Source organism: Mobula birostris, chromosome 7, assembly GCF_030028105.1.
Source record: "Mobula birostris isolate sMobBir1 chromosome 7, sMobBir1.hap1, whole genome shotgun sequence".
In the NCBI taxonomy this organism is placed as follows: Eukaryota; Metazoa; Chordata; class Chondrichthyes; order Myliobatiformes; family Myliobatidae; genus Mobula; species Mobula birostris.
Genome location: NC_092376.1, coordinates 141,265,841 through 141,509,633, shown reverse-complemented (window position 1 = coordinate 141,509,633; position 243,793 = coordinate 141,265,841). Strand labels below are relative to the sequence as shown.

The 243,793-nt window shown below is 40.0% G+C and overlaps 4 protein-coding genes across 7 annotated transcripts; 1 reads left to right on the top strand and 3 right to left on the bottom strand.

The window, feature by feature from the left end:
* Positions 1–2,038: 2,038 nt before the first annotated feature.
* LOC140200969 (electrogenic sodium bicarbonate cotransporter 1-like) lies at positions 2,039–106,815 on the bottom strand. The gene is given in 22 exon segments (XM_072264609.1): positions 2,039–4,638; positions 9,875–9,939; positions 14,928–15,080; positions 18,236–18,409; positions 32,635–32,703; positions 32,809–32,881; positions 35,548–35,726; positions 52,219–52,380; positions 53,596–53,709; positions 55,849–56,105; positions 57,532–57,803; positions 61,870–62,003; positions 63,758–63,932; positions 64,630–64,743; positions 67,145–67,188; positions 67,888–68,043; positions 69,055–69,142; positions 70,533–70,690; positions 75,861–75,937; positions 79,068–79,220; positions 91,925–92,085; positions 106,541–106,815. Coding segments are annotated over 21 exon segments (3,042 nt in total). The 3' UTR covers positions 2,039–4,638; positions 9,875–9,885.
* Positions 106,816–117,692: 10,877 nt separating this feature from the next.
* LOC140200465 (deoxycytidine kinase 2) lies at positions 117,693–122,810 on the bottom strand. The gene is made up of 7 exons (XM_072263813.1): positions 122,606–122,810; positions 121,830–121,945; positions 121,229–121,422; positions 120,905–121,052; positions 120,705–120,820; positions 120,490–120,589; positions 117,693–118,651 (listed from the first exon to the last, which is right to left on the bottom strand). The coding sequence occupies exons 1-7, from the start codon at positions 122,697–122,699 to the stop codon at positions 118,625–118,627; spliced, it is 795 nt and encodes a 264-aa protein (XP_072119914.1). The 5' UTR covers positions 122,700–122,810; the 3' UTR covers positions 117,693–118,624.
* Positions 122,811–148,025: 25,215 nt separating this feature from the next.
* hnrnph1l (heterogeneous nuclear ribonucleoprotein H1, like) lies at positions 148,026–167,696 on the top strand. Its single transcript, XM_072263812.1, has 12 exons — positions 148,026–148,172; positions 154,584–154,710; positions 157,435–157,590; positions 158,686–158,829; positions 160,939–161,077; positions 164,221–164,399; positions 165,111–165,191; positions 165,270–165,382; positions 165,812–165,947; positions 166,032–166,112; positions 166,583–166,687; positions 166,790–167,696. Exons 2-12 carry the CDS (start codon positions 154,620–154,622, stop codon positions 166,909–166,911), a joined length of 1,347 nt encoding a protein of 448 aa, XP_072119913.1. The 5' UTR covers positions 148,026–148,172; positions 154,584–154,619; the 3' UTR covers positions 166,912–167,696.
* On the bottom strand, positions 167,520–207,315 carry rufy1 (RUN and FYVE domain containing 1). 4 transcript variants are annotated; one of them, XM_072263809.1, is made up of 18 exons: positions 207,027–207,314; positions 204,559–204,732; positions 204,339–204,456; positions 204,156–204,257; positions 202,301–202,424; positions 198,542–198,606; positions 192,638–192,703; positions 192,361–192,430; positions 192,163–192,264; positions 189,076–189,192; positions 188,607–188,774; positions 183,061–183,158; positions 181,257–181,376; positions 177,827–177,956; positions 175,184–175,278; positions 172,975–173,023; positions 172,627–172,704; positions 169,611–169,842 (listed from the first exon to the last, which is right to left on the bottom strand). In XM_072263809.1, the coding sequence occupies exons 1-18, from the start codon at positions 207,277–207,279 to the stop codon at positions 169,699–169,701; spliced, it is 2,073 nt and encodes a 690-aa protein (XP_072119910.1). In that variant the 5' UTR covers positions 207,280–207,314; the 3' UTR covers positions 169,611–169,698. The 4 variants fall into 4 exon arrangements, with proteins under 4 accessions (XP_072119909.1, XP_072119911.1, XP_072119912.1 ...); XM_072263808.1 differs by lacking the exon at positions 172,975–173,023 and having other exon boundaries at positions 167,520–169,842; positions 207,027–207,315; XM_072263810.1 differs by lacking the exon at positions 172,975–173,023 and having other exon boundaries at positions 167,520–169,842; positions 207,205–207,292.
* Positions 207,316–243,793: the final 36,478 nt, after the last annotated feature.

The following is a 243,793-nucleotide window of genomic DNA, read 5'->3' as shown; positions in this document are numbered from 1 at the left end:
TTTATTACCAATTTTATTTCCCGGCCATAATTACTCCCAGTTCCAAGTATTTTGAACTAAATTGTAGCATTTTCTGAAAATCCAAATACTGTACATCTACTCTAATACATGTTCTTGTTGTTCGTCCTTCATAGTCGAAGATGACCATGGCTTCAAAGTCAAATGGGAGATTGGTGGCTGTGGGTCCAGAGGTGACTGATGAGGCCAATCCGGGCCCTGAAGGCTCGCCCACATGTGGGACACAAGTGGGTGGGTGGGTGCTGTCGTGGCAGTGGATGCTGCTCGGGCCTTGCGCACAGCACGCTTTCATTGCGCCTCAATGATGCGCCTGTCTTCAGCTGCACGGGCTCCTGTGGTGAGCTTGCTGCGCCAAGCTGGACGGTCGAGGGCAAGCGTCTCCCACGTGTTGATGTCGACACCCAGGCCTTTGAGGGAGGCTTTGAGGCAGTCTTTGTAACGTTTCTTCTGCCCCCCGACTGAGCGCTTGCCCTGACACAGTTCTCCGTACAGCAGCTGCTTAGGCAATCAGCTGTCTGGCATTCTGACCACATGTCCAGCCCACCTGGCTTGGGCTTTCAGCAGGAGGGTGTAGACGCTGCAGAGCCCAGCTCGTTCCAGGATTTCCATGTCGGGGACTTTGTCCTGCCACCTGATGTGGAGGAGTCTGCGGAGACAGCTCAGGTGAAAGTGGTTGAGCTGTTTGGCGTGTCTGCTGTAGACAGTCCAGGTCTCGCTGGCGTAAAGGAGGGTGGTAAGGACCACTGCACAGTAGACCTTCAACCTGGTGGTAAGGCTGAGTCCTCTCCACTCCCAGACGTTCTCACGGAGTCTCCTAAAGGCGGCGCTGGCTTTGGCAATCCTGTTGTTGACCTCAGCGTCTATGTTCACTGCGCAAGAGAGTATGCTGCCCAGGTAGGTGAAGTTGTCGACTGCCTGGAGGTTCTGGCCCTTCACCGTGATGCGCGGCTCCTGGTATGGCTTTCCTGGGGCAGGCTGGTACATAACTTAGGTCTTTTTGGTGCTGATAGTGAGACCGAAGTTGTCGCAGGCTTGTGAGAAGCAGTCCATTTCACGCTGCACCTCCTGCTCTGTGCTGGCGTTGAGTGCATACTCTAATACATACATACTCAAGGAATACCAGTTGAGGTCTTAGAAATGATTTTCCTTTCATAAATCCATGTCACTTCTGCTCAGTTATAAATGTCTTGATAATATATCGTTATTTATAGAATCCAGTATTTTCCCTTAATACTGATGTCAGGCTAACTAGTCATTAATTGTTTTCTCTTTCTTAAAGAGCAGTGATTATTTTTGCAACCCTCCAGTCTACAGGAATATTCTAAAATCTGTGGAAATTTGAAACACCCAGAATATCTACTATCTGCAAATCTTTCAAAAATATTGGATGTAGATCACCGAGACCTTTGAATTTATATTTGAAATCAGCCTCTCTTGAAAAATTTTGGCATAAGTTGGTGATGGGGTCACAGTCTTCCAGATATGATATTGAACTCAACAATTTTGCCTTGTAGCCTTTCCTGTTTGTGCTCTATTCTGAACCAAGACCTGTAATTCAGCTTTTTTTTCCTCTCCATGAGTCAATGTGATTTACTGAGTATTTCCAGTGACTGCCTTACCCTGCATTTTACAGTTCCAGTTTTTCTCTGTTACCTTCCTCTGCTCCACAGCTCAGATAGGATTTGCCCTTTCCCCTGGCCACTAAAATATTGTGTTGTCTAGACAACTTTAATCTGAACCCTATCACAAACTTTCCCTTTGTCCTCGCCATCCTTTTCCCACTCTACAATTTAACACACTCACTTTCTCAATTCTCCAGTTCCGTGGATGTGTCAGTAATCTGAAACATCAGCTGTTACTCCTTTATAGGTCTGCCCGACTCGCTCAGCATTTTCTGTTATCTCTGCCTTAATATTGCAAACTCCAAAAAAATGAAGCAAGATAGAGGATCTTCAACATTTTTATTACATTATCTTAAATCAGGATGCAAATTAGAATGAAAAATTGGTATACCATATTCAGTAAACCTTTGCTAATCTGGTACTCTCAGACCTTGGTGATGCTGAAGTTGCAGAAATTGCTCCTATTAATGTCCAAATACACTTGTTTAACTCTTTTTACAGTTTCAAAGTAGCACAAGTTTTCCAGTGAACACAGTGAGTTTAAAAAGAGCAGAAAATATTAAAAATCTATTTGTAGCTGCAATGCTACCCATGTTCCTGATACTGCTGGAGGAACGCAGTAGTTGAGCATCATCTGTGTGAATGGAAATGTTGATATATCAGGTTGATACTTTGCATCAAAGCTGAGAGTGAAGAGGGAAGAAAGCCAGTAAAAGGAGAAACTGTTCCAGATCCGATTCTGGCTGCACACCCACTCTGCACGCTGGGCCTCTGACTCATACTCTGAACTACTATGCTGGTTCGATGTTAAACCGTAATAATTCCAGAACAACGGGATGCTGGATAATTGAAGTTTGACTGTACTTTACATGGTTATAAAAAAAACTACTGATCAAACTGCTTTTGCAATCAAAGGGCTAGGAATAACCAATGCAAGGAACAAACCATCATAAACTAGTTTTTGATACTGCTGATATATTGAACATGCAATCAAGCTATAAATCTATTCTCAGATATAGATGTAAACAGTTATTTGATACCTGGCAAAAAATTAAAAAGAATCTTTTTCAAAATACATATCAGTGATTTGGCTAAAACAAGACATTATGTAGAAATTTCTACACAGAGAATTATACTTTCTCCCAAGGGGTTATTCTGGTTCTTGAAGGTTCACTATCAAAGACAGCAGGTGAATTTCATATTTACACAAGAACACAGAAAGAAAGCTATAATTTAAGCAAATCTACATTGGGATTTTGCTCTTCATCCTATTTAGTTCATTTATCTTTATCCTTTCCATGCTTCCTTTGTATATTTTAATACAGTTTCAAAAAATGATTTAACTCCTTTTAAGATAATTATCCGTTGCAACAATCATATATGGCAAAGAATTCCTCATTCTACTGACCACTTACTACATATTTTTCCCTCAACTTCAATTGTTTTATGATTAATGTAGATTTGTGACCAGTCAATGCAACATTATTGGAGACCATTTGTTTTCTTATGGTCCTTAGTTACTTCTAAAACCTTTACAGGTAGAGGTTTTAAAAGTCTTAAGTCAAACTCTCTTTATATGCAAGTTCCTCTTCCTTTGTAACACCTTGGTAAATGTATGCCGTTTAGATGCCATTCTTAAAATGTCTGGATCTTGTTCAAATTGAATAACAGCTCCCTCCCTTGTTAGTATTTCAGTGTTCTACTGACCTCCATTATTGAGTATAATCTCATCAAATATGCCTTCAGGTGTCGATATGACTTCCCTACTGTATACCTTAGAGTCAGAGTTATAGCATACAAACAGGTATTTCAGCAAACTCCAAAAACTCCATATTGGTTCAGATTATGCATTTTTAAAAAAATCACAAAAATAATAACTTGCCATTCAGTTATCTCTTTTTTTCTAATTTTGAAACCATACATTTTGTTCATTGAAGAGCTACTGACTTGGAAGTGGATTCAGTGTTAATCTGTCTTAAATTGTCATAAACTTGCTCCTGCAGGAAATGTGGCAAGACAACGGTGACTCCTTCACTTTGGTTTCTAACTTAGGCCCAGAGCAAAAGAGCACTAAGTATACATTCCAATAAATTCTCCTTTCACCTTTTAAAATTAAAAATTTCCACACACAGCAACAAATTTAAATTATGTGAAACAAGTGCTTTTCATCTTCAGAACCCCCAATAGGATAACATTTAGAACTATTGACTAGATGTAGAACTATCTTTACCAGAAAGGATCACTACCACTAAGTAAAACTTGGAATAGGTAATAAACCAGTGACATTCAGATGCCAAGAAATGAATTAGTAAAAAATAATTAACATTTCTTGGAATGAGATGGGCACTGAGGCAGACTTGCCTCCAAAAATTCCAACTTTGTTGTGAATGAAATCATTGGAATGAAATTCAGTTTTAAAGAGCAACAGTATTGGCATCAGCAAAATTATGAGAGAGAAGGTCCTCCTGCTAGTGGCATCATTAAAATGTATTTTAATCTATTGTACTTGAAAGCTCCCAGCCACAATAAATTTATTATCAGAGATATGGCATGAGTGTTCTTTTAAATAAACATTTTCTTCCCAACTTTTTGACTGAAAGATGTGTAAACTTTTCACCTAATCCTAATGCAACTTCAAAGATTCCTTTATAACTGAAATGACTGTAAACAAGGATACAAATGAAACTGCTTCACTACTGTAACTTTCACTGACCAATGAAAACAAAAACTCAAATATTTGAACGCAAGGTTAGGTATCCTGGTTAAAGATACCTTGGTTTTAAAACAATGACCAAGTGGTTAATGATGTGGATGAACTTGTTCAAGGTTCCTTTTCAATTAAAACAATCAATGAGTAACTATTTTTCACAAATTAATAACTTTCCATTTTGTGATCAGAACAATTTCATTTTATTTCTTGCAGCAACTCCATCCAATGTTAGACATCGACATTCCAAGTCTCTTTCACTGGGAACATGACCACGAGTAGTGAATTATCCTGTCAAAATACAAATGAAGAATGGTGAAAGTCTGAAAAATTGCAACAAACCATTAGGTGCAGCTAATCCATTTAACAAGGTAATAATTGAAAATGCCAAAAATCCAAAATAAAAAGAGCAAACAAACATTGGCAATCCTTAGCAGGTCAGGCAACATCTGTGGAAAAAGGAACTGATTAGGTCAAAGACCCTCAGAACTGAAAAAGAACTAGAAAAATTCCTGATGAGGGCTTTTCAAACTGAAACATTAGCTCTGTTTTTTTAAAGAAAAAGTGACCTGCTGAATACTTACAACATTTTCTGTTTTCATTGAACTGTGTAACATTTTGTTAGCATTTTATCTTGATAATTTTCATAAGCATTGCATTTTAAAAAGGGAGGGAAAAAGTAGTATAGCACAAAGCAGAAATAATGGAATTCTACATCTTAGCCATGCTGCAGTATTAGAATTGTATATTTGCCATGGTACAATTTTAGAATTCCATAATACAAAGATGAAAATTGAGGTTTGCACATCCACAAAAATAAAGTTCATTCCAGAAAATGTCAATACTAAATGGCTGATCTCCAATTGCAATAATATAGTGTCCAGAACAATGTTTGATTGCTAAACTGAATCTTTCCTTTCAAGGCCACAGCTCACATATGTCCAATGTTTACATGGTATAATACATCCCTGTGTTGGCGCGTGGCCAAATGGTTAAGGCATCGGTCTAGTGATCTGAAGGTCGCTAGTTCGAGCCTCAGCTGAGGCAGCGTGTTGTGTCCTTGAGCAAAGCACTTAACCACACATAGCTCTGCGACGACACTGGTGCCAAGCTGTATCAGCCCTAGTGCCCTTCCCTTGGACAACATCAGTGGCGTGGAGAGGGGAGTCTTGTAGCATGGGCAACTGGCAGTCTTCATACAACCTTGCCTAGGCCTGCGCCCTGGAAACCTTCCAAGGCACTAATCCATGGTCTCACTAGACTAACGGATGCCTATATAATAATACATCCCACAATCTATTAGAGACCCATTAGGAATGAAAGCTCCTTAACATCACATATATTCAAAACATCAGCACTTGATAAAGAGGCAAAGTTACAATCAAATTAACCACATGAAGCAATGCCAGTTACCGGCACCTCAGCAAATTTTGCTACCACAGTTGAGGCCTAGCAGAAAATTCCATGACAGATCTCAACATAGCTGGGCCCTTGTTTTTACTGGCAATTTCTGGTATTCCCTTCCCCCCACCCTCTCCAAAAAGAGACTATTCAAAAGTTTGGTACAATGTATAAATACATTAAATTGCTGACTTCCAAATAGAACAGTGAGGCCTGGAGCCTGCTGTAGGAAAATCTGGACTATAGGAGAGGGGATCAGTAAACATTTAGTAGAAGATCTTCCAGTAGTATCTTTCTTGAAGTAATGAGTCCAAAACTGGACACTACTCCAGATGGGATCTGACCAAAGCCTCTGAGAGCAGATATATGTACTAAAGAGGGGACTAAAGCTGCACAAGGAAGGATCGATCATTATTTTTCAAGTCATAGGTACAACTGAATTTCTATGTTTGTTCCAAGAAAACTACAATGCAAAATTGGCCTGATCAGATCTTCATATAGACCAAGGAGGGTGTAAGTGGTGTAACCCTCACCAATCCTAGTAAGGTTTTCCAAAAGGTGAATCAGACAGCAGGCTCAGCCAGGGGATTAGAGTCCAGGAAAGCGGTAGAAGTGGCTTGGTAATCCTATATGTGATAGATGTCATTCCGAGATATCTTCTTTAACTCATATGTTTTGGTCATGTCCTCTTTTAAAAAAACACTGGAAGGATATCTTTGATATTATTTCAACTGTTTTGAGTATTGATTTACAACCCCACCCCATTACTGCAATTTTTGGTTTACCAATGATAGAACCAAATCTTTTAATATCTTCAGCTTGTCGGATGGTTGCATTTCTTACACTAATGGCCAGAAGACCCATTTTGCTGAATTGGAAAGAGATCAAACACCCCATCACATTTCATTGGTTCTCTCAAACTATGTTGTGTTTAAATTTAGAAAAAATTAGAAGTGTTATTTATGATCCCTCTATTAATTTTGAAAAGACCTGGAGGCCATTTATTCAATACTTTCATATGATGTAATTTGACCTTTTCCAAACCTACTCTATTTCTTTTTAGTATCTGTTGAGGGGAGCGGAGTCAACGACACTAATGGTTCTTTTTTTGATGTTTCACAGCAGCCCATGTCTTTTTTTTCTGTAGTTTAGTTAGTCTATTTTGTAGATTAGTTTTTTTTGTGGGGGGGTATATTTTTTTTCTTTTTCATGTTAATTTGTTTATATATAATATTTGTATCCTGTAAGATTGGGAGGTTTAATATCCATGTATTAACTGGCTTTATACTTATATATGATAATTACAACAATGTAATCCCAATAACTTTGTATGATTACTGTTATGTTAATCTTTATCACTACAATACTAATAAAAAGATTGAAAAAGAAAAGAAGTGGCTTGGCACAGGGTTGCCCAAATGGCAGCTATGAGTTTGGGGTGGTGATGGAAATTTGCTTTCACTGGGGCAATATGGCTGCAAGCACACACCCATTTGTAAATGGGTCCATCTTTAAAACTTAAGTGAAAACAAAAAGTTCCAACCCATGCCCTGTGTGATTCTGATGTCATTCCATCCTGATTCCACTGGAAAATGTATATACATTTTTAAATTGAACATTTGGATGCAGAAAAGTTTAGGGATTACAAAAATAGTTTTGTTCATAAAAAATATACTAGTTTAAAAAACTCGCTTCAGACCATAAAAGACCATAAGACAAAGGAGCAGAATTAGGCCATTTGGCCCATCGAGTCTGCTCTGCTACTCAATCATGGCTGATTTATTATCCCTCTCAACTCCATACTCCTGCCTTCTTCTCGTAGCCTTTTACACCCTTATTAATTAAGAAACTATTGTTATACTTATACTTCCCTAGACTATATTCCATCTGCCACTTCTTGCCTATTCTCCAAATCTGTCCTTTTGCAGACACCTTGCTTTCTCAACACTACCTGCCCCTCCACCCATCTTTGTATCATCCGCAAACTTCACCACAATGCCATCATTTCCATCATCCAAATCATTAACATACAACCTGAAAAGAACCTGCCCCAACACTGAACCCTGTGGAACACCAGGAGTCACTGGCAGCCCATGAGAAAAGGCCCCTTTGTTTCCACTCTGCCTCCTGCCAGTCAGACAATCTTCTAATCTTTCCCGTACCATGGGCCCTTAACTCACCTAGCAGCCTCATGAGTGGCACCTCATCAAAGCCCTTCTGAAAATCCACGTAAACAACATCCCCTGTCTATCCTTCCAGTTATTTCCTCAAAAAAAAATTCCAACAGATTAGACAGACAAGATTTCTCTTTAAGATTCAATGTGCATTTATTATCAAAAGAATGTATAAATCATGCATCCTTGAGATTTGTTTGCTTAACGGGCAGTCACAAAGTAAGGAATCCAAAAGAACCCAATTTAAAAAATTAAGACCAACCCCCAGAGCCACAAAGAAAGAGAAAAAAACAGATCATGCAGATAGTAGAAGTGAGCAACAACAGCAGCATTCAGAACCAAACTGAGTCCTTAGATCCAAATCCCTGGAGCAGCCCGGAGTGGGCCCAAGGCCTCGGAATTCAGTTCATCATATTAGCAGGGCAAATCACCGCAAAGCTCACAGACACAAAGCACAGCAGCCAAGGGCACACTCACAGCATTAGCATCGCAGGGAGAGGAGACCCCAGACTATCTGGGCTGTCATGGTTAAGGAAACCATGTTGACTTTGGCCTATTTTGTCATGTGCCTGCAAGTACTCTGAAACCTCATCCTTAATAAATGGACTCCAGCATCTTCCCAACCATTAAAGGCAAGTTAACTGACCCATGATTTTCTGTCTATTTCCTCCCTTCCTTCTTAAAGATGGAAGGGATGAGAGAAGATAGTCATGGAGGAATGTGCAAATAAGGATGCTAAAAAATTAGAAGCAATCAAATGGAATTTTTTGTGGAGTAAGTGCACAGACAACAGAAGCTGTTTATTTAAGTTTACAGCCTTTAAAAACCTATCATAAGAATACTTTTCAGCCCAATAACTTTGCTCATTAGGAACTCGTGATGTAAGTAATTTGAACCTTTAAACCTACTCCACAATTCAGTGAGATCACAAATGAACTGTGACCCAATTCCGCACATTAGCCTTTGTGCCACATCCCATAATACATTGATTAAACAAAATATCTATCCATCTTAGTTTTAAAATTAAGAATCTAGTAGTATCCTGCTGGTTTCAGATAATCTTTTACTCTATATTTAGAAGTATTTTCTAACTTCACCTCCAATAGGCTTGGCTCCAGTAATTTTTAGATGTGCCCCCCTTTTTCCAGATATTAAAGATAGGTAGAAAGTGACAAACAATCAACTTCCCCTGAAGTTTGCTATTTTGCAACTTTAATCATGTCACAAACTAAATTCCCAGGAATAGAATCCCAGTTGTATAATTTCTGATTGTAACTCAATACCTGTAAGTCTGAATATTTAGGGAGAAAGCTTTGTCATCTTTACACTATATAGTATTTTAAATACAGATAAATATTACAAGATGTTGCATGAAAACATGACCAACTAAAACTTTGTTTTTGAGCCACATTCACAAAGAGGCAAATGGCAGGGGTTTCAATATAGGAGAAAACAGTAAAGAGGGTTGAAGAAGACTTCCAATTACATTTTACTTGAGATACTTGTTTACTTCAAATAATGTTTCAATAGTTTATTTATAATCTTAGACATGGTTTCATAATCATAAATTAGAAGGTGGTACAGCAATTAATGCTGCTGAGTCACAGCTCCAGATACCTGGGTTCAGACCATTTCCAGTAATGCCTGAGAGCAAGTTTTAACTTGCCCCCACCACCCCCCATGACCACATGGGTTTCCCCTCTTTGCTTCTTCCCAAAGATATATTGGATATTGTGAAATTACTCTTGTGTGGGTGGATTGTCAGAGCGTTAGGGTGGAGACAATAGATCTGCGAAGGAGAATGGCTTACAGAGAGCCAAATGGAATTAACAGGACTGATCTGATAGCTAGTATCGACTCAAGTGTTCACTTTATGTGATGCAAGGAAAAAGAAAATCTGCATAAATCACATAACTGGTGATGAAGTCTGTGTGTGAACACTATTGACTTACCATTTATTCTTTCAATTCAAGGAGATATTTATGTCAGGTGCTTTTTGTAGATATCGGTATTCAGACTAGAGGGAGAAAATAAATCAAAATTCAATTTTTAACCACCATGTTAGCTGTTTAGACTGTTGATGTAATTCACAATGAAAATTAACTTGCTGTACTTGATTTGTTTATGCATTTATTTTGCTCCTTCTGAAGGTGATGATTTATATTGAGCATAGTTCCATTAGCATCAGGTATTCATTGGCATCTCTTCCAAGTAATCATCCTTAAAGTGAAAATTGCTGTTGACATCCTCATTAATTCCTCTGTTACCTCTAGAGCTGATTCTTCCAACTGACTCCTAGCAAGTCTCTCATATTCTGTTTTGAGGTCATCCGAATCTTTGCTATAAGTGTCCTAACCTGCACCGTATCTTGTTTACCCATCACTCATACTTAGAGTCATAGAAAAGTGCAGCACAGAAACAGGCCCTCAGCCCATCCAACCCATGCCAAATCCTTTAAACTCCCTACTCCCATTGACCAACATGTTCTTAAAATGTTGACATTGTGCTCTCACATGCACCACTTGTGCTGGCAACTCATTCCACACTCTCACAAGTGAAGTTTCCCCTCATGTTCCCCTTAAACTTTTCACTTTTGGTCAAGCAGCCAACTGAATCTTGAAGTTTCCATGCGCACATTGAGATACCTCTATGCCCTTGAGCTTTCCTATCTTCAAGGTGCGCAACCTTCCAGTCTTTTAATTCTATCCTGATACTGAGATAATTAGCAACAGAGAAGGAAAATTAGGAAAACCTTCCCCAGGCCATAGTTACATGTACCGCAAATGAGTTACAATGTAGTAGAATCAACCACTTTCCCTTATTGGAATATTTATAGACCTGGATGAAAAAGTGAGTCCAGAGGAGGTATCAGATACTGCATGCAATGAACTAAAGAATAACTTTAATCAGTAGATTTTTTAAGTTAGTCTGAGAAGATTAATATTGGTGAAGACAAGAATGATGAACATGTGGGTCTTTGTGGATAATAAGACTTGTCAGCTCCACTTTTGACAAAGGAGAGTTTGTGGAGCATGGGCTAAGTCAGTAAGACCATATTGAACACACAAGTCGAAAAAATAGCTGTCAAGGGCATGAAGCACAGGGTTTCAGCAAATTATGCTGCAAATTTGGAAATAAAAAGTCTTGATTACAAAGGGAAATCAGAAGTTTGAAGCACAGGTAGGGCCATAACAGGATCCTCACCCAAGAAACAAAATAGACTACTTTAAGTTTGTAAGTTGTAGGATGCTTACCACAACTGGACAGCTTTAAATGCTTTAACTTTTCCAAAGTTGACCTGAAGATGTTGACTAAACAAGACTTTATAACAGATACAAATCTGTAATGCAGTTAAGAATGATACCAAACATATTCTGTATCTTAATTGTTGTGTTATCATGTCTCCAGTAGCTGTTCTTTATTCATTTTAAACCCCCCCCCCCAAAACAATACTACTTACCACACTCTATAGGTTCCCGATGAGTCACATGTTAAGTTACTCACCAGCCTGCCAATATGATCAGCTTCCAAGTTCATCTGGGCTGGATATATTTGATGCTGCAGTTCTTTTAATGCCATGAGGTGGCACTACATTTATAAACTATTTTAGGACAACAGATCATTAAAGAAAAATATAGTTGAGTTGATAAGGGAGCTGTAATGGTGGCAATGAATACGAGGAAAATAGATGGCAAAATCAGAGATTCAGAGATTGTACATTAGTATGCATACATAACAATGAGAGATTGAATGTGTTAAATGCCAACAAAAACCGAAGACAGTAAGGGATAACTCAATGTGAATAATGCCAAAGAGTACGTTACTTATGATCTAAGAGAAAGCAATTTCAGTGGAGCAAGAAAAGCAGGACATTTCTGACAAGAACCTATGAAGTTGAGAGACCACAACACTCTGCACATAACATAAGAGAAATTAGAGACAGAACAGTGGAAAGCATGGATGAAACAAATTCAGCCAGGAATTAGATAGATAGATATACTTTATTAATCCCGAGGGAAATTTGGTTTCATTACAGCCACACCAACCAAAAATAGAGCGTAAGTATAGCAATGCAAAAACCACCAACAATCAAACAGCAAAATGCAAACTATGCCAGATGGAAAATAAGTCCAGGCTCAGGGTGTCTGACCCTCCACGGGAGGAGCTGCACGTTCGATGGCCACAGGCAGGAACGACCTCCCGTGCCGCCAAGTGTTGTATCACGGTGGAATCAGATGTAGACTGAGGTAGATATCAAACCAGCGAATACCGTAAAGAATGGGTGAAAACTGAAACTCAAATCTGAGGTTTCAGCTGCAATTATTGGAAGACTATAATGACCCCTGGGTAGCCAGAAAAGGGAGAGAGAAATAAAGCTAATAGTTGTGAACTTCTGAGTTGGGTTCTCTGAACTGAATAATGAAGTTGCACCAATTAAAACTACAATTATGTGTATCATATGCATAAGATGAATTAAATTTGTTCCTACATTTTTTAAGATCTCTTTGCAACTTCGTTCTTTACATATTGTTAAACACTTCTGTTGTGCTATAAAAGACTGTGTACAGATGACAGAAAAAGAATAATTTATGCTTAGGCTCTAAATTTATTTAATCCTAAATCACTCGGACATGAACACATCCACTTCCTGCGCTTGGCTACTGCCAGTTTTGGTGGTAATCTACATGAATTAAGCCAGTTTTGGCAGTAATCTACGTGAATTAAGCCATGCTAAGAACAGAATGGCTGCAAATTTGACTTGACTGAATTGATAATTTTTTACGTGTGAATAGACTGGCTGACAAATGTGCATATGACTGAACCTAATATGTGTGTGTGTTTGTGTAAGTGGGCTGGCTGCTGTCTAAATATGAGTGCGCGGCTAGACTAGCTGCTGTCTGCACTTTGATCGGCTGACTGGTGGCACAGTTGGGCCATCAGATGGATAAGTGTAACCCAGTCAAGTGTGATGGACTGCATTGGCCTCAAATACTAGAATAAGGATTTACAATTGGATTTCCTCTGTCTTTTGTAGAACTCTCTGCTTCTCTCAAACCAGGGAAGTGGCATGTGACTGTTGGTTGTACATGGCTGCACTGCTTATACAAGGGTAGGCTGGCTGATGCCTGCATGTGACTGAGTTAGTTATAAGCTAAATGCAGACAAATTGTGTACGTGAAACCAAGCTGTTCAACTGCTCTTTGTACTCATTCAGTGTAATAATACTCTTGGAAGGGCTAAGCTGTAAACCAAGAATGTGTTTAAGTTAGATTGATGATCAAACAGAGCAAGACAGATTGCAAATCTATTTGAACTCATGAAGCTGTATTTATTTGCTTTTCAGGAACAGATAGATTTCATTTCAAGCCAGATGAGATGCTTAACAAGAGTGAAAGTTTACTCTCAAATTCTAATAGATGGTTCCTTATCTCCCAGTAGCACGGTGTGAAATTAAAGCTGGCTTCCATGTATGGCAAGCATAAAGGAAAATAACACAAACTGAGGTCTGTTTAAAATGCATAGGAAGCAGGATTTAAAAGCTTATTTGTCTGAACTTAATTTTACTCACTTAAGTTGTTGAAAATATAAAGATCTATTGAGATAAAGTATTTCAGGCACTGTTCAAAGTTTAGTACGAAGAAATATTCTTGCTGAAGTGCAAGACATGCTTCAGTTTTAGACTGGATTTTAATCTTAATCTCTTGATGTATATGAACGGGCAAGTTATTAATATTAACTACAATGGGCGAGGGTGTTGTATTGTCCTCTTTCATTATTACGTCTGCCAGGTTTCCAGAATGACAGAAGCCATTATTCCAGCAATAAAAGATGTGAAATCCTGATCCCGATGACACTATCAGTAATATTAAGAGGCGATCCAACACAGCAGTGTGATAATGTTGGCAGAAATCAGCATCAGGATAGCAGAGGCCCAAGTAATTTTTCTTCTGGACCAGGAGGACCAAGAATGTCCTTTAATGTTGGATCTCTTCACTGGTGGGTATTTCCTGTCCTTTGCTGCCTCCGTCTACATCAATAAACCACCTCACACTGATCTCCCCTCAAACACATGACTTCCTGAGTACTGTTCCTTGCACTGTCAATCTCCTGCTTAATTTCTCATTCATGCCACAAACTTTTAAATAATTTCTGCTGAATTCAGACAGTATAGAGGGCCAGAAGTGCACGGGTTCTCACACTGAGATGTTTATAGGATGTAAATACCTAGCTTCAAATATATCCAGAGTGAAATTTAGGACTTATGCTGCAGCTGTCCATCAGGTAGCCCTACATTATATACAAGCACTATAACACTGGATTGTTGGACTGTAAAAATCATTCACATATTTCTCATCATAAAAAAAATTTCAACAATAGTCTTTTGCAAAGGTCAAGCCCCCCAATGTTTAACTAAACGGATAGTGATATCATCTTCACCGAATAACTTACCTGCAGAACAGCAGCACTGCCTCTTCATTACTCTTATTGCTATGTTAGAGCCTGAACCTCTTTTACACATCACATAAACATATTGTATAGAGCATTTAACAAAGTAATTTTACCTATGAACATACTTTACCATTTTCATTTAGAAAGTAAGCAGACTTTCTGCAGGAACTGAGGGATTTTCCAGCTGAATTTACTCCACACATGATTTAAGTGATCTTACATGCACTTAATCCATTTTTTGGGGGATGGAAGTGCCTGACGTTGCAGCACAAAATGCTATAAAATTTGCATACTTGTTCAAGTGTTGTGTGTTGCCAGTATGCAGGCTGGTGTTTAACTATACACATGCCATTAACTAATTGAAATGGTGTTCTAATCTCATGCTCAATCCTATTTAGAAGAAGGAAGTTATTTATTGAAAGGAATTCGTCACTGTTCAGTTTCCACCTGGTCACAGAATGAGGGGGATTATACAACCACTAGGTGGCTGCAAAGATCTCAAATTTCATATTCGATATATTTCTACATATATAAAAAAAGAGAAAAAGTACTCACATCTTCACTTTCAATACTCGAAATATCCTTCTCTGGTTTTTTTTCCTCCATTTCTTTTCTCTCTCTCTCTGGCATTACATCATCAAGCCAGCTTAGGTCATGTCTACTGAAGATGCATTCCATTGACTTTCGTATCCCCACCAAAGCCAGGAGCTGTCACCCATCCAATTTCAAACTTAGTCATTTAAGAAAACTTGATTCAAACCATCAAACATTTTAATGTGTTTTAGCAAATAGTAGAAAGCATTGAGATAGCTATTGTTATTAAAAGTAAATTCATGCTCATATATTGCTGGCACAGATAACACATTCTTCCTGAGAAATACCAGCAGTTGCATTTCATTTCACAAGTGTCAAAAGCGTGAGATTCCCACATGAATATGGAGGTCCCAACTTCATCACAGGCGATCACTGTGTACTGATAACTATACTGCGCCACTGGTCTCTACACCGATTACTTAGTGTCTTCTATAAAGGATATCTATTTTGTTGTCTGGTCTGATCTACATGTGACATTAGATTAAAGAACCTTGGCAACACCCCATATAGAATACAAAATAAAACTCAATGTATCATCACAGAACTACTCTCGGAATCAACCTAATGAATGTACACAAGGCGTCCAAAATAAGTATACTCTTCAGGGCCACAAACTGTGTAAAATTAATCTACAGTACTGTGCAAAAGTCTTTGGGTGCCTAAGACTTTTGCTCAGTACTGTATTTGTCAATGTGGAGCAGAGGGAGTTTGTAAATCTGGTGGGAGCAAAGGATGTTGGGAATGGAAAGAGTGGAGCGCCACAGGAGGGGTGTGGGACAGGTGGCAGAAAAGGAATGTCAAGGATAGGGGAGGGCGCGGGTGCGGACACACCCAGCCCTGAGTCACCAGGCAAGGTCATTTGATTCCAAGCAATTGGTTTACTGATCATTACAAAATGTCTCTCTGCTGCTTCCTGTTCCTTCTCCTCCTCTCCCTTCCCCTTTTCTCAACCATAATTCCCATCTCCCTGCCCCCTTCCCACCCGCAGTCACAATAGAGATCCATAATCAGAATTAGGTTTATCGTCAGTCACACACCAATGAAATTTGCAGCAGCACAGTGTAATATGTAAATTAAACAGTACTGAGCAAAGTCCTTAGGCACCCTAGCCAAGTACAGTATATGTGTATAGGAATTTTGCACAGTACTGTATTTGCCATATTAACCATTGTAATACGCAACCACAATATGTCACACAAAACTGTGAGTGTGATCAACAGCTAGTGTTCCCTGTGTGAACATTGTAACCAAGGTACTACCAATTATTTATGCCGATCCTGGCATAAACACCCAGGAAAGGCTCCAGGGATCTCTCTCCTCATGGCAACAGAATATAGGGCGGAGAAAAGGCAGAACAGCTAGTCATACTTGCAGGCAGTGCAGAGAAGGTGTCGATCTTTGCTATTGGGAATAACATGGAGAAATTCATGAAAGGTGATATTTAAAATAACTCTAGGGTATTTAAAAAATGGACAATGACTAAATAGTCTCGATTATCCAAAGTTATAGTGTTGTGATGAGAATAGCAGCAGACTTAGTTAAAAAAAGTTTGAATACATTTACAATAATGCCTACTTCAAGAGCTAGTTAAAATTAATTATGTTTCCTTTATTTAAAATATCATCATTGTTCTTTGTGTGGGTTTGAATTTCACTCTTGGGGGCCAATTATTGTTGGCAAGGGGCAATGCACAAGATAGAGTGGTGGGCAAATTCTTTAAGATTTAGTACAAAGGGTGTGTATTTCATAAATCTCAGCTGTTTGGGATAGTTATCCAAATCTGCAAATACCAACTCAAAGAAGTAATGAGTGTGATAGGAGAGAAATGCCATGCTTAAATTCAAACAAATGGATCCATTGGAAATCAAGAGCAAGAAATTCTTAGGTATTCATGGGATCAATAATTAAACGGAAGAAGAACACATCAGCCAAGTTACTGATGTTTAACAATATTACCCAAGAGCAGATAGTGAGGGATTTCTTCTGTACAATTTACGTAGCTAGTTGTGACAGTGTATGCATACACCAGCCCAATGCTGCAAGATTACTGCAGTTCTACACCTCCCTCTCTGTTGACCCAGAGCCTGAGATGATGTTTGCCAGCACCACAAGCAGTTAGCTGTATCAATAAACACATGTCCTGGTCGCTAGACAAAGAACCTTTGTCATACCAGGAAGACAGTTCCTCACATCTCACAGTAGTATCAACTGGCAATTATGCATCCTTCATTGGAAAGAACAGTACAGTATCTATCAAAACAAAATGTTTCTACAAGTGTGACTTCTAAGTTGCCTGAATTTGAAGTGGGTCTGATATTTGGTCTACTAATGCATGGCTTTAAAGTGAATTTTGAATACAATAAGATCTCTCAGAACCCCAAACTATATTTCCCTGTACAACTGAACTCCCCTTACACAAAAGAATGAAACACATCTTTGCAAAATTGCTCAAAAATGTCAAAAAACTTTTGAGAGTTGGAAAGTGGGATGAATCGTAGCTCTATTTTGACTTGGGCACAGAGACCAGACTTAAATTTTAATGATTCACAAACTCTTAAGTTATAAGACTGCAAGGGGTGAGAAACAGTGAGGTGCGAGACAATGGAAGACTTTGAAAACAAAACCAAGATTATAATTTAACAAATATCTATTATAATCATATGGTCAACCATTTAAGTAAGACTGAATGCCAAGATACTTGACTGATATTCACTTTGTGCCGTGGATTATCTGAATCTTCAGGAGCAGGAAGGGAATGTTATTCCCATAATGCCACATGATGAAAACCAATACCTATCTCAGCACCACTCAGAGAAAATAAAACAAACAGTACGTTTAGATGAAGAAACTTGAACAGTACCTTCAATAAGCAAGGAAAGGGGAATAAATTTGGAAATTTAAACAATATAAGGGCATCATTTGGGACTAGTCTAAACAGTGGTTGAGTGAACAATTGATTCTGTTATGTGTGGCGCAGGACACAAGCTTGCTGTTGCGATTCATTTCACCACACACCTACCCCCATAGAAAATTCACAAGGTTATCATCTGGAATTGGTTGTTGCCCTGGAAATTTACATCACAGCTCCAGACTGGAATGATTCCTCAACATTCATCGTGCTGGAACCACTCAGCAGGTCTTAACTGAAACGTGGACTCTTGTCTTTCCACAGACGGTGCCTGACGTGAGGTTTTTTTTTGTCAGCTCTTGGGATTTTAATTTTACATGTTTATGGTGAGTATGTTCATGATCCACACATTTCCACTTACCATAACTGGAAAGATTATTGCAGCATCCGTTGATTTCAGAACCCATAAGACAACCAAACACAAGAACTGGATTAATGTGAATAGATGAATGCGGCGCAGCGGGACGTGACGCAAGTATATTAAATCAGGCTGGTGATTGGGAGGTGTCAACAGCAGCTTCAGTCTATCCATGAACTATAAAAAAGACAAGTAGCAGGGAATTAATATTGCGCTTGTTTCCTCTGGACAATATCAATTAGTTTGTTTTTGCCTCTTGTCTTCCACCACTTTTTTCAAACCACCTTATTAGGCCCGATCGTCCGGTGCATGAGTACTTGAGTTTGTTTCCCCAAGGGAATGTTAATTTGTTAATCCCATGGATCAGGAGGTGTAGTTTTGGGCCTTTGTGTCAGCGAGCAGTCTCACTGTTCATGGTTTAAATGCTTTGTGGTTTTATTTACTCTGTAAACTATTTGAGTGAGATCAGGGCCATTCCCTGGCTTGGATCTGTCTGAAATTCGGGATTGGGAGAAGTGGGTGAACTATTGGGTCTATATAACTAGCTGAAATACGAGTTAACACACAGACAATGCAATCAAGATAAAACTTGAACCAGGTGATTTAAATAGTTTCAAAATCCTGTTTTCACATTTGAAATAGGAACGCCAGTGGAATTTTCCAGCTGAGAAGGCAAGGTTTGCAGTTTCGCCCCAACTCAGAACAAGGTAGGACCAAGCTACCCCTGAGGTTTCACTCAATCATCCGTGGTGGCAGAAATGATGAGTTTAAGGGCGGATCCTATGGCGTGAACTGCCCAGTGTAGTCAGAGGTTCGCCAACTTGTCTGCAACCAACGTTTGAGGTGCAGCTGTGGGCAGTGACAAGCGGACACGGACAATCTGGCCGCGTCTGGTTCTTTTATCGTATTTTCAGAATTTCATGAAATATCGTTTACTATGAATTGTGCTCCTTTTGTGAGGAACTTTGAACCCAATATCAAAATCCACGTACTTTTATCAAGTTTGACCTTTGGTAATATAGCTCAATTACGACTGAAGAGTTACCCAAATAAAAAAAGTTCTTTTCATCAAGGTAACAACATTTCTTTCCTCAATTATAATGCTGTTGAGAATTTCACCCATTAAATGAAATGTATCCAGAAATTCTTTGGACAATTATGGTGAAAGTTAACTTATTGTGACCTCCCCGACTCACACTTTAAGTCAGTTTAAGATAATGTAAATTAAATTCTGGTGACTAGTGCCACATCAGTACATTGTATCGAGGGATATTTTCAACCTCAAGGTTCCAGCTGGGAGAAAGGACATAATGTTTCCTTTCATATGTTCTTCCACCTCCTTCATATGCCACTCCACTGAAACAGATCATAGATCTACAAAGGTGCATGCCCTGCTGGGCCAAGGATTCCCCATATCATACTGAAGATACTATTAATGATTATTTATTCATTTAAACACTCAACCTTCTGGTGCTGAGAATTCTAACTTGCACGATTCCGCAGCTATTGTGTGTACCCGTCCCTCACCGACCTCATGAAGCCCAAAGTAAAGTACTCTGTAGCGCAGAAACAAAATGACTGCCGCTGCCTGCAACCCTAAGGATTTGTTACACTTGCATGATGCATCCCCAGCTCCAATGATTGCTCCAAAAGTCAAATCCTTTACTCGATCATTTATTAGCACTTGGAAAACGTAAAATCTTGAAGTGGTGAAACTTAAGTGTACCCAAGTATAAGCTAAACGTTATCGAGCGGTCAGCAAAAGATATGACATCTGCTGGTCCCAAGCTATAAACTGGGATGAGCAAAGCATGAATATGGGACTTATTCCCTTCACTTTTACCATGCCCTCACTCTTGTGACTAGTTACCACAATAATCACACAACACAGAATATAGTGCAGATAGAGAATAGATGTATGGCTCCTACATACTACTCAGACAGTGCTTCAGAATGTTAAGATCACCTGGCCTCAGGGTCACTAAAAGATTGCTATTAGGTCTTAATGCTGTATTAAATATTAAAAATAACAGGCTCAGAGGTTCCTGTTTGGTACACCCCTTTGGAGAAGGCACCTTTTCCCTAATAGTGATTAAACCTTAAGTAGTTTGAGTGAATATGAAGGAAATGTGTAAAGCAACCTATTACTGCTGGTGACCAAATCCTGGTGATTGGTGAATAAACTATTATTTGGTCTATGCAAGGCTACAAGGGAAGCATGCATCTAGTGTATAATGTGAGTTGTATTCTCAGTTTCTGTATTTTTGGTAACAGTTGCACATACATATACTGGTTGCAAGAAAAAGTTTGTGAACCTTTTGCAATTACCTGGTTGACTTATTTACTCAGAAAATCTAGCCAGATCTTCATCTACATCACAATAATACCCAAACACAATTTGCCTAAACTAATAACAAAAAAATCGTTCTTTTTCATGTTTTTATTGAACACATTGTTTAATCATTCACAGTCCAGGCTGGAAAAAGTATGTGAACCCTTGTATTTAATAACTGGTAAACCTCCTTTAGCAGCAATAACCTCCACCAAATATTCCCTATAGCTGCTGATCAGACTTACACAATGGCAAGGAGGAATTTTAGACCATTCCTCCATACAAAAATGTTTCAGTTCATCAATATTTCTGGGATACCTTGCATGAACAGCCCTTTTCAGGTCATGCCCCAACGTCTCAATTGGGTTAAGGTCTGGACTCTGACTTGGCCATTCCAAAACATGAATTTTCTTATTTTTAAACCATTATGTTGTTCATTCACTCTTGTGTTTTGGATCATTGTCTTGTTGCGTCATCCAACTTCTATCAAGCTTCAGGTGACGGACTGCTACCCTGACGTTCTCCTGTAAAATGTCTTGATACAATTTGAATTCATTGTTCCCTCAATGATTGCAAGCTGTCCACACCCTGAGGTAGCAAAGCAGCCCCAAACCAAGATGCTCCTTCCACCATGCTTCACAGTGGGATGAGGTTTTGATGTTGGTTTGCAGTGCCCTTTCTCCTCCAAACATAGCAGTGTGCATTTCTGCCAAGAAGTTCAACTTTTGTCTCATCTGTCCACAGAACATTGCCCCAAAAGCATTGTAGAACATCCAGGTGGTCTTTTGCATACTTGAGATGTGCAGCAATGTTATTTTTTGAGAACAGTGGTTTCCTCCTATGAACACCATTCTTGTTCAGTGGACACATGAACAGAGACTGCAACAAGTCTGAGAGATTTCTGCAGGTCTTTTGCTGTTACCCTTGGATTCTTTTTCATCTCCTTCAGCATTGCACGTTGTGCAGTTGGTGTGATCTTTACAGGACACCCACTTCTAGGGAAAGCAACAACAGTATTGAGTTTCCTCCATTGGTAGACAATTTTTCTTACTGTGGACTGAAGACCACTTAGGTCTTTAGAGATGTTTTTGTAGCGTTTCCAGCTTCATGCAGCTCTATAATTCTTCTAAAGTCCTCTGGAAGTTGTTTTGATCAAGGCATGGTGCACATAAACAGATCTTTCTTGAGAAGAGCAGGTTCTGTCAGTAACCTGACTTTGTGTCTTTTTTATAGGGCAGGGCACCTCTGCAACCCACACCTCCAATCTCATCTTATTGGTTGGAACACCTGACTCAAAATAGCTTTTGTAGAAGGCATTATCCCAGAGTTTCACATACTTTTTGAACCTAGAATGTGATTGTTTAAATGGTGTACTCTGTATTGATGAGAAGATGTACAATTGTCTGTGTTATTAGTTTAGACAGATTGTGTTTGTCTATTATTGTGACTTGGATGAAGATCAGACCAAGTTTTATGTGTAATTAATGCAGAAAACCAAAAAATTGCAAAGGGTTCACAAACTTTTTCTTGCAACTGTATATCCTTTGAAATATGTATACAGTATATAGTAATATATGGTATAGAAGTCTGCCAATTGCTGATCTTTCTAAATGTAAAGCATAGCATGCTATGTAGGCTAATTTTAAAGATCTTTTTGACGTAATGCATTGTAATGCTACTGGAAGTCTGCCTTACTATATATTTCTGGACTGAACAGATGTGGGAATAGCTAATGATTGACAAAGTACTATTAATTTGGAAATAAGATCTCACTTGCTGACTGTAACAGTTAGTACTTTAGCTACTTTAGCAGTGATTCCTCTCTGTCATTATTGTCTGATTCAACTTCTTGCTCTGGTCGTCACATCAATAGTCATTTTGGAGTCCTAGAATCATGCAACACAGAAATAGGCCCTTCAAAGCACCCTTCCATTCAGACGATCTATATTACTCCCATTTACCAGCACTTTGCAGAGATAAGTTTTGGAGAGATCAGCAGACATCATGAGATATTCCTTAGTTTTTTTGGCAGAAGTAACAAACTACCATTTCAGAATAGTGAACCCACACTTAGCTGAGGCCCATGTGAATCAAAACATTATCAAATCTCTCCTCTTTTGCTTCCACATGTTTACTTGAGAAAAAGTTCATGGGCATACGCTTGGTTCCTTAAAAATAACAGATGAAATTTTCTTGAAATTCCTGGTAACATTGCCTGCAACAGAATGACTAGATCAGGAAAGCTACAAGGGCAATGTGGACAATTCAGTTCCTGTCAGGTCTACATATGCAGGCTCCTCCCAGTCTCCATCCAGCTAATAGGAGTCACCTGCCACTAATTTCCAGTGCTTCACCTTCAACCTATATAAACCCTGCTCTCATCCACCTTCCTTGTTTGCTCATCAAACTATCCAGTCGCTCCTAGCCTTCAGGTACCCTGTTGAGTGAAATATCTGTTCTCTATTGTTTTGTGGCCCCTTGTGGCTTGTTATTTTACAGTTTATTATTTAAGTTATCATTCGCTGCTAGTTGTCTCTACTGCTCTGCATTTGGGTTAAACCTTTACATTCCATGCAGTAGATCATATGTATGTTTTTGGAATGATGGCTTTCTATATTCAAGAATACCAATGCATTTGTGATAGTGACAAATAATGTCAATAACATCTTGCATGCTTAGAAATATAACCAAATAACATAAGTTAAATAATTTCTTTAGTTGAATTTATTTTGGAAAACAGCAGCACAAGAATGATCTGCTTGATAAAAATCTTGATGCAATGGATATTTACTGGCAGTATAAAAGTTCAGAATAACAGTATCATTGATAGCCACTGATAGAGCTGTCCCTAAATGGAAAGAAATCTTACAGCCATGAATAAAAGTGGCTTAATAAGGTTGTATCTGTCCTGTAAGATGCTTTCCTTACTTATCAGACTTCAGAATCTGTAGTCTTATGTTGTCTCCACATATCACCTCCCAAATTAAGCTTTCCACCTGCCCATGACCCACTCCTTGTCAGCTCCTGCCTCCCTACCACCTTACCTCATTATACTGCCTATATCCCCTCTACACTCTCAGTGCTAGTGCTGGGTCTCAAGCTTAAATGTTGACTATCCTTCTAACTCCACAGTTGCTGCGTAACCATTGAGTTCCTCTAGTAGCTTGTATTTTGCACAATGGGAACAAATTACCAACTAAGCTTTATGGCCAGAGTAGGAATGAATAACACCAGAAAGCCTAATAACACACTAGAGGAAAACACATTTAAAATAGAGAGAAGCGAGGAAGTGTGGAGTGGGAAGGGAATATGAGAGGCGTTGCAGTGAGGAAATAGAGGAAAGAGGATTAAATAAACTATACAAGAAGCCTTGCTGTGAGATTGCATCACAGAAGTAATTTGTTTGAAAGAAACAGATGTACCCTTGTTTATTCAATGAGTCACAGTTGCTCACAAGTGTCCATTGCGAAAAAAGGGAAAAATGCGATCTGTGAACTTCTGAGTACTCATCTGACATTAATTTCTAAGAAGTTTGCTGTGCCCAAGGGAGAGTCAGTTGTCAATTGTTTAATGTACAAGTCTCTTCCACATATCCATTACATATAAATCCATAAAGTTAAAAGTAATAAACTAAGCTGAAACAAGAACATTAATGATGATGGTTGTGAAATGCATATACAAAAGAAATGTCCCACTTATTCCATCAATTGTTCTATAAAACACTAGCTTTAGGATTTTTGTTGCCTTTATTATTGTTTCCATAAATGTGAAGATCACCACTCATTATTGTCTAATCTGAATCTTAACTGTACTCATGACAATGAGACTTTAGATATTAAGAAATATATATTATATAGGACTATCATATTTGCTGTGGTTGATTTAAAAAATCTGAACCACAGTAACAGCAGAAATTTGCAAATATTAAAATCTGAATGGTTTTGATGGCCAGTTCTCCATAGCATACAGTTATACAACTCTTAACAAAAGCCCTTCAGTTCAACTTGTCCAATGCCAAACAAGGTGCCTACCCAAGCTAGTTCCATTTGCCTTCATTTGGCTCATATCCCTCTACATGTACCTGTCCAAATGCTTCCACCCTTTGCGTTTAAAAATTTTCCCCCCAAGATCCCCCTTAAATCCTTTCCCGCTCATCTTAAACCTATGCTCCCTAGTAACAGATCTCCCTGGTCTGGGAAAGTGACTGTGACCATTCATCTTCTCTAAGCTCCTCATCATTTTATAAACCTCTATAAGGTCACCCCCTAAATTGCTTCACTACAGGAAAAAATGTACCCTAACCAATTTTTCCTCATAATTCAAATCTTCCAATCCTGGCAACATCCTTATGAATGTTTTCTGCACCCTCTAGTTCAATAAAATTCTTCCTATAGCATAGTGACCAGAACTGCAAAAAATACTCCAAGTGCAGTTTCATCAATGTCTTGTATAGCTGTGAAGTGACACTCCAACTCGTACTCAGTGGGACAGATGATGAAGGCAAACATGCCTTATGCCTTTTTTCACCACCCTATCTACCTGTTCCTGATCATCACAACTCATTGCATTGAAACATTTTTCTTGATGTTACACTCAGTTCTTTTTTTATTGATCATCTTTAATCTGTTATCCCCCAACACTTTTGCCTGTGGCAACAATTTCTCTCGTTCTCATTTTGCCCACTTGTAATTTTCAAGAGTTCCATCAAATCTCTTCCCTGTGGAGAACAGCCCAACTTCTCTGAGCTAACCACAAAACTTAAGTCCCTCTTCCCCAACACAAATCTAGGCAATCCCTCCCACACCCTCTTCAGGGTCTTCACATATTAATGTGAAATAGACACAATCCTTCAATAAAGTAGATGCAATTCTTCAATTGCAGCCTGTCTTCTGTTAGGCCTATAAACTCAGCCTAGGGGACAAAAAATAATGAAGAGTGCGAATGGAAAACTTTTCTATGTTCGGAAGATCAGAAGTCTCAATGCATCTTCAGATAATGTGTTCTGACTGTTTATAGCAAGCTTATTGTCATCTAGGTAATTTAAATCATCAAAAGGAAACTTCAGCTTGTCTATAAACAAACACAGATGAGACAGACACTGCGGCCCAGCAATCCCGAACTTTGGACTTAGTAACTTGTCAATGTCTCCACTAGGAAATTTAAATACTTCCAGAATTATACAGCTAGTCTTGGTTATGGTGATATGCTCTTTCTCACTCTGGCCATATATATGTGACTGAATAAACATATCTAATAACTATCTTCTAGAACTCACTTCTTGGAAAAATTTAGATGCCCAGGATATAACTAGTTAATGTAGAGGGGAGTTGATCTGTATTACCCAAATAAGCATTAATTAATCATGATGCTTGTCATTCAACATAAAAAAAACATTATGTGACTGTAAGCAAGTAAAAGTACCCCCATAATTCCTTCCATTTGAGAAGCAAAAAGATGGATAACTTAGCATCAAACCAGGAATATCACCTCATGTGCATTGTCAGCCCATATAAATAAACATACTATTAACTATAAGTGTTTTTTCTTTGGCTTTAAGGTGGATTTGAAATAATAATACAGGTCATAATATTACAATCACTGGGGAAAAAATTCAGTGTTACCAGTTAAAATTCAATGCCTGTCAGCTGACACTGCTAAAATGTTTTAAGCAGTGATAGTTTTATAAGAATGAGAAGTTGAAGGATGAGGTGTTTGGAAAAAGCAAGGGCTTGCAGTTTTCTGTGAATATATTATTTACTAAATTCAGGTAGAAAGCACATAACAAGTTGGCTCAAGCATTATGGAAATAGATACCAGAAGCTGTCAGTACAGGCACGACACTGCAAGATCCACCACACCAGTCAAAAAGTCGCACAAATTTTCTTGAAAATCTAAAATGAGTTCCTGGAGTGATTTAAATTGCTCACTGGCTCAATTAAAATTGCTCCTTTTATTTTTGCAGTTCCATTAAGAAAGGAATGAATTACTCAACCTTCATGAATAGAATTATCAGCAAGCTTTCCGAATCAATTGAAAATCTGCAAATATAGCAGCAGTTACTTCGTGGTTTGAAGGATCAAGTCACAAAAACTTAAAACCTGATTAGAAGTAATTATTTTCTCTTTCAGAAAATTGATAATTGGCCTTCAGTCTCTTCACTGTTCCTGGGCTGAATTAAAACAGCAACCAGAGTCTAAAATAATATGCAGACAAAATAATAGTAATCATCATCTGGAGCAATGGGAGTAGCCTCTTGTTAGTAGTATTTCGTCCAGAAAAATCTTGCCAGTGTCATATTTATGCAATAACAGTAATAATTTGGAGTTCAAACTCGGGAAAATAAACTAGAGATAATAATCTCTCTCACAGACACACACACCAACCCCCACACAGACCCTGACCCTACTTAAACATAATGGAATGTTTTCTCAAATAGCTTTAAAGAAAATGTGTTTTTAAAAATCTCGTGTTTATGAATTGTTAAAGTTTTATTGTCTCTTCTCATAGCCAGAAATATAGTTAAGAGTAACAAAAAAAACCACCCCATTTATGAGCTAAGTTCCTGGTGGAAATAGTATGTTGTAAAATTAACCATGTGCTTGCCAATGTTTCTGACAGGAAAGGAGGGAATGGAGAATCGTTGACAGGGATTCTCCTGTTACGGGATGTCACCATTTGACTCCGCCCACACTATCTCTCATACATACAAGATTTGAAACTTAGAACACTGAATCTTATTTTATTATCCCGTTCTTCACCCTCTAACCATTCCTTAATTTAATAATGAATCACCTATTGAATGTTTTGTACTATTTTAAACAACCAACTCTTAGTAAAATTTGAAATTTTAATTTTGATTCTGTTTCCACACATTTTGCCTGACATTTTGGGTAATGATAGCACTTTTTGTTTTTATTAACCCTAGGGCCAAGAAAATGTGGCTGTTATGATATGATTAACATAAAAGTGCAACAGTCTGAGTCATGGAAATTGGAAATTTGTCCCATCAATCATTTACACTAATTTTACACATATCCCATTTTATTCTTCTAACAATTCCATCAATTTTCTGGAGAAGAAGAATATCAGAGTTGTGTTGTACATGCATACTTTGATGACAAAATGACCTTTGAACTTCCCCCAAATTCTACCACCCACCCAAACACAAGGGAATTTACCTGACCAGTTGACTATCAGCCCACGTGCCTTTGAAATACAAGAAGAAGCTGTAGCACCCAGAGGAAAGCCAGGTGGCATCAGAGAGAATGTGTAAACTCCAGACAGACAGCACCAGGAGTCAGGATTGATCCCAGGTCACTACAGCTGTCAGGCAGCTGCATCCCTGTGTCGCCCCACTTGACATCTATTTTGCAAAGTAGCAATGAATTATCAACAGCAAAAATATAAAATCTAGACAGAGGGACACAAGACACACAAAATAAATTGACCAAGGCAAAAATAAGGATAGAAGAGAGACGATAAACGTCATTTGTGCAACTGCTTCATCCACCTTTCTTGTAAAAATCCTGAAAGTTGAATTATTGTTTCCTTTCTTCTTAATAGTTGATTATGATTTGTTGAGGAAGAGCAATTCTTTGCAGCTTCCTCCACAACTGGGAAACAGTAGGCCTTCGTTTCATGACACTGTAGCCTGAAATACTGTCCGCTCTTGCTTCAGGCAACCTCCATAATGCAAAGTTAGATATCTCCAGGGTGCTGCATTTGAAATCCAATCTTTTTTAAATTGGAAGGATGATTTCTGAGGCTATTTGCAGACACAAAACCTTAATTTATTTTCTCTTATCTTTTATTTTGGCAAATGATTGGATGGAGTGATGGACCAAATATATAATTTGTACGTCAGTATTGTAATACAGCTTTGTATAAGGTGCCACATAAAAGATTTATCCATAGGGAGGCATTGAGTTGGAAGTAATATCGATAGAGGATTGGTTAACTAATAGAAGGCAGAGAGTTGGGATAAATGAGTGTTTTTCAGGTTAATGATAAGTGATGAACAGAGTGCCACAGGGGTCTGTGTTCGGCCAGCAACTGTTCATGATATACATGAATGTTTTGGAAGAGCGGACCAGGTGTAGCAGGTCTAAGTTTGCTAATAGAGTGGAAAAGCAAATTGCACAGAGGATGTGGAGAGGCTAAGTAAGTGGGCAAGGGTCTGGCAGATGACCTACCACACTGCTAAGTGCAAGGTCATCCACTTTGGAAGGAAAAATAAAAGATCGGATCATTATTTAAATGATGAAAGATTTCAGCATGCTGTTGTGCAGAGGGACTTTTGGAGAATGGGTGCATGAACCACAAAAAGTTGATATACAGGTGCAACAGATTATCAGGAAAGGAAAATGGAATGTTGGCCTCCATTGTAAAGGGATTGAATTTAAGAACAGGGAAGTTATGCTCCAACTGTACAGGATACTGGTGTGGCCACACCTGGAGTATTGCATTCAATTCTGGTCTCCTTACCTGAAGAAAGATATACTGGCTTTGGAGGTGGTGCAGAGGAGATTCACCAGTTTGATTCTGGAGATGATAGGATTAGCTTATGAGAAGAGATTGAGTTGCCTAGGACTATACTCGCTGGAATTCAGAAGAATGAGAGAGGATCTTATAGAAACATACTGACTTATCAATGGGATAGATAAGATAGAGACAGAAATGTTTTTTCCACAGTGAGACTAGAACTAGGGGATATAGTCTTTAGATTCAGGGAAATAGATTTAGGATGGAGATGAGGAGAGTGCCAAAGGGATCTTTTCCCAGAGAGTAGTGAAAATGGGGAATTCTCTGCCCATGGAAGCAGTAGAGGCTACCTCATCTAAGACACAGTTAGATATACTGCATTTTTACATAGCAGGGGGAAATGTAGATGGGTGGAGCTGTGTCCACAGCTAGATCAGGTAGAAGGCCTACTCCTTCTCCTGTTTCTTATGTTCTTATTGTATATTCATTAGTTTTAATCCACTCACATTATTGCATTACACATTTTTGTAAGAAGTGGGTGTACAATATAAGTGAAAGAAAGCATAATGCTATTAAAGATACAGTATTTTATTTAAATAGTAGAGAAAGTAATGTAAGTTGAAGCAATGAGACAACATTAAAGAGAATAGAAAGACAGGAGGGTGGTATAAAGACTGAATTAAAGACTAGTAGAATATCAGAAACAGCAAAAACATTGCTGAAATCAGAAATATTCTTTGGGGAAGGACAAGGGTCACTTAACAATTTCTCTTTTGGCCCCTCCCTTTTTCTCCAAAGTCAAGGTATAGCCATGGGCATCCAAAATGGCCCCAGCTATACCTGTCTTTTTGTTGGGCTATGTGGAACAGTCCATGTTCCACATCTTCCATGGTAATGCTCTTCATTGATGCATTCTGCACTTCATTGACAACAGCATTGGTGTTGCTTCATGCACCCATGCTGAGCTCGTCAATTTCCAACTTCCAATTTCCACCCCTTCCTTAAATTCACTTGATCCATTTCTGACACCTCCCTCCCCTTTCTTGATCTGTTTACAGATATCTTTCATAAACCTACCAACTCCCACAGCTATCTTGACTAAACCTCTTCCCAACCTGTCTCCTGTAAAAATCCTATTCCCTTATCTCCATTCCTCTATCTTCACCACATCTGTCCCCAGGATGAGGCTTTCCTTTCCAGGACATCAGAGATATCCTCCTCCTTCAAAGAGCAGGTTTTCCTTCATCCATCATTGATGCTCCCTTCATCTGCATCTCCCCCATTTCCCAGAAATCTGCCCTCACCCCATCTTCCCACCGCTTTGACAGGGTTAGAGTTTCTCTTGTCCTTACCTGCCACCCCTGGTGCCTTAAAATTTTACTGGCACCTTGAAACCAGTCACTTCAGGCAGATGGGCCTCATCAGCCATGATTGACAGCTCATCTAGGAGAAGGAAAACTCTGATCTCGAAACTCCACTACCTTGAGGCTACACCCAATGGGGAAGGCTTTGGGAGTAAACCCCGAGGGAAAAATCCAGAGCTGGAGTTCCTAATGCAGTCCTACATTGAGTTCAATGCTGATTGGCAAGTCCTGAGACACCACAGGTGCCACACTCTATCAGTTCCTGCCTTTCCTTTGGATTCATCAGATGCATGGAGAGGGGGAGTCTGCTGCATGGGTAGCAGCTTGTTCTTCATATTGTACCTCTCTGGCTTGTGTATCATGTAGACAGCTAGGATGCAATATCCACAATCAACCCCAGTCAACCGAGGGCCTCAGATGCTACCTGACTTACTGAGTTCCTTCAGCATTTTATGTGTGTTGCTCTGGATTTCTACCATTTGCAGAATCTTTTGCATCCATAAAATAATGTATGTTTCACTAAAATGTTACTTGTTTCTCCTGAAGTGAAACATTTGCAACTAGCTCAGACTCAAATGTTGCCACTCAGGAAATCTGGGAGGGTACTTATGGTCAGGAATCACCCTTCTGCATCATCAGATAATCATCAAATGAAATAATTCCCTTTGCATCCCAGAAAATTCAGTTTATTTTGTTCTGAGGAGTACCATCTTTGGTAAATTCTATTACACAACTCATTTTATTTGACATCCTCACCACCATGGTACAATCAGTCCCTCACCACCAATCTCAACCCCTGATTACACTGGATCTATGATCAAGTCCTATATCTCTGCAACTCCTCTTCCTCACTCATCAACTCTCCAGGACTCTGTGTGAAGACATTTCTTACTCCTATTTATTCCTGCTCTAATCTGGTCCCTGCACAAGGGGCCGTGAAAGGAGAACCAGTTGACATGGTGTCATTGGATTTCCAGAAGGCATGTGTAAATTAGCATGGCCCCCTGTCCATAAGTTATTTCCCCCAACCCTATGAAACACTATCTTATTTCAGAAGGCATTATCAAAATGATAATCTCATCAAATATCTAAATAAAAATGGTAGCTTATCAAATGCCTTTTGAAATAAGATAATGGTTCATAGGGTTGGGGGTAATAAGTTATAATGGATTGAGGCCTTGGTAATTTGCACCTGCTCTTCACCAATAAAACAGTGAACCGAACTTCCAGCATACCACATTAACAATGTCCAAAAAGGGTCGTACGATCACAAGAAAAGTGACCATGACAGTCACTTGCTATTAAACTGTATGCCTCCCTTGATGCAGGCAGCAGCGCGCTGCACTCCTCCTTCAATTTCTCCGCCAACGAGCAACTCGCTGACAGGGCAGACCTGCAGTACTTTAGTCATAGTCATACTTTATTGATCCCGGGGGAAATTGGTTTTCGTTACAGTTGCACCGTAAATAAATAGTAATAAAACCATAAATAGTTAAATAGTAATATGTAAATTATGCCAGGAAATAAGTCCAGGACCAGCCTATTGGCTCAGGGTGTCTGACCCTTCAAGGGAGGAGTTGTAAAGTTTGATGGCCACAGGCAGGAATGACTTCCTATGACACTCTGTGTTGCATCTCGGTGGAATGAGTCTCTGGCTGAATGTACTCCTGTGCCCACCCAGTACATTATGTAGCGGATGGGAGACATTGTCCAAGATGGCATGCAACTTGGACAGCATCCTCTTTTCAGACACCACCGTGAGAGAGTCCAGTTCCATACCCACAACATCACTGGCCTTACGAATGAGTTTGTTGATTCTGTTGGTGTCTGCTACCCTCAGCCTGCTGCCCCAGCACACAACAGCAAACGTGATCGCACTGGCCACCACAGACTCGTAGTTTAAGTTCTTAATGTATAGCAGGCTCATTGTGATGCTTAAAAATACATCTAAATTCAACAGGAGCATCTTTTGTTGACCCCGCAAAAGCTGCTGTGACTGATCGGGCCGCCATTTTACTGGAAGTAACAAAAGTGAAGTTGAATAGATGCCTCAGTTGTCATTTCAGAGTAGTGGTTACTAAATCCAAAAGAAGAGCACCATAAACACTGATCTTTGAAAGTTTTCAAGTTCATTGCAGTGGATCTTCATAATGGAAAGTTTAATTTCATAGCTCCTTTAAGTTAACAGCTAATAATGTTTAGGAACTAGAGGCAAATGACCTTACCTGAACGCTGCTGAGAGCAGATACACCCATATACATAAAGATTCCATACAGCACTGGCATGGGCACATACTGAGGAACAACACAAATTCAGTTATCAATTATTTTTCAGGCTCTAGCACCACTAATTAATTTAAATTTGCTGTTAAAGTATCAGTGCTTGTGTATTAATGCTACCTTAAGAATTGGAGCCAGGAAGAGCGATAAACCAATGAGAATAAAAATAACCAGCCCACTCACTCTCTGTTCCCTGAAAAACATATCAAGTAGCAAAGACTTAGAGAATAAGTTTAATTTTAACAACAAATAGGAACAATTATATTCTTACTCTTGGAATTTTTTTATTCAGTGCAATTGTGAACAATAGCCAGATCAGAAATGCTGATCAAGTCAGCTAGTTCCCAAAGAGAACTCTGACAGGCCAATCAGATTTTTCACTGCTGCTCAGTGATAGAGCACAAAAAAAATCATATGTACAATTAAGAAACATTAAAAAATAGTAGAAATACTGGAGTCATGATGATCCTGATGAAGTCTGCTGGAGAAAGACATTTATACACATTTATACTCCATAATTCAAAGAGATTGAAGGATAAGGTTGCAGGGTGACAAAACGTGGCAGGAGCACTTGGAACTAAAAACTAATCCCTACTGGGAATAGACTCATATGGATAAAAACTGCAGTGCAATTATAAAGCAAAAAGTTAATGATATTTAAAATACATTAGCCCTGAAAAACTGGATTATACAACACATGTTGTTGAGTGAAAAAAATGGCTGTCTACAATTCTCTTTGAACAATGGCATGTACTGCACACTGCGTTATTCAGAGTGCACTATAGAAGTTGAGGTTATCTGCTTAAAACTACCTTTGGATCATTACTTAAAAGATCCAGGGAAAGAACATCTTTTTCAGGCCCTGTGCTCAAGTACTTGCTGACTGATTACAGCATTCAGCATTCTCAAGCAAAAAGCAGAGAGTGCATTAGTTTTCAAGGGGATCGATTGAATTGCCAGCAACAATGAGGAAGAATGAGCAGAATATGGAAGCAGGAGAAATCTGGCTCTTCGTCCCTCGCCTCTCCTGATTACCACTTCCATGCCAAGGCCCTCAGCCAGCATAACCAATGTCGTGCTCTCTGTATGATTCCGGGCTATGCTGAAGACCATGACTGGTTCCAGAGCTCATGAAACCTTTTCAGAGAGGATAATAAGCCAATTTGATTAAATAACCTGCTGAAAAGAATACTTGACCTGCTTAAGCCACAAGATAATTGCCTAAGTCTCCATTCGTCGTGACCTTTCTGCAACTATTAACTTGCTCAATATGCTTTCCTCCACCTTTGATGCCCCCTTTCCATGAAAACAATTATTATTGCCCCCCCAGCATCTCCAGCTGATAAAAACTCTCGTCCCTGCTCTGTTAAATACAAGTTATGCATAAGTGAATGGATATGCACACAGCTGCTTTAGTTGTTCATCACCACACAGCATAAAATTGTGTTTCCTGCAGCTATCTTACAAAATGATCATCCAGGAATTCAAAGAAATCTTTTGTATATTTTGCTTATTGCAAAACATTCTTAATTCTTTATCCCTCCATCCTCATTTTTAACAAAGTACAAAGAGTGCACAGACTTTGCTACGAAGATTGAGACCATTTGGTAAGGTCCCTTGGCATTTGCCCAGCAGGTCAAGCACCTAAGGTTCCTGCCAGTTCAAGTTCTACACCTGCAAATTCTCTCCTACCTCCCTCCTCTTCAAGCCTAAGTATCTGCAATCTGGATCCTGCTTCCTTGACCCCATTCCCACTACAATTCTGATCACACAACTTCCTTTCCAGGCTCCATGACTGCCGATATTATTAATGTTTTTCTCACCAAGAAAACAATCCCCAGCACTTTCACATCTGTCGTCATTAGGCCATTACAAAAACGCTGCTGCCTATGTCCAAACTTGTATTGTGCCGTGTATTTTGATAGGCAGTGTTTTATACAATCAAATTTTCTTTAATAACAATCTTGGGAAATGTTTTGGAATATTTTGCCACATTGAAAGTGGTGTATAAATACAAATTATCAATGTTTTATGTTGTATCTATATTTTATCTTCCTTTGTTTTCTCATGTGTCGGCTGTGCTTTGTTACAATTCCGCAGAGAATAGAACTGCCCTCAGACCTTATCCAGTAGAGCATTCTTCACATGTGAGCTAATACAGTGAATATTATCAAATTATTTTAATTTGGAAAATCTCACAGCTATTACTAATCCTGCCTTCAGTTATGGAAAATCACTGAGAGAAACAAACCTGACTGTCAACCCGAAAATACTGTACATTATTTGTCAAATAATGCAAGAAAACACCTTTCTGAAAACTGATTATATCTCATGTCTTTCAGTATTGTGTGATTTTATTTGCCTTCATATGTTTTCTTGTTTCTGCAATTATTTATACAAATTATTTTAGTTTATAGATATTGAAATTTCTGTATAACTTATATACTAGTAAATTAATTTAACCTTTGTCTTAACCTTTACTTGTTTGTTCAAAGACAAAGTACTTCAGTCTTCAAAAGCCACTGGGAAACAGAATGCAGATTCTATATATTTATTAATGAACATTTTTGTTTTTTAAAAAAGGTATTCATCGTTGAATCTGCGGCACAAGCACATCTAAATCAGGACATCAACCAGCTGACAAAAAATGCTTAAGTGAAACAGTTCTAGCCAGTCCATCAATTCTAGATATAACTTACAGTTCAGAAATGTGCTGAACATGAATGTAATCAGTTCATAACACAAAAAGAAAACAATTCCTATCATACAAGTACATGCATTTATCTGAAGACAAGTGTAATTATCTATGTACTGTTTCCATAATTCTATATTAAATCCTCAGAATATTGCTCAACATACCTCACTCCCATAAATGTGGGTTCTATACCAGGGGCAGATTTTTCAGTCTCCATTTTCAAGCTGTCTATGTGCGCAAGGGATATTACAGTTGCAGACACGTACCAGGGCAGAGCCATGAATGAAGTAGGAATCAAAAGAAGAGCTATCCAGAACAGGTCTAGGTGAAAGCCAGCACCTTTCTGTGGGGTAATTGTCACAGTTTGAATTGGGGAAACAAAGAAATGCTATGAATTAAATCTGTCCAAATTATATTACCAGAGTGTTTATCTTCACTTCCATATTTTCAAAACATAAGGTAAAATCTTTTGCTGGAGTAGGACAGTGATTCTATTTGTAATAATATAAAATAAAATTGTTTCCCTCACAGCAATTCTTTTGGATTTTCAGTTAGCTTATCATGAGAGTAGCTCTATTCCTGTTCCATGATAAACAGCTTTGGTCAACCTTTATCCATTCAATAGAAATAAATATCAAATGATGTGAGTTTCATGGTATGAAATTCCTATCAGAAAGGTCTATTTGCTAACCTTATAAGGTACATCCATTAAGTTGTCTTTCTGTACTGAAACATACAGTTGCTTTGTTCTCTTACCAGTTTACCAAAGAATAATTAAAATGTGATCCATATTAATGTTAAATTAAATAGCGGACATATTGTAAATGCTAGCATAATAATTTTTACTGTAGATAGTGAAAGGAACACATAATGCAAAAAATATTTATTATTTATTTGATCCACCTTCCTTCTTTTTGCTGTGCTTGCCCTTGTTTTATAAAATGCTTTGCCACTATGCTATGGTAAAATATTGTATTTTTTTGCTTGTTCCTCTTCCAAGTGATATGTTTTCATATGCATACCCAGGCAGTTGACATTAGTAAGATGTTTAGTTACTTCTGATGTAATACCCAGCCTTGAAAACATTTTCATCAGATATTCACACTTTTGCAGTATCAGATACTGAAAACAAAACATCAAGCACAGTGACCTCCAGGTTTTTCCCAAATGGCAAGGAATGTTGATCAATAACATATTTAATATATTTAATTGGAGATAATCAGATGAAATGATGTCATGACAAAGAGAAATTCAAGGTGACAACCAAAACCTACTGAAATAGAAGGGATTTAAAAGAGGAGGGATAGGTGTGTATACACACCAAGGATATGGTGAAACTGAAGAATTTGAGGATTTTAAGGATCAATCATCAGGTGTAAGAAGAAAAAAGCATGAACATCAAAAGTGAGAAAAAGGATGCACAAACATCCAGGCTCACAATGAATATCTGTAATGCCTGTTCTTCTCTGTGCAATCAGTGCTGGTTTAGTTCCTCTTGAATCCAACATGCATTGGGACATTTGTTGCATCCCACTCCAGATATTATACTGAAGAGAGCCAACATGCATTGGTGGTGTGAAGGGTAACCACATCATGACTTCAATCAGTATGCAATACTGATTTGTTTCTAGTACTGCTGATTTGGAAAGTACTACTCTAACCAACAGCCTCTGAACAGCACGAAGCTTTCCTTTGAACCCCGCCAGCTGGGCAACTGAAGGGGTCAGCCATCACTGCTTAAAGAGATTATCAACTGCCACAGGTTAGGTAGCATTTGAAAATGTTATAATTATAAGAGTATTTATCAAAGAATCACAGAATTATGTGCATAGGATTTAATGCAAACTTTAAGTTCTTTTAAATTTGCACAGAAAATTATGAAACTTTACACTCATATATGCCGCCTGGCCCACTAAGTACTTCCAGTATTTTCTATTTTGGTTTGATAAAAGATTAGTCATGGTTTCAAAATGTATGAACTAATCAGTTCCTCCAAGACATGAATGTACCGTATTTGTAGTCATTCCCCTTTGACTACAGCATGGCTGGGAACAGGAGCAAAGGGTCACATTGCTGGAAGACTTGGAGGGTGGTCAAACTCATTCAGCTGGAGGCCATGTAAATCCAGGGTGTTCAGAAAGAGTCCTTTTACCTAGTCCTCAATGAGGAACTAAAACAACTTCACTAAGGACATTCTGAAGTACTGTCACAACCACGGACTCGGTCACGGGGTCTGGGTGCCGTCGCAGTTGGACAGCTGAGAGGGATTGAACATGCACGTTCCAATCAAGTAGGGTTTCTTTGTGATTGTGTTTAACCCCTATCCTTCATTTCAGTCTTGTGGGGGCATGACCCAAAACACAGTGACCACAATGTTCCCTGCTTACCCTAGTCCTCGTTCCAGGAAAGAAGACTACAGTTTAGATTGACAGGGAAAAGGAGTGCAATTAATTTATTATTAAGTTACCACTTCCAAGTCACAGTTTTGGCCTTAGCTTTTAGTTTGAGAGTTTAATTAATGGCCCTGTTGGCCAGCTTTATTATAAACTTTTTGTTCTGCACAATTCTTATTAAAGTTCAGTGAACTTTTTAACCCACTTTAGCATCTCCCTTTCTGCACTTGGGTTATCACCACATACCATGTCAAATATAATGCATCAATCTTACACAGAGAATAGAGGTAGATCATCATTATTCTGGCTGGAGGTCCAGGAGTAATGGTGTTCACAACAATTGGTGTTGGGATCTCTGTTGTTTGTGATATATATCAATGATTTGGATGAAAATATATCATTTATTTTGTATCATGGAATTAGCAAGTTTGCAAATAGCAACAAAAATGGAGGAATTTCAGACAGTGTAAAGGACTATTAGAGAATACAGCTGCATATAGATCGGTTACAGATATGGGCAGAGAAGTGGCAGATGAAGTTTAGCTCTTCCAAGTGTGAGCTATTGGTCTTTGGCAGATCAAAGGTGAGGAGAAAGAATGCAGTTGATGGTAGGCCCCTTAATAGCATTAAGGTTGAGAGGGATCTTGGGGTCCAGATCTGTAGTTCACTGAAAAAGGCTATGCAAGTGGATAAGATGGTAATGAGGGCATGTGCAATGTTTGCTTCATTGGTTAGGGTGTTGTGTTTAAGAGCAAAGAAATCATGCTGCAACTATATAAAACTTTTGTTAGAATGTATTTGGAGTAGTGTGTGCAGTTCTGGTCGCCTCAGTATAGGAAGGATGTTGAGATTGTGGTGCAGAAGAAGTTTATTGTGGAAGACTGAGAGGAGACCTGGTAAGAAGGTTTTTTTAAGTTCTGAGAAGGATAGATTGACTGGGCTGTATCCACTACTTTTTGAAGGCTTTTCCATTCGTACTTCCATACCAGGCCATGATGCAACCAGTCCATATATTGTGAAATATATGTGAAATGTGAAAAAGACTAAGGAGCTGGTGGTAGACCTGAGGAGAGCTAAGGTACCGGTGACCCCTGTTTCCATCCAGGGGGTCAGTGTGGACATGGTGGAGGATTACAAATACCTGGGGATACGAATTGACAATAAACTGGACTGGTCAAAGAACACTGAGGCTGTCTACAAGAAGGGTCAGAGCCGTCTCTATTTCCTGGGGAGACTGAGGTCCTTTAACATCTGCTGGACGATGCTGAGGATGTTCTACGAGTCTGTGGTGGCCAGTGCTATCACATTTGCTGTTGTGTGCTGAGGCAGCAGGCTGAGGATAGCAGACACCAACAGAATCGACAAACTCATTCATAAGGCCAGTGATGTTGTGGGGATGGAACTGGACTCTCTCACGGTGGTGTCTGAAAAGAGGATGCTGTGTAAGTTGCATGCCATCTTGGACAATGTCTCCCATCCACTACATAATGTACTGGGTAGCACAGGAGTACATTCAGCCAGAGACTCATTCCACCAAGATGCAACACAGAGCATCATAGGAAGTCATTCCTGCCGGTGGCCATCAAACTTTACAACTCCTCCCTTGGAGGGTCAGACACCCTGAGCCAATAGGCTGGTCCTGCACTTATTTCATAATTTACTGGCATAATTCACATAATACTATTTAACTATTTATGGTTTTATTACTATTTATTATTTATGGTACAACTGTAATGAAAACCAATTTCCCCTGGGATCAATAAAATATGACTATGACTATGACTATATTCTCCACTACACGTCTATAGAAGTTTGTAAGAGTTTTGGATGACATGACAAATCTTCACAAACCTCTAAGAAAGTAGTGACACTGCTGTGCTTTCTTAATAATGGCATTTGCATGAGGGACCCAGGACAGATCCTCTGAAATGATAACCCCGAAGAAATTAAAGTTGCTGACCCTCTCCACCTCATCCCTTGATGAGGACTGGCTCATGGACCTTTGGTTTCTTCATGCTGAAGTCAATAATTATCTCCTTGGTCTTGCTGACGTTAACTGAGAGGTTGTTGTTGTGGCACCACTCAGCCAGATTTTCAATCTCCCTCCTATATGCTGATTAATCACCACCTTTTCTCTTGGCCAATGACAGTGGTGACATCGGCAAACTTAAATATGGTATCGGAGCTGTGCTTAGCCTCACAGTCATAAGTAAAAAGTGAGTAGAGCAGGGGGCTAAGCACGGGGCCCTGTGGTGCACCTGTGCTGATGGAGATTGTGGAGAAGAATTGTTGCCAATCTGAACTGACTGTGTTCTGCAAGTGAGGAAATCAAGGATACAGTTGCTCTAAGAGGTATTGAGGCCCAGGACTTGAAGCTTATTGATTAGTTTTGAGGGAATGATGGTATTGTATGCTGAGCTGTAGTCATTGAAAAGCATCCTGATGCATGCATCTTTGCTATCAGATGTTCCATGTTTGAGTGAAGAACCATTGAAATGGCATCTGCTATTGACCTGTTGTGATGGTAGACTAATTGGAGTGGATCCTAGTCATTTCTCAGGCAGGAGTTGATGTTTCATCACCAATCTGTCATCATTGTGATATAAGCGCTACTGGATGATAGTCATTAAGGCAGGTTACCATGTTCATTTTGGGCACTGGTATAACTCTGACTGCCAAAGAGAGAGGTCAAAGGTATCAGTGAGCACTCCAGCCAGTTAAATTGAACAAGTCTTCAGTACTCAGCCAGTTATCCGACTGTGCTGGATGCTTTCCACGGGTTCACCCTCCTGAAGGATGCTCTCACGTCGGCCTCAGAGACAGAAACCACAGGGTCATCAGAGGCTGTGGTAATTTGTGAAGGTTCCTCCATATTTTGATGGACAAAGCGAGCATAAAATGCACTGAGTTCATCTGGACATGAAAACTCGTCACCAATGTCACTTGGTTTCACTTTGTAAGAGGTAATAGCATTCAGGTCTTGCCACAGCTGTCAAAATCCTTCAGTAATTCAAGTTTGGTCCAAAATTGCCACTTCACACGTGAGATGGCTTTCTGGAGATCTTGGTATTTAATTTGATCGCCAGACCTGAAGGCCCCTGATCTTGCCCTCAGCAGATTGCAGATCTCATGATTTATCTAGGGCTTCTGGTTAGGGAAGACACTGAATTAATTTGTGGGGACACATTCATGTACGACTGTTTTTATGAAGTCTATGACAACCCAGGTGTATTTGTTCAGTTCTCCTGAGTCCTTGAGCACACCCCAGTCTACAGAGGAACAGAATTTGTTCCCCAGGATAGAAATGCCAAGCACCTGAGGGTATATTAAGATTGGAGAGGAAATGCTTAAAGGCGATATTAGGGGCATGTTTTTTTTTGTGCAAGTGCCTGGAATGGTTACCAGGGGTAGTGGTGGCATCAGGCTATTTAGTGAAGCTTAAGAGGCTTTTAGATAGACGCATGAATATAAAGGCAATGGAAGGGTATGGATGATAAATAGGAGAGAATATCTAAAATAAATTGGCATGAAGATCAGCACAAGATTATGGGCCAAATTGTTGTACAGCAGGGCAAGGGCTGCACTTCGGTAGCTGTGAAAATGTCATGATAATTGACTTTTGAACTGTGGTTTACTTTCACATCAAAACAGGAAATATTTGAGACATCACCATCAAATACTGCAATAACTGCATTACTACATTGGATTCTCTGACATCGTCTGCTAAAAGAGAGCACTGGATACTTGTTCTTGCCAGGCAGAACAAACGTATGGCTTCCTACGGAATACAGACTTCCCATTGTGCAGATTGCTTTCATTTGCTTGCAAAGCTCTTTCTGTTTGTTACATGTCAAGCCTGAGATGTACTGCAATTGATATGATGCCACTCCTTCAATGTCCAACTGCTGTGCAGACATGCATCAAAGATCACGTGCCAATTTCCATATACTCAGAGGCATCTACACTTGACAGTTCATAGCTGCGTAACAATAAAACTACAGGTATATACTGACATGATTCCAACGCACAAGTCTAATAAACAGAAAAGGTCATGCTATCATATGAAATGTTGGAAAACTGATCATTAATATGTTGATGCAATTGTAAGGACTACTCTGGAGAAATTCCAAAATACTCAGCAGAACAGACTTAAAGATTTCTGGTAGTTGCTGTATGGTGTTCATCCTGACCTTCGTGGGAGCACTTCTCCTGACACTGGTTAGCTGGTAGGCAACCGATAAACAAAAGCATTGGGAAGAGTAGGTAAAAAGTCAGATCTTCCTGACTTTGTCAGAAGAGCAATTTGGGAACAAGCCATCCAAATGCAGAAGAGATACCCCAAATAGTTTCCTGGACTGGACAACTTTAGTTATGAAAGGAAGTTAGACAGGTTGGGCTTACTTTCTCTGGAGAAATGGAGGCTGAGGGATGATCTAAATATGCAAGAATATGAATGGCATAGCCAGGCAAAATCTTTTTCCATTGGTAAGGATATCAACAACATAAAGGCATAGGTTTAAAGTGTTAAATGTTCAAAGTTCATCTTTTTACAGTGTGGTTGACTGTCAGAAGAGTTAATGGAATGAGATAGAATTATTACATTTAAGAGGCATTTAGACAGACAATTAAATAGGCAAGGCATGGAAGGAAACAGTCCTCATGTAGATAAATGGGATTCGTGTAGATGGGCAAAAAGCTAGGTAGGGGCATGGTGGGTTGAAGGGCCCATTTTTGTGCTCTTTGGTTCTGTGACTCTGAATTAAGTTGACTATCATACCATATGTCAATGGCAATAAACTTGAACTTACACATATGAGATTACATGCGAGATCAGAGTACTCATCTTCAAATACCAACAGCACAACCCAGCTCAAGTACACTTCAATTCACAAAATTCCTCTTGTTAGATTCATAACATAAAACTATTCAGCTCATTTCTTCTGATGCAGAAAACACCAAAGTCGAAGTTTATTATCAAAGTGTCACCATATACAACACTGAGATTAATTTTCTTGCAGGCATTCACATTAAATACTAGAAACAAAATAGGACAGATAACAGCCAATCTGCAAAGACTGTGCAAACTGTACAAAACAAAAGAAAAATAGTAACAATAAATAAATAAGAAATAAATATCGAGAAAATGAGTTGGAGAGTCCTTGGAAGTGAATGTATGGATTGTGGGAACAGTTCATTGATGGATTGAGTGAAGTTATCCACTCTGGTTCAAAAGCCTGATGGCTGTGGGGTAATAACAGTTCTGAAACTGGTGATGTGGTCGAAAGGCTCCTATACCTTCTTCCTGATAGCAGCAGTGAAAAGAGAGCATGACCTGGATGGTGGGGAATCTTGATGATAGATGTTGTTTTCCTGTGATAGCATCCCATGTAGATGTGCTCAATGGTGGGGATGGCTTTACTCGTAATTATCTGGGCCGTATCCACTACTTTTAGCAGGCTTCTCCAGTTTTAGGGTATTGATGTTTCCATACCAGGTATACCTTCCACCACATATCTATAGAAGTTTGTCAAAGTTTACCAATTTTTTTGCAGACTTCTAAGAAAGTAAAGGTACTGTCGTGCTTTCTACTTCCTGGATCCACGTCAGATCCTCTGAAATGATAACACTGAGAAATCTAAAGTTCCTGGCCCTCTTCACCTCTGATTCTCTGATGAGCACTGGCTCGTGGACCTCTGGTTTCCTCCTCCTTAAGTCAACAATCAAATACCTGGTCTTGTCGACATTGAGTGAGAGGTTGTTGTTGCACTATTCAGCCAGATTTTCAATCTCCCTCCTATGAACTGATTTGTCAGCATCTTTGATTGAGCCAATGGCAGTAGTGTCATCAACGAACTTAATTTGGCATTGGGGCTGTGCTTAACCTCACAGTCAGAAGTATAAAGTGAGTAGAGCAGAGGTCTAAGCACACAGCCTTGTCATTTATGTCATTTACATATTAACGTTATTGCTGTCTTCAGACCAGTAGGGAGAGATTACCACCACTAATCAGTCCTAATATCCTTTATGATTGTAATTGTGATTGTTAGTGTAATTTAAAGGTTAGCCCTGAGGCATTCCAGAGGGAAAAGAGTATTGGGAGGTGTGATCGAAAATTCAGTCAATGAAATTAAATAAGTAAACACGATGAATTCTGCAGATGCTGAAAATTCAAGCAACACACATCAAAGTTGCTGGTGAACGCAGCAGGGTCCTGACGAAGGGTCTCGGCCCAAAACGTCGACTGTACCTCTTTCTAGAGATGCTGCCTGGCCTGCTGCGTTCACCAGCAACTTTGATGTGTGTTGCTGAAATTAAACAAGTCTCAGGATTATGAGCAAGCTTGGACTAACTGTACTAAAATTTATCACAAGGAATATTCAGTGCCTATAAAAAGTATTCACCCACCCTCCCCCGGAAGTTTTCATGTTTTATTGTTCTACAACATTGAATCACAGTGGATTTAATTTGGCTTTTTTGACTCTGATCAACAGAAAAAGCCTTTTTCATGTCAATCGAAAACAATTCTCTACAATGTGATCTAAGTTAATTGCAAAGATAAAACACAAAATAATTGATTGCGTAAGTATTCAAACCCCCCCCCCCAGTTGAATATGACACACTAAATCATCACTGGTGCAGCCAATTTGTTTTAGAAGTCGCATATTTAGTTAAATAGATATTTGTTTTCAGAGACCTGTGGTGTAGTCAAGGGTTTTCAATTGATTGTAGTAAAAATACACCTGTATCTGGAAGGTCCAACCGCTGATGAATCAGTATCCTGGCAAAAACTACATCATGAAGACAAAAGAACACTCCAAGCAACTCCGTGAAAAAGGTTATTGAAAAGCACAAGTCAGGAGACGGATACAAGAAAATTTCCAAATCATTTCCAAATCCCTTGGAGTACAGTTAAGTCAATCATCAATAAATGGAAAGTATATGAAATAACTGTAAATCTACCTAGAGCAAGCAGTCCTCAAAAATTGAGTGACTGTGCAAGAAGGGGACTAGTAAGGGACACCACCAGCAGACCTATGACAATTCTGGAGGAGTCACAAGCTTCAGAGGCTGAGATGGGAGAGACCATGCACAAAACAACTGTTGCCTGGGTGCTTCACCAGTTACAGCTTTATGGAACAGTGGCAAAGAGAATGCCACTGTTGAAAAAATCTCTCATGAAATCTTGGCTAGAATTTGCCAGAAGGCATGTGAGAGACTCTGAAGTCAGCTGGAAGAAGGCTCTATGGTCAGGTGAAACCAAAAATTGAGCTTTTTGGCCATCAGACTAAATAATACTTCTGGCGTTAGCCAAACACCGCACATCATCAAAAACACACCATCCCTACCGTGAAGTATGGTGGTTGCTACATTATGCTGTGGGAATACTTCACTGCACCAGGCCCTGGAAGGCTTGTGAAGGTAGAGGGTAAAATGAATGCAGCAAAATACAGGAAACTCCTGGAGGAAAACCTGTTGCAGTCTGAACGAGAACTGCAACTTGGGAGATTTGTTTTTTCAGCAATACAATGATCCCAAGCATAAAGCCAAGGCTACACAGGAATGGCTTACAAACAACAAAGTCAATGTCCTGCAGTGGCCAAGTCAGAGCTCAGACCTCAATCCAATTGAGAATTTGTGGCTGCACTTGAAAAGGGCAGTTCACTCACGATCCCCATGCAATCTGACAAAACTTGAACAGCTTTGTAAAGAAGAATGGGGAAAAATTGCAATATCCAGATGTGCAAAGCCAGTAGAGACCTATCCACACAGACTCATTGAAACTATTGAATGCTGAAAGGACTAGATAGGGTGAATGTGGAGAGGATGTTTCCAAAGGTGAGGGTATCTAGAACTAGAGGAGTTCTAGAATTGAGGAACGAACTTTTAGAATAGAGGTAAGGAGGAGTCTTTTTAGCCAGAGGTTGGAGAATCTGTGGAATGCTCGTCACAGACAGCAGTGGAGGCCAAGTCCATGGGTATATCTAAGGCGGAAGTTGATCGTTTCCTGATCGGTCAGGGCATCAAAGGATACGGTGAGTAGGCAGGTGCATGGGGTTGAGTGGGATCTGAGATCAGCCATGATGAAATGGCCTAATTTTGCTCCTATGTCTTATGGTCTTAGGGACTCAAAGCTGCAATTGCTGCTAAAGGTGTATCTACTAAATACTGACTTGAAGGGGGTGTACTTATGCAATCAATTATTTTGTGTTTTATATTTGTAGTTAATTTAGATCACTTTTTAGAGATGCGCATTCATTTTGACACAAAGGTATTTTTCTGTTGATCAGAGTCAAAAAAGCCAAATTAGATCCACTGTGATTCAATATTATAAAATAACGAAACATGAGAATGCCTTGGGGGGCGGGGTGAATACTTTTTATAGGCACTGTAGAGAGTATATTCAGCAACTAAAGGAGAAACTTGAACTGAATAAACAAGAAATGAAAAAATGGATGATATAAAATAGTAAATGAAGTAAATAAAACAATACAGAATTTCTAAAGAATTAAACACCATTTATAAATTTGCAGATGATGAGAGGGAGGCATACAGGAGTCAGATAGATTGGCTGGTTGAGTGGTGTTGTAACAACAACCTCAAACTCAGTGTCAGTAAGGCCAAGGAATCGATTGTGGACTTCTGGAAGGAGAAATGAGGAGAACATTTACCATTCCTTACTGAGGGACCAATGATGGAAAGGGTGGGCAGCCTCAAGTTTCTGGGTTTTAGTATTTCAGAGGATCTGTCTTGGGCCTAATGTATGGATGCAATCACAAAGAAGGCACTCTAGTGACTCTACTTCATTGGGAGTTTGAGGATATTTGGTAAGTAAGCAAAGACTCCTGTAAATTTCTGTAGATGTATGGGGAAGAGCATTCTGACTGTTTGTGTTACAGCCTGGTACGGAGACTACGGTGCAAAGGATCTCAAGAAGCTGCAGAGGTTGTAGACTTATCCGGTTCTATCCTACCATCAAGGACTTCTTTAAGAGGCAGTGCCTCAAGAAAATAGCATCCACTATCCTGGACATGCTCTCTCCTCATTGAGCAGGAGGTACAAGAGCCTAAAGACCACACTCCACTGTCAGACTTCTGAATGGTCCACGGACACTACTGTATTATTCCTTACTTGAACTATTTAATTATTTTGAAGTTCCTAGTAATTTAATGTCTTTGCCCTGTACTGCGGCTGCAAAACAACAAATTTCACGTTGTATAAGAAGGTGCTAAACAACCTAATTCTGACTCAGAAGTTTGATTGTGGAGAATGAAAATATCCTGCGTATTAGATAAGCAGCAAGGAATTTCTTTGCTTCTGCCCATGTTAAAACATCATAATATATGGTCAATGTTTTTCTAATTTTTTTGCAAATGAAGGTGGAAGTGATATTAATTTTTAAACAGAAGAGTTTATGGTAAAATCAACAAGGGTAGTTATGGAGCAACTAATAGGTTTGAGTAATGTTATTTTTTAATGAAACGATAGAATGGATAAATAGAATGCATTTTATGTTGAAAACCAAAATAAGTTCAATAGTATATCATACAAGAGGCTTTTTAGGTGTCCCATCTATTTAGCCTAAGGAACTAAATTAAAGAACTGTTTCCAGTGGCACCATTAAGATGATGACTCGTGCGACAGCTCCAAAGGAAATCTTCAAATATTCCTGTTTAAGACTAATACAGCCAAAATCCACAGCTACAGCCATGGACGATACAGTAAACAACATCGTTCTAAAATCTATCGCTACTCAAAGTCGATGAATCTTGGAGGGCAGACCCCAGACACAAGCATGGTTTTCCTTTAAGACAGTGGAAGAGAGGATGATGTGCTGGATTAAAAGTTTGTTTAAGGAGAAGAGGGCTCCAGCTTCCACTATCACCGATACAGCTGGTCGAAGACCTCTGAGCAAAACTGTTGTAACAAAGGGATATCAGAGTCTGTTCTGTTCTTTGTTTCACGGAGACTTAGCTACCCCCTGCAATTCTGGTCACAGCGATACAGCTCACTGGCTTCACGACTCATCACCAAGATAGGACTGTTGAGTCTTTCAAAGGCAGAGGGGGTGGAGTATTTTGTATGATCAACTCCTTGTGGTGCGCAAACATGGTGGTTCTGTCCCAGTCCTGCTCATCCAATCTGGAACATCTAGCGATCATCAATTTTATCTGCCACAGGAGTTTTCAGCCATCACCTTGGTAGATGTGTACATTCCACCTCAAGCCCACGTCAAAAAGGCTCTTGACGAAATGAGTGACATAATCAACAGGCATAAAACCGTGCACCCTGATACCTTTCCCATCATTTTGGGAGATTTTAACTAGGTCAGCTTGAAAAAGTTCCTAAATAATTATCACCAACGTATCACTAATGGAGCCAGAGAAGCCAACACACTGAACCACTGTTATACTATCATTAAAAATGCTTACCATGCTATCCTACACCTACACTTTGGAAAGTGTGATCATCTAGGCAGAGGCCGAAGCACCAACAGACAGGATCAAGAAAGTATGGACAAGGGAAGCGGAGGAGCACTTACAGGGCTTTTTGAGTCAGTGGACTGGACAGTATTCAGGGATTCATCTATTCATCTTTGAGTCTGAATAAATTCACCACAGTGGACACCAGCTTCATCAAAGCCGATGTGGACGAGCATCGGCCTACGAGAACATTCTGTAGATGTCTGAATCAAAACCCATGGATGAACCAAGAGATTCGTAGACTGCTGAGCGTTAGATTTGTGGCATTCAAGTCTGGTGATCTAGGACTATACAAGAAATTGAGGTATGCCTTACAGAGGGCTGTCTCAAGAGCAAAAGAACAATTCCAATTAAGGTCAGAGGTGGAATTGGATGCATGCCAACTCTAGCAAGATTTACAGGCCATTACCTCCTACAAAGCAAAGCTTAACCTTATGAATGGCAGAGATGCTTCACTCCCAGATGAGCTCAACACCTTTTATGTTCGCTTTGAAAGGGAGAATAAAACTACAGCTATGAAGATACCTACAGCATCCAATGACCCTTTGATCTCTGCCATGGAGGCCAACATCATAACATCTTTCATGAGGGTGAACCCTTGCAAGCAGACAGGCCCCGACAGTGTACTTGATAGGGGTCTGAATACCTGTGCCAACCAACTGGTGGGAGTTCAAAGACATTCTTAATCTCTCATTGCTACAGTTGGAAGTTCCAGGCTGCTTCTGAAGGGCAACATTCACACCATGCCTACGAAGAGCAGGGTGAGCTGCTTAATGACTATCGTTCAGCAGCACTCACTTCTACGGTGGTGAAGTGCACAGAGAAGTTGGTTATAGCTAGAATCAACCCCTGCCTAAGCAAGGACCTGGACCCAGTGCAATTTGCCTATCGCCACAGTAGGTCTACAGCAGACGTGATCTCATTGGATCTTCACACAGCCTTGGATCACCAAGACAACATTAATACTTAGGTCAGGTTTATTGACTACAGCTGAGCATTTAACACAATCATTCCTACAGCTCTGATCAAAAAGCTCCAAACCCTGGGCTCTGTGCCTCCCTCTGCAACTGGATCCTCGATTTCCTCACTGGAAGGCCACAGTCTGGGTGGATCAGAAATGAACTTCTCTGCCTCACTGATAATCATCACTGGTGCGCCTCAAGGATGAGTACTTAGCCCAATGCTCTACTCTCTCTACACCCACAACTGTGTGGCTAGGCACTGCTCAAATCCCATGTGGAAGTTTGCTGATGACACAACTGTTACTGGCAGAATCTCAGATGGTGACAAGCGGGTGTGCAGGAGTGTGAGATACCAGCAAGCTGAGTGATGCTGTAACAACAACCTTGCACTCAATGTCAGTAAGACCGGAGAATTGATTGCGGACCTCAGAAAGGGTAAGACGAGGGATAACACACCTGTCCTCATCGAGGGAGCAGAAGAGGAAAGGGGGAGCAATTTCAGGTTCCTAGGTATCAATATCACTGACAATCTATCCTGGGCCCAATCTATCGATGCAGTTACAAAGAAGGCTCGACAGTGGCTATATTTCATTAGGAGTTTGAGGAGATTTGGTATGTCACCAAAGACTCTCGCAAATTTCTACAGAGGTACCATGGAGAGCATTCTTACTGGCTGCGTCACCGTCTGGTATGAGGGGGCATGCCACAGGATTGAAATAAGCTGCAGAAAGTTGTGAAATTCGTCGCTCCATCATGGACACTAACCTCAGCAGCATCCAGGACATCTTTAAGGAACAATGCCCCAAAAAGGTGGTGTCCATCAATAAGGACCCCCATCACCCAGGACATGCCCTCTTCTCATTGCTGCCATCAGAATGCACACACTCAATGGTTCAGGAATAGCTTCCTCCCCTCTGCCATCCTATTTCTGAATGGACATGAACCCATGAACATGACTTTGCTACATTTTTTTCTGTTTTTGAACTACTTACTTAATTTAACTTTTTTTAAAAGGTACATATTTCTTACTGAAGTTTACAGTTTTTAGTATTATGCATTGCAATGTACTGCTGCCCTGTAACAACAATTTCATTCTGAGATGAAACCAAATGAGTGAAAATCTGGTTGAATATGAAACAAAGCACCAGGGTAAAAAATTGATTAGTCTTCAAGTGTACAGCTGATTAGAATGAATTTTGGGCAAAATGTAGTGAAATATCATTCAAAATACAGGAATAGGTTTAAAGAAGACTAGGAATTTAGCAGGGTAGTAATATTTGCAATTTAATATCATTCATTAAAATTAGAAAAAATATGCCAAGGAAAAAGACAAGGCATGGAAACATACATTTAAAAATAATGTTTCTGAAAGGACATGTTAATTGAATTTTAGATTTTAAAAGTAAAGGTGTGGAACATAGCAGTACACTAATGGCGATGAATTTTTCCAAGTCACTATTTCTGTTACAGTTAAAATACAACACAGTTTGGAGCTTCCTAATAAATAAATGCATTAAAATCAAAGAACTTTCAACATAGATTTGCAAAAACGCCATTAGGAGTTCAAACCTATAGTTATAATAAAAGAAAGAAAATACTGCATCTTTTCCTATTAAAGTGGAGGTGGATATTAAATTGAGATTTATAAATTGATGAGAATATTAATTAAATAAAATTACTTTCCAATGTTTGGTGAATCAATCACAAAGGGTCTTTAATACCATTAACAATGAAGATGGATGTTGAGAGAGAGAGAGAGTAATTAAAGCACAGACTATTGTTTTCTTTTGAGGAAACATTTGCTAAATATTTACAATGGCAAATAGTGTATGTCTAGCAAGAACTCAGAAACCTCTATGTGCAATTTACTCAATCTGTTCTAGCAGCCAATGAATATTTTGTAACTGTTGAGTGGTGTCACAGCAACAACTTTCTACTCAATGTCAGTAAGATGAAAGAGCTGATTGTGGACTTCAGGAGGGGTAAGACAGGGGGAACACAAACCAATTTTCACAGAGGGATCAGAAGTGGAGAGATCACGCAATTTAAGTTCCTGGGTGTCCAGATCTCTGAGGATCTAACCTGGTCCCAACATATCGATGCAGCTATAAAAAAGATGAGACAACAGCTATATTTCATTAGGAGTTTGACGAGATTTGGTTTGCCAATTAAAACACTTGAAAACCTCAAGTATGTACTGTGGAGAGTATTCTAACAAGCTGCATCACTGTCTGGTACAGGGGGGTGCAGGTGCTACTGCACAGGACCAAAAGAAGCTACAGAAAGTTGTAAAGTTAGTCAGCTCCATCTTGGGTACCAACATCTATAGTACCCAAGACATCTTCAAGGAGCGGTGCCTCAGAAAGGCGATGTCCATTATTAAGGACCCCCATCACCCAGGACATACCCTCTTCTCATTGTTACTGTCAGGAAGGAGGTACAGAAGCCTGAAGGCACACACTCAGCAATTCAAAAACAGCTTCTTCCCCTCTGCAATCCGATTCCTAAATGGACATTGAACCCATGAACACTACCTCACTTCTTTTAATATACATTATTTCTGTTTTTGCACTATTTTTAATAATTTCAATATACATATATATACATACTGTAATTGGTTTACTTATTTATTTATTAACTCTTTTTTTCTATATTATCATGAATTGTATTGAACTGCTGCTGCTAAGTTAACAAATTTCACAACACATGCCAGTGATAATAAACCTGACTTTGATTAGGTTTAGATTGATCATCTCCAAAAGAGCATGCATAAATGATTTGATTCAAATCATTGCTTCAAATGATTTTAATGCATTTCATTTACAGGACAACATAATTGCAGACATTTTAAGTCATTAACAAAAACAACAATTCTACCCAAATATTTTGAAATAATGTTGGAACTGTCTGGTGATAGTTGAGAGGAATCACCCTGCAAAGGTTTAATTGATGCAGTGGCTAAACAAACAATCAAAAACAGAGACAAATTGATGGCATACCTTGAGCTTATGTTCTTTACGGTTCAAGATGACTGCAGTAATCTGCTGATCCATAAACACAAGTATTGTGACGAGTAAAGCAGGCACAATCGCAACGAGGCATATCCACCATTCATTTGCTCCAAATGGATACACAAACCACCCTCTACTTGGATTTGTTGGCTTTAAAAAAAGGTCACTATTTATTGCACTGTAGTTCTAAAAATTAAGGCATTAAAATGTGCTAATCCCAAAAGTTAACTGAAACAAATAGAATTGTGTTTTTTTCTGTAACTCTAACGGTTCATTGGTTATTATAAGGCAATCAAAACTTGGCAATTTGAAGGATTTTGTGATGGCAGAATTTAATATTAGGTTATTACATTTTGAACAGTGTTAATATTAGAAGTTTTAGAATGCTGCATTGTATTTTGGAGATTGCACTATGTGAATCTATGTTATGCAAATGATGCTACCCTTTTACCTGAGGGTAAGCAAAGTATGAGAAAATAAGAATGTGCACTGTCAGTTGTATCGCTCTTAGATAATTGAGATAGATAAGAGTTTTCATCTGCCTGGAAATATCTGTGTTTTCAGAGCAACAAATATATTTTAATGTTCTAAATTTGGAAAAGGCTTTGTACAATAAAACTCCAATAATCCATTATCCTATGTCTGCACAGTGCCTTGTGCGATAAAGCAAATGACTAAAATGCAGATTGTGAACATTCATATTCTCCCAAAGTGCAATTTAAATGTTACATGCATTCAATTTTCAAAAATAAGCAGAAAATCACAAAATATTCAACTGAGCACAGAGAATGTTATTCCTTGGTTAAAGTAATGGATGGTGCCTGCACAATATGCTGTAGAAACAGAGTGAAATAAAACTCTGGTGTCTTGGACTTGTCACTTGTGTCTTTGTACATGCTTGTGACTTTCGTGTCACCAGAATGGTGGGTTTTTCAAACTATGGGGTAATGCTCCTATCAATATACCAACACACTTGGCATTCACATTTCTTTTACATTTGTAAATTAGTGTTTTCTGTGAAGCAGGCGAGCTTAAGGGACAGGGGGAACAGGGACCTTGTGAGTTTGAAACATATTTAGGACTGGGACCCCAGCGTGTTTGAAAGGAGCATTGTAACTGCTACCAGGCGAGCCTGATGCTGAACCATGAGTACTTTGAAGAACAAGATTGCAGATTATTGGAATTTTACTATAGCATATATGACAGACTTTAGAAACAATGAGTACACAGTACTGAATCAAATTTACAAAGCAAAAAATGTTTTATTCAATAGTAGAATTACTTTCCTATAAATAGTCAATTAAATAATCTAGTTGCAGACACAGACTGGGTAGCTAATTATTTCTGATGTTCAGTAACACAAACCTTGAGCTCACTTGGCACGATGAGTTTCGGGGTGTCCACGCCAACAAGGATATCAACTCCACAGAAGATCAGTATTGACAAAATTATGGAAAAGTCACTGATTAACTTCCTGACCTAAGGAAGAAATCAGTAAAACATATGCCAAAATTGACATTCCCCAAAACAATTTAAAATGATATAATTTGGTCTACCTGATTCATTATAAGGCAAGCAAAGCCTTCTAAACCAAATACTATAGTAATGGATTCAGTTTCTTTCATTGTAATATCTTCATGAATACATTGAGAAATAGCAAATGTATATAACTAATTAAGTATTTTCTGAAAGACTGAACCCGTAAACCATTTACCTGTTAAGACAAGCTAGCAGATTGAATGCTAGCAATGTCACATTGCTATAAATCATGCACATCACGTGAATCTCATACTGGTTTTCAGACTCTCTTTACCCTGAACCTTTGTTTATTAAAACACACAGAAAAAGTTCACCCCCAAAGAGCAGAGTTAATAACTATAGTGATAGTCAGGTTCAGATCATCCCTGATATTTATCTCAACAAAACATGCTTCAGTGAAACTCAGTGCAATCAGCCCATATCAATCCATTCCTCATCAATCAATTTGCATTGGTTTCCAGAAGGAATGTGTTCAGGGATGAGAAAGCTAGCTGACATCTTCTCTGAGTCATTAAATTTACATGGAACATTTGAGAAAGAGCATATCCATATTCTTACAATTTCCAGGTAACATATAATGTCAAATTGGATTCCAGGTTAATTGCAAACAACAGAAAACTTGAATTTCAGAAACTCAGATCTCAATAATATTCCCCTGATCTCCTGAAAGGGGGTTAGATAAAGATTCAGAGAAAAAGGAAGAGAAATGCCCAAATATCTCCAATGTGCACAGTGAGAGTCTTTGAAATAGTGTTGCAATGGGGCAGTTATCTGGGTTTTTATTATGTTCATCAGATCTATACATTTACGCTGTACAGTTATAGAACGTAGAAAATCTATAGCATATTACAGGCCCTTCAGCCCACAATGTTGTGCCGACCACGTAACCTACTCCAGAAGCTGCCTGGAATTTCCCTATTTTTCAAAGCTCCATGTACCTATCTAAGAGTCTGTTTAAAGACATCTGATAAGGCTGAATTTGCTTGGGCTTGGGAAACCCAATTAAGTAGCTGTCAGCTTCCAAATGTGAGAACGTGTTACAGTTCCTTTGTTAGAAGGAAAACTGCGGTCTTTCCAACCTCACAGAAAAGCATTCCAACATAGCTATTGCTGCTCTTGCAACCTCCTGCCACAATCACCAACTTCATACATCCTTAACCCAAATCCCAGAATGTAACTTGCCCCAATCTAGTAACCATGTCTGAATCAGGCTGTGGTTTCAAGTCCAAAGACTTAAGTACAAACATCTACTGTGAAATACAGAGGCTGCATTGCAGAGGTGATACCTTTTCGTGAGAATTTCAATCAGTTTTCCCAACAGATTCTACCAGATAAATTCTGTGCAAAAATGTTATTTTAGGTTTCTTTGTAAACCAGGAGGAGCAGGAGTACCTCCAGCCCACCTCCTCCCAATCATCTTCAGATCCTCTCATTCCGCTGACTGTAGCAAACTCCCTCTGCCAGTCCCTGACCATGGGTCGCAGCTTGAAAATTCCCCTCTTTCCCACAAGCTGCAGGGTGCAATGTGCTGGATCTGGGCAGGACTCCAGAAATATTTGTGTGCGTGAAGCACACAAGAAACCTACATGTTCATTTCCAGCCTGGTATACTGCCATCTTTGAGAAAGTTACACCCCATAAGCACCCCAACGTTCCATTAAAATCTACTCCAAAAGTTTTGTTTTTTTTTTTGGTCTGCTAACCAGTCCTAATTAAGTATGAACTCCCCTGTCCAGAATTACTGTGTTCATGTTGCTAAAATTAGTTGTGTGACAGTCACATGATTTAGTTATTTTTAGTTTCAGAACTGCCTGGAGGCAAATTTTCTAGCATACATATTCTTTCCTAGCTGAAGTTGCTTTTAAAGTGGCAGTCTTTCCCTGAGTAACCACTCCTATCAGATTCTATTTTATTTCAGCCTGATTGAAGTCAAACTGATGCCACAGAACATATGCCAATACTGTATTGTGCAACAGGTCAATAGATTAGCTAGTTATAAACTGGCAAACTGAGATGGAAATCACAGGTCTTTGAAATTATTCTTTCTTGTACAGGTAGAATTATTATATAAAATGCATACCGCAGTTGGAAAATATCGGCTTGTTTTAAAGTTCTTCAGTGACATGGAACAAACAAATGTTCCAAAGAATAAAATAAAAGAAATCAGTGCAATATCTGGAATATAATCACAGGTTTCACCAACTAGTTGTCCTCCAAACTTCAGACAATCCTTTTTTGTCAGTGAGGACCAGTTGCCAGATTCCAAGTGGAACTAAAGTGAAACAAAAATGAATAAATGGGCACGTGAAACATCTTGTGAGTATTAATTAAGCACATCTAGAAGTCACAAAAATGTTTCAAAACAAATTTATAATTTGAAAATCATCCTGTATTTTGTTACAAAAAATGTTATTTCCAAATCTAACTGTGTCACATGAAACTAGAAATATAATAACACTCCCAAAAAATATCACAATAAGAGTTCAATTGAGACTAAATGCAAAATCAGTACCAATTAATTATACAAGCTCCTGGTCTGGTACAGAAACTGATGAGTTCACCTCTCCCACATCCAGGTAAAAGTAGATTAACCACTTCAGATTATAGTAAAGAAAAATCATTTGAAATTCCCAGTTCTAGTTTCTCCTCCAGTGACATGCAATAGAATGGCAATTATGCACATGCACATCTGTACAATTACTGAGATGTAGCTGTTGCTTACTGGCGGTTGGGGGAGTGACGGTGACGTGGGAGTAAGTAATCAAAGTAAATCAACATTTGGGTGGTTATAGGAGGGATAACAAGAGGGAGAACTGGCAAAGTTTTTACACTGTTAGAGTGTGGCAACTTTGAATTTCCAACTTGGGGTGTTAGAGGTTGAAAATTAGGCAACAGCGGAATCAGGAAAAGGGCAAAGTGGAAATCTGGAATTTTGGAGGATATTGTGGGAAGGGCCATAAATGGGACAGTTTAGTATGATTTAAGAAAAGGGGCATAAACATGAAAATAAGTGATTAACCTGCTTAGCTGGCAAATCATTGACACAAAACGACATGGAAATATTCATTATATTGGGGGAAAAATACGATTTTGATAGTATCACACTGGGAGGAAAAAGCATTAGTCAATTGAAATACAAGGCAATAAAGCTCTGTTCATTCATTAGCACCCTGATGGCAATCTAATTATCAGTGAACTCAGGGACCTACTACAGTTGCCTTTTCTATTAAATCCTGTTGGACAAGAAGGTCGTAAAAGGTTCAGATTTATCTTTTATAGGGAAGCAGAGTGAGAATTAATCTCCAGGCTTCATCTATGCACTTCAAAAACATCAATTTACCATTCATGAGAACTACATCTGCCACACTGTGCAGTGACTTCAGGCTATGTGGCCACCTGTTGGCCAAAATTCTCTTTATGCTCAGACAGGCAACATGAGTTCCGATATATGTACACACCCTGACAACAATAATTTGTGAACAAAGATCTTGGAATGCATTATTGAAGGAACACTACATAATTGTAGTTCACTATTCGGCAACAACTTCTTGAAAGGGGAGAAAAGTGAAAAATGCTTATTTCTACTTGGAGAATAAACTTACAGTTATGTTGTAGGAGACGGGGCCAAGTTCAAAGTTTGCCTCGGTTGTTTCATTAAATAGACTTGAAACATTACCTGAAAGATTTCCACAAAATGAAATATAATAAACAAATTCTGGCTCCTTTCAATGCTTACTGACAATTTCTTTCTGTGTAATCTTACCTGTTTCAGACGGTAGACAAGAGCAGTGATATAGTGTAACATGGTCAACATTATAATCAGAATTGATTGGATAATTCTTGGCCAAAATAAACATTTTCTTAAAAGCATCGTGGATGAAAATGAAGCTGATTAACGTGCAGAAGCCTTCCTCAGTGAAACGCGTGAAGTATTGGATTAGGTAGCTGGCCTCGGTGGCAACCAGGAGGAGGCAAAAGAATGCTGTCCATAGTCCAATCCAAAGACGAAACTCCAAATAGTCAAGCTTATGATCACTGTGAATTCAGAATTTTAAAAATATATAAAAAGAACACCAATCAAGAGCATTTAAATGAACTGAAATTCCCTTTCCACCATGTGGTTTTAAACAGTTCCCCACAAGGTTTATTGAACTCACTAAACTGTAATACAACAAAAGAGCAGTAATGTTCAAATTATGTACCAGATTTGTACAGCTAATGCACTGAAGTAAGATCATTTTCAGCTATCTTTTTACCTAAACTATATCCTCCTTTTTAGTGAAGACTATATTCTGAGATTAAACCTGTTCCAAAAGTTCTCGAGAATTCAGAGATTCGGTTCCTGAAACAAAGATCGCCAGATCTAGTTTCAGTGATGTGTTAGCTCATGCCATCTGAGGACTGAAAATTTACAGCCTCTGCTCTAGCTGTGAAATTGTGAAAAAGATGCCCAATACTTAAGCCTCCTGAGATATACAGCTTAATGAGAGCACATACATTTATAAGGCATAATATATGGCAAAGTTTCCCAAAGGAAAACTCACTTTCAATTCTGTGTGCAAAATATTCATGCTTTTTTTTCCAAGAGTAAGTGTTCTTTTCCATTATGGAACTAGATAGGGGTGAAAAAGGACAGGGGCACAAATTTGTATCCATCAAATCACAAAATCCTTTCAGGTTTATAGATTTATTTTCTGTTGAAAATGCCATTCAAGTAGTGCAAATTGACAAAAAATTGTGTAATGCAAATTTTCTTTAATTTTTAAGAACCTCACATGTATCAACCAAAATGGCTCAAATTGTTAATTGGATAGGATAGGGATAGGGGGCATATAGGAAGACAGTTTCTGGAAAGGTGTAATAATAACAGGGTTGTCATGGTGGGAGATTTTAATTTCCCAAATATTGACTGGCACCTCCCTAGAGCAAGGGGCTTAGATGGGGTGGAATTTGTTAGGTGTGTTCAGGAGGTTTCCTGACCCTATATGTAGATAAGCCTACAAGAAGAGAGGCTGTACTTGATCTGGTATTGGGAAATGAACCTGGCCAGGTTTCAGGGCTCAGTGGGAGAGCATTTTGGAGATTGTGATCACAATTCTATCTCCTTTACCATAGCATTGGAGAGGGATAGGAACAGACAAGTTCAGAAAGCATTTAATTGGAGTAAGAGGAAATATGAAGCTATCAGGCAGGAACTTGGAAGCATAAATTGGAAACAGATGTTCTCAGGGAAATGTATGGCAGAAATGTGGCAAATGTGCAAGGGATATTTGTGTGGCGTTCTGCATAGTTACGTTCCAATGAGACAGGGAAAGGATGGTGGGGTACAGGAACCATGGTGTACAAAGGCTGTTGTAAATCTCATCAAGAAGAAAAGAAAAGCTTATGAGAGATTCAAAAAATTGGGTAATGATAGAGATCTAGAAGGTTATAAGGCTAGCAGGACGGAGCTTAAGAATGAAATTAGAAGAGACAGATGGGGCCATGAGAAGGCCTTGGCGAGCAGGATTAAAGAAAACCCAAAGGCATTCTGCAAGTGCTGTATACAAAGAGTAAGAGGATAAGACGTGAGAGAATAGGACCAATCAAGTGTGACAGTGGAAAACTGTGTATGGAACCGGAGGAGATGGCAGAAGTACTTAATGAGTACTTTGCTTCAGTATTCACTACGGAAAAGGATCTTGGCAATTGTAGGGATGACTTACTGCAGACTGAAATGCTTGAGCATACAGATTTAGATACTAAGAAAGAGGATGTACTGGAGCTTTTGGAAAGCATCAAGTTGGATAAGTCACCGGGACCTTTCGAGATGTACCCTAGGCTACTGTGAGAGGCGAGAGAGGAAATTGCTGAGCCTCTGGCGATGATCTTTGCATCATCAGTGGGGACTGGAGAGATTCTGGAGGATTGGAGTGTTGCGAATGTTGTTCCCTTATTCATGAAAGGGAGCAGAGATAGCCCAGGAAATTATAGACCAGTGAGTCTTACTTCAGTGGTTGGTAAGTTGATGGAAAGGATCCTGGGAGGCAGGATTCATGAACATTTGGAGAGGCATACTGTGATTAGGAATAGTCAGCATGGCTTTGTCAAAGGCAGGTCGTGCCTTACGAGCCTAAGTGAATTTTTTGAGGATGTGACTAAACACATTAATGGAAGTAGAGCATTAGATGTAGTATATATGGATTTCAGCAAGGCATTTGATAAGGTACACCATGCCAGGCTTATTGAGAAAATAAAGAGGCATGGGATACAAGAGGACATTGCTTTGTGGATCCAGAACTGGCTTACCCACAGAAGGCAAAGAGCGGTTGTAGACAGATCATATTCTGCATGGAGGTCAGTGACCAGTGGTGTGCCTCAGGGATCTGTTCTGGGACCCCTACTCTTTGTGATTCTTATAAATGACCTGGATGAGGAAGTGGATGGATGGGTTAGTAAATTTGCTGATGACACAAAGGTTGGGGGTGTTGTGGATAGTGTGGAGGGCTGTCAGAGGTTACAGTGGGACATTGATAGGATGCAAAACTGGGCTGAGAAGTGGCAGATGGAGTTCAACCCAGATAAGTGTGAAGTAGTTCATTTTGGTAGGTCAAATATGATGGCAGAATATAGTATTAATGGTAAGACTCTTGGCAGTGTGGAGGATCAGAGGAATCTTGGGGTCCATGTCCATAGAACACTCAAAGCTGCTGTGCAGGTTGACTGTGTGGTTAAGAAGGCATATGGTGCATTGGCCTTCATCAATCATGGGATTGAGTTTAGGAGCCAAGAGATAACGTTGCAGCTACATAGAAGACTGGTTAGACCCCACTTGGAGTACTGTGCTCAGTTCTGGTCACCTCACTACAGGAAGTATGTGGAAACCATAGAAAGGCTGCAGAGGGGATTTACAAGGATGTTGCCTGGATTGAGGAGCATGCCTTATGAGAATAGGTTGAGTGAATGCGGCCTTTTCTCCTTGGAGTGACGGAGGATGAGAGGTGACCTGATAGAGGTGTATAAGATGATGAGAGGCATTAATCGTGTGGGTAGTCAGAGGCTTCTTCCCAGGGCTGAAATGGCTAGCACAAGAGGGCACAGTTTTAAGGTGCTTGGAAGTAGGTACACAGGAGATGTCAGGGGTAAATTTTTACGCAGAGAGCGGTGAGTGCGTGGAATGCACTGCCGACGACGGTGGTGGAGGCAGGCATGATAGGGTCTTTTAAGAGACTCCTGCATTGGTGCATGGAGCTTAGAAAAATAGAGGGCTATGGGTAACCTCGGTAATTTCTAAGGTAAGGACATGTTTGGCACAGCTTTGCGGGTTTTCTATGTTTCTATGTTAAGAAGTAAATGACTTTTATCCTAGCTTTAAAATCCAAGATCATTGGCATGATTCCCAAGCTTTCATATTCTTCCATGCAAACAAAAAGTGAGTTGAATAAGCATTGCTTGGTAGGCCAGTGATATTACAGACTAAGCGAAGGAACTTGTGTGTAAATTAATTATCCGCAGTGGCATCCAAACGTGAACTGTGTCAACAAATGCTTCAAGTACTAATGTATCATAAATTCAGAGAACATGCAAGCTACTTTGTAAACTTTACTAACAATTTAGGATTTTCAATCTCTCTCAGCACTCAGATTTCTAATAAAATTCTATCATGTAACACAAATAAACATCAGATTCCAAAATAGTGGATACTGCCAAAGGGAATAATTTCAATTAAGTCTCAATTCTCTTATATAGAGAGAGACAGTAAAAAATGTCAAATAGTGATGTTGAGTGGATGACATCAATTTCAGCTCTCATATTCTCTACAATTAAGCAGTTTGCTGATTGTCCAAAATAAATATGAACGACATTATTGAAGTAGTGAAGAATAAATATGGAGAAAAAGAACAGGCCCCAAAATAGTTTCAGAAATTAACAATAAAGATTCTGCCTTTTGTTTCACTTTGGTATCGTTGTAACTCATCTGCTACATCTGTTTCCATTCCAAATGCATTCCCTTACACAGTACGCCCAACAAAAAACTGACACATTTTAAATTAATTATTGTACAATTTTTATGGCATATTCACAGCAGAAAAGAACAGAGATCAAAACATAACAACTGTACCTGCTAAAGTTGAATAAAAGGCGCTCAAAGACTAACACAGGGCCAGTGCTGCCCAGAATTGTTAATGGTTGACCAGCAAAGAGACAAAATACTGCTCCAGCTATTGCAGTTCCGAGAAAGCTCTCCACTACTCCCTAAAATAAGATATAATTATTATCATTTTTAAAATAAAAGCAAAATAATTCAGAAGCTGGAAATGCAAAACAAACACATAAAATGCTAAGAAAGTCCAAAAGGTCAGGCATTATTTCTGGAGAAACAGGCAAAGTTAATACTTCAGGTCTATGACCTGTCGTCATAAACTTGTTTTGTTTTCTGTACTTACTATCAGCAGAGGAAGAAAACAAAGCAGGAAGAAATAATCAGAGAACGATCAGTCAAACGTATTAGGAAGGAATAAACAAAGAGAAAAACTGTAAGGGAAAAGCTCAGAAAGGATGGAGGAATTGCTGCAATTTCAACTTGCCTACCTACTTGGGCCCTTTGCTCCCTGCAATTTAAACCCACATTTTAAAATATTGTCATATGTACAGAAACCAGAATTCAAAGCAAACACCAGATTTTTCTTTCTTTTGGCAAGTTAACGTATCACATTATTAACCATCGATTAGAACTGCAAAGACTGATACAATCCAGTAAAACTGGTAATCACAAATTGTGCAATTCAGAATTGGATCATGGGGACTCCGATGTGCCTCATCAGAAGATCAGGCGCCAGTTCTTGGGATTACAGTTGTCTTTTCTTCAACAGTATAAGAACCCAAAAGCCCAGAATGGGAGCAGGTTGAAGAATTAAAGTGACACAGGACTAAATGGAATTGTCCTGAAACATGGTCATCCAATCTGTATTTGCTTTCTTCAGCTTAAAAGGTAACTCTATAGGAACACTAAATGACATACACTAAATTGGAAGAGGCTGGAAATTTAACATAAAATAGATAGTCAGCTGAGCAGGAAGCAACTGAGAAGGGAGAAACGGCTGGATCTGGTCGAAAATATTAATTGTATCTTTCTCCAGAGGGTGGAAGGTCTGACATCCAGAACCTGTGATGAAGTTGATTCTGGAGAACTTTGCAGGTGGCAAAGAGCAGAAACTGAATAGTTAAGGTGGATTTGGAGACCATGGTGGACAAGGTGTAAAAGCGAAGAAAGGCCCTTCACCCACAGGAAGCCAGGAAACTCTTCATATGCGTAATGAAACGACAGTGGAAGAAGATAGAAAATGGAGATGTACAGATTTCAGATTCAGATTTACTTATCACATATACATCAAAACATACAGTGAAATGCATCATTTGCATTAGCAACCAAGACAACCTAGGTATGCACTGATGTATAACATGACCACAGTTTCAGCAGAACTACACAGAACACAACTCAATGTAACAAGCAACAAAACAACAACAGCAAGTCAAGCCCCTTTCCTCACTTTCACCCTCCCTCCCACCCACCAACACACTCAGACAATCTTCCAACTCCAGGACAGGCCATCGGACTACTGATCGGCCTTCGGGCTCCAATCTTCATATCGACCCCCAGTCTAGTCAATGATGGGACCCTAAATTCCGGGCTTGAGCTCCAGGTGCGCTGACTGATCGGCCGCCCGGTTGCGCGTAGCAGAGGCCTGGACTGAGGATGGCCTTTGTCACCCGTCCACGACACTGGATGATATCAGGGCCGCAAGGACTTGGACGTTCAGTGACCTCACATGAACAACTATGTTAATTATATATGTACATCATCCACCTCCCACCAAATGGAGTAGGTACCTCACACACGGCACAATGCAAATCCTCTGGCCAGACACTGTAAACTAGTACTGTATATAAATATAAATCACAATATTGTATTACTAATAAAATGAATATCTCCAAAGTAAAATACAAACCTGCATATTATCAGTTGCATCTCCCAATATGCCTCCAAACGTAATTACATTTGTTACACTGGCCAAGTAGATGAACAGAATAGCTGAAAGGCACTGAAGGTTCATACCATCATAGAAGTCACTGGCAAACCATGGTGCTTTTCTTTTGATATCATTAACAAATCCCCCAAAAAACCTAACGAGGAGACAAAATTATTTGTGTTTGCAAATTGAGAATGGGTTTTAACAATTAAAGGGACAATGCAAGGTTACAGTAATTTTAGTATATTTTGCTCTCTGTTACCCCAGTAAATAAAATGATAAATGTTGACCATCAACACTGGTGCACCTCAAAGTGTGTGCATAGCCCATTGCTCGACTCTTTCTACACTCGTGATCGTGTAGTTAGGCATAATTCAAACGGCATCTATAAATCTATAAGTTTGCCAATGCAACAACTGTTGTTGACAGAATCTCAGATGGTGACATGGAGATGTACAGGAGTGAGATAGACCACTGAGTAGTATTGTACTCAACATCAGTATGACGAAGGAATAGATTGTGAACTTCAGGAAGGGGAAGTGCGCAGCTTCAAGTTCCTGGGTGTCAATGTCTTTCTACCCTGGGCCCAACATATTGATGCAATGATGAAGAAGGCACATCAGCGGCTAGACTTTATTCGGAGTTGGATGAGATTTGGTTTGTCACCAAAGACCATCACAATTTCATGGCGTATGTCTGTGATAATAACTCTCATTCTGATAAATGTATTGCTTATTTTCAAACTGGGTCACAGAAGCTAAGGTTCAAATACAGATCTGTGCTGAGTACTCAGCTCAAATGTATTACGTCTTGGAAATAAATCTGAAGAAACCTATGTATTATATACTCACTTTCCTGTTTTCTTCAAATCTTCAGCAACATGCGGAGTACTCCCATACCTCTCTTCATGAATACGACCTCCTTTGTGAATGCAAGATTTAGAACTACGGGAATATGCAGATTTTCTGCAAGATAAATGTTAAGAATAACAAAGAGGGACTTAACTGCGATGCATTTCAAAACAAATAGACTCAGATGTCATTTATACTAGAGAGTCGGAAAAAATAGCAAGTAAATTTACAAATCGTGAATAATAATTGTCATTAAACACTCAGGAGTCATATCTAGAAATAGATTCAAAAGCAGTGGCAAATCAGACACATTACCTCTTTTCAATTTTAATAAAATCATTAATATTTTGCATTGTGATTAAAATAATGAAATTGAGGAATAATTAAAGGAAATTAGCTGGTAGACTAATAAAATAAAATTGTTATGCTTGTATAAGACCTTCCAATGCCTTTTCTGTGGTGGTCTATTTACCTGTGTTTAATTAAGTACAATTTGGTCAAGAAAGGGAGAATGCTGCTTCAACAACTTTTTGTCTTTGAGGAAGTGACATGAAATTTGGACAATGACCAACCCTATGGTGTCACGTTTTACAACTCCAGAAACTAATTGAAGTAAAAACACGGGGGCCCTGGGATGCTTGTGTACCTGGTTATTCTTTTAGCGTGACGCTCAAATATGACGTGCCATGATGATGTATGTCATTCACATATCTTTACATTTAACCAGTATTGAGTTATGTAAACAAACAAGAATCAAGCAAAATATTTACAATATTACTCGAATATTACTGAAATATTAAATACAAATTACATATGGTACCTTGATTAGCAAAATATTTTCTAATCAAATTCAAATTTGTGAAGAACCAAAAACCCTAAGAATGGATAAACATTAGTTAAAGCTTAGAAAAGATTTCACCACGTAATTCTATGTTCACGTAGCGAAAAGTACTAAATGTGTTAACACACAATCTGCTGGATGACCTTGTTGGATTGAGCAGCATTGATGGGAGATAAAAAATTGTCAATATTTCTGGCCGAAACCCTGCATCAGGACAGAGTAAGGAGAATGGGAATGGCATGAAAGGATTATGAGGCAATTGATAGACCAAGGAGGGAGGGCAGGTATTGCTAGGTAGGGGCGGGGAGCAGGGATTGGAGTTGGAAGACTGGCAAGTGAATCATAGGTGGAGGGGAGAAAAAACAACAGGAATGGGTTGCTTCAGGGCATGGTAACACACATAAAATGAAGAAAATAACTAATGTGTGTACTCCTTGAATGCCATTTAAGTATTATAAGGATGAACGAGATAGAAACCCAGGAATATTGGTAGACTCAAAAGACAGTGTGTCCAATCAATTCAGGCCAATTAATAAATCCAACAGAAGTTATAGAGCCATAACAATTAAATCATAACTCATAGCAGTTAAGTGACATGCTGTAATTTTTGCAGAGGGATATGCCTCTGATTCTGATTGTCAGAAGGTGAGAGATACATTCCAATGTGGAGAGAATGACTGAGCTGATCCCCTGTGTCAGGATCATGTGCTGTAATAGATACTGCAGAAACATTTTATTCTCATGGCATGGGAACATCATTGACAATGTCTGCATTTATACTAATTCCCCTTGAACTGAGGAGGCAATTAGAACACAATCACATTGGTAAGACCATAAGATATAGGAGCAGAAGTAGCCCATTTGGCCCATCGAGTTTGCTCTGCCATTTCATCATGGTTGATCTATTTCCCCCTCAACCCCATTCTCCTGCCTTCTCCCCGTAACATTTCACACCCTGGCTAATCAAGAACCTATCAAATTAGGTCTTAAACACACCCAGTGACCTGGCCTCCATAGCCATCTATGGCAACAAATTCCACAGATTCACCACACTCTGGCTAAAAAATTTCCCCTCATCTCCGTTCTAAATGGACTTCCCTCTGTCCTAATGTTGTGCTAGACTCCCCCACTATAGGAAACATCCTCTCCACATCCGCTCTATATACCTTTCAACACTTGACAGGTTTAAATGAGATCCCCTCCTCATGCTTCTAAATTCCAGCAAGTGCAAGCCCAAAGCCATCAAACCCTCCTCATACCATTACCCTTTCATTCCTTGAATTCTTTTCATGAACCTCCTTTGAACCCTCTCCAATGTCAGCACATCCTTTGCTAGATATGGGGCCCAAATCTGCTCACAATACTCCAAGTGAGGCCTTACCAGTGCCTTATAAAGCTTCAATATTACATCTTTGCTGTTATATTCTAGTCCTCTTTATATGAATGCTAACATTGCATTTGCCTTCCACACTACCATAAGCTCAGAGTTACATATCGGCTTGACCAGGTAAGAATAGCAAAGAGCAAAGGTTTCAGTAAACACGACAGTTTTTTAAAAAATTTCAGTCCAGTAGTTCCATAATTATCATCAATAAGATGATGTTCTAAAAAGGTAGAGCTACTATATTTGATGAATTTTAATTCCTCTTTTGTTTCAATGGAATTTAAACATACATCTTTGGATTAATAGTCTGGAGCTCTAGCTTCTGATCCAGTAACTAAACCATTGCCGTTAATATTGAGAAAACAGAAAATGTTAATATAAGATATGATATCAGTCATTTTAAACCTTAAGAAGGGAGACTAGGTATTAGAACCTCATTGATACACTAAGTGTGGGCTTAGTAGCAATATCTGTTTATATTGAGTTAAATGCATGGTAGTTAAGATAAGATAAGAGGTAAGAGAAGATTGGAATTGGGTTCTACTTCTGAATCACACTTTAGAACCCACTGTTAGAGCTTGCTAGAAAAAAGTGTTGATGATTGAACAATGTGCCTGATTCATGAAATTGTTTTTATTTTTGGTGACTGGAATTCTTACCATTTGGCTCCAGATGAACCTTCTGGATGAAAGCACTGCCCTCATCTTCAAGGTGACCTAGTCTGCTCAAGCAGCAAGAACCTTATTCAGTGGAGGAAGGTTTTCAATTCTTTACTGATCTGTTTTTAGGTCTACAAGTATTTTGAATTTGATAAGTAAAGATGGGACAGAGCATCACATCTGCCTGCTGTACCTACCTACCCATACTTACCAATTTCAAGCTGGAAGGTTGCTAGAATCTCTTACTGCCACCAATCCAACTGTCCATTAGGCAGCAGCACTGGGAGCTGAATCTCCCAGCCTTCATGTTGAAGAGCAGTCAAATGGATGTAGAAAAGGACAAAAATAAATCTCATCAATTTGTACAGCGTTTACCTCTTGTGTACTGACGGAAGTAGCTTCGGTGGTTCTATCCGTAAAGTGGGATCCAGCCTCCCAGGAGGAAGCACAGTTACCTCATCAAGGAAATCATCAAGTCCAACTAGAAGGTCTTCTCTTGCTTTTGCTTTGAATGCCACAATATGGAATAACTGCAAAGTAAATTATTTATTACTTCATCTGACAATTAGTTAACGAAGTATCTACAAATATTTCTTTAAAAATAATTACCAATAACACATCTTTCAAATTATTTTGTGGGGACTTAGTATCAAGGATATTTTAACATAAAATTAAGAAATGTTTATGCTGCTCATGCAAATTTTTTTTTCCAGAGTAAAGTTACTAAATAGGAAAATAATGGCCCAGAATCTGCTACAAATATAGTTGTAAAAATTTCTGCACCATGACGTGGATGTAAGTCATCCAGCAGTTGTAATTTTGAGCTGTAGATTGGTATGAGTTGCTGAAAGAATTGTGATATTCTATAGTGACCCTCATGCAGAGAGTAAATCAAACTTTTTGGTGAGTTCCATGAACCTGCTGCATTTCTATAAAATAGTCTGTTAAATTCACCACAGTAAGTAAGGGTTGCTAATTAACAGCATTAAATACCATCTGAATGAAAATATTAAAATTCCTGTAATAACTGACTTAAATGTTAAACTACAGTTTTTATTCTTATAGCTGCTAAAATACAGTACATCAAAGGACTTTACAAAATTGTTTATTTTTCCCATGTATCCTTTCTGCCTCTTCTGTTCTCTCTTAATTAAGTAATTATTTCCTTTGATTATACTTTTTACATCTGGTTTGATATTAATTCCCAAACACAATCCATTTCCGTGCCCTCTTAATTCTTTGTTCGACCCTTAAATCTCATGGTTCTTTGAACATTGAAGAAAATATGCAAACTCCACACAGACAGGACACAAGGACAAAATCAAATGTGTCCTAGATCTGAGAGTCAGTAGGACTATCTGCTGCACCATCATGTGATTACCCATTGTCTTACATAAAAGAGACCCAAATGCTAATTTTATATCACAAATACTATCACAAAGTCCATGAGTTATAACTTGTACAGTAAACATATTATTATGTTAAAACTCAGTTATTGGGTTAAACCAAAATCTTTATGTTTATTATGTACTCTAGCTTGCCTCATCTGTAAGTAAAATTCCAACAGCTCTCCCAATATGATGATAAATCATTGCCTTTGCTATTGGCCCCAGAAGAATGAAGAGAAATCTGAAATAGAAAGAAAAATATTCAAGATTAAAGTATATTTATAATCAGAGAATGTATAAATGATACAAACTTGAGATTTACTTGCTCACAGGTAAACACAAAGCAAGAAACCCAAAAGAACCCAATTAAAAAAAAGAATACAAATAAAAATAAAAGACCAACACTCGATGCGCAAGAGAAAAAAAACATGGAAACAATTGTGGTGAACAATAACTTTATTGAAGCAAAATATGAACTAATTTGTTGCAGACTTAATTCTGCATTTTAAAGAATTTTGTTCAGTGTCACCTTAAATATAACCAGCAACAATAATAGTTTTGTAAATACATTACTACAGTTTGCCTCGCATAATTTATCATTATTTACTCAACTGAAAATTGAATCTACCCAAAATAATTTACAAGATATCTCAGTACTTAATGCATTAATCAAAGACAAATAGCACAGAAAGGTGTATCTATGCTGGAGATTTAGAATTTGAAAAAAATTCTAAAAAATTGAAAAAAAACAAACTCTGCTCTGATAAAGGGAGTCATGACTCATTACTTCTCCCTGGCAAGCTATTGGCTGATGCTATACAAACATTAGTTTTACTATGCAAAATTAAATCATAAAACTTGGCAGAGAAAGTGATGCCCATAAAACTTTGGCTTTCAATATTTTGCACATATTTACATATTGAAAAATGTGAAAATTCCATGTTGAATTTTGCTTAAATAGAATTCATGTTCTTACAGTTTACTAGGACAAGCTAATTTTACTAAAATAACAATGCTTTAATGAATACTACATTCAATATATGAATGCAAAGAGCTATCAAAGAGAACAACAAAAAGCAAATGTCACAATTGTTAAAATTGAGATACAATTTCCATTTAAAAAGGGCAGACACTTGCAGTGCAACACGTGAAGCAGTGTTTAGTTTACAGCATAAAATACATTGTTGGGTAATGGGAGTCAAAATGTCACACACTTAGTCAATCTGCTGGAACAGAAAGCACCAGCTGCTGTGGGTCATAAGTAATGAGTCATACGGTATAAAAAGGATTTGAGCTGGATCTTTAGGGAGGGACTAAAATTAATCCCAGTCTCCCTGTTCAAAAGAAAAAGAAATAAAGGGAGTCATTTCTGATCTCATTCTAGTAGCTTGCTGTTGAAAGACGGGCATTTCTAGTACACTGATTAGAAAACGAATCAGATGAACAATAGCGATTTTCCCAACTGTCGCTGCTTGGCCTTGAAAATACCATTGGAAAAATAAGGAAAAGATCTATCAAAAAGTATCTTGAAGTAAGCCACTAGGGACAGGCTGATGTAGTCAGTGATATGAATAACATTTGCAATATGCGAAGCTAATTCTACACAAATATATGTGATGCAATATACTTACCTGGTTGGCAGAGGCACTTCTGTAAGAGCCCCAAGGATCACTGCCTGCTTTAGTCGAACAAAGGCAATAAATGGCTTATCCAGAAAGTCTACTTCACCTACAAGCACATTAATGGCTTCAGCACCCTCCGGGATCTGCTTTTTGAACTTATTTTCCAGCTACGTAAATCAGAGATTTTTGATTGTGAGATATAGATGTATGAAATAACTTAGGTAAAATTATAAGAGAATTCATATTCTTTTGTATGAATTCAACATAGACCAAAACAATAAAGTTATTTTCTTTTCAGCAACCGAACATTAAAAAACAATCGAACAAATGTTGCATGTCTAACAATGAACAGAACTGAACACCCTTGCAAAAGACTTCAATTATTTTTTAAACAAACATTTCAGCAAAGAGAGATCCTGGGTATATCTGCTTAATGCAAGAGCCATAGTTACAGGTCATAATAAGAATTAGGAATGAGGTCGATGGAAAAAGATTTCCAGGTGGGAAATTATTATATTGCCTGCAGGTTCAACTGATATTACAATTGGAAGTTTTTTTTTGTTTAGTTGGATTGTCACTTGATGCTGAGATTGACTGACAGGATCTCCTTTGCCTGCTGGGAAAATGTGGCGCACAGACCGAGGCCAGGGAGTGAAAGATGGGGAGGGCATGTGCAGGCTCTTCGGATCAGGGTTATTAAGGTGAGATGGACATTATGGAGGTGGGAATGGGGGAGGGAATCACTGAAGATCAAGGAGAGAAATTTTCAAGTTGGAGTTGCAATAGAATTTTTAAAATTAATATTACAGGAAATTTACAATACTGAAGGAAGCGTTAGGCTCTTTGTGAATTTGCCAGAGGGTATGGAACAGAAATGAAAATTGTGGAGTGTATCAACAATGATCACAAGACAACAATCCCAAGTGAGATATTACTCCTGGAAGAGTAATCCTGAGCTAGACAATAAACATACAAATGTTTTCAAGCCTAATTGCAAAGGTGTGGTGCACACAGAAACAAGTGCTCAATGGTATGAATCAGGCTTACAATACATCTCAGTTCACAGATTAACAAAATATTTTTATGGGAGAGTAATTGATTGTACAAATCATTGCCACTACAGCATGAATATGGGAGCACTGCTAATACTGTCAAAATGATCAAAAAGGCCTGCGATTCTAACTTTTGTTTAATAAGGGCAAAAAGACCCTGATAGGTGTTATCTACAGGCCCCCAAACAGTAGCATGGATATTGGGTGCAAGTTGAATAGGGAGTTAACAATGGCATGTGGCAAAGGAAATGTCACAGTAGTTATGGGGGATTTCAACATGCAGGTGAACTGGGAAAATCAGGTTGGTACTGGACCCCAGGATAGGGAGTTTGTAGAGTGCCTACGGGATGCATTTTTGGAGCAGCTTGTACAAGAGCCAACCAGGGATAAGGCTATTCTGGATTTAGTGTTGTGCAATGAACAGGATTTGATAAGTGATCTTGAAGTAAAGGAGCCATTAGGAGGTAGTGACCATAATATGATAAGTTTTTATCTGCAAGTTGAGAGGGATAAGGGCAGATCAGAAGTGTCAGTATTGCAGTTGAACAAAGAAGACTATGGAGCCATGAGGGAGGAGCTGGCCAAAGCTGACTGGTCAGATATCCTAGCAGAAAAGACAGTGGAACAGCAATGGCAGGTATTCTTGGGAATAATGCACAAGGTGCAAAATCAGTTCATCCCCCGGAGAAGGAAGGATTCAAAGGGGGGAAAGTGGCCACAGTGGTTGACAAAGGAAGTCAGAGATAGCATAGCATTAAAAAAGAAGAAGTATAACAGAGCTAAGGTGAGTGGGAAGACAGATGATTGGGAAATTTTTAAGGAGAAACAGAACTTAACTAAAAAGGCAATACGGGGAGAAAAAATGAGGTATGAACGCAAGCTAGCTAGGAATATAAAGGAGGATAGCAAAAGTTTTTTTAGGTATGTGAAGAGAAGGAAGATAGTTAAGAACAATGTTGGGCCCTTGAAGAATGAATTGGGAGAAATTGTTATGGGAAACAGAGAAATGGCAGACGAATTTAATAAATACTTTGGATCTGTCTTCACTAGGGAAGACACAAGCAATCTCCCAGATGTATGGATGGGCCAAGGACATAGGGTAACAGAGGAAGTGAAACAGATTGACATTAGGAAGGAAACGGTGATGAGTAGACTGATGGGACTGAAGGCTAACAAATCCCCAGGTCCAGATGGTCTGCATCCTAGGGTACTAAAGGAGGTGACTCTGGAAATTGCGGATGCATTGTGATCATTTTCCAATGTTCCTTAGATTCAGTATCAGTTCCTGAGGATTGGTGAATGGCTAACGTTATCCCACTTTTTAAGAAAGGAGGGAGGGAGAAAACAGAGAACTATCGCCCTGTTAGCCTAACATCAGTAGTGGGGAAGATGCTAGAGTCCATTATTGAAGATGAAATAGCGGCATATCTTGATAGCAGTGATAAGATTGGGCCAAGCCAGCATGGATTTACCAAGGGTAAATCATGCTTGACTAATCTATTGGAGTTTTTCGAGGATGTAACCAGGAAGATAGACACGGGAGATCCAGTGGATGTGGTGTACCTTGACTTTCAGAAGGCATTTGATAAGGTACCACATAGGAGATTGCTGGGTAAAATCACAGCTCATGGCATTGGGGGGAGGATATTGACATGGATAGAAAACTGGTTGGCAGATAGAAAGCAAAGGGTAGCAGTGAATGGGTGTTTCTTGGAATGGCAGGTGGTGACTAGTGGGGTGCCACAGGGCTCGGTATTGGGACCACAGCTGTTTACGACTTACGTCAATGATTTAGAGGAAGGCATTGTGAATAACATCAGCAAGTTTGCTGATGATACTAAGCTGGGTGGCAGTATGACATGTGATGAGGATGTTAGAAGAATTCAAGGTGACTTGGATGGGCTGGGTGAGTGGGCAGAAACTTGGCAGATGGCATTTAATGTGAATAAGTGTGAGGTTATTCACTTTGGGAGCAAGAACAGGAAGGCAGATTATTATCTGAACGGTGTGGAGTTAGGTAAGGGAGAAATACAAAGAGATCTAGGAGTACTTGTTCATCAGTCTCTAAAGGTGAATGAGCAAGTGCAGCAGGCAGTGAAGAAGGCTAATGGAATGTTGGCCTTTATTACAAAGGGAATTGCGTACAAGAGCAAGGAAATCCTTTTGCATTTGTACGGGGCCTTGGTGAGACCACACCTGGAGTATTGTGTGCAGTTTTGGTCTCCAGGGTTAAGGAAGGACATCCTGGCTGTGGAGGAGGTGCAGCGTAGGTTCAGTAGGTTAATTCCTGGGATGTCCGGACTGTCTTATGCAGAGAGGTTAGAGAGACTGGGCTTGTACACGCTGGAATTAAGGAGATTGAGGGGGGATCTGATTGAGACATATAAGATTATTAAGGGATTGGACAAGATAGAGGCAGGAAATATGATCCAGATGCTGGGAGAGTCCAGTACCAGAGGGCATGGTTTAAGAATAAGGGGTAGGTCATTTAGGACAGAGTTGAGGAGGAACTTCTTCTCCCAGAGAGTTGTGGAGGTGTGGAACGCACTGCCTCAGAAGGCAGCGGAGGCCAATTCTGTGGATGCTTTCAAGAAGGAGCTAGATAGGTATCTTATGGATAGGGGAACCAAGGGTTATGGGGACAAGGCAGGAACCGGGTATTGATAGTAGATGATCAGCCATGATCTCAGAATGGCGGTGCAGGCTCGAGGGGCTGAATGGTCTACTTCTGCACCTATTGTCTATTGTCTAATTAGATTTACTGACAATGAAATTCATGGAACATTAAAAAACCCTGTTTTCCTGTCACTTGCTTTTCATTAGAGGCTGAGGTGGAAACCACATCAGCATTCATGACTAAATTGGTCAGGGAGATGAAGGAAAGCATGACAAGGGTCATGGCAGCCAACTGGACAATTATGATCAATTTATGGTCAAAAGTAAAGATCAAAGAGAATTAGTTGCACCAAATGACCATTATACAGCTTTTACGGGTTAGAAATTGTGCCTTAAAAGTGTTTGGACCCTATATTGTTTGACATAAGGCCAACAGGCTATGAAAAGCTACTGCATGTGAAGCCCAGAGCATCATGGACAAGAGAGCAAGCTGAGTAAGCCCCTAACACACACGAAAAAAGCCCATCATCCATGTACACCTTCCATTGTGCAGATTCAACCTCATGGAGGGAATCAATTGTGAGAGGGATTGAGGATGATTGGAGAGGAGGGCCACAGTGGTGGGGGGAGAGACCCTGTGTGGGGGAAAAGATCATGGATGAGGGAGAGAAAATCGGAGAGAGAGATAGTCTATCACTGGAGAGAGATGGACAATTACAGTAAAAATGAGAGCTAAGAGGTAAAGAATAATTATGGGGTTGTGGTGTTAAGAGAGAGACAGTATGATCTGTCAGAATGCATCTGAATTCTTACATTAGTAGCCCACTTCCAGATTTTTGTTCTGGGTGTCCTGTGAACATGATATGTATGAGTATGATATTAATTCAGTAGGTAAAATAAGGTGAAAGATATGCTCTTGGAATTTCAGTCTAAGGCAAGGAGAGATAGTCAGGTAGGGAGATCAAGATACAGGATTTGCCCTGGGAGGGGTACCCTAACGATATTAGCAGCAAGAGGGAAGATAGCATTGATCACTAAGGAAGAACACCGAAAGAAAAACTATCTAGAAGAAGCCACAAACATCTTTGAAGCAGCCTCAGTTAGATCAATCCCCTTAAAATAACCCCAAATTAAGCCTCAATTCTTTGCATGCCAGAGGACTCTAAACTCTATGTGTCACAGTTGCACATTAAAGTTTTGTACTGGAGATTTCTAAACAGATATTAGGTGTTTGGCATTATTTTCCCTACTGAATTAACATCATACTCATGCACATCATATTCACAGGAGATCCAGAACAAAAATCTAGAAGTGGGCTACTAATGTAAGAAGTCAGACTCATTCATTTATCAATTGAGTTTTGATCAAATACAATTGAGTACCAAAAATATTGGGCTATTCAAAATCGAATTTTGAGCCCAATATATTTCTTGCAATTCTTTCTCATCAGTCATCTGCATATGACAAGTCACGTATCACAAGTGTATACATAAATTATATGAATGGTGTGTTAAGCTTAAAAGAAACAAAAACAATTCATATACCGATTATGTTGATTTGCTTATTTAAAAAACTCCAAAATACCCTCAAATTGACATTTGTTTTGTAAAAGCAAAAGCTTATAAGGAAATGTGATGTGTTGTAATTTGAAATATTATCCTACCCTTACCTGTTCCTGGAGTGGTTTCTCCGAGATTTCATTAGAAATATCTGTTGTTCTGTTATAATTCATGGGAGCAGATTTACCTAAAAAGGAAAGTAAATCCTCTGCTCAGGTTGATTTTTCATTTGTTTATCCACACTGAAAATATTCTGATGTCATTTGCAGACCAAAATTAAACAGCTTTTGTGTAAGTTGGAATATGTAGTTGGTCAAAATGTGTGCAATTTCAGTCATTATGCATGTATATTATGCTGCACTAGCTCAATCTTACTGAGAAAATGGTTCATTTTTAGTCACCGTAGACATAACAAAAAGATGGGGGCAGAGGAGACCAACAAAAGTTACCTCTAGGGTGAAGGGCACAAAGGAAGACGGGTACTTTTCAGCCTTACAGCATTTAGAGGTAAGTATAGGGTAACATGTGTAAGAAGTGTAACATCACTGCAGGACATATTGTGTTTGTGTGCACAATCGGTGAAGAAACCAGATATATTTTTAACTGAAACTAAGAAACCTCAGGGAAGTATACATTACATTGACAATGGGAATGGAAAAGAATTGGAGCAGGCTGAAGTAACAAAATTGTTGAATGAGTCAAGCAACTCCTGGTGGTAGGATGGGTCTTAAAATTAATTATTAATCACAGTAATGTTACTGGGAACCAAGTCTGAACTCAAGCACGGAGAATTAAAGGCTACCGTATACTGATTGCCAAATCTAATCTTGTAACTGTTGAAAGAGGAACAATGCAAGATTGTATCTAAATCTTTCATCGCTGTAAGGGTCACTTTGTATTTATGATAACATGTGTGAGGCCTTTAAGTTTTCTGTAAAAATGATCGAAATGCTCAGCAAGACAACCAATATAATTGAATTTGAGGGAGGTGGGGGAACTATGCCCCCTCCAAATGAAGTAATGTGAGAGCATGAGCAAGTATTCTTACTAATTGATATAAACACAGATATTTATGCCACTTTAGCAGATAAGACAAGATAAGGCACTTGACAAGGGAAGAAAGAACCTGCTTCACAGCTGTTGCCTGCAGCCATTGGGCTCCTGGACTCCCGGACCAGCTGCAGTGCTGAACTCGCTACGTGGCTGTGGACTCACTTTCAGGGACTCAGCCGTTCATCTTCTGTTAATTGGTTGTTCGCTTTTTTTTAAATTGATTGCACAATTTGTTCTTTCTTTTTCACACATTGGATGTATGACTATCTTTGAGATGTGGGGTTTTTTTGTGTGAGTTCTATTGTTTCTTTGTTTTATGGCTGCCTGTAAGAAGATGAATCTCAAGGCTGTTAGTGATTTACATACATTGATAATAAATGTACTTTCAACTTTGAAAGCAATGCAAAATCACTTTATACAGCACCTTTAGAGATTATAGAAAGTTATAAATTCAGAACCAAGAACAAAAGGTCTGGCAAGACCATTGATAATTATATAATTCTGTTTAAGAATCTGTCCCGACATTGTAATTTTGGTAGCTTCCTGAATGGGACCATCAATGCTCCAATTATTCTTAGATAGCAACGGGTAAGTCACATTCTTCATGTTCTTGACATCAGACCTCTGAAATAGATACTCTGAGCTGTATCACATCAAGAGGGTACCAGGAGGAGAAAAGAAATCCAACCTCAAAGCCTCCTTTTAAAGGTATAAAACCCTATTAAATTATAGGAAACTCTAGCTTATAAATGCTGGAAATGGAGGAACACCACTCAGAACTTGCAGTTCCTTTGGCAAGAACATAAAAGGTGTTCAGCATAGGTGGCAAAATGAGCAACTACCTGCCATTTCATCCTTCCCAACAAGCACCTTCTGCTCCAAGTTTGGTAGAGTTTGGGTAGGCAATCAACACTATATTCGCTTTTAAGATGATGTTTTAAATGCACAGACGAGAGAAATTTTGAAAACTGAAAGATGTACTCAGGGGGCTTCATGTTAAGGTTTATAATATTAAAGTCCAAACTCTAAATGCACATTTGTGCAGAAAGAAGTAATTTATGTTAGCCTAAAAGTGGGTATAGAAGTTTACAACTAGTTGAAGTTGATTGTTGTATGAAGACACTGACATAAACATAAAGAATGGAATATTCATCCACATGCAGCACAGGACGAAATCAAAAGAAACTGCAGAAGCTAGAAATCTAAAGTAAAAGTAAAAAATGCCAGAAGTGCTCAACAGGTCACCCTGCACCTGTGGGAAAAGACCATCAACGTTGTTTTCAGTGCATGATCATGGGCTGATCATGGGATGAAGTGAACTACAGAAAGTTGTAAAATTAGTCAGTTCCATGGTGGGTCCTAGCCTCTGTAGTACCCAAGACATCTTCAAGGAGCAGTGCCGCAGAAAGGCAGCTTCCAACACTAAGGACCCCCACCACTCAGGACGTGCCCTCTTCTCATTGTTACCATCAGGAAGGAGGTACAGAAGCCTGAAGACACAAACTCAGTGATTTCTGAACAGCTTCTTCCCCTCTGCCATCTGATTTCTGAATGAACATTGAACCCATGGACACTACCTCACTACTTATCATTTCTCTATTTACACGATTTATTATAATTTAATTATTTAATATGCATATATCTCCTTACTGTAATTCAGTTTTTTTCTATACTTATCATGTACTGCTGCCGCAAAGTTAACAAATTTTACAAAATATCTGGTGATACTAAACCAGGTTCTGATTCTAATCCTGCACTGTACTGTTCTATTAGCATGTTCTCTTTCAAAAGGCTAAAATAAGCACATGGGGAATTTGATATCCTTCTGTGTTGCTGCCCATGATTTCACTAGTTGACCTGTAGAACACCTTTCTCTGACTTCCAACATTCCAGGTTCTTGATTTTTGTCACATTATCACAAAAGTATCAAACTCACATGAGAACCTCCCTGTAAACTGGGAAAAAAATGTTTCATTTTCAAAGACAAATCCCACAGACACATTGGGAAAACATGCCAGAGCAGGCTTTACCTATTAAATCATGCACCAAAGTTCATTGGTATCTTTGGGAAATGAAAATAAATATGATTTGGAGCACAAATCCAATCTCAATCTTCTCTATTAACCAAGAATTCCCAGAGACACCATTGACACAGAACTGGGAGAAAGTCATTCTACCACATACTTCAGCAAACAACAAGTTGCAGAAATTGGATACAAAGAGGAGAAAATTATAGATAGAATTGCTTAAAAGTAGTAACTTACTTGTACAGGAAATTCTCCTCCCTAAATCAACCATAACCTGTATTCTGGACTTTTTTGTGTGGTGCTTATGACCCCTAAGAAGGATATATGTGACTTTTTCCTTGAGTTCACTTCTAAGATTGCCATTTATGATTTCTTTGTTGACAATTATCTCTGAAATCAAAACAAATATGACAGTTAAATTTTATAATTAACTTTAAACTCTTGAATATGTCAAACAATTACCAAAACCTCTTATTTTTTCATTGTTTTGAAAGCATACATTTATTAGGAAGATACTTTATCATGGATCAAGATTCTAATAGGATGATTCAAAATGTGATTTTGTCAGCCTGGTAAGTATGTGTTGGTTTTGAGGCATCATAGCAGAAGTGAGTGAAAAAGAATGTAGAAAAAGGAAACAAGCAGGTTTTGAGTAACAGACAGAAAAAAATGTCTCGGGCAGGAATGGATGCTGAGTGTGCTGGGTATTAGGTTTTTCAAAAAGGATAGGGAGGGAGGCAAAAGAGTTGGGGGCATCGTATTGGATAGTACCATGATTGCAGACAAGGAGGAAGTCATGAATGTCTACTGAGTCAGTGTGGGTGGAAGTCAGAAACTGGAAGCGGGCAATAACTCTACTGGGTGTTTTTACAGACCCCCCCCCCCCAATAGTAACGGAGACATTGAGGAGTAGACAGGGAGGCAGATTCTGGAACGGTGCAATAATAATAGGGTTGTTGTGGGAGATGATTTCAACTTTCCTAATATTGACTAGAAACTCCTTAGAGCAAGGGGTTTGGATGGGGTGGAATTTGTTAGGTGTGTTCAGGAAGGTTTCCTAATGCAATATGTAGATAAGTCAACTAGAAAAGAAGCTGTTCTTGATCTGGCATTGGGAAATGAACTTGGTCAGGAGTCAGGTCTCGGTGGGAGAGCATTTTGGAGGTAGTGATCACAACTCTATCTCCTTTACCACAGCGCTGGAGAGGGATAGGAGCAGACAATTTGGGAGAACATTCACTTGGGGGAGAAATATGATGCTGTTAGGCAGAAACTTGGGAGCAGATGTTCTCAGGGAAATGCATGGCAGAAATGTGGCAAATGTTCAGGGAACATTTGCATGGCATCCTGCATAGGTATGTTCCATTGAGGCAGGGAAAGGATGGTAGAGTTAAAGAACCATGGTATACAAAGTATGTAGAAAATCTAGTTAAGAAGAAAAGCTTATGAAAGGTTCAAGAAACTAGGTACTGTTAGAGCTTTAGAAAATTACAAGGTTGCCAGGAAGGAGCCTAAGAATGAAATTAGGAGAGTCAGAAGGAGCCATGAGAAGGCCTTGGCGAGCAGGATTAAGGAAATCCCCAAGGCATTCTACAGGTATGTGAAGAACAAGAGGATAAGCCGTGTGAGAATAGGACCAATCAGGTGCGATAGTGGAAACGTGTGCATGAAGTCAGAGGTACTTAATGAATACTTCGTTTCAGTATTTACCAGGGGAAAGGACCTTACAGTGGGCTGAAACACTTGAACATATAGACATTAAGAAAGAGGATGTGCTGGAGCTTTCAAAAAGCATTAAATCAGGTAAGTTGTTGGGTTCTGACAAAATATTCCCCAGACTACAGTGGGAAACGAGGGAGGAGATTGCTGAGCCTCTGACGATGATCTTTGCATCATCAATAGGGATGGGAGAAGTACCAGAGGATTGGAGGGTTGCAAATGTTGTTTCTTTGTTCAAGAAAGGGAGTACAGATAGCCCAAGAAATTAAAGATCAGTGAGTCTTACTTCAGTGGTGGGCAAGCTGTTGGAGAAGATCCTGAGAGGCGAGATTCATGAACATTTGGAGTGACATAATCTGATTAGGGATAATCAGCATGGCTTTGTCAAGGGCAGGTCGTACTTTTCAAGCTCGATTGAATTTTTTGACAGTGTAACAAAACATATTGATAAAGGTACAGCAGAGGATGTAGTGTATATGGATTTCAGAAAAGCACTTGATAAGGTTCCACATGCAAGCCTCATTCAGAAAGTAAGGAGGCATGGAATCCAAGGAGACCTTGCTTTATGGATCCAGAATTGGCTTGCCCGCAGAAGGCAAAGGGTGGCTGTAGGTGGTTCGTATGCTGCATGAAGGACGGTGACCAGTGGTGTGCCTCAGGGATCTGATCTGGGACCCTTCCTCTTTGTGATTTTTATAAATGACCTAGATGAGGATGTACAAGGGTGGGTTAAGTAAGTTTGTTGATGACACAAAGGTTGGGGGTGTTGTGGATAGTCTGGAGGGTTGTCAGAGGTTACAACGGGACATCCATAGGATGCAGAACTGGTCTGAGAAGTGGCAGATGGAGTTCAACCTAGGTAAGTGTGAAGTGGTTCATTTTGGTAGGTCAAATTTGAAGTCAGAGTGTAATATTAATGGTAAGACTTTGGCAGTGTGAAGGATCAGAAAGATCTTGGGATCTGTGTCCGTGGGGCACTCAATGCTGCTGCGCAAGTTGACAGTGTTGTTAAGAAGGCATATGGTGTGTTGGCATTCATCAACCGTGGGATTGAGTTCATGAGCCGTGAGGTAATGTTACAGTTATATAAGACATTAATTCAATCCCACTTGAAGTACTGTGTTCAGTTCTGGTCATCTCACTACAGGAAGGATGTGGATGCTATAGAGTGCAGAGGAGATTTACAAGGATGTTGCCTGAATTGGAGAGCATGCCTTACGAGGATAGGTTGAGTAAACTTGGCCTTTTCTCCTTGGAGTGACGGAGGATGAGAGTTGACCAGATAGATTGTATAAGATGATGAGAGGCAGTGATTGTGTGAATAGCCAGAGGCTTTTTCCCATGGCTGAAATGGCTAACATGAAGGGGCATAGTTTTAATGTGCTTAGAAGTAGGTACTGGGAGATGTCAGAGGTACGTTTTTCACTCCGAGAGTGGTGGGTTTGTGGCATGTACTGCCAGCGACAGTGGTAGAAGTGGATACAACAGGGTCTTTTAAGAGACTCTTAGGTAGGCACATGGAGCTTAGAAAATCAGAGGGCTATGCTGTAGGGAAATTCTCGGCAGTTTCTTGGGTACGTGGTTAGCCCAACAATGTGGGCCGAAGGTGCCTGTAATGTGCTGTAGATTTCTATGTTCTATGTTCCATGTTTCTTTGGCTACTGAGGAAACCAAGGCAAATGATGCTGTGAAGGAAGGTGAAACAGAGATTGAAGGTCAGACGATTTCTGGTGTGGGCTCAAAGGACGGAATGGTCTCCTCCTACTTTTATTTCTCATGATCCTAATGGAACTGTGGCTGATTTCTCTCTCCCTCGGACCACATGACCAAATGTAACATCTCACTTACTGCCTGGATGAAATTAGCTGAAAGAAAACCTCAACGTGAACTCGACTGTACCTCTTCCTAGAGATGCTGCCTGGCCTGCTGCGTTCACCAGCAACTTTGATGTGTGTTGCTTGAATTTCCAGCATCTGCAGAATTCCTCGTGTGAACCTCAAACTATTGCCCAACACTACAACAGCTCTTCTATTTATTGAAACATGGTCTTGGATCTTCATAAATTACTGCTGGTGTATGAGCAGATATGACTAACTGAGTAACATTTTAACCTGATGATAATAAAGACTTGAAATTGCATGTACAATTCTAAAAAATCATTTTAATTAACAGCTTGATAATAATAACTCCTGATTTTGATAAGATGATGTTAATTTGAAAACAAAATAGATGTTCTTCTGAACTTTGCCTCCTTATCGGAATATTATCTTCAACCCCTGCAGTTGCACGCAATCCACATAGAAAATGTTTTCTTGGTAGTTATTTTTCCAAAAGTGAGTATGTACAGTAGACAGTCTAATTGCTGCAGTGGAAAAGGCATTCACATCTATACAATATTTCCTTCGTAAGACCACTAGATGGCTTTAACAAAGAATAATGATTAATTTTGGTCTCCCTGTCTAGAGTGTGTTTGATCCATTCAAATGTAATCTCAAGACTCTTACTCTAAAAATATTTTTTAAAACTTGAAATTGCATATTTTAACAGATAAGGGTGAAAGCGGGATATTTTTGTATGGTGTCTGGTACAATTGACACTATAGCTGTCCTAATCTTCGGTTTTATTTTATTCTTTATTTTATGAAGCAAAATATTGTATTCAGTTTTATTCAGGGTTCCAAATCATTGAGTGAGCTAACTGTTCCCTGGTGCAATGTGTAACTTTCATTTACAGATGTCTAGTTTCATAATCTAAATTATGAAACTACGATCCAAAACATCTCACCCTGTTAAAGGTATTGGCACATTTCTCATATTCCTATTGTCTATATGCCTTTAAATATGGGAAGCTAGTAGTCCAAAGGTCACATGGGAAACAAAAAGTAGTTCATGAATTATTGTTTCCTAATTTATCTGATTTCCAGAAGGATCTAAGTTTATGTGCTGAGGTTTGAAAATCAAAGTCAAATGATGACCAGGTCTCCGAGTGCCAGTTTTACCTCTGCCTGCATTGTAACAGCATATTCCTGCAGAGATAGCTTCTGGTATGAATTTGAAGTTGTCTATGCCCAGCTGCACTTGGGGAGAAAGATGGAAGGATTTGGAAGAATTTTGTTTCTCTGCGTTATATCATTTCTGTTTGTTGGAAAACTTGCAAATGTATCAGTTAGGATTTGGTCACTTAACCCCTTGAGATTTTTCTGCCACTTAATTGGAATTGCAGCTGATTTCATTGTATCAGCAGCTCTGTATTCCTATCTACCCCTAGCAACCTTCCACTCCTTATCAAGAATTTATCTATCGCTGACTTGAAATGTCAAAAATGCCTTCTAAGACTCAAGACCATCTGAAAGAAAAAAAATGCCTCATCTCTCTCTGGGTGGATAACCTCTTATTTTTGAACAGTAACTCCTAATTCTCCAGTAGATTATCCCACAAGGGAAATAGCCTCTCCACAATCACTTTGTCAAGATCAGCTGAGGGTGACAGTGTAATACAGACTGAGATTAGATTTACAATGTCTTGTGTGAATAACTAAATAGTACAAGTTTTGGAAATGCTCAAAAACTACATACAATTAGCTCTTTGTTCTTAAAATAGTTGGAGCCAAGTCCCCTTACGGACTTTGATCTCCTGCTAGAAACAAAGAGAACATTTTTTTCCCAATTACTCACTGGGGTTTTCCATCATCTAGGTTCAAATCCAAATAACTTCATATCTTCACAGACACGAGGAAATCTGCAGATGCTGGAAATTCAAGCAACACACACAAGAAGTGCTGGTGAAATGCAGCAGGGCAGGCAGCATCTCTAGGAAGAGATACAGTTGATGAGATGCAGAGATAGTAAGAGATTTGAAAGTGGGAGGGGGAGATCCGAAATGATAGGAGAAGACAGGAGGGGAGGTGTGTATCAAAGAGCTGGAAAGTTGATTGGCAAAAGGGATATGACAGGCTGGAGAAGGGAGAAGATCATGGGATAGGAAGCCTGGGGAGAAAGAGAAGGGAGGAGGGGAGCCCGGAGGGTGGAGAGCAGGCAAGGAGTTATAGTGAGAGGGACAGAGGGAGAAAAAACAGAGAGAAAGAAAGGGGAGGAATTATAATTAATAAATAAATAAAGAAAGGAAGAAAGGAAGGAAGGAAGGATGGGGTGCGAAGGGGAGGAAGGCCATTAACAGAAGTTGGAGAAGTCAATGTTCATGCCATCAGGTTGGAGGCTACTCAGATGGAATATAAGGTGTTGTTCCTCCAACCTGAGTGTGGCTCCAGCTTTACATTAGAGGAGGCCGTGGATAGACATGTCAGAATGGGAATGGGATGTGGAATTAAAATGTGTGGCCACTGGGAGATCCTGCTTTCTCTGGCAGACAGAGCATAGGTGTTCAGCGTAATGGTCTCCCAGCCTGTGTCGGGTCTGGCCAATATATAGAAGGCCGCACCGGGAGCACCAGATGCAGTATATCACCCCAGCCAACTCACAGGTGAAGTGTCGCCTCACCTGGAAGGATTGTCCGAGGGCCCTGAATGTTGGTGAGGGAGGAAGTGTAAGGGCATGTGTAGAACTTGTTCCACTTACAAGGATTAATGCCTGGATGGAGATCCAGACATCTCACCTCTCCCGGAAGTTCCGGGAGTCTCCCACATATTGATAGCGGCTTGCTGATGCCTGGAAATTATATACAATATCCCGGAAATCGATTTTTTTGAGAGGGAGAGTGAGAGCAAGCAACCTGATAGGTCTGCTTAGCATGAAGAGAGACCAATCAGTTTTCTCTGTGGGTGGGTTTTACAGTCGACCTCAAAAATAATGACAGTGTTGCTCGCTGCACTGTTTGCAACAGTGACTTTTCTATTGCCCATAGTGGGTTAAAATGTAAAAGACATGTTGAGATGAGTTTAACAGGTGTCATTCGTTCATTAGCATAGCTAACGTTATTTAAACTAGCCGGCTAGCTGCTAAGGAGCTACTCTATTGATGTCCTACGTGATGAGGCCAAACTCCGTGTAGACTTGCTTGAAGTTGTAATAGAATAAACATGATAATATAATATAATATAATATAAGTACATATTGTAATGTCACATTTTCTGCATATACCCAACTTGGTTTACAGATTAGACAAAGTCACTAAACAAAGTATTACACAGTCAGTATGATATGCGGTTGCGGGGGGCAGTGGTGCTACCTCCCTGAAATGAGTTTTTGCAGGGTGGGATGTCTAGAGATCGGTGGGAAGGGATGGGGGGGGAAATGAATGGACAAGGGAGTCACGTAGGGAGCGATCCCTGCGGATAGCGGGGGGGGGGGGAGATTTGCTTGGTGGTGGGATCCCGTTGGAGGTGGCAGAAGTTACGGAGAATTATATGTTGGACCTGGAGACTGGTGGGGTGGTAGGTGAGGACCAGGGGAACCCTATTCCTAGTGGGGTGGCGGGAGGATGGGGTGAGAGCAGATGTGTGTGAAATGGGAGAGACGCATTTGAGAGCAGAGTTGATGGTGGAGGAAGGGAAGCCTCTTTCTTTAAAAAAGGAGGACATCTCCCTCATCCTGGAATGAAAAGCCTCGTCCTGAGAGCAGATGTGGCAGAGACGGAGGAATTGTGAGAAGGGGATGGCATTTTTGCAAGAGACAGGGTGGGAAGAGGAATAGTCCGGGTAGCCGTGAGAGTCCGTAGGCTTATAGTAGACATCAGTAGATAAGCTGTCTCCAGAGATAGAGACAGAAAGATCAAGGAAGTGGAGGGAGGTGTCGGAAATGGACCAGGTAAACTTGAGGGCAGGGTTAAAGTTGGAGGCAAAGTTAATGAAGTCAACGAGCTCAGCATGCGTGCAGGAAGCAGCACCAATGCAGTCGTCGATGTAGCGAAGGGCCAGTATAGGCTTGGAACATGGACTGTTCCACTAAGCCAACAAAAAGGCAGGCATAGCTGGGGCCCATACAGGAGCCCATGGCTACATTTTTGTTTGGAGGAAGTGGGAGGAGCCAAAGGAGAAATTATTAAGAGTAAGGACTAATTCCGCTAGACGGAGCAGAGTGGTGGTAGAGGGGAACTGGTTAGGTCTGGAATCCAAAAAGAAGCGGAGGGCTTTGAGACCTTCCTGGTAGGGGATGGAAATATATAGGGACTGGACATCCATGGTGAAAATAAAACAGTCGGGGCCAGGGAACTTAAAATTACTGAAAAGATTCAAAGCGTGAGAAGTGTCACGAACATAGGTAGGAAGGGATTGAACAAGGGGGGATAAAACCGTGTCAAGGTATGCAGAAATGAGTTCGGTGGGGCAGGAGCAAGCTGAGACAGTGGGTCTACCTGGACAGGCAGGTTTGTGGATCTTGGGTAAGAGGTAGAAAAGGGTAGTGCGGGGTGTGGGAACTATAAGGTTGGTAGCAGTGGATGGGAGATCCCCTGAGCTGATAAGGTCAGTGATGGTGTGGGAGACAATGTCCTGGTGCTCCTTAGTGGGGTCATGATCAAGGGGTAAATAAGAGGAGGTATCCACGAGTGGACGCTGTGCCTCGGCAAGGTAGAGGTCAGTACGCCAAACTACAACAGCACACCCCTTATCAGCGGGTTTTATAGTAAGGTTAGGATTGGTGCGGAGGGAGTGGAGAGCAGAGCGTTCCGAAGGAGTGAGGTTGGAATGGGAACAAGGTGCGGTGAAGTCGAGACGGTTGATGTCCCGTCGGCAGTTAGCAATAAAGAGATCCAGAGCAGGCAGAAGACCAGAGCGGGGCGTCCATGAAGAGGAGGAGGGTTGAAGACGAGAGAAGGGGTCATCGGTGGGGGTGGGCGAGTCCTTGCCGAAGCAGTGGACTCGAAGACGGAGCTGGCGGAAGAAGAGTTCAGCGTCATGGTGGACGCGGAAGTCGCGTCCCATTCCCATTCTGACATGTCTATCCACGGCCTCCTCTACTGTCAAGATGAAGCCACACTCAGGTTGGAGGAACAACACCTTATATTCCGTCTGGGTAGCCTCCAACCTGATGGCATGAACATTGACTTCTCTAACTTCCGTTAATGCCCCTCCTCCCCTTCACACCCCATCCCTTATTTATTTATTTAATATATTTTTTTATATTTTCCTCCTTTTTTCTTTCTCTCTTTTTTCAGCTCTCCACCCTCCAGGCTCCCCTCCCTGCTTCTCTTTCTCCCCAGGCTTCCCGTCCCATGGTCCTCTCCCTTCTCCAGCCTGGTATCCCTTTTGCCAATCAACTTTCCAGCTCCTAGCTCCATCTCTCCCCCTCCTGTCTTCTCCTATCATTTCGGATCTCCCCCTCCCTCTCCCCCACTTTCAAATCTCTTACTACCATTTCTTTCAGTTAGTCCTGACGAAGGGTCCGGGCCCGAAACGTCGACTGTACCTCTTCCTATAGATGCTGCCTGGCCTGCTGCATTCCACCAGCAATTTTTTTGTGTGTAACTTCATATCTTGTTTGTATGCACCTTTATAGCAAAGCTTGAAGAGTCCTGCTACATAGTATATCCTGAGCTAGATGTCTAATTTGTAATCTGCTTAAATACAGTAGCTTTATCAATATAAATATATTTGTTTGAATCGGCTGTTGCACATGGTAAATCTGTCCTTTGAAATAACTCTGTCAGTAGCTCTGTTTATCATTTGATGTTAAGTTAGCAGCCTAGGCTGCACAATAGAAACTTCTCAACTTTTACTCTTTAGGTACAGTATTTCACTTGTCTATTCTTCACCCTTACCACAAGAGCAAAGTACACCAGCTTTGTCCTCCTGGAGAACTGGAAGTTGTTTCATATCTTTTTAACTGTTGCAGCTTTTCTGATGTGGACATTGTGTTTATTATCCAGTGAGGGACTGGTGATTGCTGTGGAACCTAGACAGAACTTATAAAACTATTTCTAAATGGTTTATTTTGAGGATAATTAGTTGATATTACAGCATTTCCTGTTCCAGTACAGCACTTCTTGTACTTACGGTGAGAACAAAGTGCTTAAAAAAGTGATCCTTAGTTCTTATAGTAGAACTTTGTCATGGATTTGAAAGACAGCATCATCAGCGAATAAACACTTCCTGATATATACTGTACCTTCCTAGCTTTGGCCTTCATGTTGAATCATGGACAGATTAAAGTGTTTCCATTCCAGTCTTGTACATAGGCAACACTCTCCCTTCCATGTTTTAAAAATTGCAATTCAGAAGTAGTGAAAAGAATATTTTAAAATGTAAGAGGGGAAAAAGCCCAAACTTTCTTTAGTAAGTATTTCACTTCAAAACTATCCAAAGTACACCAAACAAACTGCACAGTGCCCTTTGTGAATCCTATATTTACTAAAACTGGAAATAAAGCAGCTCTGGTGACAGTGACAAATGATTTGATGAAATCTACAAGAACAATGTGCAAAGGCTGATTTTGCTTCCTTGAAGTTCTTTTATTTATTTAGAGACAGAGCATGGGAACAGGTTCTTCTGGTCCGACAAGCTGATGTAGGTTTGAAGTCTACAGTTAATCTTCCATCCTGAATCATACTGAAACTCAGGACCGGCATGACCCACCAGCTGTTATTGGTATGCTGAGATAATCATAGAACAGAACAGAATGGCACAGCCCCAGAATAGGCCCTTTAGCTCATGATGTCTGTGCCCAAAAGTATTCCAATTTAAACTGCACATCTGCTTGCATGTGGTCTTTATTTATTAATTCCCTTCCTGTATATGTGCCGGCGTAAATGTTTTTAAATACTGTATGGCTTTTGTATCTGCTTTTACCACATCCTCTGTCAGCATGTTCCAGCACCTACCACTCTCTGTAAATAGCTTGCTATGTAAATCTCCTTTATGTTTTCACAGAGCTATGGACTTGCAGGTCTTTTTTTTTCCTCTTGTACCTAATATTGACTCACCCCTTTAACTGTTACTATCATTTCTATTTTCCTTTGGCTAAGTACAGATGGCTTGCATCACATCTCACGTTATCTCAGTCTTTTTCCGTCATTTACATCCAGTTAGTGGAAGCTCAGTGCTAGACTTTCTGTAAGGTTTTCCACTTGTTATAGCATCTTTTCCAGGAACTATGCTACCAGATAATGGGCCAGTAGACTTGCTTAACTCTTCTATGGTGGACTCCAATCTTAACCCTGGCATGATATAGCTGAAATTTATTCTTTTGATTCAGTGCTGTTGTTTCTTTCTTGCAAGTATAACCTTGTATAATCATAAATGTGCAAAAGTCTGCAAATGCTGGAAATCCAAAGCAACACATACAAAATTCAGGTCAGGCAGCATCTATGGAAATTAATAAACAGTTGACATTTTGGCCAAGACCCTTCTTCATGACTGATAAGGAAGGGGAAGACGCCAGAACAAAAACGTGGGGGAGGAGGAGAAGGATAGCTAAAAGGTGAAAGGTGAAGCCAGGTGGATATGAAAGATAAAGGGCTGGAGAGGAAGGAATCTGATTGGAGAGGAGGGTGGACCACAGGAGAAAGAGAAGAAGGAGGGGGCGCAGGTGGAGGTGATAGGCAGGTGAAAAGAGGTGAGAGGCCAAAATAGAGTATAAATGAAGAGAGGAGGGGAGGGAAACTTTTTAACCAGAAGGAAAAATCGATATTCATGCCATCAGGTTGGAGGCTACCCAGATGGAATGTAAGGTGTTGCTCCTCACCAAGAGGAGCCATGGACCTACATGTCAGAACGAGAACGGGAATCAACATTAAAAATGCTTGGCCACCGATATGTTCTGATTTTGGCAGATGGAGCGGAGGTGCTCAATGAAGTGGTCCTCCAATTTACAATGGGTCTCACCAGTGTAGAGGAGGCTGCATCAGGAGCAGCAGACACAATAGGCAACCCCAGCAGATTCAGAGGTGAAGTGTTCCCTCATCTGGAAGGACTGATTGAGGCCCTGAATGGAGGTGAGGAAGGAGGTGAATGGGCAAGTGTAGCACTTGCAGGGATGAGAGCTGAGTGGGAGATTAGTGGGGAGGGACGTACAGACAAGGGAACAGAGGCAGCGTGGGAGGGGGAGGAAAATGTATGTTTCATTGTCGGATCCCTTTGGAGACGGCAGAATTTGCAGAGGATGATGTGTTGGATGTGGAGGCTCATTGGGTGGTAGGTAAGGACAAGAGGAGCTCTATCACGGTTAAGGTGATGGGAAGATGAAGTGAGCATGGGTATGCGGGAAATGGAGGAGATGCAGGTGAGGGCAGCACCAATGGTGGAGGAAGGGAAATCCTGTTCTTTGAAGAAGGAGGACATCTCTGATGTCCTGGAATGGAAGGCCACATCTTAGGAACAGAAGTGGTGGAGATGAAGGAACTGGGAAAAGGGAATAGCATTTTTATAGAAGACAGGGTGGGAAGAGGTTTAGTCAAGATAACTATGGGAACTGTAGGTTTATAAAAATTGGTGGTCAACAGTTTGTCTCCAGAGATGGAGACAGAGAGATCAAGAAAGGGGAGGGAGGTGTCAGAAATGGACCAGGTGAATTTAAAGCAGGGTGGAAATTAGAGATGAAGTTGATTAGCTTACATGGGTGCATGAAGCAGCACCAATGCAGTTGTCAATGTAGTGGAGGAAGAGTTGGGGAGCATTATCAGGGAATGCTTGGAACACGGATTGTTTTATGTAACCAACGAAGAGGCAGGCGTAGCTGAGGCCCATGCGGGTGCCCATGGCTTACGCTCAAGGCTGAAGAAAGTGGGAGGAACCAAAGGAAAAATTGTTGAGGGTGAGGACCAGTTCTGCCAGATGGAGTAGAGTGATGGTGGAGGGGAACTGATTGGTTCTTTTATTGAGAAAGAAGCAGAGAGCTTTAAGGCCTTCTTAATGGGGGATAGAAATGTACAGGGACTGGACAACCATGGTGAATATTAGGCAGTCAGGGCTAGGGAATTGAAAGTTACTGAGGAAATCGAGAGCATGAGAAGTTCTAGGTGCAAAGGGACTGATCTAAGGGGAATAGAATGGAACCTTGTTTAGTATTCAACCCATTGGGATATCTGTTTGATTTTAGCTGTAATGGCCTTTGTCACTCAGTTTGAAAGTGGTGAAACACAGCTGCAACTGTGAGAAGCAAAGAGAAGGAGATATTCCTGTAGGAATCCATGTAATTCCAACAGAGGTTTTAGACAAAGGACATATCTGCACTTGTCTAAAGAACAGTGAATCAGAAGACAGTACTTCCTAGATAGATTGTTATATACTTGTGTTCCTTTTGATACCAAACATGCTAGTAAGTGTTTCATTAGAAGGATAATGCTTTTGATTTTGAAGATCCAAAATTGCATTTTTCTCTGAAAGACTTGTTTGAATTTATAAAATATTTCCCATCCTGTGGAAATAAAATGGTGTAAATATTAGTTGACAGCTTAACAGCTAATTAGAGTTATCATTCATATTTACCTAATATCTCCTTAAAATTTTTGGCTTCTAAATCAAACAGAAGTGTTCCCTTTTCGATGCAGGTACGTAGTTCAAACAAGCTGTGTAAAGACAGTGTGCCAACATGAGGTTTGCTCCATCTTTCACCTCCTTCTTCTATTTTTTCCTCAAACTTTATCCACCTGTGAATAAATATCAGATTGGGCATTTGAAAATGCATGGTTTTTTCACACTTGAAGAATTCTATACTTACACATTAAACACACAAATAATACAACTTTTACTTAGATTGTGCCTCATACAAAGCTAAAGGAAGGCAAAGGCTAAAGTTTGAGGAGATACTAAGTAGACAAAATTTGAGCAACAGGAGAGAAAATACGGTATGATTTGAAAAGAGGTACAGATGGAGGGATTCAGTCATCATGGGAGAAAGGGAGGAAAATATGAAGAGTTAACTGAAGAAGAAGTTGCATGGGTTTAAGGAAATCAAAGTGGCAGTCAGGCCAAGTACCTGGAGGAACTTAGATATAAGATTTTTAGAATTGAGAAGAATGAAATACAATCAGAAAATGCTGGCAATATTCATCCGGTTAGGCAGCCACTGTGGAGCTGAAAAACAAGAGTTAATGTTTGTGATTTGGTGTGTTCAATTTTGTGAGAATATTAGATGAAAGCCTGAACAATTTGAAGTAACACATTAACACTTTGTGAGCTTGCAGTATGTAAAGTGTCAAGGTGTCTATACAAGTTCCACTTCTCCCTCTCATCTGGATTCACCACCAACTTGTGCTCCTTCCCTTCCTCCTCCCCCACTGACTCTTTCTTTTCAGTCCTGCAGGGTGTCAGCCTGAAACATTAACTGTTCATTTCCCTCCATGGATTCGGCCTGATCTGCTGAGTACCTGCAGCATTTTACATGTATTGACTCAGAGTTTAGCAACTCTTAAAACTCTACTGCACAGGACCACAGAAGCTTACTGAAGAAGTTAATTAAGAAAGAGATTGATGGATTTTTGACATGGGATAAAGATGAGGAAATTGGAATAAATGTCAAAACTGGCCCACAATGATGTTATTGAATTGGCGAGTAAGCTAAAGAGGCTAGATACATTTATGTTATGTTCCGTCACAAATGCTTCTGAAACACCCCGCTCAGATCTACATAACATAAAGCCTCTGGTCTCAAACAAGCTGCGTATTCAGGGAATGAAATCCCTTTCAGTTGATGTAGTCGCCATTGTTGAGCAACTCAGAAGCCGGTGAGCATCGTTCTTATCATCTTGTGTCTTTGGAATGTTTGGAATATTCAAGTTTGCTGATGATACCACTGTCATAGGCCAAATCAAAGGTGGTGAAGGTTCAACATATAAGAGGGAGATTGAACATCTTAAACACGAGAAAGTCTGCAGATGCTGGAAATCCAAAATAACACACACAAAATGCTGGACAAATTCAAGTCCAGCAGCATCTATGGAAATGAATAGATAGGTGACATTTTGGACCAAGATCCTTCTCCAGGACTGAGAAGGAAGGGGATGCCAGAATAAAAAGGTGGGGGAAGGGGAAAGAGGCTAGATTGAAAATCTGGCTAAGTGGTGGCTCTCACTAAACCTTTTCCTCAATGTCAGCAAGACCAAGGAGCTGATTATTGACTTCAGGAGGAGGAATGCAGAGTCCATGAGCCAGTCCCCATCGGAGGATCAGAGGTGGAGATAGTCAGCAACTTTAATTTTGTTGGTAGTGTTATTTTGAAGGACCTGTCCTGAGCCCAGTACGTAAGAGAAATTAAAAAGAAAGCACAGCAGCAACCCTACTTCCTCAGGAGTCTGCAAAGATTCAGTATGACATCTAAAACTTTGACAAACTTTGTATATTGACTGGCTGCATCACAGCCTGGTAAGAGAACACCAACACCCTTGAATGGAAAATCCTACAATAAGTAGTGAGTACAACCATGTCCATCACAGGTAAAGCCCTTCCTCCCTCTGAGCACAGCTTCACAAAACTTTGTCACAGGAAAGCAGCATCTATCATCAGGGACCCCAAAACCCAGGATATTCTCTGTCCTTGCTACTGCCATCAGGAAGAAGGTACAAGAGCCTCAGGACTTACATCACCAGGTTCAGGAACAGTCAATACCCCTCAACCATCAGGCTCTTGAACCAGTGGGATAACTTCACTTGCCCCATGTTCCCACAACCTATGGACTCAATTTCAAAGACTCTTCATCTCATGTTCTCAATATTTATTCCATTTTTTTATTATTATTTTTGCATTTGAACATTTTGATGTCTTTTGCACACTCCTAGTTGGTGCAGTCTTTCATTGATTCTATTATGGTTATTATTCTATTATGCATTAATTGAGTCTGCTCTCAAGAAATTGAATCTCAGGGTTGTAAACGGTGACATGTATGTACTTTGATAATAAATTTGCTTTGAACTTTAAAGAAACTTTTTGCTCTTTAATCCTGCTCCTTCCTGTAAATGGGGTTAGAGTTAAAGGAATTTCTTATGGCGTGGAAAGTCTTGGTGATCTTCCTAATGCATCAGTGGCACATCAGAGTTTTATCCAACATCCCACTGAATGAAAATGGGAAAAACCATAATTCTTTGCAGGTATGTAGCTAATATAAACTCCGCAAGTTCAGTGTACTAATGTTAGGTTTGCTCCATCTTTCTGCGGCTTCTTCCTCTGGATGTACAAATAGTCTGCCATTGCTCTTTGACAAAACATCTAAACAAATAATAGTCCGAGGCACTTTATCACAGGATGTAACAGATATTATGCTTTTTGACAGGATAGGTAAGCAGAAGAAAATAATTCTGGGAAAATAAAAGAAAAAAGGTACGTTTTTTACCAGATTTTAAAAGAAATTGCTAAATTAAAATAAAAAGAATAAGCTAAATTTTCAAGTATTTAAAAGAATAAGAGGTTATTTTTATCCAATACTTGAGCTTTTTGTCCTGAATATGCTGCCTCATATTTTACAGAGCATTGGACATTGCTCCAGCACTTCACCCAGTTGTGTATTCCACCTGTAAATGCCCAAATACAGGGCTATTCATACTTAAAGGCATGATGTTTGTGAAACCCAGCTGGTTTCCTTGGCTGCGTAAATCTAGGGAATATACACTCCGGTTCCACCAAATCCATGAGATTCGGACGGCTCTCCCACTCCAAACCCCGGATTGTGTGGATGCTGTATAATTTGCTACCCTGTTACAACTCAGTGCCAAGAAATAACAGACAGCACACGGCATACGATGAAAGGAATTATATTATATTTATGAATGTTAACTGAAGGGTTAGTAGAGAAACGAAAGAAAAGAAAAACAAAAAGGGCCCTTTATGATTAGGTAGTCAAGTGTGCACAAGTTGGAACTCAACTCTTCCAAAATTCATATTCACCGATCCTCAGTAGACCTCCACACCTTGCTCCTTCAAATCATGGTCCCCCACCGGGTCAAATCCTACAACTGCTTCCCTCCAGCATCTTTTCTCTTCCTCTCACTCCAAACAAAGACCCCAGATCACACCAGTGCCAGGCACCCCCAAAGAAAAACCCTCTTTCCTGCTTGGACGGCTCACATTCCAAAGCAGCGGTTATCTCTAATCATAACCCAAACACTGCTTCTACAGAAAGACCATTACGTTAGCAGTGAAACCTTTACCAGGGCGTTACATATGAATAAATATGTCGCAGCTCTGATCTGGCTCATTATAAATCTTGAAATCAACTAACTAGAATCTTACTGCCATGTATTTTAATTTCAAATAACATTTATAATATAGTCTCTCGGTATTTTGAATGCAGATAAGTAACCTGAAATTGGCATAATTAAAACTTTCTTTTTAAATAATATGTCTCTGCTTCGTCTAAAAGTACAATTCAATAGGGGTACAGTGCAATAAGGTACTGTGTTGTAGTGGTTAAAGTTAAAAGTGGTATAGAAACAGAGGTTCCCTGAGAGTATGAATGCACAAGCTATTGAAAGTGGCAGGGCAGGTTGGAAGAGAAGTTTATAGGCATCCGTTAGTCTCATGAGACCATGGATTTGTGCCTTGGAGGGTTTCCAGGGCGCAGGCCTGGGCAAGGTTGTATGGAAGACCAGCAGTTGCCCATGCTACAAGTCTCCCCTCTCCACGCCACTGATGTTGTCCAAGGGAAGGGCATTAAGACCCACACAGCTTGGCACCGGTGTTGTCGCAGAGCAATGTGTGGTTAACTGCCTTGCTCAAGGACACACACACTGCCTCAGCCAAGGCTCGAACTAGTGACCTTCAAATCACTAGATGAACGCCTTAACCACTTGGCCACACGCCAACACAAGCAGAGAACACAAGCCATCCAAGCAGAGAAGTTAAGAAGATATAAACAATGCTGAACTTATTCAATATAGGCTTAGAGTATAAAAGGAGGGAAGTCATGCTGATTCTTTATAAAACAGCGGTCTGGCTTCATCTGGAAAATTATATTCAATTCTGATTGCATCATTATTGAAAGGATGTAAAAGTATTAAAGAGGATCAAAGATTTACATGAATGGTTCCTGGATTGCAAGGATCGATTAGAGGCTAGAACTAGTTTCTTTGGAGAAAAAAAAGCTGAGATAAGATTGATTGAATTATGTAAAATGACGAGGAGTCTTCCCAGATTGGATGGTGGGAAGCTGTTCTCCATGGTGGAGGAATCAAGGACTCTATGTCACTGGTATAAAATAGATAGGAAGCAACTTAAGAATAGAATCTATTTCACACAGTGTAAAGTGGAATCAGAAGCACACTGCCTGCATATGCAGAGGAGGCAGAGTCCAATGAAGTTATAAAGAGGGAATTGGATAAATATATGTTGAGAGAAAAATCTGCATGGCTGTGGTGCAAGGGCTGGGGTATGGAACTACTTAGATACTTCGAATGTTGAAATGGATGTACAATAATATGAATTGAATCCTTCTGTGGTATAGCACTCATACAGAAATTGTGTAGTATTATTTTCAAATCTTTGAGAAAATATTTTGAAGCAGTGAAACCATTAATCATTATGGTTTTCTGTGAGACTCTTTAGAGGTAAATTGATACTGTTCCTTTGAGTTCTAGATTTTTTGCTTTTTATTCTAAAATCCTTAATTTTAGTAGTGACTACAGTGATTGTGTCTGAAAGCACGTACCTCCAGGCTCAAGGACAGCTTCTATCCCACTGTTATTAGGTTCTTGTATGGACTATTTGTACAATAAGATGGAATCTTGGCCTCACAATTTACCTTGTTAGGATCTTGCACTTAATCATTTACCTACACTGAACATTTTTCAGTAGCTTTTACAGTTTGTTCTACATTGTCATTGTTTGCCTTATTCTATTGTACAATGATTTATTCTGCATAAGCAGCATGCAAGACAAGCTTTTCACTCTATCTTGGTACATGTGACAATAATAAGCCAATACCTCTACAAACTCTTGCACTAAAGTTGGCAGTTCTTATAGATCATTATTGTGCTCTCTCTGAAGGATAAATGTATGGTTATAAAAAGATCAATGATGCAACTAAACTGAGATCATGTCATACATAGTCATAGAGCGCTACAGCATAGAAACAGGCCCTTCAGCCCATCTAGCCTGTGCTAAACTATTAATCTGCCTAGTCTCCTTGACCTGCACCTGGACCATGGTCCTCCGTACCTCTACTATCCATGTACCTATCCAATTTTCTCTTAAATGTTGAAATCGAACATGCATTCACCACTTGTGCTGGCAGCTGGTTCCACGCTATCATACCACCATCCGAGTGAAAAAATTCCTCCTCATGTTCCCCTTAAACGTTTCACCTTTCACTCTTAATCTATGCTTCACCCAACCTCAGTGGAAAAAGCCTATTTGTATTTACCCTATCTACACCTATCATAATTTTGTATACCTCTATCAAATCTCCCCTCACTCTACGCTCTAGGGAAGAAATCCTAATGTATTCAACCTCTCCCTATAATTCAGGTCCTCAAATCCTGGCAACAACATAGAACATAGGACATAGAAATCAATAGCACATTACCGGCCCTTTGGCCCAAAATGTTGTGCTGAAAATGTAACCTACTCTAAAAACTGCCTAGAATTACCTTACTGCATAGCCCTCTATTTTCCTAAGCTCCCTGTACTGACCTAGGTGTCTCTTAAAAGACCCTATTGTATCTGCCTCCACCACCATCGCTGGCGGTGCATTCCACGCATCTCTGAGTGAAAAACTTACTCCTGACATCCCCTCTGTTCCTACTTCCAAGCACCTTAATTGTGTTAGCCATTTCAACCCTAGGAAAAAGCCTCTGGCTATCCACACGATCAATATCTTTCATCATCTTATACAGGTGTCCCCCGCTTTACAAAAATTCGCCTTATGCCATTTCGGCTTACAAAAGGTTTCATAGGAATGCTCTACTTTCGGATAGCAGGGGAAACCTGTACACCTCTATCAGGTCACCCCTCATTCTCCGTTGCTCCAAGGAGAAAAGGCCAAGTTCACTCAACCTATTCTCATAAGGCACACTCTCCAATCCAGGCAACATCCTTGTAAATCTCCTCTGCACTCTGTCTATAGTATCCACATCCTTCCTGTAGTGAGGTGACCAGAACTGAACAGAATACTCCAAGTGGGGTCTGACCAAGGTCCTTGCAAATTTTCTCTGCACTTTTTCAATCTTACTGATATCTTTCCTGCAGATAGGTGACCAAAACTGCACACAACACTCTAAGGTAGGCTCAGCAGCATCTTATACAACTACAACATAACATGCCAACTCCTGTGCTCAATATTTCAACTTATCAAATCAAGTTTAATTATCATTTAAACCATTCATAGATACAACTGAACAAGACAGTGTTTCTCAGGGGCCAGGGTGTAAACATTCAAAGTAGCGAATAACATAATTCAGAATAGTGAGCAAAGAAGCATTATGAAGGCTAATGCCTCACATTTTCTTTACGACTCTATCTGCCTGTGTGCCACTTACCATGAATTAGGTAGGGATCTGCATTCCCAAATCTCTTTGCTCCACCATACTCCTCAGTGCCCTGCTGCTCACAATACGAGTCCTATCCTGGTTTGACCTCCCTAAGTGTAACAGCTCACACTTTTTTTTTACTGTCCATTACACCACTGGTGTTTAGAGCAGCAATGAAAGACCTACATCTTTGGCAGTGTTCAGGGCTTCTTTCATCATATCGGTAGCTTCCTCTTGGTTTTCACTACTGTCAGTCATGCAAATCATCTGTAGAGATTCAGGAATACCGTTGCATCATATGTAGAAGGATTCTTCATTGCTGTTTCTGTAACAATTTTGTTTTACCAGTCAGGGTGTGTTTACCCTGAGCTGAACCCCCGAACATGGTGGACCGGTGGACCACCCTTAGTGTGTCCTCTATCCTTTGAACTGTTTGACATGGGTGACCCTACCAAGAGCCAAAGCATAAAGCCCTGTCTCAAGCCAACATATACTCTCCGGGTCATTGAGGCACGCAAACCTCCAAGGTTATGGTCTCTTGGAGGACCTCACACTTGTCTGCATTAAATTCCATCTGCCATTTTTCAGCCCCCTTTTTCCAGCGAGATCTTGCTGTAAGCTTTGATAGTCTTCCTAGCAGTCCACTACACCCCCAGTTTTGGTGCCATCTGCAAAATTTGTTAATCCAATTTATCATATTATCATTCAGATGGTTGATATAGATGACAAACAACAAAGGACCCAGCACTGATCCCTGCACCACACCTCTAGTCACAGACCTCCAGTCAGTGAGGCAACCGTCTACTACCACTCTACCACTCTCTGGTTTCTACTGCAAATCCAACGTCTAATCCAATTTACTACTTCATCTTGAACGCTAAGCAACTAAACCTTCTTAAAAAAGCTCCCATATGGGATATTGTCAAAGGCTTTGCTGACGTCCATGTAGACAATATCTGCTGCCTTGTCTTCATTAGTAACTTCCTCAGAAAACACTATAAAATTGGTTAAACATGAACTACCATTCACGGTGCCATGTTGTCTATCCTTACTCAGTTCCTGTCTATCTAAGTATTTATATATCTAGTCCCTTAGGATACCTTCTAATAACATACTTACTACTGATGTCATGTTCACTGGCCTATAATTTCCTGGCTTATTTTCAGAGACATTCTTTAAAAAATGGAACACTAGCTGTCCTCCAATCCTCCAGCACCTCATCTGTAGCTAAGGATGTTTTAAATATCTCTGCTAGGGACCCTGCAATTTCTGCACAAGCTTCCCAGAGGGTCTGAGGGAACATCTTGTCAGGCCCAGGGGATTTATCCACCCTAATTTTCCTCAAGACAGTAAACACCATCTCCTATGTACCTCCTCCTCTGTAATGTGATTGCAGTCCATGACCCCACTGCTGCTTTAAACATACAAATGTAGAAACATAGAAAACCTACAGCACAATACAGGCCCTTCAGTCCACAATGCTGTGCTGAACATGTCCCTACCCTAGAAATTACCTAGGGTTACCCATAGCCCTCAATTTTTCTAAGCTCCATATACCTATCCAGGAGTCTCTTAAAAGACCTTATGGTATCCACCTCCACCACCGTTGCCAGCAGCACAGTCCATGCACTCACCACCCTCTGCGTAAACAACTTACCCCTGACATCTCCTCTATACCTACTTCCAAGCACTTTAAAACTGTGCCCTCTCATGATAGCCATTTCAGCCCTGGAAATAAGACTCTGACTATCCACACGATCAATGCCTCTCATCGTCTTATACACCTCTATCAAGTCACCTGTCATCCCCCATCACTCCAAGGAGAAAAGGCCAAGTTTACTCAACCTATTCTCGTAAGGCACGCTCCCCGATCCAGGCAAGATCCTTGTAAATCTCCTCTGCAACCTTTCTATAGTTTCCACATCCTTCCTGTAGTGAGGTGACCAGAACTGACACAGTACTCCAAGTGGGGTCTGACCAGGGTCCTATATAGCTGCAACATTACCTTTCAGCTCCTACACTCAATACCACGGTTGATGGACGCCAATGCACCGTATGCCTTCTTAACCAGAGTCAACTTGCGTAGCAGCTTTTAGTGTCCTATGGACTCAGACCCCAAGATTCCTCTGATTCTCCACACTGCCAAGAGTCTCACCATTAATACTATATTCTTCTATCATATTTGACCTACCAAAATGAACCACCTCACACTTATCTGGGTTGAACCCAGTTGAGCCTAGTTTTGCATCCTATCAATGTCCCATTGTAACGTCTGACAGCCCTCCACACTATCCACAACACCCCCAACCTTTGTGTCATCAGCAAATTTACTAACCCATCCCTTCACTTCCTCATCCAGGTCTTTTATAAAAATCGCGAAGAGAAGAGGTCCCAGAACAGATCCCTGAGGCACACCACTGGTCACCGACCTCCATGCAGAATATGACCTGTCTACAACCACACTTTGCCTTCTGTGGGCAAGCCAGTTCTGGATCCACAAAGCAAGGTCCCCTTGGATCCTGTGCCTCCCTACTTTCTCAATAAGCCTTGCATGGGTACTTTATCAAATGCCTTGCTGAAATCCATATACATTGTGGGGAGGAGAAGATGGCGGCGCGATGCAGTGTGCGTGGCCACTCCGAAATGATATTGTATTTGTAAGTAGGATGCCATGCACAATCCTGATTTGATGGAGAGAGATGTGAGATGCATGGAGGAACATCTGGAGAAACTTCTGAAATGTCTGCTTCGCTGCCGTTGCTACTGTGCGATCGAGAATCTCCGGGGGAGGGGGGGAAGGTCCCAAATCCTCGGTTTTGCCTATTGCCTGTTGCCGGGGCTGGGGTCGAAGCGCCTGGCAGAGATAGTGCTCGGTGTCGGAGGGCTGGTCGGAGGCTCGACGTTTTCGGACGGACTCAAGAGTCGGCTGTGGTCGGGTGCCTCCAGGGTGCTGCATCAGCAAGTTTGCAGCGCTGGAAGTTCATGGCAGGAAGAGAGTTTCTCTTCCTTCTACCGTCTGCGTGAGATGATGGGATTTGCAAGAGACTTTGAGATTTTTTTTTACCGTGCCCATGGTCTGTTCTTCATCAAATTATGGTATTGCTTTGCACTGTTGTAACTATATGTTATAATTATGTAGCTTTTGTCAGTTATTTTACTCTTGGTTTGTCTTGTGTTTCTGTGATATCATTCTGGAGGAACATTATATCATTTCTTAATGCATGCATTACTAAATGATAATAAAAGAGGACTGCGTGTCCTCATAACCTAATCTAAAATCTCCTGCTCTACCTTCATCAATGTGTTTAGTCACATCCAAAAGTTCAATCAGGCTTGTAAGGCATGACCTGCCTTTGACAAAGGCATGCTGGCTATTCCTAATCATATTACGCTTCTCCAAATGTTCATAAATCCTGCCTCTCAGGATATTTTCCATCAACTTACCAACCACTGAAATAAGACTCACTGGTCAATAATTTCCTGGGCTATCTCTACTCCCTTTCTTGAATAAGGGAACAATATCTGCAACCCTCCACTCCTCCAAAACCTCCCTGTCCCCATTAATGATGCAAAAATCATTGCCAGAGGCTCAGCAAACTCCTCCCTCGCCTCCCACAGTAGCCTGGGATACATCTTGTCTGGTCCCGGAGGCTTATCCAACTTGATGCTTTCCAAAAGCTCCAGCACATCCTCTTTCTTAATATATTTTCAATTTGCTGTAAGTCATCCCTACAACCACCAAGGTCCTTTTCAGTAGTGAGTACCGAAGCAATTATTCATTAAGTACCTCAGATATCTCCTCCAGTTCCATACATACTTTTCCACCGTCACACTAGTTGGTCCTATTCTCTCATATCTTATCCTCTTGCTCTTCACATACTTGTAGAATGCCTTGGGGTTTTCTTTAATCCTGCTCGCTAAGACCTTCTCATGGCCCCTTCTGGCTCTCCTAATTTCATTCTTAAGCTCCTTCCTACTAGCCTTATAATCTTCTAGATCTCTATCATTACCTAATGTTTTGAACCTTTCGTAAGCTTCTCTTTTCTTCGATGAGACTTTCAACAGTATTGGAATGCACCTATGCAGAAGGCCACACAAACATCCCCTGAATATTTGCCACACTTCTGCCATACATTTCCCTGAGAACATTTGTCCCCATTTTATGCTTCCAAGTTCCTGCCAGATAGCCTCACATTTCCCCTTACTCCAACTAAACGTTTCCCTAATTTGTCCGTTCCTATCCCTCTCCAATGCTATGGTAAAGGATATAGAATTGTGATAGAAAAATGCTTTTCCGCTGAGAGACCTGACACCTGACCAGATTAATTTTCCAATACCAGATCAAGTACAGCCTCTCCTCTTGTAGGCTTTTCTACATATTGCATCAGGAAACCTTCTTGAAGACACCTAACAAACTCCACCCCATTTGAACCCCTTGCTCTAGGGAGATGCCAATCAATATTTGGGAAATTATAATCTCCCACCACGACAACCCTGTTATTATTACACCTTTCCAGAATCTGTCTCCCTATCTGCTCCTCGATGTCCCTGTTACTATTGGGTGGTCTATAAAAAAACAACCAGTAGAGTTATTGACCCCTTCCTGTTTCTAACTTCCACCCACAGAGACTCAGTAGACAATCCTTCCATGACTTCCTCCTTTTCTGCAGCCGTGACACTATCTCAGATCAGCAGTGCCACGCCCCTACCTCTTTTGCCTCTCTCCCTGTCCTTTCTGAAACATCTAAAGCCTGGCACTCTAAGTAACCATTCCTGCCCCTAAGCCATCCAAGTCTCTGTAATGGCCACAACATCATAGCTCCAAGTACTGATCCAGGCTCTAAGCTCATCCGCTTTGTTCATGATGCTTCTTGCATTAAAATAGACACATCTCAAACCATCAGTCTGAGCGTATCCCTTCTCTATCACCTGCCTATCCTTACTTTCACACTCTCTCCAAGCTTTCTCTGTATGTGACCAACTGTCCCCTCCTCCATCTCTTCTGTTCGGTTCCCACCTCCCAGCAATTCCAGTTTAAACTCTCCCCAATAACCTTAGCAAACCTCCTTGCCAGGATATTGGTTCCCCTGGGATTCAAGTGCAACCCGTCCTTTTTGTACAGGTGCTTTGTCTCACTTCTATAGACTGTGTCTGTCTCCTGAGGAAATGCAGATGCAAAAAATCCATTTAAGGTCTCGACTATCTCTTTAGGCTCCATACATAGATGACCACGCTATGCTTCCAGAGGACCAACCTTCTCCTTGATATCCTTTTGCTCTTAATATATCTGTAGAAGGCCTGGGGATTCACCTTCACCTTGTCTGCTGGAGCAACTTTATGCCTTCTTTTAGCTTTCCTGATTTACTTCTTAATTGTTCCCTTGCATTTCTTATACTCCTCAAGTACCTTACTTGCTCCTTCCTTTCTATTCCCGCTATGTACCTCCTTATTCTTCTTAACCAGGGCCTCAATATCTCTTGAAAATCAAGGTTCCCTAAACTTGTTAAACTTGTCTTTTATTCCGATAGGAACATTCAAACTCAGTACTCTCAATATTTCACTTTTGAAGGTCTCCCACTGCCAAGTATACCTTTGCCAGAAATCAACCTGTCTCAATCCACACTTGCCAGATCCTTTCTGATACCATCAAAGTTGGCCTTTCTCCGATTTAGAATCTCAACCCAAGAACCATACTTATTCTTCTCCATAATTATCTTGAAACTAATGGCATTATGATCACTAGATGTAAAAAGTGTTCCCCTACACAAACTTCTGTCACCTGTCCTATTTCATTCCCTAATAGGAGATCTAGTATCACGCTCTCTCTAGCTGGGACTTCTATTATATACTGATTAAAGAAACTTTTCTGAACACATTTGACAAAGTCTAACCCATCCAGTCCTTTTACAGTATGGTAGTCCGAGCCAAAATGTGGAAAGTTAAAATCACCTACAATCACAGCCTTATGTTTCTTGCAAAAGTCTGCAATCTCTCTACAAATTTCCTCCTCTAAATCCTGCTGACTGTCGGGTGATCTACAGTGTAATCCCGTTAATGTGGTCATTCCTTCCTTATTCCTCAGTTCCTCCCATGTAGTCTTGGTAGACGAGCTCTCAAGTCTGTCCTGTCTGAGCACTGCTGTGATATTTTACTTGACTAGTAACACCACTAGTCCCCCTGTAATCCCTTGTCCCGTATTACCCCCGCTAAGGTAGAGCGTTCCTATGAAACCTTTCGTGCCGAAATGGCGTGAAGCGAAGAAGCAATCACCATTAATCTATATGGGAAATATGTTTGAGCGTTCCCAGATGCAAAAAAATAACCTAACAAATCATACCAAATAACACAAAAAACCGAAAATAAATAACACTAACATATAGTAAAAGCAGGAATGATGTGATAAATACACAGCCTATATAAAGTAGAAATAATATATGTACGGTATAGTCGGGAAGATGAAGGGAAAACCCGTTTGTGGGGAAAAATTAGCACATACGCGAATGCGCATATCACATGCGCACGTCACGCATGCACACACAGGTGCCCGCGCCAGGCTTCATAATCGTGGTAGTCTTTTCCCGGGATAAAGTGTCCCGTGATTTGACTGCTAATTTTGTCCCTTATTTGGGATTGAGAAAGTTGGCAACCCTAACTGTAAGAGACATGTTGAGGTGAGTTTAACCCTACTTGAACACCGCCCCCCCCCGCCCCGGTCAGCCGGTCTGCTAGAATATTGTCAATATTAAATCGGTCCGTGGTGCTAAAAACGTTGGGGACCCCTGCTCTAGCGCTTTAGTTTCCTTCCCCTGAAACTCTAGCTTAAAACTTCTCCCCCTCCCCCACCGCCCCTTGTGTAGCATTAGCAAACCTTCCTACAAGGATATTAGTTCCCCTCCAGTTCAGGTGCAAACCATCCTGCCTGTACAGGTTCCACCTTTCCTGGAAGAGAGCCCAATGATCCAAAACTCTCAAGCCCTCCCTCCTGCACCATCTCCTCAACCACATGCTAAGCTATATGATCTTCCTATTCCTGGCCTCACTAACACATAGCACAGGTAGCAATCCTGAGATTACAACCCTGGAGGTCCTGTCTATTAACTTAGCACCTAACTCCCTGAACTCACTTTGCAGGACCTTGTCACCTTTCCTACCCATGTCATTGGTACCAACATGGACCACAACCCCCGGCTGCTCATCCTCCTGCTTAAGAATGGTGTGGACTCAGTCCAAGATGTCTCTAACCCTGGTGCCCAGGAAGCACCCCATCCAGGAATCTCGTTCTCATCCAAAGAACCTGCTGTTTGTTCTCCTTACCATTGAATCCCCTATCACCTGCCTCTTCCTCCCACCCCTTCCCTTCTGTACCACAGAGCCAGACTTAGTGCCAGAGATCTGACTACGTGGCTTTCTTCTGCTAAGTCATCCCCATATTGTTTCCTACACTTAGAATAATTAAAACAGAAATTACATGGAAATGAAGTTCCTCTCGGCAAATAAAAAGATCTTTTCTAAGTATTTATTAAATGAGGTTTGCTTTATTTGAACATTGCCATTTGTTAACTTATTAATAGCTGGAGATAAATGTTTTATTTAATTCTATGCCAAAGTGTTACTGCATTCCAATGTAAAGGAATAGTTAAAATCTTACCTCGTTGTTTCCTTCCAATGAAATTCTTTCTTATTAATTGGAATAAGTTCATCTAATTCAGTGAAGAGTGGAGGGACCTTGGGTTCATCCTCTTCACCCAGAATGGAGCAGGTTCTCTCAGTAGCAGATGAAGCCTTTATATTAAATATACTTCTATTTTCTGCTTGTGAGATTAAAAGAGAACTGCGACTACGTAACTCAGATTTCCCTTCATTATCACTGGGAACTTCACTGGTCTTACTGAAGAGCAGCTCTTTTTTCTCCTCTGGTGTCATTGCTCATCTAGCAAAGTGGACTAAGGATCTGAAATTGCTTATTGCTGAAACATCACTGAAGTGCTGTCCCTTATATGCAGTGACTCACTAATTCTCATCCACTACCAGCATAACTGAATATCAGCCTGACAACATTGGAACTTTCCTGGAAAATTGTAGAAAAAGCAAGTTCAGTCCAGAATGATACAGGTTCCTGTAACTGAGGAGTGTTTTTTTTTAAATTTTAAAAACAACAGCAACATTTTGTAAAACTGAAAATAAGGTCACCTGATATTTATACAATAAGCTATGTATTACTTGCTATGTTGTTACATTTTATTCTACAACAGATAACCATTCTCTTCAGCTAAAACAACATTTGCAGGTAATTCTGGGAAACAAGAACTTTAATTATCTACAAGAAATTAGTTGAATAATTTTCTTTGTTCTTATCAAGGAGTGAGTTCTTCCTGGGATAGAGTTAAAAGGATTTACTGTATTACTGGGCCTAAGATTGTTCTCCTTCACGTGTTCGTATGCCCAGTCACGCATCTATTTGACTGTGGAGGAAGGGGACTACTGATGAGCTTAAGATAGAAGTTGATTTTAAATTCTGATTTCTTCCACAACAAAGATCTATGGTGATGAACACAGAGATAATGAACACAGAATTCTTCACTTATACTGCTGAGTTTCATATCAAATAATTGATCCATCTTCAGTATGCTTCCAACCAAAATAAGCTTTCAGGTTTTTAAAATTTAAGTGATAATTAGTATTTTTGGATGTACACTCATTTTCATTGTAATAATGTCTGCCAATAACAAGAGGGATTTTTTAAAAATTGTTTACATTTTGTCCAATTAATTTTACATGATTAAAATTATTATTTCATCAACATTAAAGTAGGCTTGGCCAGAGGTTCACAACAAAGTTGTAGTCTTCCTTTCAAAAATAAGCTGCCATGTTTACTGTATAAATAATGCAATATATACAAAAACAAAAATCACCATTCATTGTATTATTATAAAAACAGCATTGTAACATAGCAAAACAATTTTTACTAGAACTCAGATAAGGAATCTTTAAAAAAACATAATTCTGAGAATACTCCTGTATTTTCTTTGCCGTCTTCTAAAGAAATGGCACGTAGCTGGATTTGTTATGTAAATCTTCAGCTATTCTCTGAGACAATTAAATTTATCATACTAATGTCTGAAGCTAGGTTAGTAATATTGCTGTACTATTCAGGGATAGAAGAAATCATATACCATGCTATGGGCAACCAATATCCACACATAGTTTTGCAGATTTCTCAGAATAATGCTCAGAAACAGAAAGATTGATTAAACCTTTATTCTCACAAAGTTATTGTTAAGTATGCCAAGATGGATAATATCATTACATCACTCTTCCAGATAAATCAGCTCAGGATGCAGTGATGCCCTGAAGACACCGAGGAGCTGACAGTGAACCCTAAGTGCAAATTCATAAATTAGCTGAACTTTCTGTATGAAATGAAGTCAGGCCAGTTGTATAATTTCCTTGTACCTTAGCACATCAACAAATTTGGATTGGTAGAACCAATGTTATAATGGTAGATCATGAAGAGCTGTTGAATGACTAATATAATTAGGGCAATTGTCTGGTTTGGGATGAAGAAATGTACTGCTTCACTGGCTGCTTGGGTGTTGGAGGGGGAGGGATCCTGCAACACATATATGCCAAGGGAGGATTTAAGTGTTTAAGGAAATATCGTGGTACAGCTGGTAGAGCCAATGTCTCAGCACCAGAGGCCCAGGTTCAATCCTGCCCTAGTTTGCTGTCTGTGTGAGCTTGCACATTCTCTCTGTTTGTATAGGTTTCCACCTGTATCCCAAAGTTGTATGGATTGGTTGATTAATTGGTCATTGTAGTTTCCCTGAGCTTTTTGGTAAATGGTAGAACCTGGTGAAAAGTGGGTAGTATAAAAAATGGAACTGATAAAAACAGATAGTTGAATTAATTTAATCCTGATGAGTGTGAGGTGCTGCATTTTGGGAAGACATATGGGAGTAGGACATATACAGTAAATAATAAGACAGTAAGAAATATTAATAAACAGAGGAAACATGGAGCTCAAATCCATTGTTCCCTAATAAAAGTGGCAACATGGGTTGATGGAGTGGTGAAGAAATTGCATGTCATGTTTGCCTTCATCGATCAGGCCATAGAGTATAACAGTTGGGACTTCATGTTGTACCTTTACAAAACAGGTTGGACTCCTGCGTGCAATTCTGCTTTCATATGACAGGAAGAATGTGTTTGCAACTGGAGAGTGCAGACTCACTGACCATTGAGTCATACAGCACAGAAGCAAGCCCAATGGCTAGCACCTTCACGTTGACCTTTTTAACCATCTACACCAACCTATTTTCCCCTATTAGGGTCGTGTTCTTTGATGATGTTTAAGGGCCTGTTTTTTTTTTTTTTTTGTTTGTTTTGTTTCTGTGCTGTTTGTGTCTAAAAAAATAAAATCAGAAAAATCATGGAGGACAAGAAAATAGCAAAAGGTCGGTTTTCTCTCCAGGAAGATTGTACAACCAGCTGAGTGCAGTAATCAGAACATAATCTATTTCAACTGGATCTGTTAATTGCCTGTTACCAATTTCTGTATTGTGTTTGCTTGGTCAGTACACCACAGGAGAATGAAGATAGAAGTAGATCAGAAAAAAAATACAGAAGGAAAAAGGGATACAAGATAAAACTTGTTAACAGAATTATATTGGAGATAATGGAACCCAAAGACCTTCAGCTCAAAAAATTGCGGATAAAAGATCACTACCTTCATTTTCTTGAATTACTGTTGTTAAACAGCCAATCCATTGCTGCGGATGTTTTGTTCAGTTTGAAAGTTAAAATCTACTAAACCCTTATCACAGTAATCCAAGCTACAGACAAAAGCAGAAGTAAATGAGATCGTCACAGAAAGGCATTAAGCGACAGGTTTTGTGCCCATGGGAACAAATTTCTGGAATAAATGAAATAAAGAATTTGCCAGAAGACTCCTGATCCCAACCATTTCAGCTAGTTCATCAAATGTCCTTCTATCCTAAGGTCAGGTGTGGGGATGTTGCTAACTGCTCAATGCCATTTGAAACTTCCCAGAAATTCAAGCAGTTTTTGCTTACATGCAACAATACCTAGTCTGCATTCAGTCATGCCCTAATAAAGAGGCGAGTAGCATTTGTGCCACAACCATCCACAGTAAGATAAAGTTTAACCACTAGTGAAGTCCCATAATATTAGCATCCTAGGGGATGGAGGTCACCGTTTACCAGAAACTCAACAAGAAAATACTATGACTACAGGAAAGGCCAGATAGTCTTAAGTCCTTTCCAGCAGCTATAATGCCTGCCAGATGTGGGGTGTAGTAATTTCCACTCAGCAGGATAAGTGCATTAACTCTCATGAAGCTCTGCACCATCAAGGGCCCAGCACAGAAATGACTGCATTAAACTTTTTCCCTCCACCACCAGTGAGCAGTAACTGCAGTGTGCACCTCCCAAACCTGTGACCTCTAACTCTAAAAACAAGGCCAGCAGTCACATGGGAACAACACATCAGCAGCCTCACACACTATCCTGACTTGAAAATAAATTTCCGGTCTTTCACCGGTCATTATCATTCATCATTATGTATCGTATTGTGTGGGCATGTGGCCAAGTGGTTAAGGCATTGGACTAGCTACCTGAAGGTCGTCAGTTCCAGCCCCAGCCGAGGGAACGTGCTGTGTCCTTGAGCAAGGCGCTTAACCACACATTGCTCTGCGACGACACTGGTGCCAAACTACATGGTCCCCAATGCCTTTCCTTTCGACAACATTGGTGTCGTGGAGAGGGGAGACTTGCAGCATGGGCAACTGCTGGTCTTCCATACAACCTTGCCCAGGCCCGCGCCCTGGAGAGTGAAGGCTTTCCAGGCGCAGATCCATGGTCTCGCAAGACTAACGGATGCCTGTATGTATCGTATTGACATGGGTGCTCATGGTCTTATCCATGACCATGATTGTTTTTGGCAAATTTTTCTATAAAGGTGGTTTGCCATTGCCTTTGTCTGGACAGTGTCTTTACAAGATGGGTTACCCCAGACATTATCAATACCCTTCAGAGATTACCTGCCTGGCATCAGTAGTCATATAACCAGGACTTGTGACGTGCACTAGCTGCTCATATGACCATCCCGTGGCTTCATGTGACCCTGTTTAAGGGTCTAAACAGGTGCTACACCTTCCCCAAGGGTTACCTGCAGGCTGGTGGAGGGAAGGAACACCTTACACCTTCTTTCACCATTACTGGCTCCAAATTCTGTAACCCACTAGCCAGCAGCATAGTTATGAATGTCCTTACCAGGACTACTGGCAATTAAGAAGGCAGTTCACCTCCCACCTTCTCAAGGGTAATAACAGACGGAGAATAAGTGCAGGCCTTGCCGGCAATTCTTGGATCCTGGAAATGAATACAACTACGAAGATGTGATGAGGTCTTTAACCAGCAGGTGTGCTGTGTTGGAGGTGAGCTGACACTGCCGTACAGAATCAGTCAACCTTGTAAGAACGGTGTCTGGTGAAGAAGGAAATGTATACTTACTGGCCACTGTTACTGCAAATTATAATTTTGTCTCAGATCACATCTCAGATTAGAACAAAAAAGGAATACAAATTAAAACTAACATGGCTGTATGACAAGAGGCTAAAATGTGCTGACAGAGAAAAGGAAAGTTTCATTAGGCAGCTAAAGATTGTGCAAACTAGCCTCAAAGAGGGAATTTGGATGACAGTCATATAGAACAAATGAAATATGGTTAAGGAATCATTAAGAATGTATATTACTGTGCACCCAAGGATGCAAGTAGAGGAGGCTAATGTAGTTAACTAGGATCTGGGAGTTGCTGGAATGCAAGTATGCTGAGTGCATAATTATCCAAAATGAGAATTTTCTTGCTTAATTACAGTTGTTTCTCCCCCCCCCCCCCCGAAATGTAATGTGGCTCATTAAACTGGTTCCAGCTTCAGGTGTATGCTCATTTAAAACCAGTTTTAAAGGAAATGCATAATTTTAGTAAAGTAGTATTTTTCTAGGTTTTTGTTGCTCTTTTTGAACAAGTTAAAACTATTGACATAGAACATGGAAATTTACAGCACATTACAGGCCCTTCGGCCCACAAAGTTGTGCAGGCATGCAACCTACTCTAGAAAGTGCCTAGAATTTCCTTACCACACAACCCTCTATTTTTCTAAGTTCAATGTACCTGTCTAAGAGGCTCTTAAAAGACCCTATGTATCTGCTTCCACCACCACCGCCGGCAGTGCATTCCATGCACCCACCACTCTCTGTGTGGAAAAACTTACCCCTGACATCCCCTCAGTACCAAACTATGCCCCCTTGTGTTAGCCATTTCAACCCTGGGAAAAAGCCTCTGGCTATCCACACGATCAATGCCCATCTTATACACCTGACATCTGAACTGCATTTTTAGTTTCCTTGGGAACTATTTTATAACATTAGGAAAAAGTAAAATTTAAATTTAAAAAACATTTCAGCAAGCATGCATGCTTAAGTGCAATGGTAAAGTTTGAAACTAATGCACATATTCATGGAAAATCTCTCAAGTTCTCAGTATAAAATCACACTTTTTATGTTTTGGATCTATTTTTAAATTCAAATGTACAGAATACTATTTATGTGAATAGAATAAAATTCTAATGTAGACTTGCAAAATATGTTTTAGGGTAATTCTGGAATCTAGGCTGTCACGCAAGGACCAATCAAAGACAGCAGGATCTTCCCATTAGGTTTAATGTCTATTTATTTAGAGGTCAAAACATGCCTCATGGATCATCTACAAAATTCTAGTACAGGGGTGGGGGGGGGGTGACACAAGAGCTAGTAGATGGAATCAGATGGGCAAATAGGAGAATGAACAGAAAAGCTCTGGAAAATTCAACATTCATACCATTGGGTTGTAAGCTACCCAAGACCAACATGAGCTGTTCTCCTAGTTTGTGTTTGGCTCACCATAGCAATGGAGAAGAGCATAGGCAATTCAGTGTGGGAATGGGGTCTTGAAATGTCACAGACAGCTCAGTGTGACTGTTTTAAGAGCTAGGAGTAGCTTTAGAAGAGTTGCCTAGACAATGCAGAGATCACATTGTGACCACTGAATGCAATAGATCAGGTTGAAGGAGATGCACATAAACCATGCTTGATTCTCCATTTCCAGCTCCTATGTATCCTCAGTGTGTTCTGTTTCAGATTTCAAACAGCTGTAGTTAATAGAATTTTTCACCTACATTAAAAATTACTTTCTCATTAACATGCCAAAGGGCAGGAAGCCTATGTAAAACAAACATGACCATGATGTGTTTTACCAAATTGTCCAGTGCCATAAATGGATAATCCCAGAATTTCTAAAACTAAGCAAATACTTAGACTGAGGGATACATGTTCCTGGAGGCTATTTTACTGAAACAGCATTGTGGAAAGTGTTTTTGCATAACACTGAAAGATTAAAAAGGAATATGTGAACTATTATATTGATTTTCTTTAACTTTAATATACTATTGAAAGAAAATATTTATCAGTGGCCCAAACTGGACTCTTTTGAGTTAGTGGTGAAGAGGACGTCACTAAACAAACTATTATCTATCATGGACAATCAGGCACATCCTCTCCATGACCTACTGAATAGGCAGTGGAGCACCCTTTCAAACAGATTCATTCAGCTCTGCTGTCACAAAGCTCATTACAGAAAATCTTTCCCACCAGATGCAATAAGCATACTTAACAATTCATCTCTGTGTGACAGGAGAACACACATCATAGTACAATAGTGTTTTATTATTTCGTACATTATTATTACACATTAGTAAATTATTGTGGTTATTATTATTCTGTACTTTATCAGTTATTATTATATTTATTATTGCTGAGTGTTTTTAAATGCTACTATAACAAAATAAGTTCCCACTTGGGATCAACACATTACTATATCTCCTCTATTTCCTATCATAGACTTTTAAAATGTGTTGCTATCTAATCATTGTCTTTACCTTTCATGAATCATATGTGATTCTTAAACAATTTATACAGCATGCACTGCTGCAGCTATCTCAAAAGCCACATGCTATCCTTAGCTATCTGCTTTACCGATTCAGTCCTTTTGCTGCTCCTGCATGTTCCAGGCTTGATCTTTACACAGTAATGGATCAGAGATTCCTGGGAGACAGTAAGGATATTGTAATCCTTTTTGAGAACCCCCTGAATCTTTACTCCTGTCTCCTTGGTAATCTCTTCTCTTGACAGAGCTCAGAAAAGGCTGTGGTGTCAGACATCCTATCGAAAGGACAGACAGTTTGTCAGAGGGGGTGGGGTGGCTCTGTTGGTGAGGAATGAAATTCAATCCCTTGCGAGGGGGGACATAGAATCAGGAGATGTAGTCAGTATGGATAGAACTGAGAAACTGTAAGGGCAAAAAGACACTAATGGGAGTTATCTAGGGTGCAAGTTAAATCAAGAGTTAAAATTGGCATGTCGCAAACATAATTCTACAGTTGTTATGGAGGAATTTCAACATGCAGGTAGACTGGGAAAATCAGGTTGGTACTGGACCCCAAGAAAGGGAGTTTGTGGAATGCCTCAGAGATGGATTCTTAGAGCAGCTTGTATTAGAGCCTACCAGGGAGAAGGCAATTCTGGATTTAGTGTTGTGTAATGAGCCAGATTCGATAAGGAAACTCAAGGTAAAGGAGACATTAGGAGGTAGTGACCATAATATGAAAGGTTTTAATCTACAATTTGAGGGAGAAGGGAAAATCGGAAGTGTCAGTATTACAGTTGAACAAAGGGGACTATGGACACATGAGGGTGGAGCTGGCCAAAGTTAACTGGAAAGATACCCTAGCAGGGCCAGCAGTGGAACAACAATGACAGGTATTTCTGGTAATATTACAGAAGGTGTAGGATCAGTTCTTTCCAAAGAGGAAGAAAGATTCTAAGGGGAGTAAGGGGCGACTGTGGATGACAAGGGAAGTCAAGGACAGTATAAAAATAAGGGAGGAAGTATAACATAGCAAGGATGAGCAGGAAGCCAGAGGATTGGGAGACTTTTAAGGAGCAACAGAAGATAACTAAAAAGGCAATACGGGGGGAAAAGATGAGGTACGAAGGTAAGCTAGCCAAGAATATAAAGGAGGATAGCAAAAGCTTCTTTAGGTATGTGAAGAGGAAAAAATTAGTTAAGACCAAAGTTGGGCCCTTGAAGACAGAAACGGGTGAAATTATTATGGAGAACAAGGAATGGCAGACGAGCTGAACAGGTACTTTGGATCTGTCTTCACTAGGGAAGACTCAGACAATCTCCCAGATGTAATAGTGGCCAGAGGACTGAGGGTAACGGAGGAACTGAAGGAAATTCGCATTAGGCAGAAAATGGTGTTGGGTAAACTGATGGAACTGAAGGCTGGTAAGTCCCCAGGGCCTGATGATCTGCACCCCAGGTGGTGGCTCTAGAAATCGTGGACACATTGGTAATCATTTTCCAATGTGCTATAGATTCAGGATCAGTTCCTGCGGATTGGAGGGTAGCTAATGTTACTCCACTTTTTAAGAAAGGAGGGAGAGAGGAAACAGGCAATTATAGACCAGTTAGTCTGACTTCAGTGGTGGGGAAGATGCTGGAGTCAATTACAAAGATGAAATAGCGGCATATTTGGATAGCAATAGCAGGATTGGTCCAAGTCAGCATGGATTTACGAAGGGGAAATCATGCTTGACTAATCTTCTGGAAATTTTTGAGGATGTAACTATGAAAATAGACATGAGAAAGCCAGTGGATGTTGTGTACCTGGATTTTCAGAAAGCCTTTGATAAGGTCCCACATAGGAGGTTAGTGGACAAAATTACAGCACATGGTATTGGGGGTAGGGTACTGACATGGATAGAAAATTGGTTGGCAGACAGGAAACAAAGAGTAGGGATTAATGGGTCCTTTTCAGATTGGCAGGCAGTGACTAGTGGGGTACTGCAAGGCTCGGTGCTGAGACCGCAGCTATTTACAATATACATTAATGATTTAGATGAAGGGATTAAAAGTAACATTAGCAAATTTGCAGATGACACAAAGCTGGGTGACAGTATGAAATGTGAGTAGGATGTTATGAGAATGCAGGGTGAGTTGGACAGGTTGGGTGAGTGGGCAGATGCAGTTTAATGTGGATAAATGTGAAGTTGTTCACCAGATTGATTCCTGGGATGGCAGGACTTTCATATGAAGAAAGACTGGATGAACTAGGCTTGTACTCGTTGGAATTTAGAAGATTGAGGGGGGATCTGATTGAAACGTATAAAATCCTAAAGGGATTGGACAGGCTGGATGCAGGGGGATTGTTCCCGATGTTAGGGAAGTCCAGAACGAGGGGTCACAGTTTGAGGATAAGGGGGAAGCCTTTTAGGACTGAGATTAGGAAAAACTTCTTCACACAGAGAGTGGTGAATCTGTGGAATTCGCTGCCACAGGAAACAGTTGAGGCCAGTTCATTCGCTATATTTAAGAGGGAGTTAGATATGGCCCTTGTGGCTACAGGGATCAGGGGTTATGGAGGGAAGGCTGGTGCAGGGTTCTGAGTTGGATGATCAGCCATGATCATAATAGATGGCAGTGCAGGCTTGAAGGGCCGAATGGCCTACTCCTGCACCTATTTTCTATTTTATCCACTTTGGTGGCAAGAACAGGAAGGCAGATTACTATCTGAATGGTGTCAAGTTAGGAAAAGGCGAGGTACAACGAGATCTGGGTGTCCTTCATCAGTCACTGAAAGTAAGCGTACAGGTACAGCAGGCAGTGAAGAAAGCTAATGGCATGTTGGCCTTCATAACAAGGGGAGTTGAGTATAGGAGCAAAGAGGCCCTTCTGCAATCATACAAGGCTCTGGTGAGACCCCACCTGGAGTATTGTGTGCAGTTTTGGTCTCCAAATTTGAGGAAGGACATTCTTGCTCTGGAGGGAGTGCAGTGTAGGTTCACTGGGTTCATGCCAGGGATGGCGGGAATGTCATATGTTGAAAGATTGGAGTGACTGGGCTTGTACACACTGGAATTTAGAAGGATGAGAGGGGATCTGATTGAAACATATAAGATTATTAAGGGATTGGACACACTAGAGGTAGGAAACATGTTCCCGATGTTGGGGGAGTCCAGAACCAGAGGCCAGTTTAAGAATAAGGGGTAGATCATTTAGAACGGAGTGGAGGAAAAACTTTTTCACAGAGAGTTGTGTATCTGTGGAATGCTCTGCCTCAGAAGGCAGTGGAGGCCAATTCTCTGGATTCTTTCAAGAAAGAGTTAGATAGAGCTCTTAAAGATAGCAGAGTTAAGGGATATGGGGAGAAGGAAAGAACAGGGTACTGTGGATGATCAGCCATGATCACAGTGAATGGCAGTGCTGGCGCAAAGGGCCAAATGGCCTACTCCTGCACCTATTGACTATACAACCACCTTACTTTTGTTAAGTTTTGGCCACAGTAAACTTCTGAACTTATTCTCATCTACGGATGGTGCACCTTGTTATTGCATGAACAGAGAAAACAATCTCAAGAGAAAACGATTCCTCCCCCAAAAAAAAGCCAATTTCCCCAGCAAGTGCAGAGTAAATGATTATTGAACATAATTAACTAGTCACCTTCAGAAGTGTGGTCACCAAGCTTAATTCCCAGGAATTACCTAATCACCTCCATTCTGGCTCATTGTAATGAGCTTCTGTGTAATAAAGATAAACTGGCTGCCTAATAGAAGTGTTCTTTAAACTAATATATGCCCAACTAAGGTTAAATTTAAATCCAAAGATTAACAAATAACTGTAGACATTTGGTTTAGTTTGCAATCTCAGAATATAAGAAAACCAGGTACTCACATCTATTTTTATTGAAAGTGAAGAACGAAGCAAAATTCAATGGATTTATATATTGTGCTGAAAGCCGAATAAATATGTAGGAAGATACCAGAATCTCTAATAAATGATTTATTAGTTGCACATTACATCAAGCTCAGTCTATAAGAGGTGCTTTGCTATTTAATACTTGTTCCCATAGTAATTTCCATTTTCAAAGGAATATGTAGAATATAGCTGTAACAAGAAGCACATGGCCAAATGCCACCAAAACACTTTCCAAAGATACAGAAAAATCATAATAAAACACAAAAAATACAAAAAAAGTATTTTCTCATTGTAAACACGAGGAATTCTGCAGATGCTTGAAATTCAAGCAACACACATCAAAGTTGCTTGGTGAACGCAGCAGGCCAGGCAGCATCTCTAGGAAGAGGTACAGTCGACGTTTCAGGCCAAGACCCTTCGTCAGGACTAACTGAAGGAAGAGCTAGGGTCTCGGCCTGAAACGTCGACTGTACATTTTCTCATTGTAATGACTTTAAAATGAGTCTATTCGTCTTAAAAGGGAAAAAAATGACTGGTGTCAATTGAATTACAAATAAATGAAGTCAGCTATGAAATCAAGGAATAAATGCTGGTCATGAAAGAAACAATTAACAATTTTCATAAAAGTGATTTGGCAATGCAGTTTGTGTGAAAGATTTACAATTGCTTGAGTAGAGAATGTTGGACTGAATACCAAATTTGGTGCATGCTATATTAGGGGCAACCTGCATCCAGTCCAACAATGCTAAGCGTTTTTCAGATAAAACTTATTTCTCAAATCCAAGTTATTTACTCCCAAGTTCATACAACAGATAAAAGTCAGTGCAAAACATTCAAGTTTGTTATCAATTTCCTTCTGCTATAATGTCTGCAAGAATGCCTTCACCTGTTAACAAGAAAAACACACATTTAAGTGTTAACGGCTGTCATAGAACTTCAACTGAAGTGCTTAACATGAGAATGAATTAATATTACGTTCCATTAACGATGAAAGATGAAAGCTGCACACAAAATAACAACTGGATACTAAAGTTTTTTGAAAATCATTTTACATGGTCAAAAGACCTACGTTATCTAAATCAGCATTATCTCTTCACTAAATTTGATTTGTCAATCAGAAAGTTTAAAACATCCAAAAGCTGAATGACAGGGAACAACTTAACTTCTGAATGAATTGGCAATTCAAACCTGAATCAAAGTATAAACAAGAGAAAATCTGTAGATGCTAGAAATCTGAGCAACACACACAAAACTCAGCAGGCCAGGCAGCATCTATGGAAAAAAGTACAGTTGACGTTTTGGGCTGAAACCCTTTGGCAGGACTGGAGAAAAGAAGTTGAGGAGTAGATTTGAAAGGTGAGGGGAGGGGAAAGAGAAACACCAGGCAACAGGTGAAACTTGGAGGGGGAGGGATGAAGCAAGGATCTAGGAACTTAATTGGTGAAAGAGACAACGCCATAGAAGAAAGAAGGGGCAGTGCAGGGAGAGGAGGAGCACCAGAGGGAGGCATAAGCAGACATAAGAGAGGGACAAGGGATAGGAAATGGTGGGGGGGGGGGTGGAGGCATTACTGTTAGTTTGAGAAACCGATGTTCATGCCATCAGGTTGGAGGTTACCCAAACGGAATGTAAAGTTTTGTTACTCCAACCTACCATATCCCGACAGTGGAGGCATCTCTTCCATTTCATGCACGTCTGCTCTTAACCCGTCCTCCCACCACACTACCATGGTTAGGGTTCCTCCCCTACCACCTCACCAGCTTTCTTCAGGGATCACTCCTTAAGTGACTCCCTTGTCCATTTGTCCCTCCCCACCGATCTCCCTCCTGGCACTTACCCTTGCAAGCAGAACAACTGCTTCACCTGCCCCTACACCTCCTCCCTCACTACCATTCAGGGCTCCAAACAGTCCTTTCAGGTGAAGCAACACATCACCTGTGAGTCTGTTGGGGGCATATACTGTGTTCAGTACTCCTGGTGTGACCTCCTGTATATTGGTGAGACCCGACGTAGATTGGGAAACCACTTCGCCGAGCATCTACGCTTCATCCGTCAGAACAAGCAGGATCTCCCAGTGGCCACCTATTTTAATTCCACTTCCCATTCTGATATGTCCATCCATCGGGATAAGGCCACACTTAGGTTGGAGGAACAAAACCTTATATTCTGTTCCGGTAGCCTCCAACCTGATGGTATGGACTTCAATTTCTCAAACTTCCAGTAATGCCTCCAGCCCCTCCACCATTCCCTGTGTCCCTCTCTCATGTTATCTCCTTGCCCGCCCAGCACCTCCCTCTGGTGCTCCTCCCCCACTTTCTTCTATGGCCTTCTGTCTCTTTCACCAATCAACTTCCTAGCTCTTTGCTTCATCCCTCCCCCTCCATGTTTCACCTATTGCCTGGCGTTTCTCTCTCCCCTCCCCCCACCTTTCAAATCCACTCCTCAGCTTTTTTTTCTCCAGTCCTGCCAAAGGGTTTTGGCCCAAAACGTCATCTTCTCATTTTCCATAGATGTTGCCTGGCCTGATGAGTTCCTCTAGCATTTTGTGTCTGAATCAAAGTATTTTGCTTTCTAAACAAAAAAGGTATCCCTCCATTTTTGATTCACCAGATGTTGAAATTTGTTTGGCTCTGACTCTATGGGCAAGTTTTATAAACCTGCCATCTTCTAAATACAAAAATGGTTTAAAGTTGTAATTTCTGGAGAAATTTAATTTAAATTTACCTTTTCTAAAATGTCCTCTTGTTTAATCTTGTCATCCTTAAAATCTTCATTAACATCTAGCACCAAAATAGGAATCTCCTTCAAGTATTCAAAGTCAACCCTGAAACAGGTCAACAATAAATCAGTAACTTTTCAAAGGACTTTTGTCAAAAAAAAGTTATATAATTTACCAAAAGGAATTTAAATTTACAACAAATTAAATACATCTTACTCACTTCATTGTTCGGTTATGAAGCCATGATTCATGCTTATAATCTAATTTCTCTAGATACTCTAACTCAATTCCTTGTTCTTCCTCACGGCCTCTTAGATGAAGTCGCTCCATACATTTCTACGAAAGGACAAGTGAGAAATTCAGTTTACAGGAATCTTTGAAAAGTTAAAATTAGAAGAAAAGAAAATCACTGATCCTTACTTCAGGAGTTGCTCGTAGGTAGATTATGGCATCCAATTCGATTTCTGAACCAAATTGGTTCAATATCCAAGCATGCCAATCTTGGTAAATGGACCATTCAGTTTCATTAAGGTTTCCAGATTCAAACAACGATGAGGCAAATACATACCTGATGGGGGGGGGGGGGGGGGAGGAAGCGATCACATCATAAAAACTCAGTATTCTACAATGAACACTGCTAAATATTAAAACCAATAAACATGATCAAATAATTTAGCCTTACAGATGAGAACAATATTAACACAATTTTAGAGGCAAAAAAGTTATATCACTATTTTGTCTCACCTGTCACTGTATACAGATCTTTCAAAGAACTGTATAGGATGTTCTGCTTCCTGAATTTTGGAAGACAAAGGCTTAAGCTGTGCCCGAACTCTACTCAGACAAGCGTAAGTTTGAAATGTGTATGCCCATCTACTTGGTTTGTCATAGAGCATCTGGAGGAGATTGCCACCACTCTTTTGGGATGTTGTAAGTTCCTTTTGTGTAAAAGTAAAATCAAAAGGAAGTTAGGGGCACTTTCCCTAAATCTACATTAAAAAATTCCAAATAATTCAACCTTTCAGTGCGACTAGAATTTGAATATCAGTCTCATAATCAGACAACAATTTTCCGTCACTCATCAGACATTAGCAATAGGGAAGCAACTTCATTAATTTACTAGCGGGCTCAACAAACTTAACACTACAATTAATTAGAATACAGCAAATAATTTTAGTCCCAAGGTGTAGCAGGAACAATTATTTCAGGAAAGTTAACATACATTTGTTGTAACTTTCAGCCTCCTTTTAAAAAAACTGTTTTCTAAATGTGGTGGGAAATAATGACGATTAATTATGATTTTAAAGCAGAGCAAAATATATTAAATGTTATTTTTATTAAATACCTGGTATTCATTTTCAGTGGTTTGTACGTTACACCATTTCGCAATAGGTTCGGGAACAACTTCCCACTCATCACTGCTTCGTTCCAAAATCCGAACAAAAGTAGATTTCCCTGCAGCTATTTGAACAGAGTAAATTCAGGATTATTCATATAATTTAAACAAAAGCATCAAAAAGTGCATCTGCAAATATATTTAACTAAAACAATTTAGACGTCATTACTGTTTTAAACAATACTTATCTTAATCGTTAATAAAATCAACACTGATTACGATAGAATAAAGCACTGCCAAAGAAATGTCATTAAAGACAACAAAAAACATTAAGAGTTAAGATTTGGCAATTCTACCTGGCTAAAAAACGAAGGAAAATGCTACTGAACTTTAAACTCTCAAAACTGATTGGAAGATTTCCCGCGCAACTGGCTTCTAGGGTATCAGAACGTTGTTTCTTAGTAAAGATTTTTATACCACAATGAAAATATTTTAGTTATTATGATTTAACGTAATATTTGAGATAAATAAAACTTTTCTGAAAAGGAAAATATATCTTGTAGCTCACAGTACAACAGAAACTTCTAGCCCGCCAAAAGACATGGCGCCAAGTTTTGGTCTTCATCCTATTCGATTAAAAAAATTCTAAATCTATAAAATAAAACCCTTAAAGATGAGGTTATCACAATCATATATCCATTCTAACCAAAGCACTAACTTTAACTGGGAGCCCAATCCAAATGCACTTATTTTCATTCTAAAGGTGTCTAATCTATTTCACTCACCAATATTCCCCTCGATTGAAATTCTTTTAGCTCTCTTTTCAAAGCTATCATTGAAAAGAGGACTGATGCACATTCTTTTTGGTGGTGTAGCCATCCTCCCTCTGGACGATTCTGCAACTTCTCTCGGCCGGCACTAGAGACGTTTGAAAGTGGCGGGATCTGATCAGAGTGCCCTAGCATTTGTAACGCCTTTTCCTGTCGGGGCTCTCGAATCAAGCATCTTCCGCCAAAAAAAAATCGACTGGTGTAACCGCTAAACTTTTCTGTCTACTGCAAGCGACTACGTTCAGCTGTCGTGACCTGATATAATAAACCTAGAAAAGTTGCGATCCCACAATGGCATTCCTTTAAAAAAGAGACACGAAGATAAACTTAAAAGAAATGAAAGGAGAATTATATATCCAGAAAAGCAAGAACGTTTTCTGTGTTACCTCGCACACCAGTTGGAGTAAACTTTTCCACCCACCGGCGCCATAGACGGTGAAACATTCGGCTCCAGTGCTGGAAGAAAACGTCAAGTCTGAACACAAGAGATTCTGGAAATGCTGGAAATCTTGAACTGGACAAAAAAAAAATGCTGGAGGAACTGAGCAAGTCAGTCAGCATCTTGGGAGAGGAATAAACAGTCGACTTTTCGGGCCAAGAGCTTTCATTAGAACATCAGAGATGCTGCCTGACTTGCTGAGATCCTCCAGTATTTTATATGTGCTCCTTAAGAAAACTGCGAGTCATTCTCTAATTCATGTTCTTAAAAGAGTAATTATACTATAAACACAGTGAGTAAAATTTTATTTCAGAAAACCATTTTATTCAAAACTCAGTATTTTTATAGTCAACCTATACTGTTTCAAAATCTTTGCGGCACAAAAATAGATCATTCTGAGCCACTAAGTCCACATTAGTGATTCTGCCAATTGCCATCATATTCTCATTTCATGTTTTCCCTGATTGCACTGACAGTGGTCATCACATCCACGACTTCTGGGATAGAACATCAAACAGTACAGCACAGATACAGGCCTTTTGGCTCACAATGTTGTGCCAAACCAGCTAAAACGTTTAAAAAATACACCAAAACTAATCCCTCCTACCTACATAACATCCATATCCCTCCATCTTCCTCATATTCATGGGTCTACCTAAACATCTCTCAAAAGCCTCTGATGTATGTGCCTCTACCACCATACCAGGCAGTGCATTCCAGGCATCCATGACTCCCTGAGTAAAAAGCTTACCCCTCACATCCCCTTTGAAACTAACCCCTCTCACCTTCAAAGCATGCCCTCTGGTACTAGACACTTCTACCCCGGGAAAAAGATACTCCCTGTCTACTCTATCTAAGTCTCTCATAAACTTATAACCTCCATCAGATCTCCTCTCAGCCTCCGACACTCCAGAGAAAACAACCCAAGTTTGTCTAGTCTCTCATGATAGCACATGCCCTCTAAACCAGGCAGCATCCTGGGAAATCTCTTCTGTTCCCTCTTCAAAGTCTCAACATCCTTCCTATAGTGAGGTGATCAGAACTGTATGCAACACTCCAGATGTGGCCTAACCAGAATTCTATAAAGTTGCAACATAACCTCTTGACTTTTGAACTAAATGCCTCAACTAATAAAAGCAAGCATTCCATAAGCCTTCTTAACCGCTCTTAACAAAGTTCTTAACAAGCTTTGTAGCCACTTTCAAAGAGCTATGAACTTGGCCCCCAAGATCTCTCTGCTCAGCAACACTGTTAAGGGTCTTGCCCTTGTTCTATATATACAGTATCTATCACAAACAGCAGAGGTGCCAGCACAGATCCCTCCAAAACACCACTAATTAGATCTCTAGCTCAAATAAGTCCCTTTGACCACTACCCTCTGCCTTCTATTCGTGAGCCACGTCTGAATCCAAACAGCCAATTAGCCATGGCTCCCTTGCATCCTCATCTTCTGGATTAGCCTCCCATGAGGAACGTTGTCAAACGCCTTACTAAAAGTCCCTATAGACAACATCCACTGATCTACCTTCATCAAACTCTCGTGTCACCTTGTCAGAAAACTCAGGTTGGTAAGACATGACCTGCCCTGCACAAAACCAAGCTGGCTCTCCATAATTAGGCCAAATACTCATATGTCCTATTCCTAAGAATTTTCTCCAGCAATTTCCTTACAACCAACATGAGACTCACCGTTCTATAGTTTCCAGGATTTTCCTTTGATCCTTTCTTAAACGGAGGCACAACATTAGCCACTTGCCAGTCCGCCGGGACCTCACCTGTGCCGAAAAAAGACACAAAGTTACTGGTCAAGGCCCCAATAATGCCTTAGGATTTACCTTAATCTTACTTGCCTAGGACTTTTCATGGCCCCTCATGGCTCTCCTAATTCCCTTCTGGAGTTCTTTTCTGGCTTCTTTATCATTCTCATGTGCTCCATTTGATACTAACTCTAAAGTTTTACATATAGTGCCTATCAAAATTATTCACCCCCACCCCTCCTTAGAAGTTTTCATGATTTACTGTTTTACAACTTTGAATCACAGTGGATTTAATTTGACTTTTTTAAAGATTCTGGTGTCAAAGTGAAAACAGATCTTTACAAAGTGATCTAAATTAATTACAAATAAAAACACAAAATAATTGATTGCATAAGTATTCATTCACTCCCTTTAATATGCCACACCAAATCATCACTGGTGCAGCCAACTGGTTTTAGAAGTCACATAATTAGTTAAATGGAAATCACTATGTGCAGTCAAGGTGTTTCAATTGATTGTAGTAAAAATACACCTGTACTGTATCTAGAAGGTCCAACTGCTGATGAGTCAGTATCCTGGCAAAAACTACAGCCCAAAGACAAAAGAACACTCCAAGCAACTCTGAAAAGATTATTGAAAAACACACGGCAGGAGCTGGATACAAGAAAATTTCCAAGTCACTGAATATCCTTTGAGTGCAGTTAAGTCAATCATCAAGAATTAGAAAGAATATGGCACAGCTGTAAATCTGCCTAGAGCAGGCCATCAAAAACTGAGTGACAGTGCAAGAAGGGAACTAGTGAGGGAGGCCACCAAGAGACTCTACATCTCTGGAGGAATTACAAACTTCTGTGGCTGAGATGGGAGAGACTGCACCTACAACAACAGTTGCCCTGGTGCTTCACCAGTTGCAACATTATGGAACAGTAGCAAAGAGAAAGCCACTGTTGAAAAAAATGTGAATGAAATCTTGGCTAGAGTTTGCCAGCTTGGCATGTGGGAGACTCTGAAGTCATCTAGAAGATGATTCTATGGTGTGATGAAACCAAAATTGAGCTTTTTGGCCTTCAAACACTATGTTTGGCACAAACCAAACACTGCACATCATCAAAAGCACACCAACTCTACCATGAAGCATGGTGATGGCTGTATCATGTGGTGGGGATGCTTCACTGCAGCAAACCCTGGAAGGCTTGTGAAGGTAGAGGGTAAAATGAATGCAGCACAATACCGGGAAATCCTGGAGGAAAACCTAATATGGTCTGCAAGAGAACTGTGACTTGAGAGAAGATTTGTTTTCCAGCAAGACAATGGCCCCAAGCATACACAGGAATGGCTTTAAAAACAACAAAGTTTATGACCTGGAACAAAGTCAGAGTCCAGACCTCAATCTAATTCAGAATTTGTGGCTGGACTTGAAAAGGGCTGTTCACCCACAATACCCATGCTAATTGTGCAATTTTGTAAAGAATGAGGAAAAATTGCAGTGTCCAGATGTACAAAGTTGACAGATGCAAGACTGAAATCCCTGCCAAAGGTACATCTACTAAAGAGTGACTTGAGGGGGGTAAATATTTGTGCAGCCATTTTGCGAAGTTATTTGAAATGTTCTTTTGTCTTATTGGTGGAGTTTTTGCCAGGATACTGACTCACCAGCTGTTGGACCTTCCAGAAACGGGTGTATTTTTACTACAGTCAATTGAAACACCTTGACTGCATACAGGTCTCCAAAAACAGATCTCCATTTAACTAATTATGTGAATTCTAAAACCAATTGGCTGCACTAGTGATGATTTGGTGTATCATATTAAAGGGGTGGGTGAATAGTTATGCAATTATTGTTTTTTATTTATAATTAATTTAAATCACTTTGTAGAGATGTTTTCACTTTGGCAAGAAAGTCTTTTTCTGTTGATCAGTGTCAAAAAAGCCAAATTAAATCGACTGTGATTCAATGTTGTAAAACAATAAAACATGAAAACCTCCAAGGGGAATGAATACTTTTTATAGGCACTGTGCTTTTCCTTTTCCTCTTGACTAAATTCATCACCTCTCTAGACATCCAAAGTTCTCTTGTCTTTCCATACCTGGCCTTCCTTTTAAAAGGAACATGCATTTCCTGTACTCTCTGGAATTGATCTTTAAGCACTCTCCACATGTCTGATGTGGACTTGCCAGAAAAAGGTGTTCCCAATTAACTCTTCTTAGTTCCCGCCTAATGCCCTCAAAATTTGTCCTACTCCAATGTAAGACTCTCCTACTTATAGCTATCCTAAAAGTTAAAGAGTTGTGGTCACTGTTCCCTAACTGCTCACCCATTGAAAGGTCAGTCACATTACCCAACATCAGGTCCAGTACACCCCCTCCTCTCGGTGGACTGTTTACATATTGATTTAAGAAACCCTCCTGGACACTCTTAACAAATTCTGCCCCATCTAAACCCCTTCCAACAAAAGGTCACAGTTTATATTAGGGAAGATGAAATCGCCATGACAACAACCCTATTATTTTGACACATTTCCTTAATCTGTTTACATATCTGCTCCTCGATGTCCCAGTGGGTATTGGAGGATCTGTAGTACAATCCCATCAGCGTGATTGCACCATTCCTATTCCTGAGTTCTACCTAAATGAACTCGGTGTCTGACCTCTCCATTTTGTCTCCCCTGAATGCAACTGTGGTATTGTCCCTAATTAATAATGTAACTCCTCCTCTCCTCCTCCTTCTCTGCCTTTTCTAAAACTTCAAAAACCTGTTCCATTAATCAACCATTCCTGCCCCTCTCCCAACCAAGTCTCTGTAATGGCCACAACATTGTGGTTCCATGTACTGATCCATCCTCTAAGTTCATCACCCTCACCCATAACACCCCTAGCATTAAAATACACACTTTAAACAATCCATCCTAACATACCTGTTACTTCGATTTTGCTTATCAATACTTTCCCTGACATCTACCTTTCTGTCCAATCCTTCACTTAACTACCTAATGCTCCTGTTTCCAGCCCCTTGCAAATCTAGTTTCAACCCTACTGAGTAGCATTAATAAATTTCCTAGCCGGGATATTGGTTCTCCTTCAGTTCAGGTGCAACCCATACCTCTTGTATTGGTCACCCCTTCCCCAGAAAAGGTTCTAATGATCCAAGAACTTGAAACTCTTCCCCATGTACCATGTCCTCAGCCACTCATTCTCTAGAACAACAAAAGTCCTCCTGGGTTTACGAATGCCAGCTTGTACAATTGATGATGTGTGTTTTGGGAGACATTCTGAATTTTGATCATTTCTTCTTGCAATCTCTCTTCCTGTTCTTCCACCTTGCAAAGAAATGGATTAATTACCCGTTCTGGAATTTCCAGATAGTTAAAATACTTATATCGATTCTGAAAATCCTTCTTCAGTGACTGTAGGTGCAAGCAGTACTCTTGCAAATCACTGTCTGTGAAAGAGAACCATATTTTCCATGCATGGAAACCGTGAGAACATTCTTCTCTCAACGTTTTGCTTATATATTTCCCATAAAAGTGGACACTGCACTGTCGCTCTATGCATAGGCAATACACAATGTCAATCATTTCATCAATACAATGAGCTACAGAGCTATAACTTATTCGAATTGATTTTAAAATATGGGTATCCATTTTGAGAACAGTGGTGAGCACTTCTGATACAGAAGCGTTATTAATCTTTCACCAATTGTATGAGATTTTCCACACTTGCTATCATTTTGGAAATGTTATAAGAAGCAATGAGAGCACTATAAAGGTCATTTTTAGCTTTCTTGGCAAATGACTCCAGTGTGCAAAGCTTTTCAAATGCTTCTTTCATCTTCTGGAACTGAGTAATGCCAAAAGTAGCCTTTTCAGAGTGTCTTTTATGGAAGTGTTCCTGCAATCTTGATGGTTCCATGGCTTCATTAGACAGTACAGTATTACAAATAAGACATGTGGTGTCGCTGATCCGACAGGAACAGAATAAAACCATACTCCTTTCTGTAGTTTCTGTTTCTTAGCGGGATTAGAATTCAAGACTTCACCGCCTTCAGGTTCATAGATTTCACGCCATTTTTATCCATTATTAACGGGGATAAAAAAAAACCCAACCTGGGAACACCTATCGGATGTTGATGATGGCAGCGAGTTAACACGGACGGAATGATGGTAGCAGCACGCAAAGAAACGGCAAGGCAGTGAAAATTACGTTGACAAAGATTCAGATTGAAATCTGAATGTTAGTTGGGATAGAGCTAGAGTTCGCCAAGCTACCTTTATACTATTCCAGTTAGTGGGATTGGCCAATCACATAAGGTCTCATACTCCCCAAAGATAATTCTTGACTGTACACATGGAGCTGAGGTCGCCTTGAACACCTCAAGAGGAACCCTCAGGGTCGGCAGGTTGACTGATTAGCTTGATGCGAGACCTGTTTTCTGTAGCTCTATAGAGAAAGTTGAGGGTGTACGACTTATCAACCGTTAAACTGCATGAACCCGTCCCGTGCCGCGAGTCAAGGGGAACTGTTGGGCACCCTGGTTGCTAATCTATGTATCCCCAGTAATGTCTGTTGGGTTGGTAAAGTCAGATGAGATTGCCGTTTCAGAACTGTTGTGATGACGAGTGCTCACCGCCTGCAGAACTGTGGTTCTTCCTGTGTTCCAGTGCCTCATGCTTTTTTTTGGAAGTGCCTGCTCTACTAACGGGCGGTCAGATCTCGTGCTTTCAGTTCAGGCGCCGCTTGCCACCTCCCCCCACAAGAATCTTGAACGCCCCCCCGACAACTTCTATTTTCTGTAACGCCCCCTTAGGACATGTAACCACCCCCATTGGGGAATCACAGACTAAAAGCCAAATGCAGGAAAATGAGATTAGTATGGGGGCGGAAATACTGCTCTATTCCTTTCCTTTTTGTGTAAATGTTCAAATGCTTCTTAGACACTTTGATTATACCTACCTCCTTTGGCAGCTTGTTCCATTAAACCCCCAACCTCTGGAAAAACTTGCTTCTAGGATCGCCTTTAAATATGCCCCCTCTTACTTGAAAACTGATGTCTCTAGTTTTAAGACACCCCTATACAGGAAAAAATGCTTTATCTACCCTAATGTATGTCCTTTATAATTTTATAAACCATGATAATGTCACCCCTCAGCCACCTGTACTCCAGTGAAAAACAATGGCAGCCTATCCTATCTCTCCTCATTTCTAAAGCCCTCCATTCCATGCAACATACTGGAGGATCTCTTCAGTACTTTTCCCAGCTCTACCATATCCTCTTAATTGTGTAGTGACCAGAACATGGGGGGGGGGGGCAATACATTTTGACACAATTAACCAGCTGCCCCAATTAGCCAAAGTTTCATGGAAATAGTTAAAAAGGTTTTTAAAAACGACAAACTACCATTTAACTGAGTAACAAATTATATATTTAAATGAAATACAGGACAAATCACAACACTACAAATACCACTACTGTCTATTAGTTTCTAAAAGTTACCAACGAAGGAAATCATCCAGTGTATGCCGTCGTGTTCTCTTGATTGACTGTAAATAAACAAAATCAGCAGAGACACCTAGAATTTTTTTTGGCTACTGTTAAATCTTTTCATGGCATCTTGGCAAAGGTCTGAATTATTTTTAAGTTAAAATAAAAATCAAAATGATCAAAAATCACTGCTTTTTGAATTGGCATCTGAAGCCCAAATGAATAACATAACATGAGTATAAGCAAATAATCTTAATTATAAATTGTCCGCTCTAATGGCTACACAAGTGCAGTAATTCATGCTAGTTAGAAACTGTTCAGCAACAATATCCTGTCCCAACTAAGCAGCATAGTGTCCCAAATAAGCAAAGGGAATCCCAGCTATTTCCTCAATTATTTTTTGTTCTTTAAGAGTTATCCCAATCAAGTGGCTGCCCAATGGCTCAATTAACCAGAATCCACCATCAGGCCAGTACTAGGCAACCTGAAAGGCATTTTCTCACACTTGTCTCAATATATTTGATCTGTCACCATTCCACCCAACTTTGCTACCTAGGCAGTAACAACATGCATTTTGAACTTTGAACTCATTGCTGTTTAGAAAGTTGTTCTAAGATTTTAACCAAGGAAACATAAATTAAGCATTATACTTCCATGTACAGGTGGTGAGCAACTTGGAAGAGACTTCAAGGCAATGTTGTGTCCATACAACTGCTGCCAGTGACATTTTCAGTGGGGCAAGTTATGGGTTTAGACAGGACTGTTCAAGAGGTTTTAGTCAAATACCACAATGAATCTTGTCAATGGTGCACACTGTAACCAGGATGTGTTAGTGATAGAGAATGTGGATATGTATGGTGTTGGATCATGTGCATGTAGATTAGACTGTCTGTTTTACTTTGGATTTTTGTTTACTGCAATTGGATCTTCGCGTTTAGGCAATTGGAGACCATTTGTTCAAATTCCTAACATTGTTTGTGGGTGGGGGAATAACAGTGGAATCAGGAGATGTGTGTCTGGCATTGGATACCTAGCTTTTGATCTGTTCATACAGCCAGGTATTAGAGCACTTGTTGGAGTGGAACTAAGTTAAAGGACAAAAGCTATTTCACTTTCACCCTCAGTAAAGCTTCAGTACATAGCCAAATGTATGTAACATATCTGTGTGTTCAGAGCCCAAGCTCAGATACTGGATTTGAAAGGATGGGCCTTACACTCAATATTTGGAAAATATTGGTGCTCTACGAAGCCACTCCCTCTGCATAACAAAGCTCTTCCAAGATCCTAAAAACCATGAATCATTTCCCATATCTTAGGAGCTGCCTTTCAGTAAAGGCAATCAGAAAAGAGGAAATATACCAATGTCATCAGGGTACCAGCACAGCCTTTAACTAAGTATTTGTATTTCAAAACCATAAGCCAAACATAAAGCACACATCCACACTACAACATGATCCCAGATAACCTAAATGCTTCTGAAACTTGGTCTCCTTAAAAGCAAGTACCTCAAAGCACATAAGGCATGTCATCAAAAACCTTAGCAAACTTTTATAGATGTCTGGTGGAAAGTGTGCTGACTGGCTGCATTTCGGCCTGGTAAAGGAACACCAATGCCTTTGAGCGAAAAATCCTACAATCCCAATACATCACAGGTAAAACCCTCCCAACCATTGAGCACATCTACATGACACATTGCTGTAGAAAAGCAGCATCCATCATCAAAGATCCTCACCACCCAGACCATGCTCTTTTTTTTGCTGCTGCCGTCAGGTAGAAGGTACCGTCTGTGCTGGTATCTCAGGACTCGCACAACCAAGTTGAAGAACGGTTACTACCCCTCAACTACCAGACTCTTGATCAAAACTACACTCATTTAAGGACCTTCTGTTATATTGTTATTTCATGCTCGTTATTTATTGCTATTTATTTATAACTGCATTTGCAGTTTGTTTAGTTTATAGTTCCTGATGTTTACAGTTACCATTTACTAAGTATGCCTGCAGATTTGCTAAGGATACTCGCAGAAAAAGAATCTCAGGGTTGTATGTGGCAACATGTATGTACGTAATCTGATAACAAATTTTACTCTGAACTTTGAGTTACCAACAACATTGTCTTTACAAGATTCTCAGACCAACATCAACCTCTCTCAGGTTTAAGACCCAAATTACATTTAGTTGACAGATCATGCCACCTGACTCTCAAACGCTCTACTCTGAGCTCTGTCATGGAAAGGGATTACCAACTGGACAAAAGATTTAAGAACATTCTCAAACCTTCTTGAAAAAGTGCAACATCTCCACTGACCCCTGGATTTCCTTAGCACAGGTGGAGCAGTAGTATTCAGACTGGCATGAAGAACCTTGATTCCATGGCTTGGGAACACACAGAAACCTAATACAAACAATGCAAGGAGTGGATCACCTCAAACTATCCACACATCCACCTCATGAAGTAGCTCTTGCCCCACCTGTTGAAGAGTCTGTAATATTAATACTAGCCTCATCAGCTAACTATTCCTGCAAAAATGAAATCAATGAGATCATTTTTGATCTTGAGGACTGCCTAAGGAATAAGGTTACAGACCAGAAGGGGAACCATTAAGTTGCTGAATTGTAACAAAACTCATCTGATCCACAAGTGCCCTCTGGGAAACATGTTATCTTTATGTAGTTGGTGAAGATGTGACTTCAGTTCATAATAAGGATGTTTTTTTAACAATTCTCTGAAATCACACTGCAAGCAACTCAGTTTTATCATATATGCTCAATGGTTTAAGAAGGCCTTCTGGGTGAGATGGGAGTTGGCAATAGGTGTTGCTCTTAATAGCAATACTGACATCACATATTCAAACAAGTGGGAGAAAAAGAGATCTGAAGGAAGGCATGTATCTCTCTTAATAGATGTAACTTTGTAACATCTTGTGAACATTAATTTCTGATTCCAGCATTTGTTATTTTCCAATCTTAAGATTGGTAAATAGCATTACAATAGCCAATTGATCAATCATAATTGAAATGCAATTATGTTTGCACAGTATGTGGGCATCACAACAGAAATCAAATCTGTCAGAATTCCCAACATTTATGTTTCATTTAGTTTCTTTACCTGAAGCCACATACAAATAATTTCCAATAGACACTGTAACTAACTTTGTTACTAACTTTGTAACTAACTGTAACTAACTATGTAACTAATTTTTCCCCTTCAAAGCCCATAAAAATTTTAAAAATTAGCTGTTTAAGCCTTAAGTACTGCAATTCCCTTCCTAAATCATGCTTGGATTTACTTGTTTACTCCTTTAAGTCATTCCACTGAGCCAATTTCTTTGATCATGCTATTGCTCACAGGTTCACTATTTTATTTGATAAGGATTCTTTGAAGCATTTTTGAATTTGCAAGCACATTACAGTCGACCTATACCATTATCCAATTGGAAAGCACTGATTTACAATTGACACCCAAAGTGCAAACATATCAGAACAAAATCTAGGATTTAGACAGACAGCACCTTTTGTAAAGTTGTTTTAAAGAAGCTTTATCAAATTTAGAGGTATGATGGTGAAATCAATCGAGATGGAGAGTGATCTTGCAGCAATGATTCTACTGAAACTACATGCCAACATTGGGAGAAACATAGTGTTGGAAGGTTTTAGAGATGAAAGAAATGAATTAAGATAAGGTGGCTGAAAAAAAGGTGTGAGTGAATGGACCACCCTTGTCACAATGCTATTAGGATGGGACAGACAGTGAGAAGTATTGCAATAGGGAGAAGCTTAAATAGTAAGAATTTGCTACTCCTGAAAAGTTTCAAGTAATAAAAAATACATTAATCAAATCATTCACTTAGATTCCTCAATGAGCACAGACTTTATCAGCCAGTGTGTAAAGGACTTTAAACTAAAGAGGTCAATCCAAGTGTTTCCAAACCAGAAACCACAAAGGAACAGAGCTGTCCACTCCCTAATGAAGCCAAGCACTGCAGCATTCAAATTGGATGGCCCTGACCTATGCAATGAATTGAGATACGACCTTTATAAAATTGTCAGGGATGTCAAGAAACAACACTAAATATTATCAAAGTTGTTAGTTGTGGCAGGGTGTACATGCTATAATGGGCTACAAAATAATATCAGCCAGCACTGTTGACAACAGTGCATCCCTTCCCAATGAGCTTAATGCATTCTATCAATGTTTTGAATAGAAGGGGAATGGAACATCTCCGCCACTGGGACAACCTTCAATACACCTGTACCACAGTCACTGGCAAAGACGCCAGATCAGTCTTACAGAGAGTGAACCTGGAAAAAGCATCTAGCCTTGCTGAAGCTCCCAGCCCTGTCCTTAGATCCTGTGCAGATCAGCTGGAGGGGTTATTCACACGTTTTTAATCTCTCGCTGCTTTGATCGTTAATTCCTATCTGCTCTAAGGTTCAAAGTTCAAAGTAAATCAATTGTCGAAGTACATGTCACCATACACCACCCCGAGATTCATTTTCTTGCGGGCAATTACAGTAAATACAAGAAACACAGCTGAATTGATGAACGACCGCATCCAACAGAATGGACAAACAACTAATGTGCAAAAGACAACAAACTAAAAATACAAAAGATAATGATAATAATAATAAATAAACTATAAATATTGAGAACATGAGAGGAAGAGATCTTGAACACGAGTCCACAGGTTATGGGAATAGTTCAGTGATGGGGCAAGTGAAGTTGAGTCAAGTTATCCCCCTCTGGTTTGAGAACCTGATGGCTGAGGGGTAATAACTGTTCCTGAACCTGGTGGTGTGGATCTTTAAAAACACAAACATAAGGAAATCTGCAGATGCTGGAATTTCAAGCAACACGCATAAAAGTTGCTGGTTAACGCAGCAGGCCGGGCAGCATCTCTAGGAAGAAGTACAGTCGACGTTTCAGGCCGAGACTCTTCATCAGGACTAACTGTAGGAAGAGCTAGTAAGAGATTTGAAAGTGGGAGGGGGAGGGGGAGATCCAAAATGATAGGAGAAGACAGGAGGGGGGAGGGATGGAGCCAAGAGCTGGACAGGTGATTGGCAAAAGGGACATGAGAGGATCATGGGACAGGAGGCCTAGGGAGAAAGAAAGGGGGAGGGGAGAACCCAGGGGATGGGCAAGGAGTATAGTGAGAGGGACAGAGGGAGAAAAAGGAGAGAGAGAAAAATATATATATATATAAAATAAATAAATAATGGATGCAGAGTGAGGGGAGGTGGGGCACTAACGGAAGTTAGAGAAGTCAATGTTCACGCCGTCAGGTTGGAGGCTAGAAGGAATATAAGGTGTTGTTCCTCCAAGTTGAGTGTGGCTTCATCTTTACAGTAGAGGAGGCCGTGGATAGACATATCAGAATGGGAATGGGATATGGAATTAAAATGTGTGGCCACTGGGAGATCCTGCTTTCTCTGGCGGACAGAGCGTAGGTGTTCAGTGACATTCGTCCCCCCCATCCCTCCCCACCGATCTCCCTCCAGGCACTTATCCTTGTAAGCGGAACAAGTGCTACACATGCCCTGACACTTCCTCCCTTACCACCATTCAGGGCCCCAAACAGTCCTTCCAGGTGGGGTGACACTTCACCTGTGAGTTGGCTGGGGTGATATACTGCGTCCGGTGTTCCCATTGCAGCCTTCTATATATTGGCGAGACCTGACACAGACTGGGAGACCGTTTCGCTGAAACCTACGCTCTATCTGCCAGAGAAAGCAGGATCTCCCAGTGGCCACACATTTTAATTCCACATCCCATTCCAATTCTGATATGTCTACCTACGGCATCCTCTACTGTAAAGATGAAGCCACACTCAGGTTGGAGGAACAATACCTTATATTCCGTCTGGGTAGCCTCCAAACTGATGGCACGAACATTGACTTCTCTAACTTCCATTAATGTCCCACCTCCCCCTCGTTCTGCATCCATTATATATATATATATATGTTGTTGTTGTTGTTCGTCCATCGTAGACGTCGAAGAGGACCTCGACACCATAATGATGGTGTCGAGACTAGCGCGTGATTTGGATTTAAGTGAGGGAGAGTTGCGCAGCGTCAGCCTCACTCTCTCTTCCCAATTCCCATCTGGATCCAGTGGCAAGACAGAGTCTAGACGGCTGGAGATGGGACTAGGCGCAGTGGATGACCGGGACGTCTTCTGTGTCTTGTCCTGCTCTACACGTTCCACGACGCTTGCAGAGACTGCCTTCTTGTCCGTTGGACCTTCCATTGGTCTCATCCGCTCAATCCGCTGGAGTCTGTCTTCACATGCTGGGATAGACGACTCCCTATCTCACCGAGGGTTTGAGACCCGTCGGCTACCCTCACCTGGTTTAGCCGGCTTGTCGAAGCCGTTGCCCGGGGTGTGGCCGCTGTCGCATGCAAACAGCTACGGGGAGCCACAGGTGACAGCTGTATATATTCTTTTTCTCTCTCTCCTTTTTCTCTCTGTCCCTCTCACTATACCCCTTGCCCATCCTCTAGGCTTCCCCCCTCCCCCTTTCTTTCTCCCTAGGCCTCCCGTCCCATGATCCTGTCATATCCCTTTTGCCAAATCAACTGTCCAGCTCTTGGCTCCATCCCTCCCCCTCCTGTCTTCTCCTATCATTTTGGATCTCCCCCTCACCCTCCCACTTTCAAATCTCTTACTATCTCTTCTTTCAGTTAGTCCTGACGAAGGGTCTCGGCCTGAAACATCGACTGTACCTCTTCCTAGAGATGCTGCCTGGCCTGCTGCGTTCACCAGGAACTTTTATGGGTGTGGATCTTGAAGCTGCTGTACCTTCTTTGTGATGGTGGTAGTGAGAAGGAAGCATGGGTTGGATGGTGGGGGGCCTTAAAGATATATGCTAGTTTCCTGTGACAGTGCTCCATGCAGACATGCTCAATGGTGGGGAGGGCTTTACCTGTGATGAACTGGACTGAATCCACAACTTTTTGTATGCTTTTCCATTTAAGATATTGGTGTTTCCATACCAGGACATGATACAACCAGTCAATATATTCTCCACCACTCATCTATAAAGGTTTGTCAAAGTTTTAGATGTCATGCCAAATCTTTGCAAACTCTGATGAAAGTAGAGGCACTGCTGTGCTTTCTTTGTAATAGCACTTACATGCTGGACACAGGACAGATCCTCCGATATAACAACACCGACAAATTTAAGGTTGTTGACCCTATCCAATTCTGATCCCCCGATGAGGGTTGGCTCTTGGACCTCCAGTTTCCTTTTCCTAAAGTCAATAATTAGCTCCTTGGTCTTGATGACATTAAGTGAGAGGTTGTTGCTGTGGCACCACTCAGCCAGATTTTCAATTTCTCTCCTAAAGGCCAATGCTTCAGCACTTTTGATTTGGGCAAAGACAGTGGTGTCATCAGGAATCTCAAATATGACATTGGAGCTGTGCTTAGCCATAAGTATAAAGCGGGCTAGGCACACAGCCTTGTGATGCACCTGTACTGATTTGAGATTGTGAAGAAGATGCTTTTGCCGACCTGATCTGACTGGTCTGCAAGTGAGAAAATCAAAGATCCAATTGCACTAGGAGGTATTGAGGACAAGGTCTGGAAGCTTATTGATTAGTTTTGAGGAGATGATACTGTTGAATGCTGAGCAGTAGTTGATGAAGAGCATCCTGATGTATTCATCTTTGCAGTCCAGATGTTTCAGGGACGAGTGAAGAACCAATAAAATGGCATCTGCTGTGAACCTGTTGTGATGGTAGGTAAATTGGAACAGATCCAAGCCACTTCTCGGTCAGGATATGGTTTGTTTCAACACCAGCCTCTCAAAGCACTTCATCACAGTGGATGTACTAAGTGCTGCTAGACAATAGTCATTGAGGCCGGTTACCACGTTCTTCTTAGGCACTGGTTTAATGGAAGCCTGCTTGAAGCAGGTGGGTACTTTAGACTGCTGAAGCGAGGGGCTAGAGCTATTGGTGAACACTCCAACTGGCTGATCCACACAGGTCTCTAGAACCTGACTAGGTACCCCATTTGGGCTGGATGCTTTCTGTGGGTACAGCCTCCTGAAGGATGCTCTCACATCAGTCTCGGAAAATGACATCACAGGATCATGGGGGGCTGTGGGAATCTGTGAGGGTTTCTCCATGTTTTGACAGTCAAGGCATACATGGAAGACACTGAGCTCATCTAGGAATGAAGCCTTGTTGTCACCTGTGTTGCTAGCTCTAAGACCATTATCATTCCAGTACTAAAAAAAAGAAAGTAATGTGCCTTGATGGCTTCTGCCCTTCTTCTTTCCAGTTCTGATGAAGGTCCAAAAGATCAGCTGTTCTTTTCCTTCCATAGATGCTGCCTGACCAGCTGAGTATCTCCTGTATCTTGTGTATGATTCTCCAACATCTGAAGACTCTCTTGTGCCTTAATGACTACTGCCTGGTGGCTCTGACATCCACCATTGTGAAGTGATTTGAGATGTTAGTCATGGCACATGTCAACTAAAGCCAAACAGGCTTGACCCACTGCAATTTGCCTACCACGAAACAGTTCCATGGTATCACCATCTCCATGGCCCGGCAGTCGTTTCTGGAGCATCTGGATGGTAAAGTTGTCAACATCAGATTACTAGTTATTGTCTATAATTCAATACTATAATTCCAAGCAAATTCATCTCCAGATTCCTAGACCTGGGATGCAACACGTCTCTTTTTAACTAGACCCTTCACTTCCTAATAAACAGTGCACAATCAGTAAGGATAGGCAGCAATACCTCTGCAATGATAATTCTCAACACTGGTGCCTCACAAGGCTCCATTCCAGAACCCTACTCTACTCCCTGTACACTGGTGACTACAAGTCCAGATTCTTCTCCAATTCCGTCTACACATTTGCAGATGATACAATTGTGCTGGGCTATATCTCAAGTAATGATGAATTGGAGTAAAGAAGGAGATAGAAAGCCAAGTGACATGGTGTCATGATAAACAACAGGAATTCTGCAGATGCTGGAAATTCAAGCAACACACATCAAAGTTGCTGGTGAACGCAGCAGGCCAGGCAACATCTCTAGGAAGAGGTACAGTCGACGTTTCAGGCCGAGACCCTTCGTCAGGATGGTGTCATGATAGCCACCTTTCTCTCAATGTACTAAGCAAAACAAAAGAATTGATAATTGACTTCAGCAAGTGGGGCAGTGCACATGCTACTATTTACATAAAGGATGTTGGGTTTTAGAGACACACATAAAAATTGCTGGTGAACGCAGCAGGCCAGGCAGCATCTCTAGGAAGAGGTGCAGTCGACGTTTCAGGCCGAGACCCTTCGTCAGGATGGTGTCATGATAGCCACCTTTCTCTCAATGTACTAAGCAAAACAAAAGAATTGATAATTGACTTCAGCAAGTGGGGCAGTGCACATGCTACTATTTACATAAAGGATGTTGGGTTTTAGAGACACACATAAAAATTGCTGGTGAACGCAGCAGGCCAGGCAGCATCTCTAGGAAGAGGTGCAGTCGACGTTTCAGGCCAAGTCCTGACGAAGGGTCTCGGCCTGAAACGTCGACTGCACCTCTTCCTAGAGATGCTGCCTGGCCTGCTGCGTTCACCAGCAACTTTTATATGTGTTGCTTGAATTTCCAGCATCTGCAGAATTCCTGTTGTTTGGGTTCTAGAGCTTCAAGTTTCTAGGAGTGCACATCACCAATAGTTTCCTCTGGTGCAACCACATTGGCACCATGGCCAAGAAAATACACCAGTATCTCAGCATCCTCAGGAGGCTGAAGAAATATAGCATGTTCCCTTTGACTCTCAACAATTTTTAATCATAGAAAGCATCTTATCCAGATGCATTTCAGTCAGGGATTTCAGTCAACCAAAGTTTGCGAATATAGCTGAACTCTTGGATAAAATTACTGATAATCTGCCAGCAACGGAGGTAATAGTGGTGCTCAATGGAACTAGGGATTCTATGGACACCAGTCCCGGCGATAGCGACCTGGCATAAGCAGCTCAGCTGAGGGAGCACAGACGCAGGCGGTGCAAGAAGAAGCAGAAATATGGCAAGAGACCCAGGGCACCAGCTAGGCTGAGAGCTAACTCAAGTAGTCACATTGTCAAGTTTGCCAGTGACATGGCAGTGGTGGGGGCTCATCACCAACAATGGATAGATGGCCTACAGAGAGGAAAAGCTCAAGGCCAGGTGCAAGGTAAATAACCTCTTCCTCAATGTCATGAGAACAAAGGAAATGGTTATCAACCTCAAGAGAACTCACTCCGCTCATTTCCCTCTTTACATCAGCAACACAGCAGTGGGAACTGTAAGCAGTTTCAAATTCCTGGAAGTAGGTATCTCATATTACCTCTCATGGTCGCAGAACACATCCAACACAATCAAGTAAGCTTACTTTCAGAGGAGGCTGAAGAGGCCAAGACTAGGCACATCTATACTCATGTCCTTCTACAGATGCAGAGTGGAGACCATCCAAACAAGCTTCATATCTGCATTGTATAGAAAATGCACTGCAGTGCACAGAAAGGCTCTACAATGGGTAGTTAAAACTGCCCAACGCATCACCAGCATCAGCCTACCCACCACAAAGAACATATTGAAAGATTCAGAGTACATTTATCATCTAGAATATATGCAGTATACAACCCTCAGATTCATCTTCTCCACAGACTGCCATGAAATAAAGAAAACCATAGAACCCGTTCAAAGAACAAACATCAACCCCCGCCCCCCAACATGTACTAAGAAAAAATAAATTGTGCAAATAATAAAAAAGGAGCAAAAAACACAGAATATAAAACACAAAATCAAAAGAGCCCAGGTATAATCAGTTCAACTCAGTGTACATTATCTGCAGGCCGTCCCAATTCAAAATTGCCCAAAATATGTAGCAACAGAAAGGACTGACCAGAAATGAAAAACACATCATAAAGTGAACTGCAGACTCCAATTCACAAACCGTACCCAAGACTCTGGCACCATCCTCCAACAGCATTGAGGGAGAGGGAGAGAGGGGGAGAGACCATTTGAACACAGGATGTTCCTTCTGGAGCAGTGAACAAGAGGAAGAGAGAGACCGTCGCATGCAGACATCTTGCACCAGCAGCAGCGAGAGGCCAGCAGACGATGCTGAACACCCACCGGACTTCTGCTCTCATCCTCAATGATTTCAATCTTCCTCGATGCTTTAATTGGCGAGATCGGCGAGAAGCCAAACTCTGGGCTTCTTGGCCTTCAGGCCACACGGTTTGTTAGAAAATGCCCTTGGAGACAGCAAAGCACCAGGTCACACAAAACACACCACCACAATATGGATCACAGGCTCCAACAGTAGCAGAAACACATTTGAAAGAAAAAGATGTAAGGCTGATAAACAGCTCCACCCACCAACCCCATCCCTCCCCACCTCCCACCACTACGACTTTATCATTTCTTGTCAGTCCCCCTATGTACAGACACTCCTTTGCCTAGCGTCCCTTTTATAGACATACAAATAATCTATGATTCAAGATTGTTTAATGTAATTTCCAGTACACAAATGTAAAGGATAAGAAAATAATTGCTACTCTGGATCAGATGCAGAACAAAAAAAACACAATACATACAAATGCAGAGATATCTTTAATACAATGACGTAAATAAGATATGTTATGTATTTATATTTATTGTGTTTATTAAAATTATTGGGTTCTTTTACTTATTGTGTTTTTCTGTGTTACATCAGATCCAGAGAAACAATTATTTTGTTCTCCTGGACACTTCAGCACAGACTTTACACAAATACAGCTTCTTGGCCCCATTCTCTTATGTCTTATGTACAATGGGTGAGTTTTAGTTGCTATGAAGACTATATCCAATCAGCTGTTTGAGACTCCCTACTCCAAATCCCAACATGTGCCATGGACAAAACTTCATGTCATTCAACCGTATACATATATACCGTGAAATGAAACAACTTTTCTCTGGACCAAGATGCACAACACAGTACTGTACATATAACCCATACACAACACATAGTAATATTACCACAAATAAAAAATATATTATAGAATATTGACGTTTATCATAAGGTGCATTTATAATTCAAGTTTAAAAGTAAATTATATAAAGCTACTGGCACTTCATACATGATGAGATCTGGGTGGGGGCAGGAAGTTCAGTAGTCATTTGGCCTGTTTCCCATCTTAGCAGTCCTTGTCCTAATGCTACAGCACCTCTTGCCTGATGGGAGGGTGTCAAAAAGATTGTGGGATGGATGAGAGAGATCTTTGACAATGCAAGGATCCCTCCAATTTACTTCCCATGAACTTTAACAAAAATTTCTACACCACTTATTTGAAACACAACGACAATCCTGCTGCCTTATGAATTTAGCCACTTCATCATCCCCACACGATGCCATTATCAACACATTAATCATAACTGCTCCATCTGACCTCCTTTTCATTTGAAGCACACCACAACAGATACCTCATTATTAAAAGCAGCAGCTGTAACTGCAAGAGAAGTCTTGCATAATCAGTTCCCATTCCTGCTTTTTAAACCAATGAGCAGAGAAGCCTCCTGAATACATGTAGCTTTTTCCAGGCTGACACCCTGCAATTGTGAAATTACTGGACTCACTAAAACCAAAAGCTGTGGATGAACCATGAGATTCATAGTCTGCTGAGGGTAGATCTGTGGCATTCAAGACCAGTGATCCAGAACCATATAAGAAGTCCAGGTACGGCCTACAGAAGGCTATTTTCAAAGCATAAAAATAATTCCGATAGAAGGTACAAGATGGAATCAGATACATGTCACCTCTGGTAGTATTTGCAGGCCATTACCACCTACAAAGTGAAACCTAACATCATAAATGGCCGTGATGCTTCACACTCAGATAAGCTCACTGCTGCCTGTCAGAGGTTCTCACCTGCTTCAAAAGGGTAACAATTATACCGGTGCCCAAGAAGAGCAAAGCGAGCTCCCTCAACGACTATCACCCAGTTGCACTCACACCTACTGTGATGAAATGCTTTAAGAGGTTGGTCAAGGCCAGAACCAAATCCTGCCTTTACAAGGACCTGGACCCACTACAATTTGCCTGTTGACACAATAGGTCTAGAGTGAATGCAATCTCACTGGCTCTCCACTCAGCCTTGCATCACCTGGACAATACTTATATCAGGCTGCTGTTTATTGGTTACAACTCAGCGTTCAACACAACCATACCCTCAATTATAATCAACAAGCTCCAAAATTTGGGCTTCTATACTCCCTCTGCAACTGAATCCTTGAGTTCCTCAGAGAGAATACAGTCAATGTCGATTGGAAATAACATCTCCTCCTCACTGAGGGTACTTAGCCCACTGCTCTACTCTCTCTACACCCATGTCTGTGGGGCTAGGCACAGCTCAAAAGCCATCTATTAATTTGCCAATGACACAACAATTGTTGGCAGAATTTCAGATGACGACAAGGTGGTGCACAGGAGTGAGATAGATCAGCTAGTTGAGTGGTGTTACAACAATCTTGCTATAATAGAGGGCACTTCGGTAGGGAAATTCTTGGCAGTTTCTACAGTAGGTTACATGGTCAGCACAACATTGTGGGCTGAAAGGCCTGTAATGTGCTGTGGATGTCTACGTTCTATGTTCTTTCATTCAATGGCAGTAAGACCAATGAACTGATTGTGGATTTTAGGAAGGGGAAGTCAAGGTAACACACACCAGTCCTCACTGAGGGATCAGAAGTAGAAAGGATGAGCAGTTTCGTGTTTCTGGGTGTCAACATCTCTCAAGATCAATCCTAGGCCAACATAAAAGGCACAACAGCAGTTATACTTCATTAGGAGTTTAAGGAAACTTGTTGTGTCACCAAAGGCTCTTGCAAAGTTTTTTTACTATTATGTATTGCAATGTACTACCGCCATAAAACAGCAAATTTCATGACATATGCCAGTGATATTAAACCTAATTCTGATTCTGAAGCACAAGCAGGAGTCTAACCAAGCTGAGCATGCATAATATGATAACTGTGCTCAGCAGAATGACTGACTTGGGATTCAGTTAACTTTGATTAAATTCTACTGAGACACACTTCAACTCTGCTCAATGTAAATAAAGATGAAATGTTATTACCATGCACATGTTTACATCCGGGGGAATGACAGTCCGTATGCTCTCCTTCCAACACCCAAACACACAGAATGAAAGGGTGAAACCAACAACATACTTAACTCATATTAGAATAATAGAGTAATATTAAGTGTGCACAGATACCCAAACTAGGAGATCTGTGCACACTGTATGTTACTCTAGCAACAAATTGCTTGCTCAGGAACACTGTCCAAACAATGAAAATCGACTGTGTGCCAAAAAACAACTAAATCAATGTTGTTTGCTTTTTAAAGACACATCACTAGCTCATACATCTTTGCCACAATAGCATTGTCGAACATCAGCAGAACTGAGGTTAGCCAAGCACATATGAAGTGTTAGATAGAACCCATTCAGTCTGGCCACCTCACCCCACAGTACACAAAAGCAAAATCAACTTGGAGATTGGATTGCAATTCTGGGATCATTAGAGCCATGGAAACAAAGAGTACAAAAACAGACCCTTCCACTCACCAAGTCCACGCTGACCACCAAGTACCCATTCACAGCAGTTCCATTTTATTCTTTCCACATTCCTAAACTGGTGAATGTGGGCATCAAGGAATCGGAACAGCTTCTGACTGAGTTGGACCAAGCAGAAAGGACCCAAAACTTCCTCATATCTAGACTGACAGACGAGCCTAAATGACAAAGCAGGGATGTTCTACCAGTCCAAAAATCTATGGTTTTGATAAAAGGAAGACGATGCAACATTTTTTAAACACATGAGATTCGGTAAATGCTGGAAATCTTGAGAAACATGTACAAAATACTGAAGGAATTCAGCAAGTCAAGTAGCATTTCTAGAGCAAAGTAAACAGACGATGTTTTGGGCTGAGACCCTTCATCTGGACTGGAAGGAGTGCAGAAACCAGAATAAGGAAGTGGGGGAGGGGAAGGAGGTGATCGGTAAAACCAGTGAGTGAGAAGGTGGGTGGGGGAGTGAAACAAAGTAAGAAGCTGCCAGAAGATAGGTGCAAGGGGTAAAGGGCTGAGGAAGAAGTAACCTGATAGGAGAGAACAGGACCCATGGAAGAAAGGGAAGGAGGATGGGTACCAGAGAGCGTCTAAAATATCCAGTGCAGCCTCATCTACATCAGTGAGACCCGATGTAGATTGGGGGACTGCTTTTTTGAGCACATCTGCCGCCAGAGGAGGGATTTCCCAGTGGCCACCCGTTTCAATCTGACTTCCTATTCCCATTCCAATATGTCGGTGCACAACTTCCTCTACTGCCATGATGAGGCTACAATTAGGTTGGAGGAGCAGCATCTCATATTCCAACTGAATAGCCTCCACCTGATGTTGTGAACATCAATTTCTTTAACTTCTGGTAATTTCTCTCCCTCCCCTTCTCTCTTTATCTATTCCCTATTCTGTCTGCCGTCACCCTTTTCCTTCTCATCACCTCACCTGGTGCCCCTCCACTTTTCCTTTCTTCCATGGTCCAGTTTTCTCTCCTTCTTCTTCAGACCTTTACTCCTTCCACTATCACCTGCCAGCATCTTACTTCAATCTTCCCTCACCTGCCTTCTTATTCTGGCTTCTGTCCCCTTCCTTTCCAGACCTGATGAAGAGACTTGGCCTGAAACATTGACTGTTTATTTCCCTCCATAGATGCTGCCTGACTTACCGAGTTCCTCCAGCATTTAGTGTGTGACTCCACATTTTTGTGTGACTATGAATCATGTACCTCACCTCCATAACACAAGAAACAAAAGAATAAATTGCTCTTCCGAAAAGTAATCAAGCTTCATTGTACTTTACTCTGCAGTAAAAACTTCAAACATACCTAAAATTTCCTTAGCAGGTAAGAGCCTCTGATGTCTCTTCTTCACAACTTACCACTTCTTTTAATGCCACATGTACAGTATGTTGTTAATGGCACTTTTCTAATTTGAAAATGGAGCTCATCCAGACAGCTGATCTACAGCTACTCGATCATCACTCGCTCCATTCCAGCCGCAATTCTCCACTTATGTGTCACTGCTCTTGTACTTGTATGATTTTACCACAACATTCAGTATTTCTTTTACTTCCTTGAACACTGTTCCTTATCCAATTCTTGCTCATTCACTAATCAAATCAGTCTTTAAGTAAGCCACCATTGATAATGCTTTTTTTTTGGCTAAAGGCTTTGTTTTTCTTCCAGTCAAAATTGGTATCAATATTCAAAAGAGTCCTCTGACTCATCCCACTCACTCACATCTCTTGGTAACCCTTCTCTTACAAATCCATTGTCACTTCCCAGCTGCACGCTAGCTGTACCTTGTTCCTTGTTCATACTACTCTCAACTTCCACTGAGACCAAAGTGATAAATAGTACCACAGCAGTTCTAAAACCATTCCCTGTCCTTCCTTTTCATCTTATTTGGTAAATCACGCTGCTTTTCCTTCAGGGTTTACTACTATCATTCAGCTGCTGGGTTATCCTTGTATGGTCCACTTCCGTGAATCTGGAATTGAATTAAACACATCCACACATGCCATTCACAAACAAGAGAAAATCTGCAGATGCTGGAAATCCACAAAATACTAGAGTAATTCAGCAGGCCAGCCAGCATCTATGGAAAAGAGTACAGTCCTGTTGAAGGGTCTCGGCCTAAAACGTCAACTATACTCTTTTCCATAAATGCTGCCTGGCCTGCTGAGTTGCTCCAGGATTTTGTATGTGTTGCACACATGGCATTTATTTCTTTATGTACACTGTCTCAACTGAACTCTCCTGAAAATCTATTCCTGATGCTTTTTCTCATAATGTTGTCTTATCAAGGAGCAGAGCATGTATTCTGGCATTGCTTACATGCTTTTTAACCACCTGACTCCCATAAAAAAACTTAAGCACTTTAAAAATCTATCAGTGGTTTTGTTTTTACACAATCTCTAAAAACTTCTAAAAACTCTAAAAATATCTAGTGTTGTTCCTCACTTGCATACTTCTAAATAATTTAACATTAACAATCCAATATTACTTGACTTACTGAGCTTCTGCAACTAAAGATTTTAAAATAAACTTCTCATATTCCATTATCTGTCCTTCAGTTCACTATTGCTCTTTTGAAATGTGCTCTTTATAAGATATTTTTTATCTGGATAGAAATATTTATTTTAAAGCACCTTACTGTATGTGCCACATATTACAATCTAAATAGTTCTACTGGATCGTCATCATGTCAGTCTTTTCCTCTGTTTTCTATTGTATAAAATGTACTTTCAAACAGAGTGATTCAACGGGATCGTCACATTCATTAAAATCTAATTCACAAAAGATATTTTCACATTAAATCAGAGTAGTAAAGACATTACGTGTACTGCATCAGATTTCCTTTCTCCCCACGAGGCCAAAAAAAAATTAATACCGTAGGGAAGCAACTAACTTTCTTTTTATATGTACAAATCGATTTGGCTTGATCAATGTCTCAGCTTTTGCACTTTAAAATTACACAACCGGTTTAAAACAGTTAAAGGAAAGAAGATGTCAGCCAGTCAGAGAGCAGAACAAAGAGCCGGGCCCTGAGCCGCCGCTTCTGCGCAGTCGCGGGCTGCGCGTGACGTCTGTTTCCGGTCGGTCGAGGTCGTCTCCGCGCTTTGAAAAGAAGAAAAGAAACGGAAGGAGACGTCGTGCCAACGGACTCTCTGTGGTCTTTAGTGTGCTAGTTCGAAGTCGGCCTTAAATTATACTGTTTCTTGTACTTTGAGCTGCCAAATCTCGGTAAGTATGCATTTAGGATTAATTTAGGATGTTTTTTTCTTTCGCCGCGCCACCTCGGTTCCGAAGAAACCAGAGTATGCGGTGGTTGGCGCGTGCGCGTGGCCTACACAGGCCCTGCGGCCTAGGCCTAGGCCTAGGCCTCGGCGTCTCAGCAGCTTTTATTTTCGTAATGTAATCGATGATTTCCCCGAGACTGGGCCTGGTGATCACTGCCCGTCTTTTACTTTGCCTTTTTTTCCTCGATGAATATTGTCTTTTCAAAAGTCTTATTTTCGAAAATAGGCCCAATTAATTGGCGCCATTTGATTTTCCTCAAGTCTCACATTTTTCCCCTTTTTGAGCGACATTACAAAATGTTGCAAAATCTCGTCGACATTTCGTTCCTTGTTTAAGTCCAATTGCTTCCGGAAATTCAGAGAATGTGAAACTACCAATTGTTCCGCATTAAATGCGAGCGGCATTTAGCGAGAAATTTTACCATATTTTAAAAACCACCTAATAACGCCATTAATGATCCGTGTGTAGGGTAGACGGGCGGGCGCACTGAGGACGCACATTCCGGGAGAGTGCAGGCTGGCCCGGGAAATGAAGGGTCCGTTCCCACCAGCGTTAAGTTGATTTTATACATATATCGGGGAAACACTGCTACCGTACTTCTACAGTACATAAATGGCGTCATAAGCGTATAAGCCAAATGAGAAGGAGTAATTACGGAAAGTGAAGATGGGGGAACTAGTTCTGCCGTTCGTAGGAGAACGTATGTGCGTCAGACATTTGAATTTAATAATATGGTGGAAGCTCGTTTATATTTGCGGTGGTTCATAATTTCGTATCCTGGGAATGACCTGTATACAACCTTTATTCATAATTTATGGTTGGTTGTTTTAATATTACAGCTCCTTCCAAGACAAAAAATTATCCTTGAGGGTTCTTATAATGTAGTTAGACTCGCTAAACATAGGTTATGAACATATTCAGAAAACGTTAACGTATATTTTAAAATTTAAATATTTGATATAAAACGCGTTTTAAAGAATTCTTAAAGCTGTATTGTTGGTAATGACGTGCATTTAAGCAATTTAAGATTACCAACCTGTACAATGTAACTATACCAGATAATCTAGCTAACCTTTGAGAAATTTGTGCAGTCGTTAGTTACTTGGTTTAAAATTGTGTTTTATGTTGGAGATGAGAACTTTCGGAAGTAGATCTAATTTACCAGTTGTGATTTGTGCTGTAGTTTGATACCCTGCTATTTAGTTGTTTACCAAAGCAAATTTTTTCAGCCTGATTAGCAATCAGATCAAGTTCAAACAGTACAGGGTAAGAACTTTTATGTTAGCTTTTTATTCAAAAGTTTTTAATAGCTGTAGTTCTTTTGTCCCCGTTGGATTGCCCTTTTCTCCTCTCCCCAGCAAAAAATTAATTTGAAGTTGTGCTGTTCCATTTATTTTCAGGGATATCACTGTCTTACAAACTTAACATTATAGTCATGTGTTTCAAAGTCAACATGACTTAAGTTTCCTTTATGGGAGATTTATTTTGAATCGTGTTCAAAGGAGAAAGCATCTTTAGATTTCAACTTAGTGTTGCAAATACATGCTAGGTTTGGAGAATTTTGGAGCATTGGGTTGGGCGCTTGAGGCCAGTCAAACTATATAAATTGTAACTCCAAATGTATGATCTTGGTTTGAGTTCAAGGCAGCATAACTTCCCAAGAAGAGCAGGGTGAGCTGCCTCAACAACCATCGCCCTGTAGCCCTCCTATCTGTGATGAAGATGCCGGTCATGGTTAAAATTCCTGCCTGAGGAAGGACCTGGTTTGGCTGCAATTTGCCTCCCACTACAATTGGTCTACAGACCCAATCTCTCTGTTGGCTTTGGAGCACCTGGGCAACAGCAATACATACATCAGGCTGCTGTTTATTGATTACAACAGACTTGAGCCCTTGTGCTTCCTTTGCATCTGGATATTTGACTGCCTTACTGGGAGACCACAGTCAGTGTTGGTTGAAATAACATCTCCTCACTGACTCAGCACAGGTACACCTCAAGAATGAATGCTGTACACTCATGATTGGCGAGGTACAGCTCAAACACAATCTCTGAATTTGTTAAAAACACCACTTTCAGAATATCGACCACTGACAAGGAAGTGTACGGGAGAAAGATTTGGTGCTGTCACAGCAACAGCCTTGAACTGATTGTAAGCAAGACCAAGGAATTGATTGTAGACTTGAGGAAGGGGAAGTAAAGAAAACAGATACCAGTGCTCATTGAGGGGATAACAGTGGAAGGGGAAAGTAACTTCAAGTTCCTGGGTGTTAACTTCTCGGAAGATCTGACAAGGGCATAGCATATTGATGCAATCACAAAAAGGTGAATCAGTGGTCATACTTCATTATGAGATTGAGGAAATTTGGTATGTTACAGATTGTTACAGATGTGCAGTGGAGATCATTCTGACTGGTTGCATCATATGAAGGCTGATGTTCAGTGTTTACCACCATTGGGGGCATGTTGAAATGTGGGTGGCTTAGAAGACTGCATCCGTAATTAAGGATCGCTACCGTCAGGAACATGCATTCTTCTCGGTATCTTTGGGAGGGAGGTACAAAAGCATGAAGACCCACGCTTCATGTTTTAGGAGCATCTTCCCTTCCACCATCTGAACAATTTCTGAACAATCCATGAATCAGAGGACTTACTCGCTCTTTCTCTTGCACAACTTATAACTTTGTCTTGCATTGTACTGCTGCCACAAACAACACATTTTATAACATGCCAGTAATAGAAATTTTAAAAGAAAAATCGGCTCTGTATCTCACAGTGATATAGTCATAGTCATACTTTATTGATCCCGGGGGAAATTGGTTTTCGTTACAGTTGCACCATAAATAATATATAGTAATAAAACCATAAATAGTTAAATAGTAATATGTAAATTATGCCAGGAGTTAAGTCCAGGACCAGCCTATCCACTGTTTTCATATACTCAAATCAGTGAGGATTTTGTTGGAAGCAGCCCACGAGTGTTGCCACACTTCTGGCACCAATGTAGCATGCTTAATATTCACTAATGACACCTGTGCGTCTTCTGGAATGAGGGAGGAAACCCACACTATCACAGAGAGAACATAAACTCCTTACAGACAGCAGTGGGAATTGAATGCTGATTGGTGATCGCTGGTGCTGTAAAGTAATTGTGCTGCTATGCTACAATGCAGCCCTAATAAACCTGATTCTGATTCTCTCCTTTCAACATCTTAAAGCGCACTATAAGCTTTTAAACATTAAACAAATTGGATTATTAATTTAGCTAACCCCTGTTTTGTCAAGTATGTTAAGAATCCCCATGGTGTTATTTCAGGGGGTAATTAATCCAGATCTTTGTTCATATTTCTCTCTCAGCATTAAGGGGGATTACCAAATGGTTGCCATGTAAATGTTGCTGTGAACTTGCTATGTGCAAATTGATTGCTATGCTTCCTGTATCAGAACAGTAACCAGGCTTCAATGTACTTCATCCCAGAAGGTACCCCAGGAAAGGTGACGCAGCAATTAAGAAAGTTTTAATAAATCAAAGCAGGTTAAGCTTTCAATGATCTCCCTCTTCTCCCCCCCCCCCCACCCCCCGTGATGTCGTCAGAAATGGCAGTTTTTGTTTTGACACAATCTTGGTGGGAGGTGGAGAATGGTGGTAAAGGAGAAAATGTCAGCTGTAACTCTGTAGTATTTGGGTCAATATTATTTGAGAGAAACCCAATTCCAGAGTTACAAGCAGAAAAATCTAGGTTGACATTCTGATGCATTGCCTAAGAATGCTGAATAATGCTATCTATCACTTAAAACATCAGAATAGTAAGGTTTTTTTTTGCTATTGAAGGAATAACATTGGGACCTTTCATGCAGTTGTCTTTGCCGATATTAAACTTACAACAAACGTTAAAATTATTTTGGGCATATAACATTAGTCTTTTACTGATTTTTCTTTGTGCATTTTCAATACCAAAAAAACTTAATAGGCTGCAAAATGTTTTGACTAGTTGATCATTTTGAAATTGTATCAATGCAAGCCTGTTCATAAGACAGCTATGGAAAAACCTTTTGAGCTTCAGTACAAATCAGTTTTTGTGTAGTTTGTACTTAATGTCGCAAGATCTTATGTTTTTCAAAGTTTGCCAAACAATTTAATCTTGGTATTAATATAGCTGACTAGAAGCTTGATTAAATTATTAAGTTTCAAGGGATGATTAAAAGAGTAAAATGAGAATGTGACAGTTTTAGGTGGATAGTTGCAGATTTTAGATTCTTGGTAACTGAAGCCACTAACTTTTTAATTTCTGATCAAGTGTCTGCAATAGTTTTAAGTCTTAGTATCTGAAGCTGTTTGAGGATTGGAAAAGGATGAAGGATTTGAAGAATGAAAATAGGCAGTTGTCAGTCATGGGTTATCTGTTGAATGGGGCTTAGTGTAGGTCGGGGCATAGGCAGCAAGTTCATTAGAGATGACGAGTCAAGGGGGTTGCACGAACAGAGTTGACCGACATGGACATTGAAATAGTACAAAAGAGTTCTGAAACTGAGTATTGCTGAGGTTGCTAAACAGTTTAGCTTGGATTTGGGCAAGTGCCAAAGAAGGGGAGGTTTGTAGCTGTGGAACGATTTTTGATGCACTGAAGACAGTTCCAGCTAAATATTGGAAATAATTTTCTTATCCAGTAAATTGGTTCGGTGGCAAGATGCAAATATTGAATGTTTGTGACCAAAAATTTGTTACTATTGGGGTGCCATATGGGTTACTTGCATTAAGAAGTTTGCACATAACAGAATTGACGTGAATGAAAGCTTTAGGCTACAAAAGAAGTGACAAGGATGGTCTAGTGTAGAACTGGCAAATGCAATTTAATTTGAAGTGAGGTAATGCATTCTGGAAGTATCAAGGTAAGTCTATACAATAAATGAGCAAACTGAGTTAGGTCGCAACTAGGACTTTAGAACTAGTTAGTGGGATGGGTTGGTAATGCAGTTTTTAAAAGTACATAGGGTGATGCATGTGTTTTAGTTAAGGTAAAGAATGAATGGGGAGGTGATAAACTACATCAACTGCTGCTTTTACTGTGTGTGTTTCTGGCTCCTGTGTTAAGAGTTATCGCACTAGAACGGTACAGAAGATTTTAGGTGTTTTGGATATAGGATAATCTTGGCTTTGAGGAAACTTTGTATAGGTTAAGAAATTAGCACAACTACATGATAAAGCCACCTTTCATCAGAACTATTCTGATGAAAGATCATGAGCCTAAAGTAACTTTTTCTTTCACCGTAGATGGTGACTGACCTGAGTTCTTCCAGCATTCTGTGCTATTTTTTGAATAAGCTGTTTGTGGGTAATGTGCTAAGCATTTGAGCTGGCTGAAGAAAGGTGGGGGAGGGGTGGTGAGAGCAAAGACCAAATCGCCAGGAATCCGTTTACAAAAAGTGTCAAAAAGCTGAAGGTATTTCATTAAAATCTCCAGAGGATGCAATGTGCTTGATAATTAAGGCAGAGAATATCTTGAATTATTCAAAAGCACTTGATTCTGCATCTCAAGAGTTGTGACCTAAAGGGCCAAAGAACTGGTGTTGAATGTGGGGTAAAAATGGGTGGTGCTTTTTTTTTACCAGAGCAGACTCAATGTGTCGTGGTTTTCTTCACAATGAATATTCAGCTCATTTTGAAAAATGGAACCATGGCTGTGGGAAGTGCTATTGTTCGTTATCACCAGTTAAGCATGTAGGAGCCGGTAGCTCTTGGCCAAAGGCCAGCTTTTAAATAGGAATAGTTCCAAGAATATAGAGATAATGAGATGTGAAGGGAAAAGATTTGCAGTCAGCTAGAGCCAAACAAATGAAGTCTTCAGCTGGGTGATGAAGCAGTGGAGGATGGTGTGATTAATGCTGTCAACATCTGTATGCAGACTCAAAAGCTAGGAGTGGGAGGGGATGGTTGCAGATTTGTCATGTTTGTATTGTGTTATTTCGGACTTTTTACAGTAGCAGGGCTATGAATCCAGTGGAAAAGTTCTAGCAAAGAAAGAGACTGCATTCAGTTTCTAGAGAAGGGGGTGGGGGCTCTGAAAATTTGTATTTGGTTTGTAAAAGGAGCAGGGTGAAGCTAATATTTTGAATAGAATGATAATAGGTTGGATGATGGAGATGGAAACTGGAAAACTAAGATTAGTCAATTTGGGGCCATAAAGAGATTAATCAACAGATTCATATGGATCTGGTCATCATGGTGTGTTTTGAAGATGAGCAGTTTTACCAGATGGGGATCGAGACAAGAAGTGCCTAGCAGTCATTGGTGATGCTTGAGTATTCTTTTGCCACTGTATGTTTAAATGCTAAAAGATGTGCCAATGTTTTCTTCAGAGCTTTTAAAAGGGACAAAAACACCTGGAAGAAGTCATGTCTACCACAGAAAGTGATGGATTTGTTATCCGTGTCCGTGGACTTCCATGGTCTTCCGCTGCTGAGGAAGTGATGCGCTTTTTCTCTGGTATGTCAAATGTTAAGCATAACTTTTGCCCACAAGAAAATGAATCTCAGGGTTGTATATGTGACATATGTGCTTTAATAATAAATTACTTTGAACTTGATGTAAGTATCCAATCATATCGTTACAGGTATTTATATATTTGACAATGACTTTCAATTATTTAGATGCTCTGTTTTGTTTTGGCTTGTTTGTCTATTTTGAGTATCCAATAAAGTACAACTTTAATTGTTGGTACTTGTTAGTTGTGTTTCAAGCAGATGGAAGCTGGAAGATGCTACTTGCATTCTATTCTGACATCTGCACTTAGTGCCACACATTCGAGTCCTATTGTACCAGCAGGCTTCTTTGCAACATCATTCTGCAGTTCCATTTCATCCTTTGTAGCATTTGGCATTTCAGTAAAAATATATTTTTCTCTGTGTATCAGAGATTACAAAGCTCAGCTCTTGAATTCTAATCTGGATTTATTTTTTCAATTTTCTATGCTATCTTTCTTCCTTTCAATGGAGGGCTTTGTGGGACGGAAGCGTTAAATAAATTTTGGACAGTAGGTTAAAAGGTTTCCACATCGTGGGCCAAAGGGTCTAAACTGTACTCAACTTTGTTCTTCCCCTCCCAAAATCTGCTTTGTTTTAATATATCCCTTTTTAATATTACCTCAATTGTAGACTATCAGTCTTCTGATTTTCACTTCACCCTCCTAAATCCACACCATAGTGAATTCTGAGCCCTTCAACTTCTTTGCTTCTGTGCTTATTGCTCTAGCCAAAAGATTTCACCTTGGAGTATATTCTTTCTGTTCATGTTTAGTTGGATTACGAACAATTCACAGAAATGGAACCCTGCCATAACCTGGGAAGGACCTGTATCCTGAAATGTTAGCTGTTTCTCTCTCTATTCAGATGTTGCTATATCAGTATTTTCAATATTTCTGAATGAGCCTGTTCTTTTTCAGATTAAGAATACCTAAATTTTAATGTCTCCGTCTGAAATAACTTGGGGAATTGCTTCTAAAAAGTTATCCAGCAAAAGATCTTGCGTAATTGTGCCTGGTCTTCCTCAGCTATCCCAGCAACACTAGGGTTTTACAATTCCCGTGGTTTAACCGTAATTGAAAACTTATCCAAAAGAGTTCGAAGCTCAATATCAGGGAGAAATAATTTGAAACTATAAAATTTGAATTTCCAAGTAGGGTTATCTTTCAATCTGAAAAAAATTTCCATTGTCTTTCAAGGCTGTTAAGTAATTCTATGTAATTTTTGTTCTGAGTTGATTAAAATCTTAATTAGAGTTTCCGCATCTAATAGATACCAATTAGGTATTCCCTATGTGGTTTGCTGCAAGACGAATGCAGGTTTGATTTTTACTTGGATTTTAATTGACTAATATTCTTCAGGTACTATTTTCTATAGACAAAGTGAACTTTGAGCTTTAGTTTTACCTTTAAAACAGAATTAGTATTGATCTCACGTGGGCTATTATAAGACCCTTAATATCTCATTGCAATAAATAGATTTGTGATATATTATGTATTTTTCACCATTCTGCCAATAGTTTGGCAGAGGAAGAAAAACAGGCCTTTTGAAGCTGTCCTGCTGTTGAATTAGGTCATGGTCGATCTGGTCTTCCAGTTCTTATAACACTTAGTTTTTGTAAAGTAATCGGTTTCCCTTTAATATTTGTTTTCCCCAGTATCCTTGGCCTTCTGAAGCAGGGTATTCTAGATTTCAGATTTAACTACTTTCTGAAGTTGTTTCTATATGACATATATAGCATGAGTATGAAAACTAAATTGCCATTTGTTTCTAGCTAATCTCATTGCTAAGTGAATTGGTATATAGATAGCCAGACGGCTTTTGAAAAATAGACATATTTGGGGTGTGTGGGGGGGAAAGAGCTTACCCTTTTTCCTTGGTAAGCATGATACCAAGGTTATATTAAAGTGCCAGACTTTCTTTGGCATAGATTGGTACATGGTGTACAATGAAGTGCACCTCCCACTCTTCAACATTAGACTTGGAATTGTGGCATGACTTGGCTTCAAAGAGCATGACTTATTCTGCCAGTACTACATAATTTGTTTGCATTAGTAGCTTAGAACCATATAGCTTAGAAATTGGCTTTTTGTCCTGTCAAGCTTCCATTTGTATTTGATACAGTTTTTATTTTCCTCAATTTTCATCAATTTGCCTCCAAATCTCTCTCCTGTGCATGCTAAGGTATCCACAATGGTCAATTAACTTACCAGCCTGCGCATCTCATGTATGGAAGGAAACAGAAGCAACAAATAATATGCTAAGTCTGTGGTCAGTATTGATCTAGGTACTATCTGCACAAGCTGTGCTACTGTGCTGTAACACCTAGCTTTAGTGGTTTCATATCTTTGTTCCAGATGCCCAGTTTTATGTAACAGACTTTGAGCACGTGTGTATATAGTGTCAAAATCTATATCCGTGACTCTTGGAGGAAAAGCTGCTTGCTCAAGGAAACTGAACTAAGAAATTGTATTTGTCAATAGACCTTGGAGTTGGGGAAAAGTTCATTACTGAACAGGTTTTCTGGACCTGGTTTTCTTAGAGCAACTGAATAATCATAGTTGGACTGTTTGACTTAATATATAAATTTTTAGTTTCTAAAATGTTGCATGAATAAGAATTAAAATTATTGAAGGATTTTTCCGTTTTGTGCATAATAGATGTTCATTTATGGCTTTTTTTGTTTCAGATTGCAAAATCCTAAATGGGATTTCTGGAATTCATTTTACTTATACCAGAGAAGGCCGACCAAGTGGAGAAGCATTCATTCAGTTGGAATCTGAAGATGATGTCAAACTTGCATTGAAGAAAGATAAAGAAAGTATGGGGCATAGATATGTAGAAGGTAAGTTCAGCATTTCAAGTGTTGGCAGTAGCACTTATGCACATTATCTATATCATGGCGAATTGGCACATGCTAATCAACTGCTTTGTAACCTAACAAAATTGGATTTGGGAGGTTGGGGAGGTGATTGAAGGTTTCTTGGAATCAAAGCCAGTGACTAGTGGTGTGCTGAACAAGTAATTATTGGGATCCTTATGTATGTTTTTAAGAAGGCTTGATCAGTAAGTTTGTGGATAATGAGGTGTTATTGATAGCAAAGAAGAATATTGTAGATTATGGGGATCTTGGACACCTGGAGAAGTGGGCCAAAGAGTGACAAATGGATATGAATACAGTTAAGTGATGTAATGTGTTTTGGAACCAATATTGGATTTGTGCTACCAATGTCAGGCTCTAGGGGGTGCAATGAAACGGACTTGGAGTACAAGTGCATAGTTCATTGAAGGCGGTGAAAACGGTATCTCACGTCAGACTTTAGTCACGTGTTGCTGAGTGCAGGAGTTGACACATCACTGTAGCTGTTCTGTTGTTTGTGAGGGCATACCTGGGATAATGTGTACAATTTTGGTCATCCTGTTACAGAAAGATGGGTTAAACTGGAAAGTGCGGAGAAAACTTGCAGAGATGTTGACAGGACTAGAGGACTTGATTTTTCGGGAGAGGTTGGCCAGGTTCGGTCATTATTCTTTGGAATGTAGAAAAATGAGGGATGAGCTTGTAGAAATATTTAGCTGAGAAGTGTTAACTGTCTTTTCCCCCGGGATAGGGGGAATCTCAAACTACAGATGTAGTGTGAGAGGGAAAACTAATAGGGACCTCAAGGTCAGCTTTTTCACACAGGCGCGAATATATGGAATGAGCTGCCAGAGGAAATGGTTGACCTGGTGTAATGGTGTGAATTAAGTACATTTGGGGGGAGGGGTGTTAGTGGAATGCAGGAAATTGGCACTAGCTTCTTGTGATAGAGCCTTTATCCTTACTGTATTGATCTAAACTCTAAACATAAAAGCAGTTATATTCAGGATAACTGAATTTTTTTAGCGTTTGTTGTTTTGAAAATAAATTCTTAACTTTCTTTTTAATTTTTAAATCCAGTATTTAAATCTAACAACATTGAAATGGACTGGGTTTTGAAGCACACCGGCCCCAATAGCCCCGATTCGTCAAATGATGGCTGTGTTCGTCTTAGGGGACTGCCATTTGGCTGTAGCAAGGAAGAGATAGTACAATTTTTTACAGGTATTTAAAAAAAAAAAAGCAGGTTTTCCTCAAACAGTAAGTTTTAAAGTATGTTTAATATTACTGATCCTTATTAACAGTACTCTTGACCTGATTGAGCTGATAGTATTCATTTCTGGTGGAAGATAATATTTTTGCATTCATTCCATTTGAAATTTAGATTAAATGTGCCTGAATTAACAGTAACTACAGTGAAGAAATGTCCATGTAATTCATGATAGTCCCTGCACATGGATGAATTTTTTTTCAAATATCTATTTTTGTGTTGAATTTGGGGTGGCCTTATTTGCTTTGCTGAGAGCAGCTTGTACTGATTCAGAGCAGAATTGCAAAATTTCTATGAATGTTAAAATGGTTGTAAATTTAAAAACTTTAATCTTACAAATTAATTGCAAATGGAGTTCCGTGATTATGGCCAAAATAAACTTACCCTGTCCAACCTTCTAATTACATTGCCATTTTAAACAATTTATTTGGGGAGGCTCCATAAGCCCTAACCTTAGGATTCAATTTCTTTATAGGAGCAGTAGAGCGAAGGAGTAACGTAACTAATATTAATAAATTAAGTCAGCGATCAATGATTATTCAAGTGCTGGTGCTGTACATGTCTGGATTTTTCAGTTGAACTTTGCCATCTTTTTAGAATGAGAATGTTATTGAGTCACTAATACAATTTAAAAAAAAGAGTACTTCTGCTGTCCTAGTTACTTTTTCCAAAATAATTTCTTTTCCACATTCAGAATGAAATGTTTAATCATACACACCTATCATGGTGGTACTAATTTTTTTTTATTTGGGTTCACTAAATGGTAGGGAAACTCAGCAAATTTCCAAACTGAATTTTGATGAAATTTAGATGATTTCATGCTCTAAACTAGTTATCCTACAATTTTTCCAGCTAAATACACTTTGTTTTCACTCCATGTGTCATACTTAGGAAAAAATCTTTTCTATCATGCAACCTCTAATTTACCAATGTATTTAAAATTTGTATTGTTTTCCTTCTAAATGTGTATTGGTAATGTGTTGATTTCGGGGGATATAATTCACAGGCTTGGCAATACAATGCACCATGGCACACACTTGTGCTGGAAGGGTATAAGGTTTCCTTTAATGCCCTGTTTTGAGCAGCTTTTAAGCTTCTATGGGCTACAATGAAAGACTGGGCCATGCAATTTTAACTCATTTACTGCAAAAAAAAAAGTGACTGGGCTTCTGGAGTCTGCAAATAGTGGACTTCATGGAATCCTTATGCTAGAGCAGGTGGATGGTGTTAAGTGAGTAAGGGAAAATTTGGCTTGCCTTTTTTAGTCTAGTTTGATTTGGTAAGATGTGCCATGGGGGCTAGAAAGGCACTACTGATAATTCAGCGTGGTGTTCCTACTTAAATCTGTAGTTTAAAGTGTTGGTTCCAAATGGTTCCTAGAGTAACTGCATAATTTACACAACTTGAGGCTTGCAGACCAGAAAAACATAGCCTGTGGAAAGATTCTGGGGCATTTTAAGTAGGGCATGGTACCTGTATAAAGGGGTTAACAAAAATTGTATTGTTTCCACTCTTGCATGTGTGGATATGGAGAGAGAACTGTAGTTCTTTGGCTCTGGCCCCACAGTCCAGTTGCAAATTTAGATTTGCATGTTGCAAAATAACCACTTGGATGAAATCTCAATATTGAATGCCTGTGGAACTGGATAGCTGCTGATATTAAGGGGCAGGGAGTGTTTTTTTTTTGGTTTTATTTTAACCTAAAGCATTTTAATGTCCAGAAAACGTTTTTTTAGTTGCATTGTGTATGTTCTAAATTGATTTCGAATTTGTTCAAAATCTGAGAAGTATAACTGCTGTTTTAAATGAAATTGAATCTTGTTCTGTTCTAAGGTGTTCTGTGACACGTATAGATATGCTTCAACCAGGGTATTCCCTGTGGTTTGTTAGATACTTGTATTTTTTTATACACAAATTGTCACAAAACACTTTAGTGCATTTTTATTCTTGAGTTTTAGCTTGTAGTAATTTACATTTTATAATTGCAAAGTCATAAGTAATCATTGGGCATGTGCACCCTTTAATGTTGTCCCCTACTGGGGTTATTTGTCCTTGGGTTGAAGGGTTGGAAATCGTGCCAAATGGGATAACATTGCCGATGGACTACCAGGGGAGGAGCACGGGGGAGGCCTTCGTGCAGTTTGCCACACAGGATATAGCTGAAAAGGCTCTAAAGAAACACAAGGAAAGAATAGGGCACAGGTGGGGATGGATGGATGAGTCACTTTTCTTATGGTATATGATTGTTATCTAGTACAAGTTGCTGTAGTATTATGGCGAATGTTTCATCTGGATGTGTTTTTGTTTTGGATTTTAAATGAAGCTTGTCACAACTTACAGCTGTTAATACCATAAGAAAATGTGATTAAGCATAATTTAAAATATTTAATTAAGCACATAACACAATTTTTGCTTTAATTGTTATTTTTCAAGCATTGTAAAATAAAATGGAATTAGTGGTAACCTGAAAAGCTACTTGCCATTTTAATGAATATTCTGAATGTACTTATCACTAATTGTTTATACATCTCCTTTCTAGAAGAGGGATGCCCAAACCCCTAAACTCAGTTGCTCAAGGCTGAGTGGGAGATAATGAGCTGAGATTAACAGAACTTCATGTACATACTGCTATGTGCATATTATCCCTTGAAGCAAACACGGTTATCAAATGATATTGGTCACCTAATTTCACTTTTAACAAGCACTTGAGGTCTGCAAGAACACAAAGTTGGACCTTAACCAAAGGGTTGTGGTCCACTTTGTAAAGTACCTGCCCATATTATTATTGCTTTCAAGTCAAATATGAAGAATCTTCACTTAAAGCAATAGCTCATTTTATCTTTCATTGTTTCAGATTCCATTTTTTGTCACCTGTCAAAACATTCTTTCAAACTTCCATTTCCTGGCAATTGGCTCCATGCTTTGGACATCCTGTGCCTTGTGTACAATAGAAAGTATAAAGTAGAGCTTTTTTCCCCCCAGTAAATTCAATTGTCATGGGTCATAGTTTGGGTGTCCTTGCTCTAGATAATTTCTTTGGATATGTTGTAATTGTAGATGATGCTGATGCAAATTAATATACACCATAAAAGGATGTTCTTTTTTAAATAGTTTATGGCAAATAGTTTTTCAACCTTTTAAAAGTATGTGATTTGACAGTTAAGTACACAAGTATTCCTCCTCCAGTGACTTGAAACAATTTCCTTTCATGCCTGAGACCTTTCTTCCATTAGTTTGGACAAGGTCTCTCCTTGGCTGTGAATGGAATTTTGATTTTACTGCATAAACTGGCTTGGTATTAACCACCTGTTTGAGGATGGTGTACTTGCTGTTTGCATTTGTTAACTGATATTTTAAAAATTGAGAAAAGGTGCATCAAAGTGGAGTTGGAGGTGCTGTGGATGAACTTTGGGCAGATTGCCAAAATGTAAACTTTGCATTATGTTGCACCTGACTTGTAACAATCCTAACATCAGACCTGAATATGAAATTGACATGCACCTCAATGGAAAGCATCCCATTATCAAGCATCTTAATTGTATTCAAATTGATCTTAATTTGTTTAGCCTCCAAAATACAAATAGGATCTTTCTTCTGCTGATCTTTCTCTTCCCATTTTTCCACTTTTAAAAGGGTTTTCTTTGTTTGTCCTCCTTCCTCCACACCACCATCCCTCACTTTCTTCCATCCCCTGAAGCATTAACAAAAATGAGCAGTTTGGAGTCTTTAAAGTTTTGTATCTTGGTTTTTGAGACTGTTAAGGAAAAGATCCTGACGTCTTGGGGAAAGGAAATGATCCTCTGCATTTGTCTGGTTAGTTATAACCTCAACCTTTTAAGTCAGCTAGTTTTAACTAGATTATTTGGCTGTACTTAACCATTGTCAAGGCTTTTTATTTGTATATTTGTGGGTAAGGAACATTAGGTTATAAGTTGATGAATTGCGCTATTACGTGTTGGGAGGTGGGGTGGGGGAGAGCTGGAATGTCATCAAAGTTGAATCATCTTCAGAATTCTCTTGCAGATTGGACCACAGCAGTTTCTTTACTCTCCTTCATGCTCAATTTCCGTAACAAAACTGCTCAAGCCTACTTGATTTTCCATTAAACAAACGAATTTAATTCTGAGCAGACATTTCAATTTTTATATTCCATTCATCCAGAGAAACTGCAGAGCTTTAAATTACATATGTTTGGTGGTTATGTTGGATGTATGAAGTTCTAAATTTTGAGTATTTATCAAGTATTCTGACTTGAGAAAAGTTGAACTAAAATGATAAGGGGGAAATATTTGTAGGATAAATCACCAGCTGATAACAAGTGATCCTATGTCACTGGTTTGTGAGGAATGTAATACTTGCCAATTTGGGAAGCACCCCAATTTTGGAACTACAGTCCCACCAATTTGGAAAAGGTCTTCCTTATTTCCTTGGTTATCATCAGCTGCCAGTCACAGTTGTAATTATGTTCAGTGCATTGAAATTTGGGGGAAAAAATCTTTTGCTGTTTTATGGCAAGACAACTGGATTGGTTTTTACAACCAGAAGATGATTATCATGTTGATGTATTACAAACTTTCCCAACTTGGTTCTCCACTTCCTTTAAGTATGCTATATCCTATTTGTATATGGAGCTTGAACAAATCCACTTAACCTCTCCATCTATGCATAGTCATCCTTATTCTTTGAAAGAAATTACACTTCCACAAAGAGCTGCTGTCTTTTGTCACCTTTCTGATTTGGTGGCATAAGATGTCTTTTTGATAGTTGAAGCGCAGAAGATGTAATTCAGAATGTAGCATTGTATATTAAAAAATGGGAAGACGGTCCAAATGTTGACTGTGATTCTTAAAGGACCATGTCACAAGTGACTCTTCCTATCCTCTCTTCCTATCGTTTTATTTATGTGGAGGTTGAAGGTCATTCAAAGAATGAAGAATATTTTCTGTATGATTTGCAATCCACATCTTAGGACACAAATGCTGTTTTAATAGGTTTTAACTAAACCTTTAAAAAGCAAAACTTTATTTTGAAAAACTTCATGATTACTAGTTTATTGCCAAACTATTGTCTAAAGTTGTCACAAAGTTTCAGTAATGGTAAAATATCTTTTCATTTCAAAATCTGAACTTGCAACTTGATGTTTTGAAAAATATTGAAACAAACAATTTAACTTCTGTATTTTACATTTAATTCTAATGGTGATATTACAATAAACTTTGGTCTATGGGTCTAAAGTATTGTAGCTGTGTGAAATGCATGTTTAGGGCAAGTGCATTTGCTATTGTATTTTTCATATATGAATTAACTAAGATTAAAACGTTTAAATATGCTGCATAATCTTTTAGGTATATTGAAATATTCAAGAGCAGTCGGGCTGAAGTACGCACCCATTATGATCCTCCTCGTAAATTAATGGGTGGTCAGAGACCAGGTCCTTATGACAGACCAATGGCTGGGAGAGTTTATGGTATTCCCAATCGAGCTGGATCTTATGAGAAGATGAGACGTGGAGTGTATGGTGGTGGTAAGCAATTGAAGGGGAAGATTGAACATGGCTTTAATGGTGCAAGCTATTTTAATATATGTAACTACCAGAATAATACTAAAGGGCAACTTAATTGACTGAGTTGGTTTAATCTTGACATTGATCATAATTCTATCTAAATGTTCCACTAGTAACTGTATCCATCACTACTAAAAGCCATACTTAAAGGAATTTCAGCTGAGTGGCAAACAGGCAAGATTGCAAGAATTGAATTTTTAATCATTGACATTTCCTTATGCTTGCTAACATTTCCACATTTTCTTTGAGGGGTGTTCTAAGGCTATGGTGTTGCCTCAGCTCTTGTCATCCAGTCACTTTTATAGTGGCAGGGACCATGTGGGCTAGAATGTTGTTCAGCATGGTTGACCCAGGGTGAACGTTGCTGCTTGTTGGTCAGTTTCACTGAGAATGGGGAGGTCTGTCCAGGCTTGAGCAGGCCCTGCTGATTCACTGTTTTGGTGAATTTCAAGCCAAAAAAAAAAATCCCATTTTGGTTTGGGGCTTAATGACCACACCAATAATTACTGTATATCAAAGAATAAATTTGCTTGTGCAGACATCTTGTTCTAATACCTGTAGTGCAACTTTATTTAAAGCTAAATTAATGGAATTTCAGTCTGTTGCATCAACTGTAATTGTTATGAGTTATCATTGAGGTAATGTGCCACCTCAACTTTAATTTCTGACCAGGTTATGGAAGCTATGATGATTACAATGGATACAGTGATGGCTATGGCTATGGCACCGAACATGCATATGGACGAGATAGGGGTGAGTTGTTTTGGGCTGGATAATATTGTACTTCTGTATGTATTTCAACAAATACCTAATTGGATGATGCCTCAGCAGGATTGACCGCACAAGCATATGGAACCACTGATACTAGCTTTCAAAGTACAACGGGTCATTGTGTGCACATGAGAGGGCTGCCTTTTCGAGCTACAGAGAATGATATCTGCAATGTAAGTGAAACATTGTATTTTGTGCATCTAACAAGTTTATTTTTCCCTCCATGTATTTTGCTTAATTTCTGTAGTTTTAAACAAGGTAGAATATTTGTGGTTGTTGAAGAAATGTCTTAAGGTAATTTTTTTTAAAGAACTTGTGAACACTAAACTTAACACTAAAGGTGTTAAACCTTTGGGTTTCAGTGCTGAAATTACTAGTATGTCTAGATTGAATTGTAAAGTTTGGTTAAGTATTTAGTTTTGCTCTAATATATCCTAAACTTAATTTGCATAATTTATGACATGTAAATTACTGTCCACATCTATAATTCAGTAATACTTTTAGCAGTCTATTGTAATACAACAGCAATTGGTGTCCTTTCTCCTCCTCTTCCCCCTCCCGCCCCCCAATTCCCTGGAACTGATTTTTCTCTTCTACTTCAGTTTTTCTCGCCACTGAACCCAGTTCGTGTCCACATAGAAATTGGATCTGATGGTAGAGTGACAGGAGAAGCTGATGTTGAGTTTGCTACCCATGAGGATGCTGTGGCTGCTATGTCAAAAGACAAAGCCCATATGCGTAAGTTGATAAAAACAGAAAATTGTAGTGAGATGCAATGCAAGCATAACATTAGTTAATGTTTTCTTCTCCTTTGTTTTAAAGAGCATAGATATGTAGAACTCTTCCTGAACTCTACTTCTGGAGGCACTGGCAGTAGCTATGCAGCTCAGATTGCAGGAATGGGTGAGTGGATATGTGAATATTTTTAAAGGATCTTTTATCTTCCCAGAAGTTGCTAAGTTACTGATTCACAGTATTTTGTGAGTCCTTTAGAGACTGACTGCTTGAAGTCTGCGAATCAACATTCACTAGAAAGTACAAAGTCATTGTGAAATATAAATGCAGCCTTTTTTGGGCTGATGTCAGTGCAGTTTAGTAGTTAAAACGATTTCCTGCCTGTCGGGAAACTACTTGAACTTACAACTTGAGATTTTTGCAAGTACTGGGGAAAAAAGTTGAGATACATTTTTTGGTCTGTTAATTTGAATGGGTGTGGCAATTTTCAATATTGGTGAAAATTATTTAATGCAGGTTTCAACATCTTACACTGGTTTTGTGATTTAATTATATGCATGCAAACTCTTATTTATGGCTCTAATGTGGGACAATTCCTTTGAGGAATGCTGACTGTTTTGAGTGGTGGCTGTTTTTAGGAAGCCAGTCAAGTTATGCAAGCCAAAGCTATGGTAGTCCCAACAGTCAACAGATAAGCGCTGGATATGGTGTTTATGGAAGCCAAGCTAGTTTGAGTGCATATGGTAAGTATTATATTAAGTTTATACAATCTTTCAACCTTGACAGTTTTCTAAAAGTACAGATGAAAGCACATTTTGATTTATTTATTTTATTTTTTTTTGAAGATTACTTTGCAGGTAGCCAAGCTGGAATGAATGGAAGTTACTTTGGAACTGGAAGCAGAGGATCTATGGGAATGAATGGCATGGGTGGAATGTCAAACATGAGTGGTGGTTGGGGAATGTAACTTCATTATTTAACATGTATGTGAATTACCAGCTTAAACTTGGTTATGCTTATGAAATGTGAATTCAGTATATGCATTCCTTTCATTATGGCTAGAATCAGCATAAGCCTTTTCCTATGTTGACAGACTTTAGGGTGGTACCAGTGTGTTTATCCCCTGACTTTAGTATGAGACATGAGTATCATTTTGGTATTTTGGCACTAGTTATTCAAATTTGCATGTCACAACCTGTTGCACAAATGCAGTATACTACTTGTGGACTTGAATGATGCAACTGTATTGTCAAGTGCATAAAGTAAATTGCATTTTGTTGCTGGTACCAATCAGTTATCTTTCAGGACTAATCCACTTAAATTTCCAATACTTATGGGATTGGAACCCCAATGTTAAGTTTAATTGGCTGTGTGGTATGGTTTACTGTATAAAAAAAATTGTAATGTGTGGTAGTACATTAAATATACAAAATTCATTAAAAATATAAACACTGGTGGGTGTAAAGTGAGAACAATTATGTGCTTATTTGTTGCTTGACTTCATTTTTTATTTGTCTAAGAAAAGTCTCGTTTACTTTTTTAGAAAGTCAAAATGATGAGAAGCATTTTGGATGCTCTATGGCAAAATAAAATTTTAATGTAGAATTTTTCTTTAGACTGTTATAGTAGGGTTTAATCTTGAAGTCTTAAACATCTGAGGCTTCATGGTATCTGACAAGTCACTTTTGTTCAAATTTGTAAGGTGCAAAGTGGAAATAAACTCACTCAATAAAGCTTTGCTGTTTTTAAAGAGTGGTGCAGTAATTGATTTTTTTTTTTTGTAATCTTCCTGGAGTTGTATAATACCTGTTGGAAAGAGTTGTCATCAGAAACAAATTTCATTGGAACAATTAAATTACAGCATTGGGTGAAATAGTGAAGGGGGTGGGGAAGAAAGGCATTTAACAAAATCACACTGGAAACCTGAATAAGGCAATGGTAACATTAATTTTTCACTAGTTTTAATTGTGGTAGGTCAGGGTATAGAGGGCATGGCTTTTTGGTGTATTTATACCAAGGGTCATCAACCTGTTTTGCACCGTGGACTGGTTTAATATTGACAATATTCTTGCTGGCTGACCTGGGGGGGGGGGGGGGGGGGGGGAAGAGGGAAGTGTGGGTGGGGAGTGGTATTCAAGTAGAGTTAAACTCATCCCAACATGTCTTTTACCGGTAGGGTTGCCAACTTTTTCACTCCCAAATATGGGACAAAAGTAGCAATCAAATCAAATATGGGACACTTGTGTTTATCCTGAGAAAGACTTCCATAACCATAAAGCCTTGCGCAGGCACCTGTGTGCGCACTGATTTTTTCCTACAAATTGGTTTTTGTTTAATCTTTGTGACTGTTGAGTGAAACTACACTGTACATACATTTCTACTTGGTATAGGCTGTGTATTTATCATATCATTCCTACTTTTACTCCATGTTAGTGTTATTTTAGGTTTTCTGTTATTTGGTAGGTTATTTTTTGGGTCTGGGAATGCTTGAATTTTTCCCATATAAATTAATGGTAATTGCTTCGCTTTACACCATTTCCACTTACAAACGGTTTCATAGGAACATTACCCTAGCAGGGGAAATACAGGACAAGGGTGGTCCCCTGTGGGACAGATCAATTTAGTCCAATGTACAGGATATCTCAGCAAATATGGGACAGTTGGCAACCCTATGTTCATGTTCAACAGTGTGTGACAGAATGAGGAAAGGTGCAGCTGACTCATCTTCGTGGCCCGGTGGTTGGGAACCACTGATTTATGCTATAACAGTCTGAGGATGTAACTGATTAATGCTAAGTGATTTTTGCTTATCTAATAGTTAAAAGCCAGAGATATATTGTCCACATACTTTGTAACTAGCGATGAAAACAAACATTTAGGGATACACAATTTATCTAGGGTTACATTAGAACCTTAAACCTAAGGGGGCTAAATACAATCATTAAAGTGCAAATTGAAGAATAAGGACCTTGGATTGTTGAATTCAGTTCTAGATGTTGTCCTGTGACAATGTAAATGGACTTGAATTTAATGGACACTTAATTTAAATTCTAAATGTAGTACAGTAGTTAATACACATACAAGAGTAAAAATCAAAGCTCATTAACATTTGGTTCACTATTTAGCTCACAATGGAGAACAGTTGTTTGCCAAATTCTTGGTAATTTAATAGTTCTGCACAGTATAAAGCAGAGCTTAGTGAAAATGAGACCACTGAGCAAAGCCTTCACATTATACTTAGCCCATATTTAATACATTTAGGGGAAGAAAGTTAGTGGACTTATATAAATCTTCCAGGATACAACTTTCCAAAAAAAAAACTTGCTCTGGCTTGAATATAGTTTTCAACAGGACCAGATCACTTACACGTCCCGTAAACAAGTCTCACACAGCATTAAAAGTAGTGAATGTTATTATCGACCAAAGGTACATACAGCCCTGAAAAATAGCTCTGAAATACAAATATGCTGCAGACCTATAAAACCATTTTATCAATCATTACACGTGACATTCATTACCAGAGTGAAGAAAAGGGTACACAGAAATCCAATGGACTTGTAAAGCAAAATGTTATTAGTAATATTCTATCTTTTAGAACAGTCAATCCATTTACCACCACCCCTTTTGCCTGGACAAATGAAAGTTTCAATTGTGACCTTAGGAAGTATTTGGCATTGAACTTAATGCCTTTACTGATGCAGTAGAGCTAAAATGAGCAAGCACCAACAGCTGGTACAATTCTGCTGTCATCTCTTCAGGAAGCATTTGAAGAACATCGCTGAAGTAGTAGTGTATGGCAACTGTCACAGACCCGCACAGGCTTTGGGTAAGAAGGAAGTGCCAATTCGTTACTGGAGCAGTTGTTGCAGAAGATATCACCACAGTTTCTGCAGTGATGCTAGAAAGGGCAAGGAAGAATAGGTTTAGAAACCTTATTTGAACAATTTTAGATATTTACTACTCTTGTTACTAATCATTCAGCAACGAGTGCTGAATGATTAGAAACACAGGTGAGGGAAAAACAGTTACAACCCAAATCTATTCAGCTAAATATAAGGTTTTGGCATATTTCACACATGTCCATCAAGAAAACTGGTCAATGGAAATGACAAGTAGAGATTTATCCAAAAGCCAGAAATGAACTTTAAACATTATGGCCCAAATCTATTTAGTTAAGTCAGTGCAATCCAAAGTGATTCTTATTTCAATGGTAACACTTTTGCCCAAGTACAGACAAACCAAAAATAAACTAATTGGCACTTGATTACATCGCCTAGTGTGTGTGTATATATAAAAGATGCTACTTATCCAACATAAAAAAACTACCAACACCGTAAACATTCTCTCCACTCAAACTGGGCAGAAGATACAAAAGCAAATACCATTAGGCTCAAACACAGCTTCAACAATAAGACTGTCTCTTGACCGCAGTCTACCTCATTATGGTCTGGCATCTTGTCTGCCTATACTGCACTTTCTCTAACACTTCATTCTGAATGTTTTCCATTGTACTTCCTCAATGCCCTGTAGTAATGAAATGACCTCTATAGATGGCATGCAAAACTCTTTTTTTCCCCACTGTACCTTAATAGATGAAAATAATAAACCAATTTACTACTAAAAGATATAAAGAATTATTCGTGGTACTATGGTATAACCATAAGTGCTGCCATCAAAGGCCTTAAAGAAAATCTGAGTTTAAAAGAAGGGTTAAACAACAGTTGACATTGGGCTTAGGGCAGATTACCTAAAGTATTAAAGTGGTTTAAAGGAACAAAGGTAGGGAGAACAGAGATATGCAAAAACAGAGTTCCAGTAATTAGGCCTTGGCATAGCTAGCCAATAATGATAGAGCTAATTAAATTCTAAGAAAATCAATAAGCCAGAACTAGCAACTCAGATTTTCTAGTGGAAATTTTAAAGATAGGGAGTGCAAGGCTATGGAAGGATGAAAAAGTGCCAATTTAAAACTAATTTTAAGTAAAACAGTACTCCAATGTAGCTATGAGCACAGCTTAATAGATGAATGAGAATTGCTGTAATTTACAATCATTGCCTGGACTCTATTGCAGACAACAGATCTGAAGCTGACAAAAGATGATCTATAGCATCAGTGGTAATGTTACGATGTAGAAATGATCTTACTAGGTGACGGCCTGTATCAAATTTTTGAAACTCACTTTGGATCATATGACTTAAAGATTATGAACTTGGTTCAACTGATACCAGGCAATGTGGTTTCTGGTGCAGAGCACATAATTACTGGTTTTGATTCTTCCAATAGTGGAAGAAAATCATGTTCACCCGGCAGTGAATCTTCAGAATGTTCAACTTATAAGAAAAGAAAATAGGTGCAAAGAGTAGAGTTGCACCAAATTGCCTCATCCTGACCATGATAACATCATGGGTTATATAATTAATGTCACTGGCAAGAATGGGCAGCAACTTTGATTACAATTCCCAATCATTTCTGCTCTCTTTCTGGCAAGCGTTGGCACTCCAGGAGAGCCAAGTGAAGTTCAGCCATGAGAATAATTAATTTGTTCATATGAAATGGCTTTTTAGGAAAGAATGTAGTTAGCCTGTGTTCAATGATGGAAGTTATCTTGAGAAGGGAAATAAGAGAAAACAAAAAGCAAGTTGTATCAAGAACTTCAGAAAACTTAATATTCTTCATCTTAACAAGATTTATCATCATCTAGCCAGACATTTTCTCATAGATTTCAGCATAACTGCTCCAAGTTCAAACAAAAGAATAGATGTGGCAGGGGACTGGGATTTCTTTTAAGTTTTATTTTGCTCTAATGACCATTCTTAAAAAGGATCCAAATTACAAATTTCTTAAACTCCAACTTTAGCAGATTTTTTTATATATGAAAAAACATTTCTTCCTTTTTAAAAAGGATCTAGTGCTTTCCCATCATATATGATAAATAAGTTTTTGGGCTTCCAGCCGGGTACATATATCAATTAGAACTAATGTTTTGCTAAAAAAACTCTTGACATCTTTATCAGGCATCATTCCTGCAAGATATTGTCTCCCATCCTTTTTAAAAACATAATACTCCACATGGCAAGGTATTTGTACCTTGCGCAAGTGCCACAAATTTATCAAAATTAGAATAAAACTTAATTGTTTTGATATTCTCTAGATGAACCTTACTGGTGGTAACCTCCATCCCACCACACTCCTCCCTCCAACTCAGATAATACTGGAAAATTGTGAGTAGCAATTACTGATAGTCTCTTACCAAACTATATAGCAGCACAAGCAGATCAGACATAGTGGCCTGTAGCCAGGGGAAAACTAAATTGAAGTTACTATTTTCCCATTACTTTACATTTACACATAATTCAATTTTGTTGCAGGAATCATGTCAGATACCACAGAGTTGCTGGAAAAACGCACTGATATAGTTCACTGCATCAGAAATGTATAAAAGGCACTCAGGTTTGTTAACTAGCCGTGGGAACAAAAAAGGTCAGAGAGAAGTGAGGAACATGAAGCTAGGAAGATGGAAACGCGAGTGATGTCAAAATTATATATCAGTACAAGAATGAAGTATATGAGCACATGCAAGATTGAAAAGAAGAAACTGAATGTGCAACATATTATTACATGTGCGAATCTAAAATCCAGATTGATCTTAAAGAATTAGTTGAGCATCCATGTCAGCAATACCTTTCTTCTGGAGATTGAGAATTCCTTCTCACATTGTTTGCAAGACGTTGCTTCATCATCTTTAAGCCAGGCATTTCCCTGTCAATAAACGAGTTTTTCCATTATAGATTAAAGAAAGAACCAAGTGATGATCAACTCATTTATATTAGCTATATTGTATTTTTAAAAATTTTTTCCACTTAATTGATGAAATGCCAGTTACTGAGAGGAACAAGATAATTCTAAACAATCCTGAATTACCCCCCATTCAAAACCAAGCTAAATAGTTCTGAACATAAAGAGGCTAAATACATTAAAAAAATGTAACCTTAACTGACCTGAAATTGAAGACAATATTAGATCATATACCTTTAATGCTTTATTGACTTCCTTAATGTCCTCCATTTTCAGTTTTGATCTGGGAGGGGGGCAGAAATTGAATATCACCAATGTAAGACTGTTGGATCAGTTTATCAATATACTTGTGTCAAAGCTTTTGAAAAAAATTCTGCAACTGAACCATGAAATAAAGATTTAAACCTATTTTTAAGTTACACGCACAAAATGCTGGAGGAACTCAGGAGGCCAGGTAGCATCTATGGAAATGAATAAACAGTCAATGTTTCACGCCAAAATCCTTCATCAATACTGGAAAGGGAGGGGGTAGATGGCAGAATAAAAAGATTGGGAGAGGGGAAAGAGCACTAGCTAGAAAGTGATAGGTGATGCCAGGTGAGTGGAAAAGTTAAAAGGCTGGAGAAGGAGGTATGTGATAGGAGAGGAGAATAGGCCATGGGAGAAAGGGAAGGAAGACAGGCATAAGGGAGAGGTGATTGGCAGGTGAGGAGAAGAGGTAAGAGGCCAGAATGGGGAATAGTAGAGGGAAGGGGGAGGGGAAAATTACTGGAAGGAGAAATTCATGTTCACGCCATCAGGTTGGCGGATACCTAGATGGAATATGAGGTGTTGTTCCTCAACCCTCAAAGTAGCTAAGGACCGACATTTCAGAATGGGAATGAGGATAGGAATTAAAACGGTAGGCCACCATGAAATTCCACTTCTGACGGATGGAGAAGTGCGCGACAAAGCAGTCCCCCAATTTACTTTGGATCCTACCAATGTAAAAGGAAACCACATCAGAGCACCAGATATGACCCCAAGAGATTTGCAGGTGAAGCGTTACCTCACCTGGAACAATTGTTTGGGGCCCTGAATGGCAGCAAGGGAGGAGCATTTTTGTCACCTGTAGGGATGTTTCAGGAGGGAGATTAGTAGGGAGGGATGAATGGAAACGGGAATCATGGATGGAGTGATCTTTGCAGAAAGTGGAGAGTGGGGGGGGGGGTGGGAAATGAAGATGTGTTTTGTGGTAGGATCATGGCTACCCCTTGAGTTTGGAGAAAGTGAAAGGAGCCAAAGGAGGAATTGTTGAGTGCGAGGACCAGTTCTGCCAGACCAAAAAGGGTAAAAGGGTGGTGGAGAACTGCTTGGGTATTTTGTTGGGAAAGGAACAGACAGCTTTAACGCCTTCTTGATGCAGTATAGAAGGGTATAGGGACCAGACATCCAGGATGAAAATGAGGTGGTCAGGACGAGGGAATTGTAAATTGTTGAAATTGGGAGCATGTGAAGTGACGCGGATTAATAGCAAGAGACTGAACCAAGGGGAATAGAGTGGAGTTGAGTTATGTGGACATGAGTTCAGTGGACCAGGAGCAGGCAGAGACAATGAGCCTACCTGGACAGTCAGGTTTGTGGTTCTTGGGTAGGAGGTAGAAATGAGCAGTGCAGGGTAAGGGAACTGTGAGTTTGGTGGCAGTGGACGTAAGTTCTCCAGAGCTGAGATTAGTGATGGTTTCGGGGACAATTTTATGATGGCCCGAAGTGGGGTTCTTTTCAAGGGGTAAGTAAGACGAGGTGTCTGAAAGTTACCATCTGGCCTCAGAGGTAACTCTGTCACACTACAACAGTACCCCCTTTGTCTGAGAGTTTGATGGCAAGGTTGGGATTGGTGTGGAGAATGGAGGGCACTGTCTCCACCAATTCCAACCAATTTTTAAGTTATTTAACATTTGATTTTATTTTTTTTTTAACATTTATTCACATTTTCAATATTGAACCATAATCAGTGCATTGGCCCCACCCCTGGCCCCCTCCCAATACCACTGTCTGCCAACCAGAAAGAGATCCATTTATTCCCATTCTGTGTGTTCTATCCAAGAACCAATACTCTATTACGTAAGGATGTTACCTTCCGCCCCCCCCCCCCCAATTACTTGTTAACCAACTTCCTACGTGCAACCTTATCAAAATTTCAAAATTCAAGTTGAGTTTATGATAAATCAAGGGATTTGGGGCAGTACTAGAAAATGGTATTGAAGTATCAGCCACTATTTTAATGAATAACAGAGCAATCTCAAAGGCTACATGGTCAACCAGAGATCATACTTAAGTTCTCATGTTTTCCTTAAACTTGCACTTAAAAACATTTAGCCAAACTTCAAATTTTCTAACTTGGGCATTTGTTTTCCCTTTATTTAAAATCCAGTAAGCATTGAGAATAAGAGCAGTGACATACTGACTAAGATGGAGTCCCATTTCTTGCAAGGCCTGTTCTTGTTCTTCACAGATCTTTTGCAGTTCTTTTTTTTCATCCTGCAATCTTTGCATTTCCTGTTATAAATGATTGAACAATTTCACTTTCATTGAATATGGGTTAGCTACCTAACTGGAAATACCAGGATACATTTCAAATCACCTATGACATCACATTTGCACTATAATGTCCTATCGGCCACATCAAAACCGACACTTTAACATCACAGTAAAGATGTTTGGCTACCCAAACATCTGTAAATGTTGATTGCTTGGCATTTGGCTCACCAATTTCCACTGACTGGGGCCCCAGTTCTTACACTCTCTTTAAACTCACTTGGTTCTGTTTCCCTGTGTTCCCTTGAAACTTTAATGGGCTTACAAGATGTTGGTGCTTATTATTTTTATAGAAAGCTAATTAATCTGCTCATCTGCCACCAATTGTGGTAGACAAGGTTATACTGTATAATACTAAAACAGAGCCTCACGAAAGCAATTTTGTAGACACTTCTTTGACTCTCAAACTCCAAAGTTAATAAGATGACAGGTAAATCGCTCTTCTAAATTACAATGGAATGGGAACATAAAATAAAAATACCACTGCAATTGGAAGGCTGATGACTATTTATAGAAAATATGGCTACAATGTTGTGTCATATGGAAAGAAACAGCTTGGTCCAATTAGACCTATGAAACGTACATGGTATCTGGCACCAATTGGCCATTCTATAAAAAAGTATGAAGGTATCCAATTTATATAAAAAGACAGCCTTTGTTTTCATGATGCACCCAGTAAGCGACTTAACATTTTGTTGAATGGTTTAACATACAATTTTTCTTCAATTCCCTTCAACAGAAGGACTCTAAAATTGATTTTGATATTTAATGTTATCACCACATAGTAATTAGTAGAGGTTAACAAATGTGGATAATTAATTTCTTGAAGAGAGTTAGGACTGGAGTTACACGCTGACTTTGGTTCTTTGCGGAAATGGAACCCATGCTCAGGGTTTCAGGACTGGCCACTGTTCGGCATGCCAAGGATTCGGCCTGAGAGTCCAGCTCGGATTTGAAGGCTAAGATCTCGGGGCCCTAGAGAAGAGTGGATCGAGGGTTGGTGTCACGGCAGGAGACCCGTGTGTTGTCTGGGAAGTCGGGATATGTGTTATGTGTCCAAAGACCCGGGATCTTTGAGATCTTTGGGAACAGAGCTCAGAAAAAGCAACGTAACTGACTTTTAACATCGTAAACCAGAGAGTTGCTTGTTATGCCTCCCCACTCGCTGGTGAAAAATGGAGACCCCCTCCTTCTCCCTTATTAGGGAGAGAGGGAGCCTGTGGTATGTCAAATGCCAGATGAAATGCAAAGTCTTTGGGGTAACTGCAAGTCTGTGTCTTTGCTGTTGCTTTGCTCACCTTTGAGTGCTCGGTGGGGGTGTCGATGCTTGCTTTTTTTTGCCGGTGGGGGGAGGGGGGATAGTTGCTCACTGCTGCTAAGCACAGGAGGGAGAGGAGCTGGGGGGTACTTTGGGGTTCTTACGTTTAACTGACATTCATTCTTTGGGGCACTTCTCTGATTTCGCGGATGTTTGCAAAGAAAAAGCATTTCAGGATGTATATTGTATACATTTCTTCGATATTAAATTGAGCCTTTGAACCTCATTCACAATTGATATCTATGATCTTCTCAATGTTTTCTTTACATCAATCACAGTATGGCTGAAGTTAAAGATTAGGATTAAATTTCAGGATTAAAATTATTGAAATCATCCAAGGAATCCATAAAGGAAAAGCAAGATTGACAGAAAAAAGTAAACTGTGGCATTTTAATGCTATGTAAATTCCAGAGTTAATTCAGTAGGAAAAAAACGTACAAAGTCTCAACAAGTACTGCACAATTTTGGCTATCCAAATGGAACAAATACACAGATAAATCATGTTCTGAGTTTTCTTGTCAAGATATTGATAAAATCCACTGTAAGAAACTTTACTGTGCAATAAATAGCAAGTATAACTTGTGTTTGTAGAAATGCACTTCATTTACACTTGTCCAGAAAAGCAGATGTAGAACTACTGATACAAAACTTATCTGGTGAAACCATGCAAACAAACATCAAGAGTAAAAATAACTTTATTCTTTCCTCCAATTAGTTTCCCACCAACTTTCCTCTCTGATCATTGTAAATTCTAACAACTCTTTAGACAGATGGGAAACATTCCCTCAGGGCTTGCTAGTGAAATCATAAGTACATCTTGAAAGAACCCCAAGATTTTCCTCCGGTCCTGAAATGGAATTCTGTGCAGAGTCCACATGTTCTGTGGCTGCGTGGGGTTTCTCTCACTTCCAAAAAGCATGGAACGGTAAGGTAATTGGCCACTGTAATTGTTTCTGGAATGTAGCTGTAGGTGAGTCTCAGAAAGAGGACTGGGTGGGCATGCAAACGATTAGTGCAAATGGGCAATGATGGTTTGAGGGGTCCATTCCCGTACTGCATGACTCATGACAGTAAACATGTACCAGTTTTTTGAGTCTTCAGTGCATCTCGCAATTCTTTGATTTTCTCTCTCAAAAGGCTAGTTTTCCAAAACACTTACTGCTGTCTTAAAACAGGAAATTGCACATTTACCTTCTCCAACCCTGACCTTTGCTGCAACTGGGTTTTTAATTGGGATGTTGCATCTCTCTCTTGTTGCAGTTGCAGCTGAAGACTTTGTCTCTGTTCCTTCTCTGCTTTAAGTTCAGAATCCAAAATAGATCTACAGATTTAAAAAAAACATTGTAGTTAAGCATACTGGAATTTAGTTCCCTTGTAATTTTCAGAAGTACAAGATATTGATAATGCAGCCTACTTTCATAATTTATTCTTCTACATTAAATCAGAAAGCAGCCAATCAGACACCAAATTTAAGAAAGCATTTTATCAATAGCAAAATTGATATTCATCCCGAGACCCTTCCTCTAAAGCAGTACCTGGGATCAATTTAGCTGCTCCATACTGCTGTAATGCCCTGATTATGATTTTTACTGCTAAGCTGTAAGTATTTCATTTCTATATTATATTAGAATACATTATAATTTCTATATTATGTATTGCCTTTTATATATTGGCGAGACCCGACGCAGACTGGGAGACCGCTTTGCTGAACACCTACGCTCTGTCTGCCAGAGAAAGCAGGATCTCCCAGTGGCCACACATTTTAATTCCACATCCCATTCCCATTCTGACATGTCTATCCACGGCTTCCTCTACTGTAAAGATGAAGCCACACTCAGGTTGGAGGAACAACACCTTATATTCCGTCTGGGTAGCCTCCAACCTGATGGCATGAACATCGACTTCTCTAACTTCCACTAATGCCCCACCTCCCCCTCGTACCCCACCTGTTATTTATTTTTATACACACATTCTTTCTCTCACTCTCCTTTTTCTCTCTCTGTCCCTCTGAATATACCCCTTGCCCATCCTCTGGGTTTCCCCCCACCTTGTCTTTCTTCCCGGACCTCCTGTCCCATGATCCTCTCGTATCCCCTTTTGCCTATCACCTGTCCAGCTCTTGGCTCCATCCCTCCCCCTCCTGTCTTCTCCTATCATTTTGGATCTCCCCCTCCCCCTCCAACTTTCAAATCCCTTACTCACTCTTCCTTCAGTTAGTCCTGACGAAGGGTCTCGGCCTGAAACGTCGACTGCACCTCTTCCTAGAGATGCTGCTTGGCCTGCTGCGTTCACCAGCAACTTTTATGTGTGTTGGTGTGGGTTAAGGTCTTTTTTTGGCGAGAGTTGGGAGAAGACGAGGGGGAAGATAGTTAAAGATGCCGTCCCTGTTGCACAAGGTGCTTTGTGCAGATGAATGGAAAGACCATGGGAGACTTGTTTGTTCCGAGATGGATTTTGAGTGACATTCGGAAGGTGGTGTGCGCTTTCACACAGGCCAAGGGACCAGCGTGCGAGTTACAGACAGCTTAAAGATGAGCTCCAACTTATGTGCACATTTGACTGCTTAGTTATAATGTTTTGTTGTTTTCTTTCTTTTCTTTAATAACTCTTTGGTTAAGTTAATGTTCATAAATATACTTTATAATTGTATGCAGGGTAGGATATGTTATTTCTTGCCAATAGGTGATTGCAGGGGGCAATAAAATCACACAACATTCACACAAACCGGGGTTTGGGTGGGCAAGACATCTCAACCTTACAGGGTGGGATACACCCCAGACATACGGAGCCTGAAAAAGGCAGGTTTCTCACTGCAAAGTCCAGTGCCTGTTAGTGAGGGGTCAATGAGTCGCATTTCCAGAGATACCCAGTAAAAGGGGTTTCTGAAAGTATTTCTAAAAGGGGTTTCACTGTCCTGAAAGTATTGTTGGGAACAACCAATTTTTGCCTGTTTTCTTCTCACAGATTCAAGACAACGTAAGTTATATGAAATTGATCCCAAGCCAAAATATCTCAAAGAAAGCAATAAACCTCAGGATGATAAGACACTGAAATGGAAGGGAAGTATGGAATTAAAGGCAGAGACATAAAGCATTATTGGGAATATTTAAATTAAACCAGAGGTTAATAAGTTCTTATTTATTAAGGGTGTCAAAGGTTACGAGAAGGCGGCAGGAAAATGGGGTTGAGAGAGAAAATAAATCAATGGTAATCAAGTGGCAGAGCAGACTCAATGGACCAAATAGCATTAATTCTGTTCCAATGAATAGCAAAGTGCACACTTAGTTACAGAAATGCATGAAAGCTCTATCAATTCATCCTGTGAGCTGCAGAAACTTCAATTTGCCTTTAGTAATCTTTCACCCCTCTCTTTAGCTTAGTGTTGAAATGTTTTTCTTGATATCACGCTGCAATGTTCTGCCAAGTTACAAATGCATATTAAAACACTGAATAAGTAGTATCACTGATACAGTACCTTACACTTCAAAGCCTTTACGAGATCATTGAAATATTTCAAGAGGTCAGCCTTTAAAGATAACCTTTTGTGGAAATTTCAAAAACACGGATTTCTTCAATGCTGTTACATTGATGACTTCTCACTAGGAAGTCAACCATGATATCATTGTTAATATTTCCAACTGCCTCTATTCAGTATACTATTTTCACTTTAAACCCAAAGAAAACTGTGTGTTTTTTTGGGGGTGTGTGTGCTGGGAGATATATATCTTAGAAAAGATGTGCTGCCATTGGAGAGGGTCTAGAGGGGGTTCTCAAGGATGATTCCAGGAATGAAAGGGTTATCATATGAGAAATGTTTGATGGCTCTGGGTCTGTACTCGCTGGAATTCAGAAGGATGAGGGGAGATCTCACTGAACCCTTTCAAATGTTGAAAGGCCTAGATAGAGTAGATGTGGACAGGATGTTTCCCATGGTGGGAGAGTCGAGGACAAGAGGGCACAGATTCAGGATAGAGGGGCACCCTTTCAAAACAGAGATGCGGAGAAATGTCTTTAGTCAAAGGCTGGTGAATTTGTGGAATTTGTTGCCTCATGCAGCTGAGGAGTCCAAGTCTTTGGGTGTATTTAAGGCAGAGACTGATAGCTTCTTGATTGGACATGGCATCAAAGGTTACTGGGAGAAGGCCGGGAACTGGAGTTAAGGAGGAGAGAAAAAAAAAGGATCAGCCATGATTGAATGGCAAGCAGACTCAATGGGCCAGATGGCCTAATTCTGTTCCTATGTCTTATGGAAGGCTAAAAGGCCATTTGTAAGCCAAAATTGTCTGACCAAACTTAGTCATAGCTCACAACACTTTCCAGGGGCATAATGACCTTAACTTCCTGGTTTCACCGCAAGAAAGTAACCTATTTGTTCAAGTTAACAATTCAAGCTCTTTTTAATAGAAGTCTGTGCTCACTGATTCTTCATTTTTTAACATCAATCTGCTTCACTCATCTATTTATTGCTTCTTTCATGTATTAAATTATAAACTAAATTGTTGCACCTATAAATTTTATGCTTCTTTCTCAGACATTCCATTTGTTTTCACTATTGAAATTATGCTTTAGTTATTAGTGCAAACTTCATTTATTTATTAAATCTACTGTTCTGATTCCTTACCGTTGTTTGTCCAGTTCACCAAGTTGCTGCTGGAGACTCTCAATCTTGCTAACAAATTCCTGTTTAATCCTTCCATTTTTTTCTTCTGCTGACTTTCTGGCTCTTTCAGACTGTTGCAATCTAAGATTTAACAAAGCCATGCTAACAAGTACATAGATTAGGAGGTATAATAAACATTAAGTTCTTCTTGCACTGAACTAATTGAAAAATAATTTAGTAATTATTAACTAGCAACACAAGAATTAGCTCCTGTTCAAAGCAATAATGCTGTTTTGACTTCCCACCAACTGTTTGCTTTTGATATGGCTCCTTCAGCATTCCTTTGTTGTGCATGAATTGAAAGATCAAAGTATATATATATTACCATATAATACCTTGAGATTCTTTTCTTGCAAGCAGGAACAGTAGAACAGAGAAATACAACAGAATCTATGATAAAACTACACACAAAGACTGACAAACAACCAAGGTGAAAAAGAAGATGCACTGTGCAAAAAAAATAATACTGATAATTAGTTGTAGAGACCTTGAAAGTGAATCCACAGATTATGGAATGGTTCAGAGTTGAGGAAGTGAAATTTTCCACACTGTTTCAGGAGCCTGATTGTTGAAGGATAATAGCTGTTTCTGAACATAACTTCAGTTTCTTGTACAGTGTCACTCACCAATACCGTGTTAACTCAGCTCATGAAATTCACAAGACTAGTTGGGAAAAGTGATTTAAGTTCCCTTCTTCCTTCAAAGTATTAGATAATGCTAATACTTTTTTTATTATTAGCTAAAGCTAATGCAACTTTTTTTGAAAAATAGGGAGATGACAAAGTACTGAATGTTGCACCAAAATCTATTTCTGATCTAATTTTAATGTTTCCATTTACCATTCTTGCAAAACGATTCAGATTGTGTTAAACTGTTGTCAGTTCTGAAGGCAAAATAATGCAGCTCAGTATGTTTTTTTTGCTGGAATTGATGCTTCTTTGATTTCCTATCTTAGATCACTAAATTTGTTGATGCAATTTCTCAATCCTGAACAGAGCTCAGGAGATGCATTGCCTGTCCCTTAGTCAGGAAACAGAAATCATGCTCAATATGTTTTTTCTTCCAAATAATTTGGCTTTATGGCTACAGCTTTAAACAGATCCTTAAAGAATTTCCCACTCTGGATCAATAAAGTATTTATTATTAATAATCTTAATTTTAAAGTTAGCCTTGTATTGAAGGCAGCCCAAAGGTTAATTCCAGGGACAGAGGATTAACCTTTGAACTGCCTTCAAAGGTTTAGGCTACTCAAACTCATCAACAGGACAGCTTCAGACAAGCAATCAATGGATGGAAGGGTAGATGTTAGTGAAGGTGTAAAGGAAAGGTTATAAATAAACAATCAAACTGCAAGACAAAAGTAGATTTCAAAACAATATCTTGCATCAAGTTTAGAGACAGATGATCAATGTTTTATCTCCAATGGATTGAGAAAGCTGAAATAGATCATCATGGTACATCAAACACCAGGAGCTCAAATTGTTATCCCAGTGATTAACAAGGGAATTGCAATTCTCAACAAACATAATTTAGCAACTTTTAAGCAAATGTGCTAAAAACGAATACTGGAATATTCTATTTTACAGAATATCATTCCAAATATTCACCAAGTCAAGAAACAGTACCAACTATACTATGAAATGTTTTGATCAATTCCTCGTCATGATGAAGAAATCACCAATAAGTCGTTCAAAGTGTAAATATACCCATATTACATGCAAATATATTACTAGTTTGATACAAAATATTGCATATTTAGCTGTACCTTTCTTCCATTTGTTTTGTGGCACTGATCATCTGGTTTGTCTTTTGCTCCAAAGTGTTTATCATTTCTGTCTTCTGTTGCACTGTCCCATCAGAGTTCTACATGATTACCAAAGGAACAAATTATCACACATTCTATGATACTTTCAAATTAACCTTGAGGTTTGCCAGCATTTAAATCCTTAACTACTTTGAAAAATAGGGAGATGACAAAGTACTGAATGTTGCACCAAAATCTATTTCTGATCTACTTTTAATGTTTCCTTTTACCATTCTTGCAAAACGATTCAGATTGTGTTAAACTGTTGTCAGTTCTGAAGGCAAAATAATGCAGCTCAGTATGTTTTTTTTGCTGGAATTGATGCTTCTTTGCTTTCCTATCTTAGATCACTTAATTTGTTGATGCAATTTCTCAATCCTGAATAGAGCTCAGGAGATGCATTGCCTGTCCCTTAATCAGGAAACAGAAATCATGCTCAATATGCTTTTTCTTCCAAATAATTTGGCTTTATGGCTACGGCTTTAAACAGATCCTTAAAGAATTTCCCACTCTGGATCAATAAAGTATTTATTATTAATAACCCTAATTTTAAAGTTAGCCTTGTATTGAAGGCAGGCCAAAGGTTAATTCCAGGGACAGAGGATTAACCTTTGAACTGCCTTCAAAGGTTTGGGTAGATTGGGCCTCTGTCTTTTGAAATTTAGAAGAATGAGAGCCATTCTCATTGAGGTGCAATACTTTAAAAATGTAAAGTGGGATGTGCTTGATATGTACTTCCCCAATAAAGTGAATAAACAGCTGAAAGCATAGTTGTTAAATTAAGACATATCTGAAGGTGTTGAACACAAAGACATGAATCTGGAAATTCTCTACTACAGAGCTGCATTAGGTGAATCAAGAACTATACCGAAAACTGAGGATGACAGGTTTCGACTTTTATAGGAAAGTTGCAAGGATAAAGGGGAAAAGGCACAAGAGTAAAGCCAAGGTCAAGATCCAACCAGCCATGATTTGATTATGTGGTAGATCAGACTCAAGGGCTGCACACCTATTCCTACATCTATTTCTCCCATTCTATGATAGAATTAACAGAAGGATTCTAAAATATGCCAAAACCTTTAAAAATATTTTCAATATCTAAACCAAATCAAAACCAACTGCATTTAGTTCCATTTTAACTTCTCACACCACAGACAAACATAGACATTAAGAGTATGAGTGGTAGCTGATCTCAACTGTATAGTCTTCTACCTTTAGTAGCCTTTCACTCGTCCTTGACTATCAATAAACAAATTATCTTAAAATACTCAGACTCAGCTTCCGATGCTCTTTCACGAACACAATTCCAAAGACTCAAGACACTCAAAATTGCAGCTAATCTCATTTTTAAATGGGTGACCTTTTATTTTAAAATGAAGTGACCCCAATTCTAGATTCTACCACAGGAGAAAGTATCCTCTCTACATGCACCCTTGCAAGGCCCTTCAGGATCTTACACAATTCGGTCAAGTAGATACAAGCCCAGCCTGTCTAACCTCTCCTTCTAAGATGATCAACCCATTCCATGTCTAGCAAACCCCTCATTCTCTTTTTCATATGTAGAAGTATAGGAAACAATTTAACTCACAGCAATACCGATCAAACCCATTCCAACATTTATTTCCCACTAAACATTCCATTTTTTTTTGCTTGCTCAGGTAATCCATTTTCTCCATTTCCAATCTACCTATTATTCCCCATACTCAATACTCTCCAGCCAAACTTCCACTCATTTCTGCTGATCAAATGTTAATCTGAGTTCTCCGGCAAGGGGTATCCTAATTTGGCAATGTTTTCCCAATATCAAGGGAGGAAATTATACTTGGACCGTTCTAATATGGATTTAGTTTTCTTTTCAATCACATCAATGACAAAGGATCATTAATTCAAAATAGCTTTTAAGGAATAGTACACAGCTCTAGGCATATGCAGGAACTATAATAGTTCCTATTGTTTTATCCAGTCATGTTCTTAATGTAAATTAGTCTTGGAAAGGTCATTGCATCGTACACTGCACATGCTCCAACGTTACTTGCTAATTAAGGATTGTCAGTGAGTCAAATCTGGCTTCATTTCTTACCATAGAACCATAGAAACTACAGCACAGAAACAGGCCTTTTGGCCCTTCTTGGCTGTGCCGAACCATTTTCTGCCTAGTCCCACTGACCTGCACACGGACCATATCCCTCCATACACCTCCCATCCATGTATCTGTCCAATTTATTCTTAAATGTTAAAAAAGAACCCGCATTTACCACCTCGTCTGGCAGCTCATTCCATACTCCCACCACTCTCTGTGTGAGGAAGCCATCCCTAATGTTCCCTTTAAACTTTTCCCCCCCTCACCCTAAACCCATGTCCTCTAGTTTTTTTCTCCCCTTGCCTCAGTGGAAAAAGCCTGCTTGCATTCACTCTATCTATACCCATCATAATTTTATATACCTCTATCAAATCTCCCCTCATTCTTCTACGTTCCAGGGAATAAAGTCCTAACCTATTCAACCTTTCTCTGTAACTGAGTTTCTCAAATCCCGGCAACATCATTGTAAACCTTCTCTGCACTCTTTCAACCTTATTTATATCCTTCCTGTAATTTGGTGACCAAAACTGAACCCAATACTCCAGATTTGGCCTCACGACCTTATACAACCTCATCATAACATTCCAGCTCTTATACTCAATACTTTGATTAATAAAGGCCAATGTACCAAAAGCTCTCTTTACGACCCTATCTACCTGTGACGACACTTTTAGGGAATTTTGTATCTGTTTTCCCAGATCCCTCTGTTCCACTGCACTCCTCAGTGCCTTACCTTTAACCCTGTATGTTCTACGCTGGTTTGTCCTTCCAACGTGCAATACCTCACACTTGTCAGTATTAAACTCCATCTGCCATTTTTTAGCCCATTTTTCCAGCTGGTCCAAGTCCCTCTGCAGGCTCTGAAAACCTTCCTCGCTGTCTACTACACCTCCAATCTTTGTATCATCAGCAAACTTGCTGATGCAATTTACCACATTATCATCCAGATCATTGATATAGATGACAAATAACAATGGACCCAGCACTGATCCCTGTGGCACACCGCTAGTCACTCAGAGAAGCAATTCTCTACCACCACTCTCTGGCTTCTTCCATCGAGCCAATGTCTAATCCAATTTACCACCTCTCCATGTATACCTAGCGACTGAATTTTCCGAACTAACCTCCCATGCGGGACCTTCTCAAAGGCCTTACTGAAGTCCATGTAGACAATATCCACTGCCTTCCCTTCATCCACTTTCCTGGTAACCTCGTCGAAAAACTCCAATAGATTGGTCGAACATGACCTACCACGCACAAAGCCATGTTGACTCTCCCTAATAAGTCCCAGTCTATCCAAATGCTTGTAGATTCTGTCTCTTAGTACTTCCTCCAATAACTTACCTACGACCGACGTTAAACTTACTGGCCTATAATTTCCCGGATTACTTTTCGATCCTTTTTTAAACAACGGAACAACATGAGCCACTCTCCAACCCTCCGGCACCTCACCTGTAGACAGCGACATTTTAAATATTTCTGCCAGGGCCCCTGCAATTTCAACACTAGTCCCTTCAAGGTCCGAGGGAATACCCTGTCAGGTCCCGGGGATTTATCCACTTTAATTTTCCTCAAGACAGCAAGGACCTCCTCCTTTTCGATCTGTACAGTTTCCATGATCTCACTACTTGTTTCCCTTAATTCCATAGACTTCATGCCAGTTTCCTTAGTAAATACAGACGCAAAAAACCTATTTAAGATCTCCCCCATTTCCTTTGGTTCCGCACGTAGCCGACCACTCTGATCTTCAAGAGGACCAATTTTATCCGTTACAATCCTTTTGCTCTTAATATACCTGTAAAAGCTCTTTGGATTATCCTTCTCTTTGACTGCCAAAGCAACCTCATGTCTTCTTTTAGCCCTCCTGATTTCTTTCTTAAGTATTTCCTTGCACTTCTTATACTCCTCAAGCACCTTATTTACTCCCTGCTTCCTATACACGTCATACAACTCCCTCTTCTTCTTTATCAGAGTTGCAATATCCCTTGAGAACCAAGGTTCCTTATTTCTATTCACCTTGACTTTAATCCTGACAGGAACATACAAATTCTGCACTCTCAAAATTTCTGCTTTGAAGGCTTCCCACCTACCGATCACATCCATGCCAGAGAACAACCTGTCCCAATCCACGCTTTTTAGATCCTTTCTCATTTCTTCAAATTTGGCCTTCTTCCAGTTAAGAACCTCAACCCTAGGACCAGATCTATCCTTGTCCATGATCAAGTTGAAACTAATGGTGTTATGATCACTGGAACCAAAGTGCTCCCCTACACAGACTTCTGTCACTTGTCCTAACTCATTTCCTAACAGAAGATCCAATATTGCATCCCTTCTAGTTGGTCCCTCTATATATTGATTTAGAAAACTTTCCTGAACACATTTTACAAACTCTAAACCATCTAGACCCCTAACAGTATGGGAGACCCAATCAATATATGGAAAATTAAAATCTCCTACCACCACAACTTTATGTTTCCTGCAGTTGCCTGCTGTTTCTCTGCAGATTTGCACTTCCAATTCTCTTTGACTATTGGGTGGTCTGTAATACAATCCCACTAATGTGGCCATACCTTTCCTGTTTCTCAGCTCCACCCACAAGGACTCAGTAGACAAGCCCTCTAATCTGTCCTGCCTGAGCACTGCTGTAATATTTTCCCTAACAAGCAATGCCACTCCCCCACCTTTCATTCCTCTGCTTTGATCACATCAGAAACATCGGAACCCTGGAATATTAAGTTGCCAGTCCTGCCCCTCCTGTAGTCAAGTTTCACTAATTGCTACAACATCATAATTCCACGTGTCAATCCACGCCCTCAACTCATCCGCCTTCCCCGCAATACTCCTAGCATTGAAATATATACACCTCAGAAGATTTTTACCACCACTCACAACCTTTCTATTAGTGGATTTACTTGAACTTTTAACATCATTTATTTTCACCCCAGCCACACTGTCAGCTCTGGTACTGTGGTTCCCATTCCCCTGCAAATTTAGTTTAAAGCCCCCCCAATAGCATTAACAAACCTCCCTGAAAGGATATTGGTCCCCCTGTAGTTCAAGTGTAACCTGTCTCTCTTGTACAAGTCCCACCTGCCCCAGAAGAGGTCCCAATTATCCTGAAATCTGAAACCCTGCTCCCTACACCAGTTCCTCAGCCACTTGTTCATCCTCCAGAGCATCCTATTCCTACCCTCACTGGCACGTAACACAGGTAGCAATCCTGAGATTACCACCCTCGAGGTCCTGCTTTTCAACTTCCTACCAAGCTCTCTATACTCACTCTCCAGGACCTCCTCACTCTTCCTTGCTATGTCATTGGTACCAATGTGCACCACGACATCTGGCTGATCACCCTCCCACTTCAGAATGTCATGCAATCGATCAGAGACATCCTTGACCCTGGCACCTGGGAGGCAACAAACCATACCTTGGCTTTGTGAAACATCTGCAAATTGATAGCCTTCACTTCTTCTAACTGTTGTCGCAGAGCAACCAGCGAATCTTGCTTCTCGTGAGTGTCCTTCTCCAGTAACTTCATGGCCGTCTCCATTTCTTGCTTCAAGCTTACTTGTAATTCCAGCTCTTTCTCTAGCTCCTGAAATAACAAACCTCTACAAAATCACCACAAATTAAAAGATGCAAACAGATTTTAAGCTGCATTTTTACATTATTACCTTCCTCGCATTGATAGGAGTATCTGGCCACAATAATCAGACCAAAGAATGCTTATACAAGCATCAAAATATTTTCAAGCACTAAATCCAATTCATTTTAGAAGTACTTTATACCAGTTCTAAAGTAAAAATAATATATTTGAATTTTAAAATAAAACAAGCTTAATATCAAGTTTTACACAAGTCATTTGCCAGTTCAAGAGAAATATTAAGGTTCTTTACCGTTCTGAGTCGTTTCTCTTCCTTCAGCTGCTTCCAGACTTCATTGTACATTTCATCTAGACCTTGCCGAGTCTGTCTGTACGTTTCCAGCTCTACTTCAGAATCTTGTCTACTCACCTGGTAAATGTCAGAACGAATTTATAAGTGAAATTTATAAGAATGCAAGTATCAAATAACAGGAGCTTACTTTGCATTTACTTTAGAATCAGAGTACCACAGCATAGAAAAAGGCCCTTCAGCTTATCTAGTCCATGCAAACCTGGTTTTTCCTCCTAGTCCCACTTCTCTGTACCTAGACCATAGCCCTCTGTACCTCTCTCATCCAAAGTTCTCTTAAATATTGTAAGTGAACCCACATAAGAAACAAGAGTAGGAGTAGGCCACCTGGCCCATCAAGCCTGCTCTGCCATGCAATAAGATCATAACTGTTCTGGCCGTGGAATCTGCTCCACCCTTCCTGCCTTTTCCCCATAACCCTCAATTCCCTCCAGAGCGTCCATGGATAGGTTTCAGGGGGTCCGTGCACTTGCAATAGGAAAATTTACATCTTTATTTTCACTAACTTCTAACCGAAATTTAGCATTTCTTTCAAATAGTAATACAGAGGGGAAAAAACCACAGCAGTACTAGCAGTACCTATACTTTGTCACCAATAGAAATCACAAATATTTTCGTATCATATTACAGCCATTACAAATAATTTAAAAATATCATTTAGGGCACACTCATCACTACTTCAAAATTATGGTAGTTATTAGACCTGCCCCAAGATCGAATCTGATCAGAGTCTTCGCATCTGCAGACACTCATGCAACATAGTGGCCAACTATCAGGCAGCCCTGTGCCTAGTAGTCTCTCAGCCAGCAAATGGTGAAGTTTGCATGTTCTCACATTTGTGACCTTTATTTTAAATACATAGTCTTGTTATTTAATGCATTAATAAAGGAACATATATCGCTATATCACAAATTAGCTTTTTTATATTTTGATAACTAGATTTAATAATTGGTTTATTTTGTAATCTTATCTATTTTACTTTATATATTTAAATACATTATTCTGAGAAGGGGTTTATAGGGTCCATGGGCAGGGTACCAAAGCGTTAGGGTTCTACTGAGTCCAATAAGTACGTTGTCAGTGTGATACTGGGTTAACTAAGTATTTAGTCAGGTTACTATCAGTTCAGTGCTCTATTGGGTCAGGGGATATCTGACCAAGTAACTACATTGTCAGGGTGCTAATGTGTTTAAAACATCTATTACTTTAGGGCACTACTGGGTCAGAGCTGTACCACGTCAAATACCTACATTGTCAGGGTGCTAATGGGATAAAGAACTAGTTTGATAGTCCTACTAAGACAGGATAATATTGGGTGAAATACTTAATTGATCACAGCGATATTGGGTGAATGGGTACGATCTACTACTTCTGCTAGCAGCTTGTTCCGTACTTCCACCATCATCTGAGTGAAAAGGTTTCCCCTCAGGATCTTAACTTATGCTGTGTTTTCCAAAATATAGCAATCGCTCCCTACCATCCACATTTCTTTGAGAAACCACCCACCTGATATTAAGTGCTAAAATTGATGGTGAAGAACTGCTCACAAAAGTAGTTACTCCCAACCTCACAAAATAATTTTTATTTCAAAAATATACTTCTCATTATATATACATTATATTACATCTTTACTTCCTTAGAAGATTAAGGAAGTTCTGTTTGTCACCAAACACACCAACAAACTTCTATATACGTATTATTGAAAGTACTCTAGCTACATCAAGTTTTATCGTGCTCTGGTATCGCAATTCAGATGCAAAGGAAGACAAGAAGTCGAACAGAGTAGTGGACTCTGTCCAATACATCACGGGCACATCCCTCCTCACCACTGGTAATATCCGCTGTCGGCTCAGCCTCAAAAAGTTAACACACCTCAAAGATCCCCATCATTCAGACCATGCCACCTTCTCACAGATACCATTGGGCAGGAAGTACAGAATCGTCAAGTCCCACACAACCAGGTTCAAAAGCAGCTACAACCACTCTGTTCTTGAACAACTCTAGTCGCTGTTCCAGTATGTCAATACCACTTCAATCACTAAGCACCAACACGGACTGTTTCTTTTGTTCTAATTGTGTTTATTCTTGTAAAATTTACATAGAATTTATGTTTTTCTTTTGAATGCTGCTTATATGATGAAATGTGCCTTTGACATGACTTGTCCATAAGACATAAACTCAGCACTGACTTCAAGTAACCTCAATGAAAACAAACTGATATGTCTTTCTTCATTGTGCTATCACTTCAGTATGTTATCTTGCAATGCATTAATGCTACTTTTCCTCCTCAAACAATGGTGAACATGGTTCAACTGATTCCGCGTAGCTATTCAATGGTTGGCATACATAAGAGTTTGGGGGAAATTTTCAGTCCAACACATTCATGCTGAGTTGCTTATCTGAGCTAATCCTATTTACCTACATTTTAAACCTTTTCTATCTGTGTACCTATTCTAATTATTTTAAACATTGTAATTCTACCCTCTTCTACCACTTCCTGCAGCAGCTCATTCCACACAGCTACCACCAGGTGTGTGGAAAAACTTGTCCCTCATGTCCCCTTTATATCTTTCTCCTCACTGTAAGTCTATGCTCTCCAGTTTTAAAATCCCTTAACCTGGGAAAAAGGCTAACCATTCCCCTTATTCATGCATAGAACGTGCCTTAACCAATTTCATTACTCAGCCAACTCTGCCCTCATACACCACCAAAACTTCCACCCATTTAGTACAATCATAAGATGGCAACATGACCTTACTGGTGCTGCTGAGGCCAAGTGCAATCACACATCTCAAAATTTTGGGTAGAGGTTTGTGCATTCTCTAAGAGTGAAACTCTGCTACCTAAACAGCTGTAATGCAGGCGTCACCTGTATTCATTTTCTTTTGAAAAATCTAGGCCTTTCTAAAAGGAGCTTAATCTGTGATAAATATAAATAACTTATTAAATTAAAACTCATATAACCTTTCTATAGTTGACAGAAGTGGAAGAAATCAGTTTAGAATATTAAATTAAAATTGACGATTCAACCTCTACTCGCCGTTCACTGCTTTCAAGGATTGATGAATTTTCTTGCTTTAATTGATCCTGTTCTTCCTGAAGTGACTGAATTCGGTCATTTGCTGCTGTAAGCTGCAAGATATATCACAGCCAGATCATATTCAATACTAACCTATTTTCAAATGAAATTTCAAGAAGACATGAGGAAAGATTGTCAGTATTACTCACCTCTTCCATGAGTTTTGCATTAATCTTTTCCAACAAATCCAGTTTTGCCTGTAGGTCAGAAACTGTGCCACTTTAAACAAACACATTTAATTATTACACATCACATCAAAGTAAAATGCTTACATTGGTTACTAACAAAATTAATGTTTTATCAGATGAGACATTACATTTTTCTGAATGGCTTTTAAATGCTGCACTTACAACAAATATTTGAGATCTAATTTTAAACACATACACAAGATAATGAAGATAGTGACAAAGCCATTTGGTGCTTTACCTCAAATGTCTGTTGAGCTCTTCCACGTAATGTTTCTGGTCAAGAATTTTGGTGATTTCAGTACTCCTGAAAGCCAAGGAGATGAAATTATGGATTTTGGAACATATCCAAGGCAATTTCAGATTTCATACTCAACCTCAATGGCTCACACGAACAGTCTGGTTTTCAGGTTCAAGATTTTCACTGATGCATTTCTGACAGCATTTACATTTTTCCCCCAATTAAACCAACAGTGAAAAATAAATTCATCAACTCAAGCTTTCCTTTCATCTAAGACAGGCATATTAATCCAGAGGATTCATTTTCTAAATGGGGAACAAATTCAAAAGTCCAAGGGGCAAAGGCACTTCGGAGTCCTCATGCAGGATTCCCTAAATCTTAACTTGCAGGTTGAGTCAGTGGTAAGGAAGGTAAATGCAATGTTAGCATATATTTCGAGAGGACAATATAAAAGCAAGCATGTAAAGGGCATTGATCAGATTGTATTTGGAGTACTGTGGGTGGTTTTGGGCCCCATATCTGACAAATGATGTGCTGGCATTGGACAGCTCCAGAGGTGGTTCATGGGAAAGATTCTTGGAATGAAAGGGTTAACGTGCAAGTAGCATTTGATGATTCTAAGACTGCACTCGCTGGAGTTTAGAAGAATGAAGGGCGTTCTCACTGAAACCTATTCAATATGTCTTTTTCCCAGGTTAAGGGATTCTAAAACTGGAGGGCATAGATTTACAGTGAGGGGAAAGATATAAAGGGGACACGAGAGACAAGCTTTTCCATACACTTGGTGGTAGCTGTGTGGAATGAGCTGCTGCAGGAAGTGGTAGAAGAGGGTAGAATTATAACGTTGAAAATACTTAGAACAGGTACACAGATAGAAAAGGTTTAGATAGAGTTGACGTGGAGAGATTGTTTCCTGTAGTGGGGGAGTCTGGGATTGGGGCACAGCCTCGGAAAACAAGGACAGCCCTTTAAAACAGATATGAGAAACAATTTCTTAGATGACAGGGTGGTTAATCTGTGGAATTCACTGCCAGAGGCAGCTGTGGAGGTCAAGTCATATTTAAAGCAGAGGTTGAGAGGTTCCTGATTTGTAAGGTTATGAGCAGAAGACAGAACAGGGTTGAGAGGGATAATAAATCATCCAATATTGGATGGTGGGGCAGATTTGATGGGCTGAATGGGCTAATTCTGCTCCTATGTCTTATGTCTATGTCTACGTCTGAATACTCTCCTTTCATCTTTACCATGAAAGACAAGACTGGAAACAAGTTCCATTTTGGGATCAGAAATACAATCTCAGATCCAGTGTCCAAAGAAAGAAATGCATTCAGATTGTTTTCTCAAATTTATTTTCATCCTGGTCTACACTATTTTCTCCCAATAGGCTCCTTTTCCAAGTATAACCAGTTCTGCAATCAAGAAATTGAAGAGGAAATCTATGTACACAAGTTTGGAAGTGGCTGTTTATAAGTCTGTTGGAACTTGATCAATTTATTCTGAGACTATGAATAGTGAAATCAGCCACTCTTAAGTACACAAATTGATTGGGACTCTACCAGGAAAGGGAACTAAGTATAGTGAATTAAAATACCCTAGCCATTCTCAGCAACACAAAAATACTTTGTATTAAACCAATTCTGGAACATAAACAAAGCTAATCTGAGTTAGCCAATCTAAAATAGGACAGATCACACTGACAGGTTGCAAATGTGTCTGCAAAGAACTGTTAGTTTGCTTCAGGTGTACGTGAGTGCATTCCAGACTTCAGTGCTGCTGTAAACAAATGAAGTAGTACAGAATCTGTTGCAGGTTAGGTGCCAAAACATAACCAACCTCCCCTCTGTTTAAAGTTGAACGCAATGGGCAAGATACACATTTTATTCAGCACCTCCACAATACATAAGCAACAATTTGCAAATATATCACTTGATGGGGTTGCCAAACTTAATTTTAAAAGGTAGGCTTAGTTAGGTATTATTTATTTTCTAGATCAAAAATGTGAATTCACAGATAAATAAACAAAAGGCCAGTGGTGCAAGAAATTGAAAATGAAAACTGTTGCTAAAAATATGAAAAATAACAATACTGGAAAGAATCATCAGGTCGTCAGCATCCGTGGAAAGAGAAAAAGTTAATGCGGGCTGGCTGGTGGCGCAATGAAATTGGCGCCGGACCCCGGAGCGGAGGTTCCTGGGTTCGAAACCAGTCAGGTCCGCTCCTGAGTACGCTTTCCATCTGTGCCGGGTTGAGTGTCGAGATCGCGACTCGACCTCGTAAAATAAAAGGGAAAAATACTGCGAAAATGTCTGTGTGAGGAGTGGTGCCCCACACAGTCTCTCTCTCGCTCTGTGCCTTGTAAAAGCCATGAAAAAGACATCATGGACACACGTACGCACGCAGACTCACACGCACGCACACGCCAAAAAAAAAAAGAAAAAGTTAATGCATCAGTTCAAAGCCCCTTTATCAGAACAATCATAGGGCCAAGCCTCGATACATCGAGAAGGCTAGTCACCTGTAATGGGTTGTGCTATTTGTAGAATAGGGCTTTACTTTATTTTATTTTGAGGTACTGCGCAGAACAGGATCTTTCAGCCCTTCAAGCCGTGCAGCCCAGCAACCCAACAAATTAACCCGAGCCTGACTACGGGATAATTTACAATGGCCAGCTAACCTACTAATCGTACAGGTGTCCCCCGCTTTTCGAACGTTTGCTTTACGAAACCTCACTGTTATGAAAGGCCTACATTAGTTCCCTGTTTTCACTAACAGAAGGTGTTTTCACTGTTACAAAAAAAAAGTGCGCGATCAAAAAGCAGCGCGTACCCGAGCAGCCGCCCTCCCCCGGACTCAGAACGGCATTCTTGCTGGCATTGCTTAAACACGTGCCTGTGAGCAGCTGTTAGCAAGATGAGTTCTAAGGTGTCGGAAAAGCCTGAAAGAGCTCGTAAGGGTGTTACACTTAGCATAAAACTAGACTTAATTAAGCCTTTTGATCATGGTGAATGAAGTAAGGACAACGTGAGTTTGGCTTGTAAAAGATGACGAAGATGATGTTGAAGAGGTTTTGGCATCACATGACCGAGAACTGATAGATGAAGAGCTGATGCACTTGGAAGAGGAAAGGATAACAATCGAAACAGAATGCAATAACGAACTGAACGTGAAGCAACTGCGCGAGATTTTCACTGCAATGATAAAGTACGACTTTAATTTTGAAAGGGTACGTAGGTTTAGGGGATATTTGCAGGATGGTTTGAGAGCTTACAAAGAACTGTATGATAGAAAAATGCGCGAGGCTCAGCTGTCAAACAAGCTTTCCACATCAGCCACAGCAGACGGCAAACCTCGACCTTCGACATCGAGGTGGGCAGTCATAGGAGAAGATGAGCTGCCTGCCCTAATGGAAATAGACAATGACCAGATAACACCCCAGTGTCCCGCCACCCCAACCCCCACGCCGCGGACAGATACCGATTCGCGGAGAATGCAGTGGTAGCCGGGAGGCACACAGCACATCTTTAAGAAAAAAGCCAAAATAGACATGCTAATTAATTAGGTGCCGCCTGACATGTAATCGTCAGTCCAGATCAAAGGCGATGCAATCGGCAACTGCCCCTGATCTGGGCCGACATTTACGTTGCCAGGCAGCACCTTATTAATTAGCATGTTTATTTCCGCTTTTTTCTTAAAGATGTGCTGTGTGCCTCCCGACTACCGCTGGACCGCTGCATGCTTCGCGGATCGGTATTGGGTCGCTGCCCAGAGGGTGGGGGCCACTGCACCACCCAAACTCCGACGACTCAGTCTAACACACCACCATCAGTGTGTTCGGCAAGCTGTCGTCCCAATTCCCATAAGTGATACTACACTGAACATACATTATTTTTACTTTATATAGGCTGTGTATTTTTACGTGTTATTTGGTTATGATTTGGCAGCTTCATAGCTTAAAGGTTACTGGAGAGAGTGTTTTTGCCAACAGCGCTTGCGTGAGATTTTCTGCTGAGAGCGCTTGTGCCGTGTTTTTGCTGACGGCACTTGCATGAGATTTTCGCTACGGACAACAGTGCAGGAAATAATTGTGGAAAAGTATTTCAACTTTATATAGGCTGTGTATTTATCATATCATTCCTGCTTTTACTGTATGTTACTGTTATTTTAGATTTTATGTGTTATTTGGCATGATTTGGTAGGTTATTTTTGGGTCTGCAAACACTCACAAAATTTTCCCCATATAAATAAATGGTAATTGCTTCTTCGCTTTACGACATTCCGGCTTATGAACCGTTTTCATAGGAATGCTCCACCTTCGGATGGCGGGAGAAACCTGTACGTCTTTGGACTGTGGGTGGAAACGCATGCGTGCACATAAAGGAAACATCTAACCTGCTTCGAGAGAATGCCCCAAGCTGGAATAGTATCATGCTCACCGCTACACTACCCCAAGATTATACGCTTTTCTTGTCATGGCAAGATCCTGTTGGACATTGGTGATGCAGAATACTACAGGTCCAGTTCACTGGTTCATTGGAAAGACAGATGGCAGGAGAGATGTGTGGCCTTGGTTGTTGTGCAGACTAGGCCTTCATGCTGCGGCATTGTCTGTTGTGGCCGCCCAGGGGAGGAAACGCTGGAGGCAGTGTGGGAGACAGCAGAGGTATGGGGGCATGCCTGAGTCCGTGCTGGGTTGGGGACTAGCCCCTCCCGTCAGTCCTGCCCTCCAGTGTTCACTTGCTGGAAGATAAACTGGATTGCATTCATCTGTTATGTTTTTATGATGGTATTTTTTTTCTGCTATTGTAACTACATGTTCTAAATTTGCAGTATGTGGCTGCTGGTACTGTGTTTACACCTTGGCCCCGGAGGGCCACTGATTTGTTTGGCTGCATTCATGTGTATGGTTGAATGACAATTAAAACTTGAACTTGAAAAGGTTACTGTAGTTATTGGAATTTATACATTAGTTGTGCAGTGTGGAGTTGGAGGCCCATTTAGGGTGGCAGGTTGCCTGGAGCATATTCTGGACTAGTAAGCAGCATTCAACAACCACAATGAAAATAGTACTTCTGGAAAGAATTCAAATACAACATCCTATCGATCACTTGAAAAACAATTTGTATATGACCTGAGTAAACTAGTTCCTGCAGTATATCTAAAAACAAAGTGCTGGAAATAAGTAACAGGTTAGACAGTGGCTTGTAGGGAGAGAAACAGAATTAATATTTCAGAGCAACGATCCTTCGTCTGAACTGGAAAACTGGGAATATAAAGAAGTTTTTCATTGCAGAGAGACAAGTGGGAGAGAATGTCTATAAGCTGGAGACCAACTGGACATAAGGGCTTTCAGTGTCATCTATTTAGTACAGGAATGAAGGCAAAGGAAAGAATAATTAAGAAAAGAGCTGCAAGATGCAGAACACAGGAGTTAGTGGCAATCTGAAACTAAAGACAAGTTACAGTAGATGACCTTTAACCAAACTAGTAAGTTCTGGCAAACAGAATAAGAAAATAAATCCTTATTCCTCAAGCTTACATTAGTCTACATTGGGATAGAAAATTAAAGAAACATACCATTATCACCATTACAAGCTAAATGGCAGTGCCAAAGATGTAGAATCACTTGCATGCCTTCCAGTCCAGTGTATTTCATTTAGTTCTACCATGTGGTCTCTCATACAATGCTGAAGTGTAACAACTTTGCACAACAGACACTGACCTGAAACTTTAACTCTCTCTCCAAAATATTGCCTGCTTTCATTTTTCATTTCTTCAGCTTCTGCTGTTTTATCTGATTTTTAATTTTAGCTCTTTTACAAAGTTATGTGCAAATGGAAAGGATTTGTCACAACACTGATAAAAGAGTTTAAAAGTTGATATAGTTAATTTGATATGAGTACTCACTGTTTGCCATCAGCATGGTCCTGAGCTCCATCTTTCAGGTACAATGAGAAGTCAATCACACCAAGCTGAAAGAACCAGAAAATTTAAAATTAAACGAATTTTCTTGATGACAAAAACAGGGTTTATTGTCTGATGCCTTTATGAAAACCTACAGAGCGCCATTAGTACTGGATTTCTACAGTACAAGGCAATACTCCAAGTTAAAGTCACAAAGAGAAATCTGTCTTCATGCAAACTGAGAATTACCACAACAAAGTTCAAAACCTTGCGAGAACTGGCATTCACAGAAATTCTGAAAATTCTCTTATTTCAAATAACATAACCAGGCTCATCTTATTTAAACACTCATCCCTGCAGGTCATTTCCAAATGTAATTTTAGGCCCATTTCTTCTGTGTTCATTGTACCTAGAACAGTGGAGCACAGCTACAGGCCTTTCAGCCCTCAAAATCCGCTCCAACCACAGTGCCAATTTAAACTAATCCCATCTGTCTGCACATCATCGATATTCCTCCATACCATGCCAGTCTAAATGCCTCTTATATGGTACTATCTGCTTCCATCATCTTTTAAGCATCAATAACTCTTCTAAAAAAAATTCCTCTTTGATCTCCTTTAAAAGATTCTCTCTCTCAGTTTAAGCCCAAGCCATCTAGCATTTGACAATTCTACCCTGGGAGAAACACCGACTATCCTATCTATGCCTCTCATAATCTTATATACTTCTATCAGGTCACACCTTGGCCTCTGACACTCCAGATAAAGCAACCCAAGTTTATCCAACCTCTCTTAATACCTAATACTCTCCAATTCAGACAACATCATGACGAACCTCTTATTGTACCTCTCCAAAGTCTCCGCAAAGTTTTTACACAGCTACAACTAATAAAGGCAAGTATACTGTACATTTTCTTTACCATCCTAGCTACATGCATTGCCACTTTCAGGGAGCTAAGGACTTGAACCTCAAGCTCTTATCGGGTATCTCTGATATTTGAGTCCAGGCTTGAATTAAAATTTCACTGTGCTTAAAAAAAATGAACATGAACTGAGTGACAGAAATTAATTTAAACAATTTTCTGGTGAAAAACCTCCCTGGGTCTAAATTAGTCAAACACCACAGAAGCAGGCCCTTGGGCTTAATTCATCCATGCCAAGCAAGATAGAAGTTCAAGTATCATCAACCATACTGTACAGGAATAGAGCCAAACGAAAGTGTTCCTCCAAGGTCAAGGTGCAAAACACAATACCAACAGGCATATACAGCACAAGGCACACATTAGACATACCAGAGCAAGTAAATACACAGTTACACAAAAAAAAATGGGTGAGATGTGCATGGATGTTTTTGGCAAGAACAAACAGTTCTCAGCAGTCGGCAGATGATTGTATGCACGCAGACAATCCAGCTCATCATTCCACCGTGTAAACACTGAACAGCAGCATTGATGGGAGGGGCCAGCCACTATCGCAGCTTCGCTACCACCTCCGGCGTCTCCTCTCTTCAACTGCTGCAAAAGGCAAGCTCGTGCCTTGAGGCTTAGTCCTCGCCACAAGCGAGGCCACGCAGCTCCCCCGCCATCTGTCTCTCCAATAACCAAGGAAAACGGACTTACAACATTTTACATTACCGATGTACAACAGGGTCCTGCCATCGCAAGAGAAATGTCCAAGACAATCACTCTTTGTTAGCCTGCACGCTGCCTTTGTGCACTGACTCCAATGCCTTTTGTACTAAGTCCAACTCGTCTATTAACGAGCAGCTTGCTCATGGGGTAGATCTGCAGTACTTGAGGTTCTTAATGCCCAGCGTTGTCTTGCAATCATAAAGATGTTTACAAAAGACAATAACACCCATGGTTGGTCACCGTGTCTAACGCGCCACCATCTTACCAGAAGAGTTAGCTTCCTGAAGCTACTCCCATCTTGACTGCTTTTGGCCTACAAGTACTAAACCTTGCTTACCCATGAACCTTTTCAGTGCTGCAAATGCACCACTAACTTCTCAAAATTTTCTCTTTGCAGCGCTGATAATAATGTTGTACGTATTTCCGATCATTTGATTTTAAATTTCAGGACTTATATTTATGAGAATACATTGAGCACAGATATGCATAATCTGACAGGAATAGGTGAAATTATTTAAACTTGATGAATCAATTGCATTTCTCTCATGAGATGCTGAGTTGAGTATTTTTTATTTTTCCATATACAATTATAAATGTATCCATTCAAGAAACACATTTCAATTTTCAAATTAATTGTTAGAAATGTTTTAAAACTTATTTTCAAGTTTTTGTTAATACCTGTATTCATGGTGAATAGATGTAAAAAAGTCAATTAGCTCAAAGGTAAGATGAGAGGAAAGACAATATCTTCATTCCTTATCAATTAAATACTGACAGATAGTAAAGCAATACGTGTACATCCACACCCACACACACACACACACACACTTTACATGCGATAGTAATAAGTTCATCATGGCTATGGGCTATTGAGCTATTTTTTTTATACCAGCGTACTCTCCTGAAGATGGGTAGATGGATCTCGTCAGCCTGGGAAGGCAGTCCATCTAAGAGAGGGAAAACTCTGATTTCAAACTCCGCTGCCTTGCAGCCATACCCACTCGTGGGAAAGACTTCGGGAGTAAACTCTGAGGACAAATCCGCAGCTGGAGTCCCTAAGGCAGTCCGATGTTGCCTTCAACCTCGTTCTGGCAACTCCTACGACGACACTGGTGCCAAGCTGCATCGGCCCTTGCCCTTCCCCTGGACAACATCGGTGTCGTGGAGAGGGGAGACTTGCTGCATGGGCAACTGCCGGTCTTCCATACAACCTTGCCCAGGCTTGCGCCCTAGAGAGACTGAAGCAAGACTTTCCAGGTGCAGATCCATGGTCTCGCGAGACTAACGGATGCCACCATTCTCCTGAAGTTAATATTTTAATTGTAAATTAAAACATTCAATTAAATAATTCTGATATTTGGGATTTAGTTATCACATCTGATCAGTAACCTTATTTATATTAGTGAGCGAATCTCAAGACATTCAGGAATATGACAAACTTGACTATGAAATCCACTCTCTTCTCAACCTCCTATATATTTTTTACATCTCCAATATTATTAAAAGGGACAGACAAACATTAAGTTCTTTCCTTAAGTGAATAAGAAAACAGCAATGTTATAGTAAACACAAGAGATTCTGCAGATGCTGGGAAACCAGAGTAACACACACAAAATGCTGGAGGAACTCAGCAGGCAGTCCATGGAAAGGAATAAAGAGTTGACACTTTGGGTTGAGCCCCTTCATCAAACTATACATAAACAGTCAAAGACTGACAAACAAGCAATGAGCAATGCAAGGGAAACTGCTAATAAAAAAAATAATACTGAGAACATGAGTTGTAAGGAGTCCTTGAAAATGAGTCTGCAGGCCACAGAATCAGTTCAGAGCAGTACTGAATAAAGTTATCACATTGGTTCAGGAGTCAGATGGTTGAAGGGTTAATAACTGTTCCTGAACCTGGTGGTGTGGGATCTAAGGCTTTTGAATCTTCTGCCTGAATGCTTGCCCCATAACGTCCTTTTTCTTACTGCTCTGGATTAATAAGCAAGACTTTGTGCCACAGAATCTTTCAAAATAGTCACATAGATGAAAGTTGTGAAAACAATTATTCATGAAAGAAACAGCATGCATGTTCCATAATACTTCTGCAACATTTATGATTTCTCTTGAAAACTGTATACAAATATTACCTGAGAATCTAAATCTTCTCCTTTTAAACAAAGATTTGCATCGATAACTGTAAGGCCCACCAGGAGACCAACAATAACTGCTCCCTCATCCTGCATCATCAGTGCATTTGTATCGTAGAATTCACTATATTGGAAGAATACTTGTATTAATTCATGTAGCATATCAAAACTTAAACTTAATTTAACTATTTATTGCTAGACAGCATTAATAAGTCAAAGAGGCACCATTTATTTCTTAAAAGACTATATTGTAAGCTTCTGCTTCAGTAAGGAAATGTAATACTAGTAAAAACAAGCAAAATTGTATTCATGAATTCCAATTTAAGATAAACATTAGTTTAAGAGCCTAAATGTTCCAATACCAAAGAAACTGGCTATTTTAAGGATCCTTGAAACACTCTTAAGGGTGGACCCATAACATGAAAAGTAAGAGTTACAGCCTCACAACTCCAGAGTTCAATCCTGATCTCCAGTGCTGTGTGGACCATGTCCGTGCTCAGCTTTCTTCTAACTTCCAAAAGATTAGGGTTGGTAGATTAACTGTCCACTATAAGTTTCACCGTGTATTGGAGAATGGTAGAATCAGACTCTATATATCCAAATAAGGATTCTAATGTAACATACTGTACATCCATCAAAGTGATCCCGATGAAACAGCCTATGTGTAGCTTCCAGCTATTGCTCTTCCAAAATAGAGATCGCAGAAGAACAGGAGCATAGGATTAATGGTGGGAGCGATGACAGACGGTAATTACCTTAAGTTTTAAAACTAAAAATTTATTGAGAAGATGAGAGATTATTGAAAGATGAATCATTCTACTACTATAAATAATTTCAAAAGACAAAATTCAAATACATGACAAAGATCTTACTAATAAACCAATTCAAAGGAACCATCCCACTTACCATTCTATTCCTAACATCTAATTGGACCGTCTGGCTAACAGTACACCAATAAATAAAAATCAAGGGCTATTAGTTTTCTATGATGGAGAGAAATATTGATTAATGGGGCATCCAGGGACTATCGAGGATGCAATGGATTAAGTTAATAGCTTCAGATCTCACAGCCCCCCAAAGAATATTGAAGTTTTTTTAAAACTTCAATAATGGAGAAAATGGCTAATAAACTACAGCACAAAAAACTAAGAGTAAAAGTCAGCACAAATCATGAGTAGAGTGTATCCTGTTCAGGTTGGATAGCACAGAAGGAAAAAGCTGATACTCAGTGTTAGAACCAAAGTACTTAATGTTTTGGGGGCTTTTACAACATCAAAAACTAATAACAGATAGTAACTGGAGATTTCTGGGATGCACAGTAACTACCACAGAAAGGGAAATAGACAACTAAAATGTAAAAGGTAGGAAAGGAAAGAAGTTAAACCCTGTCAGTAAATTTTCCTTCATTGATTGGTGCATAGGATAATACTGTACAGTTAAAAAATAAGATTCTTGAACTTGCTAAATGACATTATGTTGAGGGTTAGGCAAAGAGGCTGAAGAATCTTTAATAATTCACACAGACAGAATGACATTCCTATGCTCACTTCATTTCTTGCAAGTGAACTGGAAAACTACTCAGAAATACTGGTTCAAATCTATAAACCAACAATATGTTCAAACAAATTCCATAAATATTTCAAAAACAGTTAGTTATTTAAAAGAATGAAGGGTTTGTTCAAAGCACAGGATTATAAAGAAAAACACTAGCGCAAAATTTATGAGATGGCCATGCAGTAATGTAACTAATCAAATTGTCAGAAGTCAGACCAGCTGCTATAAATTCTCCATTGCAGTAAAAGCTGCCAATTCCATCCGAGTAAAAGCAGATTTCATACAATAAAGGCAAAATCACCTCAGTAGATCTTTCCGATCAATCAAGGCCTTCAAATAATCAGCTATTTTCTTTTGCATTAGAGCAAGATTAAGCCACGCTCTTCCTCTTCCAATTGGAGTTCTGCAAAGTAAAAAAATATATACTAATGATTGAATTTTTAAAAAAAGGTACTTCATTACAGAAAAATATTTACAAACTCACTTAAGCCCTGGTAGGTCTTTGACACTTGTTGATATTTCAGCAGCCTCAGGACAAAGCTTCTCCACTATTTCTAGAGGACCCCAAAATGATTTGTTTGGTCCTAGAAAAGTCTTCTTTACTGCAAGAGATTAAAAAATTACAATGCTTCTCAGTCTTATGTACTTTTGTCAATTAAAGTACATTACTTTTTTTTATTGTTGATGAAAAAGGAATATTGTACCTTTCAGTCCATGTTTGAGACACTGCTCCATTACCACAAAGAACTGCTGAAGAGGTGGGTAATCAGCATCCAAAGTTCTTCCCAGGCTTAGTGCAGACTGGATCAGCACTTTAATGCTAAGCTTCATCATATTCATGAGGTTGATTCGTTCATTTTTCATATGTTCACTCAGACCTAAATAAATGAATATGTTAACTGATTAGAAAGACATTTCATTAGCAAGATTTGCTATAATACAAGAACAATCCTCTTAATATTGTGACAAAATTAATATATTTTACATGTATTTCACACTATTGATGGCACCCTCCTAAAACACACCTTAATCCATGACAAGTTCTCTATAGTTTTGTAATGTGACAATTCACATACTTTAAGGATTATTGTGTTTACAAGAAAAATAAATGCATTAAGCAGTTACTGGATCAGTCCCCGCCTGTGGAAAGATAAACAGAATTAGTTTGAAATATTGCGGAATATTGGTAGCTCGGGTTGGCTATTTGGAAGTTTGGTTGATCACCAAGCTTGGCAAAATGTTTGTAGACGATTCAGCTCCAATCAAGATGTAATAATCAGTGAGCAGTTGAGGGAGTTATCTCCTCAGAATGACAGCTTATACACTCCTCCGGGGTCTGAATGGATATTGAGTACATAAGCCGGCATTTTGAAGAGACATCACCCTCAACTGCACACTGATGATGGATTCTCGAATGGAGACAAAATGCCTGCAAACATTTTGCCAAGCTCGGCGATCAACCAAACTTCCAAATAGAATTAGCTTCAGATCAATGACCACGTTAATCTGAAACATCAACCCGGCCTGCTAAGTACAACATTTTCCTTTTATATTTCAGACTTACAGCATCACATTTATTTGCTTTGTATGAATGAATCCCCTGTAGCTTGCACTCTCATTTCTTGCTGAGACAGCTATCTCTTTCCCTGGTTGCTAGGCTAGTCACTTTCTCTGGCAGCTGACCAATACAGTATTCTCAACTCTTAACATTTTTCATCAGTAGTAAATAGAAAGATTTGGTCTCAAAAATCATAACACATGGTATACTTAATACCACTGGTGCACCAATTAAATTGTCAACAGTTTACAAATCCAGTCAGTCGATTTAAATTCAAAGTTTTAACCAACATAAAATTCAGCAATTCCACCCTTTACTTCACAGCTAGTGTCAATCATCTATGGGCTTTAAGATAACATGGATTTGTAGATTTTAAATGTCTTTCTAATTTTCTAAGGAACAGAGGTACACCAAAAAATGGAGTACAAAAAAAATCTAAAGTGACATTCTAGTAGAGTACAGAGTGAATGCATTGCACTTTCTGAGCAAGTGAGATAATGCGCTATCTAGTCAATACTTATTTCCCAAAGCATATTCTTAAAATGAATGTTGACAAATTCGTAACACATGCCAGTGATAATAAACCTGATTCTGATTTTCTAGATAGTGTCACATTGTAGTTACACCTCCTCAGCTGTGCCTAATTAACAATCACATCTCCTACTTTAGAATTACTGTTCTTCTTAAGTACTTTAATGACTACCAGATCATGGTGGTAATAAAAAGAGCTATATGAATGCAACTCTAATACGAACTTTGCCACCACTGCAGGACTTGTGTTCACAACAAGGAAGCAGACAAGAAAAATCATTGTGGACACTACCCACCCAGTAAAGTGCCTTTTCCAAAAGCTCCCCTTCTGTAAAGTCCTAAAGAGCTATTTAAAAAAAAACTTTACACTATCTGAAAGGTTTCTTCCACCAGGTAGTTAATCTGATAAACCATTCTAGTTAGCCCCACCCCCTCTATCTATAACCTTCACTACTACCTCACACTTAAAACCACTTCTATAATGCTGTTTACATTTTAAACACGTGCTAGCATTCTATATCCATATTTTCACCTCTTAACTTTATTTTTATATAATTGTTTACAATTCTCATTGCATGTCGCACCTTGACAACACACCACAGCAAATTTCTAATATATATAAAAGTATAAAACAAATACAGTTGATCCTTGAAATAAACTTAACCCCTCCGTAACTTAAATTCAAGTTGCTTGTACAATTTTGGCAATGTCAAGTAAAATAAAAATTGAACAGTTCAGTTTCCAGAAAACAACTAAGTTTAAATTACCAAAGCCACAAATGAAGCTCACTTTCAGTGACAGCTGTCTCAAGGCAGAAGGTGCTATCAGTCTGAAGTACCTGTGGTCTCTCCAGCCGAACTGTCCAGAACCAGGGACTGCCTACTAACCCAAATCCTGCCATCGTTCATGAGACCACGGACTCTTGCTCTCCCACCGCTCCCCTCCGACCCCGATCACGGTCACACTCCCCACCCAGCTCCTGTTCAAAGATCGGATCTTGGAACACCACCCGCCCCATTTCCAGGCTCAGACCTCAGACCTCGGACCTCGGACCTCGGACCCCGGACCCCCGACCCGCCCTACTTTTGCTGCTGGCGCTGCTGTCCCCGCTGGCTTTGGCAGCGAGACCCACGGCCGCAGACTTCAAAGCACTTCCGTAGTTCGCCGTCAGCGTTTCCGACGCTTTCCTGGCCAGGGACAGGATTGGCGTGGACCAGCTGCCATCCTCCGCGCCCCTGCCACTCGCAGACACCGACGGTACCCGCGTCTCTGGATCCGTCGCCCCTCCATCCTCACTCAGCTCCTCGGGCTCCTGCGCCATCTTCACTCGTGACATCAATCCACGCAATCGGTCTCCGAGAAGTGGAGTCGGGACTCTCCGGAAGAACGGCCAAGTGCGCAAGCGCAAGGCCCGACGGCCGCTAATGAGGGGTCGTTCCACGGTCTGTCGTGTCTCGTACTGCCTCAGTTAGCCTCACTATTTCTGCTGGTTTAATTCATACATTTCTCTGAAAACGCCCTCCTAAGTGTTTTATGATTTGGAGACAGCATTTTATCCTAAGTGGGAAATGGAAAACCTAAATGACACTAAACTGCTGAGAACAACCCGCCGGGTAGGCGGCATTTGTGCAAAGGGGAAGAGAGTTAATTCCTCTTCCATATCTATTATTGTACTTCAGTTTAAAGTAATTACAAAATTTATTGTTTTCAGTTTGTTTCAACTCCATGTTAAAATTGCACTCTGAAGGTCCGTGATTCCATAATTTATCTTTCAATCCAAAAACGTTTACAGTAAATTACCCAAAATTACAAGTTGTTTTGATATTTAACATTTCTAAGTTGAGAAACATTTTTTCCAAAATACGTTGTAGAGTAATGTTTTTGGTGGAAATTTACATAATTCACTACCACAAACATTGAGTTGGGGTTTGTTGTGTTCTTTATATGTACCGTGGGTTACTAATAAAGAATCATATTCTGGAAGGCATGGAACTTTCATTTACAGCAACAACCATATGTGTCTTACAGTGCCATGCTTCCAGATCTTTTTATCATTTCTGCGCATGCTCAGAACTCTCTCCAATCACGTTCTGACACGTCATATCACCACACCTTCCTTTCCTTAAAAAGAAAAACAATTAGCAACATTGACCAAGACAAATGCATAATTGAACATGTCTCTATCAGTCTCTCTGGGGGTTTACAAACACGAGTAGACCTTCTAAGTGGTTCACACAGTTCTTGTGTTTCATTGTTATTTCCATGTTTTATCTGGTCTGCATCAGTTAACTGAAACTCTGAAGATGGCTCTTTCTTAAGTGTTACGTAACCGGCAACAATGAATATTAATCGAGACAGGTTTTATAAAAACAACTGAACATTTATTAAACACGTATAAACAATAAGGAGAAAAAACAAAGGAAAACTTTAACCGGAGGTTAACAGGTACGCAGTTGTTCACCAGCTCGCCACTTGGCTCTAGTTCTTAAAGCGTTAAATGCTGAAAACAGTTTTCAAAAGTCCAACAATTTTATGCATTCAATTGGGAGAGACTTCTCTGGAGAACGATTTCTTCACCGACGCACCTTTACTGCTGGTTCTGTCCACAGGATTCCCGATGCCGAAAATAAACAGTTTAAATCGACTGACTTTAAATTCCTTTTAGAGAGAGAGCCTTTTTGCATGAACTCATTGTGCTTTTACAAGAGTTATCTCAATGTAGCTTCTCTTCAACAAAGACTCAATAAAGTCGATCCTTTATTAAACTGCCAAAGGATGCCGACTTCTCCCGATCCTTCACTTCGATGAATTCTTCACTCTCCCTTCAAAACTGTTGGAATTGAGTAAATTGGCACTTCCAGCCACAAATTCCCAGTTCAATAATACAAATCTTGTAAGAGAACGCACCTTCCATTTTAAAAATGAAACTGTGTCACAAAAACACTCAACAGAAACGGAGGCACAACGTGTTCTCCCTGGAAATCTACAAACTCAAAAACCCTACTGCGTCACCTGAGTCGACCCTTATATAGTCACGGGGCACATGTCATCACGTGACCTCACATCGGCGGGAAAATCACATCAGGTGATCTCTAAAAGACCATTACAGCATTCTCACACAAAAAAACAGATCTCCCTGAGCATGTAACATAAGGTCTTTGCGATTTCTTCTTAACACTGCTCCTTCTGTTTGGACCATGTATGAGCTGGGTTGTACTTCTTCAAGTACTGTAGTGTTCTGTGTCCATGTGTTCATTTTGTCTTGTATCCTTACCTCATCTCCTTGGTGCAGTTCAGGTAATGGACCAGAACATCTGTCAAAGTATATTTTCTGCTTTGATTTATGTTCATCTTTCCATCTTTTCACTTGTTCACCTCCCTCTGTTCTCAGAAGGCTTTCATCTATTGGCTGATTGGATCTCACACGGCGTCCCATCAAGAGCTGAGCAGGTGAAAATCCACATTCAAGTGGAGTACTGCGATAGGCTAACAAAGCTTTATAAAAATCACCTCCACTATCTTTTGCTTTGTGCATCAGTTTCTTGATAACTCCTACCGATTCCTCAACTAATTCATTGGACTGAGGGAAAAATGGACTAGATGTTGTATGAACAAAACCCCATTCATGAGCAAAATGTCTCATGCATTCACCATTGAATTGTGGATCATTGTCTGTGAAAACTTCATCAGGTACACCATGTCTGGAAAAAACTGATTTCATGCATGTGATTACATTGTCTGCAGTTGTTCTGCTCAGACCACACACTTCAGGATACAATGAAGTTATTAATTGTTATTAATAGATAATCTTTCTTATCAGTTACAAAAAGATCAACGCCTACCTTCTGATAAGGTCTCTGAGGACTAGGATGTGGATGCAGTGGCTCCTAGGGTTGCTTGGTTGGTACTTAAGGCATATTTGACAAGAAAACACTAATTCTGCAATTTATTGATTCATCCTAGGCCAAAACATCACTTCCTGAGCCTTTCTCTTACATTTTTCAATACCTAGGTGGCCTTCATGAATTTTCCCAAGCATTTCCTTTCAGAGACTTTTAGGAATCACAATTCTGCTACCTTTGTACAATATCCCATCCACAACAGAAAGTTCTGATCTGTGGTTCCAATATTCTTGTACTTCTGAGGTATTATCTGGCCATCCATCCATCACCACTTGTATTACCTGACTGAGAATTTTGTCCTTCTCCGTCTCAAGACGCAGCAGTTTCAACTTTTCAGGAGCAACAGGCACAGTCTCTGTGATCATATCAACAAATGCCTGAACATCAACAGCGTCCCTGTGACTGTATTTTGTTGTTGGATCCACAGCTCTGGAAAGTGTGTCAGCCGTGTACATGAATTTTCCAGGTGTGTATGACACATTCAATACATACCTTTGCAATCTGATCATCATTCGCTGAATTCGCAAAGGACAGTCGCTTAAAGGTTTGCGAAACAATGCTATCAGAGGCTTATGATCAGTTTCAACATCAATAAATTGCCCTGACACAAACTGATGAAATCCCTCACAAGCAAACGTAATGCTGACCAATTATTTTTCAATTTGGGCATACCTTGTTTCTGGATCAGATAATGAACAAGATGCATATGCCACTGGTAGCCATTCCTGATCATGTTTCTGGAGTAATACTGCCCCTAAGCCTGCTTGAGATGCATCAAATAAGGTCTTGATGGGTCTTTCAGCATCATAGAATTTCAACACAGGTTCTTTAGTGAGCACTTCCTCGAGATTTTGCCATGCCTTCTGTTCATGATTCCAGCTCCATTCGTTTTTCTTTTCTGTTAGCTGCCTCAATGGAGCAAGCTGTTCCAGAAGATTGGGTATGAATTTTCACATGTAGTTGACCATTCCCATGATCCTTTGAACATCCTTTTTACATTGCGGTCTTGGCATGTTCTCAATAGCAGAAACCTTCAATGGATCAGGACGCACACCCTCATTGCTGATGATATCACCCACAAAGATAAGTTCAGTCACTCCTAGCTGATATTTGTCTTTATTCAACTTCAGGTTTGCCTTACATGTTGCCTCAAAGACTTGTCTGAGCCTGGCGTCATGCTCTTGTTTAGTCAATTCCCAAACAATAATATCATCCATGGATGTATCCACACCCTCAATGTGCACATATAACATGTGAATGGTTTTATGGTACACTTCAGGAGCTGATGCAATTCCAAACGGATGCCAAAGAAAACAGTATCTGGCAAAAGGAGTGTTAAAGGTACACAACTTTGAGCTCGGTTCATCTAGTTTAAGTTGCCAGAATCCAGAGGGTGCATCTAATTTACTTAAGTACTTTGCATTAGCAAACTGTGACATAATTTCTTCACGAGTAGGCAATTTGAAATGCTCTCTTTTAATGGCTCGATTCAAGTCTCTTGGATCTAAGCAAATCCTCAGTTTTCCATTTTTCTTATCAACAATGACAAGCGAATTGACCCATTCCGTTGGTTCATCAATTTTTTTATGACTCCTAGCCGTTCCAGTCTGTCAAGCTCTGTTTTCAGTTGATGACGTAATGCAAAAGGTACTTTTCTACATGGATATACTACGGGTTGCACTGTGTTGTCAATTTTAATCATGTGCTCTCCTAGAATACAACCAAGCCCTTTGAACAAGTCGTCATACTCTTTCATCAAGTCACTGTATTCTGACTCTGTGTCACTGTTATTATTTTTCCTAATATGTTCGCGCTTTTTTACAGCATCTATAGTGCAGCTCTCAATGAAAAGGTCTTTAGCCTGTGACGTCACGGTTTCCGAAGCTTTGCAGAGCATCAAAGCTTTTTCCAAGTCTTAAATCTTGTTCTCTCAGCAGTCTTTCTCTCAGACCATTATCCAGAATGCCACAAACAATTCTGTCTTTAATGAGGGAGTCTGTCAGTTCTCCAAACTCGCATGTTATACTCCGGTGTCTCAACTCCATAACATATTGATCAATTGTTTCACCAGCTCTCTGCGCACATGTAAAAAGTCTGTGCCTTTCGTACATCACATTACACTTCGGTATACAAAATGGTTCAAATTTGTCCATTATCGATTCCAACTTTAAATTATCTCCATTTTCAAAAATAAGCTGATTATATAACTCAATTGCATCATCACCAAATATGTGGAGTAGAAGCGCAGCTTTCATTTTTTCTAGTTTTCTATCCGCTCCGATCACCGATAAATAAAGTTCAAAACATTGCTTAAATTTTCTCCAGTTCTCAGTTACATTCACAGACAATTGAAGTGTCAGTGGAGGCTGCAAACCTTCCATTTGTAAAACTGTTAGCAAACACCAAAACAGTTCAAACTTTTTTTTATCTTCGATTCTCCCGTGTCAGGAAATGTATTATTCTTCTGACACCATGTTGTCTTCCAGACTGACTTCTGACACCATGTTGTGTTCTTTATATTTATACGTACTGTGGGTTACTAATAAAGAAACATATTCTGGAAGACATAGAACTTTTATTTACAGCAACAACCACACGTGTCTTACAGTGCGATGCTTCCGGATCTTTCTATCATTTCTGAGCATGCTCTCTCTCCAATCATGTTCTAACACATCATATCACCACAGGGTTCACTTTAAGAGACTGGTCTGACAAGATGATGTAATTACATGAAGTTCTGTGACTGTGCTTCGTGTTCCATTTTTGTGGTACAATAAATGAGCTGTCATGGTTTTTCTTAAGAATAAAACGCCTCACTTCATTTTATTTGTGAAAACCTACATTGGTGACCTTGATGCTCTAGGACGATTCCAGAGTTATTGAACATGTCGGCCAGCACAGTTCTTTGAAACTGCTGAAGTTCTGGGAGCAAAATGCTGTTGGTTGGTTTGTACAAGCCAAGAGCCAATTTGTGCTGCCAGAAATCATTGTTGACAACACCAAATTTTTTTTACGTGGTACCGTCGCTTAGTGACTCCATGGCTGCAAGGGTAGTGAGTCTACTAGAACACTTCCCCCTCCCCCCATTGAACATGATAAATAGAGATCACTGAAAGCTCACCTTTTACAGACTTTTGGACTATCAGAGTCTGAGCGTGCCAGACACTTCCTCTCCATGCCAGGCCTCGGCAATGCTAAGCCTTCAGAGCTAATGGACCGCATGCTGTCTCTCCTGGGAAATCACCATCCTTATTTTATTTTCAAAGGCCTCTTCATGCAGCAAATGTCTGATCAAGTTTGCATATCCCTCATTAAAGCACCCGTGAAAGACTATAGGGAGCTTGCCAAAATGGCTTGTAGTCTACCCTCAGCCAGGCAGCCATGCATCATTCCTCCTCCTTTCCCTACCTCAATAAGCCTGGTCAGCAAGGCCCCCCACATAAGGACGCCCACGGCTGTGAAACAGACTATGCCGGGTCTGTGTTTTTACCACACCCACTTTGGTATGAATGCTAGGAAGTGCCAACCACCTTGCAGCTTCAACAGTCTCAATGCATCTGGACATCAGAGGTGTGTGAACATCGAGGGTTCCAGCTGCCAGGGACATCTACTGTTCATTATGGACACCCTTTCAGGGCAACACTTCCTGTAGGACACAGGTGCTCAAGTGAGTGTGCTGCCAGCATCACCTATTGATGGGAAGGCAAAGAGCAACGATTCCTCACTAGGGATTTGTCTCGACGGCAGCAAGATCCAGACTTAAGAGACACGACAGGTGACACTCTGCTTCAGTGGATGACGTTACACATGGGACTTTGTCCTGACTAAAGTGGCTAGACCGATGCTCAGTGCAGATCTCCTGTGTGCCCAAGGATTGATAGTCAATCTTAAGAACTGCCTGTTTGTGGATGTCAAGGACTTAGGTCGTTACCCACCTCCCCCATTAAGTTCCCCACAACAATCTTCAAGTGCATGCACCACCGCATGTGAGTTTACTCAACTGCTGGGTGAATTCCCAAACCTCACAAGCCCACATTCTCCACCACAGTCACAAAACAAAGGGTTCAGCACCATATTTCCACAGCTGGCCTGTCAGTCCATGCTCACGCAAGTAGACTAGATTCAGAAAAGCTGGCAACTGCAAAGGCTGAGTTTGCCAAAATGGAAAGACTTGGCATTGTATGCCAGTCGAATAACCCCTTGGTTTTGCCCCTCCATATGGTCCCTAAGTGCGATGGTGGTTGCAGCCCATGTGGTGATTACTGATGCCTTATCAAGGCCACCACACCTGATTGTTACCTAGTCCCACGCATCCAAGACATTCTGGCGTATTTAGCTGGAAAGTTAATGATCTAGTCAGGGACTATTATCAGGTGCTTGTCTGCTCAGACGCCATTCCCAAGATGGCTGTGATAACCCTGTTTGGCCTCTTTGAGTTTTTGGACTACAATAAGGTGCGTGCCTTTTGGGCTGAAAAATGCAGCAGGGACTTTCCAACGGCTGATGAACTCTGTATTAAAAGACTTAGACTTTCTTTTTGTTTACCTGGATGACATGCTTGTCGTCAGTGCATCCAAATCCTATCACGTATCTCATCTCCACACACTTTTCAAGCACTTAAGCCAACATGGGTTGATTGTTAACCCTGTTAAATGCCAGTTTGGGTTGTCAACCATTGTCTTTCTCAGCCATTGCATCTCTGCAGAAGGTGCAAAACTTCTCCCATCAAAACTAGCCTCTATTATGGATTTCCCACTGGCCTGCACTAATAAAAAAAACTACAGGAGTTTTTAGGTATGGTGAATTTCTCTCACCACTTCAGTCTGCGAGCTGTTGAAATTATGCTCCCCCTGTATAGTGCACTTAAAGGCAATACGTCCAATCACGTGCTTGACTAGTCAGTAGACATGACCAGAGCATCTGATGATACCCAACAAGCTGTTTCCAATGCGACCCTACTGGCACACCCACTCCCCAACACACCCATAGCCATTACTACTGACACTTCAGATTATGCTGTGAGTGCTGTGCACGAACAGTTGGCCGGAGCCGTGTGGCAGCCGCTCACCTTCTTCAGCCGGCAGCTGCATTCCCCCGAAAGGAAGTATAGCATGTTTGACCATGAGCATTTCGGTCTCTATCTGGCTGTCGGCCAGTTTCGTTTTATTCTAGGGGGTCGCCATTTCACAGTATTTGTTGACCACAAATCCCTCTTGCATGTGATGGCCAAAATATCAGACCCTCGGTCTACATGGCAACAACATGGCCTGGCCTACATATCAGAGTTCACAATTGATATACAACATATCAAGAGGAAATATAGCCAGCCATTGAGGCCATACACATAGAGGTTGACTATGCTGGCAATGCAGCTGACCAAGCTACTGACCCAGATGTCCAGGTTTTCCGAACAGCAGTCACGGGCTTGTGGTTGGCAGACGTTAAGTTCGACAAAGCTGGGCTTTCTCACCTGTGCGATATCTCAGCCGGCCTCCCTCGCCCCACAGTGCCCACAAGCTGGAAGCAGTCTGTTTTTAACTTCGTACACGGCCTGTTGCATCCAGGCTAAAAGGCCTCACAGAAACCGGTTGCACTAAAGTTTGTGTAGCAAGGCCTTAAACCGCCCCACCAAGGTTCGGAGGATTCCGCTACCATGCTCCTGCCGTCCTGATGTGACCATGAATGTGTCAACACACCTCTGGACGAGCCAGAGGCACCTGGTGTTTCTCCAGACTCCGGACACGCTCACAATGTTGGTTTTAGTGAAGTTCTTGGGGGGGGGGGGGGAGCTGTGTTGGTAGTATAATTGGTGGAAACATACATAATTCACAACACTGACATTGAGTTGGGGTTCACTTTAAGAGGCTGGTCTGATGTGATGATATGATGACATCAGTATGTGAAGTTCTGTTACCGTGTTCAGTTTTTGGACTACAATAAATGAGTTGTTTTTATTTGCAAAAAACTACAACATCAGACGCAACCTTGACTGCTATTTTTTCTCAGAATGCATTTTGGTTCCGTAATCCACAAGTCAACAAATGTTAACATATTTACTTCCTAGTTCACTGCCCAGGAATCATAAAGGGAAGTTAAATGAGAGATTCTTGTCAAGATCACCTGATAGAGAAGAAAAAATGGTTTTGAGTTTAGAGATTGGTAAACAACTCACTAGTTAAGAACAACTTTCTACCTGTACAACATTGTCTGCTGATCGGTGTGTGAGCCATTGGGGGATGATGCCAGAATCATGGGCAAGTGTAGTGAATTTATTCGTTTTGTGGCAGCAGTACATTGCAATATGGAATAAAAAACTATAAATTACAATAAATAAATAGTGCAAAAGGAGAAGAAAAAATATGGTGAGGTAGCGTTTATGGGCTCATTTCCTGAGGGGAAGAAGCTGTTCCTGAAATGTTGACTGTGTGCCTTCAGGCTCCTGTACCACCTCCTTGATGGCAGCAGTGAGAAGGGAAATGTACTGGGTGATGAGGGTCCTTAATGATGGATGCCACCTTTCTGAGGCATTCTCCTTTTGAAAGTGTCCTCAATGCTGAGTAGGCTTGTGCCCACGATAAAGCTAACTGAGTTTACAACTTTCTACAGCTTTTTCCAATCCTGTGCAGTGGCCCCTTCATACCAGATGATGATGCAACCAGTTAGAATGCTCTCCATGGTACCTCTGTAGAAATTTGCAAGTGTCTTTGGTGACATACCAAGTCTACTCAAACTCCCAATGAAATATAGCCACTGTTGTGCCTTCTTTGTAATTGCATCAATATGTTGGGCTCTGGATAGATGTTGAGAGACGTTGGCATGTAGGAACTTGAAACTGCTCACTCTTTCCACTGCTAATGATTCAACGAGGACTGGTGTGTGTTCCCTCGGCTTCCCCTTCCTGACATCTACCATCAATTTCTTGGTTTTACTGATGTTGAGTGCAAGGTTGTTGCTGTAACAGCACTCTGCCAGCTTATCTATCTCACTTCTGTATGCCTTCTTGTCACCACTTGAAATTCCGCCAACAGTAGTTGTGTTGGCAAATATATAGATGGCGTTTGAGCTATGCGTAGCCACATAATCATAAGTGTAGGGAGAGTAGAGTAGTGGAATAAGAACACATCTTGAGGTATGCCAGAACTGATTGTCTTTCTTCCCGGACCTCCTGTCCCATGATCCTCTCGTATCCCCTTTGCCAATCACCTGTCCAGCTCTTGGCTCCATCCCTCCCCCTCCTGTCTTCTCCTATCATTTTGGATCTCCCCCTCCCCCTCCAACTTTCAAATCCCTTACTCACTCTTCCTTCAGTTAGTCCTGACGAAAGGTCTCGGCCTGAAACGTCGACTGTATCTCTTCCTAGAGATGCTGCCTGGGCTGCTGCGTTCACCAGCAACTTTGATGTGTGTTGCTTGAATTTCCAGCATCTGCAGAATTCCTGTTGTTAGTGGTGAGAAATGTTCCTTATAGACTTCCCTACAGGCTTGCACATTGTTGGTGTGTTGGGAAGCCTCTTCTCAAGGACTGGTGTTCCAAAACACTTAGTCAGTGACAATGAACCAGAGTTTGTTGTGGAACAATTTCAGTCATTCCTAAAAATGAATGGAATAGGACATATTACATCTGCAACATACCATCCAGCTACAAATGGCTTGGTGGAAAGGTTTGTCCAAAGTCCAGAGTATGCACTGCAAACATGTCAGCAGAACACACTATACTGACGCTGAATAAGAAGCTTGCCAATTTCCTCCTTGCATATCACAATACAGCATATGCCACAGCCAAAAACTCACCAGCTATGCTGTTCCTGGGTCATCACTTGCGTTCACGCTTGGATCTTCAAACCCAGTCTCAGAAGGAGAATACAGGACAAACAGCTGAGACAAATTGATGGGTCTTCAAAAAAGAGGTTCAGTATTTCACTCTGAGACGAGCTGTCCTGGCGAGAGACTACAGAGGTGATCAACAGTGGGTACTCAGAAAGATTAAGAACAGAATTGGATAACACAGTAAAGATTGCGTCTGATATCATCTGGAGATGACACTTTAATCAGTTGAGGAGAGCAGAGTCAATTATTAGAAAAGAACGAGGGCCACAGCTGTCAGAACCACTTGCTGCAGTCCCAAAGTCAACTCCCATAACCACCACTGGCAAAACCCCAGAACCTGAGATTGTTTCACAGCCACAAGTCTCATCTGCTAAGTAGAGTGATCCCCCTTGTCGAGAAAGACCTTATCCGACAAGAGTTACAAAACCTCCACAGCAATTAAATCTTTGGGCCCGACTGCAACAATACTCTGGATGTCTATATAGTAGTTGTAATGTATAATATACTATGTATGTAAGTTGAGATGCTTTCTATATTGAGTTGGAGTTTATAGCTAAACAGCGAGGAGTGTTGTGTATTTAATATTTCAGTAATATTGTAAATATACTGTTTGATTAAGCATTCTTGTTCATTTAAATAATTCATTATGGATTATATATAAAAATGTGTGTACTGTATTGCATACAACATGACACTACCACATCATTCATACACATCTCACTTAAAAGTAAAGACAAAGTTGGACTTGCATTCTCAGTTCTCATGGTTTCCTTTGAATTAGTTTTTATGTTTTGGAGTTACAAAACATAACAATATGCACTTTTTAGAATTCACGTCCTTGTTGATAACCTTGGAGAAGAAAATCATCTCAATTCATGAAGTCTTAAACAGCAACTTCCTTGGAATTTTCCATATTAAGTGCAAATGCAATTACCTAGCCACTGAACTTGAGTCTTCAAACTTACAATCATAAATGCAACAGGAATGTCAGTCAATTCATGGTATGCACATGCTGTAATGGCTAATGACTCTTCCTCCAACTTCCTCACACTGCTGCAGACCTGTTCTGAAATTAACCGTATGCTTTTTACCTGAGTGATAGAAAGCTACAGAATGAACATAATAATGCTGTGCATAACTTGAGTTTGGAAATCTTTGAGTTGGCCTTCGTAGTTTTGAAAGTATAAATGCATAAGAAATAGCATTGCACAAAGTATTATTCAGATACTCTTTAGCCACTGCTGCAAGATGTTCAAAGCAAAACCAATTACTCAAGTTGTCTCCTCACTTTTTTCATCTCTGCTGGCATAATCAAAACTAACATTATTTTTTTAAAGTAGCAGTTTAATCATATGCCTTCAGAGGATGTCTAAATAAAATCATTCAAAGTTCTGGTGGTTTTAGCCCTACAGAGTGTAGCCCAGTGAGTCATTGGCACAAACCCAGTGCAATACTATATAGAATTACAGTGCCTAAGGAACTGCCATTTAGTCTGTTTATCAGTGTCACAATCACTGAGACAAGTTGTGATCTACCTTCGCAGTCTGGTCACAACTTCCTTCAACTTAAATTCCATCAAGTGGATTGCTAACATCAAATGAAATCCATCTGTACAGTGTGCACACAAATGCATGAGACACAAAAAGTTAAAAAAAAAACTATTTCCTGAGCACAGTCAGACTTTTGGTTTTCCTGGGTTTGATGACATCCTCAGTATTCACTTTTGTTGGCTGCAGTCCATCTTCATCTACTTGTAGATCTAAAGGAATCATCTTTGTCTGCATGAAGGAACATCTGCTTTGTGTAAGCTTTATATACTGCCTGTGCAGTCTTCTGAACACCTTCTTAAGTACTTGACAGTTCCTCTCCTGTATTACTGTTTAATTAGAACATTATCCTGATTACACAAATATTGCTGTATTGCCTTTGGCACATTTTCTAATATTTTTGGAGCTGCCTTTACTCACATATAAGTAATTTGGTATACAGACTGTGAGTATTAATCATCAAGAGGAGCCTGATTTTTTTCATCGACATTAAACTGGTTATCAGCATAAAGAGGACTACAATGGGTTAGCCAGTATCTGTGAAGGGAAATCATCCATTCGAAGCGTTTGCACCTGAACATTGTTTATCCATTTCCTTCCACAGATGCTGACTGACTCACTGTTCCAGCAGCATTTTGTTTTTAGTTCAAGATTCCAGCACCTACAATCTCCATGAAAGAGGGATAACTTGGTAAAAACTTGTTCAAGATTCCAGCACCTACAATCTCCATCAAAGAGGGATAATTTGTAAAAACTTATTCAAGATTCCGGCACCTACAATCTCCATCAAAGAGGGATAACTTTGTAAAAACTTGCTCATGCCAGGTCAGCATACACAACTTCAGATCTAGGCAGTGATATGGCCGATATTAAGGGTTGACTCAGAGTACCCTGGAGAATCCCAATGAGAGGATTCATTCACTCACTACCATTTCCATCCTACCGCATGCTACTCCCATGGACATAGGTCGAGATTTATAATAAATCAGCCTGGTATCATTCAAAATTATGAATTAGGAGCAGGAGTAGGCCAATTAGATCCTCAAGCCTGCACTGCCATTTACAAATTCATGACTAATCTCAATATAACCTCCACTCTGCACTCCAGTCTACCTACTAGTAACCTTATTATGAATCAAAAATCTACCTCTGCCTTAAAATTTTTTAAAGAATTTGGTTTCACACTTCGTGATTCTCCTTCTTCATGCTCATTTTTAAATCTTTGAACATATCAAATAGGACAGAATGTGACTATCTAAATGTTTGTATCATTACCTCAGTTATTAATTCCTAACATATTAAATCTCTTTTTCTTAATCATCACTGGTGGTGTCAATAACATTCAGACTGCATTCTCAGATTGCACACCCCTCTAGGTGTTATGTAAAGTTCCCTCCTGTTGTTTGCCACGGTAATTATTTCCCTTCTATTGGGACATTATTTGACTTCAGTATCCCGGTTAGCTGTTTTCTCCTTTACTTTGCAATCAAGGTCAAAGTTACCTTGGCTGCAACATTCTTCGGCTCTAAATTCTCCAATCTTGCATTAGGTGGTTTCTATGGCAATGGTGGCAAGATTTCCACACTGATTTCTCCTGTCATTTGGGTTCACAACACTCACTGTTGGTGCCCCCCACTATGGCTCTGCGTACATGTTTACAGTAGCGTGCTAGCTTTGGCCAAAACCCCTTTGCATTTCCATAGCTGTTGTTATCTTACATGTACTGTGTATCTAAATTTTAGATTTGCATGTTTAAACATAAGTACAGTGGCCTACTCAAAGTTAAAATGCAATAGGATTTTCAGAACAAATACGTAATTGCTATCACTTCCACCAACCTCTGATTGTAGGTCTCAAAATTAATCCTCTTCATGATCTTTGGTGGCACTGCATCAAGGTAGTTTTTTTTTAGTCTCTCTACCAGCTTGTTAAATAGGATCCTATAGAGAATGAGTAGATTTGCCAGCATCACAAAAGATTCTGGCCTAATTTCCACAATCAAGGTTCTCTTCTTCAGGCAGCATCTATGGTGAAATGAAATAATCTCTGAATTATTGTTTGAATGTGTCAATAGATCTTCTCTTTTAGCCTTTGAGTAGCAGTACTGCTTTCGCTACATCTGCATTATCCTTTTTGACATGCAATCTATCATGTAATGTAATTCTAATCTATTGCACACTTCCCCTGCACCAGGATAACTTGTGGTCATGTGCACATTCTGCCAAATGTTCTCTGGCAAGGACGAATGAAATGAAGTGTGACTACTAAGTGATTTTGGAAGCAACTAATTATTGTTTTGAAGTAACAAGGAACTCCTTTGGTTCCTGGATCAGCAATTTCTCTAAGCTTAGCAATTTTGAAACACTCTGGAAACATCAAATTCTATTTGAATTAAGGAAAAAAATCGGCTGAAAAAAAGCCAGGAATTGCAAGTGGTTCATAATTCTTTTAAATAACAATGGTTGTTGATGCCTAATTTGTGTTCCACTGTGTAAGATTAACACATGCATTCTTATTTTTCAACACTGGAACTAAACCAACGATATATGCTGGTTGACTTTGCAATCTGTCTACTCAAAGTTCAAAAGTACAAATTAAATTTGCTATCAAAGTATGTAAACTATATGCAACTTTGAGATTTATCTTCTTGCGGACACCCGCAAAACAAAGAAACACAATAGAATTCATGAAGAACCACACACAACAAAGACCGACGAACATCCAATGTGTGAGAAAAGAGCAACTCCTGCAAATAATGAAAGTAATTAAACAAATAATACATAGGATATGAACTGAAAGTGAGTCCACAGGCTGCGGGGTCAGTTCAGCGCTGAGGCGAGTGAAGCTGGTCCAGGAGCCCAATGGGCTGCAGGGCAACAAATACTCCCGATCCTGGGGGTGTGGGACTCAAGACTTCTATAGCTCCCACCCTATGGTAGTAGCAAGAAGAGAGCGAGACAGAATGGACTCAGGAGACTTGGCTGACACAGGAAAGAGAAGTGAACACCAGTTTGACTTCTGCTTTAATCAGCACGGAGAAGTGGGTCTGACCATTTCCTCACTCGGGCCTCAATCCTTTAATCTGGCCTGAAGTCTGATCCAGTGATGGCTGCCACGGCAATGGCTATAGCTGTGCTCTCAAGAGTTAAGTTTGCCAAATCCTTCGGGAGATACACTCCACATACATCCAACAATTGTTAGCATTTTATGGGTTAACGCCATTCCAAAATCATCCACATTGTAAGTACATATATTCCCATGCATTACACACCACAATTTCTACAAATACAAACACATCTGGCACTTCAAACTTGAATTCCTGAGAGACATACAGTTAAAGTCAGAAGTTTACATACACCTTAGCCAAATACACAAACTCAGTTTTTCACAATTCCTGACATTTAATCCTAGAAAACATTCCCTGTCTTAGGTCAGTTAGGATCACTACTTTATTTTAAGAATGTGAAATGTCAGAATAATAGTAGAGAGAATGATTTATTTCAGCTTTTATTTCTTTCATCGCTTTCCCAGTTGGTCAGAAGTTTACACACACTTTGTTCGTATTTGGTAGCATTGCCTTTAAATTGTTTAACTTGGATCAAACGTTTTGGGTAGCCTTCCACTAGACAGAACTGGTGTAACTGAGTCAGGTTTGCAGACCTCCTTGCTCGCACACGGTTTTTCAGTTCTGCCCACAAATTTTCTATCGGATTGAGGTCAGGGCTTTGTGATGGCCACTCCAATACCTTGACTTTGTTGTCCTTAAGCAATTTTGCCACAACTTTGGAGGTATACTTGGGGTCATTGACCATTTGGAAGACCCATTTGCGACCGAGCTTTAACTTCCTGGCTGATGTCTTGAGATGTTGCTTCAATATATCCACATAATTTTCCTTCCTCATGATACCATCTATTTAGTGAAGTGCACCAGTCCCTCCTGCAGCAAAGCACCCCACAACGTGATGCTGCCACCCCCATGCTTCATGGTTGGGATGGTGTTCTTTGGCTAGCAAGCCTCACCTTTTTTCCTCCAAACATAATGATGGTCATTATGGCCAAACAGTTCAATTTTTGTTTCATCAGACCAGAGGACATTTCTCTGAAAAGTAAGGTCTTTGTCCCCATGTGCACTTGCAAACTGTAGTCTGGCTTTTTTATGGCGGTTTTGGAGCAGTGGCTTCTTCCTTGCTGAGCAGCCTTTCAGGTTATGTCGATATAGGACTCGTTTTATTGTGGATATAGATACTTGTCTGCCTGTTTCCTCCAGCATCTTCACAAGGTCCTTTGCTGTTGTTCTGGGATTGATTTGCACTTTTTGCACCAAAGTACGTTCATCTCTAGGAGACGGAACGCGTCTCCTTCCTGAGCGGTATGACGGCTGCGTGGTCCCATGGTGTTTATACTTGCTTACTATTGTATGCACAGATGAACGTGGTACCCTCAGGCATTTGGAAATTGCTCCCAAGGATCAACCAGACTTGACATCATTTTCTGACCTCAATCCGATAGAACATTTGTGGGCAGAACTGAAAAAGCATGTGTGAGCAAGGAGGCCTACAAACCTGACTCAGTTACACCAGTTCTGTCTAGAGGAATGGAACAAAATTCCAGCAACTTACTCTGAGAAGCTTGTGGAAGGATACCTAAAATGTTCGACCCAAGTTAAACAATTTAAAGGCAATGCTACCAAATACTACAAAGTGTATGTAAACTTCTGACCCACTGGGAAAGTGATGAAAGAAATAAAAGCTGAAATAAATCATTCTCTCTACTATTATTCTGACATTTCACATTCTTAAAATAAAGTAGTGATCCTAACTGACCTAAGACAGGGAATGTTTTCTAGAATTAGATGTCAGGAATTGTGAAAAACTGAGTTTAAATGTATTTGGCTAAGGTGTATGTAAACTTCTGACTTCAACTGTATATTTCATGGTCTATACATATTAATGAATTTCTCATATTCAGAATGCACTTTAATGCATATTCCTAATAGATTCCATGGCCTCCATGTGGCTGGTCTTATATTTACATGAAAATTGTCGCTGAATTGGCTACACTGGCACTAATATGTTGGAAACAAACATCTCTTGTGACGTCTTGTTCTTAGTTCCTCTATGCATTGTATCCTGTATCCTCTTCCGTCTTCTCTTCACATCTCAGGAAGAGAGCTATTCCCTTAGGAAATAACAAATATAGTTTTTCTTCTATGAGTTTCATATTTGTCTCGTATTCACGCTCAAAATGCAAGGGAACTCATCTTTGAGGCCCTAGGGTATAGGGAAACAAAAATAAATTACTTTTCATCATTAGCCCCCATTCTGACGTATCTGACTATTGGCTACCCACTGTGCCCTCATTGGACCACACAGGTATGTTATGTGTTTCTCATGTTCATGGTCCGAATGGTCAAGGAAAATCTGAGAACTTGCCGAGTACATCATTCCAGTCTTAAGCAACAGATTAATATATAGTTTTAGCTGCAACTTAATTGGTAGCACCATTGCCTGCAAGTCGTTAGATTGTGGTTTCAAATTCATTTCAGCAATTTGAGTTCCAAAATTTATTAGGATAAAATTTATTATGATAACATCTATTGTGATGGTGTGATTACTTCAGAAAGGAGCCATTTTCACTGCAAGGAACCACAAAAAGAAAAACTCATTACATTTAGAAAAGCTTCCTTGGACACATGTATGATCATTTCCATATATTTTATGTATCTGTTGAAGCAGTCACATAGAATGCCCATTTGTATTCCCCAAAGCTTCAACGTAACATCTTGACTATGAACTCCCATTTTGTTCTCTTCTTCCAATGCCACTTCCACCAAATCACATAACGTGTTAAGTCTCCTGCAGATTTACTTTATTAGCCACATCATCTAGCTCATAAACAAATAACTGCACTTTTCTTATTGAAATTTCTGCACTGTTGGACCAAGTGAGTGTTCATTTTTATCTGGCGCTCCAGAAAATACACCTCAGATTTCTCCACTGGCCCCACCATATCAGTGTGGTTTAATTTTGCTCCACTTGATTCATACCAGTTCTTCTTCAAAGGACATTCCCAGGGGTATATCAAACATTCTTCCTTCTTCTAATAGAGAATTCTGAGCAGTATTCTGTTCCATGCCTCCCCTCCATTTGCCTGTATTCACAGTGTTAGCTACCACTGTGCTTAGCAACCTATCATTGCCTCAAACTGCCATTGTGCTTAGCAATGTTCTTAGCTTGCAAATAATTCTTGCTTGACATGAAATCTGTTTCTTTATCTTTGTCAGAGGGCCATTCTTTATACCCCCATTAACAATTTACAATATTTGTGTGAGTTCTGATCCTAATTGTATATAATGCCCAAATATAAATTATTATTTTAATTGATTTTTTATTTATTTAGAGCATGGTAGCAGGCCCTCACCATCCAATTATGCCCATGTGACCAATTATCCTACTAACCCATACATATTTGGAACATGGGAGGAAACTGAAACACCCAGAGGAAGCCCCATGTGGTCACAGGGAGAACATACAAACTCCTTACAAACAGCGGCAGAATTGTACCCAGTTCACTGTTGCTGTAATAGTGTTATGCTAACCACTATGCTAATGTGCCACCTGTTAATTAATTAATGTCTCATTATTAAGACATGCAAGTTCCCTTATATCAGAACCTCCCGTTTAAATTGGCTAATAACCATTTCTCATATCTTGGGATTAAAATTACCTGTAAACATAAGGATTTATTTAAGACTAATTTCCTGCCCTTAATTGATCACATTACTCAACTTTCATTTAAATGGTCTCCACTTTATTTAACTTTGATTGGTCGTATTAATGCTGTTAAGATGTTTATTCTGCCAAAATTTTTATATGTATTTCAGGCACTACCGATTTTTGTTCCAAAATCCTTTTTTGACAAAGTTGACTCTAAAATTTCTTCATTTATTTGGCAAAATAAAAACCCGAGATTGGGTAGAATATATCTTCAGAAAGCTAAGAGAGATGGAGGTTTGGCATTACCTAATTTTAGATTCTATTATTGGGCAATTAATATTCGACACATGAAATTTTGGCTACTTGACCAAGATACACTATCCATTCCTAAATGGGTAGCATTGGAATTACAATCTGCTCAAGGTTATGCACTTGGCTCCATTTTAGGTTCTTCTCTTCATTTTGATTTGAAACGCCACAAACAAGTTTGTAACCCGATAGTTAAATATACCTTACGTATTTGGTTTCAATTCCGAAAATTTTTCGATCTTAATCAATTTGGGCTTGCGATTCCTATTTTAGGCAATATATTCCCCCCCCTTCCATGGACCGTGCCTTTCAAATTTGGAAGATTAATGGTATATCACGGTTTTTGGATTTATTTTTAGATGGCTCCCTTACGTCTTTTGAACAATTATCTAACAAATATAACTTACCAAGAATACATTTTTTCAGATATCTCCAAGTTAGAAATTTCCTAAGTACTATACTCTCTTCCTTTCCGACGTTACCTCCTACATATATTTTAGATACTATAATTAACCTTAACCCATGTCAGAAAGGTGTAACAACTATTATTTATAATACTATCATGAAACTTAGTAAAGCTCCATTCGATAAGATTAGGTCAGATTGGGAAAACGAATTGGACTTTATTATCTCGGCAGATAACTGGGTGCATATTTTACAACTAGTCAATACTTCCTCTATCTGTTCCAAACATTCCCTAATTCAATTTGAAGTTGTTCATAGAGCACATATGTCTAAAGATAAATTAGCTCATTTTTATTCTTATATTAACCCTCTTTGTGACAGATGTCATGGGGAGATAGCTTCCTTAACTCATATGTTTTGGTCTTGTCCTACTTTGGAAACTTTTTGGAAAGACGTTTTTAATATTATTTCAAAGGTATTGAATATAGATATTTCTCCCCATCCTATTACTGCTATCTTTGGATTACCTAAAATTTCCAGTAATCTTTCCCCTTCAGCCCGTAGAATGATTGCATTCCTTACTTTAATAGCGAAAAGATGTATTTTACAACATTGGAAGGAGATTAATGCCCCAACTACGTTCTTTTGGTTTTCTCAGATGATGCTATGTTTAAATTTGGAGAAAATCAGAAGTAATCTTTATGATACTTCTGTTAAATTTGAACAGACCTGGAGATCTTTTATTCAACATTTTCATTTAATGTAATTTTTTTTCTCTTTGCCCATATTTACATTCCCTTCTTGCTTTTTAACTGTTTTTAATGGAGGTCGGGTTTGAGGACGTGATTGTTTTAAGTTGTTTAAGTCTACTTGATACCTAGTTAGCCCATTGCTTTGCTTTGCTTTTTAGATTAGTTGCACAGTGGGGTTTTTTTTGGTTTTTTCTTCTCTTTACTGATATGTATGGAAAATTAGAATACTATTATATTACCTTGTTATTTTATATCTAAACTGCACTGTTTGTACTAACTTTTTTTTGTGTATTAATATCCCTTGTAAATTTATATTGCAACAGTGTATTAGTGTCTACATGGTTTACCTTTTATGTACTAATTCAATAAAAAGATTTAAAAAGAAAAGAAAAGACATGGAGAGTTGTGATGTGCATCTTGTTTATTCCACTCTCTGCAATTATTCTGCTAGTGTGTATATAAATCATAGAAATATATCATGTTTACATACATTATAGTTAATATCTGCTTGGAGGTTAGATAGTTTGGAAAACAGAAAGTTTACCTACTTGGGTCTATCATAGTGTACAGGCCAGCATTTATCACCCAATATTTTAAAACAGGTGGTTGCAACCCATCTTTTTGGATTATGCAATCTATATGGTCAAGGTATTACAGGAACAAAGTTCCGGTTTTTCATACGGCAACAATGAAAGATTAGGAATATACTTCCAAGTCAGGAAAATGAGTGATTTTGCAGGAGAAATCACAAATTATGATATGATGCTATCTAGGTTAGAGGTTGCAGATTGGAAAGTATTGGACCCTCAGGATTACTCTTTGTGATCGGCACTAATAAGGGTAGAAATAGGAGGATGAGGCAAATTAATGTGCAACCAAAGAGCTAGTGCAAATGGGAGGGGTTCCATTTCTTGGATCATTGTGATCTCTACTGGGGCAGAGGTGAACTGTACAAGAGGAATGAGCTGCACCTGAACTGGAGATGGGCCAATATCCTGTAGGGGAGATTTGCTGGAACTATGTGGGAGGATTCAAACTAGTGTAGTGGGGAATGGGATCCAAAGTAGCAGTGTATCAGATAAGAAAGATGAAGCAAATATAAAGATTAAAATGAGCAAGTCCCGTTGGCAGGCTAGGCAGGAACAGGACAGGGAGTAAGGAATGTCTTATAGGTTAAACTGAATTTATTTTAATTTGAGAAACCTAATGGGTAAGGATGTGTTACATTTATTCAGTTATGTTATATGGCTCAGAATGTTGGACAATATCTAGTAACATGAGGAAATGAATTGAAGCAGCAGAAATGTGTTTTTTGAGGAGGATGCAAAGAATATCATGGACGAAACGAATATCTAACGAGGATGTCATGAACAGAGCAAACACAAAAAGAGAAATACTGTATGAGATCATGAAAAAGCCACGTAACTTCATTGGACCTGTGATTAGGAAAGAGGAATTAGAATGCACGGTAATTATGGGAAAGATTGAAGGGAAGAAAGCAAGAGGAAGACAAAGACAAATGATGATGGAGACAGCAGCCAGAGAACTGGAAAAATGAATACCAATGAACTGATCCACTTGACTGGAAACAGGAATGTGTGGGCCATGGCAGTCAAAGCTCAAACTGGGCACGGCACCTGATGATGATGATGGTGAATGGGTAAGGCAAATAAGCTCATGGCATACAATGGCACATGGGATTGTCATATTATAGGCATTATGGTTAAGGGATGGGTAGCACTGGCAGCTCAATGTTCCAGGGTACAGATGCTTCTGGTGTGATGTAAGTAAGAGAGGAGGGGGAGTTTCTCTATTGGTTAGGGAGAACATCATAGCAGTACTTACAGAGGATAACCTGTGGCTGGGGGTGGGGGGTGGGGATGTCCAGCAAAACCACATGCGCAGAATCTAGAAATAAAAATGGTGGCATTACTTTAATGGGATCATACTAACTTCCCAACAGTCAATGAGAATTAAAGGATTAAATATGCAGGGAAATGGCAGAGAGGTGTAAGATTAATATGGTTGTAGCAGTTGGTGATTTTAACTTCCATAATATTGACTGGGACTATCATCGTGCTAAAGGTTAAGAGAGATAGAATTCTGAAGCAATATGTAGATGGTTCTACCAGTGAAGTGGCTACACCTGACATCCTCTTGGGAAATGATGCTGTGTACTTGGCTGATCAATGGAGAGTTCTTCGGGATCATAACTCTATGAGTTTCAAAATTATGTTAAAGGACAGGATTGGTCTGAAATTGGGGCAAGACTAATTTTAATGACAATAGAAGGGAACTTGCAAAGTTGATTGGAAGAGCCTGTTAACAGGTAAAGGGACATCTGGCAAGTAGGAGCTTTTGAAAGGGTAACTATAGAGAGAGTATGTCCCCTTAAGGAACGATGTGGTAATCTACATTCAGTGACCACTTTATTGTGTACCCTGCTTGTTAAAGCAAATATCTAAACGATGAATCATGTGGCAGAAACTCAATGAATTAAAGCATGCAGACACAGTCAAAAGGTTCCATTTGTAGAGAAAGCTTATGATATGTTATGGACACAAAGATTGCTGCTTAAACTGGAAAAGATGGGAACAGGTGATAGAATGTTCAATTGGATTCAAAATGTTTTATGTGCTAGGAAGACACAAGTTAGGGTGGGAATAACATTATCTAAGAAGTATGAGATGGGGAATGGGGAGTGTGTGCAGCCGACTCCTTTTTAATATAATGATTAATGATATTTTCTTTGTTGGCTCAGACGTGTCCGAATCATTAAATGCTGATGATGGTTCAGCACGGAAGAGAGGCAGGAATAAATGATAGGACAATATAGGCTGCTATCAATGAAGTGGAGGAACGAGGAAGTTGGTAGGGGTTTAAATTTTCCGCTGCAAAGACTTACGTTAATTAAAGCACTAGATCCTTTTTCAATCAAGTTCATTGTTTTTCTAAAAGAAACATTACACCCACAACTGATCTTAAGTTATATGGTAAATCTCTTAAACAAGAATCAGTAGTAAAGTTTCTAGGTATGTAGATGAACACAAGTCTAACACAGAAGGTGCATGTGAATAAAATTCTAAAGATGTGTGAATGTGCCTTAATGTACTCAGGAGCTTAGTTGGGTGTGATTGGGATGCATGTAGGAGGTCACTTAAATAAATATATGTTGTTTTAATCAGAGCTGTCACTGATTACACCGGGCAGCAAATTTTTTTTGGAAGTGTTGCTTCCTCAGAATTTTTTTTTTTGTTTGTGATAGACAACTTGAAGCTGCATACAAATATACGGTAATTTCAGACTATTTGTATCAAGTAGGATTTGGAGAAACAAAAGTTAACTTTTATTGAATATAATGTGTTTAATTACATAACAGTGTTGATGCTTTATAATGGTTCAAGCAATCATTTAAAATTAAGGATATAAACGTAGTGGTTCCTTTACCTAAAGGGGAAGTGAAAGCCATAATTAAAAAGTCTATTCAATCACTTTTGCAACAAAGTAGCAAAAAGAAAAGAAAGGAAGCTACTAAAATAAAACTCAGAGGATGGTGGGAACTCAATTGGGAGATAGGTATAAAAGGAAGGAAGATGTTTTATTTATGTATTTACATATTGTGCACACTAGGTTGAACAATTCCTTGTTCAGAATTAATATGCATGCTACCGGCATTTGCAGGAGTGCACTTGTCGAGAAACAATGCAGTATATATGGTTTGAATGCAGTTTCTATGAGGTGCAAAGGAAACATCTAATTGCTGATTTGAGTTCTTGGAACAGACATAGTTTAACAAGGAACATTTATTAGAATGTCACTGCCATCGTAATGTATATAAACATGTATTTGACTTTCTGAAAAACATTAGACTTTATGATATTATTTGAGTCTTTTGTTGGGGAGTGGAATTTTGTGTATATACTTCCTGTCTCTTTGTTGCACACACCAGCTCGGTAGGTAACGGTAATGCACCGTATGTTGGTCTGCCAACCACCATTACATTTTACAGGAAGAAGTTGTTGTTCAGACCAGCTATCAGAATGGGGAAGGTATGTGAACTAGGTGACTTTACTGTGGAATGATTGTTGCTGCTAGACAGGGTGATTTGAGAATCTCTGAAACTGCTGATCTCCTGGGATTTTTATGCACAACAGTCTCTAGAATTTACAGAGAATGGTGCAAAAATCAAAACATCCAGTGAGCATCAGTTAGAAACATAGAAAACCTACAACACAATACAGGCCCTTCGGCCCGCAATGCTGTGCCGAACATGTACTTACTTTAGAAATTACCTAGGGTCACCCATAGCCTTCTATTTTTCTAAGCCCCATGTACCTATCCAGGAGCTTCTTAAAAGACCCTATTGTATCCACCTCCATCACAGTCGCTGGCAGCCCATTCCAAGCGCTCACTCTCTGCGTGATAAAAATCACAAAGAGAAGTAGTTCAGAACAGATCCCTGAGGCACACCACTGGTCACCAACCTCCATGCAGAGTATGACCCGTATATAACCACTCCTTGCCTTCTGTGGCAAGCCAATTCTGGATCACAAAGTAAGGTCGCCTTGGATCCCATGCTTCCTTATTTTGTCAATAAGCCCTGCATGGGATACCTTATCAAATGCCTTGCTGAAATCCATATACACTACATCTACTGCTCTTCCCTCATCAATGTTCTGTGGGTAAAATTGCCTCAGAGGTCACTTTATTAGGTACAGGAGGTAGTGAAGCTACAGAAGATATGCAAGGTTAACAGGGGCAAAGACATGGAAGCTAATGGGTTCAGGAAAGAAAACAGTCATAAAGCAGTGGCTGATTGGCTGGAGACAAAGAGTGGGAGTAAAGGAAGCCTTTTCAGACTGGCTACTTGTGACTAGTGGTGTTTCACAGGGGTCTGTACTGGGACAGATTCTTTTTACGTTGTTATGTCAATGGTTTGGATGATGGAATTGATGGCTTTGTTACAAAGTTTGCAAACAATACAAAAATAGGTGGAGGGGCAGCTTGTTTTGAGGAAGTAGAGAGGCTACAAAATATTTTAGACAGATTAGGAGAATGGGCAAAGTAATGGCAAATAGCATGCAGTCTTGGGTAGTGTATGATCATGCACTTTGGTAGAAGAAATGAAAGGGTTAACTATTTTTTAAATGGAGAGAAAATACAAAAAACTGAGAGGCAAAGAGACTTGGGAGTCATTGTGCAGGATTCCCTGAAGGTTAATTTGCAGGTTGTATCTGTGGTAAGGAAAGCAAATGCAATGTTAGCATTCATTTCAAGAGGACTAGAATATAAAAGCAAGAATGTAATGTTGGAACTTCATAAAACACTGGTGAGCCCTCACTTGGAGTATTGTGAGCAGGTTTGGGGTGCCTTATCTTAGAAAGGATGTGCTGAAACTGGAGAGAGTTCAAAGGAGATTCATGAAAATAATTCCAGGACTGAATGGCTTATCATATGAAGAGCATCTGATGGCCCTAGGCCTGCATTCACTAGAATTCAGAAGAATGAGGGGTGACCTCATTGAAACCTATCGAATGGTGAAAAGCCTTGATAGAGTGGATGTGGAGAGAATGTTTCTAGAGGACAGAGGACAGAGCCTCAGAATAGAGGGGCATCCTTTTGGAATGGAGATGAAGAGGAATTTCTTTAGTCAGAGGGTGGTGAATTTGTGGAATTCTTTGCCACAGGCAGCTGTGGAGGCCAAGTCCCTATGTATATTTAAGGCAGAGGTTGATAGATTCTTGATTGGGGCTGAGAGGAAAATTGGAACAGTCGTGATGAAATGGTGGAGCAGACTCGATAGGCCAAATGGCCTAATTCTGCTCCTATATCTTACGGTCTTATGGTCTAGACGTTGTCCCCCAAAAATCAGTCTGACTCTACCCAAACCAGAAGCCTTGGATAAATGGTTCAGTGCGTGTTGCTCTTAGTGCAAGTGATAAAGGCCTTGCCTCCAGAGACCAACAGGAGCTGAAGTGATGCCACTACGATTTACACAGAACCGTCAAGGTGGCAAAACGGCAACACAGGGACAAAATCCAGTCACAACTCTGTGACCATGAGACACGCAGCATATGGCAAGGACTGCACACCATTGCAGACTTCGAGAAAAAATGCAGCAGTACAGTCAACATTGCTGCCTTGCTCCCAGACGAGCTAAATATTTTTTACGCTCAATTTGCGGTTGATAGGACTGAACCTCTGAGGAGAGCTGCTGCCGAGATCTGCACCTTGGTCGTCTCCAAGGCTGAGGTAGATAGAAAATTCCAACGTGTCAACAGCCACAAGGCAGCGGGACCGGACAGCACCCCAGGGTGCGTCCGTAAAGTGCGTGTGGAACAGCTGGCTGGTGTGTTTATGGACATTTTTAAGCTCTCCCTCTCCCAGTGTGTAGTGGCCTCCTGTTTCAAATTGTCCATATTTTTCCCTGTACCTAAGAAAACAAAGGTAACATGCCTGAACGACTGGCACCCTGCCACACTAACTCAGTTATAAGCAGATGCTTTGAGAGGCTGGTTAAAGACTACATCTGCAGCATGCTACCACCCACACTGAACCCCCTATTATTTTCCTACCGACAGAACCCGGTCTACCGATGACACCATAGCCACAGCACTACACCACTGTCCTCATTCATCTGGCGAAGAGGGATGCATACGTTAGAATGCTGTTCCTGGACTACAGTTCAGCATTCATCACCATAATTCCCTCCAGACTTGGGAAGTTCAGAGACCTCGGCCTGCACCCCACCTCGTGCATCTGGATCCTAGACTTCCTATCAGATGGCCAACAGGTGGTAAGGATGTGCTCCCTCACCTCTGCCCCTCTGACCCTCAACACAGGTGCCCCCCAGGGTTGTGCTCTGAGTCCCCTCCCCTACTCCCTTTACACCCACGACTGTACCGCCACACACAGCTCCATTCTGCTGATCAAATTTGCAGATGACACAACTTTGATCGGCCTTATTTCTAGCAGTATTGAGACAGTCTACAGAGGAGAGGTTGACACCCTGACAGTGTGGTGCCAGGATAACAACCCTTCCCTCAATGTCCAAAGAACAAGAGCTGATTGTGGATTACAGGAGGAATGGAGACAGGCTTGGCCTGATCAGCATCAATGGGCCAGTAGTTGAGAAGATGAGTAGTTTCAAATTCCTCGGTATACACATCACCAATGATCTCACCTGGACTGTATACACCAGCTGTGTGGCAAAAAAATCACAACAGCGTCTCTTCCACTTCAGGCAACTGAAGAAGTTCAGCATGAGTACCCATTCCTTGAGACTTTCTACGGGGCACCACTGAGAAAATAACGACTGACTGTATCACCGCCTGGTACGGGAACTGCACCAACCTTGATCGCTGGACAGTGCAGAGAGTGGTACGAACAGCCAGGTGCATCCGTGGACGTGAACTTCCCCCCACAGAGGACATTGAAAGCAGCAGGTGCAGAAAGAAGGCCTGGCAGATCATCTGCAACACCAGTCACTCCAATCATAAACTGTTTCAGCTGCTTCTGTCTGGCAAACGGTACCGCAGCATTAAAGCCAGGACCAATAGGCGATGGGACAGCTTCTTTCTACGAGCCATTAGACTTTTAAATTCACATGTCTGTAGATTGCAATGGAGTTATAACACAAAGATTTTTGCTCTCTCATGTTGTGGAGATGGATGTAAGATTTAAATAAATGCTAATTCTAATTATATCCTGAAAGATATTGACTTTATGAAAGAGGGAGTGTTGGGGCCTTGAAGCATGGAAAGGCAGATAAATCACCAGGGCAGGACACTGTGGGAAGCAAGGGGAAACTGGCAGAGCCTTGGCAGAGATGCTTGCACATTCATTCGCTATGGTGAATATGGAGGAGAGGTAATGTGCCTTTATTTAAGAAGGGCTGCAAGATCAAGTCAGGAAAAGGCAGGATGATGAGCATTATATAGTGGTGAGAAAGTTACTGCAAGGGTTTCTATTTGTATTGGAAAGGCAGCTTTGTCAGGAAATGTAGAGGAGACATGGACCCAAAAGCAGAGCAGCAGAGATGCTTTAACGATAACTTTAATAATGGACCCCACGATAACAAGCCACAAGGTGCCACAAAACAAGAGAAAAGAGGAACTAAACACAACAGCAGGGAGAGTGAAAGCGAGGAGCAAAGCTTTAAGGCTGGCTGGTTCATTGATTGAACAAGGACTGTGGATGTGAACTGGGGTTAAACAAGCTGCAGGTGATGAGCCGGGAACAACCGGCAGGTGAATCCTATTAATTGGGTGGAGACTGGGAGGACTCAGTGGGAGCAGGCTTGACAGGACCACATACCCTCCACGGCCAGACCCCAATAACCCAGACAATCCAGATGGGTCCAGTTGAACTCCCTGATGAGTGATGGATCCAAGTCATAATCCAAGACCTCTCCTTCGGGCAAACCATTCCCAGTCAACAAGGAACTGCACATGGAGTAGCTCACCTGGGCACTGCTGGAGGTTGGCCTGGTGGCAGTAGGAATGTTTTTCAGCTAGGATGGCCCTCCATGCTCTCTTCATCAGCTCTTCTGCAGGGAACAACAGGGGTTGGTAGGCATGAAGCACTTCAAGAGGTGACATGCCTGTGACAGGGAAGGTTTGTAGACTGTGGGACAGCTCGGCCCAGTGCAGGTATCCTTCCATGTGGAAGGGTTAGAGGGGTGAAGCATCGCAGAATCTTCTCCACTTGACGATTGACTCCTTCTGACTGACCATTAGTCTGCAGATCATAGCCAGAGGACAAACTCACTGAGATGAGGAGGACGGAGCCTGAATGTCCCCTGAATGGCAGACAAATTGTAGGCCCCAGCCTGACACAATGTCCATAAGATGTAAGAATAGAATTAGACCATTTGGCTCATAGGGTCTGTTCCACTATTTCATCATGGCAGATCCATTTCTCTCTCAGCCCCAATCTCCTGCCTTCTTTCCATTTCCTTTCATGCCCCGACTAATCAAGAATCTATCAACATCTGCCTTAAATATACTCAATGATTTGACCTTTGGAGTCACCTGTGGCAGCAAATTCCGCAGATTCACCACGCATGGCCAATGAAGTCCCTCCTCATCTCTGTTGTAAAAGGACACCCCTCTATTCTGAGGCTGTGTCCTCTGGTTATAGACTCTCTCACCATAGGAAGCATCCTCTCCACATCAACTCTATTGAGGCCTTTCACCATCCAATAGGCTTCAATGAGGTCACCTCTCATTTCTTCTGAATTTCAGTGAATGCTCTTCATATGACAGGGCTTTCAATGTCAAAATCATTTTTGTGAACTTCCTTTGAACCCTCTCCAATGTCAGCACATCCTTTCCTAGATAAGGGGTCCAAAACTGCTCACAATACTCCAAGTGAGGCCTCACCAGTGCTTTATAAAACCTCAACATTACATCCTTGCTCTTTATATTCTAGTCCTCTTGAAATGAATGCTGACATTGCATTTGCCTTCCTCACCACCAACTCAACCTGCAAATTAACCTTTAAGGAATCCTGCACGAGGACTCCCAAGTCTCTTTGCAGCTCAGATTTTGAATTTTCTCTTCACTTAGAGAATAATCAACCTTTTTATTTCACAAATAAGAGAAAATTTGCAGATGCTGGAAATCTGAGCGACGCACACAAAATGCTGGAGGAACTCAGCAGGTCAGGTAGGATATGCGGAAAAAAGTATGGTCGACGTTTCGGGCTGAAACCGGACTTTTTATTTCTCCTGCCAAAGTGCATGGCCATACACTCCCCAACACTGTATTCTATCTGCCACTTCTTTGCCCATTCTCCTAATCTAAGTCTTCCTACTTCCACAAAACTACCTGCCCTTCCACTTGTTATGTTTGTTCTTGATAAAAGACAAACTTGGTGTGGGTAATACTAACACATATTTAGAACACAGAAAAACCTACAGCACAATACAAACCTTTCAGCCCACAATGATGTGCCGAACGTATACTTACTTTAGAAATTACCTAGGTTTACCATAGCCTTCTATTTTTCTAAGCTCCATGTACCTATCCAGGAGCCTCTTAAAAGACCCTATTGTATCCACCTCCACCACAGTGGCCGGCAGCCCATTCCACGCACTTACCACTCTCTGCATAAAATACCTACCCCTGACATCACCTCTGTACCTACTTCCAAACACCTTAAAACTATGCCCTCTCGTGTTAGCCATTTCAGCCCTGGGAAAGTGTCTGACTGTCCACACAATCAATGCCTCTCATCATCTTATATGCCTCTATCAGGTCACCTCTCATCCTCTGTCGCTCCAAGGAGAAAAGGTCAAGTTCACTCAATCTATTCTCATAAGACATGCTCACCAATCCAGGCAACATCCTTGTAAATCTCCTATTTATTTACTGAATGGCTCTAGCTCCACATGATGGCATGCGACCAGCTCATGGCTTGAGGTCAACCTGAGTGCGTGCGTCTAGTTCACCAATGTCACTTCTGGTTCCAGGGTGAACAGCCCACACCGCACATTGGGAAAAGAATTTCTTTATTATGTATACACATAATAACACATCTTCACCCTTTAAAGAAAAAACAAATGCAAGACTATGTCCTAATAAACCTGCAAGGAACAATAATGCTTTCCAACAAAGTTATTTACATTAACTTCAATTGTAATGAGCAAATATAGTCCCCTATTCATTCATCAATTCTCAATCGGTCTCTGTGGTGGTTTTATGATCCCTTTTGGTTGGCTGTTTGTTTCCACAGATGTATTGCTTTCATTTGCTGTGTTAATATTAATATCTTTTTGAGAACTCTGATCCACACGTGTATTTATTTCACATCCTTCCCCCAAGATCTTATTGTCTCTGTTCTTATTCTTGCTGTGTGACCATAATTTACAGCATGTGCTTCGTAATGGAACCCTGGACAACATTTATGTGATCAGTGAGAACTTGCACAAGTTCCAACTGATTCTACCTCAATTCACAGAGCTCCTTCTGCTGGCTACATATCATATATAACAACCTGTCCTGTTGGTTTGTGTTAAACTGCCGCTGTTTTTCTGACCTTGGAGTCTGTGTGGTCTCCCATCTTTCTTTCTATTTTTCCTCTTCAGCTTTAGAAAGGATTATGGAGATATGTTCGATCTCATCTGGAAGTTGATGAGAGACTGATTTTGAACCAAAGCTGCATGATGTGGAAGCAAGACTGGAGACTTCTTCATTATGATCAATGTTCATCACTGGCATCCTGACTGTCATGCTGGTTTAGCTGGTACAGAAGTCTGTGGAAGGTGGAGTTCTTCTGCTTCTCTTGCCTAACCTCTATGCAACTCTCATGGATGTTGTTACGAGTTTCACGAGTTACATCAGGTAAGCATCCAAACCCTTCAAAGACACCTGCATACTCATTGAGTGTTGCCTGGTCACCTTGGGTCAGTGAAGCCACAAAAACTCTTTCCACCAGGCTGAGCCTTTCGCATGCAGTCGGACCTAATACTGGTTGTACTCTCTCTTTTCAACAATCAGTAGCAGTGCCTTTAGGTGCTGCCCCTTGTGCTTGAAGGTCACTATACAGCCCCCTTTTACTGGAACGTTTTCTCTAGTATAGCCTGTCACTTTTAACTTCACTGGGTAAATCTTGCTCTTTACTTTGAGGTTCTTGTAATCATCTATAGATAACAGTTTCACCTGGGCTCTGGTGTTGAGCTTTAATGGAATTACTGTCTCATTCACAGTCACTGGAACAATCCATTCTGTTTTACCAGCACCCACAGTCTGTAGAGAATCTACAAAACTTCCTCCATTTCCTTAGCAACCATGTGCACCTTCCTCTTGGTAACCCCAGCACTGAAGTACCTTGCAAATTGATTCTTGCAGGACATGTCTTGGGGATGTGCCCACAACATCACCCATTTCCGTTTTGTCTCTCCTGCTTATTATTTCTTCAAAGAATTCCATCAGATATGTCAGGTACGATTTTCCCTTGAGGAGGGCATTCCGATTAGGGACTATTTTATCTTGTGCCTCCAAGTACCCTGAAACCACATCCTTAATTGACTCCAATGGCTTCCCATCTACTGAGGTCAGACTAACTGGCCTAAAAGTTCCTTTCTTTTGCCTCTCTTGTTTCTTGAAGAATGGAGCGACATTTGTAATTTTCCATTCCTCCAGAACCATGCCAGAATCAATTGATTCTTGAAAGATCATTACTAATGCCTCCACAATCTTGATCCACCTCTTTTAGAACACTGGGGTGTATACCACCTGGTGAGAGATAGGTTGCATCAGGAGACCAAGCTGCACACACAGAGTCCGATCCAGAAACCTGTCTGCTACACTGGAATCCACCAGGGCCTCCTGTGTGTGTAGAACTGACAGAGTGTGGAGGAGCACAGAGTGAGATGGACTGTGGTGCTGAAACAAGGGAGAGAGCTTGTCAGATAGAAGGCCCCTCATCTCTACCTGGAGACGCGTTTTCCCAGATACAGTGGGCAATTGATGCTTTGGTAGTTGGCTGCTCCACAGTGCTCACACAAGTCGTTTCTCCACCAATGCTCGCATAGTGCATAAGCCTTGGAGTAGGTGAAGTTTCAAATCCACTACCTCCCTTCCACTTCCAAGATGGTTGAAAACCCAGCACATCTCAGCAGTGAAATTCTTATACAGCATTTGTTGGAAATGGTGGCTTTATTGTCCCAGTTAGCAGTGGCCCAGGTCAGAGGTCATCTAGTCAAGAGAGAGAGATGAGGAAGGTGATCTTGGCCCCGTCTGTAGAATAAAGAGATGGCTGGAGCTTGAAGCGCACTGGGACAGGAAGTTGCGGCATTAGGTTGGAGATCCATCAAAGTGTTTGGGCGTAGGAGGAGGTTGTCTGGTGTGGAGTTGCTGCACCTGAGCAGAGAGTTAGATAAGAATGGCGGACAAGTGGTCCACAGTTTCCTGCTGCTTCTGGATCGTGTGCTTGTGACAGTAGATGACTTCCTTTAGGTGAGCATACTCCACTGGGTCAATTCATGGTTCACTCATCCTGTCAGGAAATGTAGGTGATGCTTGACCCAAAAACAGAGCCGCAGAGACAATTTAGCAGTAAACAATAACTCTAACAATATACCACAAACAACAATTCACAAGGGGCCTCTAAACAAGAGAGAACAGAAACTAAGTCTTTGACTTGGAGATCTTGTACATCTTATTTTTAAGTGAACTTATTTCTTAGTCTTCTTACTTCTCTTCTAATATTTGATTATTTGTGCACTTGTAATGCTACAGTAATTTAATTGTGCTTTTTGAGGAGATGACCACAAGAATCTTCAAAAGCAGGGTGGACATTGTCTACATGTGTAGCTCTCAGGCTCGGCCAGCACGTGTTTGTCTAGGCCAAAACAACTTCTGTCCCCGCCAAACTGAGAAATCTCGTTTGTGTGGATGCTGTGTGATGTGTTGCCCAGTTACAAATCCGCAACGAAAAATATCAGACAGTACACCATATGCAATTAAATGATTGAACTTTAGAACTCTTAATCTGGATAGAGGGTTAGTAAAGAAAATAAAAAGTCAACAGGCCCATTTTAAGGAAGAAGTCCATTGCGCATTGTTGGAGCTCACTGTTCGTTCATTTGTTCCCGTCGACCTCCAATTGTAGCCGGCCCACAGACCCTCGCTCCTCAGTCCACTCTATCCGATGGTCTTCTGACTCTCTCTATACGGGTCCTCTCTCTCCATCGCTCCCTGACGAAAGACCGTGAAAACCCCGGCTCCCAGACACACAAGAAAGAACATTTCTCCCATTGGATAGCCCCTGCATTCCAAAGTCCCGTTATCTCTAGTCATAACCCAAACATTGCTGCTACATTACCTTAACAGTGGAATATTACATAGAAGCCATTACATTAGCCTTAGCAGTGAAACCTTACAGCATGTTACACATGTATATAGTGGACAGTGAAGAAAGTTGTCAAAGGTTACAACAGAATTGAGGTTAACTGGGAATGCGAGCAGAGGAATTGCTCATGAAATTTAACTTGAACAAGTGTAAAGTGATGCATTGCGGGAAGTTAAACCAGGCCAGAACATACATAGTGAATATCAGGGCTCTGGGGAGTCTTATTGGACAGTGAGGCCTTGGGGTACAAGTACGAGTTCCCCAAAAGTGATGACACTAGTGGCCAGGGTGAAGAAAGCAAATGGTATGCTTGCCTTTATCAGCCAAGGCACTGTGTACTGCAATTTAGACATCATGTTACAGTTATACAAATCATTGGTCAGACTGTACTTAGAGTATTGTATGTAGTTCTGGTCAACACACCAGAGGATGTGATTAAGCTAGAGAGGGTAGGAAAGATTCACAGGAATGTTGGCCTGGATTGGAGGAGGAATTGGATGGAATGGGACTGTTTTCTATGAGTGTCAACATTATAGGGATTTATAAGATCACACATAATATAGACTTCTTTCCCCCAGAATAGGAGAGTTTAAAACTAGAGGATTATAGGTTTACAGTGAAACAGAAAAGATGTAAAGGGTATCTAAGGCACAAGTTTTCCACACAGATTTGGTGGACATGTGGACTAAGCTGCTAGAGGAAGTGGTAGAGGCAGGTACAATTTCAGGTTTCAACAGGTGCATGATTAGGAAAGGTTTAGTGGGATGTAGGCCAAATGCAGGCAAATGGAATTAATTATTAACAACTTGATCATAGATAAGTTGGGCTGAATAGCCTGTTTCTATGCTGTATAACTCCATGCATCTATGATCACAAATTAATTAATTATATTTTTTGAACAATAACAAACAGGTTATACTCAGATGAGAAGATTGGTTTCAAAATTCAACACTTTTGTTTACTCCGTATCTCTCCTGATATCCTAGCTGAGCCATAGGTCTGCCTCTTCTGAGTTGGCAGAACACACACCAGTCCTCTGTGAGGAGTCAGTAGTGGAAAGGGTGAGCAGTTTCAAGTTCCTGGGCATGAACATTGCAGAGGATCTATCCTGGGCAGACACGAAGAAGACACACCAGTGGCAGTACTTAATTAGACGTTTGAGGAGAGGTGGGTACGCCACCAAGGGCTCCAGTGAATTTCTGCAGATGCATAATATCGAGCATTCTGACTGTTTGCATCACCTCCTGTTGTGGATGCTCCAATACATAGGATCGAGAAAAGCTGCAGAGGGTTGCAGACTCAACCATCATGGGCAAAACGCTCCCCACCATCAAGCACATCCTCAAAAGGCAGTGCCTCAAGGAGGTGGCGTCATTAAAGACTCTCACCATCCAAGACATGCCCTCTTCACTTTACTACCATCAGGGAGGAGGTAGAGAACCCTGAAGACCTGCACTCAACATTTTAGGATCAGGTTCTTTCCCTCTGTCATCAGATTTATGAATGGTCTTTGAACACTACCTCATTCTTCCTCTTTTGCACTATTTATCTATCTTCTACCTATCTTCCATTTTCTATCTACCTTCCATTTTCTATCTTCTAGCTATCTACTTGCTTTTTTATCTATTGTAACTTACAGCTTTTTAAAATATCTTGTACTGCCACAAAACAACAATTTTCACAATATATTGCAGTGATAATAAATCTGATTTTGATTCTGCAGGGGTTCCCAACATGGGGACAACAGACCCCTTGGTTAATAGTAGGGGTCCATGCCATTAAAAAGTTGGGAACCCGTATGATAGAGTGACTTCTTCAGTGACATTGTTTTCATTTTTATGGCACAGTATTAAGATGGATGCAACTGAGCATCCATCTAAAACAGCCACAAGAGGGTGCTAAACATTGTATCTGTTACTCAAATTTGTTTTAGGTTATTGGTAGGATTTCCTGCAAATAAAATCATGAATTTCATCATGATTTCATCTGATGTGAAAAGAAATGAGAACCAATAACATTCAGAGTTTAGAAGAATGAGAAGTGATCTCACTGAAGCATTGAAAATTCTTACAGAACACGATAAGGCAATTTGATGTTTCCTCTGTAGGTGTCCAGAACCATGAGTCACGATCTCAAAATAAGATACCAGCCATTCACAACTAAGATGAGAAGTCTTAACAGAAAAGCTACTTGACCTTTGTAATTCTCATCGCCCCTTACAAGAAGAACTTGGAAACTCATTTTGTTGAACATGTTCGAGAAGGAGACTTACTGTCTTTTGGATAATCAGGAAATCAACAGATTAGTACAGGAGAGTACCACTGAGGTAAATGATCAGCGACAAACTCGGTTGCTGTTGGAGGTGTAAGGGATCGACTCATCTACTCCAGTTTCTGTTTTTGTTCTTATGTTTTTAAGTATTGGAAGAACAACCTTTAGTATGATTGCAGCATTGCTGAATACCTTCTATCTCAGGCGAGCCACCACTGCCTGCATCCAACACCACCCATATTATAGATTACAATCATGCACAATG

What these genes read in the sequence shown, in the direction of transcription:
- LOC140200465 (XM_072263813.1), bottom strand. Translation starts at nt 122,699, where the DNA reads ATGGCTACACCACCAAAAAGAATGTGCATCAGTCCTCTTTTCAATGAT. An exon ending in TTCAATCGAGGGGAATATTG is followed by an intron (nt 121,946 to 122,605) that starts GTGAGTGAAATA and finishes CTGTTCAAATAG; the next exon opens with CTGCAGGGAAATCTACTTTT. An exon ending in CCACTGAAAATGAATACCAG is followed by an intron (nt 121,423 to 121,829) that starts GTATTTAATAAA and finishes TTTACACAAAAG; the next exon opens with GAACTTACAACATCCCAAAA.
- hnrnph1l (XM_072263812.1), top strand. Translation starts at nt 154,620, where the DNA reads ATGTCTACCACAGAAAGTGATGGATTTGTTATCCGTGTCCGTGGACTT. An exon ending in AAGGAAAGAATAGGGCACAG is followed by an intron (nt 161,078 to 164,220) that starts GTGGGGATGGAT and finishes ATAATCTTTTAG; the next exon opens with GTATATTGAAATATTCAAGA. An exon ending in CAGAGAATGATATCTGCAAT is followed by an intron (nt 165,383 to 165,811) that starts GTAAGTGAAACA and finishes CTTCTACTTCAG; the next exon opens with TTTTTCTCGCCACTGAACCC.
- rufy1 (XM_072263808.1), bottom strand. Translation starts at nt 207,279, where the DNA reads ATGTCACGAGTGAAGATGGCGCAGGAGCCCGAGGAGCTGAGTGAGGAT. An exon ending in ATGCAAAACTCATGGAAGAG is followed by an intron (nt 192,265 to 192,360) that starts GTGAGTAATACT and finishes TATATCTTGCAG; the next exon opens with CTTACAGCAGCAAATGACCG. An exon ending in AAGAGAAACGACTCAGAACG is followed by an intron (nt 188,775 to 189,075) that starts GTAAAGAACCTT and finishes TTGTTATTTCAG; the next exon opens with GAGCTAGAGAAAGAGCTGGA.